The 288,358-nt window shown below is 45.3% G+C and overlaps 1 protein-coding gene across 1 annotated transcript; it reads left to right on the forward strand.

Moving 5' to 3' along the window:
• Positions 1-23,290: 23,290 nt before the first annotated feature.
• Positions 23,291-209,660, forward strand: LOC147626119 (putative serine protease EDA2). Its single transcript, XM_086817696.1, has 13 exons — positions 23,291-23,613; positions 37,695-37,820; positions 37,931-38,086; positions 61,375-61,557; positions 62,333-62,449; positions 62,569-62,622; positions 62,753-62,824; positions 71,565-71,673; positions 71,772-71,868; positions 130,282-130,376; positions 176,728-176,802; positions 199,370-199,453; positions 209,219-209,660. Exons 1-13 carry the CDS (start codon positions 23,437-23,439, stop codon positions 209,338-209,340), a joined length of 1,467 nt encoding a protein of 488 aa, XP_086673822.1. The 5' UTR covers positions 23,291-23,436; the 3' UTR covers positions 209,341-209,660.
• The last annotated feature ends 78,698 nt before the right edge of the window (positions 209,661-288,358 follow it).

A 288,358-nucleotide genomic window follows, 5' to 3' on the forward strand; every position in this document is an offset into this window, starting at 1 on the left:
CCTACAAATGGAATATTTGAAATCACCCAAGTGCCATACTACAAACATAGTGGTAATTAGGCATCCCTTAATTGACCACAGAGAGACAAACAGATAAACCGTAATATCCTTCTTGCCTGGGATAGCAACTGTCCTCAGTTGCGTCATATCAACCGACATGTGTTTGAAACTAAGATTGGATGAGGTTGGGATAGGCGCGAAAAAACCAATGGGAAAAACTTGATCAACACATAATGCATATATGCAAGGAACGAATCAAAGTGTCATATATGAAACGAGTCTAAGTATCCCATACAACAAAGGCACATTCCACATACACACATAAGATGGTATGATATTCAGAATCACCCAAGTACCATGCTATAAACACAGTGGTAATTAGGTATCCGCCAATTAACCATAAAGTGATAGATGGACAAACCATAACACTAACCTACTTTTAAACTTCTGTATAGATAGGGCAAGGACTTGTTCGAGAAGGAGCTTGAGGAAAACCTAAAGCTGCATTTCAACTTCCCATGGTTTGAGCCTCCTCAACCCCAACCATTATTAACAAGGCATGGATGCTTCACATCATGCACTGCTTCACTCAATTGTATGACACTGTGATATGCCCACCACCGTCAAGTTCTTAAAGCTTATCATCACCTTATTAGTGGAGTTCCCCAATTTGGCACATGTTTGATGAAGGTCCTCTTTTTGCTATCAAGGCCTCGCCTTTGATATCAAACGATGACTAACTTTGAAGCAGATACTCCACTACTACATGCAAGTACATAGGCTCATAAGCAAACATGTCCAAGACTAGCTTTCCACTAGACAACCCACTAAACATCCTACAAAGCTTTCCACCAAATGACCCAATGCTCGAAGTGGTGCTACGACTTCCATTGGTACTTCTCCATCTACTATCACTGACTTCGGATTGTTCCTCACCAATTTTGGATGAAATCTATATTAGGGGGGTGGTATTAGTTAACATTGCTCCTGACATACAATTGCGCCTTTTTGCCACATCTCTTTGTAACCACGCAATGAACTTTGTGTAAAGACTTTGGGATATCATTGATCTTACAACTTGTGTAATGCTACCAAAAGGGCCTATTTCAAGTCCCATTTTTAAAATTTAGATGAAAGATTATGCTATTTAATGATATATTACTCAAATCGTGGATTGAAATTGGCCTTAAAAAGAGACTATACCACCCTCTTCCTTCACTTAAATCGACCCAGAGTTTGATGTAAGAGCCATTAATAAGGCCCTTCCCTCTTTCCTTTGGCCTTGAATAAGGAGTATGGCACCCCTTTTCTTAAATTGACCCAAAGTTTGAAATGCTATCAATGAGGGCCTTCCATCTTTGATTTGTGTCTTAGAACCACAAATTTAACATATTCAAACCACATCTTGCTCTATCTTCTCTCAAATCAATCGAAAGTTCAAAATTCAAGACCCTTAATGGTATGATATTATACACTAAATCAAGGGGGAAAAAATTATTTAAATGGAAGCATGGTGATTAAATCAAGGAAAAAACTATTTAAATGGAAGCAATTGTGATTAAATCAAGATAATGACATTCATGGTGGTGGTGGTCGCCTCCCTATATCTACAATGGACCGGATTATTTGACCAAGTGGTGCTTTGCTCCATATGATGAAGGTCATGTCCTTGCGTAGCGCTAACAATTTTTATCCAATAGGATATCATGATATTGTTCAAAAGAGATTAAAGAAACATTTAAACAATAGTCTACGCACATAATATTATAGCATTGATGAAAGGTTTAAAACAAAACCTTGTGTTTTTAGGCCACAATCGAGAGTGATCTTTGAAGATTTAGAAAAAGCACACTCTATCTCATGCGCCCACCTCTCTCTTTCTCTCTCTTACCACATGCCGATGCATTAATACCAAGTTTTATGTTTCAATCTTCTTCCAAAAAGTCAATGAAACCAATTAGAAAAGTCTCAAAATTTTCAAATGGTCCCATTTTTCCTAAATCAAGAATTGCTTTGTATATGAGTCATTTTGAGTAACAAGAAAACACATAATTACATGCTTATGGATTATGGTGTGTGCTTGGAGTCATGATTGTTTACTTCTCCTCTTCTCCAATGTTGACTTGTGTAATTCTAGCAACCTATACATAGCCTAAGACATGTCATTAGCTTTTGGGTCCCTTGACATTCCTTGGGCGCGGTCTAGCATTGTGTACATACGAGGCCTTCTTTTATAAGTCATTTTGAGTGATAAAAAATTAGATAACCCCCTGACATTTCTTGGGCAGTCAGGCATTATGTACATATGAGGCCTTGTATATAAGTCATTTTGAGTAATGAGAAAACATATAATCCCATTATCATAATTGAGTCTAAGTTTTCTTGTGATTTTGCGCTTGCTTACTTTCTCTTTGATGCTTATATGTTTTTGGATCATGGTGTCTGCTTGGAGTGTGCTTGGAGTGACGATTGCTTGCTTCTCCTCTCCTTCCTCTCTCTCTCTCTCTCTCTCCGTCTCCATGTCTTATCCACTCTTTACATATATGAAAGCATTCTGGTTGAGATTGACCTTTACATAGCTCTTTCCCTCTTTGCTCCTCATCCATTTACATAGCTTCATTGGGGTGATACCATTGGAGGACACTAGCTTCTCCACTCTTAGATGGCTAAGGCGTAAACCGGAAAAGACCCTTGCATTCCTTTCCTTCTTTCCCTCTTGAAAGGCTCAAGTGTTCACTATTTGGTGACACATCATGTGTCGATGTTGGGTCTTGTCTTAGAGCCACAATCTGTAACTTCCCTATGTGGGTACACTAGCTCGTCCATCACGTCCTCACTCTGTCATCATCACACAAGAATTCTCCTTGTTACCAAAGGGGTGATGGGAGAGCTCTCTATGCCTAGATGGAGGTAAGAAGAGATGGTCCTTCCTGATGGTTCTCTCTCACACAAAAGGCAAGAAAAGTGATGGTTCTCTCACAAAAGGTGGGAAAATAAGAAGCTAATGGAAGAGGGAACTATACAATCACACCTATTCAAGTAAGAATCCATCAAGCAAGTAAGAATACACTAGCATCCAAGCAAGCAAGAAGAGAAAAGAAGGAGAGCTCATAAGAAAACTATTACAAGGGAATGATTGTGTGTTGCCTATTGTAAAAAATTACTTATATACAAATGGTTAGTTTTCACAGTAGGCCGGCCAAACTTAAAAATAGTCTAGTCTCTATTACTAGTCTTACGTAACTATGGACACTAGGTGATTAGGGATGAATTCCATTCCAAAATGATTGGCTAGAATTTCCAAGTTTATGGATTAGGGTGTGGAACTATATTTGTTCTTCTTATTCATACATTGTATACATTTGGTAGCAAATAATACATAAAATCAATAAAGAAACAATCATTAAGCATTCCACTACTTACATAAACCCTTTAATTAGGATTAAGAACATTAAACATCCCTAAACAAGTCCAAGAGACCAAGAAAAACACCAAAAAAACTAGGCCCAAACACAACTGTCTTGGGTTGGCCACATGACCCCATAATCCCGCAACAAAAAACTAGACATGACATGAGCCTAACAAAATGTGACATGAGCGTGGTCTAGGATCGACCATGAGCCTAGTTGTAGTTGCTTAGTATTATGTCGGGGGTAGTTAAACTGGCCTTAAAGACTTATAAGTCTCAAAAAGATTTTTCCATCATAATTTTGTACCAATCTCCATTTCCAAGGGCTTGTCAACTATGAGCACTAAGGCTTAATTATCAATAATTGCACCAATCCTATTAAAGGCATGGGGCCCCACACTTGCTACTAGAAACCAAACTCGTGTGAGCTAAGCTCACCAACTCACGTGAGCTAAGCTCACCAACTCACGTGAGCTAACTAGATGTGACATGAGCTTAGCAAATTCATGCAAGCCTAGCTCATAAGACCTACATAAGCCTATTTTATATATTGTGTGATCCTACTTCATCTAAAACACGTGAGAATATTCAAGGTTTTGCACCAATAGTGAATCTTCTTTGATGGGAGTGAAAATGGTTAAGGCCACCACACCTAAACTTCGTATTACCTCTTGAAGCATGGTGTTCTCTCTGTCCACCTCTTTGGAGATTGATCCTCTTCTTGTTGTCTCCATCTAGCTACATAAAGCTCCTCCTCCACCACACCTTATGGCTATGGAATCTCTTTAGCGTGACTACAGAGTGAGGATGCGGATGATGGGCTAGCACACCCACAACCCAAGGAATTGTGCTTTGCAGCTCTAAGGTGAAAAGCTCCCAAAGACATGTTTTGGCAAAGGCAAGGTAAGCTCTTAACTTGAATATATTTTTACCACCACCCCTTGGGAGTAGCCTAAGGGATTAGCTCCTTGATTTTTATCCATTCCAACCTATTGGGACTACCCAATATTACCGTGTGTTAGAATGTCACACTCCAAACTCACCAAAGCCTTGAGAGAGGGATACCTAATCTTCTGGAGTTAGAGGGTAAATTTTCACCAATAGAGGGTAGTAATAGAGGGGTGCATGGTTCAGGAGGAGTAACATGCCTATTTCAACCTCACATGCATCGGATACTTATAGTGGTTAGAATGGGATGAGGAGGCTCGGCTCATGTTGATGTCGAAGAGAGAGTCCCCATATACACCATTGTCGATAGACATTACGAAGTTTTTCCCAACATTAGGATGTTCTTTTATTGGGTGATTTTAATGTACGAACAACAAGAAAACTAGTTCAAATGTATGATTTCTAGGATGATACCATCACGTTGTCAGAGATTGACCTAGATGAGATGGGTTTATAGTAGGCCTCCTAGGATGTAGGACATGTTACAGCATATGGGAGACACTTCCTAGGCATGGGAGCTATGCATAAGCTAATTATACAATGGAATGTGTCTCTATAGGACTTCACCATCCCCCCTATAAAAGCCAACCACACTTTCCTTTCATTCACCATCTCATGCCTTACCTTACCCCCCACACGAGTCCCTTTGGTTTCTAATTCACCCATATCCATTTTCCCCTTAATCTAGACCACATCTATTAGGACCACCTCTCCCATTGTATTTTATCCCTTAAGGACCTATCCCTTTCCATATTACAATCACACCCCAACTTTCATCCAGCATTCATAACTACACCCACACTAGCTTTCCCCACACCACATGCCCCTCAACTAGTTTGGTAGTATGATGAGCAATGTAAAGCCACAAGGCTCTCTCTCTTATTTGAGAGAGATGCTGGATTGATCTTAGTAGTGAGATGCAAAAAAACCTTCCATCAACTCCACATGCCAAGAAAAAGCATGTGTTTCATGCTAGATAAGAATAAGGGTTATACCAACTCTTCTTGAGCAAGGATATCCATCAACTCCACCTGCCAAGAAAAAACATGTGTTTCATGCTAGATAAGAACAAGAGTTATACCAGCTCTTCTTGAGCAAGGATGACTCGGACACTTGGCACATTCTTGAGGAAATACAACCCCCACACCCATCGCAAGATCCTAGCCTTTGGGAGGTCTATGCATGGCAACTTTATGATGTGCCAGGTTATCACATTGTCACACACCCCGTGACTAACATTAGCTTTCCTCTTTATTGCCACCAATGTCACTGGGCTCTCAAAACATTGCATAACATGGGAGAGCAAATGATTATGAAGATCTACGAGTGAGCCCTTTGCCCACATGCACCATGTGCTTGCTCTCATTCCTGCAAATCTCTTTAATAGAGCCGTAAATGAAGGCTTCTAGACCTAAACCACAAACACCATTGTTCCCATCCATGAAAGACCCCAAGACCTCCTAGACCACAAACACCATTGTTCCCATCCACAAAAGACCCCAAGAGTCTATGATACCATAAGTGATACAATGATACCATGGATATACTGAGCTAGAGAAGAAATAACACACACACAAAGCGAGATATATATATATATATATATATATATATATATATATTAAGCGTCTACTAAAGACCCAATGGGCCTATGAGACCAAAGTGACACAATAATGTCCACGGCATATCTCATCATGGAATGGAAAATAAAACATAAACATAGCTATCTCACTGGGGTGATACAAAAATGTCCATGAAATACTAAGAACATAGAAACATGAGAGCAACATCAGCTCTGAGTAGATGGTATACCACTCTCCAAAATATCAAGCATGGAGCTAATGAGTATGGCCGAGAGGTCTCCCTCAGCTATGTCACGTGGAAAGGTAGCTCAATGGCAGTGGAGCATGTAGAGCTGATGAGGTTATTGTGGCCGATGGCCGGGTCGGGCACGTTGGAGTGCAGAGGCTCAGTCCGAGGTAACTCCTCTCGGGCGAGGTAGGCCCAAAGCAACTCGTGGAGGGTCCACAAGATCCATTGTTAACGGCCTTTTTCCCTAACTGAGAAAAAAATAAAAGAAAGGAAAAACACAGAGAAAGAGAAAGGAAAAAAGGTATCCATTGCAGCTCTTAGAAATCTATAGTCGTGAATGCCCATACACAAAAAACATGAGGGTGAAGACCTAAGGTAGGTGAGGGTAGGTGAAGTGTTATGGCAGCTAACGGTGGTTCACATGGGGTGCACACACATGGGCTACCACTTGGCACACCCAATGGGTCGGATTCCCAATCTGAAGACCCAAACCCACAATCATAGGGTCATGCCAGTGTCATGCACATATCATGTAGCTAGTGCAAGTATAGTGCAACCATTTCATGGCAACATGCCAAGGTTGGGAACCCATCAGTTACAGTGCCATCCATACATGATCATACAACAAGAAAACATAAAACCATGTCTGAATTAGAATGTTCACACTCCAAAAGCATAGAGCAGAGCATGTACCCAGCATGCACAATCATAGGCTCAGATCAGCAAGCATCTAACCCACCCCCTACCATGTCGAAGTCCCTTAGACTGTCATAATATCTGCTCATGGATTCAAAGCACTCATTACTCGCTGCTCTGATGGGACAATGCACCAGCACACTTGCCATACAAACGCACAAGGGTGCTGCCAATAAGCGCATCCGATGCAAAGCCTTCTTCCTTCTCTGCCAGGTCGCCACCGGCCTGAAGGGCCATCGCCAAAGTCAGCTCGTTTCCACACAATGCCTCATCTGGCAGCTGTCTGTACAATTGCAAAGCCTTGTCTCCCTGGCCCAGTTCAAGTGCGTGCCATGACACAATGTTGCGATGACCTTGGCTGTGAGCTTCAGCATGGAAAGCCTATCCAACTGCCAGAGACATTACTAGGTTTTCCTCGTTCTGGGCACGGATGCCACATGCTTGAAATGCCAGCATGAACGTCCACTGGGCTGGACTCACCCCTCCTTGTTACATCCACCTGTATAGATGTAGAGCCTTCCCTCCTTGTCCCTGCTCCACATATGTTGAGAGCATTGCTGTCCATGACATGACGTTGGAATGAGACAACCAGATAAGCACCGTCTCTGCTCCCGGAACAATCCCACACTTGCCATACATAGATACGAGGGCTGATCCAGCAACCGCGGACTCAAACGTAGTGGCTTTAAGGCAGGCATGCCTCCGGTTGCGTGTAGATAGGGCTGCTTGGCTAATGCAAGAATTCAGAACTGCCACAAAGAGGAGCAGATTTGAGATTATATACCTTCCTGTAGCAATGAGAATGTGGTGAATAGCTTGAGGGCCGTCTCAAGGCTGCCACATCTGCCAACATCTGGACTCTTTAATTGCATCTGCTCTAGGTAGAGAAGTGCTTCCTCGTCATGCCACTGCTCAGCATAGCCTTGAGCATACATATTGGCCAAGGTACTACCGACAGCAAGATCTCTTGCCGACCTTTTTCTAGCAATGTGAGCATGTAGTTCTCGTTCCTTGGCTGTGGCTTCTATGCAGACACAAGCTTTCAAGCTGCAACACAACCAGGTGTGTCAGCAGCAGGAGATATGCCCTCATGTTGCCTCCTCACTACCCCCGTGTTCGGCATAACCTATATGCTTAGGGTTGTCCATGAGACTTCTTGCTGCTTCTGTTCCAAAGAGTTTAGAGCTTCTGCACCTAGTCCATGCTCTGTGTGAATTGGCTGCTCATCAAACAATCCAGATGCCTCCAGGGGTGAGCCACATTTGGCATATATGCCCATCAAAGTGCTGCCAATAAAAGGATCTATCGCAAATTCCATCTTGGCAATTACAGCATGAAGCTCTCGGGCCTCAACCACATCTTGTGTTGCTGCAAGTAACCCACATATGAGGAGAACCTTCTCATCAGTTGACCCCAGATCATCCTAACTGTCCATCCCATAAGGGAAATCCAATGGAGTGTTAGAGACATCCAAGGGCATCACCTGGCTCTTCCGGCCTTCGTGCTCCTTCCATGCTCCCTCAGCCTTCATCACAACCATCCCATCGTCATGGCTAGAAATTCCATCTGGATCATCCGTGACATTCTCTGGGCTCTTGCAGCCACTCTGCTCATCCACAACCTACTGTTGTCCTCATGCATCTGAGCATCTCTCTAGCATATTTATTGGAGGGTTCTAGACATGTGAGGGCATTCCTGGGCTCTCTCGGCCACAACTCCTCCACTGCTGCTTCCTCTACCTCATTCATAGGTGCATGCCACAACCCATCCGGCTCATCTATCCGAGCATCCTCAATACATTCCAGCACAACTGCATCTCGAACAGCAGCACATGGCCTTCCATTCTGTTGGGTAGCATCTAATGACCATGACTCTATGGAATGCATATCATATAGAGCTCTTCTTTGTGTAAGGATGTAGGCAAGATCCCAACCATATCCAGCAAGACTCCGAGCAACTTTCATACCAACAGCCATGGGGAATTCCAGCTCATTCTCACTCTCAGCGGACTCAAATTGATCTTCATACTTCTCACTCAACTCATCCATTGCATTTTGTAACATTCGAATGCAACGAATGCTAGAGTAGGATTTCTTTCTCTTCACATCACAATCTACATGCCATTGCTCTGCCTTTTCGAGCAAACCGGAAAATTCTTCCAACTCCTCCTGTGCTTGCTTCATTTCAGCATAGTCAGATGCATTCCGGAAGTGCTTGACAATCCGGTACAGCTTCTTGCATAGATGTGGCATGAAAAATTTGATGCATACCCCTTCCTTGGAACATGGGTTACATAGGTATGGGCATTCCCTAGCGGAATGATCATGGTGCAAGCAAATAGCACACTCCTTCTTTCTATCCATTCAAGCAAGACTAGATTTTGGCAAACCTAAGATGGTCCATGGCAGGACTATGAGAAAATCTCCTCTGACATTTGAACTTGATCCAGCTTGGGGATTCCCACTATGGCTTTGATCTGGGACTATGGCGGCTGCCCTCCACACTCGGATTGCAACCCAAACGCAACAATATGCTCCCCCTCGTCGGACCGTGGAGAGGCTTGGTATGATGAATGAGATGAATGCGGAGCTGACTACTGGTGGGCAGTCGTCGCTGCTCAGGCGGTTGCTTCTGGAATTTAGACAGTGGACATTCCACTAGTGCATCCCACTTGCTATGCAGCAAGCTGGGTGTCACATGCGGAAGCTCTAGGATGCTTCTTTCAGCCCTAAACACCATCTAGAACATGCTGATGCAAAAACGCAGACATAAGGGAGAGTAGAGAGAGAGAGAGATAGCTGGAAATTCAATATATCGTATGGTACAAAAAGGTACATCTATCTTGCAGCCATAGGTTGCCTTCCATGAAAAGGTAAATCACCTAAATAAAGTCCTAAATCTATGACCTGGCTGAATGATCAAAACAATGAGCAACTATGCCTATTTAAAGGCTGGATATGACATAATAAACTGGCCAACTTCTAGTCGGCCAGCTTCCTGGACAAATATTATGAATATTGCTGCAACCAACTGGACATACTTTTGCAAATGCTGGCCAACAGCCCTCTTTGTCCTCCATTAGTCAAATCCCTGCCAAAACTAGCAACAATGCTCCAAATCTGTTTTTCTAGTGAGTCTTTATCATGTTGCCTCCAAGATTAGCCCTCAGATTAGCATGTACATGTGTGTGCACATGACATCCCCCTCTGCTAAACTTGATGACGGGATTCCAATCTACTTCTTGGATGACTGTCATCATCCCATTCTATTCCCAGAGTCCCTGTGTCATCCTTCCTACTCTAGGAACCTTTTCATTGAATACTCGGCCCGGTCTCCAAAACCACTCTAACTCTGAAGAAGATCTATGCATCTGTTCCATCCAATCCCCATTCCATTCCTGCCCCGTCTCTGAACACTCTCTTGGTCTTCATTCTTGAGAAATGAGTTTGGCACTCTCACTCCACCCCTTGGAGGATCATCCTCCCTTGGAACCGTTGCCCGAAAGCCTTTCGTGGCTCACAGGACTGCCATCCCCTTTGGGCTTTGTGGAACACTACCAACCAACCTCCTGGGAGCTCTTCCCGGTCTTGTGTTCTTTGCCTTGGGCCTCATACCTATGCACTTTCTTGTACCTTGGACCCGTACACCTTCATATGGGACTGAATCAGGGTTTAGCCTTGCTGAGCCTGATGCTCTGATACCAATGTCACATGCGGTAGCTCTAGGATGCTTCTTTCAGCCCTAAATACCATCTAGAACATGCTGATGCAAAAACGGAGACAGAAGGGAGAGTAGAGAGAGAGATAGCTGGAAATTCAGTATATCATATGGTACAAAAAGGTACATCTGTCTTGCAGCCATAGGCTGCCTTCCATGAAAAGGTAAATCACCTAAATAAAGCCCTAAATCTATGACCCAGCCAACAAAGGGTTGAATGATCAAAACGATGAGCAACTATGCCTATTTATAGGTTGGATATTGTCAGAATACGTAGTGGAGATGATGACCAAATCTGGGAACACAAGAGCAAATGCAATGCAAAAAAACAGCACAAGAGAGGGAGAGAGAGAGAGAGGCGTGTAACTCTGCTCTATATACACAAAGAAGATCCCGAATACAAGATACAATGGCAAGGGAGTGGGGGATCCATTATATATGGACCCCAGGCAGCAGTCGGCCTGCTCCAGAGGTAGCCGACTGGGTCCAGTTCTCCACTACCCGCTCTAAAGTCCAGTCGGCCAGCACAAACAGGGCCAGCACTGTCCCAAGGTCGGGTACAATTGGCCAGAGAAAAACAAGAGAACAACTGGTTGCCAAACGACCTCGCTTGTTGTCTTGTCCCAGAGAGCAACAAAATGCTCATCAAACTCCACCCGTACACCAGTCTTGCAAACCTAATGCACTGACAACATATGAAAACCAAGTGTGGGAACATACAACACCTGTAAGGAATGCTTCCCCCCTCTGCCATCGGAAACTATCTCCAACCTGCTCTCATTGTGAACTGGGATAGTGGATGTATCCCCAGTAAGAATGTGACCAGAATACCTGCAAAGATCTTGTAAAGCCGTACGGGAAGGAGTCATGTGCCTGGAAGCACCACTGTCTAGAATCCACTCCCGAGTATCCGTTTTGCGGAGAGTTCTCCAACCTCCTCCCCTGCCTAAAGAAAATGAAACATTGGTGTCCATCACCTCCAAGTGCACAAAAGCCGGAGTCTTCATGATTGCTGTTGAGGAATCTTCACCCTTCTCGGTCTTCTGCTTGGGATACTGCCTCCAATAGTGGCCTTTCTCGCCACAATCATTACAGGTCCTCTCTGCCTTTAGTTTGCTCTTGTGTTCCCAGATTTGGTCATCATCTCTGCTACGTATTCTGACATGGTCCTGGAGAACTTCCTGCTGAAGAGCCCTCATCGTCGACGACTTTGCAAGCTCATAACCTGCATCTGTACTTCCAAGGAAATCCTCTTCATGGGCGATATCCTGTTGTAAAGAGAAGCCAAATGCTACCGTATACTTCTGGCCAGCATCATATGCTATACATGATTGATTACGTACGGTGTGCAGTTGAGGAAGATAAATGAACAGATCCTAGCGTTTACACGATCCCACAACTATGCCTGTGCCTCCCGGTCCTTACGAATCGCCGGTAACTCCCCTTCCTCTACCTCCGGCCGTGGAACCCTAACAACGATGAAATCAACAAGGTCGTGAGACTCCAGAACAGATTCCATCATAACCTTCCATATGCCGTAGTTGTTACCGTCCAACTGACTGTCCACCGAGAACGTGGGGAGTGTAGGGATCTTCACATGCCTCTCAACCATCTCTAACAAATCTGCCATTGCGGGGATGTAATCTGAAAAAAGGTCAATGGGTGGGAATAAAGAAGAACTTACACCTGCAAGTGGCTGTCCAGCAAATCAGCTTGCCGTCCTCTTGCTTCTCCTCTTCCCAAACAGTCCCGAACAGTCCACCAATCAGCAACACAACAGTCCCCCTCTTGCTCACACAAATCCTAAGAACTATCAAGAGCCTATGGCTCTGATACCATGTCAGAATACGCAGCGGAGACAGCGGAGATGATGACCAAATCCGGAAACACAAGAGCAAACGCAATGCAGAAAAACAGCACAAGAGAGGGAGAGAGAGAGAGGCGTGTAACTCTGCTCTATATACACAAAGAAGATCCCGAATACAAGATACAATGGCAAGGGAGTGGGGGGACCCCAGGCAGCAATCGGCCTGCTCTAGAGACAGCCGACTGGGTCCAGTTCTCCACGACCTGCTCTCTAAAGGCAAGTCGGCCAACACAAACAGGGTCGGCCAGCTCTATCCCAAGGTCGGGTACAGTCGACCAGAGAAAAACAAGAGAACAACTAGTTGCCAGCACACGACTGCCACCCCAGGCCAAGAAAAATGGGAAAAATATGGGAAAAAATACGGGGAGTGAGGAAAAATGAGAAAACACCTACAAGGGCGGGCACACCCAAAACAAAGGCCCTGGTGTCTCAGTAAAGACAGGAGATGACTTCTAACAGATATGACATAATAAATTGGCTGACTTCTGGTCGGCCAGCTTCTTGGACAAATATTATTAATATTGCTGCAACGGACTAGACATACTCTTGCAAATGCTGGCCGACAGCCCTCTTTGTCCTCCATTAGTCAAATCCCTGCCAAAACTAGCAACAATGCTCCAAATCTATGTTTCTAGTGAGTCTTTATCATGTTGCCTCCAGGATTAGCCCTCAGATTAGCATGCACATGTGCACATGACACTGGGCGTCATAGCCGCTTGCAGGGATGCCACAAACCACGCAGTCGACAACACCTATCGCCGTTTCTCAGCCTAGCTTGTGTTTGCCATTTGCATGCTCTGTGTGGGCCTAGTCCGGGCCAACATAATGCTCACTAATGTCCGCCCTGATCCACCTCCTGGTTTAGGAAGCGGAATACCTATCTACCTTACGGATTCAGCAAGACGGAGTGAGTTGGAGTAAGCAGTCCGGGTGGAGGCGGAATGAGCAATCCGGGTGGCGGAGTCTGGTGACTGGTGGAAATACAGTCCGAGTGGCTGGCGGTCGAATGAGCAGTTGCGGAGTCAGTGGGGGTGCGGAATCCGAAAGTTTGGGTGGAGTGCGGAATGCGGAAGGTGGGTGGTGTGCGGAATTGGAATCTGGGTCCAGAGTCAGGTTGGCGGAGAAGTGCGGAGTCGTCGATATGGGGTTGCCCGTTCTGAATCCTGGCGGGTGGAGCCTTAGCCTTCCAGCTTGTGAATTAATGTTGTGACATGGCATACAAGGGTGTTATGGGACCTTGGTGATCCCTTTGAGAGTTAAGATTGCTTGGTAATGCCAAGGGCATTGGTGCGTGGCTCTCTTAGTGGTAATGGAGCATTTAACAAGTGGTAGTGGAGTGTTTAACGAGAATTTCATGAGTGGTAGTGGAAAACCGCTTACTCATCCACAATAAAAGCTTGGATGTCAGTGCACTTGATTGAGCCTTAGCCTTCCAACTGGCAAGTTGGTGCTGCAACATGGCATACAGGGGTGTTATGGGATATTGTGATCCCATTAAGACTTAAGATTGCTTGGTGATTCTTCCAAGGGCATTGGTGTGTGGCTCTCTTGAAGGGTTTGGCACCAACAATGGCTCTTCTTTGACAGAAGTAAAAGTGGGTAAGGCTCCCATGCATAGACTTCGCATTGCCACTTGAAGCATGGTGCTCTCTATGCACCTCTTGGGAGATGGTTCCATCATGTAGGAATCTTCTTCTTGCCTCCATCTAGATGGATAAAGCTCTTCCTCCCCATAGATGGAGGCAAAGCTCAGAGCCGCCGATAACCGGGGATGAGGAATGAGGAGGTGGATGATGAGCTAGCACACCCATAACCGGGGAGCTACACTTTGTTGCTCTAAGGCAAAACTCCTAAAATGACACATGTTTCAGTAAAGGCAATTTATAACTCTTAAACATATTCACCACCACCCTTGAGGAGTAGCCTAAGGGCTTAGCTCAAATTTCAATCTATTTAAAGATATTGGGACTACCCAATATCACCCGGTGTCGATTAGAAGGTAACACTCCAAAAGATATATGATTTTGGAGCCTTAGATATGTTGGTTTTGACATTTTCAATGTTATTTTGAATCTTGGTTTGTAAGTTTTAAAAGGGAAATTTTTTAATTTCCTTGGCTATTTACATGAGGTTTAGACTCTAAAGTCTTGGATTTTGTTATATTAAGCCAAGGGACTGCTTAACCTTAGTGATTAGGGGTTGTCTAGCCTTATATAGGCTTAGCACTCTGCCAAGTAGACTTCGTGATTAGGCTTATGTAGACTTAGCACTTTGCCAAGTAGCATGGATGCTTGTACGGGCTATGTCACCAAATTAGTCAGTGTTTTGGACACATCAAAACAAGGACGCACTCTGTCCTTGGGTTACAAGGCATGTTTGAGGATCTAGATGGTCTTAGATGGTTGTGGGAGCTACACAAGTTCTCTACGCCTATGGGACTAATTGGTAATCTAATATGGTCCTAGTCAGCAGATGATATAGTCCTTAGTCATTTTGGACCAAACGTGGCCAACCATGCCGATAGTTTGGTAGCCTTTGTTCATTATCGAGTTCATTGTTTTCAAGCACTCTTGTAAGCAAGACATCCTTCCTCTGTCTAGATCCATCAAAGCTCCTTACCCAAGGCACACGAGTGGGAGGAGAAACCATTAGTTTTTGTAATCAAAGTTTGCAAGTAGTAATATTGTTTACTCTCGACTTCTTTCTATAATTCAATGCTTTGTATTGTGAAGATCCTACTTCAAAAACCCAAAAAAGTCTAAGAGATAAAGAAAAGCTAGAAAAACCAAGCTAAACCGCAACTCTCATGTAAGCCACATGACTCCAAAGTCCCACAAAAACCAAACGTGACATGAGCTTACATAAGGAGCCTGTAGGGATGTGACATGAAGCTAACCATATGTGACGTTAGCCTAGTCTGAGATGTAAAGATGAGCTTAGTGGTGCTTGCACATAATATTATATCGGGGGTAGTTAAACCGAGCTTGAAGACTTGTAAGGTCACGTATACCCATGTCTCGAAAAGCTTTTTCCATCATAAATTCTATACTAGCCTCAATTCCCAAGGCACACTTGTCCTTCTCAATTATGAGCACTAAGGCCTAACTGCACTAACTACATGAGCCTATTTTATCCAAGAATGTGAGTGTATTTTATCCAAAAATATGTGAGCCTATTGCATCCAAACCATATACTAGCTCACTAGACCCACATGAGCCCCATCTAGACATGACGTGAGCCTACAAGATGTGACGTGTGAGCCTATTTCATCCAAATCACATAATAGCTCACTAGACCCACATGAGCCCCATCTAGACATGGCGTGAACCTATAAGATGTGACATGAGCCAAGCTCACTAAATGTGCATGAGCCTACACATCACCAAATTTGTGTGAACCTCAAGTCCAAACTGGTGAGCCTTACAAGAAGCCACTAGACCTATGTGAGCCTATTAAGTCACAATTTGATATGACATAAGCCCATCTAGATGCGAGCCTACCAAGTACCTAGCCTAGCTTCCATCCTCGGAAGCATTGGTTTGAAGATCATTGGGGTGGTAGAAAATTTGTGGAGAGTTTCAAAGCGGAAGAGTGGATCTAAAGAAAAGGGTTGGAAAAGTAATGACTCTTTACTATAGTACCTAGCCTAGCTTCAAAGCGGAAGAGTGGATCTAAAGAAAAGGGTTGGAAAAGGAATGACTCTTTACTATAGTACCTAGCCTAGCTTCCATCCTTGGAAGCATTGATATGAAGATCATTGGGGTGGTGGAAAATTTGTGGAGAGCTTCAAAGCGGAAGAGTGGATCTAAAGAAAAGGGTTGGAAAAGGGTCACTGTAGCATGTGACCCGAATTGGATCCCCCTGGGTAGTGACCCATCTTATTTAGGAAGTTGCAGCTTTACAACAAGCATTATCATCAACAAGTATAGTGGTGAGTGTACCCGCATGTGACCCGGGTTCAATCCCCCCACTAGCACAGTGGTGTCTCTTATTTAGGAAGTTGTAGCTTCACAAAGCATTGTCTTCACCAAGGAGTACAACCTATCTAGAGCATCAAAACACATTAAACGTGGGAATGGAAACCCCTCAAAGGTGGTCAAGCTCTCAAGCTTTACCAATCCAATACTTGGACCTCTGTAATCTAATCACTCATGAGGGAGAAGCTAGCAAGCTTCATCTCTTCTCTCTCTCTCTCTCTCTCAATCACACTTCACATCTAATTAATCACAAGCAAGAATCAAGCAAGCTTATCTCACGCACTCACACATGTAAGCAAGCAACTCACCAAGACTCCATAGCTAATGACAAAGATAAACATGGAAGCATACAAGAATTAGGAAAGGAACAAGACATGCAAGAAGGAAGGAGCTCCGAAGCTTGAGCTCAATTGTTTGAAAAGTATTTTTACACACCCTCATATATCACTTATATACAAGTTTACTACTTTTCTCGACCCCCCACACTTATTTTTACACACCCTCATAAGTCACTTATATACAAGTTTACTACTTTTCTCGACCTACTTTTCTTGACCCCCCCACACTTATGGGGTGTCCAAAACATGTTCTCATTACATATTTAAGCCTTATATGTCCGGTTTTTGTTACAATTGTGGGCCTTTGGCCATATACATCGTGAAACATCTAAGCTAGGGTGGGGATTATAAAGAGTGTATAGAAAAGGAGTACCAACCCCTCTGCCTAGCCTAGCTTCCATCCTTGTTAGGTTGGTGGAAAATTTGTGGAGAGCTTCAAAGTGGAGGGGTGGATAAATAGAAAAGGGTTGGAAAAGGGTCCTTGTAGTATAATGGTGAGTATACTCACATGTGACCTGAATTCGATCCCCCCCCTCTGAGCAGTAGTACCTCTTGTTTAGGAAGTTGTAACTTCACAAAGAGCATTGTCTTCAACAAATATAGCGGTGATTATACCTGCATGTGACTCAGGTTCAATCCCCCATCAGTAGTGTTTTTAGGAAGTTGTAGATTCACAAAGAATTATCTTTACCAAGGAGTACAAATCGTCTGGAGCATGAAAACACATTGAACGTGGGAATGAAAACCTCAAGGGTGGTCATGTGCTCAAAATCTACCAATCTAATGCTTGGACCTTCATAATCTAATCACTCATGAGGGAGAGGCTAGCGGGATTTCTCTCTTCTCACTTAATCTCTCTCTCTCTCTCTCTCTCTCTCTCTCTCTCTCTCTCTCTCTCTCTCTCTCTCTCTCCACATCTAGTTACTCACAAGCATGAATCAAGCAAACTTACCTCTATCACACACACACACTCAAGCACTCACACATGTAAGAAAGTAACTCAACAAGACTCCATAGCTAATGACAAACATAAACATGGAAGCATAAAAGAATTAGGGAAAGGAACAACACATACAAGAAGGAAGGACCTCCCAAGCTTGAGCTCAATTGTATGAAGTGTCCTTACGCACCCTCATAAGTCACTTATATACAAGTGGGCTTTGCCTAGCCGCCCACACCTATGGAGTGCCCAAAACATGTTCTCAAACCCTATATGGATGGCTTTTGTTACAATAGTGGGCCTTTGGCCATATACAACATGAAACATCTAAGCTAGGGTGGGGAGTACAAAGAGTGTATTGAAAAGGAGTAACAACTCCCTTGCCTAGCCTAGCTTCCATCCTTGGAAGGTTTTTTCTTGGGTTGGCGGTGGTAAAATTTTTGAGAGCTTAAAATCAGAGGAGTGATTGATAGAAAAGGGTTGGAAAAGGGTCGTTATAATATAATGGTTAGTATACCCGCATGTGATGGACTTGAGTTCAATCCCCCGCGACAATGGCGCCTCTTGTTTAGGAAGTTATAGCTTCACAACAAGCATTGTCTTCAATAAGTATAGTGGTAGCTATACCCACGTGACCCGCGTTCGATCCCCTCACCGACAGTGGCACCTCTTGTTTAGAAAGTCGTACCTTCACAAAGCATTATCTTCACCAAGGAGTATAACCTATCTAGAGCATGAAAACACATTGAACATGGGAATGGAAAAAACTCAAGGGTGGTGAGGACCTCAAGCTCTACCAATCCAATGCTTAAACCTCTATAATCTAATCACTCACATGAGGGAAAAGCTAGCAAGCTTCCTATATTCTCTCCTCTCTCTCTCTCTCTCTCTCTCTCTCTCTCTCTCTCACAGACACACACACACACACTCACAATCACACTCCACATCTAGTTAATCCACAAGCAAGAATCAAGCAAGCTTACCTCAAGGACACACACACACTCAAGCACTCACACATGTAAGCAAGCAACTCAACAAGACTTCATAGCTAATGAGATAAACATAAACATGGAAGAATGTAAGAATTAGGAAAGGAACAAGACATACAAGAAGGAAGGAGCTCCCATGCTTGAGGTCAATTGTATGTAAAGTTTTGTTACACACCCTCATGAGTCACTTATATACAAGTGAGCTTTACTCGGATGCCCACACTTATGGGGTGCCCAAAAATATGCTCATTACATATTTAAGCCTTATATGGCTAACTTTTGTTACAATAGTGGGCATTTGGCCATATTCAATGTAAATTATCTAAGCAAGGGTAGGGATTACAAAGAGTGTACAGAAAAGAAGTAACAACCCCTGCCTAGCTTAGCTTCTATCCTTGGAAGAGCTTATCTGAAGACCATTGGGTTGGCAGGACAAAATTGCAGAGAACTTAAAAGCGGAGCATTGGATTGATAGAAAAGGGTCGTTATAGTATAGTGGTGGGTATACTCACCTGTGGCGTGGGTTTAATCCCTGACATTAGCGCCTCTTACTAACGGAAATTGTATCTCGTCTTCACCAAGGAGCATAACTCGTCTAGAGCATGAAAGCACATTGAATGTGGGAAGCTTTACCAAAACAATGCTTAGCAAGCTTCCTCTCTTCTCTTCTCTCTCTCTCTCTCTCTCTCTCTCTCTCTCTCTCTCTCTCTCTCATATCTACATTTACCTAGGGATTTGTGTTAGTTCCTTTTGTTATGTTGTCTTTTTTTTCCATGCTGAGATTCCATGGACACATTATACGCCTTTTGTCTCATAGACCTGTTGGCTCTTTTGTAAGATGTTAATATATCTTCTTCTTCTTCTTCACTCCACATCTAGTTAATCAAATAAGCTTACCTCAAGTGCGTGCGCACACACATGCTCTAAGCACTCAAACGTGCAAGTAAGCAATTCAACAAGACTCCATAGCTAATGCTAAATATAAACATTGAAGCATGCAGAATTAGGAAAGGAACAAGATATTTAAGAAGAAGGAGCTCCCAAGCTTAAGCTCAATTATGTGAAAAGTGTCCCTACACAAGTGGGCTTTGTCTAGCCGCCCACACTTATGGGGTTTCCAAAACATGTTCTCATTACATATTTAAGCCTTATATGGCTGACATTTGTTACAATAGTGGACCTTTTGGCCATATACAATGTGAAACATCTAAGCGAGGGTGGGGATCGCAAAGAGTGTACAAAAAAGGAGTAACAGAGAGGCTGAAGGTTATGCACAACCATTCCCTTACATTCTATTGCTATGTGAATACACAAACGACATGCTCATGGATCACATTAAAAAATGGGAAGGGTGTTGTCATGAATTTAGGACCAAGAGGCCCAAATTTAGGCAAAACCAGCCAATCCAAATCTCAAGATTGATGATCGAATTTGATGGAATTGGAGATCCCATCCAATACCTAGAGAAGTTTGATTAAGTTTGTGAGCCATGGAAAGGATTGTTGATCCCACCAAGGTTTTCTCATTTGGACTTTACTTAAAGGCAAAGCATGCCAATAGTTTTAGGTCACTAAATCCACTTTAAAAAATGCCACATACAAGGTCTTAAGGCAAAGCATGCCAATAGTTTTAAGTCACTAAATCCACTTAAAAAGGCCACATACAAGGTCTTATGGCATACCTTCATAGTGATTCTCACCTAGTGGAGCCAAATGGACCCCCATCGCTCAAATCCATAACCTCAAGTAGGTGGAAGGAGAATTTATTCATATTGACTACATTGTCAGAGCCAAATATCTCCACATGAGACGTAGTCCAAGAGAAGGGTTGGATGACCTTTCATTGATTGATGATTGAAATTGGTTCACAAGAGAGCTCCGAAGCTACCTCCCTTGGGAAAATAATAGAGAATCTCTCGCTCAAGCCATATTTTCATGAAGAGAAGGAACCAATTGACTATGCTAACCTCCCTAAGAAATTGAAAGAGTACCCATACTCGATGAGAGAGGAAGCACGCGACACAAGCTCAAGAGATTTTAAGGAAGTTCTAGCTGATGAACTAGAGCCAATCCTTGAGTAGGTGATCTCGTACAAACCACTAACTCTGCCTAAGTCAATTCCATATCTTATTCCATAGAAAATACCCTAGAACTAGTAAGGGAACCTCAGAGCCTACCCTAAAGGCCTTGACCTAACCCATGACCATTGGTAACATGCTTGAGGAAGGGCTAGTTTTGGGGTGCCTTTGGCTCTAGAACCAATCCAATCGGACCCCATATTGGTAGATGTGGTTGACAAGAACTCTAAAAAGCTGGCACAAGGTCTACGACCAAATTCCTTTATTAAAATGTGTTTACTTAAGGCCTCTAATAAAGGGACCCCCACATTTGGGTCCTAAGGTTAAAGGATTCGTCACTATAAGCCTTTGTAAACAAGCCAATGATTTCATCAAATGTGAAACCGAAGATAGAGTGGAGACCTAAATCCATGCCTTTGATGCCACTCCCAAAGTTTAAGCCAGAATGGAGAGCAATTCAAGAGCCAACACCACCCCTGAAGAGTTGGAGGGAGATTCTGCAAACATCATTACCCGAACAACATTCATATAGCTATGCAAGCATTTATTGAAACACAAGTAAAAAAGAAGGGAGAAGAGGGATAGCTTACAAGTATTTTATTACAAGGGAAATAATTGTATAGTTTCTTAACATCAAAATTACCTTACGTATAAAACAAACATCCGTCTAGCTATGCAAAGGTTCAATAAAACACAAGCAAGCGAGTAGGGTGAAGAGGGAGAGCTTTGTATTCTATTACAAGGGGAATGATTGTGTATTGCTCAATGTTAAAATTACCTAATATACAAAATGGATGATGTTCACACTTGGCCAATCATAACTCAAGACTAGTCTATGGCCACTATGTCTAGCCACGAAGTCATAGACTTTTCCATTTGGCATTAATTGCTCAATTGTAAGCCAAGTAAGTGATTTTGATCACAAAATTGGATTATGACAATGCTTCTACACCTAATCAGTTTTGTAGTTAGATTACGAGACTTACATATGCAATATCATTGTATATCATTGTGGAGTGGCACCCTTGTGCCGCTAAATTGTTAACAATGCCCACTCATAGTGGTGCATGGCATGCTTGTACTCATCTCATTGTCTTGAGACCAAGAATAACTTCCTACCACATAAGAAACGTTAGAAAAATCCATTAAAAATGAGAAGTGGACATAAAACCAGCCACGAAGAAGCTATTTAGCCCATCCCTTTATTAGTGTATACTTAGGAATCTCCCTATCGTTTTGGAACATTTAATAATATTATTTACAATGCCCCAATCTCTATGACTACATTGGGTAGGCTTTGGTTCCTCACAAGACAAGGGTCCATAGTTGATTTACTTGTTTATGAGACATACCTTTATGATGTCAATACTCGTCCGATTTGCTTTGTTTTATCTTGCCTTCACCTTTTGCTGATGCTATGGCTTGTATTGTGTAGTAATATGTACCATAAGTATTTCGTAGCTCAATTTTAATAGTCTTCTTTTGTGCGGCATAACAAACATGTATAGCTCAACTTTGATAGTTTTGTTTTTTTGTGGCATAACAATATTTTAACGTAAAAAGGCTTAATGGTGTACTGAAGCATATATATAACACATTGCTAATAACCACGTTTGAATTTGTCACAATATTTTTGGCATAAGATCCACTTTTTAAGATGTGCTTGGACTCATGTACAACAGACTGATGGCATTTCAAAAACATGTGATGGTGACAAATTGCGTTGATTGGTTATTTAATGGCCTTCTATGACTTTACACTTTGACATCTTTACATAGAGTTCAGCTCACAGAGAGCTAGATGCTGTGATTGGTTATTTACAAGTCTTGTATCCTAATCCCAATACACAAATCTAGCTTTGTATTGAAATGCAAAATACTGTGAGAATTTGATTACATAAATCAAACTCATAAACCTATGGTACTATGTTTATAAGAATAAAAATATTCTATGACATGTTCTTTGAGTTTTGTAATTTTTGGAGAGGAAGTGTGTCAACTCTCCATCCACATCAAGTGTGGTTATATTATATATATAACTAGTGGGCTGACCCATGCTTCTCACATCTCTTCAAACCTCCACCCCAACCTCCCCAAATCTCCTCCTCCTCTTCCCGAACCTCCAAGTTCTTGCCACATGGCAACTTTGTGAAACTCTTCCTTTATATAATAGATATAGAGAAGAGAAGAGAAACTATATATACATTTATATATATAGAGAAGAGAAGAGAAGCCATATATATTTATATATGTACACACATGTATTAATTGTGTGCTTACAAAAAAAGTGTGTATGCACTTTTGTTGCTGAGTAGTATTACAAACCTCTCATTTGCATTTTTAAAACAAAACAATACTTGCATATTACAAAATATGAGATTACACACCACGGAACTCAATTCGTTGACTAAGGGTGTCTAGTTGGTCTCCCTCAGGACTAAGTGCCACGGGTAACACTTAGACTTAAAGGTTAAAGGTTGGTCCCTTCTCTCTCTAACACAAATGCACTTGCTACCATTGGCGCATTGTGATTTGTCTATTGTTTTTCTTTTATACGTAGACTAGACTTTATTATCTCTGTCGAAATCATTGCTGGTCATTTTTCTTCTCCTCTTACTTTCACGTCTCTCTCTCTCTCTCTCTCTCGCGCTCGCTCGCTTGTCAAATGCTATGGCGCCGTTTCTGTGCATTATCATCATCAGTATCATTGGCATTCTGGTGTTTCACATCGTGCACGCGTCCGCCCTCGCGCCATTCTTCAGAGCCGCCACTTTATCGTCCGGCAGCCACTACCTCACACAGGAGCCCAGGTGGATGTCCCAGCGCATCGATCACTTCACGCTTCAGGTGGGTTCCCTTCATGGCAATGGGGAGTAAGTTTTTTCAATCAAGAGGTTCAGCTCCTCAATGAATATTTTTCATGTTTGATCAAGTTCATCATTACGAAAAATCAATTGAATGAGAATTCGCCGTACAGAACAACCACCACCCGCGGCCTTTGAGATTTATGTGCTACTGTTGTAAATCTAGAATGTAGATGATCAAGAACCTGAATACGATTGAAGGTACAGCCGAGAGGGAGGCCAGTGAGTGCTGGTATGTACAAGTCAGGGCTGAAAAATGGAGATAAAATTAAAGTGGACTGAGGCACCTATTATATAGGTCCTCTAGAGCTGGTTGGCTAGGTCCTCCAAGCCCACCGGGACAAAAGTCCCAAAAATGCTTGTGCTGCTGGCCGACAGACCCTGTACTGGGCCGACCAGCAGCCCACCCCATATATATAGCATCGCTTCATCACCACATCATAGATATACTGTCGGTCAGCCCTGTTAGCCTTGGCCAGCCAGTCGGCCAGGCCATGGTGGCTGCCTGCGGGGCGGCCAGTTCATTGCACACAGCCTGGACACCATCCAGGGTAATGTGCGGCCCTTCATAGTGTGAAATAAGTGTTAAAAGCATATATATTGCTGGAACAAGTCGTGGAGGGAAAAATTCTGCCGGCTGATTGGATGCATTATCGGGTATAAATACCCAAGTCCTGTAGGCTGTATTCAGTCATTCATCTCATTATTCACAATCGTTGAGGGTTTTCAAGGGCCTGGACAGCCAAGGGAAAGCTTAAGGCAAGGTGAAAGGTGAAGGTCAAGATTTCAGTCTTTATTTTGCTGATTTGCATCATTCTAATAAAGCAAATACACCATTTGTGGTGGGGGGCCTACAAAGGGTTTTTGGGACCCAATACCGTGTCCTCTTCTACTCTCTCTCTCTCTCTCTTACGCGATCGTCTACGGGAGGAAGGAGAGACTCTTGAGGTGGACAAAGAAGAGATCACCAAAACCCTCACCCACACAATCGAGGGGAAAATGGAGGCGGCCCGCGAAGGATGGGTAGAAGTGATGAAGAAGAACATCAAAAAGGAGGTGCAAGAAGATGTACAAGTGATGAAGAAGAACATCAAGAAGGAGGTACAAGAAGATGTACACATGATGCAGTCTACTCTTGATGAAGAGAAGATGCGACGGATCCGGCGCCTAAACATCCGAGTCACAGGGATACTAGAGAGCACTGCCTCCACGCCCGAGATTGACGGGCGGAACCTATGTACCAAGCTGGGACTAAAGGAGGATGAGCCGCTCCCATTCACTAGAGTATGGAGGACAACCCCAAAGGACTCCACGAAAGGCAAGGCCTTAGTGCTACAGTTCCCGGACGAGGAGAGTAAGATGAGCTTTATGAGAAGACGTGCTATCTTGAGGAGCTTGCAAGGGGACTCCATCTACTTCGATGATGACCTCACATGGATGCAGCTGGATTATGCATGCCGAAGATCAAGGTGGCACGCAAAGAAGGGAAGAAGGCACATTATAGGGATGGTCACATCTACATTGATGGGAAGAGGGTCGAATAGCGCCATCTGGCCTATGAGACATGGAGGAAACAACATGAAGACAAAGAGATACACATAGCAGTCTGGAACTGTAATGGGGCCCTATGGACACATCCAGGGAGACTTGAGGAGGTGATGGAGGGCCGGGATATCATCTTGATGACAGAGACACATGAGAGCTTGGAGAGGGGCTTACCAAGGGTTGAGGGTTATCAGTGGGAGTCAGCTCATTGTGACAGGGGATGAGACAGGCCACCTCCCGAGGTTCAGGAGGTATTGCAGTGCTTTTCAGACATGGGTTACATGAGCATGTTCGAGTCGTAGCATGAGACTCGGAGGCGAGATACATGTGGATTAGCTTACTCCTCTCGGAGACCAGATGGATTTATATCGCCCTTTGCTACTTTCCTCTGAAGGGGTCGCGGTTTGCCACCACTGAGGAGCCTGGTGGAGGAGAGGCTAGTGAGTCTCCATACTCTGCCTAATCTGAGGAGATCTTACACTATTCGACACTGGGAGAAGTCTTCTTGATGGGGGACTTCAATGCACAGACTCAGAGCAGACAGTGTGAGATCTATGACTTTGAGGATTCCTTGAAACTAGAGCCGCTAGCTACAGAGAATATAGGGACCACTCGGATCTCCCTGACGGAGGAGCTGACAGCAGTGGATATGGGCAACATTTGCTAGAGCTTGGGGGCTCGACACCATCTCGTTATTTCCTAGGGATGACTCAGTGGCCAGATTCAGGTGGGTTGACTTGCTTTCCAGTGGGGGGTGGCAGCAGTACAGTGGACTATGTGATGGGATCCCGGGAGGCAGCAGATATGGTGTCTTACTTTACCGTACCTCCATGCCCCATTGGGGCGGATCATACATATCTATCCCTCACTTTTAGGAGCTTACTGGAGACCCACCCACCCAACATACAGCCACTACGCACTATTTTCCACTTCACTCAGGACCTAGCCGATGTGTATGACTATCATGTTCATGATCAGCTATTTGCCTTAGACCCATCGGCACCCATGGCTATGCTCACCTCCCAGCTCTCACATGTACTACACTCCGTAGCCGCGAGGAGTTTCCCATACCACATACAAACAGGACAGCCACCTACATCTGGGAGCATGCCCCAGAACCGATGGTATGATGATGAGTGCAGAAACCTTTACCGCAATCTCCGAGTGCAGAGGGCTCGCGGGGAGATCACCCAAAGACAGGCAGACAGGAGGATGCATACTCTCACCCGCTGTAAGCGGCGAGCTTATGAGGAGGCTCAGTACTGGGACACATATCACATGCTCATGAGCAGAGATGCTACTGCTGCTGCTGCTTGGAGGAGACTCAGAGAGCCCCGTCCTCCCACACCTATTACCGATCCTCAGACCTGGCGGACATATGCAGAGAGACTCTATGATGTGCTTGCACAGCCCCCTATACCACAACCCATAGAGCCATGCCCCACAGTCTCCACCTTCTTCACCCCACCTATGGTTAGGAGGGCCATATGCCGACTCCAACATGGACGGGTGACAGATCATACAGGATTACAGGGAGAGTATCTCATCTATGCTATTGATACATTGGCGCCATTTCTTGCTTATCTCTTCAACAGAGCTCTGTCAGAGGGGTTTCCGGTTGAGTGGACGATGCACACTATTGTGCCGATCCATAAAGCGGGAGATGTACTAGACCCCGGGAACTACAGGACCATCATGATTGGCCATATATTGGCCAAACTATACGGGGCAGTTTTGGAGGCAGAGCTGAGCACTCATGTAGAGGATGGGGGATTAAGAGCAGTAGGCCAGACAGGCTTCCGACGAGCCTTCTCGACCATCGACCACATTTTTACATTGAGGTGCTTGATTGATCAGGCCAAGGCACAGAGACAATGGCTCTATTGTTGCTTTGTGGATTTCCGCAAGGCATTTGATACTGTGCCTAGAGAGCGCATCTTTCGGCAACTACAGACACTAGGCATACCGTCAGACATGATGTGGGGCATATACAGGCTATATGAGCAGGTCTTTGGGAGAGTCCGATGCCCAGGAGGCTTGTCCGACACCGTTGCTAGCACCATTGGTGTGAAGCAGGGGTGCCCACTCTTCCCCACGCTCTTTGGGCTCTATATTGATGAGGTGGTCGACTACATCACACAGGGAGGAGGCTCTGGGGTTAAGCTATCAGGTATTACTGTCCATGTTATGCTTTATGCTGATGACATCGTCTTGGTATCCGACACGCAGGTTGGGCTTAAAGACACCTTGTGGCTCTTGATGACTTTTGCGCACAGCAGGGTCTCACAGTGAACCTTGGGAAAACCAAGGTTATGATCTTCCACACCTCACCCGCAGTCAGGAGCCACACTACTCTCACATTAGCAGGAGGGCGGGTCGAGGTGGTGAGCTCTTATGTTTACCTTGGCATCACATTTACTAGCTCAGCTGGACGCTTCTCCATGGCTCAGGCAGTCCGAGACAGAGTGACCCGGGGGTATGCAGCTCTTGCTGGCCTTGAGCGTCAGTGTCATCAGGCACATTTTCAAGAACCCCGCACGAAGGGGTGGCTCTTTGATACATTAGTGACACCAGCCTTGATGTATGCAGCAGCGGTTTGGGAACCAGGGCTTGCAGCCTCCACATGGGTACAGCTGGAGAGACCACAGATCTTGATGCTCTCGAGGATGATACGCAGCAAACCATCCGTCCCGCACAACATTGTTTGGGCTGAGTTTGCTACACCACCTATGGCAGTGGAGGCATTGTTCCAGACGATATCCTTTATATACAGGATGAGGGAGATGCCCACGGAGAGATTATCCCACCGAGCTTTTGAGGCATCCAGACAGCTGGCCGAGGCTGGACACACTGGATCTTGGTATGCACAGATGCTACAGTGGTTCTCACATCATGGGATAGACATTGAGCGGTTGCCACCTTTTCAGTATGATCAGTCTGCTCCACGGGGTTACCTCTCTCTCAATGAGAGGAACAGAGTGATGAGATAGGACATGGCAGCGCTACATATAGGAGACATGGACAGCACGAGAGAGCCCACTACCACCGAAGATGCTGTATTATAGAGACCACTTTATGAGCATCTTAGGGGATGGGTTTATACAGCGACCGTGGTATATAGATGTATACATGCGACACAGCTCTCGCGTTGCTATTGGACAGCTACGAGTCTCATGACATCAGCTAGAGATAGAGGCTGGGAGAGCGGCACGGGTTCCCAGAGCCGAGCGGATATGCAGATTGTGCCGCAAGGAGGTGGAGACTGAGGATCACTTTGTATGTAGATGTAGAGCCCACCAGGGGGTCAGAGATAGATATGCAGGATTGTTTGAGGAGCACTCGTCACTACATTAGTTGATGGAGGCCTCGGACCAGCGATAGCTTGGCAGACTACTACTAGAGCTTCATAGTTCTCGAGAGAGACTCCTTCAGACACCCGCTCCCACTAGGGCTGGGAGACAGTCCCAACTCACAGATTTCTTCCAGAGAGCTATGCTAGTGCCAGCTGATGTACCACGTGGGGTGACCGCACAGAGAGCAGAGGAATTGAGAGCCAGGAGGAGACCTAGACAGACTGGACATAGAGCACCTCGACTCCGTCACCGAGAGATGGCAGCTATTCGGATGAGACACCAGATGGAGACACAGGAGAGGCTAGCTCGCTTTCATTCAGACTTAGGGTACATGTTCACGTCACTCACAGCCTCAGCATCGGCGATGTATGATATCTTATATCCCTCTTATGGCACTGGATGGAGTTAGACATAGATTTGCACAGCATGCTTGTATTACCCCTTTAGCATATAGAGATGCATCTTGCCTTAGCACTCCATCCACATCCCCACCCCCCTTTAAATTGTTTGTATATGGGCTCCACCGATCCATGATGATTCACAGTTGTATCCAGACACATGCACACTTTTTCTTTTCTTTCTTTTCCTTTTCTTTCTTTTTTCTGCTCTTCCGATGACCAGAAGAACACAGTTGTATTATTTTTTGTCTCATAGGCCGACTTTGGCCTCTCGTAGACGTTAATATATCTTTCTTTCTTCTTCTTCTCTCTCTCTCTCTCTCTAAACCATATCTTGACACTCAGAGCTATTATTGAGGAGGACAGATCATATGACAGGAGGATTTATTGTTGCTTTGTGGATTTCCGCAAAGCTTTTGACACAGTACCGAGAGCCAGACTGATGCACAGACTACAGGAGATGGGAGTGCCCACAGAGCTGATTTGGGAAATCATGGCTTTATACAAGACAGTTGTGGGGCAGGTACGTACTACTCAAGGTATATCTAAGATGGTTCACTCCACTATTGGGGTGAACAGGGCTGCCCCCTTTCTCGCACCTTATTTGGGATGTATGTGGATGAGGTTTCGGACTATGTAGAGCGGGAGGGTGACAGAGGAGCACAGCTAGCAAGGGACATGGATTCCACTGTTATTGTATGCTGATGATATTGTGTTGATCTCAGATTCTCCAGAGGGGATGCATCGTCATTTGGATGCATTGCACACGTTTGCACAGGACAGTGGATTGTCTATTAACCTTTGTAAAACCAAGGTGATGGTGTTTAACACCACAGCACAGTGGGTTAGGAGGTCAACACCCACCTTTACATATGGTCAGGAGATAGTGGAGTATACAGATGCATATACTTACCTTGGTGTGGTTTTTAGTGGCCCACTATTTTCCTTGAGGAGAGCAGCGGAGACCAGATTGACTAGAGCTTATGCAGCATTGGGGAGACTAGAGAGGATGTGTTCGCAAGTTCAGTTTCAGGAACCTCGAACAAAGCTCTGGCTCTTTGACACTTTGGTCACTTCAGCCATGCTGTATGGAGTGGAGATATGGGGACCCTCAGTGGATCACCACAGTCGAGCTGGTAGCACTGATAGATGGAGATGTATGGAGAGGCCCTTGGTTTCTATGATTTCTCGGATGATTAGGGCCAAGGCCTCCGTACCACATGATATTACCCGTGCAGAGATGGCTGCCCCCCCATTTGTAGTAGAGGCACTCACTCGATCAGTCTCCTTTATACATAGCACTTGGGCTCTCCCTAGAGACAGATATGCTCGCTTAGCCCTGGAGTCTTCACGACAGTTGGCATCGCAGGGAGACGGATCATGTTGGTATGCACAGATGAGAGCTTGGTTCCAACTGCATGGCTTTACTATGGACAGACTACCTCCATTTCAGTACTCCCTAGATGCACCCTCCCTCTCTCACACGGGCAGAGATCACCAGACTTACGAGGCAGGACTTGACTCAGCTGGACACTAGGAGGACATGGATACAGCCGACACACGAGCTTGGTACGAAGATGACTTTCTATAGAGATCATCTTCTCCAGCTCATGGAGGATGGGTTTGTGATTAGACCCAGCTACATGGATACTCATCTTTCTCATGGGGTACGGTGTGCTATTGGTCAGATGCGCACATCCTCACACTAGCTAGAGATTGAGACTGGCAGATTCAGAGGAGTACCAGCTGAGGCCAGGATTTGTCAGTTGTGCTAGATGGAGCCAGAGATAGAGTTACATTACATATGTCACTGTCGAGTATATTATGAGATACGAGGCCGTTTTCATTGCCTGTTCAGAGAGGGTTTCGGACCACTTTCCAGAGTCATGAGATACCAGGATCAGAGATGCCTCGGATTATACTTGCTGGAGCTGCGTAGACATAGAGAGGGTCTCTTGAGAGGGAGGGGATCAGAGAGGGAGAGACACCTACAGAGGCAGATTACAGACTTCTTTCGACCAGAGATCGAGCAGTCAGGCCAGCAGGCATTGCAGCTAGCCCCAGAGTATAGCCGCACCACAGGTACACTGATTGATCGGGCTATAGAGATGGGGCAGTCCAAGTGCCCCAAGATGAGAGGGCCATCTGGACACCGGCGGAGACTACAACAGAGGATCAGGACCATACTAGCACGGCATGGGAGACGTCCAATCAGAGTACTCACCATGGAGGACATTGAGGATATCCGCCATCGACCGATGAGAGACATCTTTGGATAGTGATGTATATGATGCTTACCTTTGTTGCTGGAGTTTTCCTTCCCAGATGTTATCCATTAGGAGCTCCTAGTACCTTACTTTTCCTCATAGTTGTTGTTTCAGTTTCAGTTAGTTGTTTAGTTGTTTTAGCTTTTCTTACACAGACATTGTATCAGATCCACCAATTGTTGTAACCTTTTTGGTGTCATAGGTCATTTTGGCCTTTTGAAGACATTAATATATCATTTCATTTCTCTATTTTTTGCACATCTACTTCAGTTTTGTGTGTTATATTCGTCGTGAAAGATTTGCTGAATTCTGAGCATTGAAGTTACCGATTCGACCCCAAAGCTTCCGCATGTAACATTGGTATCAAAGCATCGGGCTCAGCAAGGCTAAACATTGATTCAGTCCCAGATGAAGGTGCGTACGTCCAAGGTACGGGAAAGTGCACAGGTATGAGGCCCAAGGCAAGGAACACAAGACAGGGAAGAACTCCCAGGAGGTTAGTTGGTGGTGTTCCACAAAGCCCAAGGGAATGGCAGTCCTTTGAGTCGGGTGCCACTTGGGGCACACCAGGAAAGGCTTTTAGGCAACGGTGTTCCACAAAGCCCAAGGGAATGGCAGTCCTTTGAGTCGGGTGCCACTTGGGGCACACCAGGAAAGGCTTTTAGGCAACGGTTGCAAGGGAGGTTGATCCCCCAAGGGGTGGAGTGAGAGTGCCAGACTCATTTCTCAGGAAAGAAGACCAAAGACAATGTTCGGGGACAGGGCAAGAACAAAATGGGGACTGTATGGAACAGATGCATAGATCTTCATCAGTGTTAAGAGTGGATTTGGAGACCGGGCCAGGTTTTCAGTGAAAGGTGTCATGTGCATGCCACGTGGACATGCTTCTTCTGATCTGGACCGGCAGTAGGACAGAGTCAGACACCTCTTTAGGGCTGAGTGGGACCAAGAGGGCTGTAGCCAGTGACCAGCAACAATGGATGAGAAGGCGTGGAGCAGGCGGCAGCCTCACAAGGTTGTGAAGGGCAGCGTGGAGCTTTCATCAGCCAGCAGTCGGTAGGCAGCCAGCAGCAGCCCAACAGGAGGAAAATGCCAGGATTGTGTTGGTCGGCAGCATTAAATGCTGGTCGGCCAGATTTGGTCCAATCGGCCAGGGTTGGTCCAGTCGGCCAGGTTATAAGGGCTTATATAAAGAGGGCCAGGTCTCTTAGTCAGTCATTCAAGTTCCCACTTGGGACTTGGGTCATAGGTAGGAGTACAAGTGACCTTTTTCAAGGGAAGCTAAGCTTCCAACATGGCATTGTAACACACAAGTATATGAATAAGATTTTGAGTAGGTTAGGTCACTGCTTTCTCTCTTGCGTTTTTATCCAGTTGTTTGTGCATCAAGCATCCAGTGGGAGTGCTGCATTTTTCTTATGAGTGATGATCTGGCCACAGAGGCTTCCGCGTGTGACAAAAGGGTTGCTAGGGTTGGGAAGGATGACAGGGAGACTTCGGGAACGGAGAATGGGGTGATGAAAGTTATCCAAGAATATAGACTGGAATCCCGTCATCTAGTTTAGATGTAATGTGCAAGACATGCAATGGCTGAACTCAGAGGCTAATCCTGAAGGGCAACCAGATGAAGTTTGAAGAATGTCCTGTCGGCTGCAGCATGTGAATTAACTTGTCGAGGGTTGCTGGTCGGCCAGTTCACTTGGTCACCACAAAGCGTATGCATAGCATTGTTGCTTATTGTTATAGACCACATGCACGTTCCTAAAAGGTGAATTTGGGCATGTTTCTGGATTCATCTAGGTATATAATTCAGTCGTATTAGCGGACATGCAGATTTCACTTCACATTGTGAAGTTATTTGTCCGAGTTGCGGCCAGTTGATATTGTGCTTATTCTTTCTATCTTTAGCGGTGCATTTGCCCTTGTTGGGGTAAAGGCACTATGCCCACCCTTATAGTGTGTACAAGCCCATAAGTTATAGTACATAGTACACTTAGTACTTTTAATGTACTAAGTGCACTATGTGTACTAGTGCAATATACATGTGTGATAGGGGAGTCACACACTCATTCTCTCATGAGTTGACGTATCCCCACAACTCTCTCTCTCTCTCTCCCTTGTTTCTCTGTGTATGTCTCTCACATGAACTCTAACTCTAATTAACTCTCCCATTCAACTGGTATCAGAGCCATGGTTGTGTGCGGGTGTGCGGAGTCGTCTTCATCGCGAAGAAGAAGAAGCTCGGCTATGGAGCCTTGAGCTTGGCACGAGCAGAAGAGATTGCTTGGAGCTTTCGGTGCTCAGCAAGGAGCACGTGCGCTGCAAGACAGTGAGAACTGTCGTACAGCTGTGGGTGAAGTGAAGGCTTTTACGACTTGACACGAGCCGGCAAGGATGGTGCGGTGAACGTGTAGCGAAAACACCCGTAGCGCGAAGGGGAGGCAGGCGAGCGAAGAAGGAGTGCAGCGGCGTACCCATTCGCACGTAGCAAGGCGTAAGGCTGTGTAAACGCTGGCCACTAGGTGAAGGCAGTAAGTCGTTGGTCGACGGCTTGCTACTAGGCGAAGGCGAGCGAACACGCCTACGAGAGGGTCGTCGCGTGTAGCGTTGGTGGCCCCAAGGCGTAGCAAAGTACACGTGCATGCGAGAGATTGGAGGCGCCCGCCGCAAACGCATCTCGCATACGCCGGTGCAACCAAGCGAGTAATGCACGCCCCCGTTCCCGCTCGACTACAGTGTGAAATAGGACGGAGATATGCTTAGCCGGGTGCCGCCTACGCTGATTCCTTGCAGCTCGACGTAGTAGAAGGCTCCCAGCCTTGGATTCTTGAGAAGAAGCGTTGGGCAACACTGTGTGCCCCTCCCCTGCGACCTTCAAAGGCCAATCAATATTTCAGACTGAAGTAGCATCAGCTCCTTCAATTGCCCACCTGCACAGCAGCAGCAGCAGCAGCAGCAGCAAACCCCCCTTTCCTGCAACAAAAAAAAAATCAAAAAATTACCTGAGGTATTTGCTTCAATTTTTTGGAATTTGCATGTCCAATTTGCAATTGAGCAGGTACAATCATCAATTGAGCAGGTCAGGTGCCGAATTGCTCAATTTTTGAGCAAAATTGGCAAAATTGGGTGACATTGGTCACAATCAGGATTAATTTGCAGGAAATTGGATGTCGAAATTTGGGGTTTTTGATGTAATTGTGCAATTAAGCATTCATACATGCTGTATGATGTGAGAAATCGCACATTCGGGCATAGTTACCACGGAACGTCGTTCCGCCTTCCTGGAACGCCGGAACGCCGTTCCGGGCGAAGGCACGTTCCCGAAACGTCGGAACGTTCCGCATTTTTTTTTTTTTTTTTTTTTGGGGGGGGGTTGTGTTTTGCTTGCAGAAATGTATGTTCATGTCTTGGGGGAGCAAATATTAGGAAGCATATTTGGCTATCCGTATACAAAAAGTTACATTTTTTTGTGTCATATGCTGACATGTCATATGACGTGGCGTTCCGCGACGTTCCCGATCCGCTCCCGTTCCCGTTCCCGCTCCCGTTCTAGCATCCGACGTTCCCGGAACGTTCCCGTTCCGTGGTAACTATGCATTCGGGCAAAATTGCAGCAAATTGCAGTGCAAATCAAGGGGCTTTTGTGCCGATTGGTTTGATTTGCATGCAGGCAATCGCATTTGATGCTTTGGGCAATGTGTTGATGCCTGTCAAGCACTCAATGTGCCTGTAAATCAAGGGGCTTTCATGTATTGGATGTATATGTGGCCAGGGGGAAGCATCGCGAAGACTCTGGATGCCTTCATGTGCGTCAATGTACCATGTATGATCAGCAATTGATCTTAAATCAAGGAGCTTTTCAAGATCGTATGCTTGTTGAGCTTGGCAAAGCAACAGGCAAGACATTTATGCCTTGAATCCTCAGAAATCAGCTTGCAGTCAAGGGGCTTTTGCCCAATTTCTGTTCGGGACTGTTGTATGCAGTGTTCGGGACTGTAAAAGTCTGATTTTCACTCATTTGGACAGCCAGGAGAGCATTTATTGCTACTGTACCTGCTGGTACAGATTTGGTACAGCTTTGTACAAGTTTTGGCATGGCTGCACATTGATTTGAGTGAGGAAAAGGTTCATTTTCAGCTGCTGTACTTGCCGGTACAGATTTGGTACATCATTGGTGAGCACTTAGTACTGCTGTACAGTACTTTGGAAGGGCAACAGAGCACATTTAAGGTGCTGTCCTAAATCTGCAGCAACCAGATTTTGGTGATTTCATCACATAAAGTGGGAGTAGAGTTGCATTTGTGCTTCCGCAGTGGGAGATATACTTTGGGAGAACAACTGTGAGCACTTTGTGTGCTTTTGGTGCAGTGTTTGCACATTTTGCAAGGAGTCAGGCATTGACAGGTTGCATATTGCTATGGCAATCACAGGTGAGAGCTCTTCATTGCTTCACATCAAGAAGCTTGAAGGCTCACATAACTATGACATTTGGCAAACCCAGTGCTATAATGTGTTGCTCCAGAAGAAGCAGCACAAGCCCATCAAAGAAAGGGGTGTAATGCCCGCTTCTCTTACTGCTGAAGAGTGGGAAGATATGGATGAGCTGGCAAGATCTACTATCATGTTGTCTGTGTCAGACTAGCGCGAAAAAAGGGGGGGGGAGAGAGGGCGACGGCTGGCGGAGGGGGGGCGGGGCGCTGATGAAGGGAGGGGGGGCGCAAAGGAGAGGAGCAGGGGGCGGGTGCGCTGGGGCGCGCAAGAAAGCCAGGCGGAGAAGGGGGGGGGAGCTTGCGTGAGGGCAGGCGGGGGGGGGGGGGGGGGGGGAGCAGACACGTGGGCGGGAAGGGGGGAGGGCGCGCAGGTAGCAGCGCGAGCAGGGGGGGGGCGTGAGCTTCATCTCTTCTCTCTGTTCCTCTTTGCGTTTTTGTATAGTTCTTGATTTTGGCAGTTCTTCCGCATGCTACATTGGACATGATTTGAGTGTTACAACGAATGATGAAGGCGTTGTCATTGTTGTGTTTTATGTTGAAGATCTCATCGTCACTGGTGGTAATGAGGAAAGGATCAAATATATAAAAAATATACTCCATAGGGAGTTCTAGATGAAAGACCTAGCTTGACTCCACTATTCCCTTAGAGTAGAGATAAGCAGGGACAAGGACTCTACCCTCACTACCACACAGTAAACTTATTTTGGTCATTCAAAAAGTTTAAGACGTAGGATTGTAAGCCCTTGTCCACACTGACAAATTCAAGCATTAAGCCCTCAACAGATGATGGCCAAGAAGTGGAATCTTATGTCTACAAACTTGTTGGAAGCCTTGTCTGTCTGACCGTCACTAGGCATGACATCTGTTATAGAGTTGGAGCAGCGAGTCAGCACATGGTGACACCAAGGAGATAATGGTGGAATGCAGCGGAAAGGATACCTTCAAGGTACCAAGTCCTTTAGGATCGAGTATAAGGCGAGTGGAAATTCATAATACGAGGATTCTCATATGCAGATTGGACAGGCAATGTAGACGATCTGAGATCAACCTTTGGTTCTTCTTTTGATTCAAGAAGTGGAGCTACGTCATAGTCTAGTAAGAAGCAGCCTCTTGACTCGCTTTTTTCCACCAAAGCAGAATACAAAGGAATCACAAATGGTACTTGCAATTGCATTTGGCTTAGTCAGCTACTTGCAGACATGGGATTACATACAGAGACACCACCTTTACTTTACCCTGATACCATAGTGATTAGTTTGTTAACCCCCACACCCCCCAACCTAAAACAACCAACATAAATCAGCTTACACATTTAGAGTTTGGTTGAGTGGCATGCACCATTATGATCTGTTTGTTGATAGCATTCCGATGATATTCAATGTCATATGTGGGTCCCACATGGTCTGCCACATCATCGCCTACATGGTAGCAACATCAGCGAACATATTCCACGTCAACAAATATCTGCAACATCATCATCAGCGTGTTACTTCGAGAAACTTGTAGACACTTTTTCAATCTTTCCATGGACCTTTTGTATATAGGAACTTTTAGGATATTTCTAGAGATCTTTCACAAAGATCTTCAAGCTTCCATACTCCACTATATAAAGATCATCAAGGGAGAGTTCATGCTAAGTTGAAGAAGCCAATAAAACCTTTTCCCTCCGCCATTGTTCTTGCTAATTTTATAAAATCCTCTATTTTCAGCCAATATAGAGCCTTCACCTCTCATTTGAGTGCATAAATGCACTCTACACTTGTTTCTTTATAGAACTCCAATTGGCTCCGGCATGTGTGATTGTACTATTGCAAGTCCTCCTTTATGAGAGACTTTGTGGTTGTTGCTACGTTCTACTTAATGGAAGTTTCCTTTTTGCCAAAAAAGAAAACAGAGACTCAACTTGGAGTCTCACACACATACATGAGTGTGCACAGCTAATGCCATTGATATTAAAACAATCACACAGAGGCTATAAAGACTGTCTTCGGTATCTTTTGGTGGTTTGTAGGACCGCCGTGAGTTTCAGCAGAGGTATTATGAATATTTGGATCACTTTGAAGCACCCTATGGACCTATATTTCTGATTATTTGTGGAGAGGCGACTTGTGGAGGCATCACCAATGACTATACTGGAGTAATCTCTCTTCTCTTTCATGAAGCTCATATTGGAGTTTAAGTTTGATGTCTTGCAAATGTTTCATTGATTGTGTTTTTGTATAAACACACTTTTTTTTTTTTGTTCAGGTTTTGGCCAAAAAGTTCAAAGCAGCATTAGTGACCCTAGAACATCGGTATTATGGTGAAAGCTCACCATTCATGGAACTGACAACAGAGAACTTGAAGTATCTTACATCCAATCAAGCCTTATTTGACTTGGCGTCTTTCCGCAATTACTACCAGGTCATAAAATTTTCACTGTTTTCTCACTAGTATGCATATGCTTTCATGTTGATAATTATGGAGATGTCTTTAGGGTTAAAGTCTTTGTATGCTCTGAATTGATAAAAACTAAGCCAGGCTGAAGAAGGGGGATTGATTTTAAATGGCCAAGAAAGGATGAGATGAGGAAATTAAAAAGCGAAGGTTAAAGCTTCAAGCACACATAATAATGGCAGAAAAGCAGTAGAGTGTGTGAAGTAAAAGCTGATGGGATGAAAAGTAGAAAGAAAGAAAGAAACTTATGTATGAGACCAAGAGTAGTACAAGGGTTCCATGTGATACTGAGCCATAGAAAAGACAAAGAAACTAAAAAAAACTCATACAAAAAGATAGACTATTTCGGTGTGTGCCAGTTCCAGCAGCCCTGCTGTCTGTGCTCGTCACTGTCTGTAGCGGACTCGGTTGTCCGACGTGTCGGCACACTAAAAATCACTAGGGTCCTCTCTAGGGTAGTATACCCTTAGGAGTTGGCACAGGCTAGGGAGATGGCGACCACTCTGTCCCACTCTACTACCCACTCCAGAAACTCAAGAATGGAATACAACATAGGAGCAAACCGTCCCCAAGAGTGACATGCACATACACAAGATTGAAGTAGACAAGAGTTGGAATAGCACAAAACTATGTATTGCATTGGGATTCCCTCTCAGGATGCCAAGGTCTCTCTTTATACAATGAGCATGGCCCCTTGGGCCATCACGAGCTAAGTGCTAAAAGTGGTCATTGACAGATGCCGTTGGAGTAGGTGAGAGGCGCCGAGCACAAGTAGGTGAGCACCGCTTCTAAGCGGTCAAGTGGTTGGCCAATGTGGCCCCTAAGTTTGGGGAGTGAGGCAGCCAAAGATTCCCTCCTTGTGTGATTGTGGGTGACCCTTAGGATGTCTGCACTTGGGGTTCATGAACTTGGGGGTGCCCGATCTTGGGTTCACGAACTTGGACCATTGGCAGTGAGGGTGGGTACACTGTCCCCGGGGACCTAGCTGTCCACAGCTTCGCTGCCCACCTTACCCCCCGTTCCACTGGCAGCGCCACATTCTCTGCTCCACTCCGCCCTCACGGGGACGCCCGGGGGGGGGGGGGGGGGGGGGGGGGGGGGGGGGTTTGGAAAGTGCTCGGCGGTGCTCCACCAGCCCTGGTCGAGTAGAGGCCACAGGGCCTTACTGGGACACAGGCTCTCCAGAGGCTATCACTTGAGTCCTCCCGACGGTTAGTGGACACCAGGAATGGAAAATCTTGGTATGCTAAGGTCACGCGGTGGTTTCTGGCACATGGGTTTCAGATTGACTGTCTCCCTCCCTTTGATTATAGTCTTGACTCCCCGTTCTTCCCACTCACCCATCAGGATATTAACCACCTCATTCGCACTGATATCACGAGATTGGAGGTACACACTACATGGGTGGCTTCTCAGCAGTTGGCACCAAAATGCAATTTTACCAGGATCATTTTCTCCACCTCACGAGGATGCCTTCATCCAGAAACCCCAGTATGTGCTTAGACGTATGTCACATGTGATGAGGATAGCTATAGGTCAAATTAGGGTTTCCTCACATCGCTTGCAATTAAAGGCATGAAGGCTTCTGCTATGTCACATGGAGACTGGGAGAGCTGTCACGATTGATAGACGAGAGGATCTCGCAGTTGTGCTCACTAGAGGTGGAGACAGGAGCATTACATTTGCAGATGCCCCATATATTATGAGATCAGAAGGAGATTTCATTGCCTTTTTAGAAATGGATTTGGGCCACTTGCCTTGGTCATGGATTACCCTGATTAGAGATGTCTTGGACTATACCTCATGGAGCTACGCCTGTGCACGCAGCGTGACATGGCTAAACCGCACATATTTGGCAACAATATCAGGGCATACTGACAACATATACAGGTCATAACACAGTCGGCCAACATATAGGAGTGCCACTTCAGCAATCCGACCCCACACATGTGAAACCATAGCATAAAAGGCATATTTTACTCAGTTGTGGCCATCAACAACAGGCCGACAGCCTGAATTATGGCCGACTTGCATATGTAGGGCCTATATAAGGCTAAGCATCATTGTACATCAAATCATCTCTCTACCTTTTGGAGATTGGTCATAAGTAGTCATTAGTCCTCTTTTGGAAGGCATAACATATATCAGAATATTTGAAGTTCCCCTACCCCGAACTAGTAGACTTACAAGGACTAGTAGCCACACCCACCCTACGTTCATCGCACGAGGACCAATCTCCATCCTAGGGGCGCACCACAAGGTCATTATCGCAGTTCTGAAGGGCATTGTCATAAGGGGGGTGCAGGTCCAAGCAAGGTAAACACAAGCAGTTAAGAAGCACCAAGAAGGCCAGGCATGCATTAGGTGAATCCTCAGTATTTGGCCCATGGAAGTCAGGTCCTCAAAGGAGTACTTCTGTGGCTTCTTAGGAATAGGAGGTGCAGCCTCATTTAGGTACCTTCAATCCTTGTTGGACTGCCCCAGCTCTATAGCCCGATCAATCAGTGTACCTCTGGTGCGGCTATACTCTGGGGCTAGCTGCAATGCCTGCTGGCCTGACTTCTCAATCTCTGGTCGAAAGAAGTCTGTAATCTGCCACTGTAGGTGTCTCTCCCTCTCTGATCCCCTCCCTCTCCAGAGACCCTCTCTATGTCCACGTAGCTCCAGCAAGTATAATCCGAGGCATCTGTGATCCTGGAATCTCATGACACTGGAAAGTGGTCCGAAACCCTCTCTCAACAAGTAGTGAAAACAGCGTCATATCTCATAATATACTGGACAGTGACACATGTAATGTAACTCTGTCTCTGGCTCCATCTAGCACAACTGACAAATCCTGGCCTTAGTTGGTACTCCTCTGAATCTCTGAGTCTCAATCTCTAGCTGGTGTGAGGATGTGCGCATCTGACCAATAGCACACCGTACCCCATGAGAAAGATGAGTGTCCATGTAGCTGGGTCTAATCACAAACCCATCCTCCGTGAGGTGGAGAAGATGATCTCTATAGAAAGTCATCTTCGTACCAAGCTCGTGTGTCGGCTGTATCCATGTCCTCCTAGTGTCCAGCTGAGTCAAGTCCTGCCTGATAAGTCTGGTAATCTCTCCCCGTGTGAGAGAGAGGGAGGGTGCATCTAGGGAGTACTGAAATGGAGGTAGCCTGTCCATACTAAAGCCATGCAGTTGGAACCAAGCTGTCATCTGTGCATACCAACATGATCCGTCTCCCTGTGATGCCAACTGTCGTGAAGACTCCAGGGCTAAGCGAGCATATCTGTCTCTAGGGAGAGCCCAAGTGCTATGTATAAAGGAGACTGATCGAGTGAGCGCCTCTACTACCAATGGGGGGGCAGCCATCTCTGCACGGATAATATCAAGGCTTTTCTGTGCAACATCACTCTCACCCTCCTGCTTAGCATCAAATACCACAGATGGCATAGGATGCATAGAAGGTAAAAGCTAAACTGCGTTGGTGGTAGTAGGTGGTGCTATAGGAGCAAGAAATGCCATTGCAATTGTCGAAGAAGGTGGCTTAGAGGCTTGCTCTGCTTGCCATTTATGACAATCCTTCTTACCATGCCCAATGGTATGACAATAGAAATATCGGTTTTGTGATTGGTACTTCCTTTGCTCCTCTGGAGGAAGATTGCCTCCAAAGATGCCTGCTTTAGCTTTTTCCTTAGGGGTTTTGTTATGTTTGGATTCCTTATCCTTCTTACCCCTTAAGTAGAGCTAGAACTGTCGTCCTTCGTAGCGTCTTTAGAAGACGAATAACGTTTCCCCGGTTGTGAAGCATGTTGTTGCTGTAGGGGTTTGGTACTAGACTGTAGTTGTTTTGGCTTGCTTCTGTTCATCTTCATTTCTTCATTTTGAGCGAGAATCAAAGTCCGGTCATATGTGTTGGGTTCAAAGTTACGAACTGTGAACCGAATGTTAGGATCCAATCCACGAATGAAGTGATCCATCTTGGCCCACTTAGATAACTCTAACTGCTGTGCTAAAGTGATAACCTTACTGGAAAACTGAAGCATGGGTGACACGTTCTGTTTGAGTCCATAGAACTCATCTGCCAGTTTGGTCATATACTGGGGAGGGAGAAATTTACTTTAGTTTTCCCGTTCTCTTTGAGCCTAGTGAAAAGCTGTGACACGTGTGGTCTGGTGTGTATGTAAACTAGACCAATGCTGCCACCAAGTGACTACCTCACCTGTAAGGTGGGGAGCCATTACATGGACTTTATCTTGAGGATCTGTTAGCTTTGCCAAAGGAAAATATGCATTAAACTGATGAATAAATTGATTGACAGCTAAATGATCACAGTTACGGTCATACTTACTAAAATTGAGCTGAGTCCGGATGACGGTCGTTGATGCCGCAGGAGTTTGGCTGGTGGCACCTGTGGAAGGAGAGACTGAAGAGAGGGTGTGTTGAAATCGCCGATGCATGGCCTCTCTTTCCCGCTTGTGTTCGAGTATCATTCGCTCTCGATCAAGCTCTTGTTGATGCTCCTGAGCTACGAGGTTAGCCTGATGCCCGTCTTCTTCAACCTTTGTTGAGCTTTCTCACAGTCCCATCTATCTGCTTGTTCTTGTTGCTTTCTTGCTTCTGCTTCAGCTTTTTCTTCCCGCCATCTGGCCTCATCTTCTCGTCTTTGTTGTTCCGTCTGAAAGAAGAGAGAAATGAAGTCGGGGGTAGTTGGTGGAGTGGGTTTTGCTGCGGTAGCCTCTAAGAGTTGGAGACACTCCATGAGAAATTGGTTTTGTGATTGGAGTAGAGCAATGGTATCTACTGTTGGTGGAAGAGCATGGTCTCCTTCGAGGGAGACGTTTTCCTGCTAATGTGTACTCTCCTCTGTAGACATTTTTTTGAAGTCGGTGGTCGTGCCGGAGCGAAGTATGACCATCCAATGATGCTCACGCTAGGATGCTGTGTGTGTAGACAAGTTGAATCTGATACCAATGTAATATGCAGTGGAATTATGCGTTTTTGGTTGGCTAAATTCATGTATGCTTTAAGTGATGATGATTTGATTGTTGAATGCTGAGGTGGATGAATGATGCAAAACGATTCCTATTTATATGAGCATATGGTGCTGGTCGGCTGGCTACGGAGCTGGCCGACTGTTGAATAAAAGCTACATGACTTGAATAATGTGATATATGCTATTTTTAATGGTAATAAGCTGGCCGACTTAGCATTAAATGCTGCCAACTAAATGATAATAATGGATAAATGGTGAAATAACATTGTAAGGCTTATGCAAGGGTTCACATGCACATGATATGAATGCTATCCAAATGCAGAATGCTTTCTAATGCAAACCCTAAGGCTTCACGGACTTCTACATGCATGAACGATTCTCTTCAAGTGGGTTAAGGGACTTGACTGTTGACTGACACTCTAAGGCTAAGGAATGACCTACGCAGCTCGTGCCTGACATATCCCGGACTGGGGATTACAATGGGGCCACGGCATACGACAATATCATATCCTTAAGGGTCCTACTCACTGATGATGAGCGATCTTGTCACCATGTACTACAGTGCAGAGTGCATGTGACAGTTTGGTACCTCGTATACTTACGTGGAACATGTCTATTTTGGTATAGTCTCATGAACGCGGATTGTCCATACCAATGTTACATTGCATAGCATCTTTATGTGCTTGCTTACAAATTGAATTCACATGCTGTTTTCATGCTTGCTTGACCAATGTGTAGTTCGGGGTAAGGGAACGCTCGTGCCTGGGAACCGTGCGTGTGAAACTGTGTGTTGACATGGTTATGTGGCATGTGACCCAGGTGGTAAGTATTGGTCATAACTGTGCCTTAGGATCTAGCATTAATTTATAAGTGAGTGTGTAAACACTTTATTAAGTTTTGGGTGACCAAAACTAACTTATAAATTATGACCAACCTTGTCTTCGCACACACCAATGTACCGAGGTGGACAAAGCTCAATGTCCACGACTCTACTGCCCAGACCTTATCCCCTTTGTTCAAAGAGAGCAACCAGCCATGTGTCAATCCCAGCTTGGACCCCAACACACCTTCCCCCTCTTCTTGACATGCAGGGTGGACATCTCATCATCTCTCTCTTCTCCCCTCTCTCTAGAAGTTGGTGCCCACTTCAAGAGGCTTTATGGCTGTATTTTCTGCACTTTCTCCTTCCCGACACTATATCCAAGTTGTTAGACTGTTTTCCAAGCTTCTAAGAGTGTTTCCAAGCCGTTTTCACTCTCCTACACTCCCAATGGCTCAAATTAAGCAAAACAATCCTTTTATTTTTCTGTAATTTCTGGTCTTTTGGCTGAAAACCCTAATTTCAGCCTTCCTTTCTCAAGTTGAACCATAAGGAAAGCTTTCCCAAGGTTCCTTGCAACCACTTGAAGACTTTTGTTGTGAAGGATCACAACAAATTGAAGATTTCAACAACCATGTGTGGGTGGAACAATGGTAGGGAACATGGGTGCACTTGAGAGGGTAGTGTGAGTTGAAGATCTCCATTGACAATCATATTGTGCTTGTTGTCCATGAGATCTTAGTGTATTTAAGTGTATTGATTAGCATTGTGTTCAACCAAACTTTTCACATTGATGAAATCTTAGTGTATTTAAGTGTATTGATTAGCATTGTGTTCAACCAAACTTTTCACATCGACTGGTGGAACTACACTGTGCAGCTGTTAACACGCTGCTGACACTAATGGTGTTGCTGTCAGAATATGCAACGGAGATGAAGACAAGATCTGAAAACACCTAGAGCAAGTGCACAACAGAAAAACGCAGAAATGAGAGAGAGAGAGAGAGAGAGAGAGAGAGAGAGAGAGAGAGAGAGAGAGAGAGAGAAGCTTATAACTCTGCTATATACACAAGAGAAATTCCGGAATACAAGATGAAAAGTGTTGGGACGCAAGGGGCCATTTTATATGGCCCTAGGTAGCCAGTTGGCCTAAATCGGGTGGGCACACCCACAACAGAGGCCCTGGTGTAAAAATAGGGAAAAATATGGAGAGTGGGGAAAAATGAGAAAACACCTAAATGGCGACTCATGAACATACCGTTGCTGAGAGACAAAGAACCCCCTTTGGGTCTACTAGATCTCCAATCCCAAGAGTCGGTCATCTTAAACTCCTTTGACAAGGTAGCTTTCGTCACTGTAATGTGCTCCACATGACCGTCGGTGAGAAAGGTCATCCACATAAAGGATGACCGTCGGTGAGAAAGGTCATCCACATAAAGGCATCGACCCATCTAACGTATACTTGGGCTTAAAGACCCACTTGACACCAATGACAGGCCGTTTTGACGGCCTCGGTACCAACTCCCAAGTGTTATTCTTCTCGATGGCATCCAATTCCACCTGCATGGCTTTCCTCCAAGTATCCTGTGCAAGGGCTTCCTTTAAAAGTTCTGCTGAATGACTTTTATCACGGACTCTGTGCGTTCTTCGAGGTCCGTCATGTCAAATCCCCATAGGATCTTCTCGTATAACGCTCCTGGTGTACAAGACTCGAAACCTGCAAACAAACCTGGGATTGACATTGTTCGGCGAATGGACAAGGATGGTAATGGGGATCTTAATCAAGCACGGGGGTGCAAGCCTGACTCACCTCCCAACCTTGGCAGTCGTGGGCAAGCCCACAAGTCTTGGCTGTCCCCAACGAGCCACGAGCTGAGCTAAGTAGATGGATGTACCGACCAATCTCTACCTTGTGACATCCCATACTGCTACGAAGCTACCCTTGTGGGCCTCGAGATTGCTGCCGCCCTCGGCTGCATGAAGCAGGTGCATGTCTGCACTAAATCCAGGCTCATGACCATAGAGCTCTCACAAAGACACGCGAGACTCTATATGACTAATGACTAACCTTGGCCACCCTTTTATAGGCTCTTGGCCAGTCATTGGGCGTCCACACTTGGGTGCCCGTGCGTCCATACCATAGTTGTTTCTCGTACGCGTACGAACCTGTTCGTACGTACGAGTCGTACGGTACGATACCGTACGAATTCGTACGGTACGAGTTAGGTTTTTTTTTTTTTTTTTTTTCCCCACAAATTTTTTTTCCTTGAAAAAGAATTTCCAAATGCTAAAAAAAAAATAGAAACCCTGCTTTACAAAGATCCCAAATGCTTGCAATACTTCGCAACTTTCGTGTCCACTCAGTATTCCATATGGGGTTGTGGAGAGACCTAAAAAATCTGGCGAGGTAGACTGGTAGTGTACACTTGATTGGTAGGATGAGAGAACCTTGCTACATCACTTGGGGATCCCTGGTATAGGTAGGCTAGACAATTAGATTCTCAAGTTATGCACGAGGGAGAACATTTGGACATGGCCATTTTGATCTAGAGAGGAGTCCCTAAACTTATCACCCTAGATGCACTCCTCGTATTTGTGCAAGGACGGTCCCTTAGTCATAAACGCTACACTGGGAGACCTTTGGTATTGCATTACCCATCCAGGTTCTTTTTTGGAGACAATCGGGAGATCCAACCGGGAGAGACACATATCCATGTACTGGTTTCTCAAGCACTGTAGACTCCTCCCCTCCCAACCTTCCCTCACATTCAAGCTTGAAGCTCCATAGCTTGTAAGTGTAAAAAATAAAAACCGTATTTTATCGTACCGTATCCCAAAATTTCATATCGTACCGAATATTCCCGTACGGTATCGTACCGTACCGTATCGTATTTTCGTACCGTGACAACTATGGTCCATACTTGGGTGCCCGCCCGTTAGTCTATCCCTAACTCAGCTCGTCAATGAGTCTGCCTAGCTCCAAGCTTCCCCAACCTCGAAGCAAGTCTTGTGTGCGTGTAGCACACGGTAGATACACACCTTGCATATGACATACTTCCCTTCCTCTTTTGCTTGACAAACTTGACACTTGAGAACATAATCTTCTACATACCCTTTCATCTCTGGCCAATAAAAAGTGTGTTTCACTAACGATAATGTCATGTGTACCTCAGGGTGTCCAGCAGAAGGGGCGTCGTGACACTCCTTAAGAATCTTGGACCTAATGTCCGGGATCTGTGGTACACAAATTTTGTCATTACGGAATAGTAAACCATTCCGAATCATCCACTGGCCTCCTGCAGCCTGAATGGTAGGTTGCTCAGTCATCGAGTCTTGGTCAATCAATGAGCTCTCGTCCTGGATCTTGTGCCAAAATGGACCAAAATAACTATTAGTCCTTCAAAGCCCTCTCAATGATTGAAATAAATCAGTAGAAATCTCAGTGAACGACAAAGTATTCACCTCTCTAATTCGACTAAGCGCATCTGCAACACTATTCATGGACCCTTTTCTATAACGAATCTCAAAATCAAAATCTTTTATTAATTCAGTCCATCGAGCTTTCCTTCCTCTCAAATCATCCGCATCACACACATACTTGATTGACTGATGATCAGTCAATACCACAAACTTGGAGCCATATAAATAATGTCTCCAAACCTTTAGAGCGTGAATCACAGCATAAAGCTCCTTCTCAAGGGTTGGCCAACGAGATTGAGTATCGTCTAGCTTTTTACTTTCAAAAGCAACAGGTCTACCATCTTGAAATAGAGCAGCCCTGATGGCATAGATACTGGCATCAGTTTTAAGAACATAAGGCCGACTAGGATCGGGTAATGCTAAGATAGGTGCTTCCTTGACTTCATCTTTTAAAAGTTTGAAGGCCATATCCAGATCGTTATTCCAAGTGATAGCCTGATTTGACTTATGTCCACGACCTTTCAACGAGTCGGTCATTGGTAGTGTGAGCTGAGAGTACTTCTGCACAGATTTCCGAAGAAAAACAACAAAACCGAGAAAAGAACGAAGTTGTTTCACTGTTCGCGGTATAGGCCAGGCCAGAACCTTTTGAACTCGGTCATAGTCAATGCTCAATTCATCTCTAGTGATTTTGTGTCCCAAGTAAATGATGTCTGTCATGAAAAACTCACATTTACTTAATTTAGCATATAGTCGATTCTGTCTTAAAATAGTTAAGACAATCGTGAGGTGTCTAACGCTTAAGAGTACGACTATATATCAAAATATCATCCAAGAACACAATCACAAATTTTCCCAAATGTTCATGAAAAAGATCGTTCATCATTTGCTGGAAAGTGGCTGGAGCATTGGTTAACCCAAAAGGTAATACGAGAAACTCGTAATGGCAATATCTAGTTCGAAAGGCGGTTCTTTCGACATGCCTTTCATGAATACGTATCTGGTGATAACGAGTACGCAAATCTATCTTCGTGAAATATTTTACTCCTGCTTAGCGGTCAATCAGGTCATCTGATCTAGGGAGAGGATAACGGTTCTTAATTGTCAGCTTGTTCAATCTCTTGTAATCTATGCACATTCTCCAGGTGTTGTCCTTCTTTCCCCTAAGCAACACAGGTGCAGCCCAAGGTGATTTACTTGGACGGATCTGGCCCATCCTCAAATAATCTTCGAGTTGTTTGGCCAACTCATCTTTCTTAGCTTGACTCATCCTGTACGGTGGAATATTAATAGGGTGAGCACCAGGGATCAGGTCAATACGATGATCTACTGTCCTTTCAGGTGGTAAGCCCGATGGCAGTTCCTTAGGAAATACATCTTGAAACGAATCAAGTATCTTCTGTAATTCTTTGCTTTCAAATACACTTAATTCATTGACATCCATAGAAGGTATGAGAAATGAAGAAAGTGGAATCAATACACAATGGAAAGCAGTATACAAAGAAGAATCCATTATATTACCAAAATCAATTGTATTTACAAGAGGTCCCTGAGAGGGATGTATACAATCACCTAAGATACTATACTGGGTGTTCTTATGTTCAAAAGAAAAAATATGACTAGACCAATCTATCTGGACTTGAAGAGTCTTAAACCACTCAATCCCTAATAACAAGTCTACATGTTCTAGGTGCATAATATAGCATTCCAGAGTATCTTTGTAGTCCTGAATTCGGATTGGTAGTGTCTCCACCTTTCGATCCCATACTTGTCGACCCGTAGGTAGGCGTACCTTATAGATATGATCGCTGGGCGTTTGTATCAAGACCCAATTTCTGCACAAGTTTGTAATTAACAAAGTTGTGTGGGCTGCCAGGGTCTAGAAGAATGTGGATTCTATGGCCATTCACTTCACCATAAACTCGGAGAAGATCATGCAAGCCAAAAACTTTAGAGTTGAACAGACAATCAGAACATGTACTAGGGCGAGAAAGTACAGTAACTGACATACCTGTCAAAGACAACTGGTTAGCTGTCTTTGGCTTGGGTCCTGCGTTGGTCTTTGCACCCTTTTGCTTCGGGCACTCATTACGCATACTCCTTTTTCTTCGCAGATGAAGTAACGTCCCTCCTCCTTGAGCTTCAAAGCCTTAAGGAGACGTTTCTTCTTCGCTGGTATTGAAGTTGAATTCTTGGAAGGTTGGTCCGAAGACTTTCCTTCAGTCGTGCTAGCCATTGGTGCGGAGAACTTCCTTTTGTGCTTGTTCCCCTGCTCGGTAACGAGTTTAGACTTGGAAGAGACCATTGTATCATCATAGATATGAGCGGAATGAATGGCTTCGTCCAAAGTTTTGTATTTGTTGTTTTTAGCCTGTAAACGGTATGAGTCGGGTAAACCGGCTACGAAGAAACCCAAAAGAGCTGTGGAATCCATCTTCGCAGCTTTCATCTGCAAGTCCCTAAATTTTTGGAGATAGACCTCATAAGTGAGGTTCTGCGAGGTCACGGTCAAAGGAGTAAACCGGGCAACAACATCATAGTCATCCTCTTTCTTGAGAAATTCTTTCTTGAAGACGTCTTCGAACTGTGCCCAAGTCGTTGGTTTAGGGTTGAGTTCCTTCCACCAAAGCAACAACATCATAGTCATCCTCTTTCTTGAGGAATTCTTTCTTGAAGACGTCTTCGAACTGTGCCCAAGTCGTTGGTTTAGGGTTGAGTTCCTTCCACCAAAGCAAAGCTTTGCTTGAGAGGAAACCTGCTGCTAATTGGATCTTTTTCCCATCGTCATATGGATGGAGCTGAAAATGGACTTGCCACTTATGTAGCCAAGTGTCCACTATCTCCTTGGTACGCTACTTTTGCTCGCCCCCAAACTGGTCCGGAGTAATATTGGGACCTAAAGCAGATGCCAAGGTATCCATACCTGAAAGAGTAGATAGGGTAGTGGTCAACAAAGAGATGGAGTTCTGTAAAGCCTGCATCTGCGCGGCGATTTGTGCTTGACGTTTCGAGGAAGAAGCTTCGAGAGCAACTTTAAACTCTTGGAAATCTGATTCTGAAACATAATCCTCGAAAAGATTGGCATCGGTGGCTTCTGTGGCCGGCAGGTCTTCACGTTCGAGAAAGGGCTCCAACTCGGATTCTTGGGTCGACATCTTGAAGAGGGCAAGGTGAGAGAAAAAGTTGATCTTGCACAAATAAGAGTGCTAGACAACTTGAGAGCTTGAGCGCTTGAGAGATGTGTGGCAAGAAGCCCGCTTAAGGGGAATATAAAGCCTTCCCCAAAAGCTAACTTAGCTTTTGCTTTTGTGTTAAAAAAAAATAAATTACACATACATACATACATACATACAATTTTCTTTAAAAAAAAGGAAAAAAAAAAACACTTATAAAGCAATACTTGGGTTTTTAAACCCTTTTACTAAGGTTAAGAAAAAAAAACGAAAGCAAAGGCGATTTTTTTTTGTTTATTAAAAAAAGAAAAAGAAAAAACACCCGACTATGCTTTTCGCTATTTTCTGCGCCCCTATTCTTCGCCTGCCTGCGTGTGCTGCTTGCACACATAGCTGGCCGCCTGCGCCTGCACAGGTGTACTCGCCTGCACAGGCTGTCGCCTGCGCACGTGAATGGTCGCCTGCGCCTGTGCCTTCGCATGCAGCCTGTGTACCACCTGGCTGTGCAGTCGCCCTCTTGGCGTACCTGGCCGACTGCACCTGCCTGCGTGTACTAGCCCTGCCTATGTGCGCTTGTGCCATCGGCTGCCTGCGAGTACAGTTGGTCGGCTGTGCTGCTTGCGCATACTATCTGGCTGTGCATAGCAGCCCACGTGCGCATGTTTTACTTGCCTGGCTGCATATACAGGCTGGCTTCTTTGCACATAAGGCTGCGCTACAACCTCACAAGCGCTACTTCTCTCTCTCTCTCTCTCTCTCTCTCTCTCTCTCTCTCTTGCATACAGCCGACTGGCTTTTCTTTCTTTTCTCTCTTGTTAAAAAAAACAGCCCTTCTTCTAGCTAAAGCAAACAACCCATAACAAGACCAAAATCCCCATCACCACGGGCTTCTACGATGAAAGAGCAACATGCTGAAATTGAAAAAACAGCAGTATACTCAGAAAAACAGCAAGCTTCTCGAACTCATACCTTTTCTTCAATCTCTTTTCTCTACCTACCGACTTGCTCGTTCACGAGGCTTGCTCTGATACCACTGTCAAATCCCCATAGGATCTCCTCGTATAACGTTCCTGGTACAAGACTCGAAACTTGCAAACAAACCAAACAAACATGACGGGGGTGCAGGCCTGACTGACCTCCTGACCTTGACAGCCGTGGGCAAGCCCACAAGTCTTGGCTGTCCCCACCGAGCCACGAGCTGAGCTAACTAGATGGACGTACCGACCAATCTCTACCTCGTGACGTCCCATACCGCCACGAAGCCACCCTTGCGGGCCTCGAGACTACTGCCGGCCACGGTTGCATGAAGCAGGTGCACGTCTGCACTAGATCCAGGCTCCTGACCATAGAGCTCTCACAAAGACACGCGAGACTCTATATGACTAATGACTAACCTTGGCCACCCTTTTATAGGCTCTTGGCCGGTCATCCGGCGTCCACACTTGGGTGCCCGCCCATCCATACTTGGGTGCCCACCCGTTAGTCTATCTCTAACTCAGCTCGTCAATCAGCTTGCCTAGCTCCAAGCTTCCCCAACTTCGAAGCTAGTCTTGTGTGAGTGTAGCATACGGTAGATACACGCTGTGCACATGACACGTCCTCTGTGGTCCATTCGGAGGGAAGCTCCGTGACTCCCGACTCCCGACTCCCGAAGGGTGTCCACTAACCACCTGGGTACTCGAATAGAACGCGGGATCATCTGCTGCTGCTGCGGGGGCTCATCTCCAGCTGCTGCGGGGGCTCATCTCCAGCTGCGGGCTCAACCTCCTGAACTGACTGAGGTTGTCCAGTTGAAATAATAGAGTGGGAGTCATCATTAGAATCACCTGGGTCTCCAAGAAGTGGCGGCTCATCAACAGTGGAAACCGGAACATGCTCATCAAAGACCTTTAACCGAGCAAAAGCTTGGTCCTTCTATTGAAGGAAATAAACCCATGTGAATCTAGAACAATCATCAAGCAGCAGCATGAAGTACAAAGAACCTCCTAACATAGTAGCAGGGGAACCCCGTTTCCCCCCATTGGGAACGGTGGAACGCGTTCCCCCATCGCGTGGACCAGTGGAACGCTGGAAACGTATGGTGGAACGTGGAGGTGGTCGAAAAAAGGTGGAACGGCAGGGAACGTTGGCGGAACGGTAGGTGGAACGGGCCAGGGAACGCTAGCCTGCCGTTCCCCCACGTGGGAACGTGCAGATGACGTGTATTTTTTTTTAAAAAATGAAGCCCGTAAGCCTTGCGCTAGGCTTTTCGGGAATTCGCACAAATCCGTACGCCTTTCGCCGCCCGTCGCTTTTCGGAGTTCACGCCATTGCTGTCCACGACTCCACGAGTATAGCCGCCAGCGCCCGTACTGTCCTGCCCGTACAGCAGCGCCCGTACTGTCCTGCCCGGGCCCCGTACAGCAGCTGTTCTGAACTTGTGAGTCCTGACATTCTGTACTGCATAGTACAGTCGCCCGGCAGCCAGGCCCCCAGCCCTTGCACTGTGCAGACTACAGTCATCTAAAAGGCAAGGCAGCAAGAAGCTTTTCTCTTTCTTCTCTCTCTCTTTTTTTGTTTGAACTTTGAACTTTTGGTGCCCTTCACACTGCACAGTGCACAGTCTCTCCCCATTAAACAGAAGAAAAAAAAGGACTCATTTCTCTGGAATGGTTAACTTTGAAAGCCTATTCAACTTTTTGCCCGAATTTGCAGACATCATGGCTTACTCGGGTTCAAAGCGATCAGCTTCGAATGCTACTTGGTGGGACGAGGTTGAAAGGCTAGAAAGGTATTCATCTAAGGGAGGTGCAACACGATGGAAATGCAAGCAATGTAACAAAGAGAAGTCAGGAGGAGCAAACCGTGTGAGAGCACATCTATGCCATGTGAACAATGAAAAAGCACAAGTGAACAAATGCCCAGGGACAACACCTGAAATGCGTAGAGAGCTTTTGGCAGAGTACCCAAGTGAAGAGGAGAAAGCATGTGCACGAAAGAAACCGGCAATTGATGCATCTTACTTCAGTAGACAAGGGGAAGATGTACACTTGGGAGATGGACAACAGTATGGAGGACTTGGGAGCTTTGCATTTTCCCAAGATTCGCAGTCTATGGGTGCAAGTTCCGGCAAGCAGCAAACCTTGGGAGCAGCTTGGGATCCCCGCAAGAAAGAGAGGGTAGATGCAGCTGTTGCAAGGTTCTTTTATCATGATCATGTAGCATTCAATGTTGCTAGGTCTCCATATTTCATTGAAATGGTCCAGGAGATTGCACGGTATGGCCCAACATACAAGCCTCCTTCATATGAGACCATACGCACCACCTTGTTGCAAAAGGAGAAAGCTGCAATTGAATGTGCTTTAGAGTCTGTGCATGAAAGTTGGGCAAAGAATGGTGTGTCACTTATTGCAGATGGTTGCAGTGACACTCGAAAAAGGTCCATTCATGGCATGGTTGCTTATTCTCGAGGAAGAATGCAATTCATTTCCTCACATGATGCTTCTGGGACTGGAAAAACTGCAGATCAGCTTGTGGAAGAGTGGGCCGAAGGTATTGAGAAAGTTGGACCAGAGAATGTTATTCAGTTCTTAGCTGATGGTGAGGCAACAAATAGAGCAGCTGGTCTTAAGCTTGAAGACAGGTATCCGCATATCACATTCAGTCCATGCTTTGCTCATTGTTTGAGCAACTTATTGAAGGATGTTGGCAGCTTGCCATGGGTTGATCCACACATTCAAAAAGGCAAGGAGATAATAAGCTTCATTCAAAACCATCAGTTTATTTTGAATGAATTCCGCAAGAGATCGGCCAAAAAGGATCTCTTGAAGTACTCAGAGACACGCTTTGGTTATAACTTTCTCATGATGAAGAGGTTATCCAAAGTGCAATTGCCTTTGAAGCAGTTGGTTGTATGCAATGAGTGGATGGGATGGGCACTTTCTCGCTCAAGAGCCGGCATAGAGGTTGCAAGAACCATACAAGACTTCACATTTTGGGATGAAGTCAATACTATCAATGCTATGATGAAGCCGATCATGCGCTTGATGCGGATTGCAGATGGACGGGAGCCATGCATTGGCAAGGTTTATGAGGGGGCTGACCGAATGATCGAGAAAATAGGGGAAATGGGCTTGTCTGATGAGAAATATGCAGAGGTTCGAGAATTATGTGAAGCACGATGGAATGGTTATCATTCTCCTATGCATGCTGCAGCGTATGTCTTGGATCCCGAGTTCCAAGGATGTGGACAAGAGGCCGATGATGAGGTGATGGATGGTTGGGAGACAGTGCTTTCTAGGCAGGTTCATGATGCAGATAAACGAAGGTTGGTGAAAGACCAACTTGGATTTTATCGCAGCAAGTTGGGAAGGTTTGGATCGGCTGATGCTCAGAGAGATAGGTTTAAGATAGGGGCTGCTTTATGGTGGGAGGATTATGGGGCTCGTACACCACAGCTTCAATCATTGGCAGTAAGGATCTTGTCTCAAGGTGTAAGCTCCTCTCCGATTGAGCAGCTATGGAGTGTGTTCGGCCATGTTGCATCCAAGAAGAGGAACAAATTTGGGACAAAACAAGTCAATGACTTGATTTTTGTAAGTGCTAATTTGCGCTTGCTTGGTGATATGGCATCTCCCAAACCAGAGAAGTTTATATTGCTTGATGAGGAGTCCTCGGATGATGAGGAGACACATGGACTTGCAGATCCTGGTCAGGATGGGATTGAAGATTTGGTTGCTGCAGATGTTGGTCTTGATGATATGGCTTTCTTGGATGACATAGATGATAGTCTCCTTGATGGCATCACTGGCAGTAGCCATGCATGATATCTCCTTACTATTTGCAATGTGCATGTCACCTTGAGGCTTGGACTTTGGACTTGGATTGTTTCTTTTATCTAGGCTGTGCCATGTGGGCCACATTTTGTGCTTTTTGTCACTTATGTCATGTATGATGTGGGCTAATTTATTTTGACTTGTGAGATCTGTTCAGTGTTAGTATCTAGCCATGCAAATTATGGTGCACTAGACTTTAGTGTGTCTCTGATTTGGTTATATAAATGAGCATTGTATGTTAAGATTTATCGTCATTTCTAGGAATTATCTAGGTCGTTCCTCGTTCCCGTTCCCCCTTTTTCTCGTTCCCGTTCCCCTGGTGGTGCTTTCGTTCCGTTCCCGTTCCCGTTCCGTTGCTACTATGCCTCCTAAGGATGCTGTCCGGATGGGTCCACACAAGTGAGTGTGTACCAACTCCAATGGTTTCGAAGCCCACCTGGAAGCCTGCTTCGGAAAAGATTCCCTGTGTTGCTTACCACGAATGCAAGAATTGCAGCGTCCTTGCCTGTTGCCAACATTTGGCGAGCCAACCACCATATGGTCCTGGAAAGCTCGCCGCAGTGCATCCACATTTAAGTGGCCAAACCGAAAGTGCCACAAGTCACCAAAGTGAGAACCTGTCAAAGAGGAGAGTGCGGAGATGTTGTATATACGATTCTCCACGCCGCCTTCCCAAACAACGTGGCCAGTCTCACGGTCCCATAGAGCAACAGAATGCTGCTCAAACTCGACCCGGAAACCAGTCTTGCATACCTCATGCACTGATAACAGATGAAAATCAAGTGCTGGGACGTAAAGAACACCTGAGGAATGCTTCCCTCCTCTCCCATCGGGAATGATCTCCATCCGGCCCTCACTGTGTATTGGTATGGTGGAATTGTTGCCAATAAAAATGCGACCCGACTGTCGTTTCAGATCCAGAAAGAAGTCACGGGAAGTAGTCATGTGCCTGGAAGCACCACTGTCAAGAATCCATTCCCGAGTATCCTTTGCGGTGAAGCCAACTGCCTCCTCGCTCGAAGAAGATGAAGGGTCCGTGTCCATCATCTCTAAGTGCACTAAGGCTGGAGTCTTTGCAGCTGAAGCTGAAGAATCGGCACTCTTCCCAGTCTGCTTAGGACACTTCCTCCAGTAGTGGCCTTTCTCGCCACAATCATTACAAGTCCTCTCGGCCTTCAGTTTCTCTCGGTCTAAGTGGGGCTTCTTCTCAAAAGACTTCTCCGATGAAGCCTTCCCTTTGCCCTTGTTGTTGTTATTACGGCCTTTCGACCGTTGGCCAATTAAGGCCTTAGAACCTCCGCCTTGTGGAGGGTTGGTGAATCTTTCCTCCTGGTCCAAGACCATGGGCATAAGCTCCTCCCATGTGATGGTGTTGAGCCTGCCCCCACTGGTAATCAACGAAGAGTAAAAGACTGAGTACTGAGAGAGCAAATGTGACAGCAACGTTATGGCCATATCCTCTGATGATATCTCTTTCCCTGCTTGGAGAACTTCCTGCTGAAGAGCCTAGTTGAAGACCCTACAGCTTGTTGATGTGCTCCCGCATCGTCGACGACTTTGGAGGATTCATCACCCGCATCTGAACTTCCAAGGAGATTCTCTTCATGGGTGACACCCTGTTGTAGAGAGAAGCCAAGTGTTGCCAAATACCTCTGGCTAGCATCATATGCTTTATGTGGTTGATCACCTGTGGTGTGCAATTGAGGAACATGAAAGAACGGACTCTGGCATTCACACGATCCCATAGCTGTGCCTCTGCCTCCCGTTCCTTCCGAATAGAGGGCAACTCCCCTTCCTCTAACTCCGGCCGTGGAACCCCAACAACAATGAAATCAGCAAGGTCATAAGACTCCAAAACAGATTCCATCATAACCTTCCATATGCCGTAGTTCCCGTCCAATTGACGGTCCACCGGGAACGTGGGGAGTGTCGGGATCTTCACGTGCTTCTCAGCCATCTCAAGTAAATCTGATATTGTGGGGGTGTAACTGAAAAGGGAGGGTGGCTGGGAAAAATGAAGAACTAAACCTGCAAGTGGCTGTCCAGCAACAAGGCCCGCCTTTCGCTTGCTTCTCCTCTTCCCGTACGGCCCAAAACAGTCCTCCAATCAGCACTACAAACAGCCCCCCTCTTGCTCACACAGTTCCCAAGATCTTCCAAGAGCCTAGAGCTCTGATACCATGTCAGAATATGCAGCGGAGATGAAGACAAGATCTGAAAACACCTAGAGCAAGTGCATAGCAAAAAAACGCAGAAATGAGAAAGAAAGAAAGAAAGAAAGAAAGCTTTATTAACGTCTACTAGAGGCCGAACTTGACCTATGAGACAAATCAATGTACAACTGTCAATGTCTTCTGGATGTCCAGAAAAAAACAGGACAAAATGAACATGAAATAAAGTAAAAAGTACTAAGCTAGTGGGGGGGGTGTGATGGATGACTGCTAGAGGCTCAGTATGCAATTTATATGCGTAGGGTATACAAGAATGCAATGCAGATCTGTCTAGCTCCAACCAGTACCATAATGGGAGTGTAATATGTGATACATAAGCGATGGCGAGGCAAAAATACCTCGGAGCATGATCTCTGGGTGTGAGTGTAAGTGAGCTAGCCGCTCCTGGATATGGTGCTGATGTCGAGCCCGTATCTCTGTGATGCCGAGAGAGAGAGAGAGAGAGAGAGAGAGAGAGAGAGGCGTATAACTCTGCGATATACACAAGAGAAATCCCGGAATACAAGATGAAATGTGTGGGGGGGCAAGGGGCCATTTTATATGGCCCCAGGTAGCCAGTCGGCCTGCTGAAAAACAGCCGACAGCCCTCACAGCATGCCCACGACCTGCTTCCACCAGTCGGCCAGCAGTAGACCTGTTGGCCAGCTCTGGACAGTCGGCCAGCATACAGGGGAGAGCTTGGGGGCAGCAGAGCAGTGATACAGTCCTCCACACCAAAGGAAAAATGAGAAAACACATAACTCGGGTGGGCACACCCACAACAGAGGCCGTGGTGTAAATATACAGACAGGAGATGATTGCTAACAGTTGCGCCTATCACCTCAGTTGTCAGCTGGTCACCATCAACCCCATAAGTTGCCGCCCGCATTGCTGATGTTGCTGCTACTACTAACTAGCATATCGGAGGACACGCTGTACACATGCTCTGCTGACTATTGACCAACATATCAAAAGAAAAATCGCCAAAGCATCTGCAGAGAAAATCAAAGCATCAAGAAAGTAAAATTGGGGGTTATCAAATTTCAGCAAATCCAGCTTAATCTGCATTAATCCTACCCTAATTTTTGGGAAACCCTAGGTTTTTTGGCGCATAGGATGAAAAATCTGTTCTATGTAATGTTTCAACCTATGAGCCACCAAATGAGTGGGCCAAGTTGGTATCAAGTGGTGGTGATGATAAATGTGGTGCCAAGAGCAAAAGTGTGTTGTCATATGTATGTCAAATGTATGTGTGTTTGTGTGCTTGTTCAATTGCTTTTTTAAAGTCCAAGTCTTGCGTTGTGTTCTATTTAGTTGTGTGTTGTTTGCTGTTGTGAGTCTATGACTTGATCTTGACTGTACTCTACCCTTGAGATCCCATGACTGGCATGAGAAACTAGAGCCCTGAGCCTAGATTTATCCTTGACACAGTACGAGGTAATCCCTTGAGGGGAGATTGTTGGGAATCAAGGTCTTGCTTGTGTGTGTACCCACTCATATAAGTGTGGTAGTATGTTTTTGTGTAAGGCTATTAAGCCTGGTTGTGTGTGTGAAAGGCTATTAATCTTGAATATGTGTGTGCATGTGTAAACATCCTCTAGCAAGGGAGTAAACACCCACTTATGTGTTTGTGTGTGTGAACCACCTCTTAGAGGGGTATAAATAATATCTAGATATTTGTGTGTGATGTGACATAAGCAATGCTATCGAGAGGACAACCTTTGTACTTATAAAAGGTACATGTACTTCATTGAAAATTAATCAAGCAACTATCACATCATTCTTGAGTTGTGTACTTTTTGTTTTGGGACTAGATCTCACATTTTAGCTCTTGTTACTTTCTTTGATTTTTATTTTTAGTAGCTATGAAGGCTCATAGATGACAGCCATGCCTATGGTGTTGGAGCATAGTGATAGAGAGAGAAAGAGAGAGAAAGAAAGTTGTATTAACATCTACAAAAGGCCAAAATTACCTATGAGAAAAAAAGGTTACATCATGTCCATGAAATACATCATCATGGGTAGCTGCTCTTCTTTTATTTTGACATCAAAGCTGGAAGAGCAGTGGGGGGCAGGGTCTAGCAGCGGGAGGTCGAGCAAGTGTGCAGCCCTGTTCTTGATTGCGATCAAGGATTATTACATATCTTTTTCTTCTCCTTTGTATGAAGCTTGTCCTCAGAAGCAACCGTGACCTCTTTTTCTACTCGTGGCTTTACAAGTTCTTGGTTGCATGATCCCCATTGGTTTATTATGGGTGCTAGGAAAGATGGTTGAGACATTCGTTGAGTTTGGAAAAGGCTGCTAGAGCAGTTGGCTTTACTTTAGTTTGAAGACGATAGGCCCAACAGAAATAGATAAGGGAAGGTGATAAGCATAGAAGGCAGGCTCAACAGAAATAGATATCAGAAGGTGACAAGCATAGAAGGGATGCTAGTTTCAAAGACTATGATTGGGTCTTCTTGAAGATCCACAAGCAACAGTTTAGTGATTCTTTTGCCAAGCTGGCACAGAAGGATACGGCCCTTTCAAGATCACCCAGAAGTTTAGTGATGTGACTTTTTCACTATTATGGAGCATGTCCGATCCACCCTGGTTTCCCTGTGAGCAACATTGTGGACTATCATGGCCTGGATTTTGTGTCCAACTATTACAATAATGTATGAAGATCCACAAGCAACAGTTTTATGAATTTTTTACCTAGCTGGCACAGAAAAACAGGGACCTTTCAAGATCACTCAAAAGTTGTGATGTGAATTTTTCACTATCAGAAGGTGACAAGCATAGAAGGGATGCTAGTTTCAAAGACTGTGACTGGTTCCTCTTGAAGATCCGCTAGCAACAGTTTAGTGAATTTTTTGCCAAGCTGGCACAGAAGAATAGGACCTTTCAAGATCACCCAAAAGTTTAGTGATGTGACTTTTTCACTTTTATGGAGCATGTTGGATCTACCCAGGTTTCTCTGTGAGCAACTTTGTGGACTGTCAAGGCCTGGATTTGGTGTGCAAATGCACTCTTAAGATAAGGACTACATAAATTTATATCTAGTTGTCTTTAATTACATTGGTAACAACACACTAAAGTCAGACCTGGTTGATTGTGGAAGTCTTCATGACATGTTGGTTCCCTAACAGGTCCTTTTGCATTAGTTCAAGTGTAAGACGGGAATCTGGAAGAAGAGCTGCAAGTCAACCACACGTATTGGTGTTAGTAGGGTCAAGCATATGGCCAGCGTGAAGGTGGGAAACCTCTGCCATGGCTTGGCTGCCAAATGTGAGCAAACAGGGCAGTGAGGCATGGGTTTACGCATGCCAAGGTCCATGGGCAGTAGGGTCAAGCATATCGCCAGTGTGAAGGTGGAACCTCTGCCATGGCTTGGCTGCCAAATGTGAGCAAACACTGCAGTGAGGCATGGGTTTACACGTGCCACAACGTCCATGGGCAGTAGGTGACCAGTTGTGGACGAGACAGGTGTGCTGGCTAGCCAAGTATGCAGATATTCTTCCCAAGATTCATGTTCTAGCCAAGTTTTTTTGGCTCATCTAAACAGTATTAATGCAACCTTGGTTCTCACTATGGTATGGTATTATCATAACTTGAAATGGATCTCACTCCAGTGATGCTATTTTGATAATTGAAGCTACTTGCTGCAGGGTTTATTGAGAACTCGGTATAGCTTACCACAGCTGGAAAACCCTTGGTTTGTTTTTGGGGTCTCCTACTCAGGAGCGTTAAGTGCATGGTTTTAACTGAAATTTCCTCACCTATCGCATGGTATTATCATAACTTGAAATGGATCTCACTCCAGTGATGCTATTTTGATAATTGAAGCTACTTGCTGCAGGGTTTATCGAGAACTCGGTATAGCTTACCACAGCTGGAAAACCCTTGGTTTGTTTTTGGGGTCTCCTACTCAGGAGCGTTAAGTGCATGGTTTCAACTGAAATTTCCTCACCTATCGCATGGTAGTCTTGCAAGCTCAGGCGTTGTGGAAGCAATTTTCAATTTTACGGCCTTCGATGAACAGGTTTCTTTCTAGCCAAGCCTTGACATTCTCTACTGTTAGCTGTTTATCTTGAACTTGATATTTTCCTTTGGATCTGCCTGCTTGTTGTAATGGAGAAGGACGTATGGATGTGCCCTCTTGTGCATAAAGATGCGATAGAGACATTTGTTAATCTTTGTACAGTGGCATATATGACTCATGAAGGCTATGGATGCAGTGGTGATGAGTGGAGAATTTCCATCATGACCCAACCCCAAATCAATTTTCAAGGTCTTGTGGTTCCTAAGCTGAGGATTTCCCCTTGACAATTTATGGTGGTCTTACAACCATAAGAACAAACCAAGCTTTTTAAAGATGCCTTTCTCCCAATAAATCCTTTTGACTCACCTTAATTGGCCACCACAAGGTTTTGCTAGTGTAGAGATTTGGATGTGGCTTGTCGGGTTCATATCTACATGTAGCTATACCATAGTCACAAGGAAACTCTGTTTCGGGGCCTATTGGATCGGAAACTCCGTTTCCAATGTCACCCGTTTCTTGTTTCCTTTGTGCCGTTTCTTGATGAAACTCTTAAGGTTGCATACAAATATAACTATGTTGTTTCCAAGAAGCCGTTTCTTATCCGTTTCCATTTCCAAGATTAAGTTGTTTCCGTTTCTGATAGCCTTGTCGTTCTTGTTCCGTTTCCCGTTTCATGTGACTATGAGCTATACAGGGCAGCCAAAGAACTATAATGCTGCATTCTTTCCCTTATGTGTGTCCTTTTGGCACTTGTTCATGATCTTTTATATGCCAGGTTTCAAAATCTGCAGGTCCAGCTTGCAGTAAAGCATTGCAAGAAGTCACGGCACTTGTGGAGAAAGGCTTATCCAAAAATGCCACAGCCATGAAGTCCTTGTTTGATGCAGAACAGGTTTGTAATCTGGAAAAATCTACCTTTGCCCTGTATACTTGGGATTTTACCATTGATATCTTAATACATTTGGGCTCTTACTTAAAACTCATACGTGCTTCTCTTTTGCTGTTTGCTAGCTTACAATTGATGGAGACTTCATGTACCTTCTCGCAGATGCTGCAGCCATAGCGGTGACTTTCTAGTTCCCTTTTGTGATACAGTGCATATCCTGAGAGTGATTGATATTGACCCATAAGAAACATCCTTTTGCTTAAGTCTAGTAAATGAATCCTGCTTTGTTTTGGTCCCTTGTGATGGCAGTTTCAGTATGGGAATCCGGACCTGTTATGTGGACCCCTAGCTGCAGGAAGCTTGCCTGGTCAAGACTTGCTGGTAAGAGGTTTGAATTGCACAATTGCAGTTTAGATCAAACGGTTTTGTGGTAAGTGAAAGGTTTTTCCAAGAGTTTTGACATGCAAAACTGTGAGAGACGTTCCTTAGATCTATGAAAACCAGGATCTCTAGAGCCCCTTCACCTGTAAGTCCAAACCTAAATGAATCTCTGGCCCTGTGGTAGCGCCCTCTCAGGGCTTTGATTTGTTTGTGTAGAAGATGATATCCTGACCAGTGAATGAAGGTCTCTGCAAAGCCTCCGTAAGAAGAGGGTTTTTACAAGGAAAGGTGATGGGATAACACGTTGAGCACCAAGTGCTCAACGTGTTAGCACCAAGTGCTAAGGATGCTCCAATGCCTTAACCGCAAGAAGAGGGATTTTTTGAGGATGACTTTTACTGACTACTCTTGAGTGCAGATAGCAGGAAGCAGGGCGGGTGCTAAATGAAAAACAGCCACCCACTCCATCATTGACTTTGCTACTTGGCCCTGACTTATCGAGGCATCATGGCTGAAGAGGATTCTGGAAGATATGGGAGTGGTGCAAAACCAGTCTATAAGTTGTAATCCGTTAACTAGATGATTTTTTCATAATTCTAGCCGGTAATAAGTGAGTGGTTTGGATAAGATTATCGCGAGTTGGAGCTCCCCCAATTGCACGCCTACCTTCCGCTCCTTCGCCCCCCCGCCTCTGACTGTACCGTGCTTCTCCCTTCTTCCTCACCATCGCCATTACCAACCCCTCCTTTGCTTCTCGCTGTCACCTCTCTCTGTGCGCATCCCCCCGCCTTTCTCCTTCTATGCGCGTATCCCTGCCTTCACCCCCCGCCTCCTCCCTCCTTTGCTTCCTCCCATCTCCTTCGCACTACCATCCACCCCTTCTAGCTGCTCCGAGCGCATCCCGCTACCTCCTTCCCCTACCGCCTTCTCCTCATCGAGCCGCTCCAGTTTCGCCGCCACACCCCCCTGGAACAACAAGCTGCCAACGCCTCTCCTCGCCCCTTTTCCGGTCGCCTCTCCCACTCCTCACTCGTAGGCTTTTGCTCTCGGGTTGTTATTCATCAGCAAGAGTAGGTGCTTCTGGTCTTCACCTTCGAGGACTCCTCCATGGCAGTCGCTCCGTCATCCCCGGCCAAGGCCGCCGTCCCTCCTTGAGCTACCGACGGAGTGTTGTACCTAAACCAACAAGGAAAAGAGACGGTGATGCTCTTACCTGTGTACTGCTTCCTTCCTTGCTTGTTCTTCCCACTTGCCATAACTCTAGTACTCCAAAGTGGCTGTCACACAGCCCGTCATCCACTGGCGGCATATTGATCTTACCAACCATGCCAGTGACATAAGTGCAGAAGCCATCACCCAGGTGGGTCATCAATGTTCGTCGTAGCACTAGTTGAGCTCGATATCTCAACAGTATGCCTGATGCTTAAGAGCAGTGTGTGTCTGCTCTTGCAAATCAATCCAACATGACTTTTGCATCAATTGTCTCTTCTTTGATTCTTGAAGAAACTAGAATAAAAGCCAAGAAGTCTTTCAAGGAACCTACTTCACAGATTCTAGGTGAAATAGCTCTCATTATGGATGAAAAGAAGAAGAATACGTTTTCCCTGGACTTGCTACTATTGCAAGAAAAAGGGACATGAAGCGAGGTTCTGTTACAAGAAGAAGTGAGACAAGGAGAAGAAGAAGACTGAAGACAAAGAGATTGGGAGCAGCCATCATGAGGCCAATGTGGTCACTGATTCACTTTTTTAAGCATTGTGCTAATTATGTTTAGGAGTCTGTGTGACACTCTTTGTAACCTGCTTGGCTACATGCAACTATTTGGCCCTCCTAGCTCTATTTCTCATGATGAAACCCATGCCGAGACACAAGACATGTGGAAGAAGACAAGGGGATAGGGTCCATAAGGTTTGATTAAGAAAAAGCACCAATTTTGGTCAAAAAGCAAGAAAAAGCAAAAAGTCAAACTAGGTTGACTGCGAGCCAGGTGCACCATTGAAAAGAGGAGACTGAGCCAGGCCAAAAGGCTAAAGACCGCTTTTTCAAAAAGCAGCTCTAGGGTCAAAAAGCAAGGCCCTGAAGCTAGAAAAGCAAAACAAGAACCTTTGACTAAAGTTGAGTAATATTTTACTACTAAAAAGATCAAAAGCAAAGTGAAAGGGAAAAGCAAAGCAAAAGCATCACTTTCTGGCAAAAAGCAAGGCTTCGCCAAGTATAAAAGAAGCATGAGCCTCCCTTGAGCATCAAGTTGAAGAAGAATCTCTTCATTGTGTTGCCATCTTCGTTGAAGCGTGGAGATCATCTTCTCCATCATCTACTTGGTCATGAACCAAATCATGGAATTTTTCATTACTGCCCGTTGATTTAGAGTGCCTCCATCGACTGCTGTGCCATGTCATCACTTGTCCTTCCGACTCAATGGATGCGTACAGCCGTACAAAACTGCACGGACATGTATGGAACTATATGTACACGTGTAGAGCTGTACGGACTGAAAATTTCAGAAACCCTAAAAATTTTAAAAACCCTAAAATTGCTCCAAAAACCCTAAAAATTGCTTTTTGGAGGTTTTTATCGCCTGAAAGCCATTAAAAAATGTTTTATATGAGTTTTCTTGTGAGAAAGAGCTTTTCCATGGTGTTCTTCATCGACAAGGCTGTAGTAGTTGTGGAGATTACTCATGGGATGAGCGAGATTCTTGGACTTGGATTTGAACTTGGACTTGGACTTGGACTTGGATCTAGACTTGGATTTGGATCTGCACTTGGACTTGGACCCAGACTTGGACTTGGACTTGGACTTGGACTTGGATTGGAACTAGAACTTGGACTTGGGAGCAGAATTTGGAATTTGAATTTGGACTTGGAACGTGGACTTGAACTTAGACTTGGATACGAACTTGGACTAGATATGAACCTGGACTTGGATTTGGATTCATTGGATTTGGTACTAGCCCGGTGAGAGATACTTGTGGGTCATCCTCGTGTGCTCGGCATCAGAGATCTCGTGCCTAAACATCGACATCGACTTGGATATCCTACATCGGCATATCTGTTTGTTTTGTATTCATTGATTGTATTGATCTTGGCAAGCGAGCCCGTGGATTGTTCCTGAATAAATTTTTGAAAGGGAGTGAGGCTCGTTCCCCGGTCAGTGTGGTGTATTGTGCAAGATCCATATTCCCTTCTCTCTCTATATCTTTATCTCTTGGAAACGTGGTTGAGCACACCCCGCTGGGCTTACAGTGGTATCAGAGCAAGATTTCTCTCGAAGAAACTTTCTTGGGGTAACAGAGCCATGTGAAGAGCAGAGCGAGACCAAGGACCTAATGAAGGAAACAACTATGAGGCCGATACAAAACTTCTAGATGGGAACCAAGGCCGTCCATCTATTTCTCACGAGACCGCGGCCATGACATTGGCAGAGCACCAAGATTTTCAGCAATTTAGACAGTTTCTCGAAGATGAAGAATTCGTAGCTTGGAGAGCTGAGAAGGAATAGGACCAAAGAAAGGCTAGAATGTATGAAGATTGTTTTGCAGATACTCTTCCAAGAGAGCTACCTCCAAAGAGACTGGAAGAGCATCATATTGACATCATGCCACAGAGTTCATCAAGTGGTTTGCAATGGATGCTCGACCATTGGAAAAGAAAGCTGTGGGATCTTTGTGGATCAAAGTTGAAACAAAACTCTTTTAAGGACTGAGACTCTATGCTAGCAAAGGACCGGTGTTGGTTATTCTAGACCTTTTTGTGGTTGAACATGGAGTACCTTTGGCCACATACACTCAAAGAAGAGGAATCGCCTTGGGAGCAAGAAAGCAGATGAGCTCGTCTTTGTTAATGCAAACTTGCGTTTGCTAACAAAGATGAAGCATGAGTACACACATGATAAATGCATTGGCTTTCATATGTTGGAGGTAGACACGGGCTCCATCATTGGTGATGTAGTTGAGGAGGCAAAGGGTGATGGTTAAACACATGAAGATGGCATGGAAGAAGCTCCACCAGAGGAGGAGCATGATGATGATCTTGAGGAGGATGAGGCTATTTCTATAGCATACAAAAGTCTCGAGGAGTCAGGACTCAGGACTTTAGAGTCTAGAGTCTAGACTCTAGAGAGTAGCTTCCTTTTGGCATTTGATTTTACACTTTTTTGTAATGACTTGGTCTTGAGGCTTGATTCATTGATGATTGAGTGATGGATTTAGCTTATTTTGTAATCATAGTTTTTTTCATACTCGTATGGAAAATATTCCATACCTCCATACCCGTATGGGTATGGTCACGTATGGAAAAATTTTTCATACTTGAGTCAAAAAAGAAAATCTTTTGTATCTTTTCTAGACATAGAGTCAATGTGTGGAAGTCATGACGGATGAAACAAGGTCAATTTGTGAAAACCATGATAGACCATCTATCATGGCTTTCACATATTTTAAGTCTCTCATGGTTCACTTCTTTGAAAATGGCATGTCTATCCTTTAATTTAAGAATCAAGTATGAAATCCCACGTATGGAACTCCTCCAAGGTTTAAACCATATTTATTTCATAGTTCCAGACCCATCACGCACAATGCTAACAATGGTGGGCAGATAGCCTTGATTTTGATACTTTGTCCAAAAGGTTGGACAAATAAAATTAGTAATCAATACATTTTCAAGACTCCAGTCAGGGGTGGCGATTGGCTCTACAGCTCACGGTCATCTTTTCTAAGGCAGATCACTGCTTCCCCCGCCCCCTCTCCCGGCCCCCCCGTCCTCTCGTCTAGTGAGGTCCCTTCTTTGGGCCTGGGAGTGCATGAGAAGTTTTCTAGTTCATATACCTCCTTGGTCAGTTGAGGAGGCTTACAGACAACCCATTTTGTGGAATGATTTGATCATGGTAGATCTCTTAGCGTTGCCACACATATCCATTGGGCTGCTTGGGAGATGTTTTTTCCTTCTGTCCTAGAGTGCAAGAGGTTTAAGATCCTCACGGAGGATTAGAGGGTTGGCCTTACTCAGCACTTGAGGGGAGCTAGTCGGAGGATTATGCAAATTGATGTAGCCATACCCAACCATTGGGTTATAGGGGCTTTTCTGGATGGATCTCCTCACTTGTGGTTTGGGGTTTTTTTAGGGACCGGGGTTCCTCTGCAGATTATGGGTCTCCTCTCGCTAGGGAAGGGTGAGGTACCATTTTTCTTTTCTGTTCACGATGGGTGGCAGTTGGAGAAATGTGTGGTGTAGGATATAGTTGAGGGCTCGGTGGTTCGGCCCGTGAGAGTTGTTAGAGTAGGGAAGCACTTTTATATCGACCACCCATGTGCCCCCCCCCCTTCCCGAGATGATCACTGATTCTTCTTGCCTTTGGCTGTTTGGTGGATGCCTTACCAGACATTTGCCTTGGGATCCCCGTGAGTGGGAATGGATGGATGCCACCAATCCGATGAAAAGTTTGCCTTTCTATAGCTACACTGTGAGGAATGCGAGGCAGTTTGTCTTGGGATAGATTCAGAGAGTCCCTACCCTTAGACCTCATTGGGAGTCCTATGGTATTACCTGTGACATTCAAAGGAGTTTGTGGGGGAGGCTGTGGCACTCTTACAAGAGGAAGGCACAAATCTCCTCATTCTTTTGGATTTAACTACATGGTGGATTGGCCACCAACCAGTGGAGATCGGTTGTTGGTGTTAGTCCAACTTGCCCGAGATGTGCAAGAGCTTCAGAGATAGTTTATCACTGCCTATGAGAATGCAGGGAAGCATAGAGGATTTGGACCATGATAGCACACCTATTTGGCACGATTAGTAAGGATGCCCATATATCTTTTGGTGCTATCATTTGGTTGACTCAATCGGGCCCCAGCGTAGGTATGAGGGGGACGACAGGAGTCATGTCATTTTGATCAGGCAAGGAGGTGCTCGGCGAGGCTGCCTTCAGGATTTGCCAAATTCAGGATACGCCCCGCCAGCACAGAGATTAGACAATACATGGGAGATTATTGCTAGTATTACAGCCTAGCACATCTGGAAGGCTAGATGCATTGAGGCCATAGAGGGCACTATTGTCTTGGACACACAGTGCCTCTGCAGGATTTGGAGTGATATTATCCATACCCTTATGGCAACCTACGCTAGAATCCAGGGATCTTCGAGGTCTACAGAGAGAGAGCGCAACCAGTTTATGAGAGAGTGGGATCATGGTCTATTCTTCATTTCCACTCATATGGGACCTTGTTGGCAACACAAGACACCCGATTGGTTGAGATCTCCACCTAGTTTTGTCACGTCATCAGGTGTACAACTGACATGACATCATCAAGCATTTAGCAGATAGCATTCACTATCATCAAGTATTAATCCATTTATCCAGGCATTAATCACAGCATAAGCATGTGTATGGGGCTTATACAGCACCAACAGCAGCACAAAGCATATATTAGCATTTAGGGCATTTATTGCAGGTCGTGAATATGTACAGCCGACAGCATTTAATAGCATTTATTGCAGGTCGTGAAGGTACAAAAGGCAGCCAACTGCAGTAAAGGTACTAGACCAGCAGTAGCTCAACATATAAATAGAGGCGCATCAAAGATCTTCTCAGCGTTTTCCTTCCCAGGAGACAAGGGGATAGAGTTCAGCAGTCAGCATCACAAGCAGCAGTAGCACATTCAGCATCTAGTACTCAGCTTTCAGCATATAGTCAACATTCAAGTCATCTCGTGCCTCCTTCATAGAGGAAAGCCGGCATCCAAGGGTGGACCTCAGCATTGGAGAAAGGATCAGCCATCATCGTCATCATTCAATATATCTCTCTCTCCCAAGAAGGATATTCATTGTAACCATTCATTTAATAGAGCTGCATTGCATTGACCAGTTTGTCTATCTCTTAAGTGTTATTAAGTGAAGTTTAATTAAGCGTAAGGTTGTGTTTTACTACGATCAATCCCCCACATGTCACATTGGTATCAGAGCGTTACAGGGTAACCAACCTTAGTTCATGTTCATTCCATCAGTCATTCAGTGAGTTAGCATGTTAGTCACTTCCGCTCAGTTAAATCCAATTCTGAAGATCTTGTAGGCCTTTCTTAGGGTTTTCCCCTTAGGCATGCATCAATAACCCATCCATCTGCATTCTTGCATACCATATAGGGTTGCACATGGCTTGCATCAGCATAGTAGTCATCCTAGTAGTCAGTCTAGCATCTTGCATCCGCAAGGCATACAGGTTTTACCCATGAGTTTTCTGGGAAAGAATGGCATCCATCATCAATGGAGTAATTGGAGTTCTGGGCTCAACTGACAACAGGGGCTTATCTTCCACACAAGAAGGCAGAAGGTTGCTCCAATATCGCCTCAGGAGGTTCAGAGGTTCAGGAATGACGGAGGTGGTGTGTGAAAGGATTCCACAGACAGGTGAGTAGTGACTCATGTTTTCCGAGCAGATCTATCAGCATTTGCCATGTAGTTCCTACAGTAGACAAGTCTTTGGCTCAAAGGATTCAACTCCTATAGTCGACCTTAGTGCTTGCAGAAGAAGAAGTGGGGTAGTGGTTTCAGTGGAGGCGGATCAGCAAAGGAGTCGAAAGGTTGCCAAGTGTACCACCCAGCAATAGTTTAGTAGAGGGGAATGCCACGGTGCACACCCATCAGGTGTACAAGTGACATGGCATCATCAAGCATTTAGCAGATAGCATTCAGTATCATCAAGTATTAATCCAAGCCTTAATCCATTTATCCAGGCATTAATCACAGCATAAGCATGTGTTTGGGGCTTATACAACACCAACAACAGCACAAAGCATGTATTAGCATTTAGGGCATTTATTGCAGGTCATGAATATCAACAGCCGACAGCATTTAATAACATTTATTGCAGGGTAAAGGTACCTGACCAGCAGCAGCTCACCATATAAATAGAGGCGCATCATTTCAGCATTAGATATCTGGAGCTTCTCAGCGCTTTCCTTCCTAGGAGACAAGGGGATACAGCTCAGCAGTCTAGCATCAAAAGCAGTAGTAGCACATTCAGCATCTAGCACTCAGCCTTCAACATATAGTCAGCATTCAAGTCATCTCCTACCTCCTTCATAGAGGAAAGCCGGCATCCAAGGGTGGACCTCAGCATTGGGGAAAGGATCAGCCATCATCATCATCATTCAGTATATCTCTCTCTCCCGAGAAGGATATTCATTGTACCCGTTCATTTAATATAGCTGCATTGCATTGCATTGATCACTTTGTCTATCTCTTAAGTGGTATTAAAGTGAAGTTTAGCTATGCCTAAGGTTCGTGTTTCACTACGATCAATCCCAGCATGTCCCAAGTTTGGTTTGAAATCTCCCTTTTGTATATTTTTTCATACTTAATAGAAGTTTCTTCTCTGAAAAAAAATAAATAAAATTCTCCCTATATTAAGCAAGAAAAAGCAAAATCTGGAGTGACCTTTTTGAGTTGTTGCATTATGCCAAAGAAACGAAGGAAGCAATTCAAATTGTTTTGGTTGCGTATAGGTTTTTTGTGCTTCTTTACGAAACGGATTTTTTCTTTGTTTGTTTACATGAACAAATGAAGTTGATTGAAACTGTGTAGTTTTTGACAGTTGATCCCCCTCTCCCCCTTTGCCAGGGCATCTCTAGCCTGGCCCTGAAATAGTGTAACAATACTTACGGAACCACCTGGGTGCTGTGTTTCAAACTTGCTTCGCTTGTTTAAAAGGTTCTCAACAACTTTCCTTTTCTCTTTCTTTTTTTGTAGGAGGTGTATTCCGAATATGTGAAAGGATATTACTTGGGAGCTTTTGGTGCATCCATAGATACATATGATCAAGAGCATTTAAAGGAGACAAAGGCTGGAGTTGGGAGTGGTATGATCGTATATTCAATTAGTGTAAATCATGGGTTCCTATAAATCTTTGTTCAAGTAGCCGAAAACGTCTTGCTGTTTTTGAACCTTAATGTATAGGGGATCGCCAGTGGTGGTATCAAGTGTGTACTGAACTTGCATACTTCCAAGTGGCTCCGAAAAACAACAGCATTCGGTCCCACCTTGTAAATACAAAGTAAGTACAATTCTTGTCGTCAATCTTCCTCATGGAGTCTTCTATTCTTAGTCATGTGAAACTATACCATCCTTCTGTGGCATGTCTTCTAAAACTATTATTATTTTACCGTTTCTGCATAGAAATAATGGATAATATGAAAAGATAAGGGTATTTGGTTTTTTATCCAGGTTTCCCATTGTAGCAATGCACATCTACTTCTAGTTTCTGAATGTCGTAGGCATTTTTTCTTGCTTTTCTTTTAACTGCAAACTTTGGCTTGAAGAGGGAACTATTAACTTACATGCTGTAGTTGTACTGAAATCATCTTCTTTTTGGCTAAAAACCCATGTATATCGTTGTGAATGATATGGTATGGAGAATGTGGCTCTTGTTTGGCTAGATATTGAGACTATGGGGTTCTCTGGTGAGGAATAAATAGCGTTAGCTATATATGCATCTATCAAGAGTTGCCTATGTACGCGTATTCAAATAAACTGTACATATTCGTCCCTCCACACTGGCGAGATCAGACTCTCTAAGTGTAATCTATATACCATAGCCATGCCACCTGATCTTCCTAATTTCCCTTGTAATGAGTTTCTTCCCTATATATGTATCCTTGTACCTCTTGTAACCAGTTTCTTCTTTATATGTGTATTCTTGTATATCTCTTCCGGGAGTGTGCAGATGAGGGTGTGCCATTACAATTCGTGCTATGGAAAATGTCTCTTTGGTCTCATGAGCCATACATGTGGGTTTTTTTTTTCTTGAAAAGAAACTTCTATTAGGTATGAAAAAATATTATATGTAACCAGCTCATCATAGCTCCCATCTCCAAGAAGTGTCTACCATATGGTGTTGCATTCCCCATATCTTGGTTGGCCCTCTAGAGGCCCATCTCAGCCAAGTCAATTTCTGATAACATAATGGCATCTCCCTGGAAGTCATATGTCTGCACTTCTTTTGTCCGTGCATTAAAGTCTCCTAATAGGAGGACCTCTCCTTGTGCTGGGAGAACTCTGCAATGTCTGCAAATAATGGTGCATATGGAGTCTCCCCTTTCTCTGTCAACCTGCATGCATATTCTGATTTCTTTGGTGGGAAGTAGCATACTGAAATATGCATCACTCTCATGCCAGGTGTGGCTAATCGCATCCACATAAAGCGAGCCTCCTCATCGTGTCTAACCATTGTGAGCATGCCTCTCAAATGAGGGTGAAACAAGCATGCTAGTCCTCCCGAGCCACGCACCCCCCCCCCCCCCCCGGTGGTGCGTGTTTGTCCTCTGAAAGCTGACTCCCATGTGTACCCCTCCACTTTGGGTAGCCCTCTCGTAGGGCTTTGATGCGTTTCTGTGTAGAAGATAATATTCGTATCGGTGTAAGTCTCTGTGAAGCCATCGTCCTGGGTACAAAATAGTAATATAGAAAGATAACAAAAATCTAGAACTATAAAATCTGATCTAGGTACATGAGCAGAGAGCTCTCATATCACCCTAATACATCCCTCATGGGCCGCTGTGACATGGTGCTCAAGGTGGTAAAACTGGCTTGGCGGGTTGTCCTGCGATGATGGGAGATAATGGCCCGGATCCTCCTGTGGTGGCGTGGCCGTGGGTGAGGGCCATGGGGTCTGGGGCATCGAGCTCTGCATAACTCAGTGGCTCTGTCGAGTGTCACACCTCTCGGTCGAGATCCTGCACTAGTCTATGGTCCGAGTATGATGGGTGGATTGGCCCTCGGAGTGCTAGTATGGAAGAAGTCGGTGAGAGCGATCTGGATCTCACTAAGGGCTCCGTGTGTCTACGGAGCTCTAGAAGAAAAAGTCTCAGACATCTTTGATCCGGGAAGTCCATGATCCTAGAAAGTGGTCGGAACCCAGCTCGGAAAAGGCAGTTCAACCTCCCCCGAATCTCATAGTATACAGGGCATCGACATATGTAATGATCCTTTGTCTTGGGCTCTGTGTGATAGAGCTGGCATATCCTGTCCTCTGGTGCGGCCGCCCTGGGCCCATATCTGGTAGTCTCCACTCTCAGCTGGTGGGACGAGGTGCGGATCTGGCCGATCACACACACTCCAAAAGATAGGTGTGTGTCCATGTAGCGTGGGCGGATGATGAAACCATCCTCTGTCAGGCATAGGAGGTGATCTTTGTAGAAGGCCATCTTCGTCCCCAGTGGACGACTAGGTGAACTCCATGTCCTCTGAGTATCCAGCCTGATAATGTCCTTCCTGTGATAACCCTGTTCGGCTGTGAGCGGATGACGGGGCCTCTATGCTGTACTGGAACGGGGGGGAGTGCCTCCATCTGCATTCTGTGCATGCCAAACAACCAAGTGCCTACCTGTGCATACTAGCACTCTGTATCTCCCTCAAGTGTCAGTTGTCTCGATGACTCCAGGGCTAGCCAGAGGTATCTATCTAGTGGAATCTCCCATAGCCTATGCCAGCATGTCACTGTCTGGAATAGAGCCTCTGTCACTATCGGTGCAGCCCCCATCTCTGCCCGCACAATCTGATGTGGCAATTATGGCTTACTCCTAATCATGTGTGAGATCATCTCCACTAGGGGCCTCTACATTGGCTTCCACCCATCATATACCTCCTCTGTGTTTGTCTCGGCCGGCTCTCTCCTCTGTCTCCTCGTGTGGTATAAGCTAGGACCCCACATGGGGGCGCCATACAGTAGTGCAGGTGTAACTAGAGTATCAAATAGCCAAAGCTTTGTCCTCGGCTCCTAAAACTATATGTGTGAGCATTGCCTCTCGAGTGAGCGAAGGGCTGCATATCCCCTCATCAATCTAGCTTCGGCCGCCTTCCGCATCGAGAACTGAGGTCCACCAAAAGTGATCCCAAGGTATACATATGAGGTAACATACTCCACAGGCTGTCCACTGTATGTAAACTGTACTGCAAATCTACTTATCCACTGTGAGGTGTTAAAGATAATGACCTTGGTCTTTCCAAGGTTCACAGTGAGGTCCCGGTCCTCGCAAAAGGCCCGTTATGCATCTAAATGCCTCTGCAGACCCTCTGGTGAATCATAAATAAGAACAATATCATCTACATACAAGAGGATCGGTATCAAGGCTCCTGCTAAATGTGCTCTTGGTCCTCCCTGTCTGTCTATGTAATCCAAGATCTTGTCAATGTATAGACCAAATAGAGTAGGAGACAATGGGCACGGCCTTGCTTCACCCCGATACTACTGTGTATGATCTCTGAGTCACCTCCTCGAGCCCATACTCTTCCTGTTGACTGACTCATAGAGTGTAATGATCCCCCAAAGCATCTTTGCTGGCACTCCCATATCCTGTAGTTTGCTCATCAGTTTGGCCCGTGGGACGGTATCCAAAGCTTTGCGGAAATCCACAAAGTAGTAGCATATCCAATGCCCGTGAGCTCTCCGCTCCTCAGAGATCCCCCGTAGTGTAAAGATATGATTTAGTGTGGAGTGCCCTCTCCTGAAGAAAGTTGTATTAATGTCTTCAAAAGGTCAAAATGACCTATGAGACCAAAAGGTTACATCATATCCATGAGGTACATCATCTTGGGTACAAAATAATAAAGAAAGATAACAAAAATCTAGAACTATAAAATCTGATCTAGGTACATGAGTAGAGAGCTCTCATATCACCCTAATACATCCCTCATGGGCCGTTGTGACATGAGAGCGATAGAGAGAGTTGTATTAACGTCTTCAAAAGGCGAAAATGACCTATGAGACCAAAAGGTTACATCATATCCATGAGGTACATCATCCTGGGTACAAAATAGTAATAAAGAAAGATAACAAATATCTAGAACTTTAAAATTTGATCCAGGTACATGAGCAGAGAGCTCTCATATCACCCTAATACATCCCTCATGGGCCATTGTGACATGGTGCTCAAGGTTGTAAAACTGAGCTGGCGCGAGGTCCTGCGATGATGGGAGATAATGGCCCGGATCCTCCTATGGTGGCGTGGCCATGGGCGAGGGCCATGGGGTCTGGGGCGTCGAGCTCTGCATAACTCAACGGCTCTGTCGAGTGTCACACTTCTCGGCCGAGCTCCTACACTAGCCTGTGGTCTGGGTATGATGGGTGGATCGGCCCTCAGAGTGCTGGTATGGATAAAGTTGGTGAGAGCTCTCTGTGCTGGTCCTCGAGCAAGTACAGCTAATCTGGACCTCAGTAAGGACTCCCTGTGTCTACGCAGCTCTAGAAGCAAAAGGCCCAGGCATCTCTGATGCGGGAAGTCCATGATCCTGGAAAGTGGTCCGAACCCAGCTCGGAAGAGGCAGTGGAACCTCCCCCGAATCTCATAGTATACAGGGCATCCGCATATGTAATGGTCCCCTGTCTCGGGCTTTGTGTGACAGAGCTTGCATATCCTGTCCTTTGGTGCGGCCACCCTAGGCCCATATCTAGCAGTCTCCACTCTCACCTGGTGGGACGAGGTGCGGATCTGGCTGATCGCACATCTCACCCCAAAGGAAAGGTGTATGTCCATGTAGCGTGGACGGATGATGAACCCATCCTCTTTCAGGCATAAGAGGTGATCTCTGTAGAAGGCCATCTTCGTCCCTAGTGGACGACTAGGTGAACTCCATGTCCTTTGAGTATCCAATCTGACAATGCCCTTCCTGATAACCCTTTTCTGCTCTGTGCGGCTAAGAGCAAATGACGGGGCTTCTATGCTGTACTGGAACCGGCCTATGAGACCAATGGGAGAGAGAGATATTAAGTGTCTACTAAAGACCCAATGGGCCTATGAGACCAAGGTGATACAATAATGTCCATGGCATATCTCATCATGGAATGGAAAATAAAACAGAAAGAAAACATAAACATAGCTATCTCACTGGGGTGATACAAAACTGTCCGAATCCCTCTCGGAAGAGGCAGTGGAATCCCTATGTATCTTGTAGTAAGCTGGTTAACTGAGCATATAATGAGCCTGATCCTCTAGTGCTCTTGTGATGCATACTGTGCATGTCCTCTCCTCATGTGGGATATCCTTAGCTCTGCCAGTCGGTACTCTGAGGCGGTGGGAGGATACCCTGAGGTGGCCAATCGTGATACGCATGGCATGTGACGTGTGTATCTGTATGTATCCCGGGATCTCAAAGAATCCATCCTCGGAGAGTCTCAAGAAGTAATCTCTGTAGAACTCACACTTCTTATCAATCTCTGACAGAGACACCCATGTGTGGTGTATGTGTAGCTCGAGTAGATCCAACTGGATAATTCGGTTGATCTCCTGACGTGAGAGATCAAGGTATGGGGAATTCAAGCTATACTGAAACGGGGGGAGACGGTCCATCTGTATGCCATGTGCATGAAACCACTCGACTACCTCAGAGTACCATGCATGTGTCGGTAATGGTGGTGGCTGTATCGCTGAGGAGGAGGGCAGTCCAGCTCGTCTTAATTGCTCCTTCTCCCTCTCACCGTGTAATTGCATAGAGGACTTTCGTGGGAGACGATCTCTGTCAAGTGTGTATACATGCTGAATATAAGTGACAGTTTGAAAAAGGGCATCTGTAACTAGTGGGGCCACCCCAAACTCTACATGTAGAATGTCATGTGGTACAGATGGCTTTCTCCTGATCATGCATGACATCTTCACCTGTAGCCTCTCTATGCTCCTCCGGTGATCCTTCCCTAGGCTTGGCCCCCAAAGGGCTGCACCATAGTCACTGCTCGTACTAGAGTATCAAAGAGCCAGCACTGCGGGTTTCTTGGAAATGTGCTGGGAAACACTGTCTCACCAAACGGGCTAGGGAGGCGTGCCCTCTCGCAAGTCCTTCAGTGGCATCTCTGGTCATGCAAAACAACGGGCCTGTAAAAGTGGCTCCTAGATACACATACTTCTGCACAATCTCCACTGGGGCATCTTTGTATATGAAAGAAAATCGTGAGGCGACTGCATAAGATGTGTTGAAGACCATAACCTTGGTTTTGCGACTGCATAAGATGTGTTGAAGACCATAACCTTGGTTTTCCCCAAATTGACCGTAAGGTCTCTCTCCCTGCAAAATCTGTCCAATGCATTTAAGTGTTTCTGTAGACCCTCGGCTGAATCTGAGATCAAGACAATGTCATCAGCATATAGCAATATGGGAACTACTGTCTGAGCCAATGATGATCCTCTACCTCCGAAACTATCCACAAATACTGCGATCTCATCAATGTATAGGCCAAAGAGTGTAGGTGAGAGTGGGCAGCCCTGCTTAACCCCATATATCTCTTGATGTCCCATCTGGTGCACGTACTTGGCCGAGTACTGCCTCATATAGTGAAATCACACCCCACATCATCTCATGTGAGAACTGGAGCTCCTGCAAGCATCGTATTAGTTGAGATCGAGGGACGGAGTCAAAGGCTTTGCAGAAATCCACAAAGCGACAACACATCCATTTTCACATCCACATTCATACATCCACATCCACATTCCATATCTACATCTATACATCCACATCCATATATCCACATTCACATTCGCATCCATACATTTATATCCACATTCCACATTCATACATCCATATCCACATTCCACATTCATACATCCACATCCACATCCACATTCATACATCCATTTTCACATCCCGATTCATACATCCACATCCACATACATACTTCCATACATCCACATCTACATCCATACATCCATTTTCACATCCACATTCATACATCCATTTTCACATCCTCATTCATACATCCACATCCACATACATACATCCATACATCCACATCCATACATCCACATCTACGTCCATACATCCATTTTCACATCCACATTCATACATCCACAGCCACATACATACATCCGCATCCGCATCTACATCCATACATCCACATCCACATCCACATTCACATCCATACATCCATATCCACATTCCACATCTACATCCATACATCCATATCCATTTACATCTATCTGATTCCTATCACATCTTATCACATCTATTTATAGAATGTAGGAGAATTTTAATTTTTTGATATAAAGATTCTTTACGCATCTAATTTGGCATAAAGACAACTTTAGTAGGAATAACACTTTTATAAAAATCTTTTTATGCATCTATTTAGGCCTAAGTTCAATTTTAAGAAAATAACATCTTCGAATTAAAAATAAAGCTTTTATGCATTTTACTATGCATAAATTCTATTTTAATGAGAATAACACTTTCAAAATAAAAAAAAATCTTTTATGTATTTTACTATGCATAAATTTTATTTTAATGAGTAACACTTTCAAAATAAAAATAAATCTTTTATGCATCTAACTATGCATAAATTTAATTTCAATGAAAATAATACTTTCGAAATAAAAATAAATCTTTTATGCATCTTTCTATGCATAAAATCAATATTGATAAGAATAACTCTTTTGAATTAAAAATAAAATTCTTTATGCATCTTTCTATGCATAAAATCAAAATTGATAAAAATAACTTTTGAATTAAAAATAAAATTCTTTATGCATTATTCTATGCATAAAATCAAATTAATAAGAATAACTCTTTTGGAATAAAAATAAAATTCTTTATGTATCTATTTATGCATAAAATCAAAATTGATGAAAATAACTCTTTTGAAATAAAAATAAAGTTCTTTATGCATCTATTTATGCATAAAATCAAAATTGATGAAAATAACTCTTTTGAATTAAAAATAAATTTTTTTATGCATCTATTTATGCATAAAATCAAAATTGATGAAAATAACTCTTTCGAATTAAAAATAAAATCAAAATTGATGAGAATAACACTTTTGGATTAAAATAAATTCTTTATGCATCATGAGAATAACACTTTTGGATTAAAATAAATTCTTTATGCATCTTTCCATGCATAAATCCAATTTAGTAGGAATTACACTTTTGGAATAAAAGAATTTCTCTTATGTATCTAATTTATGCATAAAAATCACACTTTTAATATGAGAAAAATATCTTTTGTGCATATAAACCATTTATGATAAAAATCACTCTTTTAATATAAAAGAATTTTTTTTATGTATCTATTTATGCACATAAATCATTTATGATGAAAATCACACTTTTAATATAAAAAAATATCTTTTATGCAGATGTTTATGCATATAAATCATTTATGATGAAAATCACTCTTTTAATATAAAAGAATTTATTTTATGCATCTATTTATGCATATAAATCATTTATGATGAAAAGTGGAAGATTAGTAAGGGCTCACTGGTTGTTGCGAGAGGCTCTAAGGTGGACACTCTTTACTTCATGCATGCAGGTGTTTGTCACCATGCTAATGTAAATGCAACCGAGCTGCCGGAAATTTCTATGTGGCATAGCCGGTTGGGACACATGAGTGTCAAAGGAATGGAGCAATTGTCTCGTTTTGGTTACTTGCCTTCTCTAAAGTTTTCAAGTTTTCAGTTTTGTGAGCATTGTATATATGGCAGGCAACTTCAATGCCCCCACAAGAAAGCTCTTGGACAGAAAGATGCTCAGTTAGAGCTTGTGCATACAGATGTATGTGAGATGTCTCAGCTTTCTTTGGGAGGGGCAAAATATTTTGTCTTTTATTGATGATGCCACACACAAGGTGTGGGTTTATCCTCTTCGTTTGAAGAGTGATACATTCTCAGTGTTTGAGAAGTTTGTTGCTCTTGTTGAGAATCAAACTGGCAAAACACTGAAGGCTTTGCGTTCCGACAATGGTGGAGAGTATATGTCCAAATAGTTTCAGGACTTTTGTGATGCTAAAGACATCAAGAGGGAGCTCTCTACTCCTTATGATCCTCCACAAAACGGGACAACAGAGAGGATGAACAGGACCATTCAGGAGAAGGTCCGTTCTATGTTGTCACATGCTGCGTTACCTCATGGTTTTTGGGCTGAAGCTGTTATGACAGCCGTTCATCTTATAAACAGGTCACCTAACACGAGGCTTGGTGGAAAAGTGCCAGAGGAAGTATGGACAGGGAAGCCTCCGTCCTACAGGCACTTGAGAGTGTTTGGTTGCGTTGCGTACGTGCACATACGCAGAGAAACGCGCATCAAACTTGATCCTAAGTCTCACAAATGCATATTCCTAGGATATGGTGACAGAGGTGAAATGGGGTATAGACTTTGGGATCCAGTGAATAGAAAGATTATACGCAGCAATGATGTCATTTTTGATGAAACATGCATGTATAAGGAGCCTGCAAGGCAACAGGAGCCTGGCAGAGTCATCTTTGATGATGATGGACATCATGGACAACAACCAAGGGCTGTAAATCAGCCATTACAGCATCAAAACCAGCCCTTAAATGGTGCTGAAGATGGTCCAAACTGACAGCCAGAGATGGCAGAAGATATCCCTATGGATATGCCACAGTTAGAGATGATACCGGGCATGATATTTCAGCCTTATGGCATGGAACAGGAGCCACCAATGGGTGATATGCAGGCTGGACAGCAACCTGCAAATGATGGTCATTGGGTACGGAGGTCCACAAGACCCTCTAGAGCCCCTGACAGGTTTGTTCCAGGGGTTGACTACTTAATGCTCACTGACTGTGGGGAGCCCTCATGTTATAAGGAGGCTTTACAGAGGGCAGACAAGGCTCTTTGTGAGCGTGCCATGAAGTCAGAGATGGATTCTCTGCACAAAAATGGAACATGGAAGTTGGTGCATTTGCCTACAGGCAAGAAAGTTTTGCCATGCAAGTGGGGTTACAAGCTCAAAGTTGCACCTGATGCAAAGCCAAGATACAAAGCCAGGTTAGTGGCTAAGGGCTTCAAGCAGGAATATGGTGTGGACTTTGATGAGATCTTCTCTCCAGTGGTCAAAATGACCACACTTAGAGCTGTATTAGCTTTGGTTGCTCATGATGATCTGGACTTGATTCAGATGGATGTGAAGACTGCTTTTCTTCACGGTGATCTCCATGAGGAGATATATATGCAACAGCCAGAGGGTTATGTAATGAATGGAAAGAGGAAGCTTGTATGCAAGCTGAAAAAGAGTCTTTATGGGCTCAAACAGGCACCAAGGGAATGGTATCATAAATTTGATACATTCATGAAATCCCAAGATTTCAGGAGAAGTGACATAGATCACTGCTTATACACCAAGAAAGCTTTGGATGGCAGTCTATTGATCCTCATCTTGTATGTTGATGATATGTTGATTGCCGGGAAATCTTGTAAAGAGATGGATGCCTTGAAAAAGAGGCTGCATCAAACCTTTGATATGAAGGATTTGGGTGATGCAAATCACATTTTGGGTATGCGAATACTTCGGGACAGAAATCAGCATGTGTTGTATTTGTCTCAGAAGGAATACATTGGCAAAGTTTTGCAGAGGTTCAATATGGATGGGGGGAAGAAGACTAGTACTCCTTTGCCTCCATATGTGAAACTCAGTGCTATGGACAGCCCACAGTCGGATAAAGACAGGGCTGATATGGCCAAGATTCCGTATGCTTCAGCTTGTGGCAGTCTCATGTATGCCATGGTTGCTACTAGGCCGGACATTGCATTTGCAGTGGGAGTGGTTAGTAGATACATGGCCAACCCTGGCAAGAAGCATTGGGAAGCAGTGAAAGGTGTCATGAGATACCTGAAGGGCACACAGGATATGTGCATTTGCTTTGGCAAACAGGATGCATTAGTGCATGGTTACACGGATTCGGATTATGCCGGTCATCCAGATAACCGGAAGTCTACTACCGGTTATGTGTTTACATTCATAGGAGGTGCTGTATCATGGATATCCAGGATGCAAAAGTGCACAGCCTTATCTACTACAGAGGCCGAGTATATTGCAGCCACAGAGGCTTGCAAGGAGGCATTATGGCTATCTCGGTTAGTGGTTGATTTGGGTTATACAGGGGATATTCCATTGTTGCATTGTGACAGTCAGAGTGCCATCCAGTTGGCAAAGAACCCTGTCTTTCATGCAAAGACGAAGCATGTGGATGTGAAGTATCACTTCATCAGAGAGGTGATAGAGAACAAGCAAATTCAGCTTGTTAAGATTCATACGGATGACAACCCGGCTGATCTGTTGACAAAGAGTTTGCCTCCGGAGCGGTTTGCTCATTGCAGACACTTGATGGGCATTGGATGAGGCCAGTTTCAGCCTTGATATGGCCTTGTATATTATCATGTACATGCTGATTTTTCTTTTCCTTCATTTAAGGGCACTTTGCCTTTAAGTGGGAGGTTGTTGGGGTAAAGGCATTATGCCCACCCTTGTAGTGTGTACAAGCCCATAAGTTATAGTACATAGTACACTTAGTACTTTTAATTTACTAAGTGCACTATGTGTACTAGTGCAAAATATACATATGTGATAGGGGAGTCACACACTCATTCCGATGAGTTGACTTATTCCCACAACTCTCTCTCTCTCCTTCTTCTCTCTTTGTGTTTGTCTCTCACATGAAACCCTAATTCTTTCATTTACCTTTTTGATTTGGTTTGATCCAAGAAAGAGGAGAGATAAAAATATCACATTATTTTGTAGTTTAAAACTCATTTAAGCATGTGAAGTAGGCGTCCTTTTGAAGGGACTCCCCTTCCTTACACGTGTCAAAATGGAATCATTATACCCAAAATATCTCATTTTTTTAGTAATCCTCATAGTTTTTTACTAATAAACCTTGTACATAGTCAACTCTTTATCTTATGTGAGCATTTACTTATTTGGGGAGATGTTTCTTATTTCTTCCATTTTTCTCCTCCTCACATTTGGATGAATCTTATTGGTCCATAGGAACCTTAATTTAAAATTTCGAAAAAATCTTGACCCTCAGGATAAGGCCTCTTGAACAAATTATACTTGATTTCTAATGCACCTTCTGAAAATCTTTTTGAACTTCTATTTCGGGAGAACTTATTTTAATAAGAAGAGATATTTTTCCATTCAAAAATATTTGAAAACTGAATTACCACTCTCTAGAAGATTTTTTCTCTCTAGGTCAAAACTGGTAGAAACAAGATCTTTTATATTTCTGAAGAGGGATTTGACTACAGGGGAAGATACTGGACATCCTGAGAGGCTGGGGAGGAATCTTACATTCTATCCCACTTAAAAAACGCGAGATGTCCTCATCTCGTAGGTGGAGTATGATCTCTTTCATCTTCTTCTTCTTCTTCAATCACTTCCAACGTTACTGCCTTGGAAGTGAACGGCCGATTTGGGAACAACTCTCTTTGACTTCCTCTATTCTGAGGTGGAGGTCTTGCATTACCTTGGATTGAAACTGCAGGTTGGATAGAGGGTCTACTTCTGGAATTTCTCTGATTTTGGCAGATAGAACCCTGATTACTCTGGACGGAAGGGGCTGGAGTCTGGAATCTTGATCCTTGATTTTCCTGCCCTGAAAACCTTGATCCAAAAGGAGTTGGGCAATCCATGCTGCGATGTCCAAACCCTTGACAGTTATAGCATTTCACTCTCTTGTTCAAGGATGGAACTTCTGAAGTTGAAATCCAGGGGATTGAGTTTCGGAAAATGGACATTTCTTCCATTCTGGAACTTCCCATATCTTGGGTTTGATCCTGATATCTCTTAGGCGGAGGAAGGTTGGAATCGCCTTCTGGGAATAAAAACCTTTTGAAAGATGATGGTGCTGGCTTTGGCGGGACTTTGACATCAAAGGCCTTGGCGAAATCCTTCGCCATCTGAACTGCTTCGGTCATGGAAACTGGCTTCGCATTCTTCACCAGGATATTCAAAGGTTCGTTCAATCCCCGAATGAACCTAGCCATCAGCTGTTCTTCATCCAACGGAGGCGAGTATTTGAGGAGGAGGGCAAATGCTTGGTGATATGCTTCAATAGTTCTACTCCCTTGGGTTAACTCTAAGAATTAGTTCATCTTTGTTTCTAAAAAGCCGGGAGGACAGAACCTCGTCCTTAGGTAAATTTTGAGATCAATCCAGGTTTGGGTATTTCGGTCGAGACGGTTTGTCTCGCAGTGGTTTCTCTATGTCACTCTAGCTGACTCCACTATCTTTAGCCTTGCAAGAGCCATTTTGCTCTTCTCATTGTACCCAGTGACATTGAAGTATTCTTCCATTGATTCGATCCACTTCTCCACAGCCTCGCCCAAGTTTTCCCCTTCTCCCGTGAAAGGTCTTGGTTGCGAACTATGAAGAGTTTTACGAACATCCAGGTCGAGCTCTTCTTCATCGAGTTGGGGGTTAACATTTCTACCACGATGACCTCGATCCATGTTCCTATCATCAATACGAAAATTCTTGTTAAGTCTCTTTATTTATGATTCAATCCGATTTTTGATTCAACTGATTACGGGGTTCTCTAAATAGGTCGGCTCTCCACACAATTAAGGGATAAAGATACTCATATAGAATGCATTATCAGTTAATAATTCATTCAAAATATTTCATTCATATCTTTAACACAATAATGGTTCATCAGACTGAATTTTTTCATCTGAACAGTCCTCCATGGGGATTTCAGTTTTTTAGATTTTTAATTTATCATCCCTTAACTTGATCCACTGATCAAAAGTTAACAGTAGTAATCTGCCAGCACAATCCACTAATCTCATAGTGATTTGTTGTAGTCATTAACGTCATTCTAGTTATGAACATCATCACAGGGACTCGTCTCATTCATCCTCATTGTGGTTTTGCTCAGTTTATTACATTTCAACTAAATTTCAGGAATCATCATTTTTCAATCAGAATCCAAATCAACCCATCAGTTTACAACCAGAATTTAAAAATCATATCCACCACATTCTAATTCATCATCTGGATAGCATTAATGCTTATAATTTCATACTCGTATATACTGCCAGTAAAGAGCTGCAGTTATACCCTTGGTATATATACGGATAGTCACGGTTCTTGGAACTATAAGGTAAATACCATCATGTCTAGGCCTCAAGCAGTCAGGGATTCCATACAATTGCGGTACTTCCATGTGAAGATCAAATTACCAATTTACGAATTTCAGTTTGAATATCAAATTGTATGAATTTTATCACACAATTACAACCTTTTAGTGCTTGTTTATAAATTTTTGATATATTTGGCTTCTCGGTTGATTCTCATTAGCCAAATAGCTCTGATACCAACTGTAAGATCCCTGTCCCCACCGCGCAACAATTTCAGGGGTACTAGCAGCAGAAGTAGCACTTCTTGCGCGGAGCAGGGTCCCACACTCGGGGCCTCGCCCACGGATATCCGGACAAGAGACTAACCCATCGGTTTTTCCAAAACCGAACCCGGAAAAACTTCCTTTTCCCAGAAAGCACGGGCGATTCCACCAGGATAACTTTTTCCTAACGTAGTCAAAAGCCTTAACTAACTGAGCTCATCTGACCGAATCCGTCAGATCAGGGAAAAAGACTGTACTTGGATCATAGAGACCAACACTTTTTTCCTCATTGAAAGGCACAGCCGTTGATTCTTTTCCATAGAACAATTTTTGTCCGGGATTTACTTCATCTATCGAACTAAACAGAAATTGAGTCTCGATTTACGGATCCATCAGTCCAGCCTAACTCCATTCAGTCCCATGGGTTAGCCAACTGCCCAACCACTGTAGTGATGGGATCCAATTAGGAATTTGGTTAGGTTTTGTCTCGGGTACCAGGGAAAGGAGTTCCGAGGTCCCCTAGCCGGATGTTCATGCAAACATAAAACTAGTCACACCACTTACACACCCAATATGAAATTGCCTTTTTTCTCAGCATCAGCTATCTTTAAAACAATCCTTTAATGAAACCATTGTATTACTGATCACAATCCTCCAAAATATCCGGTTGAATCTTAATTTCCAATCATTCCTTCATCGGAGTATCAATGGCATCATTGGCAACCAGAACGCTCACCACCTGTCCACTCAGGGACCTTTTCAATAGTTCTTAGCTCATAGTACCCGGCAATATAATCACTTATAAAAATCAAGATGGAATCTCCGTTGAAGATCAGCAAGATCAACCAACAGATCCATATAAAAGAGCCATGGACTCATCCGTTGAGGACCAGCAAGGTCAATCAACCAGATCCATGCCCGGTTTCAGAAAACAACTCTTACTCCTTGATTCAATATCTTCCACGACGCGCGTGTGGGTATCTTCGGCGACCCAGAGCCCGAGCACCGTATGGTTAGCACCCTCTAGGATCCTTTGCAGGTCACCTAGCGCTTCACTCATAGGCCGCTTCCTTGGTCCCTCATCCGCCGTACCGGAAGCTCACCATTTAAATCGAACCGAGACTGGTCAAGACCTCGGCCGACCATGCTACGCGAGACGTCCTCCGTTGACTCTCCGTCAGCTTTCTCCGCCAGCTGTTGCAACTTTATCAGTTAGGTCTCCACGACCTTAATCACAAGACGGTCAAAATGCTTTCCCAGTATTCTTGACATAAAACAGTCATTTACAAACAGGTCACAAATACAGTTTCTATAATGAACTCTCGTCTTTCCACATTATCCCTCATCAGTCCACATTACTTATTCCACATTCCATTCATAATGAACTCTCGTCTTTCCACATTATCCCTCATCAGTCCACATTACTTATTTCACATTCCATTCATTACTTATTCCACATTCCATTTATAATGAACTCTCGTCTTTCCACATTATCCCTCATCAGTCCACATTACTTATTCCACATTCCATTCATATGTGTACTCATTCTCATCCAATCACATCATTTTTCATCTCATCACCTCAGATTCATTCACATCACATATCATATATTCACATCCGAATTCACATGTCATCACATCTCATCCATTCAGTCATATCGACGACACATCATTTCACATACATATTCGCATTCATTATTCTACATACACATCCACATTCGTACATCCACAGCATACATCCAATTCCACATCCGCATTGATACATACACATCCATATCCACATCCACATTCATACATCCATATCCACATCCACATCCATTTCCACATCCACATCCACATCCACATGCATACATCCATTTTCACATCCACATTCATACATCCATATCTACATTCCATATCTACATCTATACATCCACATCCACATTCACATTCATACATCCATTTTCACATCCTCATTCATACATCCACATCCACATACATACTTCCGTACATCCACATCCATACATCCACATCTACATCCACATCCATACATCTACATCTACATCCATTTTCACATCCACATTCATACATCCATTTTCACATCCTCATTTATACATCCACATCCACATACATACATCCACATTCACATCCATACATCTACATCTACGTCCATACATCCACATTCATACATCCACATTCACATATATACATCCACATCCGCATCTACATCCATACATCCACATTCACATCCATACATCCATATCCACATTCCACATCTACATCCATACATCCACATCCATTTACATCTATCTGATTCCTATCACATCTTATCACATCTATTTATAGAATGTAGGAGAATTCTAATTTTTTGATATAAAGATTCTTTACGCATCTAATTAGGCATAAAGACAACTTTAGTAGAAATAACACTTTTATAAAAATCCTTTTATGCATCTATTTAGGCATAAGTTCAATTTTAAGGAAAATAACACTTTCGAATTAAAAATAAACCTTTTATGTATTTTACTACATATAAATTCCATTTTAATGAGAATAACACTTATAAAATAAAAATAAATCTTTTATGCATTTTACTCTGCATAAATTTCATTTTAATGAGAATAACACTTTCAAAATAAAAATAAATCTTTTATGCATCTAACTATACATAAATTTAATTTGAATGAAAATAATACTTTCAAAATAAAAATAAATCTTTTATGCATCTTTCTATGCATAAGATCAATATTAATAAAAATAACTCTTTTGAATTAAAAATAAAATTCTTTATGCATCTTTCTATGCATAAAATCAAAATTGATGAGAATAACTCTTTTGAATTAAAAATAAAATTCTTTATGTATCTTTCTATGCATAAAATCAAAATTGATGAGAATAACTCTTTTGGAATAAAAATAAAATTCTTTATGCATCTATTTATGCATAAAATCAAAATTGATGAAAATAACTCTTTTGAAATAAAAATAAAATTCTTTATGCATCTATTTATGCATAAAATCAAAATTGATGAAAATAACTCTTTTGAATTAAAAATAAAATTCTTTATGCATCTATTTATGCATAAAATCAAAATTGATGAAAATAACTCTTTTGAATTAAAAATAAAATCAAAATTGATGAGAATAACACTTATGGATTAAAATAAATTCTTTATGTATCTATTTATGCATAAATTCAAAATTGATGAGAATAACACTTTAGGATTAAAATAAATTCTTTATGCATCTATTTATGCATAAATTCAAAATTAATGAGAATAATGCTTTTGGATTAAAATAAATTCTTTATGCATCTTTTCATGCATAAATCCAATTTAGTAGGAATTACACTTTTAGAATAAAAGAATTTCTCTTATGTATCTAATTTATGCATAAAATCCATTTATGATGAAAATCACACTTTTAATATGAAAAAAATATCTTTTATGCATACAAATCATTTATGATGAAAATCACTCTTTTAATATAAAAGAATTTCTTTTATGCATCTATTTATGCATATAAATCATTTATGATGAAAATCGCACTTTTAATATAAAAAAATATCTTTTATGCATATATTTATGAATACAAATCATTTATGATGAAAATCATTCTTTTAATATAAAAGAGTTTTTTTTATACATATAAATCATTTATGATGAAAATCACACTTTTAATATAAAAAAATATCTTTTATGCATATGTTTATGCATACAAATCATTTATGATGAAAATCACTCTTTTATAATCAAAATAACAATTTCAATATGCTTCTATGCATAGAATTTAATTCTAAAGAAGGTAACACTTTTTTTAATAAAGTATTTTTAGTATGCATTTTTCTAGGATGAAAAATAATACTTTAAGAATACATATACGATGGGAATTACTCTTTTTGAATAAAAAAGTAAAAGTTATTTTACATAATTTTAGAAAAATTTTGCTATAATTTTCTTTGTATGGTTGATCATTTTTCAATTTTTAACTCTCTAAAATTAATTAGAATTTCACCAAGAGTATTTAAATCATTCTAATGTAAACATTTTCTACTTATTTAAGAGAAACATTATGAAAAACTTGATTTTTTTATTAATCATTCATCTAGGATAAAGAATGATTGGATTTACTAAAGAAGAGAGAGGAATGCCTTTTTTCAATGAGACATAACATCATATTTATTTTAGAGAAGATAAAAATCATAAAAACCATAAAAATTAAGCATACATGGGAATTTATGTATTCTCTTTACTTCCATTCATCAATTAACTTCAATAGCATTAAAATGCCATTCGAATTAAGCTTCTCAAGCTTGAGAGGGGTTGAGAAGAGAGAAACATTGAGAAATTATGAAAAAAGATCAAAATTCACACTTTACCTTACAAATTGCTTGATTCTTTGATCACGGGAGAGGTCCCCAACCAATCAATTGGTTTGGTATATTGATGGAGTCACCAATGGAGATTGAAGAAGGAGGGAAGCTCCAATTTCTTCAATTTGGAGAGAATTTTAGAGAATAGTAAAAATTATCATTATTTCTACATAATTCTGGCATAGTATAATTCTCCTATTTTTTTACAAAGGGCTCTATTTCTATTTATAGAAGAGGGAGGCTAATAAAGATCAACTGATTTCTAGAATTTTTCAGATTCAGTTTGGTTGAATTTGGATAAGATTTGGATCTAGTTTGGTTCCTTTTTTATTCGGTTTGGTTCCTTTTTGATTCGGTTTGATCCAAGAGAGAGGAGAGATAAAAATATCATATATTTTTTAAGTTTAAAAATCATTTAAGTATGTGAAGTAGGCGCCTCCTTGAAGGGACTCCCCTTCCTTACGTGTGTCAAACTGGAATCATTATATCCAAAATATCTCATTTTTTTAGTAATACTCATAGTTTTTTACTAATAAATCTTGTACATAGTTAACTCTTTATCTTATGTGAGCATTTACTCATTTTTGGGGGGATTTTCTTTATTTCTTTCATTTTTCTCCTCCACACATTTGGATGAATCTTATTGGTCCATAGGAACCTTAATTTAAAATTTCAAAAAAATCTTGACCCTCAGGATAAGGCCTCTTGAAAAGATTATACTTGCTTTCTAATGCACCTTCTGAAAATCTTTTTGAACTTCTATTTCGGGGGAACTTGTTTTAATAAGAAGAGATATTTTTCCATCCAATTATATTTTAAAATTGAATCACCATTCTCTAGAAGATTTTCTCTTTCTAGGCCAAAATTGGTAGAAACAAGATCTTTTATATTTCTGAAGAGGGATTTGACTACAGGGGAAGATACTGGACATCCTGAGAGGTTGGGAAGGAATCTTACACATAGAGTTTGGCCAATGTGTGGCCAATCACGATCGTCCTGTAGTTATTAGGATCAAGTGGATCTCTGCGTTTTAGGATGGGTGTGATGGTATTGGTGGACCAAGAGGGTGGAAATCCTTCACAAAGGGCTCTATTGAATATGTAGGCTAGTAGGGATGCTAGGGTATCATGGGCATGCGAGATGTACTTGGCAGTGAGTCCCTCATGATCTTGGGCTTGCCCATTGCGTAGTCTACGAATGGCCTTGGGACCATGCCCTTTGTGAAGAAGGTGGAGGTGGTGGGACGGGGGTCTGGTGGTGGGGGTAGGGGTGGCTGATGGGGGATATGATAGAGGGAGCGTGCATAGGAGTGCCATGTGGCTGGGCAGGTGATAGGTGTGGGAGGGCATTGTTCCCGGAGTTTCCTCCATGCCTCTTTGCAATTCGGCCCTAAGAAAAGTCAGTATAACTCATCCTCTTTCCGAGCATAGAACTCTCGTTTCTTGCTGATGTCCCATGTCATATCTGCTGGTATGCCAAGAGATTGCAGGTGCTGAAAGAGCCTCTCTCGTGGTACTGTGTCAAATGCCTTGCGGAAATCCACAAAGCAGCAATAGAGTTTTCTCTTCCTCACTGTGGCCTGATTAATCATATATCTCAAAGTGAATACACGGTCAGTGGTAGAGAAAGCTCTCCTGAAGCCTGCCTGCTCTCATGAGCGTAAACCTGCTCGCTGAGCATATAAGCTAAGCTCTTGCTCCAACACTGCACCATAGAGTTTGGCCAACACATGGCCAACCATAACCGTCCTGTAGTTGCTCGGATCGAATATCCCCTGTTTTGTGAATCGGCACAATGGTGTGCATGGTCCACTCTGCACAGGCAAACCCTCTGCTAGTGCCCTGTTAAACAGGTGTGCAAGAAAAGGAGCCAAAGAATCTACTGCATATATGAGATGCTCACTCTGCAGGCCCATATGGTCGGCGGCCCGTCCATGTTGTAGGCGGCGGATAGCTTCCTTTACCATCGAGTGGGTAAAGAAGCTAGCTGTGGTAGGTCGAGGCTCCTGTTGGCTGAGGTATAGGTGGCTGCTGTGGGGCGTGGTATAGGCCCTCTGCATATGTGTGCCATGTCTGTGGGTCTGCAATAGGTGTCGGTGTCCGGGGCTCTCTGAAGTGCCACCATGAGATAGGGCTATCTCTACTCACGAAGAAATGAAAGATCTCTAGCGCCTGTATCTCTGCGAAGGCCCGCCTTTTGCGGCGAGTAAATCTCCTCATCTCCCTTCTCAACTCCTGCTCTGTGATGGCTCCCAAGGCTCTCTGTATGCGGAGCCGTGAGTATAGGGCTCTGCACTCGTCATCATACCATCTATTCTGGGGCATAGTCCCAGATCTCGTAGGCTCTTCTGAGTGGACACGATGTGGGAAGCTCTATAATGCAGCCGTGTGTAGGAGTGATGCCAGCTGGGCTGTAATGGTATCCATAGGTGCCAGCGGATCCATGAGTAGGAGCCCATCCTCTACTCTGCCGGTGTGTATGTCTGCCATGTCATGTGTGAAGTAGATGGTAGTGTGTGGCGTCGGTATGTGGGGGGCTGGTGATACTGGTGATCCGGCTAGTGAAAATGCCAAGTATGTATAATCTGTCCCAATAGGAGGAGGTGGAATGGAGAATGAGGTGACAAGCTATGATGCCTCCAAAGACCCCATAATGTAGTCTACCACCATGCCTCCGGTCCGTGTATGACCCCCATGTGGGAAGCATGTCAGCCCTCCTGATCCCGGCCACTGTAGCATCCCGTTATAAATAACGAGATGATGCTTGGCTCCCAACTCTAGTAAGTGGTCCCCATAATGTCCTCTGTCTGGTCTAGTGTCCTCTGATGCCCGACTAGCCTCTATCTCCTCTGGAACCACAGGGTGGAGGATCTCCATGTCATCATAGTCATACACCTCACACTGTCTGCTCTGTGTGTGGGCATTGAAGTCACCCGTAATAAATACGGCCTACCGGAGAGGAAGGCGGGCCAACATAGCAGGCGGCGGCGAACGAATCAGCGAGGCGGAATCGGCGAACAATCAGCAGGGCAGCGAGGCGGAAGGGCTAGTGGATGGTAGCGAAGCGAATCGGCGAACAGTCAGCAGGGCAGCGCTAGTGGGCGGCAGCGAGGCGAAAGGGCTAGTGGGCGAGAGAGAGAGAAATGAAATGAAATGTTATATTAACGTCTTCAAAAGGCCATAATGACCTATGAGACCAAAAGTTACATCATGGTGGATCTGATACAATGTCTGGATAAAAAAACCTAGAAAATGAAAAATAAAGATGATACTACAGGCACCTAGAAAATGAAACTGGAAATGGAAGGTAAACAGAAACCCTTATAGGGTGTGAATATAGTGAGGGGGGGGGTACGCTATGGAGGTGAGTGGAATATAGTGAGGGGATACAATATCATGTGGGACGGAGGGGTACACTATGGAGGTGCCTCCATCTCATAATATGTGCCGCATCGGACGCTGGCGGATCTCCTCAATATCCTCCATGGTGAGTACTCTGACTGGAGAGAGAGAGAGAGAGAGAGAGAGAGAGAGAGAGAGAGAGAGAGATTTTATTAACGTCTTCCAAAAGACCGAACTCGGCCTATGAGACAAATCAGTGTACTTGGGTGGGGTATCCTCTGTCATCCCAACAAAATGAAAAAGTACTGAACTAAAAAAAAAGGTTGAATCTGGGTGTGCAATAAGTACAATGAGTGGGGGGGGAGGGGATGGAGCTCTACTACTAGGAGAATGCAATGCTATATGCATGGAGTATACACTCATGATATGCAACCTAGCTAGCTCCATCCTGTACCATACTGGGGGTATAAAATGGTATACATCCATGACGGGGTGTCCACAGCTCTCTGAAGAACATGCCTGGGTCTGCTCTGAAGCGAGCCAGTTGCTCCGCACCCTCTCTGTGAATCTGAGCTCTGATCTCTGTCATCTCTCTGGTATAGGCGTGGTGTCCTCAAGCCAGGTGTCCTCTCATCTCCTACGGGCTCTGAGTGTCTCTGCTCTCTGGAGAGTAATTTGTTGCTGGATAGGGGCTGGGAGTGGGATGGATCTCTGAAAAAATGTAGTAATCTGTGTCTGTCGTCCCCCCTCTGGAGCTGTCTGAGCCTGTAATGATGTCTCTGTGTGACGCTGTATGTCTAGAATGAATCTCCCCAGTATGCGCTGGTCTGGTGCCTCAAAGATCTGGGGTAGGGAATGTGGCTCTCTGAATAAAATGGGATCTCTCTCTCTGATGGCTGTACATGCTCTGCATCTGCATACATAATGCTCCTCACTCCACCTCCTCTCTGCACCATCTGCATACCCTCTCCTCTCGGGGGATCCGTGCTGCTCTGCCAGTCTCGATCTCCAATCGATGTGATGAAGCTCTAAGCTGACCAATAGCCACTTGGGAGCCGTGTGATAAAAAGCCCTCCATGTATCTAGGCCTCTCTATAAATCCATCATCAGTGATACTCATGAAGTGATCTCTGTAGTATAGCATCTTCGGTGGAAGAGGCTGTGTAGGCGATATCCATGTCTCTCGTGTATAGAGCTGCCATAGGTCCTGTCTCAATACTCTGTTCCTCTCACTATGAGAGACGGATATGTGGTGCATCCCTGTCATACTGGCATGGTGGTAGATGATCCATGTCTAGGCCATGCTGTGAGAACCAATGTGTGACCTGTGCATACCATGATCCTTTGTCTCCTGTCTCAACCAGCTGTCCAGATGCCTCAAAAGCTCTGTATGACAATCTGTCCTATGGCATCTCTTTGAATCTGTCTAGCAATCATATAGTCTGGAATATGGCCTCTACCATCATAGGAGACGTAGCAAACTCTGCTCGGATAATGTCATGAGGTACTGACGGTTTGCTGCGTATCATGCATGCCATCATGAGGGCCTGTGGTCTCTCTATCTGTGTCCACCAATGGGTAGCAAGGCTTGGCGCCCATACCGCTGCTCCATACATCAGCGTCGGTGTGACTAATGTGTCAAATAGCCACCCCTTTGTCCGGGGCTCCTGAAAATGCGCCTGGTGGCACGATCTCTCTAGCATAGCCAATGCTGCATGTCCCCGTGTCAATCTAGCTCTGGCTGCTGAACCCATGGTGAAGCGCGTGGCTGCCTGCACGGAAGGTAACCCCTAGGTACACGTATGATGTCACCACGTCCACCTGGCGTCCTGTGAGAGTGAATGTCAGCTGACTCCTACCCTGTCTCGATGTATGAGAGACCATAACCTTGGTTTTCCCAAGGTCATAGTAAGACCCCTCTGTGTGCAGAAATCATCGAGTGCATGTAGATGCAGCTGTAGATCTCTTGGAGACTCAGACACTCATACAATATCATCAGCATACAGCATAATATGTACTGAGGTACCTGCTAGATCAACTCCATCTCCACCTCCCCGTGTAATGAAGTTAGCCACCTCATCAATGTATAACCCAAATAGCGTGGGGGAAAGTGGGCATCCTTGCTTCACACCAATGGTGCTAGCAATAGTCTCGGACATACCTCCTGGGCATCTGACTCGCCCAAAAACCTGCTCATATAATGCATAGATGCCCCATGTCATATCTGCTGGTATGCCAAGAGACTGCAGGCGCTGAAAGAGCCTCTCTTGTGGTACTGTGTCAAATGCCTTGCACAAATCCACAAAGCAGCAATAGAGCTCTCTTCCTCACTCTGGCCTGATCAATCATACATCTCAAAGTGAATACATGGTCAGTGGTAGAGAAAGCTCTCCTGAAGCCTGCCTGCCGTGATGAGCGCAAACCTGCTTGCTCAGCATATAAGCTAAGCTCTTGCACACTCCACCATAGAGTTTGGACAACATGTGGCCAACCATAACTGTCCTGTAGTTGCTCGGATCGAGCATATCCCCTGTTTTGTGGATTGGCACAATGGTGTGCATTGTCCACTCCGCAGGCAAACCCTCTGCTAGTGCCCTGGTAAACAAGTGTGCAAGAAAAGGAGCCAAGGAATCTACTGCATATATGAGATGCTCACCCTGTAGTCCCATATGGTCGGCGGCCCGTCCATGCTGTAGGTGGCAGATAGCTTCCTTTACCATCGAGTGGGTAAAGAAGCTAGCTGTGGTAGGTCGAGGCTCCTGTGGGGGCTGAGGTATAGGTGGCTGCTGTGGGGCGTGGTATAGGCCCTCTGCATATGTGTGCCATGTCTGTGGATCTGCAATGGGTGTCGGTGTCCGGGGCTCTCTGAAGTGCCGCCATGAGATAGGTCTTTCTCTACTCATGAAGAAATGGAAGATCTCTAGCTCTTGTATCTCTGCGAAGGCCCGGCTTTTGCGGCGAGTAAGTCTCCTCATCTCTCTCCTCGACTCCTGCTCTGTGATGGCTCCCAAGGCTCTGTGTATGCGGAGCCGTGAGTATAGGGCTCTGCACTCGTCATCATACCATCTGTTCTGGGGCATAGTCCCAGATCTCGCAGGCTCTCTTGAGTGGACACGATGTGGGAAGCTCTGTAATGCAGCTGTGTGTAGGAGTGATGCCAGCTGGGCTGTAATGGTATCCATAGGTGCCAGGGGATCCATGAGTAGGAGCCCATCCTCTACTCTGCCGGTGTGTATGTGTGCCATGTCATGTGTGAAGTAGATGGTAGTGTGAAACGGCCTCTGATAGAAACCAGAGTGCGGTAGACTAGCAGTCACCCGTCCACTTGTAGTCTAGATGTGAAAACAAAACAGATTGGAGCTAGAGTGCCCAAATCTGAAAACATAGCGACACCTGTTGGCCCCAAAGCTTGGCGCCCCTTGCGGTATTTCTTTATTCAATTAAAATAATATGGATGGCTGAGTACAACAAAAATCAGCCAAGAGATTACACCTGTATGTCCAATCTGACGGCCCACAAATCCTTCTTAGCACAGAGGATCTATGCACACAGATCTGTGTTCCACAATAACACACTGTGCCTCCCTCTGATCAGCCAAGACCACTAAGCAGGGCAGCCATGGGCATACATCTGGCATAACTCAAGTGCATGATACATCATCTCAGCTCATACATACATATGCTGTCCAAACTCTGTCTCAACCCTTGTCAATCTGCCATACCCCTCCTCTCACAAGGGGCCAGATAACTCATATCTGCAACAGACATCAAGCAGTAGAAAGAGAGATAGATGAACAGAAACGGAGCTTACCAAATTCAGCTCGTGAAACAGCACTGGAGGAAGCAACGGTACCAAACTGTACTTGCAGGCACTTGTATCCACAACCCTGCTTCACATATGTGCACGTACTTGCCTGTACCTTCCTCCTTGTGTTCACCTCTATGCTCTCTCTCTTTTTTTTTTTTTTTCCCGAAAAAACGATCCTTCTATTAGTTAATGAGAAAACGCCATAAGGCTACAAAGCTCACCTCGCAAGGAGGGATAAAAACACAGTGAACACCTGAGCTCCACCCCCGTGGTGGCTGGCCGCTCTCTGGGGGGGGGCTACCTAGTAGTACATGTGGGAGGTGAGAAAAGCCAAACTGGAGGCCTATAGTGCCAAGTGACATCCTCGCCCCTCGCGGTGAGGAAAGGGCTAGGTTGCCAAGTGCGGAGGAAAGCCTTGCGGCGCCCTCTCATGCGATCTGAGTTGCCCTGGAGTTTCCCCCAGTGTCCTCTCAAAGTGTGAATGATGTCCACCCAGAGGGCCTGTATGACCTCCGCCGGTGGAGTCGCCTGGCGGTCAATGGCCTCCCTGCATCGGGCTCTCCATATGTGCCAAGCCGTCATGCTGCTGATCATCTCCCATCTGTGCTCGACCCCCTCCCGAGGGGCTGCCGAAGAGAAGTCTGGCGTCGGAACCACCGCCATCGCCCTGTTAGAGACCTGGATGGTCACACTGCCAGGGACGTCCTCATATCCAAGTGCCGGGCCGCTGTCCGTGGCCCAAGCCACCGCACCCCACGTCACCAGCATCTCACCTGGTGAGCCTGCAAAAACCATCCTGAGAGCGCGCTGCCAGACCTGCTGTGCCTGTGGGCAGTCCCATAAGCAGTGCCGCTGCGACTCCTGTGCATGGCTGCACCGAGGGCAGGACGCTGGGTGTCTGCCAAAAGCTAGCCAAGCCCCCACAGCCAGTCCTCTATGCGCTGTGAGCCAGAGAAAAAGCGTCACCTTGCGGGGCCGGAAGTTGGCCCAAAGGCGCTGCCAGAAGTCCCTAAGAAAGGCAGGGGAGAGCCCCTGTCGCCGCCAATGCTCGGCCGCCGCCGGGGTGCTCGCTATCCTGTGCCTCTGAATCCGCCGCCCCAGCCTCGCTGTGTACTGAGAAAAGGGGATGCCTGGGCTGGTAGGGGCCGAGTAGGGATCTCGCCAAAACCACTCACCCGGATCCCACTGAAGGCGAATAAGAGGCCTGCTGTCCCAAGCCCATAATCTCCAAGAACAGTCCTCCCCTATCGAGGCCGGTGAGGGGTCTACATGCCACTGTCTCTGATGAAAGCCGACCACCCGCACCCTCTGAAGAATACAACCCTGGAGCCCATCCAAATCTAGTCGTGTCCTCTGAAGCTGGCCACCCTCTCCCACCTCGAAAGTGAGTGGGGCGACTCTCTCCGCTGTGCCACAGACCGCTAGAAGGATCTCATGCTGAGTAAAGACACCCATCCACTGTGGAGGTGGAGGGTCCTGTACTGGGGTCCGCCACTCCCGGGGGATGGCCGCCTCAATGTCTTGTCTCATCAACTCTCTGCCCCTCATCCCACTGAGTCTCCTCTCCTGAGCCTCTAGAGGCAGCTGCTGAAAACATATCCAGTCGTCTAGGGACTGGGCTGGTGGGCCGGAGCTCAACGGGCCCCACGACACGTGAGACCGCGATCCAACCATATGGCCACTGGGAAGTCGAATCAAGGGGTTCCAGATCAATGGCTGCCTCAGGCGCTCCTCATCGGTGCCCGGGGGAGTTTGGAAGAGTGACGGCCTCAGATGCGCCCAGGCCCTCAGAAGGCTAGCTGCAAAACGCTCCTCGAAGCCAAGGCCCACTCCTCTGGATCGCTGCTCTGTAAAGATCCACCTGATGCTGGGGGTCCAGGGGCCGCTAAGAGAAGGAGTGCGGCTGAGCATCCTGGAAACAAGAAACTCCTTCCACGGCTCAGCAAGCGCCTGGCAGGAGGCCACGAACTACCAACTTGCCAAGCAAAGCTCGGCTTTGGCAAATAGGATCAACAATGCCAAGGCCGCCTCTCTCCCTCGGCTGAGTGATCACAGCCCATGCCACCTTGGCCCTGGCGGGCCGCCCGTCGCCACCGGACCAAAGAAAGTTCCTGATGAGCCTCTGCACCTGGCCAATGCACGCCCGAGAGAAGGCCCAACAAGAAGTGATGTACCACATGGTAGCAAGCAGAACCTGGTTGGACACAACTACTCGGCCAGCCAGAGATAAACGAGCAGTACTCCAATACAGAAGCTTCTTCCGAATGCTCAGAAGAAGGGGGGCTATCTGCTGCTCCGGAGATATATCAATGCCCACATAGCATCCCAAGTAACGCACTGTAGTGCCGGGGGGCAGCCACTGAAAACCATCAACTGGCCTCCAAGTCGGGGGGGGCATAGAACTGACCCACAACCCACACGACTTGTGCCAGTTGATCAAAGCGCCGAAGCTCTGCAAAACCTGTCCATGGCTGAGGCGAAGCGGCGGAGGTTCTCCTCACCTCCCTGAAGATCGACAGCAGTGTCATCCGCAAACTCCGAGTCTAGGAGCTCCTCCGAGGTGCGGATGGGAAGCTGGAGGCCCTGCAAACCTGTATCCTGTGCCGTCAAAAAAGTGCTCATGGCCTCCGCCACAAAAAGAAAAAGAAAAGGCGCCAAGGGGCACCCCTGCCGCACCGAGCGCGAGAGCTGGAACCTCTCTCCGCGCACGCCCTGTATCAGCACCTGACTATGAGCCGATGTGTAGAGTGCAGAGACCCCACGGATCCACTGAGGGGGGAAGCCCATCCTGTCCATAGTGCCTTCCAAGAAGGCCCAGTCCACCCGATCATATGCCTTCTCGAAGTCGAGAAGGAGCACTGCCAGATCCTCCTGCCGAAATCTAGCCAAAGCCGTAGCCTCCCAGAAAGAGAAGATGTTATCCAGAATGCTCCTATCCTGGATGAAGCCTGTCTGCGTGGAGTGGATGATGTCCGGAAGGTGAGGCTGAAGCCGCCTGCTGATCGCCTTAGCTAGGACCTTGTAGGCCGTGCCTAGCAAGGTGATCGGTCTCCACTGTCTAATCTCCAGTCTGTCTCCTCCCTCTTTGGGGATCAAGTGAATCAACCCCTCTGCCATGCTGTCCGGCATGACTCCCGACTCCATAATCTCCTGGAATGCCAATCTGAAGCCCCTATGTAAGAGGCTCCAATACCTTTGGAAGAAAGCCACTGAGAGACCGTCCTCTCCTGGGCATTTGCCCCGAGGTAATGCCTGAAGAGCCTCCTCCAGTTCCGTATCCGAGAAGGGGGAGAGAAGGGAGTGCTGCAAATGGGCCGGCACAACCGGTCTCGTGAAGCTCCAGACTGCCTCCCGAGCCTCTCTCACCCTGTCATCTGCTGGCTCAGCAGAGAGAAGATCCCTGTAAAAATCTGTGGCTATCGCCCGAACCCTGGGGGGATCCACCACAACCTGGCCATCAGCCTGCCGAAGACGCCTGAGACCCTCTCGTCTGAAGCGAGGCCCTGTCGCCTCAAAGAAATCTCGAGTCACTCTGTCTCTCCAGCCTGTGTCCAAAAAGAAGCCCGAGCATGGAATCGGAACTCCACCCTCCTTTCCTCGATGGATCTGATCTCAGTGCGAGCTGACTCCATCTGCTCTGAGATCCAAGGGCTCGTAGGATCCCTCTCCTGGAGTCTTTGGAGGGACGCTAGACTCCTCGGTAGGCTCCTCTCCTGCTCTCTGAAGGCCTCCAGACGGTCCAAGGCAGCCTGTCTGAGCATCCGACTGATCTCCTGCAAGCCACTGGCTGCCGATTCTCTCCTGAACTGCAGGTCCTGCCAGACCTGCTCAACTCTGATCGCAATCTCGGGCTCCTCTATGAGACAATCTGGAATCCGGACGCTCTGGCCCCGCTCTCCTCTCGTAGGGTCCTCGATCTGGAGAAGCACTGGAAAGTGGTCTGAAAACGAGGAGCCTGCAAGTATGCCCACAGTGCCACCTCTATCACAAGCTCACTCATCAATGTAAAACCTGTCGATGCGGGAAAGGTTAACTCCTGTGGCCCGTCTATCCGAGCGCGAGAAAGATAGACTCCCCTGCAACCTGCCAAACTCCGGGAGAGTCCACGGATCCTGGCCTCTCACCTGCAGCACTAGTTCCTCCCAGGTAGCGAGCTCCGGCCCATGAATGGTCTCCTGGCTGCCCCCCATCCTGTCCTCTGCATCCTCCAGCATGTTGCAATCCCCTCCTAGGCACCAGTGGTCTGCCAAGGGGAGGGACTGCCTAATGGTGCTCCAGAACTCGGCTCTCCCGGTCGCCCCATTAGGGGCGTAGAAGTTGAGGAAGCCAATGCGGTCTTCCCCAACCCGAAGGATGATCCACTGCGCTCGACCCTGGACCAGAGTGCCAGAGTCCACAACCTCGGATAGAAGCTGCTCGCTGACTGAGATGCATACTCCACCCTGGTTCCCCTGGGAGCCATATGCCGGTGACCAAAAAGCGTGACTCCTGCCTGGCAAGATCTTCCCGCCCCCGCAGGTGCGGGTACGCCCGGCAGAAAGGTGGTGCTCCTGGATTAAAAGGATATCTATGGGTCCTCCAACGAGAGCCCTCTGGATCTCCTGGCGAAGTCTGCCCCGACCAATGTAGCAGCGATGTCCACCGAGACCCTGGATGTTCCATGAGAGGATCCTCATGGATGAGCTATGGAAAGTGAAGCAGCTGCCACTGGCTCACCCCTCTCAGCCGGCCCGGATGATCTGCCCTCCACTCTGTGAGTCTTGGGCGCCGGCTTGGAGGGAGAATAGTCACTGTCTGTCCGGGTGCGGAGTCTCTCCAAAAAGAGGGTGACCTGTCTCTGTGTCCAGCCCCACTCCGCCTTCGCCCTGTCCAGGGCATAGGCGTGAGACCAATCCTCTGCATATATGTATCTAAAGGTAGGCTGCACCCTCGGGGCGGCATGGAGGAGAATCAGTAGCACCGCCTCAACTGAGGTGTGGACCGGATCCGCCCGCCAATCTCCTATACCAAACAAGCTCATGCGGGCTGAGTGTAATCGGGTCTGCAATAGGTCCGTGAGCCCCAAGCCACTGAAGTGGTGAGAAAACTCCAGTATCTGATCACGCAAAACTTCCTCTACAGAGTTGCAATCCCATGCTGTGTCTGGGGCAACACTGAGAGGAAAGGAGAAGGCCACCATGCTGCTCACCACTGAAGGAGAACGAGAGGGATGGCACACCACGCAAACTCGCAAGGGCGCGACCAGTGTCTCGAACGGGCCAGCATCCAGCTGGAGGCACCTAATAAACCGTAATCCACTGGTAGCCCCATCACTCGCGGGGGCCCCCGAGAGGAGGTTGGAGAGAACTCTGTGGCGGGCGAAGCTAGGATCGCCATCTCCACCGGCCCGGAGTGGCGGTGGAACAGCCGCTGGACTGAACTCTGGCCTACCCAGCTGCGCTGCCCCGGGGCAGTGGGTGGTCTGGCGAAGTATCCTGGAGAGGCCGAGGGAGGGATGGGGGCTCGCGGCGAGGAGGGGGGAGAGTGAGGAGAGGATGGAGAGGCATCTGCCAGAGGATAGGTGTCAGGGGGGGCCGCCGGGGGAGGCGGGAGGGGGGGGGGCGGGGGGGGGGGAGAGGGGGGGGTGGAAGGAGTGCTCTCCGGGTGAGGGGAAGGGGAGCCGGGGGTCGCAGAGTGCGGCCCGGGATCCTCAGGAATCTGCTCCAAGGAGGGGGCGGGGCCCCCCGCGGGGGAAGGCGGGAGCGGGGTCTCCACGTCGGAGGCTCCACTAGCGGCCTCAGTGGGCACTGAGTCTGAATCCTCGTCCATCGGGGTGGGACCTGCTGGCCGCCTATCCCTGACTGGAGCATAAGTGCCGGAGTCGCCTGTCCGCCAGCCCGAGTCGCCTGTCCGCCAGCCTGTGCTGCCTGCTGGCGTCTGCGACGGTCCCTGCGGGCCGGGCGTTTCCGCCGGCGAACCTCCTGCCATCCGCCAGCCTCCTGGGTCTGCGCGGCATCCTCCGCCGGGGCCTGCTCGTCAGGTGATGGCGCCTGCTGTGGCGAGCCAGGGATGTCCGGTCTCTGAGGTGGATGGCCACCCCTGGGGTCTCCTGCAGGGGGTCGAGAGGCGGCATAGCATGAAGGATGAGCCCCCTTGCGGGGACAGGCGCGTGCGAGATGGCCCATCTCCCGACATGTGTAACACTGGCCGGGGAGGCCCGAATACTCCACGCGCTGTATCAGATGTCCTCCAGAAAGACAAGGGAGGAGGATCGTCTTCGGGAGGGACTCCGGTGACGGAACCACAACACGAATGGCCGGGAGTCCTGCTGCCCGAGCAATCACTGAGGCCGCTGTCTGAGGCGTCTCCACCACCTGCCCGAACGCCTTGCCAATGGATGACAAGAGGGGCAAGTACTCCCTACGGAGTCCAGGAAAGCAGATAGTGACGGGGAAACTTGTCGCGCCTGCTAGCGGGTCAGAAGCGGGGTCGAAACCATGAGTCCATCGCGCCAGGAACGCCCGGGATGAGCGGAGGGCAATGGGGCTCCGAGCCAGCACCATCTGAGCTGCCTGGGGGGACTCGAAATCCACCTGGTAGTAGCCACGTCCCAAAAAATCTACGCTGACGATCTTGGCGGGCACGCCAACAAGGCTGCCTTGCAGAAGGTCGCGAAGCTCTCTCCGCATCGGACGGCTACCCACTATCTTGCAGACCAAGGAGGAGGCCTCAAGAGCGGATACTGTGGAAACAAACAACTGAAGATCTTCAGCTGTGAACTCCAGACGGAGACCGGAATCGGCAGGGGTAGTCGGAGCGGCTTCCATGGAGTCCTGCAGAGGGAAAAGGCCAGAAACCGGGGTCACCAACGGGAGGGACACAGCCCTGCGAGGAAAAGGAGAGGCGGAGGGCTACAGGATAGCGGGGGCGGGGCAGGGGAGGGGAGGGGGGAGCTGAGGCGGGAGGGAGCTAGCGGTGGGGGGAGGGGCGAGACGGAGGGGGAGGAGAGGGAGAAGGCGGAGGGGAAGAGACGCGCTGCGGAGGAGAAGGCGGAGGGGGGAGAGGTGGCGGGGGAGAGAAGAGAGGCGGAGGAGAAGGAGGCGAGGGGGGTAGAGGGAAGAGATGTCGGGGGAAGGAAGCAAGCGGGGGGGGGGGGGGGGGTGGCGGGGGAGGCAGCGTGGAAGGAGGCGGAGGAGGAGAAGGCGGGGGGGGAAGAAGGCGGGGGAGGAAATGAGGAAGGAGGCGGGGGAGGATGCGAGGCAGAAGGCAGGGGAGAGATGGCGAGTAAGGGCGCATAGAAGGAGGCGGGGGAGAGCACGGAGGAGTAAGCGGGGGACTGGCGGGGGGGAGAGGGGGGCGCGACGGCGAGAAGCAGCGGGGGGGGGGAGGGGGGGGTGGCTCGCAGGCGAATTCGTCAGTTAGGTACCTTGACGATACTCAAAATCAGATTCTTGTTGAGAAGAAGTTGAGGATGGATTTAGAAGACCCCTCTATGCTGTCTTTGAAAGTACAGATCTGAAAAACAGCACTGTACTTGCTTGTTCTTAACTGTACTTGCTTGTACTTGACGGTACGGGCTGTTTCTGCAGAGAACCAGAAGTAGCCGCCTGCTGAATTTTGCTACGGGTCGCCTGCGCTGTCTGCAACAGTGTTGCCCAGCTCTTGTACTTGCCCCAGAACTGGCCGTACAGTGTACCTGCAGAAAGTACAGAGCTGTACTTGCAGTCGTACAGCACTGTACAGCCTGGATTCAACAGTCGCAGCCACCTGTCTGTCCCACAGCTCTGCGCCTCTTTGTCCACAACAGTACCTGCAGTCGTACAGGGTTGTACGGCCTTCTTCAACACACAGCTCACAGAAAAACAGCAGCTACAGCACAGATACAGCAGCCGCCTCCTTCTTCCCTGTGCTTTTCCACGCTTGTGTGTCCCTTTTGCTCCACGACTCCCAAAAGGGAAGAGAGAGAGAGAGGAGAGAGAAACACTTACTCCAAAAGTGGAGTGACCCTCCTCCCCATAATAATCCCTAGGGCCCCAAACTATAGAAGTTCCCTAGGGCCACTAAGGCCTAGGGGCAAACTTTAATAAATATTAAAGTTTAATATTTCTAGTCCCCCCCCTTCACACCTAGGGATGTCCACACATCTTAAACTCTGTCCGGGCACCCCCCATGTGAATCATAAAATATTCTGACTCTGCAACCACCATGCCCACACTTGTACTGTTCCATTTTCACAGGGCCATGACATACCCCCCTCTTGAAAAATGGCAAGCGTCCTCAATTGCATTCTGGTGATGCATCAAAATATCCAAAGTGAAATATACAATATGGCAAGATCAGCGTCCCAATCTCTCTAAGCCATACACATGTATCATCATTCACTGCAAATTAATGGCATAGTAATAGTCCAAGTTGTATACCACTGTGAACCATACATATCCACAAAAATCCCATGTGACTAGTACACATATATCATAGAAGTCCCATAAACAGATGTACTGTTAGCCTCAGTACCTTCGGGTGAGATAAAAACTGCACCAAGTGACCTCTAGATGTCATCTGAGCTTGTCTGTATCAAGGGAGTGGAGGTGCTACCCCCCTCTTGAGCATCAGGTAATGCTCCAGACCCATGCTCTGCTGAACGTGAATGAGCCACAATAAGAGTCGGCTCTAACTCAAAGGCATCGAGATAAAGTTGCAAAACCTGAGGTGAATCTGTTAAGTCACCTTCCTCCATCCACTTCGCATCCATCGGTGAATAGTTTTTGAACTTCACAAGATAGCGACGGGAAACTTTACCTCGTACCTTCCTTTCTTTATGTGCCAGTATCTGCTCTGGAATCAGAACCTCATCAAGTTCCTCAACTTCCGGCTGAGCCTCATCTGATACATCCTCAGGCACATCCCCACGGAAAGGTCTAAGAAGACTCACGTGAAAAGCATTGTGAATCCTCCAGTGATCTGGTAACTTCAATCGATAGGTTACCTCACCAATCTTTTCCAAAACCTGAAAAGGCCCATAATATCGCATGCTCAACTTAGGGAATAAGCGCTCTTTACCCTTCATTTTCTTGAGTCTAGCCTTTTCAAAACGCAAAAGAACCCAATCACCCAATGCAAACTGTAAATCACGTCTGTGACGGTCTGCAGCTTTCTTTTGCTTCTGCTGAGTTTTCTGGAGGGCCAACTTAACTCTCCGATAAGCTTCATCCAAACTCTCCACATACTGATCAGCCTCAAAGATCTTATCCTTTGTATGCAAAATGGGTGGAACCTTCTTCCCTCCTTCCACAATCTCAAAAGGCGCCTTGCCTGTCGAGCTATGTACAGTGTTGTTATATGCAAACTCCACCAAAGGAAGATACTTTTCCCATTGTTGCTTGTGCTCTGACACATAACACTTGAGAAGATCCAACACTGTAGAGTTAGCCTCTTCTGACTGACCATCTGTCTGTGGATGAAATGACGATGAAAACTTGAGAGTTGTACCCATGTTGTCAAACAACCCTCTCCAAAACAAACTCGTCATCCGTGGATCACGGTCACTAATGATAGACGTAGGCAAGCCATGATACTTGAAGATGTTCGCCATGAACAACTTCACCATATGATCCACTTTGATCGTCTTCCGCACAGGAATGAAATGTGCTTGCTTACTGAACGTGCATATGATAGTCCAGATGCCATCATTTCCCGTTTGTGTCCGTGGAAGATCAAATACAAAATCCATGGCAATGCTCTTCCAAGGTCTATCCGGAATAGGTAAAGGCTGTAATAACCCTGGTGTCTTCTGACGGTCAAACTTTACCTTCTGACATACGATGCATTGCCTCACAAAGGCATCAACATCTCTTCTCAAGGTTGGCCAATAAAAGAAAGTCTCCACAGCTTTGACCGTGGCGTCAATACCTCTATGACCTGCATACGGTGGAGCATGACTTTCAATCATAACCTTGAGTCGCAATGGCCTGGTAACACACAGTCTGCCATGCATCAATAAAAACCCATCTCTGAGAGTATAGTACTCATGCCGCTGACCCTCAGACATCTGATCATACAACCTTTCAAAATCCTCATCATGGGCATACTGCTCTTTCATTTCATCAAGCTCATGATGATAAGCAAGTGAAACTGCAGAGACCTGTGGCTTGCGTGACAAAGCATCTGCCACTACATTCTTTTTGCCTTCCACATGCACAATCTGGAAGTGAAACATTGACAAAAAGTTTGCCCAACGCATATGCTTCTCTGAAAGCTTGGTCTGCGTGAGGAAATATCGCAAGGTCTGATGATCTGTCTGCACAGTGAAATCAGCCCCAAGCAAGTAGTGTTTCCAAGTAGAAAGAGCGTGAATTACAGCCAACATCTCTTTCTCATACACCTGTAAATGCTTCTCAGCATCTTGCAAAACTCTACTCTCATAGGCTATGACATGTCCCTCTTGCATGAGAACTGCACCAATGCTACTTCCACATGCATCACACTGGACAACAAAAGTCTTTCGGAGGTCCGGTAATACCAAAACTGGGTCCGAAGTAAGCTTTTCTTTGAGCTTTTTGAATGCTGTAATTTCCCGATCAGCCCATCTAAACGGAGTTGCTTTCTTCGTCAAAGCATGAAGAGGCGAAGCAATTTCAGCAAAGTGCCGTATGTAAACGCCTGTAATAGGAACACAATCCTAGAAAGCTGCGTACATCATGCACGGTCCTCAAAGCTGGCCAATTAAGTATTGCTTCCACCTTTGCTGGATCCATACGGACTCCATGACCAGACACAATATGCCCTAAGAAATGTATGTCCTGCAAAAAGAACTCACTCTTCTTGCCATTTACAACCAGCCTATGGTTTCTGAGTTCTGCAAACACAATGGCCAAATGTCTTCTATGCTCTTCCTCAGTTCGTGAATGCACAATCATATCATCAAAGAAGGTGCCCACAAACTCTCTATGAGGCCTGAAAATCCTGTCCATCATTCTGTTAAATGTGGCAGGCGCATTTGTCAAACCAAAGGGCATAACCAAGAACTCATACAACCCAAACGTGGTTTGGAATGCTGTCTTATGCACATCCTCGGGTCTAATGCGTATCTGATGATACCCGCTTTTCAAGTCAATACGACTAAAGACTGTGGAGCCGTGTAAGCGGTCCAAGATGTCATCGATCCTCGATATGGGGAATCGATTCTTGATGGTATTCTTGTTCAGCGCCCTGTAATCAATACACATGCGCCAAGAACCATCCTTCTTCTGCACACTGAGTACAGGTGAGCAAAAGGGTGATGAGCTAGGCTGTATCAACCCTTTATTCAAAAGCTCCTGCACCTGACTCATAATCTCTTCCTGTTGGGCTGCACTAACACGGTACGGCGGTCTATTCGGTGGAGTACTACCAGGAATCAGATCTATGGCATGATCTTCTGGCCTCTCAGGAGGTAATTCTCCTGGCAATGACTCGGAAAAACAATCTTGAAACCCACTTAAGAAATCAGTCCTGTCCTTATCTAACATAGACAAATTAGACTTAGACTCATCATCCTGTGCATCCTTTACATAAATCAAGTACGCGGAAAGATGCTTTTTCATTACTGATGAAATCGCCGAAGCGGATACAATAGGAATAGATTCCCCTTTGAGTTTTACATCCAATACATGCTCTTTCCCTCTATGAGTCAGAGTGATTTTCCTATTGTAAGTATCCACCACCGCATGTACCCTGTGGCACCATGGCATCCCCAACAAAACATCACAGCCATCCAAAGGCATGATGAAGAACTCTTCGCTGTCCACATAACCCTGCAAATGAAGCCGAAGCTTCCCAATGATAGGAGTAACGGGTTCTGCATACCCTGGACAAGCCATATTTGCCTCATGTAACGGCCCCATCTCCTCTGCGCGAATCCCCAATCGGCCAGCCAAATCTGGTGAAATGAAGTTGGCTCTAGCACCTGTGTCAAAGAAGATCAAGGCATTCTGATCTCTCACTTTGCCCCATGCCCTGCACAACTCTGTAGCTTCACCACCTAGCTGCTCCCCCACAAGATCAGGAACTAAGCCTGCAGAAGGCTTTGGTTTCTTTGGCTTGGGCTCTCCTTTATTGTCAGGGTCCTTTTGGGACTTTCTTTTGGGACAATTGAATGACATATGCCCCTCTTCAGTACAGTAAAAACACTTTTGAGCATCTCTCAAAACCTGTCTTTCCTCAGAAGTCCTCTTGGGCATTGGCAACTTCTTATACTTTGTCTCTGTAGACCCTTTAGCATCACGAGAAGCATGCCCAAATTTTTCAGCTTTCTTGCCCAATTTCTTACTGCCTTTAAACCCAGATGAACCACCTGTGAGTAACGCATTAGCTGTCATAGCATTTTCAATCATCTGTGACATGTTCGTTACTCTTGTCTTTATACAATAATCTCGTACCTCCAGCCCACAACAATACTTCTCTACCTGCTCAGATAATGGCACGGCACGATAGGAAGTCACTGGGAGTAATGCTTCCCAAAACTTCTTGTTATAATCCTCCAAACTATCACACTTTGAAGCATCCAATTTGTGCCATGCGGTCATAACATCCACCTCAAATGTAGATGTGAGCCATACGGAAGAGAAAACCTGTTTGAATTGGACCCATGTGGTGGGTGCTATGCCCTGCAAAAGAAGAGTAGACCACCACTGCAAAGCATTGCCCTTGAGAAAAGTGGCAGCTTTCCTCACCTTAGAGGACTCTGTGTAATTCCCACCAGAAAAAGCAGCATCAAACTGCTGTAAAAAGGTAAGTGCTTTAAGTTTATCCTTGGCCCCACTGAAAGTGTCAAACTTCACTGCAGCTCCCCCTTCCTTGTAATCCTTCGCCTTTCCCATAGGCGTTAGATTATCATATGGAAGTGGTTTCGTAAGATTGCTGCCCCCAACATTCATACCCATCATTGGGTCAACATTTCCCATTCCCATGCCAGGCATACCATACATTCCAGCCATATTTCCATACATTCCATTATGCATACCTGGCTGCATACCACCAAACATATTGCCTTGCATCCCAGGTTGCATGCTTCCAAACATATTTCCAGCCATACCGGACTGCATACCACCATACATATTCCCCTGCATACCAGGCTGAAAATTAGCTCCAAAAGGCCCATAGATACCCATGCCTCCCTGAGGGTAACCCACAGTCATGGATTGGAACACCGAGCCACCACCAAAATAACCTGGATGCATATTCTGCTGAGGAATAGGTGGCTGTCCATAGAAGGAACTCTGTGAGTTTGCACCATAAGCATGCTGTATGTTCGGAAACTGGCCAAAAGATGGTTCCTGTGGGATGGCACCACTATGACCCTGTGGAAGATTCTTAGAACGAACCTTCTTCTTCTTTTTCTCGGGCTCTGTGCGGGGCTCTGTGCGAGATCTCATAAATTCAGCAAATCTCTCACTCTGTGTGAGCTGCAAAAAAGTATCCATAACCCTAGCCAAGCGATCTTTGAACCGAGCATCATCATCCTCTTTACCATGCACATCTTCTGGCTGTGTTACATCCTCATAAGGCTCAACATCTGCAGCCTGTTCTCCTGCAAAAATATCCTCAGATACGTCTCTCTCCGGAGAAGTCTCTTGCTCTTCTTCTTCATGATAGAAGTACTCTTCCTCTATATCAGACATGTTTGCTGAATTTTCAGCGATGGCTTTCTTCAAAGCAACCACGAGCTCACCCCCTTCAGAAAGTTGATGATTGGTCCCGGCAACGGAACCTTGAAACCGGCCTCTGATAGAAACCAGAGTGCGGTAGACTAGCAGTCACCCGTCCACTTGTAGTCTAGATGTGAAAACAAAACAGATTGCAGCTAGAGTGCCCAAATCTGAAAACACAGCGACACCTGTTGGCCCCAAAGCTTGGCGCCCCTTGCGGTATTTCTTTATTCAATTAAAATAATATGGATGGCTGAGTACAACAAAAATCAGCCAAGAGATTACACCTGTATGTCCAATCTGACGGCCCACAAATCCTTCTTAGCACAGAGGATCTATGCACACAGATCTGTGTTCCACAATAACACACTGTGCCTCCCTCTGATCAGCCAAGACCACTAAGCAGGGCAGCCATGGGCATACATCTGGCATAACTCAAGTGCATGATACATCATCTCAGCTCATACATACATATGCTGTCCAAACTCTGTCTCAACCCTTGTCAATCTGCCATACCCCTCCTCTCACAAGGGGCCAGATAACTCATATCTACAACAGACATCAAGCAGTAGAAAGAGAGATAGATGAACAGAAACGGAGCTTACCAAATTCAGCTCGTGAAACAGCACTGGAGAAAGCAACGGTACCAAACTGTACTTGCAGGCACTTGTATCCACAACCCTGCTTCACATATGTGCACGTTGTCGTGGAGTGTGCGGTACAGCCAGGAAAGTACGAAACTTCTAGCTGTGAGAGTGAATGTCAAATCCAACAAGGAAACTCACGCACAAAATTTCCCAAGGAGTATTGAACATCACTATTTCCAATGACAATACATGTGTCGATTCACCTCAATACATCCTTGAAATCATTCCGTTGATTGCACAAAATTGCATGAAATCCTTTGAACCATTCACATGTGGGCATAACAAAGCCTTCCCATTTTTCCAATAAACATGTGTCCAGTTACATCCTTTACATCCAGTGCCATTAAAACCATGATATCATGATGCTCTTTTTCACCTGAAAACCTGCCTTAATATTCTAACATTTCACAAGCAAAAGATAGAATACGGCATAGCTATTTCATGTACATAATTTCCAAAACTCAGTCAAGCAGAAACAAGGCCATCTTCCGTGATTTTACAAAACTCCAAGTTCCCCCAAAATTATATCTTGTTCACAAGCTTTTTCCCATATATTCCAAATCTTTTAAGGACTTATATGTCGTGCCCTTTTTCTAAAGTAACAAAGTGGTTTTAAAATTAAGCTTATCTGAATGATGCGATGAGTGAACACGTCGATTTTTTTATTTTTGTTAATCCATAATGGTCGCTTCAGCGCCGATAACACGATGGAGAAAGAAATGGTGAAACAGTCGCCTCTGCGCTGACTGTGAGCTTTGATTTTCCAAAAAGCACATCATCGGATAGCACTCAATTTTCCCTTCATTTCTAGCACCTAAAAGCTATGCACAGAAGATATGGTCTTCGAATGAAATCCTCTGGTCGCCAACGACACTGCTCCCTAGCTCTTGCAAAATTTTCCTCCCCTCTGGTTTTCCGCCGTTTGCCTCCGGTGCCTTTTCTATTTTTCCCGCGATGAACTCGGCGCCCCCCCCCCCCCCCCCCACCTTTTTCCAGCTATACATGCCATTTAAAAAAGGCTGCGCATTTCGCTTCTATATTTTCTAGAAAAATCCCAAATATGCTTTGTTTTTTAATCTTAGCACTAAGGTTTCAAGGCACAACCTTAACATACATTCACCCATAAGGCATTTTAGCCGATGACTCTTTGAATTCTCTGCTTTGGCACAAACACAAGATTCCCAAAGCATTCTCACACCTATGAAGACATGCTTACAAGCCCCATGTTTTCTATCTCCACATTTCCCCAACATTCAATGAACTCCTCGGCACTGTGATGCTCATTAAATCTCCATTTCTCTTGACACCTTCATAGTTTATAAATCATCATATCGGCCCATGTGATTTATAGAATCCCCAATTGCTCATTCAAGTAATTCTCCATGCCTTCATAAATGCATTCCTTTGTGCATTGGTATGCCCTCATGCCATCATATATAACTGGATGCTTCTAACTTGCCCATGAGCTCTGAGTAACAGCAAAAACATCATCCTCCATACTCATATACAAAAAACTCCTAAATCTGACTCAGCCTCAGCTTGTCTTATTGAACCTGATATACAATATGAACATATGTACATGGCATCATATAATGACTCGTCATGGCACTTAACCCCATGCATCTGGATGTGTATTTGATGGCCTCACATGCACAGTTTCACATCATAGACGTGCCATGGCACGACATCCACCCCCTCTAAACCTGCACATCCTCTGGTATGTGCCAAATCATCATCAAGCTCCACATATAACTGGATGTCGTCTTCATCTTCTGCAGTTCCAGGAAGATTATCCTCTTCCTCTTCAATCATATCCATACTACCACTGTCAAGCTTCTCATCCTGAATCTCTTGTGAATCAAAAGGATCACCATCATGCCTTCTTTTAAATATCTTGATTCTTTTGCCAGCCACAAGATTTTTTACTTCTGTTCCATCAAGCTCACACAGAGTATACGTGGCATTTCTATGCACATGCTTGACAATGTAAGGGCCAAACCATCTTTTTGCAAATTTTCTTTGAACAGTGAATTGGTTGTCAAGGCTACTATCATACATTAGAACCCAATCACCTTCTCCAATAGGTTTTGGTCGGAGTCTGTGTCTACTATCAAATCTTTCTTTATTTTTCAACCTTGCATCTTTCAAACGAGCTTTAGCAAGCTCTATATCTCCAGGCCTCCTCTCTAACTGTCTTATTCGCAATGCAAGGAGGTCATCTCTGCTCAATCCTTCCACCCAGGGCAATACATTCCAAGTTAGAATTACTTCTTCAACTGGCATCACTGGCTTCTGACCATACATTAATTCTGCAGGCATGTATCCTGTCACTGAGCTATGAGTTGTACGGTCAGCCCACAAGGCATATGGTAGCAGCTTTGGCCACTCTCTCATCCTTTCTCTGCATGCCTTAGCCAAAGCTTTAATGATTGGAGGATGTCCTCGCTCACTTTTCCCATTGCCCTCAGGATTGTAAGCACATGTTAGAGACAATTTGATACCAATTCTAGAGAAGAATTCCCTGGCTTCTTCAACATCTAGCTCACCCCTATCAGCTGTTATTTTCCCAACACAACCATATCGGCAGATCACATCTTCCAAGAGAAATTTGCATACTGTTTCCGTACTCTTTGTTCTAAGAGCACGCCCTTCTACCTGATTTGTCAAATCTTCTCTTGCAAGTGCTATATACCGCATCTGCCAAATTCCCAAAGGCATTGTAACTAGATCCACTACCCATTTGTAGTGCATGGCAGGTGGGTAGGTTGGTTGCAAGCCATCACGATGCCGCACATTTGAGTACATTTGGCATACTATGCATGTTTCCACATATTGGGAAATATCCTTGTACATTCCTCTCCACCAATATTTTTCCTTTATTTTGGTAAAGGTGGCCCACACACTTCTATGCCCAGCCCAGAGACTCTCATGGAATTCTTTCACAAGCTTTCCTTGAGTCTCTTTATCACATATGACTCTCTGTGGCATATCATTCCTCTGTTTAGGATGCTTCCAGAGATACCCATCCTTTAGAAAGTAACCATATGCTTTTCTGCGGATCCTCTTAAATTCTGAGTCAGACCAATTTTCTTGCCTTGTCAGAGTACTCAAATATTGACCAATAAGCAACCAATCTCCTTCATATATTTCCTCAATAAAAGACTCAAGTGCATTTGATAGGCAAATATGATCCCCTTTTGCATATGCTGTAGTATAGAACTTTGTACCCACATCATCAATGTCACTAATCATCTCTTCCTCATCTTCATACCTGGCTCTTGATAGCATATCTGCAACTGGATTATCTTTTCCCGCAATATGCTCAAACTCAGGATTTAGTGACTTGATATAAGCAATCCACCTAAGCATAGCAATATCTGGAGTGGTACAACTTGCTATCATCCCAAGAAGTGGCAAGCAATCAGTTTCCACAAGTACAGATGCCCCAATAAGATATTCTTTTTCACATTTTAGAGCAGTGACTATCCCCCATAATTCTCTCTTGATCTGTGGATACTTTCGTTGCCGAAAGCTTAACACCTTTGCTCCAAATCTAATTACATACCTATGATCATCCTCATCATCTTGCCCTACTGCCCATCCTATCCCAGTAGGACTAGTATCAACTGTAACAATCACAGGCCTGCCACACTCATAATCTGCCTTTCTCAAAGTGGGTGATGATTGGAGCAAATTTTTCAGCTTCCGCATAGCTTTAATATGTACTGCACTCCACAGAAATTTTTGATTTTTCCTCAAAAGTTGATAAAGAGGATCTGCTACATGTGCATAATGTGGGATCCAAATAACATAAAAGACACATGCTCCAAGAAATCTCCTCAGCTCTGTAACATTAATGCATGTCTTTTTCATTCTTTGTATTGCATCTATTTTGGCTGGACAAGGACGGCGTCCGCTAGTACTACAAAGATGTCCCACTATTAGCACTTCACCAACCCCAAACACTGATTTCAGCCCAGATAAAGTAAGATTCACTTCTTCAAGCCTGGATAGAATCATGTCACAATCCTTTATATGATTTGCCACAAACTTGCGGCACCCCTTTGAATCCAAATCCCCATCTTTGTCTTTCTCATCACAGCCCTTTATTGGCACATCATCCAAAAATGGCATAGTTTTTTGTGGTATGAAGTCCCGTAAGACTTTATTCATTCCATTCATCATATGTGCCACTGAGTTAGTGGCTCCCTGTGGTAAGGTACACATCCTTACTAATCCCAAAGGAGTTCTCATTGTGGTCAAGTCCCTGCTTTGTATATCCAGCTGGAACTGATCATATCCCGAATACAGATCACCCATAGAGTATATAGCTTTCCCTGCAAATGCTTCTGCAAACTCATCCACAATTGGACCTGCTCCCACATTCTTGATTGTGACTTTGTTTACAGGTTGCATGTCTTGAATAATGCGCAATGTCCCATTTTTCTTTGGTACAGTAAACCATCTGTTGGAATATGGGGCACATGAAGGCTCCAAGATTCCCATCCTGATCTTTTCCTTTAGTAATTCCATCAACTTTGGCAAGAGAGCCTTTGGTACTGGAATTGGCCGCAGGTTCCAGGGCACATGTGGAACAGTAAAGATCACCATTGGTGCTGTTACACTTGGATCAACACAACCTATCTCATGCGGCTGAAAGGCAAAAGCTTTCCCATGTTTTACAAGCATCTCCTCAAAGCATTCCCTTTCAACTGGCAACAGAAAATCCCTCTCACCAATCTTCAGCTCTTTCAGAGTTTCTTGAGTAAATTTATGCTCAATTTTCTTCGGATCTCTAAGATTTGGCTGCATAGAAGCTTCATCTATCTTCTCCTTGCTTCCTGGTGGCAAGGGCAAGGCAACTGGTTTCACCTTCTTTGCAACCGTTTTGTACTTTGTATCAACATGAGCATCCATCTCACAATTCATGTTTTTACATTCCACCCCCTCAAATTCCTGGATTATATCATACATCTCCACAGATGACACCTTTATCATTTCATTTCCACCCTGTAAGCATGCTCTTCCCATATCAAAAAGCACATCCATAGTATCTATAAATGACACCTCATCAAGCACCCCTGAAATAAACTCATTCTTCCCCAAAAGACCACACTGCTCAAAACTTTTTTGTTCATTTTGTATATGTTTTTGCATGCCACGCTTCAAATCCTTGCTTTTTACAAAAACCCGTGACCCATAGCTGGAGAATCCCTGAAAATTTGCTGAAAAACTATTTACATTGATTGAGTCCTGCGAGAACTCATTTCCCCTTGTACCATTGGAATCCCGCTTTACAATGGCACCTGGCCAAAATCCCTCATCTCCCTGTAATTCATAAACTCTCTGTTTATCTTTGGGAGTGACTGTGCCCGAAGAGACTCACGATTCCTTTCATGATTAATGCAAACTATCAAAAACTGAACAGCTTTTTTGCCATCTTTACTCCTTATTCTTGCATATGCTGAACCATCATCCAAAACCTTTGTTTCCATCCTTACAGCTGTAATGTAGGGTTGCCCAAGGATAAGGGGATATGATGACATCTCCTGAACAAAGAAATTCTGATCATCCTTCACATCCCCTATAGTTACCCTTACATTTGGACATGCTGCATAAAGCTCACCAGATGAATTATTAGCTGCTTTAATCATCCACCCATGATCCACATCCATTGGCCACTTACATTTGTTGTAGAGATTTTTAGCCATAAGATTTATTTCAGACCCATGATCAATTAGAGCGACATATGGCTCTTCCAAATCACCTATCTTGACAAGGGTTTCAGTGGTTGCTCTTGCCCAATGGCTCCTGGAGTAATGACTCTTTGTAAGAACTTCTTTTTCATCATCCTCTTCCACAAAACGCACTTGTCGTGCCCCATCAGCAGAGTGATTACATTCCACCACATTTTCTCTCTCTTCCTTTTTCTGTACCTGTACACCATGAGTCTTGGAAGTGCTTGCCTCCCCTTGTGATGGAATAGATTCAATTATGGACTGCCTTTTTCTTCGTATAATATCAATTATCTCATCATGAAATTCTTTCTTTGCAATCCCCAAGACTTCCCCTAGTGTGAATTCCACCCTGCTGTTTAGAATCCTTTCTTCAAGTACCTTTTTGAGATCTGTTGCAACTTCAATATCAGATTGAAGCTTGTAGAGTGGACTTTTCCCTTGACCCTTCTCCTTCATTTTTGCTGGCACTTCTTCCATTGAAACATCCTGTGGAGGTCTGCTATGCTGTGGAGGCATATGTGATGGCCCAGGATCTTTCTTTTCACTTCCACGTGTAACTCTTTTTGATGGCCCTCCTTCCTCATTTTCCCTTTTACGTTTCTCCTCTACCTGTGCCTCATTATTTTGGCATTTGGCAATATAGGCATGAATGGATAAAGAATCCACAGGCTCCTCCCAGCCAGTCTCAAGACGTATACAATCACCTGCCTCATGCAAAGCTTGCTTTGATACTTTCTTTGATGCAATTAATTCCATTGTTGATGGCCAAAAATTCTCATTCTCATAATCCTCATCATTCTCAAATCCCTGCTTTAGTTGACCAACCTTTAATCCATAGGTTGCTGCCTCAACCATAGAAATGGCATGACTAGCAGCCATATCCTCTACCAGCTTTTTCATCCCTCCTTTCCCAAAGTTTGTACTCAATGGAAGACCAGTCTCTGTAAGATGGATTTTCCCATCTTTGAAAAACACAAGTTGATTTTTAAGAGCTTCTTTATAGCTAGTACAATCCTTCTTTGCATGCTCTGGATCATCACACCATATGCATCTATATGTAAACCCTTCTTTGCTTTGAGGCCTTTGCATAGAAGCCTGCCCCAATGGTAGACCCTTTTCTTCAATCTTGGACATCTTCAATTTTAAATCACGCATACCCTTGATAAGCTCATCCATTGGCCCATCTATCTTAGGAATTGTAGCAGCTGGTTTGGATAGATTCTCAGGGGTAACAGCAGTTATTGGGGTTGCAGAGCCCATCACCATTTTATCCCTCCTCCGCTGCCGCTTTGCTAACATAGTGACTGCATCCTCAACATCATTCCAATCACTCTTTAATCCCTGCTCTGTGTTCTTATCCTCAAGGAGGATTTCCAATTTCTCCTGGAGATCTTTCCCAGCTGCTTGCAAGAAGAGCTCTGTTTTTTCTCTATCCAAAGTTGCACGCTCTATCCTTGACAACTGGGCATAACGCTTCTCAAACTCTCTTAGCAATTCTATGATCTACCTTTCTCTGCTAGGAGGACTAGTGAGCGAAGAGTTCAACTAAACCAAACCCTTCTCCAATAGCTTATTTGCCTACATCATACTTTTTAATGATGTGTCACATAGTAAGCTAGCATATTATACGGTGAGCTACCTAGTACTAGATCAAAGCAATGATCTTCAAGCCTAGAAATTCATCATGCAAAAATTTCAACCTATCACAAAAAAGAGTGTTTACCTACACAAAATGTTCAACTTTATCCCGTCAATTACGAAGTACGCAAAAACCGACGTTTTGGAAACCAAGATGAATGAATTCTTAGAGTTAACCCAAGGGAGCAGAACTATTGAAGTGTATCATTAAGCATTCGCTCTCCTCCTCAAGTACTCGCCACCACTGGATGAAGAACAGCTCATGGCCAGGTTCATTCGGGGGCTAAACGAACCTTTGAATATCCTAGTGAAGAATGCCAAGCCAGTTTCCATGGTCGAAGTAGTACAGATGGCAAAGGATTTTGCCAAGGCCTTTGATGTCAAGGTCCCGCCCCAAAACCAGCACCATCATCTTTTAAAATATTTCTAGGTCGAGAGGGTGATTCCAACTTTCCACCGTCTAAGACACAACAAGGTCAATCTCAGGACATGGGAAGTTCCATAATGGAAGAAAGGTCCTTTTCTCGAAACAGCTTCCCTGTATATTTCACCACACTCTCACCCCAGCAGTTTCACGTCGGGTTCACCAAAAACTGTCGTGGAGTGTGCGGTACAGCCAGGAAAGTACGAAACTTCTAGCTGTGAGAGTGAATGTCAAATCCAACAAGGAAACTCACGCACAAAATTTCCCAAGGAGTATTGAACATCACTATTTCCAATGACAATACATGTGTCGATTCACCTCAATACATCCTTGAAATCATTCCGTTGATTGCACAAAATTGCATGAAATCCTTTGAACCATTCACATGTGGGCATAACAAAGCCTTCCCATTTTTCCAATAAACATGTGTCCAGTTACATCCTTTACATCCAGTGCCATTAAAACCATGATATCATGATGCTCTTTTTCACCTGAAAACCTGCCTTAATATTCTAACATTTCACAAGCAAAAGATAGAATACGGCATAGCTATTTCATGTACATAATTTCCAAAACTCAGTCAAGCAGAAACAAGGCCATCTTCCGTGATTTTACAAAACTCCAAGTTCCCCCAAAATTATATCTTGTTCACAAGCTTTTTCCCATATATTCCAAATCTTTTAAGGACTTATATGTCGTGCCCTTTTTCTAAAGTAACAAAGTGGTTTTAAAATTAAGCTTATCTGAATGATGCGATGAGTGAACACGTCGATTTTTTTATTTTTGTTAATCCATAATGGTCGCTTCAGCGCCGATAACACGATGGAGAAAGAAATGGTGAAACAGTCGCCTCTGCGCTGACTGTGAGCTTTGATTTTCCAAAAAGCACATCATCGGATAGCACTCAATTTTCCCTTCATTTCTAGCACCTAAAAGCTATGCACAGAAGATATGGTCTTCGAATGAAATCCTCTGGTCGCCAACGACACTGTTCCCTAACTCTGCAAAATTTTCCTCCCCTCTGGTTTTCCGCCGTTTGCCTCGGGTGCCTTTTCTATTTTTCCCGCGATGAACTCGGCGCCCCCCCCCCCCCCCCCCACCTTTTTCCAGCTATACATGCCATTTAAAAAAGGCTGCGCATTTCGCTTCTATATTTTCTAGAAAAATCCCAAATATGCTTTGTTTTTTAACCTTAGCACTAAGGTTTCAAGGCACAACCTTAACATATATTCACCCATAAGGCATTTTAGCCGATGACTCTTTGAATTCTCTGCTTTGGCACAAACACAAGATTCCCAAAGCATTCTCACACCTATGAAGACATGCTTACAAGCCCCATGTTTTCTATCTCCACATTTCCCCAACATTCAATGAACTCCTCGGCACTGTGATGCTCATTAAATCTCCATTTCTCTTGACACCTTCATAGTTTATAAATCATCATATCGGCCCATGTGATTTATAGAATCCCCAATTGCTCATTCAAGTATTTCTCCATGCCTTCATAAATGCATTCCTTTGTGCATTGGTATGCCCTCATGCCATCATATATAACTGGATGCTTCTAACTTGCCCATGAGCTCTGAGTAACAGCAAAAACATCATCCTCCATACTCATATACAAAAAACTCCTAAATCTGACTCAGCCTCAGCTTGTCTTATTGAACCTGATATACAATATGAACATATGTACATGGCATCATATAATGACTCGTCATGGCACTTAACCCCATGCATCTGGATGTGTATTTGATGGCCTCACATGCACAGTTTCACATCATAGACGTGCCATGGCACGACAACGTACTTGCCTGTACCTTCCTCCTTGTGTTCACCTCTATGCTGTCTTTGAAAGTACAGATCTGAAAAACAGCACTGTACTTGCTTGTTCTTAACTGTACTTGCTTGTACTTGACGGTACTTGCTTGTACTTGACGGTACGGGCTGTTTCTGCAGAGAACCAGAAGTAGCCGCCTGCTGAATTTTGCTACGGGTCGCCTGCGCTGTCTGCAATAGTGTTGCCCAGCTCTTGTACTTGCCGCAGAACTGGCCGTACAGTGTACCTGCAGAAAGTACAGAGCTGTACTTGCAGTCGTACAGCACTGTACAGCCTGGATTCAACAGTCGCAGCCACCTGTCTGTCCCACAGCTCTGCGCCTCTTTGTCCACAACAGTACTTGCAGTCGTACAGGGTTGTACGGCTGTTGTACGGCCTTCTTCAACACAGCTCACAGAAAAACAGCAGCTACAGCACAGATACAGCAGCCGCCTCCTTCTTCCCTGTGCTTTTCCACGCTTGTGTGTCCCTTTTGCTCCACGACTCCCAAAAGGGAAGAGAGAGAGAGAGAGGAGAGAGAAACACTTACTCCAAAAGTGGAGTGACCCTCCTCCCCATAATAATCCCTAGGGCCCCAAACTATAAAAGTTCCCTAGGGCCACTAAGGCCTAGGGGCAAACTTTAATAAACATTAAAGTTTAATGTTTCTAGTTCCCCCCCTTCACACCTAGGGATGTCCACACATCTTAAACTCTGTCCGGGCACCCCCCATGTGAATCATAAAATATTCTGACTCTGCAACCACCATGCCCACACTTGTACTGTTCCATTTTCACAAGGCCATGACAGTGTGTGTGGCGTCGGTATGTGGGGGGCTGGTGATACTGGTGATCCGGCTAGTGAAAATGCCAAGTATGTATGATCTGCGCCAGTAGGACGAGGCGGGATGGAGAATGAGGTGACAAGCTGTGATGCCTCCAAAGACCCCATAATGTAGTCTACCATTTTGCCTCCGGTTTGTGTATGACCCCCATGTGGGAAGCATGTCAGCCCTCCTGATCCCGGCCACTGTAGCATCCCGTTATAAATAACGAGACGATGCTTGGCTCCCAACTCTAGTAAGTGGTTCCCATAATGTCCTCTGTCTTGTCTAGTGTCCTCTGATGCCCGACTAGCCCCTATCTCCTCTGGATCCACAGGGTGGAGGATCCCCATGTCATCATAGTCATACACCTCACACTGTCTGCGCTGTGTGTGGGAATTAAAGTCACCCGTAAGAAATACTTCTTCTAGTGTAGAATAATGCATAATCTCCTCTGACAGGCAAGTGTACGGCGAGGCTCCTGTCTCCTCCTCTTGTGGCATGTCCTCTGTAATGACATATGAGGATCCTGATGGAGGAAACTAACATAGGGCTATGTATATAACCCTGTCTTGTGAGAGCTGTAAGCTGATCCACATGTATCTGGCCTCTGGATCATGTGCTACCACTCTCAGTCTCCCCTGTAGCTCCCGTCTGAATAGAACTGCTACTCCCCCCGACGCTCTCGAGGTACCCTGGCGTGTGGTCCTCCTGTATGCTGACTCCCACTGGAATCCCTCTACTCGAGGTAGCCCTCTCTCTGGGCTCGGATGTGTCTCTGTCAGAAGTATGATGTCTCTCCCCACCACAACATGCTGCAGTCGTACAGGCTGCACCCATAGTGAACCATTACAGCTCCATACTGCCATGTCTATCTCTGTTAGTGGCCATAGGCCCCAAACCGCTAGTCCATGGGCCGGCCATTAATGATGACCCGACCATCTTGATAGAAGGCCTTCTTGCCTTCTCTCCTCGCGTGTAAGACTCGTGGCATGCAAGCTCTCCTATGCTCAAGCTGCATCCTCGTGAGATCATCATCCAAGAAAATAGGAGCTCCCTCTAAGCCTCGTAGTATGACCCTCTTCCTCATGAAGGTGACCCTCTTTTTCTTTAAAGGCCAAAGTGACCTATGAGACCAAAGTTACAACCATGTGACATCTGATACACTGTCTGTTAAAGAAGAGAAAGAGCTGAAGGTAAGTATCTAGCCCTACAATACATGAGTAGGGAGCATCCGAAAGCAGCAACTAGGGAGAGTGGGAAGCTAATGCTACTAGTCAAAATGGCGTACATGAGTACATGGATACATGAATACATGAATATGGGGGAGTACAAAAGTGACAGTGAGTACAATAGTATATGGCTGGAGTGGTAATCATCCTAGGAGCTCTAGCATGGGTGTCTGCCGGATGGCCTGGATATCTGTCATAGTGAGATGCCTGGTCGGACGAGCCCGATGCTTCGCAATGATGCTTTGAATCCTCCGGTGTAGGCACCGTGTCCGATGTGAGGATCCACGAACCCTCGGGCGTATGGATCTGCCCAACTGGATAGCTCTTTCAACTAGAGTCCCACGGGGTGCCCACTGCTGGGCTGTCAGCTTGGTGTCCTCCCCGGGTAGTCCCTCTAAAGAAGGTAGTAATCTGTCTCTGTGTGGACTCCTTGCCAGTCGGGCGTCTGCTCCTAATAATGGACTCTCTGAGCCTGCGGATCTCCAGGAGATAAACCCAAGCATCGCTGATCACAATAGTCCATAACTCTAGCTCTCTGAAAGGCCAAAATGACCTATGAGACCAAAAGGTTACATCATATCCATGAGGTACATCATCCTGGGTACAAAATAGTAATAAAGAAAGATAACAAAAAGCTAGAACTATAAAATTTGATCTAGGTACATGAGTAGAGAGCTCTCATATCACCCTAATACATCCCTCATGGGAAGCTGTGACATGGTGTGAGAGAGAGAAAGAAAGAAAGAAAGAAAGATATATTAACGTCTACGAGAGGCCGAAGTCGGCCTATGAGACAAAAAATAATACAACTGTGTTCTTCCGGTCATCGGAAGAAAAGAAAGAAAAGAAAAAGTGTGCATGTGTTTGGATACAACTGGGAATCATCATGGATCGGTGGAGCCCATATACAAACAATATAAGGGGGGGTGGGGATGTAGATGGAGTGCTAAGGCAAGATGCATCTCTATATGCTGAAGGGGTAGTACAAGCATGCTTTGCAGATCTATGTCTAACTCCATCCAGTGCCATAAGAGGGATATAAGATATCATACATCGCCGATGCTGAGGCTGTGAATGGCGTGAACATGTACCCTGAGTCTGAATGAAAGCGAGCTAGCCTCTCCTGTGTCTCCATCTGGTGTCTGATTCGGATAGCTGCTATCTCTCGGTGACGGAGTCGGGGTGCTCTATGTCCAGTCTCTCTAGGTCTCCTCCTGGCTCTCAATTCCTCTGCTCTTTGTGCGGTCACCCCACGTGGTACATCAGCTGGCACTGGCATAGCTCTCTGGAAGAAATCTGTGAGCTGGGACTGTCTCCCACCCCTAGTGGGAGCGGATGTCTGGAGGAGTCTCTCTCGAGAACTATGAAGCTCTAGTAGTAGTCTGCCAAGCTGTTGCTGGTCCGAGGCCTCCATCAACTGATGTAGTGAAGAGTGCTCCTCAAACAATCTTGCATATCTATCTCTGACCCCCTGGTGGGCTCTACATCTACATACAAAGTGATCCTCAGTCTCCACCTCCTCGCGGCACAATCTGCATATCCGCTCAGCTCTGGGAACCCGTGCCGCTCTCCCAGCCTCTATCTCTAGCTGATGTGATGAGACTCGTAGCTGTCCAATAGCAACGCGAGAGCTGTGTGGCATGTATACATCCATGTACCGTGGTCGATGTATAACCCATCCCCTCAGATGCTCATAAAGTGGTCTCTGTAATACAGCATCTTCGGTGGTAGTGGGCTCTCTGGTGCTGTCCATGTCTCCTGTATGTAGTGCTGCCATATGTCCTGTCTCATCAGTCTCTTTCTCTCATTGAGAGAGAGGTAACCCCGTGGAGCAGACTGATCATACTGAAAAGGTGGCAACCGCTCAATGTCTATCCCATGATGTGAGAACCACTGTAGCATCTGTGCATACCAAGATCCAGTGTGTCCAGCCTCGGCCAGTTGTCTGGATGCCTCAAAAGCTCGACGGGATAATCTCTTTGTGGGCATCTCCCGCATCCTGTATATAAAGGAGATCGTCTGGAACAATGCCTCCACTGCCATAGGTGGTGCAGCAAACTCAGCCCAAACAATGTCGTGCGGGACGGATGGTTTGCTGCGTATCATCCTCGAGAGCATCAAGATCTGTGGTCTCTCCAGCTGTACCCATGTGGAGGCTGCAAGCCCTGGTGCCCAAACCGCTGCTGCATACATCAAGGCTGGTGTCACTAATGTATCAAAGAGCCACCCCTTCGTGGGGGGTTCCTGAAAATGTGCTTGATGACACTGACGCTCAAGGCCAGCAAGAGCTGCATACCCCCGGGTCACTCTGTCTCGGACTGCCTGAGCCATGGAGAAGCGTCCAGCTGAGCTAGTAAATGTGATGCCAAGGTAAGCATAAGAGCTCACCCACCTCGACCCGCCCTCCTGCTAATGTGAGAGTAGTGTGGCTCCTGACTGCGGGTGAGGTGTGGAAGATCATAACCTTGGTTTTCCCAAGGTTCACTGTGAGACCCTGCTGTGCGCAGAAGTCATCAAGAGCCACAAGGTGTCTTTGAAGCCCAACCTGCGTGTCGGATACCAAGACGATGCCATCAGCATAAAGCATAACATGGACAGTAATACTTGATAGCTCAACCCCAGAGCCTCCTCCCTGTGTGATGTAATCGACCACTTCATCAATATAGAGCCCAAAGAGCGTGGGGGAGAGCGGGCACCCCTGCTTCACACCAATGGTGCTAGCAACGGTGTTGGACAAGTCTCGTGGGCATCGGACTCTCCCAAAGACATGCTCATATAGCCTGTATATGCCCCACATCATGTCTGAAGGTATGCCTAGTGTCTGTAGTCGCTGAAAGAGGCGCTCTCTGGGCACAGTATCAAATGCCTTGCGGAAATCCACAAAGCAACAATAGAGCCGTTCCCTCCGTGCCTTGGCCTGATCAATCAGGCACCTCAATGTAAAAATGTGGTCGATGGTCGAGAAGGCTCGACGGAAGCCTGCCTGGCCTGCTGCTTTCAATCCCCCAACCTCTGCATGAGTGCTGAGCTCTGCCTCCAAAACTGCCCTGCGTATAGTTTGGCCAATATATGGCCAATCATGATGGTCCTGTAGTTCCCGGGGTCTAGTACATCTCCCGCATTATGGATCGGCACAATAGTGTGCATCGTCCACTTAGCCGGAAACCCCTCTGACAGAGCTCTGTTGAAGAGATGAGCAAGAAATGGTGCCAATGTATCAATAGCATGGATGAGATGCTCTCCCTGTAATCCTGTATGATCTGTCCGCCCGTCCATGTTGGAGTCGGCATATGGCCCTCCTAACCATAGGTGGGGTGAAGAAGGTGGAGACTGTGGAGCATGGCTATGTGGGCTGTGGTATAGGGGGCTGTGCAGGCACATCATAAAGTCTCTCTGCATATGTCTGCCAGGTCTGAGGATCGGTAATAGGTGTGGGAGGACGGGGCTCTCTGAGTCTCCTCCAAGCAGCAGAGCAGCATCTCTGCTCATGAGCATGTGATATGTGTCCCAGTACTGAGCCTCCTCATAAGCTCGCCGCTTACGGCGTGTGAGAGTATGTATCCTCCTGCCTGCCTGCCTCTGGGTGATCTCCCCGCTAGCCCTCTGCACTCGGAGGCTGCGGTAAAGGTTTCTGCACTCATCATCATACCATCGGTTCTGGGGCATGCTCCTAGATGTAGGTGGCTGTCCTGTCTGTATGTGGTATGGGAAACTCCTCGCGGCTGCAGAGTGCAGTACATGTGAGAGCTGGGAGGTGAGCATAGCCATGGGTGCCGATGGATCTAAGGCAAATAGCTGATCATGAACATGATAGTCGTACACATCGGCTAGGTCCTGAGTGAAGTGGAAAATAGTGCGTGGTGGCTGTATGATGGGTGGGTGGGTCTCCAGTAAGCTCGTGAAAGTGAGGGAAAGTTATATTAACGTCTACGGAAGACCCCAAGGGCCTATGAGACCAAAAGTAATACAATGGTACCATGGATATACTGAGCCATGGAAAACTGAAAGAAAAAGTAAAATGAAAACATCTGACAGTACATGTGATCAACAGATGATCCTGTGTAGAGTGAGATATGCTGTGATCAGCTAATGTCGATACCCGCCTCAGCGAGAACCGATCTGATGGTGGAGTGAATGTTAGGCCTCTATGATGGGCGCGTGACATGTTAGCGGAGAACCTCACGAATCCGTCTCTGTGTGGTGGAGGGTTCTGATGCTCTAGGTCGGGGACGTCTGGCTTGCAGAATGGATCGAGCTCTCTCACTAAGAACTCCTCTGGTGTTGTGTGGAGCTAGAGCGTGGTTACGGGTGGTGGGCTCTGATGTCGTAGAGAAACTGTTGTGGGCAGTGGATTCCGATGTGGATGTATGTACCAGAAAGAAATCTGTGATGGCTCTCTATGAGGTGTCGTGTCGGAGTCGGGGCTCTCTCAGCATGCTGCCTCAATACTACATCCCTATTGTCCGAGCTCCATCAAGTACATGCCCAAGCGCCTCTGATCCTCAAACTGTATCACCCATGTGGGTGGTCCGAATCCCTCTCGGAAGAGGCAATGGAATGTCCCCCATATCTCATAGTAAGCCGGGCAACTGAGCATATAATGGGCCTCATCCTCTACTGCTCCTGTGATGGATGCTGTGCATGTCCCCTCCTCATGTGGGATATCCTCAGCTCTTCCAGTCTCTACTCTGAGGCAGTGGGAGGATACCCTGAGCTGGCCGATCATGATACGCATGGCATGTGACATGTGTATTTGTATGTATCCCGGGATCTCAAAGAATCCATCCTCGGAGAGTCTCAAGAAGTGATCTCTGTAGAACTCACACTTCTTACCAATCTCTGATGGAGACACCCATGTCTGGTGTATTAACGTCTTCGAAAGGTGAAAATGACCTATGAGACCAAAAGTTACAATAATCTGGTCAGATGAAGTACAAATGTCAATGGTGTGTAACAGAAAAAAGTAAGAAAAGATGTAAAGATCTCTAGATCTAGAGATCAAGAGAAACATAGGAAAATGGGAAACATGGGAAGCTACTAAGAGGGGACGAAAGTGTCCACACATAGACATCTCTGGGCGCGTGAGGCTCATGAATGTGTGAGGGTATAGACGGGCCCTGAATGGATGAAATCCCTCATAGGTCACTGAAGCATGAAGAGAAGCTCCTTCGAGCTGAACTGCCTGGAAGGTATCTGCTGGTGATTTGCGATGATCTCTCTAATCCTCCCATGCCATCTGGATCTATATTGGTACCCCGAGGGCTAGGACGTCTGTCTTGACATAGCTGTGAGGCACGCTCAAGAGTGACCCCTCTGGATGTGGATGCGGCTGTGTCCTGACCCTGCCTCTGCTGTGCTGAAGTGGTGCTCCCAAAGAAATCAGTAAGCTGTCTCTGCACAGGACCTGTGTGCTATTCCTCCACGTATGATAGTCTCTCTATGCCGATGTATCTTTAGTAGAAAAAGTCCTAGGCATCTCTGGTCACTGTAGTCCATCACTTTGGCAAGGGGGCCGAACCCCTCTCTGAAAAGGCAATGGAACCTCCCTCTAATCTCACAGCACACGGGGCATGGGCAGATGTAGTGCTCCTCCGTCTCTAGCTCTAGCTGGCATAGCTGACATATACGCTGCTCTGCTGGTACTCTCTGTGGTCCATATTTACTTGTCTCAGTCCTCAGCTGATGAGAGGAAGTGTGGATCTGACAATTAGTGTGATTCTGATGCCATGTGACAATTGTATGTCCATGTATCTCGGACGAGTGATGAAACCATCCGCTGTGAGGCGAAGCAAGTGATCTCTGTAAAAACTCATCTTCGTCCCTAGAGGGCGTGTTGGTGATAACCATGTCCTCTTAGTGTCTAATCTGATAATATCCTGCCTGATGATTCTATCCTGCCTGATGATTCTGTTCACCTTTGAGTGGTGCAAAGTCAGAGAAGGGCCGTCTAAAGAGTACTGAAAAGTTGGCAATCTATCCATCGAGATCCCATGTAGACAGAACCATGTAGTCATCTGTTTATACCAGAATGTCTCGTCTCCCCTTTCTGCAAGCTGTCGTGATGTCTCCAAAGCGAGCCTAGCATATCTTTGTCAAGGGAGCTCCCATAATCTATGGAGGAAAGATACTGACCTGGTAAGTGCCTCTACTATGAGTGTTGCAACAGCCATCTTTGCTCAAATGATCTCATGTGGGACTGACGGCTTACTGTGTATCATCCTAGCAATCATCATAACAAGAGGTCTCTCCATAGACACAAACACACAACACACGCCCCCCCTCCCCCCCCCTCCCCCCGCGGCCCCGGGCCTGTGCATTGGCGGCAATGATCTAGGCTCGGTCCCCAAATGGGGCTTCATATAGTAGAGTAGGGGAGACCAAAGTATCAAAGAGCCATAATTTGGTCTAGGGCTCCTGAAACTGTACCTGTAAGCACATCTTCTCGGGCATCCCTAGGTAGCATATCCTCGTGTCAATCTCACCTCAGTGGCTGCTAGCATGGAAAAAGCTGGGCCCCTAAATAGGACTCCCAGATACACACAGAAGGTAACCTGCTCCACAGTCTCCCCTCTATAAATGAAACCCGGTGCTGATCTGCTAATCCACTGTGCTGAGGTATTAAAAATCATAACCTTAGTCTTGCCCAGGTTTACCTTGAGCACTGAGGTCCCCGGCCTCGGTGTAGGCCTGTAGTGCATCTAAATGTCTACCGAAAACATGAGAGAGATTTTATTAACGTCTACAAAAGATCCAGTAGGTCTATGAGACCAATATGTTTTACAAAAGTTCAATGTTTAGACTGTGAACATTGAAGCAAAAGGTACCGAGGGAGTAATACTTGGGTTTCTCCTTTCTGCATTCTAGATATCACCTTGATCTCTGCTCAAATGTCTTTGGAACTGGAACTTATCCAGATGTCAACATCACAAACATGTATTATGGAGGAGCTGGTATTGCAGGTAAGCTTGTGCTGGGACCTGATTATCTCTCTCGTTATATACATTTAATTTAGCATTATTATTCAATAGAATTGCTAGTAGTCAAGAAAAAACAAGCAGCTAGCTTGTGGTACAGGATAGTCTTCGTGTTATTTTTGTGTGTGCCCCTTTCACCTCTCTGCCGCCTCCTGGTTCTGTGTTCCCTGCTTCTCTCTAGCCCTTTCTCTACCGTCGCCCCGTCACTCTCCGAGCAGGTGTTTAGCTTCCGGGTTGTTCTTCAATGGCAAGAGTAGATGCTTCTGGTCTGCAAATTCCTGGAGGACTCCATGGCAGCCGCTCTGTCATCCCCGGCCGAGGCTGCCATCCCTTGCCTATTTTCAGAGACGGGTCTCCAGGTTCTAGCTTGGACAGTATCCTCCCTTGGAGCCTCTTCTTTGGTTTGCAAGATTGTAGGGAGCCACCCTGGGCACGGACAAATCCGGGATTCGCTCCATGCAGCCCTTATTGCCGAGCTTGGCAAAATCACTGACATCCATTTTCTTGGGCTTGGCTATTCTCATGTTGAGTTTGATTCACCCACATCTGCCGATCGTGTGATTCAACAGTCCTTTTGCGATATGGAGCGCTTAGGTGTTTTGCACGATATGGTACCATGGCTTCGACCTTGCAAGTTGCATCCGATGCCCTAGCAGGTGTATTGAGTTTTTCCAAACCTGTCTATTGAGGTGTATTGAGTTTTTTCAAACCTGTCTGCTTCCCTGGCCTCTGGAAGGAGTATCACCCACTCATTGGATCGATTGGACGATTGATTGGGTAGGCTTTGGAGTCCCGGCACAGACGGCCGCATCAATGGTGGGCAGGATTGTGGGCATCCTATCCATCAATGTGTGCATTGCCTCCCTGGAGGATCTTCTGTCGGTTATTGTGCTCCCGAGCCTCTAGGGTGACCCGATTCTTCAGCGGGTAAAGTATGCCAGTCTCCCCGGCCTGTGCTTCGTTTGCAGGCAGATGGGTTACCTTGTTCGATCCTACCCTCGGCGTCACATCCACAGAGGATGCCGCTCCTAACAGGGAGTGGGATTTTGAGTCTGCCTCGTGTGCCAGCCACTTTCAGGTGGTGTCCCTAGGTCAGCAATTGGGAGATAGCTGTCTAGTAGATATCATCACCCACTTCAGGGCCCTTGCCCGCATGGAGCTAGCAGGCTACTACCTCCGATATCAAGATGGAGACATTGATGCCCCGAGCTTAGAGGTGATATTGTATGTGTTCCTCCACGTGGCATTCACTGTCCCTTTAAGGCCCTTCTTCTGATTTCATTATTGCAACAGAGTGTAGACGTACAACAGAGTGGAGCTTTATGGAGGACATGATTAGGGATCACTTGGCCTGCATCCGTCCCCTGTCAGATTGTGATTACCCCCCCTCCAAACCGACCCTGAACCCTCCGTGGAGAGGGTGTCTTGAGCAGTCTCACTTATCTAGAGTTTGCATATGTGCCTAGCTGATTTTTGTGGTGATGTAGCTTCATTCGGAAGATTCCCAAGCATTGCTAGTCTGGGAAAGCAATTACTTGAGATAGTGGGCCAAATTCCTCCTTGAAGAGGCAATGAAAACTCCCTTGTATCTTATGGTACACTGGGCATCTTAAAAGATAGTGCTCCTTTGTCTCAACCATTAGTGAAAAGATTGACAGATTCTGTTTTTTGTAGCAGTGATTGCTGCGTGCCCGGTCTCCACCCTCTGCGATGTGATGAGGCTTTGATCTACCCGATCTCAATTCTCATGGCATGTGAGATGTATGGTCAGGCTTCTGAATGAAGCCATCCTTTGTGATCCTCATAAAATGATCTTGGTGAGCAGGTGTCGATGGAGGCAGATGACATAAGTCTTTAGTTTGAAGAGGTTGGCACGTGTATGTCGGTTACTGTCATGTTGGGTGAGAGGTAATAGAGCCAGAGGTGAATCCAAACTGAAGTGGAACAGGGGCAGGCAATCCATATACGTAAACCTGGCAAACAAAATCCTAACATCCTCGTATCAGTTAATAACCTAGACAGTTCCAATGCTAGCGGGAGGAGCCCATCTATGTCCAAGCTGCAGATGTATGATAGTGTTGGCAAAAGGGCATCGACTACCAAGAGGCCTTTTCCACTCTTGCAAGAAAATATGGGGTGGGGATTTGAGGGCTTACTCCGTATCAGCAAGGAAACCATCAGGACCTGCAATCTCTCGATCCTCTGAGCATCTTCCCCGAGGTCTGGTCCTCAAAACAGGGCCCCATACATCATAAAAGGTGTCACAAGCATGTCAACAAGCCATCTCTTGGTGCTAGGCTTTAGAAAATCAGATTAGAAACACTGTCGCTCCAAATGAGCCAAAGCCGCATACCCCCTCATTGGTGAAGCCTGGACTGTTAGGCGCATATTGAAGTAGTATCACGTGCACCATCTGTTCTGGAGTGCTACATGGACATTCTCCTTCAGCTAGGACTGAGGATACCTTCTATGTAACCCTTTTTGCAAGATATAATGTTTGTGTAGGCCAAATCTAACACTTATTAGACCAGGCCGCATGTCTGGGAAGGCTAAGTCAGCGTCAAGTCCTTGTCCAAGTCTCAAGCAATAAGGTCTGCCATGTGTGAAACTTGAAAGACATGCACTTATATGGCTACTAATAACGGCTATTTTTTGGGCCATGACTGTGGACAGCCCATGTGCATCCTTCAAGATGTACCAGATTGGGACAAAAAGGTGCAATAAAGGGCTCCTCTCTGAAGTGGCTTAAGGGCACACCTTTTCATGCAATAAATTCCAACCTTAGCTAGCATCACTGCCTACATATAGGGAAGATCTGGGACAAGAGAGGGCATCTTATCTTAGCTATTCTGTGGAGCATACGCCTCTCAGCCAAGGGCAAGCAAGTAGAGTAGTACTCTCAGCCGAGGTGCAAGACAAGGAGACAAAAGCACCACATAAGGAGGGTGATCAGATCCACAAGCGAAGAACAGCCATCTGAAAAGACTGGAAATTAAACAATGGAGGCCCATCACTCTCCTTGAATAGCATATAAGACCTTGGCTAAAGCCTTGAGTATAAGGTTGCAGCCGATTCTCGAAAGGACTATCCATGATACACAAAATGGGTTCCTCCAAGGAAGGAGTATATTTGATAACATCTTTTCTTTCTGGGAAGCTGTCGAGTGGGCAAAGTCTAGTCAGCAGCCTCTTGCCATTCTTTTGCTTGATTTTGAAAAAGCTTATGACAGAGTGGATTGGGATTTTTTGGAGGGCACTATGGCACATATGGTTTTCCCAAAACTGGATCAGAGGGGTGTCCTGCCTATTCAGGAGGCTCATAGCCCTGTTTTAGCTTGTGGGGGACGCGGCGAGCGCGTTTTCAGATTTCTCGTCCGGTGAGGGAAGGCTGTCCCCGCGCCCCTTTATTGTACCTCATTGTAGCTGAGGCTATGAGTAGGTTTCTTCGGGCTCCCCCTGGTGTTGTGGGTCTCAGGCTGCCTTTATGCACATGTGCTTTCCGGACAGCCTCGGAGGCCTTTTGTTTGGCAGCAGGAACTACTATCAATTGGCATAAATCAGCTGGTTTTTGGATCAATGATTCTCCTCTTGTAGATTGGGGTACAGATGTTGGTTTTACTTGGATTGAGAGAGGATGCTCTGCCAGATACCTTGGTTGTCATCTGGGCGTTGACATCTCCCCTGCACAACAGTTTGCTCCAATGCTCTTAAGCATTAAAAGCAAACTTCATCACTGGAGTAGGAGGAAGCTCGACTTGGCCTCTAGAGCTTTGGTGGTTAACCAAGTTTTGCTGGCCACAACTTGGTTTATTGCTTCGTGTTGGATTTTTCATAAGGGCTGCATTGGCCAGCTTCGTCTACTTATCGGAACTTTCTTTGGTCAGGGCTTGATGGAAATACACACCAGGGCCAGAGTTGCTTGGGAAACCATTATCAGGCCTAAGCAAAGCAAGAAGGGGGATTGAATATCATTGACCCCGAGGTGCAATGTAAGGCTTTGCTTTCTAAACTTGTTGTTAGGGGCTTTCTTCTAGGCATTGAACCGTGGAAGGACTTGTTTGCGGAGGTGACTGGACTCTCAGCTCACGCTTTATTTTTTCAGATGCAGTTCACTGTTCCCCTTCGTCCCCCCTCGTTAGGTCCCTCCTACGGGCCTGGGACTGCCTGAGGAGTTTTTTGATACACATCCCCCCATGTTCAGCGGAGGAAGCTAACTGGCAGCCCATTCTGTGGAATGATTTGATCTTAGATGTGCATGGTAGGCCTCTTGGGGCAGCTATGCATATTCTTTGGGCTGGCTGGGAGACCCTATGCTCCACAGTGTTGGCTTGGAAGAGATTTCTGAGCCTTACTGAGGTGCAGAGATTGGATATTACGTAGCATTTGAGAGGTTCTAGCCGGAGGATTGCACAGATTGATGCAACCATTCCCAACCACTGGATTACTGGATCTTTTTTGGAACGTCGTCATCATTCTTGGTTTGGGGTTTTCTCTGGGACAGGTGTTCCTCTTCAGGTTATGGGTATCTCCTTGCCTAGGGAGGATGATGTACCGGTCTTTTTTTCTGTACAGGATGTGATGTGCAGGACCTTATTGAGGGCCCCCAGATTCGTCCCGTCAGAGTTGTTGGCAGGTTATGGAAGCACGTCTTTGTTGACCGCCCCCCCCCCAAGGGATGATCAGAGAGAGTGTTAGCCTTTGGTTGTATGGTGGTTGCCCTATCAGACATTTGCCTTGGGACCTCGGTGAGTGGAAGTGGAAGGATGCTTGTAATCCTTTGAAAAGCATGCCGTTTTTCAGTTATACGACATCTTATCTTGGGACACATTCAGAGTGTTCCTACTCTTGGACCCCATTGGGAGTCTTATGGTATTTCGATTGACATTCAGAGGGCAGTTTGGCGGAGATTGTGGCACTCTTATTGGAAGCCACAGATTTCCTCCTTTATCTGGGTTTCCCTTCATGGTGGTTTGGCCACCAATCAGTGGAGGTCTATTACTGGTGCTTGCCCAGCATGCCCTAGATGTGCAGGAGTTTCGGAGTTAGTTTACCATTGTTTATGGGAATGCAGGAAAGCACAGAGGGTTTGGTCTGCGATTGCACACCTCTTTGGTAGGATTAAGAGGGATGCTATCATTTCTTTTGGGTCTATCATTTGATTGACACAGTCTGGGCCTCAGCTGAGGTTCGAGGGGATTGATAGGAGCTTGGCCATTATGGTTAGGCAAGGAGCTGCTCGGTAGTGTTGTCTTCAGGATTTGCCACTTTCACACTTTGTCTGTCCGGCACAGAGGTTAGACAGCTCTTGGGAGATTATTGCTAGCATCTCATTCTGGAATATCTAGAAGGCTAGATGCACTGAGGCCATTGACGGTACTCCCGTTCTTGTTTCTCAGTGTCTTTTTCAGGATTTGGAGTGATATTGTTCACACCATTATGGCTACTTGGGCTAGAATCCAGGCATCTTTCACACTCATTAGAATGGTGTGGTTCAATACAAGAACATGGCTGTTCAGGAGATGGCCTGTACCATGCTTCTTCTTCTAATCTTCCTCCCTCTTTCTGGGGAGAAGCTGTTCACTGCTGTTTACATCATCAACCGTTCTTCTGCAAAGGTGGTTTCTCATAGGACTTCAAAGGAGACTTTTATTGGATAGAAACCTTCTGTCTCTCATGTCAAGGTTTTAGGTTGTGATGCCTATGTTCATATCCTTGATTCTGAAGGATCCAAATTTCGTCCCAAGTCCAGGAAGTGGAAAACCTCGAGATACTAATCTTAATCAACTTCTTACCCGTATGGGAATTGGACCCATAGTCTCAACGCAACGGGAACAGGAATGGGAACAGCCCATGCCATACATAACCATAACGGCATATAGGGATTAGGAAATGGAAACGGGAATGGGAACACCACGTCAACACACACTTTTTTTTTTGGGGTGAAAGCACTGTTCTATTTATTAATTAAATGTACAAAGGAATATGTCACACTGCAAGACACACACTACTCAGAAATAGTTGTAAAACACCTCTAACTGATTGTAAGGAAGCTCTCCAATACCATGGCAATCTTGAAGAGACAGAAGAAGAGATCTCGTGTGAAGTAAGCGAAGCAAGAGAAATCAGCAGTATGAAAGATAAGATGATTCCGGGTCGTGTAGATGGTCCCCAGAGGCCAGAATCTCATCCAAGTAAGAAAGGGTGTATAATCTAGTAATTGTGGTGAAACTGTGGAAAAGAGCCAGAAGTCTCGATCGAATCTTTCACCTGGAAATTTGATGCGTAAACGTGTCGAGAGATTGTAGGGGAACTGATGAGCAAAGGGGCAAAACCATAGCATGTGGGGGATTGTTTCCTTTGTTCGAGAGCATCGTCTACAATCCGGTGATGCAATGCGCCTATGGGCTAAGAAAACCCCAACTGGAAATGATCCCACCACACAACTCCATGGCGAGGCTCTAAAGCGGCCAGAGGCTCTTGAAACACCTTGCTCCAATCTATGGTTTCGAGGCGCAAGGAATTACCGATTGATTGCTGCCACCCATTCCAATGTAGGTATTCCAGAATAACTTGCCAATCCTAAATCAACCCGATGACATATGGGCAACCTGGGATTCATTCTCTAAACTTTCCAAAAACTCTCGTTGTAAGAAATAGACGAATGCCCAAAAGCGTTGGTTTGCATGACTCACAAGTGAGAAAGCATGATGGCCCAAGGTTGTCGTTGACGTAGGAATTCCAATATAAGGGTGCTTTTTCAAGCAATGAGATGCAGATGAATATCAAGTATGTTGAGTCCACCATGCATCTTTGGAGTGCAAACCAATTCCTTTTTGACAAGACGGAAATGTTTTCGATCCGTACTTGTGCATCAAAGACAATCTAAGGCCTTTGACATAAACACATCCAAATCTGATTTTGTCCAAGGCAATAATGGCAAGTGAAATTGAACGTACGCAATGAGAATGGATTGTACAATTCTTAGACGCACATGCGAAGGCCACGTAGATAGCTTCCAGCAGTTGAGTTTCTGTCTGAGTTTCTAGAGCACCCATTGCCTTTCTTGCTCAAGGGAAACATGCCGACCAATAGGATATCCTAAGTGTCTTACAATTTCTGTGGCTGGGAAAATCTGTCTTGGCCATAGAACACTATGCTAGTCACAGTAGTTCAGGGGCAAGAGCTTGGATTTCTAAAACCTCATAGAAAGGCCAGTAACCAATCCATATAGATGCAAGGCATCCATGATATTCTGAAGATCTGTTGGCGTGTTTTTGGGGAAGGAGTCGTCGGCATACACCTGATTCACAAAGTCTTTTCCTCTAGGTATGGTGATGCCATGTAGTTGCCATTCTTTACAAGCTTATCTATGTATAATAGCAATGGGTGCGTTGCAATAGCATAAAGAAGAACACTAAGTGGACAACCCTCTCTAACACAACGACCCATCTTTCAGGGCATAGATAGACCATTCTCGATGATGCACTATGCTTGGCCATCCTCATAAAGCCAGTAGATGAGATTCTTTATTTTATTGCCAAACCCCATCATTTCCATGACCAAGGCTACAAAATCCTAATGGATTGTATCAATTTGCATGATAAGCACATCTTCGTTTGTATGTTTAGCATACTCAATACCCACATAAGCATTTGCAATGTTATCCATCATTTGTCCGTGTGGCACAAAGCCATATTGCCTCGGGTGCAAACCATAAAAAAGAACGTCTTTGATGCGGTTGACAATCATTTTGGCTACCAATTTGTAGATCACCGGCATGAGTGTGATCAGGTGCGAGTGTGATAAGCAGTCAGATAACTGCTTCTTAGGCAGCAGACGTAGCAGGCTTTCCTTCTAGCATGAAGGGAGATGGCCAATAACCCAAGACCGATTGATCATAAATAACAGTTGAGTTTTTAAGAGATCCCAATAAGCCACAAAGAATTCCACATGGACACCATCCCAACCTGGGGATTTCCATTTACCCCAGAGAACGCACTGCAAAATCCAATTCCTCCATGGTAAAAGAAGACTCCATTTGTTGTGCTTGGCAAGCAGTCATAATCGGATTAACAAGATCAAGAATGGCATTCCGAGTATCCATGACTTGCTGATTTGGTGAACCGGGCATAGCAAAGAGGCTCTGAAAGTGACTATGGACTTCATTTTGTAGCTCAAGAGAGTCTTGAGTCCACTGATCATCCGATTTCTTCAGCCTATGGAGAGAACGCATTCTTCGTGAAGTGTGAAGGCTTTTGAAAAAGGCCTTGGAAGAGCAACCTTTATCCATCAGAGACTTTTGTCTAGCTCTAACTTGCCATTTAAGCAATTTCCTTTGATCATTCCTTTGAATAAAAAGTTGAGCTCTTGTCAAGGCATCAATCTCATGAGGAGGAAGCCCTCGTGTATGACTTGCTACCTATAAAACTTGCAAAGTGTGCTTTGCATCAGCCAGTAATTGTCTTTGTACACATAAAATGAGGTCCATAATCTCGCATGATATACTACATGCGGGTGACAAAACGTCGCCATGCCATATTAGGGTCTACCATAGCATGCATTTGTAAAGGCTTAATCGCTGCAACAACCATACAACTGAAATCGTCATGTGGAAGATAAGCATTATTCACCAGCAAGAGTCTTTTGCATGGCAGCGGACGAGCATTAACATTCATTCCAAAATACATATTCATACACAATGGATAGTGATCTGGTTGACGGAGAGAGAAATCAATGGACATGTTACAGGCGAAAGCATCAAATTGAGTGGCATTAAGCATATACCATCGGTCTAGTCTAGCCCATTAATCCAATGCATTATGCTTATATGTAAAGCTAGGAGCCCAAGGCATTAGGTACTTCCACAAGTCACTGGCACTCATGAAGGCCATTGCATTTGTCCAGTCACGTCTTTCAGTAGCAGTCATGTGCATATGGTGAGAAGTGCTATCACCAAAGGCCGGAGAATTATTGAAGTCCCCACACAAAAAGGCATTTGCAATCCACGGATAAGCGGCCAGCCTCCACATGATTGCCCGTTCCATAAAGTTTTGCAAGGCATTTAAGGATACAGATTTATAAATCTCAGCATTTAGAATCCATTGTATGACCAACAATCTACCAGCGGGATCATTGAAGGCCATAATTGGCTGAAGCTCATGTCTCAGTAGCATAACAACACCCGAAAACGAACGTTGTCCAGCATAGAATATATAGTAGCCTGCAAAGAACCCTTCTCTACCAACAAAAGGATTCTGGTTGTGCTCTTGAAGACAAACAATATGCGGTTTGGTTTTATGCACATAATCCCAAAGAAGCCTCCATTTATTGGCGTCATAGAGGAGGGACACATTATAGGAAACACACTTGATTGGTATATACATATTTACAGCAGAGATGTTGATGAAAACAAGCGCGAAAATCAGGTGACCATTTGAACATCTACCAATCCCTCTTCACGAGGGCGGGACAATTCTGCAGGGGCATCATTTTGCATCTCATTTAGAGAAAACCGATTGGGAGGAGCATCAGTATCAATACCATCATACATGTGAATTGATTGCCCATGCAATACAATTGTCCACATTTTGCCTACACCAGCAACTCCTCTAACCACATCCGGGAAAGAGGCAGAAGTGTCTGATCCATTTTTAGAAACATTTTCAGTTCAATTCCTTTGGACTGTTGGTCGAGGTTTAATGACTTTTTAAGGTGTTTGCCAGGCATTCACTTCTTGAGCTTCCTTATCTTTATCCTTGGACACTGATGGTGCATTATTCACCTTGGCTTTGCCCTTGTCCTAACCATTGACAAGTTGCACTTTAGAGGGCTTCACCACTTTTGGTGGTTGAACTTTGTGACAATAGCAACAACAGGCTTTTCCAAAGGAGATATAGCATCGGCCGGTGCTGGAAACAGTAGTGTAGGACATTTAGATTGCATATGACCAAATTTCCACAAGAGAAACAAGAACCAACAAACCTCCCCCATTTGAGGGTAAAATGAGCCTGTTGTGGAACCATGCTATTCATGTCAACATTGATGGTGACACTTGGTGGTGTTGGCACATCAATGTTCCATAGAACGTAGAAACGATATGCATTTCCCGAAGCTCTCGGTGGACAAACCACCTTCCCCAAGTTCTGAGCAACACAAGGCAGAGCCGGTGCACAGTAAAGCGGGATGTCTAGCACCTCCACCCATACTGGACATTTATGACGAATAAGACGGTGGTAGTCCTCCATGGGCACACATGCACCAGTTGGCCACCAAAGAAGAGAGTAGATTTTTCAAGAAGCATTTGCTTGTACTGTGGTTCAATGAAGATGACCTCATAGAACCCACGATCAACTATGTAGCATCCACGCACATAATTACCCTGTAACATAGCTTTGAGCCACGAACCAACATCGGGCGCATTTGGCAAACGACCTGGGAAGAAGAAGACAACCGCCTTCTCAGCCAAATCTAGAACTGGAGCAATGAAAGCCTCGCTAGGAATATTGACTGTGAAAGATGGTAGTGGATTGTTTGTGCATGCATGCTTATAATCTTTGAGAAACCTTCCTGTAAAGTGTTTGCAAAATGTTGCACAGCTGAATCATCATAGGAATGATTGCTAAGGTTTGAGGTTGAGACACCTGAAGCTTTCATCTTCTTAGATCTGCCATAAACATGGAGAACTTCAGAGGAACCACCAAGAAGATTCTGTGCATAGGATTCCATTCTGAGCTTCATTGTCCACCCCCCCCCCCCCCCCCCACACACACACACACACACAGCCGCACCCAGAAGGAAAAAAAAACGAAGGAAATATGAGTAGCAGGAGAGGAAGCAGGGGACAGGCGATAGGCACGCAAGGCTGCAGAAGAAGAAGGTGGCGGCATGAGGCAGGATAGTAGACGCTGAAGGGGAAGCACACGATAGAAAACGACTAGCGCTGCAGACACAGAGGAGGAGGACAGGAGGCTGGCGTTGCAAAAGAACTAGAGGGTGGTAGGCAGCGGGCAGCATTGCGCAAGCAGATCGCAGACGTAAGCGGCGCAGGCAGATCTCAAACGCTCGCACCCCACACACACACACACACACACACACAAATTAAAAGCTATCGATATTTCATTTAAAACATGACAAACACGATACATTATACATAGCCATTGTGATTGATCATGAGACTTGACTCTTGAGTACTCAAGAAAAATAGAAATAGATCTAGAATCCAGACTCCACAATCAACTAGTGAAACTTCAAACAACTCAAAGAGTGGGGCAACAGACAGGAGCTACAAAGATAGATAAAATGCGCATGAGTAAATCCCAAATGTCAAATGACAAAAAACTAAAAGATGGAGTACAACATGTCAAATGTCAAGATCAGGTAACCAAATCATCATTAACTGCTCTAGAAGAGCTCCAAATCTCATCATCATGGTCCATGTCCACCTGCACTGCATCATCATCTGAATGTGAAGAAGGGTGGGCATCAACGAAACCCTCTGCCTTCGAACTGTAGAGTTGACAAAGTAGGTGCAGATTTGCAGAGACAAACCAAATCACTGGGTCTTTGTGTAGCAAGTCCATTCCGCTTCTTTGGGGCAATGTGGCTAAATACACTCTACAATTTCTCAATAGGAGAGGAACTAGCTCCTTCGCTCAAAATATGAATGGCAAGATGCTGAAGCTCAGGAGTTCCTACTCCATAATTCTCCCACCATAAAGCAGCACCCACACTGCATCTGTCTCTCTGCGCATCTGCCGAACCAAATCTTCCTTGCTTGCTTCTATAAATTGATAATTGATCTTTGATAGAACTCTTTTGGTAAGCTGGCACCAATTTTCCCAATACTTTCTCCCAGCCATCTACGACCTCTTCATCAGTCTCTTGGACGCACCCGTGGAACTCTGGACCTAGCACAAAACCAGCTGCATGCAAGGGTGAATGATAGTTATCCCATCAAGTTTGGGAAAGTGCTCTCAACTCCTCTTGCCTTCCCTCATTAGGCTCCACCTCTCTAATGTGCTCTATCATCTCGTCCATGCCCTCATAAATCTTGCCAATGCAAGGTTGCTTGCTGTCCGCAATCCTTAACTCTGAATGATGGGCTTCACAACAGCATTAAGATGGCCCACATCAGTCCAAAAAGCATCACGAATCACATTATTGTAGCATGCTTTACCTGTAACTGACCGAGAGGTGGGCCAATTAATCCATTGATCACTCACCACAAGCTGTTTCAAAACATTTTCCACCTTTTGAAGCCTCTCCAACATATTAAAATTGTAGGCAAAGCGGGTTTTAGAGTATTTTAAGATACCCTTTTGGGGAGACCTCTTTCTGAACTCTGAGAGAATATAGTGGTGATGAGTGATAAAATTGACAATCTCTGTCCCTTTTAACAGGTGCTACCCATGGCAAATCCCCAATGTCCTTCAGCAAATTATTCAGCCCATGTGCGATACAAGGAGTGAATGTGATATGGGGATACCTCAACTCCAACTTGACCCCTGCCACTCTATTCGATGCTTCTCCATCTTCTATGACCTAAATCTCATTTTTTGGACCAATGGTGTCAAGAGAATTTGCCCACTCCTCCACAAGCACATCGGAGCTCTTCCCTATTTCAGATGCATCATGTGAGGATAAGAAATGCAGACCACCTGGTGAGCCACAATACCATGGATGGTGTGAGAGCGAGAGTCACTCTAGCCATGAGTGATAAGAGACACCCCATTCCTTTTCCACCCAACACGAATATTATCTGATGCTGCATCAATGGCCTCTTTCTTCTTTTCGAGCAAAGTAGTCCTCGAAATCTCTGATGATGGAGGAGTATATGTGGATCCAAATCCATGAATTGCATGGACCATCTCTTGGAAATATGGTGACCTTGCCACATTGAATGCAATGTGATCATAAAAGAGAAACCTGGCCATTGTAGCATCCACAGCTTCTCGCTTCCGAGGATCCCATGAACCAGGAATAGTTCTTTGGCCACCTTGTGATGGTGGTGCTGTGGGAACAAGAAAAGGCCCAAGAGCCAAAAATTCCTTCACGCACTGGATCTTGATGCAGAATCAAAAATTCGTATGAACCACGAGCTCCCCGAACCCTGTTTCGCTCCCTTCCGCCTCTGATCCTTCCTCCGCCTCTGTTCCTCTGCCTTCGCTTCCTTCATCGCTGCGCCTCTCTTTCCTCCTTCGTTGCCTAAATCGCTCCCCTCCGCCTCCGCCTCTGTTCCTCTGCCTTCGCTTCCTTCCTCGTTCGCTGCCCCTCCTTCCTTCATGGTTTCCCTCCTTCGCTGCGCCCATCCGCTTCTCTCCCTGCTTCGCCCCCCATCCTCCTCCGCCTCCCCTTCTTGCCTTTGCCCACCCTATTCTCCTTTCCCTCCACTGTCTGTAACTCGCCGCGGGTGCCTGGGGGATTAGGGCCTTTGACACACTTGTTGATACCATCAATGCATATTAAAACATTTAAACATGGCGGCCTTAACATATATCCATCATCATCACTTTGCATGAAACATAAAAGCTAGACAAAACATCCACAAATGCTGAAAATGGAGCTTGCACATGTGACACCACATAGAGGCCGGAATGGGCCGACCCCCCCCCTTGGAGTATTTTAATGGGCCGACCCCCCCCTTGGAGTATTTTATTACCCAAGGAGAATAATATCATGTACAAGCTTTGAGAGCCTTACTCTCCCCACGGGAGATGCCGGATTATCCATATACAAATACCATAACACAGCCCAACACGAGGCTACCAAGCCGGAAAACAGGCTGTAGAAATTCCGTGGCTGGTACAGCAGGTACAGTGGTTGGTACAGCTGGTAAGCAAGTACAAGGGCTGGTACAGCCAGTATAGTGGCTGGTACAACAGGTACTGTTGGATGAATCCATCCTCAGTGAGTGTGAGGAAGTGATCTCTGTAGAAGTGCATCTTCATGGGGAGCTCTGGAGGTGTGATCCATGTGCAATGTGTAGAGGCTGAGAAGATCTAACCGGATAACCCGGTTGGTATCCTCGTGAGATAGCCGGAGAAAAGGGGAGTCCAAAGTGTACTGAAGGGGGGGGTGGGGGTGGGCGGTCCATGTAGAGCCCATATACTGAGAACCAAGTGGAAACTAGTTCATACCATACTCCAGAGTGCCCCTCAAGTGCTAGCTGTCTGGAGGACTCCAAGTCAAGACTCGGGTACGTGTGGGGATCCATGTGACTGATGCGATGGAGGTATGTGACTGTCTGGAAGAGTGCATCCACTACCATTGGGGTTGCAACAAACTCTACCTAGATAATCTGGTGTGGGACTGATGGTTTGCTGCGGATCATACGGGAGAACATCGTGACCTGGGGCCTCTCAATTCGCTGCCAATCCTCATCGGATAAATCTGGCCCCCAGAAGGCTGCTCCATACATCAAGGCTGGTGTGATGAGGGTGTCAAAAAGCCAGCCCTTCGTCCTGGGTTCTCGGAAATGTGCCTCGAAGCACTGCTGCTCAAGTAAGCTCAAGGCTGCATATCCCGCATCAGTCTGGCATGTGCTGCGGGAACCATGGTAAAGTGTGGGCCACTAAAAATGTCACCAAGGTGGACACAGGATGAGACAATCTCCATAGGATCCCCTCTATATGTGAAGCTCAATCTGGATGTGAAGGGGTGAGAGGTATTGAAGACCATTACCTTGGTTTTACCAAGGTTAACAGAGAGGTCCCGCTGAGTGCAAAAGTCATGTAAGCATAGTCACAAGGGACGGGGGATGGTAACGGGGGACGGGGACAGGAACGGGATGGGGGACGGCCATATGTAGGGAACGGGGACGAGGGTAGGAACGACAGTTAAAAATTACTTTGTCAGTACCACCCACTCGCCTATACGGGCAAAGCTTGCATGTCCATGGTTGTGGACCACCTCCATGAGGGGATGGGGTGTGATTGACCTCATCCCACCATGTCCATCCCGTCAGCCTTCTACGGGTAGTTGGAACTTGAAGAGCCACTACCACAAGGAGGATGCCATGGATGATGGATGCCTCTTTGTCACTTGATAGCTTGAGAGAGAAATGAAATGATATATTAACGTCTTCAAAAGGCCAAAATGACCTATGAGACCAAAAAGGTTACAACAATTGGTGGATCTGATACAATGTCTGTGTAAGAAAAGCTAAAAACAACTAACTGAAACTGAAATAACTGTGAGGAAAAGTACGGTACTAGGAGCTCCTAATGGATAACATCTAGGAGGAAAACTCTAGCAACAAAGGTAAGCATCATACACATCACTATCCAAAGATGTCTCTCATCGGTCGATGGCGGATATCCTCAATGTCCTCCATGGTGAGTACTCTGACTGGACGTCTCCCATGCCGTGCTAGTATGGTCCTGATCCTTTGTTGTAGTCTCCGCCGGTGTCGAGATGGGCCTCTCATCTTGGGGCGCCTGGACCGCCCCAGCTCTATAGCCCGATCAATCAGTGTACCTCTAGTGCGGCTATACTTTGGGCCTAGCTGCAATGCCTGCTGGCCTGACTGCTCAATCTCTGGTCGAAAGAAGTCTGTAATCTGCCTCTGTAGGTGCGTCTCCCTCTCTGATCCCGTCCCTCTCAAGAGACCCTCTCTATGTCTACGAAGCTCCAGCAAGTATAATCCGAGGCATCTCTGATCCTGGTATCTCATGACTCTAGAAAGTGGTCCGAAACCCTCTCTAAACAGGCAGTGAAAACGGCCTCGTATCTCATAATATACTGGACAGTGACATATGTAATGTAACTCTGTCTCTGGCTCCATCTGGCATAGCTGACAAATCCTGGCCTCAGCTGGTACTCCTCTGAATCTGCCAGTCTCAATCTCTAGCTGGTGTGAGGATGTGCGCATCTGACCAATAACACACCGTACCCCATGAGAAAGATGAGTATCCATGTAGCTGGGTCTAATCACAAACCCATCCTGCGTGAGCTGGAGAAGATGATCCCTATAGAAAGCCATCTTCGTACCAAGCTCCTGTGTCGGCTGTATCCATGTCCTCCTAGTGTCCAGCTGAATGAAGTCCTGCCTGATAAGTCTGGTAATCTCTGCCCATGTGAGAGAGAGGGAGGGTGCATCCAGGGAGTACTGAAATGGAGGTAGCCTTTCCATACTAAAGCCATGCAACTGGAACCAAGCTGTCATCTGTGCATACCAACATGATCCGTCTCCCTGTGATGCCAACTGTCGTGAAGACTCCAGGGCTAAGCGAGCATATCTGTCTCTAGGGAGAGCCCAAGTGCTATGTATAAAGGAGACTGATCGAGTGAGTGCCTCTACCACCAATGGGGGGGCAGCCATCTCTGCACGGATAATATCATGTGGTACGGAGGCCTTGGCCCTAATCATCCGGGAAATCATAGAAACCAAGGGCCTCTCCATATGTCTCCATCCATCAGTGCTACCAGCTCGGCTGTGGTGATCCACTGAGGGTCCCCATATCTCCACTCCATACAGCATGGCTGAAGTGACCAAAGTGTCAAAGAGCCAGAGCTTTGTTCGAGGTTCGTGAAATTGAACCTGCGAACACATCCTCTCTAGTCTCTCCAATGCTGCATAAGCTCTGGTCAATCTGGTCTCCGCTGCTCTCCTCAAGGAAAATAGTGGGCCACTGAAAACCACACCAAGGTAAGTATATGCATCTGTATACTCCACTGTCTCCTGACCATATGTAAAGGTGGGTACTGACCTCCTAACCCACTGTGCTGTGGTGTTAAACACCATCACCTTGGTTTTACCAAGGTTAACAGACAATCCACTGTCCTGTGCAAATGTGTGCAAGTTGAGGGAGAGAGAGAGAGGGAGTGAGGCTTGAGCCTTGAAAGTTGAGGGAGAACTTGAGAACTTGAGTGTGAGGGTGGGTGGGTGGGTGGGTGTGTGTGTGTGAAGCTTGAGAGAGTGTGTGTGAGGGCGAGAGTGTGTCTTGAGAGGCTACAGCTTGCTTGTGTGAGAGCTTGAAACTTGAGACCTTGGCCCTTGAGGCTTGCCGCTTGAGGGGAGAGAGTGTGTGTGTGTGTGTGTGAAGCTAAAGCTTGAAGTGTGAGAGGGAGTGTGTCTTCTTATAGGGAGGGAGGCAAGAGAGAGGCCAAGGCCCAAAGCCTCAAAGGCTCAAGGCCTATGGGCCAAGGCTAAAGGCCCATGAAAAGCCCCTCCCAAACAGCCAAAAAAAAAGGTAAAAAATGTGACCATTGCCCAAACAGTAACCTGCGGCGTTCCCATGCAACCGTCCCCCACAACCGTCCCCCTCCTGGATCTGCCATCCCCGGAATGCCGTCCCTTGTGAGGGACGCCTAGCTGGGGACGTCCGTCCGTCCCCGTCCGACCCCATCCCACAGTGTTCCCGGGACGGCGTCCCCCCGTTCTGGTCCGTCCCCTCCGTCCCCTGTGACTATGCATGTAAGGCATCCAACTGTCTCTGAGCCCTTCGGTTGAGTTTGAGAGGAGGACGCTGCCATCTGCATAAAGTAGTATGGGGATCAATATGCCTGGGAGTATGGGACCAGCCCCGCCTAATCCATCAATGAAGCTCAAAATCTCATCAATGTAGAGGCCGAAAAGAGTGGGTGATAGACGGCAGCCCTGTTTCACCCCAATAGTGTTGGAAATCTCGTGTGATGTACCTCCTGCGGCTCTCACTCGTCTAGTGTTGGACTCATAGAGGGCGATGATGCTCCAAACCATGTTAGATGGGTCTCCGATCTCTTGTAGATGGTGTAGGAGGCGGGCTCGGGGTACAGTATCAAAAGCTTTGCGGAAATCCACAAAGTAGGAGTAAATCCTATGATGTCGTGCTCTATCCTCCTCGATGATGGCACGGAGGGTGAAGATGTGGTCAAGGGTAGAGTAGCTCCTCCGAAAGCCAGCCTGTCCTGAGGCTCTGCATCCCTGGCTCTGTGCAAATGAACTGAGCTCCGCCCCTAGCACTGATCCATAGAGTTTGGCCAATGTGTGGCCACTCATGATCGTCCTGTAGTTATGAGGATCAAGTGGATCTCTGGCTTTGAGGATGGGGGTGATGGTATTGGTGGACCAAGAGCGTGGAAATCCTTCACAAAGGGCTCTATTGAACATGTAGGCTAGTAGGGGCGCCAAGGTATCATCGGCATGCGAGATGTACTCGGCAGTGAGTCTCTCATGATCCTGGGCTTGCCCATTGCGTAGTCTACGAATGGCCTTGAGGACCATGCCCTTTGTGAAGAAGGTGGAGGTGGTGCGGGTAGGGGTGGCTGATGGGGGGATATGATTGAGGGAGCGTGCATAGGAGTGCCATGTGTCGGGGCTGGTGATAGGTGTGGGAGGGCGATGTTCTCGGAGTTTCCTCTAGGCCTCTTTGCAGTTCGGCCTTGAGAAAAGTCGGTATAACTCATCCTCTTTCCGAGCATAGAACTCCCGTTTCTTGGGTGAGCCATTGAGAAATCCGTTGTGCTGGGTGCTTCGTGATTTACCCAATCCGTAACTCATGTTTAAGACGGGAGCGTGTGGCCCGACATTCATCATCATACCAACAGTTCTGGGGCCTGGAACCGCAAGGTGGCTTGGCGGTAGACCGCCGCGTGCAGATGAGCCTAAGGGAGGGAGAGAGAGAGAGAGACTAGAGTGTGTATGTATGAGCCTTGAGGGAGGGAGAGAGAGGGTGTGTATGAGAGAGGGAGAGAGAAAGAAAGAAAGATTTTATTAACGTCTTCCAAAAGACCGAACTCGGCCTACGAGACAAATCAGTGTACCTGTGTGGGGTATCCTCTGTCATCCCAACAAAATCAAAAAGTACTGAACTAAAAAGCTGAATCTGGGAGTGCAATAAGTACAATGAGTGGGGGAGGGGATGGAGCTCTACTACTAGGAGAATGCAATGCTATATGCATGGAGTATACAATCATGATATGCAACCTAGCTAGCTCCATCCTAAACCATACTGGGGGTATAAAATGGTATACATCAATGACGGGGGTGTCCACAGCTATCTGAAGAACATGCCTGGGTCTGCTCTGAAGCGAGCCAGTCGCTCTGCACCCTCTCTGTGAAACTGAGCTCTGATCTCTGTCATCTCTCTCTGGTATAGGTGTGGTGTCCGAAAGCCAGGTGTCCTCTGTCTCCTGCGGGCTCTGAGTGTCTCTGCTCTCTGGAGAGTAATTCCCTGCTGTGTAGGGGCTGGGAGTGGGGTGGATCTCTGAAAAAATGTAGTAATCTGTGTCTGTCTGTGACGCTGTATGTGTAGAATGAATCTCCCCAGTATGCGCTGGTCTGCTGTCTCAAAGATCTAGCATAGGGAATGTGGCTCTCTGAATAAAATGGGATCTCTCTCTCTGATGGCTGTATATGCTCTGCATCCGCATGCATAATGCTCCTCACTCTCCACCTCATCTCTACACAATCTGCATACCCTCTCCTCTCGTCGGGGGATCCGTGTCTCGATCTCCAATCGATGTGATGAGACTCTAAGCTGACCAATAGCCACTCAGGAGCCGTGTGGTAAAAAGCCCTCCATGTATCTAGGCCTCTCTATAAATCCATCATCATTGATACTCATGAAGTGATCTCTGTAGTGTAGCATCTTCGGTGGAAGAGGCTGTGTTGGCGATATCCATGTCTCTCGTGTATAGAGCTCATAGTTACCAAGGGACGGGGACGGGGACGGGGACGGGGGACAGGGACGGGGACGGGGACGGGGACGGGGATGGCTAAAGGTAGGGAACGGGGACGGGGGGGGTGGGGACGGTGTAGTGAGTAGGAGAGGGTGGAGAGGAAGGTGATGGACCGTGGAGTAGGAGAGGGAGATAGTGGAGAGGAAAGCTTGAGTAGGAGAGGGAGATCGTGGAGAGGAACTCAAGTCGTGGAAGGCTTGAGTAGAAGAGGAGTGGCTCCAAGCCCATTATATAGTTGTGTTGCTCTCTCTCTCTCTCTCTCTCTCTCTCTCAAATGGCCTGAGTGGTATATCCGGCAGCCTGATAAGCACCTTGTCCTGGATCGCCCTCATCTCAAAGCGGTTTGCTAGCCGTAGCACATCCAACGCGCAAGATGCCTCCCCTATGATGTGCTCCAACAGCTGCACCATCGTGGATTTCCCCGTGGCCCCTGGGCCCCGAAGGTACAGGCAAAACTGCTCGCTGTTATCCTGAGTGAACAGCAAGCGCAGGAACGCCCGTAGAACATTGAGTTTCAACGGGTCTCCTGCTGTTAAGCTAAGTAAGAACTCCTTCTGTACCTTGGTGAGCTGTGTACACGGATTCAATGCGATCCCGCATTGATTAAAGGACCAAAGGCCCGGCCGCGGCGGCAACAGCTCCTTATCGTCACCCCGTACTACCAGGACCCCGTTGGTAAAATGCACCCCTTTCAGCGGCTGGGGTGTCTTGTATAGCCGCTGCCTCAGGTACTCTTCGATAAGCCGGCGGAACTGGAGGGTCCCCATCCTCTTTCTTAGGGGAGGCGTGTATCTGCCCCTCATCTGAGTGATCTCGGCCTCGATCGCATTCATGATCTCGTAACAGGATCCGTCGTGGGTCGACCAGTATCCGTTCTCGTACTTGTACCACTCTCTCTCGGGCAGCCTGAATATCCACTTGTCCTCGAATCGATTAGCCACCGCTTTACTCACGCTCTCCTCTAGAGACTCCTCATAGCGGAGCTCCTGACCTCCTAGCTCTAGCTGCTTCCTCGATATGTCCCGCAGATCGCTCGCTCTCTTTATCGGCCTCGAGCGGCGGCACGCAGAGCAGACGGGCTTGGAGTGTGCAAGACCGGACCAGCGGCTTTAGGCGGCGCATGCTGTACCTGCTGACGCCGAAGGCCGCCGCGCGGCGAGACCCGCTTCTCCTAGAGAAGCTTAAGGAGGACGCTAGCGGGCTGGTTAACTGGGCATTGGCGATGCCGGCCGAGCAGTCCCGGATAGGGCAGTGTGTGGAGGCTATCAATGAGCTGAGCGGAGGCGGGCTAGACTCCTCGGGGGTGTTGGAATGGTTGTTCGCCAAGGTGATATATTGCCCGGGCCAAGAGATGCCCTTGGGAGCGAGGAAGGTGCCCTTAAGCGGGTCGTTATACGAATCGTATGTGCGCGGAGACGCAAGGGACAGAACCGGTATCTTACTGCTCTTTTGGGGACGCATTTGAGGACTCTGTAAGGTCCCAGGGGTACCGGGACATAGTGACGAAGAGAAGATCCCAAGGAAGGGTGGTTATTGGGGTGGGCTTGGGCGGGTACGGAGAGCCCATAAAGAGGAGCGGGAGGGTGGACATCGTGAAGTATCTCATGGAGACGGAGCCCTGGGAAGGGTTCCTGAGGGAGGGAGAGGGGGATGGGAGCGAGGATGGGGCGAGCGGTGTCGACAGTGTCAACTATGTCGACTTTTCGGACTCCGCGGGGCATAAAGGAGGGGAAAGGGACACACCCCCAGGACAGTCACGCGTCGCGACCCGTTCCTGATTGAGAGGCTCAAGGTGGATGCCAGCGGGATAGTCAACTGGGCCTTGGGAATGCCGCCCGAGAAGACCCGGATAGGTCACTGTGTCGAGGCCCTGAACGAGTTAACCGGTGGCGGGGCGGACTGCTCGGGGCTGATAGAGTGGGTGACCAAGAGGGTAAGATATTGCCCGGGGTTCGAGATCCCGCTAGGTGCCAAGAGAGTGCCGCTCCCCGGATCTCTCTACGAGGATTATACCCTATATGCAGACGCTAACGGGATAGAGCCTTTCCCGTTTAACCAATTCGGGGAAGCGCTGGATGATGTGATAAGGTCGCAGGGGTATCGCGATGTTCTGATCAAGAGGCGGGCACTAGGAAGAATAGTCCAAGGCTTAAGCCTCAGCGGGGGGGAGCCCATAAGGAAGAACAGGGTAACGGGGTCCATGCGATACCTAATGGAGACAAGTCCTTGGCCCGGGTTTGAGAAGGAGAGAGAGGAATGGGAGCGAGATGGCTGTGAGACGATAGACTGTTCCAACGATGTAGGAAGTGCCGATGATGTTAATAGTCTCGATAGTGTCGATGATGTCGATAGTGTCGATAGTGTCGATGATGTCGATAGTGTCGATGATGTCGATAGTGTCGATAGTGTCGATGATGTCGATAGTGTCGATACAGTCGATCCTGTCGATCACTTCGATACTGTTGAAGAGGTAGAGAGTGCCGATGATGTCGATAGTGTCGATAGTGTCGATAGTGTCGATACTCTCAATACTTTCGATACTGTCGATACTGTTGAAGAGGTAGAGAGTGTCGATAGTGTCGATAGTGTCGATAGTGTCGATACTTTCAAGACTGTCGATACTGTCAATACTGTTGAAGAGGTAGAGAGTGTCGATAGTGTCGATAGTGTCGATAGTGTCGATACTTTTCCAACTTGCAACAATCTCAAGCAGGGTCTTTGCAAGAGGGACGGCACGGCTGCAAAAGGAAGAGAGAGTGGAGGCTGGGGGGATCAGTTTACAGCCCCTGAGGAGGAGAGAACCAGGGACTTCCTAAAGCGGTATCCTGAGCTAGAGGAGGCCCGCCGCAGGGAGGAGACGTGGACGGTTGAACAGATAGTGCGGTGGGCAGTCTCTAACCTCAAGGTCAGGGCAGGTCTCAAAGGGCTGGTGGGGAGCCTATATCTAAAGGCGGAGACAGCATCAACGCGTGGCGCACACAAGCTCCCCCCTTTATTGCCAAGCACCACCCTGGCCGGCATGCCTTATCCTCTATCAGGCCTCTTGAGTTCAGGTCTCTCGAGGCTGGCTGCTCTTCCCTCTCGATACAAAGAACTCGTAGATCTCCTTAATGAGGAGAGCGTGGTCATTACCAGCACGTGCTACCTCCTCTTCCGTCTCTTTGGGCCAGGAGCCCGGCCTTACTTCCACCGTCGGTGCCCTGTACAGCAACCTTTTGCCACCTCCTACAGGTTTCTACCCAGTTACGCACGGCTCGTGCCGAAGAGCGGCCATGGATCAGCCACCCTGGCCAACCTGAGGCGCGACCTAAAGGGTGTTATCTACCAGGTTATCAACCAACTCGTCCTTCCCGATGAGCTCGTCCTGGAAGAGATTGACATGGTGGCGTGCCACACGGGCATCTATGCAGGGCTGATGGGCTACACCAAAGCACCTAACACATGGGAGGCCTACCAATCAGGGTCCTTCTGGGCCTTTGTTATGGAGAAGTGGGGAGACGGATGTCCCAAGCCACTCCTTAAGCGAATACTCTACTCGGGCTTAAATGGGGCCAGCCTGACCAGTCAGGCCGGCGCCATCTCAGCGTGCATTAAGGAGGCGCATCAAGAGCACCAATCTACGGGGCTCGCTGACTTCCAGAAGAAGGTTTTGGGAAATCCCATCCTACAAGAGCTCGCCCTTTTCCACGAAATGGTGGGTTCAAGAGGCATGATCTATCTTCCCTCCCAGATAAGGCCCTACTATGGGAGGCCAGAGGAGGCATCTTTGCCGGGGAGGCCCCGCAGCCTCTACCACAACGGATTGCTCACCTCTCGCATACTTGCGTCCCATGAGGTGATCCTCCTTATGTACCTCGTGTCTCATTTAGAGGAATCCCGTATGGGCATCCCCGTTAGCCTAGAGAACGACGGGCTGGTCCACCTTACCCGGCGTTCTCACCACTCTCCCACCACCCGTTTGCTTGATGTCTCACTTAGACAGAACAGCCAACGCCTCCTGGGGGTTGAAATCCCGGTGGAGCGCAAGGGGTAGTGCCCTTATTGAGGGGGAGACCAGTCAACCTATTGAAACTAGTAAAGTATTGAGAGTATCGACACTATCGACACTATCGACACTATTGACACTCAATAAAGTATCAACAGTATCGACACTATCGACACTATTGACACTCAATAAAGTATCAACAGTATCGACACTATTGAAACTAGGGAAAGTCTTGAAAGTATCGACACTATCGACACTATCGACACTATCGACACTGTCCCCACCACCCGTGTATCTAATCACCATATCTACTATGCACATCAACCCAACAAACACGACGTCGCCTTCTTCCCTGGCCACCCGCTCCTGCGCCTTCTGGGCCCACATCTTCTCCAAATGGGGAGATGACATACCAAAACACCTACTAGAAACCCTCCTTTACTCCGGCCTTAATGGGGCCAGCTTAAAAGGGGGCGGTTCCTTACTCTCTAAGGTGAAAGAGGCGTGCGGAAGCCTGCCCGGATACGAGCTGGAGCAGAGGGTTCTACGCCACCCTATCCTCCAGGAACTGGCCTCTTTCCAGCTCTCCCTGGGACGGAGGGACAGGATCTACTTCCCCTCCCGCAAACAACCGTACTATGGCAAGGTAGAGGGGGAGATGGGGGGATGGGGAGATGGGGAGCCGTGCCGGAGGGAGCAGATATCACGAGGGGTTGCTGTCGTCTCGCGCATTAGCTTCCCACGAGGTTGTTCTCCTATTGAGCCTCGTTGATTGCTTGGTTCGTAATCGCTCAGGCGTCCCTCTCAGTTTGGAAAACGATGGTTTGCTCTTTCTAACCCGCTCGTCGCGCCGGGAGGATACGCTAGCTTGGTGGTAACCTGAGGTCGCGCAGTCTAGATTTTCTTGGGGTGGAGATTCCTCCGGAGAGTAAGGCGTGACACGCCTCTACATGCACCCCCCCCCTTATCTTGCTTCACCACCTCGATAACGGAAAAAGCCGACATAGTCGACATCTCGACACTCTTTCCCTATATCCCTTTTGACACATTACACGGAGGTTTATGCACATTGTCTCTACTCTTATAGGCTTTAGGCGAAGTGGAGTGTGCAAGACCGGACCAGCGGCTTTAGGCGGCGCATGCTGTACCTGCTGACGCCGAAGGCCGCCGCGCGGCGAGACCCGCTTCTCCTAGAGAAGCTTAAGGAGGACGCTAGCGGGCTGGTTAACTGGGCATTGGCGATGCCGGCCGAGCAGTCCCGGATAGGGCAGTGTGTGGAGGCTATCAATGAGCTGAGCGGAGGCGGGCTAGACTCCTCGGGGGTGTTGGAATGGTTGTTCGCCAAGGTGATATATTGCCCGGGCCAAGAGATGCCCTTGGGAGCGAGGAAGGTGCCCTTAAGCGGGTCGTTATACGAATCGTATGTGCGCGGAGACGCAAGGGACAGAACCGGTATCTTACTGCTCTTTTGGGGACGCATTTGAGGACTCTGTAAGGTCCCAGGGGTACCGGGACATAGTGACGAAGAGAAGATCCCAAGGAAGGGTGGTTATTGGGGTGGGCTTGGGCGGGTACGGAGAGCCCATAAAGAGGAGCGGGAGGGTGGACATCGTGAAGTATCTCATGGAGACGGAGCCCTAGGAAGGGTTCCTGAGGGAGGGAGAGGGGGATGGGAGCGAGGATGGGGCGAGCGGTGTCGACAGTGTCAACTATGTCGACTTTTCGGACTCCGCGGGGCATAAAGGAGGGGAAAGGGACACACCCCCAGGACAGTCACGCGTCGCGACCCGTTCCTGATTGAGAGGCTCAAGGTGGATGCCAGCGGGATAGTCAACTGGGCCTTGGGAATGCCGCCCGAGAAGACCCGGATAGGTCACTGTGTCGAGGCCCTGAACGAGTTAACCGGTGGCGGGGCGGACTGCTCGGGGCTGATAGAGTGGGTGACCAAGAGGGTAAGATATTGCCCGGGGTTCGAGATCCCGCTAGGTGCCAAGAGAGTGCCGCTCCCCGGATCTCTCTACGAGGATTATACCCTATATGCAGACGCTAACGGGATAGAGCCTTTCCCGTTTAACCAATTCGGGGAAGCGCTGGATGATGTGATAAGGTCGCAGGGGTATCGCGATGTTCTGATCAAGAGGCGGGCACTAGGAAGAATAGTCCAAGGCTTAAGCCTCAGCGGGGGGGAGCCCATAAGGAAGAACAGGGTAACGGGGTCCATGCGATACCTAATGGAGACAAGTCCTTGGCCCGGGTTTGAGAAGGAGAGAGAGGAATGGGAGCGAGATGGCTGTGAGACGATAGACTGTTCCAACGATGTAGGAAGTGCCGATGATGTTAATAGTCTCGATAGTGTCGATAGTGTCGATGATGTCGATAGTGTCGATAGTGTCGATGATGTCGATAGTGTCGATGATGTCGATAGTGTCGATAGTGTCGATGATGTCGATAGTGTCGATACAGTCGATCCTGTCGATCACTTCGATACTGTTGAAGAGGTAGAGAGTGCCGATGATGTCGATAGTGTCGATAGTGTCGATAGTGTCGATACTCTCAATACTTTCGATACTGTCGATACTGTTGAAGAGGTAGAGAGTGTCGATAGTGTCGATAGTGTCGATAGTGTCGATACTTTCAAGACTGTCGATACTGTCAATACTGTTGAAGAGGTAGAGAGTGTCGATAGTGTCGATAGTGTCGATAGTGTCGATACTTTTCCAACTTGCAACAATCTCAAGCAGGGTCTTTGCAAGAGGGACGGCACGGCTGCAAAAGGAAGAGAGAGTGGAGGCTGGGGGGATCAGTTTACAGCCCCTGAGGAGGAGAGAACCAGGGACTTCCTAAAGCGGTATCCTGAGCTAGAGGAGGCCCGCCGCAGGGAGGAGACGTGGACGGTTGAACAGATAGTGCGGTGGGCAGTCTCTAACCTCAAGGTCAGGGCAGGTCTCAAAGGGCTGGTGGGGAGCCTATATCTAAAGGCGGAGACAGCATCAACGCGTGGCGCACACAAGCTCCCCCCTTTATTGCCAAGCACCACCCTGGCCGGCATGCCTTATCCTCTATCAGGCCTCTTGAGTTCAGGTCTCTCGAGGCTGGCTGCTCTTCCCTCTCGATACAAAGAACTCGTAGATCTCCTTAATGAGGAGAGCGTGGTCATTACCAGCACGTGCTACCTCCTCTTCCGTCTCTTTGGGCCAGGAGCCCGGCCTTACTTCCACCGTCGGTGCCCTGTACAGCAACCTTTTGCCACCTCCTACAGGTTTCTACCCAGTTACGCACGGCTCGTGCCGAAGAGCGGCCATGGATCGGCCACCCTGGCCAACCTGAGGCGCGACCTAAAGGGTGTTATCTACCAGGTTATCAACCAACTCGTCCTTCCCGATGAGCTCGTCCTGGAAGAGATTGACATGGTGGCGTGCCACACGGGCATCTATGCAGGGCTGATGGGCTACACCAAAGCACCTAACACATGGGAGGCCTACCAATCAGGGTCCTTCTGGGCCTTTGTTATGGAGAAGTGGGGAGACGGATGTCCCAAGCCACTCCTTAAGCGAATACTCTACTCGGGCTTAAATGGGGCCAGCCTGACCAGTCAGGCCGGCGCCATCTCAGCGTGCATTAAGGAGGCGCATCAAGAGCACCAATCTACGGGGCTCGCTGACTTCCAGAAGAAGGTTTTGGGAAATCCCATCCTACAAGAGCTCGCCCTTTTCCACGAAATGGTGGGTTCAAGAGGCATGATCTATCTTCCCTCCCAGATAAGGCCCTACTATGGGAGGCCAGAGGAGGCATCTTTGCCGGGGAGGCCCCGCAGCCTCTACCACAACGGATTGCTCACCTCTCGCATACTTGCGTCCCATGAGGTGATCCTCCTTATGTACCTCGTGTCTCATTTAGAGGAATCCCGTATGGGCATCCCCGTTAGCCTAGAGAACGACGGGCTGGTCCACCTTACCCGGCGTTCTCACCACTCTCCCACCACCCGTTTGCTTGATGTCTCACTTAGACAGAACAGCCAACGCCTCCTGGGGGTTGAAATCCCGGTGGAGCGCAAGGGGTAGTGCCCTTATTGAGGGGGAGACCAGTCAACCTATTGAAACTAGTAAAGTATTGAGAGTATCGACACTATCGACACTATCGACACTATTGACACTCAATAAAGTATCAACAGTATCGACACTATCGACACTATTGACACTCAATAAAGTATCAACAGTATCGACACTATTGAAACTAGGGAAAGTCTTGAAAGTATCGACACTATCGACACTATCGACACTATCGACACTGTCCCCACCACCCGTGTATCTAATCACCATATCTACTATGCACATCAACCCAACAAACACGACGTCGCCTTCTTCCCTGGCCACCCGCTCCTGCGCCTTCTGGGCCCACATCTTCTCCAAATGGGGAGATGACATACCAAAACACCTACTAGAAACCCTCCTTTACTCCGGCCTTAATGGGGCCAGCTTAAAAGGGGGCGGTTCCTTACTCTCTAAGGTGAAAGAGGCGTGCGGAAGCCTGCCCGGATACGAGCTGGAGCAGAGGGTTCTACGCCACCCTATCCTCCAGGAACTGGCCTCTTTCCAGCTCTCCCTGGGACGGAGGGACAGGATCTACTTCCCCTCCCGCAAACAACCGTACTATGGCAAGGTAGAGGGGGAGATGGGGGGATGGGGAGATGGGGAGCCGTGCCGGAGGGAGCAGATATCATGAGGGGTTGCTGTCGTCTCGCGCATTAGCTTCCCACGAGGTTGTTCTCCTATTGAGCCTCGTTGATTGCTTGGTTCGTAATCGCTCAGGCGTCCCTCTCAGTTTGGAAAACGATGGTTTGCTCTTTCTAACCCGCTCGTTGCGCCGGGAGGATACGCTAGCTTGGTGGTAACCTGAGGTCTTGCACACTACAGACATTGTATCAGATCCACCATGATGTAACTTTTGGTCTCATAGGTCATTATGGCCTTTTGAAGACGTTAATATAACATTTCATTTCATTTCATTTCTCTCTCTCTCTCTCTCTCTCTCTCAAATGGCCAGTGTTAACGGCTAGCAGCCGTTTATTTGAAAAAAAATGCCTGAAGATTTAGCTGTTGCAGCCGTCCCTGTCCCCTGCAGACAACGTCCCCCCGTTCCCACAGGGGGGAACGCCCGTCCCCTGGTCACGTCCCCTCCGTCCCGTCCCCCTGGCCGTCCCCAGCCCGGTGTGCAGGTCTCTCTGCTCGGGACGGCGTTCCCACGTCCCATGTGGGCGTCCCTCCGTCCCCCTGTCACTATGATAGAGCTGCCATAGGTCGTGTCTCAATACTCTGTTCCTCTCACTATGAGAGAGACAGATATGTGGTGCATCCTTGTCATACTGGAATGGTGGTAGATGATCCATGTCTAGGCCATGCTGTGAGAACCAATGTGTGACTTGTGCATACCATGATCCTCTGTCTCCTGCCTCAGCCAGCTGTCTATATGCCTCAAAAGCTCTGTATGACAATCTGTCCTGTGGCATCTCTTTGAATCTGTCTAGCTAGCATATAGTCTGGAATATGGCCTCTACCATCATAGGAGGCGCAACAAACTCTGCTGGGATAATGTCATGAGGTACTAACGGTTTGCTGCGTATCATGCGTGCCATCATGAGGGCTTGTGGTCTCTCTATCTGTGTCCACCAATGGGTAGCAAGGCCTAGCGCCCATACCGTTGCTCCATACATCAGTGCTGGTGTGACTAATGTGTCAAATAGCCACCCCTTCGTCCGGGGCTCCTGAAAATGCGCCTGGTGGCACGATCTCTCTAGCATAGCCAATGCTACATATTCCCGTGTCAATCTAGCTCTTGCTGCTGAACGCATGGTGAAGCGCGTGGCTGCTGCTGAGAAGGTAACCCCTAGGTACACGTATAAAGTCACCACGTCCACCTGGTGTCCTGCAAGAGTGAATGTCAGCTGACTCCTGCCCTGTCTCGATGTATGAAAGACCATAACCTTGGTTTTCCCAAGGTTCACAGTAAGACCCCTCTGTGTGCAAAAATCATCGAGTGCATATAGATGCTGTTGTAGACCTCCTGGAGACTCAGACACTACAGGTATGAAATAGTTTCTTACTTTTCCAAAAAGGTTTCAAACAAAATAGAAAAAATATGTATATTTTTAACTTGGAATATATAAAAACATATATATTTAGCCCCGTGACATAACTTATAAGACACCACACTGAATTCATTTCAATAAACAAAAAAAATACATGTAAGATATCACAAATCATGATTGATCAGTGGGCCGCAACCACTACCCACTACCAAGAAAAAGCTTCATACTTCATTAATAGTGATCACTTAATAGAAATCAAATGGATCACCACATGGGTAATGAGTCATGACTCATAATCCATGATCCATGGCATAAATTGCAAATGAAGCTAGATGCTAGCAACAAGAAAGTATCAAAAGAGTACATAAAAATATGATGTAGTATGTCCAAACTAAATGACAAAGTTCAAATAAAATGATGCTGCTAGCTACTATCTACTTCATCTTCCTCCTCATCCTCATCTGCATACTCTGTCTCTACAGCCTCACTCTCACGGTCACTACTAGTAGCTGAGTCCTCAAATGCCTCATCCTCTAGAGGCGCGGGTGCGGCACTAGTACTAGCCTCTCGACGAGATCGTGTAGTGCGAGCTGGAGCCATGATCTCCTCATAGAGCATGGAATAGGTGTCTCTCTCCTCCTTAGGAATGTCGGGAATCTCCTTGCACTTCGTGATGTCAATCTTATCAGGATTCACTTGGCGAGGCTCAATGGGATGACCCTTTTTCTCTAGCAATCGGAGATTGCAACGGCAAAAGACAAGCCTCTCCAATTGTGTTGTGGAGAGTCTGTTTCTCTTTTTTGTGTGAAAAAGAGTCCATGTACTCTAGTTCCTCTTACAAGGCCTTGAACTGCAATCTTGTGAGAGAATTCTCAATGCAATCAGTCTCTACATTGTACAAATGTAAAGTTAGGCAAAGAGAGGGTAGCATTTGAATATGGACTTAAAAGGAATAGGAGACAAAGATACAAGAACCTTACCAAGTTGGGTGTAGCAATACCGTATTTCTCCCACCAAGACACTATCTCTAAGTGTGTCTCCCTGAGCAATGCTGTAGCTCACCCAAACATATGGCTACCGTTGCGGTAAATGAGAAGCTCATCCTCTCACAAGGCCCTGAACTGCAATCTTGTGAGAGAATTCTCAATAATGCAATCCATCTCTACATTGTACAAATGTAAAGTTAGGCAAAGAGAGGGTAGCATTTGAATATGGACTTAGAAAGAATAGGAGACAAAGATACAAGATTCAAGAACCTTCCCAAGTTGGGTATACCAATACCGTATTTCTCCCACCAAGACAGTAGCTCCAATTGTCTCCGTGAGCAATGCAGTAGCTTGCCCAAACATATGGCTACCGTTGACACCAGAAAAGATGGTGGAATGGGGACTCAACAGGCAGGCTCACTATATTTACAAACCCTCAATGAACATGGCATGCTGCACTCCAGTCAAACAAATCCAGAATTATATTCAAGAAAAACTGATGCAGTCAGAACCCTCATAATCCAAACTCCTTCTAAACCTGCTATACATAGTTCCATTCCTTTTCCTAGACAAGTAACATGTTTGGTTTTGATAGAACTAGTCAACCCTCCACAGATGGTCCACGAATCAAGTGCTGTCAAGACTTCATGCAACAGTTTTTCAGAACAGGACTTCCAATAGGAAGAGACATATCATGACACCCTCCACCTCATTCACACTCAAGAGCACAATCAGCCAATTCCCTTAGGCCGCTGCTCATCACAAACTCTCACACGTAAACACCTTCTTCAACTCTTCCCCTCCTTGAAGGCCACCGGTAACTCATAAATGCACCCTCTCCAAAAAAACTAACTCCAGCAACGTTCTGATTACTGTTTCGCACGTATCCCCTCTTCTCCCCTTCCTCCTGAAACATTGATTGTAGAGAACATTCGTCGATGAGAACACCCGCACACACCTTCCTCATGCACAGCAAGTGTCGTTCCAATTCAGAATTTCAGTGAATAATCTCACACTTCTGTCCCCAAAAAAACCTCGTTCATTCCCCATCTCTTGCTTCTTCCTTCCCGACGAACGGAATCCCCGTATCAAGAACCCCCTTTACACTTGTATTGCGCCGCCCAGGAAAAACGTCCATTTCCTGTTTTTATTTTTAAAGCCTTTTTCCCCCTTTTTTTGATTCCGGCCTCCTCCCCCACCAGAAGACTCTCGATCATCTACGTGCATGGCCAGGCTGCCACCTCCACCTTCCTGAAGCTCCCTTCAGCCGCCACGTGCATGAATAGCATTTCCTCATAAGTATGTCAACTCCTCCATACGTAACCATTCACATTTTTTGGAAAAAAAGAAATACATCAGTCCTTTTTTTTTCTTTTTCTTTTTTCCTTTTTAAACCTAGCCTTCATGATGATCATCCCTTCATCACTACCTCGTGTGTTTCTACATGTGCCTATCATTAGTGACTACATTAGTGCATTTAATGAACTACACATTTACGTGTATCACCGTTGCGGTAAATGAGAAGCTCATCCTCGAGCTTCGTCATAACCTATATATCACCTCCTAGTCCCACCAACTTGGTAATATACTATGTCCATTCTAACTCTAGCTCCTCATTGAGGTATTGCTCCTCATTCCTCCAAAGGGGATGCAAAATGTGAGCAACAGCATGGATTGGCCTATGAAACCAATCCCGACACGGACTCTAGATGTGGTTAATATCTTCAACTCTACATGTGACATACGTAAGAGATCCAAGATTTAGGAAGCACCAAGGAAGCTGCATGTCTATACTCTATACATTTATATAATAACTTATAGGAAGAGAAAGAGTCAGACTAAAGTTAAGGCCCAAGGGTGAGCATCTGTTACGCGACAAGGTAGTGCAAGCATTGAGAGCTTCACCAATTCTATATATGAATTCATAAAGCAGCCTAATGGTACTCTCCTCCATGTCTGTGAGCTAAAGGACACTATACATGGGTTCAAGTGCCTCCACAAGCCCTTGCACATCTTGCCACTAGGTATCTCTCATGACCATATGAGAGAATGCTATAGACTTGGACTCATTCTTGTCCTCCGATGCTGTCCACTCATGACACACAACAGTGCGCAGTAAGCCATTTCGCACTCTCACTAGTCTCTCAAGCACAATAAACATATATGTGAACTGAGTTTTGGAGGGCTTTAGAAGCTCAAGATCACTGTAGGCCTTGTACATGCTCAAAACCTTTGGCCTCTTTGTGACAAAGTTCACCATGCTAGATGAAACTAAAAAAACATGGCTCACCCAATCAACATCCTCAATCATCAAGTCAAGGCTTGTGTGTTGCACAAGGTGTCCACACAATCTTGGGGAACTCCGCTTAACATCTTGCCCATGGATACACAATTAGACCCATTGTCTGTGATCACCTGCACAATGTTATCAGGGCGAATTTCATTGATTTCCTAGCGCATGTGGGACATAATGAACTCCCCTGTAACCAGTGTCCCTGCCATTGATGCATCTATGGCATGAATGAACATTGTGCCATTACAAGAGGACACAAGGATGTTGTTGATTGTACCTGATTTTGAGGAAAGCCCCAATATTGGGCCTATGTAGGAGCTTCAATTTTGATGCACATTGCTAATTTTGCAGACAGTCCAAATAAATTGAATGATGGTACCTTGAATTAGACGATTCACCTGATTAAAGAAAAGAGTTTTAGTGAGCTTGTTCCCGCTGATCCCCCCCCCCCTCCTCTGTTAGTTTTTCTGCTGCCCGCTATCTCGCTACCCCTCCCCATGTTTCACCCCTCTACCCGCCCCCCTCTCTGCGCCTTATTCACCTCTTTCGCTGCCCCCCCCCCCCCCCCCCAAGTTCGTCCCTTGGCCCGCCTCCCCCTCTCCTCCTTTGCTGCCCTTTGCCTCTCCTCGTTTCTCTCTTCACCGCCCCCCTTTTTTTCTTTTATCTTTTCTCATTCCGTTTTTTCATTTCCTTTTAAAAAAATAATAATAATAATTTTTGTCCTTTTTTACTTTTTCTTTCTTTTTTACTTTTTCTTTTATCTTTTGTCTTTTTTGTCTTTTTATCTTTTATCTTTTTCTTTCTTTATTCTTTATTCTTTTTTTCCTGTTTTTCTTTTTCTTTTTTCTTTTTCTTTGTCCTTTTTCTTTTTTTCTTTTCGTCTCCCCGCCCCTCTCCTCTCTCCCCTCTTGTGCAATTTGTTGCTTCCGGGCTTCTGGGGTTTTCAATTTTACTCAACAAGCTTCGGTTTATTCTGGTCTTCACCCTCAGGACGACTCGATGGTAGCCGCTCCATCATCCTCGACTGAAGCCGCCGTCGCTTGCATTTCTTCTCTGATGTGGATCTACAGGTTCTTGCCACGACTGTTGCCTCACTCGAGGCTTCCAGCTTCATTTGCAAAATTGTTGGTAGCCGCCCTGCGTGCGGACAGCTCAGGGATCTCTTTCAAGCTAGCCTTATCTGAGAACCTGCAAAGATCATTGATATTCACCCTTCGGGACGCGGATACTACCAGGTGTAGTTCAACTCGCCATTGGCGTCAAACCGAGTCATGCAGTTGAGTCCCCTTGCACTGCGTACGGCGCAGGCCTTCTTTGCACAGTGGTAGCATGGCTTCATTCCTGCATCTGACCCATTTGCTGGCGTGTCGGGCTTCTGAGTGACAGTTTGCTTCGCAGGCCTTAGGAAGGAGTACCTTCCTCCTCCCGGTGTTGGTGGTGCCATCGGAAGAGTGATAAAGTCTCCCCTCCCCCCCCCCACCACTGCCTCGGCCCTCGCGAGGGCAGTTGGGTTTCCATCCCTCCGCATCTGTGTGGCCTCGTCGGAGTCAGTATTGCATTGTCTTTCTATTTCTAGCCTCCGTGGGGACCCCATACAACAACGTGTGGAGTATTTTGGCCTCCCAGGCCAATGCTTCATTTGTAGACAAATGGGTCACTTAGCTAGAGCTTGCCCTCGACGGCACTTCAAGAGACCAGTGGTTTCTCCCCTCGGTTGTCGTGCTGACCCTCACCAGGGGGTAGAGAGAGTAGCAAGCCCTCAGGCAGCAGAGCATCAGGCCCCGACTCAGGGCGACCCAACGGACGGCGAGTGGCAGACGGTTGGACCGTGCCCAAGCCGCTAGACAACCACTAGAGTCGAGTGCCGGCGCGGAGCGAGTCAGGCTGGTAGATCTCAGTAGGATTCAGTTCTGTCAGAGAACTGTTACGAGCATTTATCCCAACACTTTCCCGTTGGTGTGTCTAGTCCTAGAGCGGGCCCCTCTAGCCCCACCATTATGGCGGCTTATTCCTCCCCCCTCCCCCCCCCCTCCTCTGTTCCGAGAGATGCGGCTGGCCTTTCTGAGCCCCCGACGGGCCCCTCCCCCCAACCTTCCTCTCGGATGGATCCCCCCAACCTTCCTCCACGGCCTCTACGCCACTCTACCCTCTCGCCGCCGCCTCCCCCACGTCCTCTTCCTCCTTCTCCCCTAGTCTCGTCACCAACTTTACCCGCCACAGCGCACTCTGCCCCTCCTTTATCATCCGATCCTCCCCTCGCTCCCCCATCTACCTCTCCAGAGCACTCTCGTCGCCACCTAGCAGCCCTTGACCCGGTGCAAAGGCAGCTGGCGGGATCAGTCCATCGCTTGATTCACCAATTCTCGGATCCGGTAAAGATGACCATCGTTGCCTCCCCGGTGAGGGCTCTCCTGCGAGAGTCCCCAGGTGGGGCCCCAAGATCCTAGGATAGTCTATGGACTACAATTTCTTCCGGTGTCTGCTGATGGGTGGGACTGACTTGTTTGAGGAGACAGTAACCCCTGTTCAGGTATGTGTGGTTTTTCACCACTCCAGGCCCTCTATGCCAGATAATGGCGCGATGATCTTCTCTCTCCCCTTCAGTGCAGCCCCTGGGAGAGTGTGGGATCCTGAGTTAGTGGCAGCTGATGTTCAGGGTCAGGCAGTTGAGCTCTCCCACCATCTCCATGATCTCCGCATTACCGACATGATGATCTTCTCTTTCCCACCATCTCCATGATCTACGCATCACCGACATGGTCCATAGAGGAGAGGAGGGTGGAGTACAGGCATCATGCTAGGGCCTCTTTCTGGACACAGGCAGGTGATGGAGTCACAGGGGATTTCATTGAGATAGCTAATCCCCACAAGAGGAGAGATGGTATTCGCCGCCGCAGGTTGCATGGCCAGGATGGAATTATTGTTTCAGATCCCTTCCAGGTGAGAGCCATCACCACGGACTTTTTTTGATTCCTCCTTAGTGGTGCCCCAACATCTTCACAGGTAGTGGATGCACGCGAGAGGGTTTGGACTCTAGCGGCATACGAGGGAGGTGGTTCCCCCTTCTCTTCGGTCATTTTTTTTTGACACCATTTACTGCTGAGGAGTTGGTAGAGGCATTGATAGCACTTCCCACGGGCGGACGGGCGTCCAGTCTCCTTCTTTCTTCGCCATTGGGACCTCATGGAAGGTGGCCTTTGAGCCTCCTTCAATGAGATTATGATTACAGGTGCCATGCCAGAGAGGCTTTCACAGGGCTTGATTCACTTGATTCCTAAGGAGGGTGAGGACAGATTGGAGATCTGATAGTGGAGACCCATCACTCTCCTTGGGACAGCCTATAAGATATTGGCAAAGGCCATCGGCAGAAGACTTCAGCCTTTTCTCCTAGACTTGATCTATGACACTCAAATTGGCTTTGTTCAGGATAGGTGCATCTTGGACAACATATTTACCTTCTGGGAGGGAACAGCCTCGGCCAGGCGGCAACAGGACCTCATTGTGCTTCTCCTAGATTTCGAGAAAGCATATGATAGGGTGGATTGGAGCTTTCTGGAGGGCACGATGAGCTGGATGGGATTTCCCATGGAGTGGATTCATGGGGTTTCAGGACTCTACTGAGCCTCGCATAGCCAGGTCCTCATTTAGGGAGCCTGAGGTGACATATTTTCCCTTTTCCACTCGGTTCGGCAGGGATGTCCATCGGCACCTTACCTCTTCTTTTTCGTCTCGTCGAGGCCATGAGGAGTTTTCTCTCTGCCCAAGAGACCGGGCTCCAAGGATTGTGTCTTCCCCTCCATACGCAGGAGGAGTTGCTTGATTCAAAGTTCGCAAATGACATAGCAGCCTTCCTTTCAAATGATGTTGGGAATCTCTAGAGATTCGTGGAGGCAATTGAGATTTTCTGCAACGCATCAAGAGCGCAGATCAACTGGCAAGTCGTGTGGTTTCTGGGTAGGCTCGGCACCCACCCGAACTTGGCGACCAGTTGAGGCCTTCCAGTGGATCTGGAGGGGCACTCCAGTTCGCTATCTCGGTTGCCAGGTTGGCATTGATCTCTCCCGAGCAGTAGCTTGCTCCGCTTCTTTTGAGTATTCAGAAGAAGCTTTTATATTGGAGCTCAATTAGGCTCTCCCTGGCAGGCAGAGTGGTGGTGGCGAACTAGGTACTTCTAGCCACCATGTGGTACATCACTTCGTGCTGGGCCTTTTCTCCGGCATGCATTGGCCAAGTACAACGATTGATCCGAAACTTCTTATGGGCCAGAGGTGATGGGAGGCCAACCAAGGCCAAGGTGGCATGGCGAGTGATCATTCAACCCCGTAGCACAGGGAGGCTTGGCCTCATCGATCCTATTATTTAGAGCCGTGCCTTGCTGGGTGAGTTGATTGTCAGAGGACTCCATCCCGGTGGTGAGCCCCGGAAGGATTTCTTATTGGCCCGGATTTTAGTCCGCACTCCTGTGCTCAAGAATAGGCCCTAGGGTTATTCTACCGTGCACAATGTGAAAGACTGGCCCTAGGCTCATTCTAAAGTAGGCCATTCTCTACCCTATTGTGCCAACTGTTGGTGAATATTAGAATGGTTCTTGTGAAAAAAAATTTAATATTGTACACGGTAGAGTGTACCTAGGGCCATTGTTTCAAGCACAATATGTTTTTGCTAGTTCTATTCTAAAGCACATTGTAAATGGTAGAATAACTATTCTCTAACGTCTTGTGCCAACTGCTAGTGAATTTGAGGATGATCATAGGGCTATTCACTACACGTTGTGTGGCGACTGGGTGATGGCCTCTATACACCACCACCAGGCACACAAGAAGAGAATGTAAGAGGGTGAGGACAGATTTGCAGCCAGTTTACTTCGGGCTTGGGATCATCTTAGACCAGCCCTCAGACAGATAGTTCCAGTTGCCTCAGAGGAGCGACGCTGACAGCGTTTGGTCTGGAACCCCCTGATCCGTTTTCCCAGTGGCCACATGTTAGGGACCCGACCGCATGTATCTTGGGGAACCTTGAGTACGGGACCAGCTAGGTCTCTTGGAGATTGGATTGCACACATGCAGTTACCCCTGGAGAAGTAGAAGCGAGGCCTGATAGGGATCTAGGGTCGAGATAGGCTTAGCATGGACATTCACTCAGCTATCCCTCAGGAGCCCCCCCACCCCCCCCCCCTCCCCTCCCAGTGTGGTTAGGAGTGTTTACCAGACGCGATATCCTCGTGGTGGTCCACGGAGCAAATGAGGATAGTGGTATTGTCACTTTTTCTATTGGATCGCAAAGCAGACTTGAGAGATTAGATCTTCTCTTGGAGGATTTTATTTTATTTTTTTCAGAAAGAGACTTCTATTAAGTATGAGAAATACATACAACAATCACCCCAATATGTAAGGTGATTTCAACCACTCAGGAGCATCATGATGCCATGTAAGACCTATGGTACTAGAGGAAAAGAAGATGCCATGGTCCCATTCCCGAATAAATATCACACGCTTCGCCTGCGCAGAACGAGAGGGCCCCTGAATCCGAGCCCAAGTAGCCATAAGAGTGTGGATGATATCACCCCATATAGTACTAATGCACTGAGACCCAAAAATCTGGATACCCTCAATAGCCATATCACCCCATATAGTACTAATGCACTGAGACCCAAAAATCCGGATACCCTCAATAGCCTCCGTGCATCTAGCTCTCTAGATCTGCCATGCTGTAATACTGGCAATAATCTCCCAACTGGTGTCAATCCTTTGTCTACGGGGTGTATAATCAGAGTGAGGAACATCCTGCAATAAACCATTCTGGGCAATACCTCACACTGGAGAAATATCATAGCTCTCCCAATGAGGCCTGAGAGTAGGGATCCTATGCATCTGTCGAGTGAGGAGAAGCCTGGCATTCCGAACTGTTAAACTAAAAATAGGAAGGCTTTTCAAAGGATCGAAGGCATCAATCCACTCCCACTCTCGTGGATCCCACTGAAGATATTTGATAGGACTGCCACCATGTAGCCACAAACACCAAGAGCCATGAGTCACTATCTGAGGAGAAGAGTCAATGAACCAGTGCTTCCCTGAGCGACCAACAATCCTCATTGGACTAAGCCTAGTATTTAGTATGATCTCCTCCATACTACATCTCCTCAATCTCCCACCAGGCATGATAGAATAAATGAGGAAATCTGTATCGTCCTGGCCTCCTGGGAGAGCAATGACCTGCAGAGGTATGCCTATCCTCGAAAAAACTCCCAGCCAACTCGGATGATAGTCTCCGTGAAAGGTCCCAGAAAGCCACTCATGCGGAATAGCTGCATCAATCTGATCAATACGAATGCGAGAGCCCCCAGATACTGAGTGGATGCAACTCTCCGATCCTCTGGAAGACTCTTAAAGGTCTTCCAAGCAAGAACTATGTATGCGCATCTCTCCCATCCTGACCATTGCATATAACGAGATGCACCAAGTGGCCGACCAGCCTCATCCCTAATGAACTCATAATAGGTTGTCGGTCAGCCTCGTCCAAAGACCTAGGAAGCCTTTGTCGCAAAAAATATCTCATGCTTCTCCATGCTCTGACAATGGCTGCATTAAGAGGTGAAGATGGTACCCTAATATCAGCCTCTGTGAACAAAAAATATGTGTTGGGCATCCAATCTCTCCTGACCCTAGGTGTACATCTGGAAATCTGAGACAAGAAAAAATCCTTCCAAGGCTCAATGCCTGGTAGGAAACCTTTGACCACAAGTTTGCAAAGCAACGCCCTACACTGAACATCCGAATCGATAATACTCACGCCCCCCTCTCTTTTGGGCTAAATAACTGTGAGCCAAGCTACCTTGGCACGAGTGTCTGAGGTGCCATCCAAGCCCGACCAGAGAAAATTTCGGATCAATCTCCGCAATTGGCCAATGCACGCACGAGAGAAGCACCAACAAGAGGCAATAAACCAAGCTGAAGCAAGCAAAACCTGATTAGCCACCAAAGCTCTAGAGGCTAAATCTAATCTCCTGGAGCTCCAATGGAGGAGCTTCTTCTGGATAGTCATAAGTACCGGAGCAAACTGCTATGCAGGAGAAATATCAATCCCAACTTGGCATCCCAAATATCTAGCAGTGCATCCTCTGCTGATCCAACTAAAACCAAGCTCTGCACCCCAATCAACTCTCGATGAATCACTAACCCAAAAACCAACAAATTTGTGCCAATTAATGAGTGCCCTTGCTGCCAAACAGAACTCCTCTAGTGCTACCCGTAGGAACATAAGCATATATGTGAAGCCTCCAAAAACAGGGCTGTGTCATCAGCTAACTCAGAGTCAACCAACTCCTCATGACTACGAAGAGGCAACCTCAATCCTGAAATACCAGCAGTGGAGTGGAGAAAGATGCTCATGGTCTCTGCAACTATGATATATAATAAAGGGGCTAATGGACAGCCCTGTCGTACTGAGCGAGAAATCTGAAACCGCTCTCCTCTATCACCGCAAGCAAGAACTCTACTGTGGGCATCACGATACATGCATGGAACTCCCTTGATCCATCTCTGAGAGAAGCCCATATGACTAAGAGTACCCACAAAGAAGTCCCAATCCACTCTATCATAGGCCTTCTCAAAATCCAAGAGCAGAATGGCTAAGGGCTGATTGCTTGCTTTAGCCCATTCGACGGCCTCCCAAAACGAGAAAATGTTATCAATTTGGGTATCATGAATAACATCCTGCAAAATTGGCTGCAACCTGATGCTCACTGCCTTAGCAAAAATCTTATAGGCAATAATCCCAAGTAAGGTGATAGGTCTCCACTGGCCAATCAATGTCTTATCCCCGCTCTTAGGAATAAGATAAATAAGCCCCTCAGTGAGAGAAGAAGGCATAGAACGTGTGTCCCACATCTCTTGCAAGATCCTGAATGTTCCAAGAGACAATCCTCATAAAGACTCAGAGTAGGAACGACCAGATCTCGTGGTCGACGAAGGACCCCCTTTAGAGGTGGAAGTACGTCTCGCATAGGTAAGGGAGGGAAAATCAGACGATCTAAACCTTACCTCTCTCCCACTTCGGGAAAAAGCCTGGGTTAGTCCTCAGAACTGGAGAGGTACCATGACAATGCGAATGTGCAACATCATCCTCAAGGGTGCAATCATCGTGTAAGTGTAATGTAGCATCCTCCTGTGAGGGATCCAGATCATGTGCCTGCAAGGCCTCATCCTCCAAAAAAGGATCAACATCCTGTGAGGCAAGAGCTGCATAGGGGTTAGGGTGCTCCATAGGGGGTGTGGGTGAAGGGCACGGAGGTCCGAGGGTGCCTGCCATCCCTAACCACAACCCAACGCTATGTGGTCTGCTGTGGCAAAGGAGCAGTTGGAGTCTCAGCATCTGTAGAAGGCCTCCGATGGGCAGGACCACGCCGCCTCGTAGCATGGCCCCTCGATCTGGGACAGTCTCTAGCAATGTGACCCTGTCTCGACGACAAATCCGACACTGGTAAGGTCTGCCTGCAATCTCCATCCTTTGGCGGAAATGAGATCCGTCAGGTCTCTGAAGCATAACATGATCATCAGTAATCGATGGATCAAGAACAAGCACAAGGACCCGGGGCACACCATCAAGAGTGGCGGTAACGGCCGCGGAAACTGAGGCAGGAGAGCTCGGGAGGATTGGTACCTCTAGAACCTGGCCAAAGGATGCCCCTATAGAAGCTAAAAGCTTCCAATAGGACCGAGGAAGAGCAGGGAACCGTAGTGAGACCGGGGTAAGGCGTTGATCCTCCACCACTCGATCAAAGCCCACCTGGTAATGAAAGAAGAAAATCTTCCTACAACCAAGAGGAAAGGGGTTGCTAGCCAAATCCAGAGAAGTAGCTTCTGAAGAATGAAAGTCCACCAGGAAGAAACCTCGACCAAGTAAACGAGTATCCTGAAAGTGTACAATCAGCTCCGAAGGGAGAGCTGCTAGAAGCCATTCACGGGCCTGCGAATGAGAGGGGTGGGAACCATAAACTCTCGCAACAAGGGTAGTTTGGACCTCAAGGTCAATGTCGTGCTGAAGAGAGGTGAGCTCGTCTTGTGAAAAATTAATGATTCTCCCGGCCAGTGGGGGTGATGGGAGATTGGCTGCGGCAGAAAAGCCATAAGACCAATCAAGAAAAGTGGGCGGCCGACTTGAATCTAGATAAAATAGCTGTTGGGAAAACGGGAGCAGAGGAAGGGGGGCAAAGGCGGGAAGCAGCTGGGGAAGCAAGGGCAAAGGGGCAGGCGGGGGCAGCAGAGGGGTAAGCAGGGATTGAAGAAGGCAGGGGGCGGGCAGCAAAGGGGGAGGCGGGGCAGCAAAAGGGGCAGGCGAAGGCAGGCGGGGGGCAGCAGAGGGGCTGACGAAGCAGCTGAGGGGCAGGCGGGGCAGCAAAAGGGGGGTTGGCGGGGGCAGCAAAAGGGGTAGGCGAAGGCAGGCAGGGGGCAGCAGAGGGGCTAGCGGGGGCAGCTGAAGGGCAAGCGGGGACTCTGAGGCTAGCGAAGGGCAGAAGTTGGGCAGGCGAAGGGGGGTTGCAGAAGGGCAAGCGAAGGCAGCAGAGGCAGGCGGGAGCAGCAAAGAAGTAGGCGGAGGCAACAGAGGACAGGCGAGGGCAGCAGCGCAGGTTCACATCACTTCAGCACCTCTTCCCTTGGTGGATTTCAGAGGCTGCACCTTGCAAAGGGTGAGGGTGACCGGTTTTCGGGCACGTGAATGGCACATAGATCGAGCTTTGGCCAAGGTGGCCAGGGAGAGACTATGGATTCGGGAGTGCCGACCTCTCACGTGGCTGCAGCGAGACCCGGGAGAGTGGACTTGGCATGATCGTGCGGATCGGGAGGAGACTTTGGATGCCCCCTTCTTTGCATATACAATGCGGCTACACCGGAGGATCCAGATGCCTGAGATCTAAAAACCTCAAGAATTGGTCAAGCCATGCCAGATGCTACAAAAATATTTGGTGTTAATCTTGAGCTAGGTTCATCACAAGCACACCAGCAGCAACAACACATTGGCAGTCACAGCGCCTATCACAACGCTCCTTTCAAATTTCTGGAAGAGGCTTTGGGACAGCTTTCGGTCTAGAAAGATCACTCTATTTCTTTGGTTGTTGGCACCTAGGAGTGTGGCTCTTGGTTGGCAGTTGGAGGTCGGTCAGCAGCTTGTCCTCTGTGCGGCCGCCATCAAGAGTCTCAGCGACATTGCCTTTGGGATTGCCCGAAGGCTCAGCAGATTTGGCAGTGGACTCTTCTCATCTTCACTATGGAAAGGGCATCAACCCGCATCATCACTTGGGGCACTGTAGCTTGGGCCATAGAGGCTGGAGCGATCAGGGCTTATGAGGAGTATGGGGGAGGACTAGCCCTTCAAGTCTCTCACCATCGCATTGGAGCAGTACCAGTCACAGCCCCTCCCTCAGGTGACTAGCGGCTAGGCTCATGCCAGAGACGGGAGATTTGCAGTAGCATCGTACCATTAGGAGCATACGGCTTGATATCATTCAAACTCTCCGCGGTCAGTGGGGGAAGTTATAGGGAGGTTTTGACCGTATGTGGAAGCGGCGAGAAGCCTTTCTAGGACTTTGGAGGCCTGGCCCTTTCCTCACAGATAGAGGCGGTGGGTGACCCCATTTGGCATTACAGACCATCTGTGAGGTTGTTCCCCCCCCCCCCTCCCCCTTGTTTGAGATAGGCTTCTCCTCACAGAGCAGCCAGCCAAAGGAGAAGCTTCTCTTCCACTTATGATCACTTGTTTCCTACCCTTATATGAGGCGAGTTTGTATTTAGCCCTTCGTGTTTGTACATAGCCCTTTGTGGCTGTTTTTCTTTAACTAATTGAATGATCTTTTTCCCAGAAAAAAAGAAAAAAGAAAAGAGCTTTAATTAGAGTAATGTGTCCAATTTCTGAAAAAAAACTAATTTTGATGCTGACGTGAGTCTGTAGGTACAATAGGTGCATTCGATGTGGACGGCAGCGTCGAGGGTAAAAAAGGACCACGTGGCTGTGGGTCTGTAGCATCAAATCTGGAGTGGTTCGAAGAAGTGCAGAAGGTGGCGGCAGCTGGGTGCTACAGGTGGGTGACTAGGAGGCTGAAACGCACAAAGAGCTGAAGTGGGTAGAGTTCACAGGGCAGTGATGTTGACGCGCAGACGCCCAGGCGACAGGTGAGAACGGGGCCAAGCTGGAATCAAGTGTGATAGGCGTTGCTAGCAAATGGAGCGACCACATGTGCGTTGGTGGCTATACGCTTTTTGTTGATGACACCAGCGAGGCTTCAGGTGACAGTGCACAGTCGATAGCAGAACATTAAAATTAAAAACGAAACCCTAAAAACACAGCCATCCTGATACCATTCAAACGCCCACTAGGGTTAGGGTTTGACAGTCATAGCTAAGGTGGATTGAACTCCATGATGGTTGGGGAGAAAGAGAAGCGAGTTGTAGAGAAAGAAAGAAAGAAAGAAAGCTGTATTAACGTCTACTAGAGGCCGAACTCGACCTATGAGACAAATCAATGTACAATTGTCAATGTCTTCTGGATGTCTAGAAAAAAAAAAGGACAAAATGAACATGAAATAAACTATGAAAGTACTGAGCTAGTGGGGGGGTGTGATGAATGGAGCACTACTGCTAGAGGCTCAGTATGCAACCTATATGCGTAGGGTATACAAGAATGCAATGCAGCCAGTACCATAATGGGGGCCATAGTGGCCTATGAGACCAAAACTGAGAGTACATCTAAAGTTGGTGTCTCATCAAAGAGAACAACTAAATGAGACTAAAAAGTACGATAAACTGATGGTCCTACAGTTATAAGAACAGAACTCTAAGACTCCGAGATGATACTGAGTAGAAAATACTGGAAAATACTGAAAAATGTATATCAAGTAGATCCATGTATGCTGATCAGTTGAAGTGTTGCCCTCTTCTGGATCAAGTATCTCCGCCATGGGGCTGTCTAGAATGGAGAGGTCGTAGAAGCAAGGTAGGCTCCTCCGATGCCAAGCAATAATGGCTCTGATTTGGCGATGGTGAGGATGCCGTGGTCGGGATCTTGGTGGGCGTGGCCGACAAGCACGACATAAGATCAGTGCTTTATCAGTGGGTGACTCCCTGGGAGCGTGGTCGTCGGTGCCCTAATGGCCCAATGGAGGAGGTATCAGGAGGTGTGGGGGCTGGGTTGCTAGTGCTGGTGCCGAAGAAATATGTCAGGGTCCTCTGTCTAGGTACATCATAACAAACTCAAATGATAGAGAGATAGATTGCACGTAGGGCGGTGACATCATTGCTTAGGTCACACACACTTATCTTTTCTACTCATAAGAGTAGGTTCACACACATATAAGCACACTTACACATATAAGGGGTGTTCACACCTATACACTTACACATTGGTGGACACACAGGGTGGACACAAGAGATCGACACGCACATATATGACTCTGAGAATCCTAACAGGGCTTGTGCGCCTCATGGGTGCTAGCGACCCTAGATGGGGGTGCGCAGGGAACATTTGGCCAGTCGTCCTTCCTCCTTCATGGTGTGTTATTGGACACATTAGGCTATCAACTTTTTGTTTCTCAAGATGGTATCAGAGTCCCGATTTATGATCCGAGGCCATTTCCCTCCGTGCTTGATTGGAGGAGGGTGTTGGAGGCACGAATCTGGCAGGGGTAATGGGGATTCCAAGGTGGGCAAAGGGATATCAAGTAATCCCATATGTAGGGTTGGCTTGGCAGAGTGGGGACCTGCATAAGCATGCCAGCGACGACTTGACAGGCCCATGTGGGCTTCTGCATGTCATGTGTGTTATTGGCCCTAGATGGGGGCATGCAGGGCACATTTGGCCAGCTGTTTATCCTTCTTTGTGGTGTAGAATTGGATACATCATGGGTGGCCTGGCAACTCTTGGTTTCCCAAGATAGACATGTGAATTCCTTTTGAAGTCTTTGCCCAAGTTTCAGCCAAGTGGTTTTTATTAATTCTTTCCATCAAAGTGTTGCAATTCGCCCAATTAGCTAGTGTGTGTCTATGATCTTTTCCTTCATGGTGGATGAGATTACCCTTCATCTTCAGAGAAGTTCTAGAAACTCAGTTTGATGGTTTATCTATGAAGATTTGTCTACTAAATGATATATCTTTATGCATGAACCTGCACCTACCCCTTGAGCGTTGATGGCATGAGTGAGGATGTCATAGTCCTTTATGGTATGCATGAGTTGATGATTTGAAGCTGTGGGGTGACCTGTTATGAAGTCAAGATCGCATTTGTTTATTGATAAATTTAGGAGTAGCATGAAGTTTCCATCGGTATATTTTTGTGTACCAGGTTCTAAGATATTTTTCACAAATGGGTCTCAAGATCCTTGGAGACATGCTTCCAAGCAGACATCCTCACTTGGTGGTAATTTTCTTCTTCTACATCGTACATTTTTGTGAAGTTTTATGGCATTTGTGGTTATCAGTCATAGCCAAATAAAGGACTTTGTGAAAGTTTTTAGATAGAGAGGCTTTTTTGATTGAGTCTTTTAATGACGAGAAACTTCATGTGAAGGGAAACACCTCTTTATTTGGATTGTCAGAGGAAAGCCATTCTTCAATTCAGCTTTACTAGGGATTTGGATTTAGCATTTTGCAATAACCATATGTTGGAAAAGCCCAAAGCTGTGATGGTCAGTCTAGCCTTACAAGGTTAACATGCAAACAATCTCCATTGGTTGTGAATTGAAGAATTCTTCAGCTTGATGTTCTCAAAAAAATGAGTTGGAGCTGCACTCTAGCATGAGCACCCTATCCCCCCGCCCCCTCCACCCCCTTGACGAAACAAAAGTTCCATGCTTCAATTGTGAGCTGTTGGCCTCAGTGGTTGGCTTCCCATTGACTTTGCCCCCCTCAAAGCAGTACGACAAGCTTTTCTAATTGATAAGAGCGGTATCTTGGACAGGTTACTGAGACCCCTCATGACCTGTTGGCCTTCTTGGTTGGCTTCCCATTGACTTGGGCCCCCTCACAGGAGTGCCATGATCTTCTCCAAGTGATAGAGTGGCACCTTGGCCAGGTGTTGTTCACCATAATTACAGTGGCTCGGGCTGTAGGCCTCCCATCCATTTGTCTTGTCATTCCTTCACTAGAGAATATCTCTTGGAATCTTTGGATTCCCTGCTTGGATGGATCTTATTTTGTCAAGAGGGTGGAGTTTTTTGAACTTCTTGGCAAGTGCTTCGTATGTTGTTGGATTGAGCACATTGCACTATCTTTTCCACAGGGTTTACTAAGTGGTAGGATGCATCACAATACTCTAGAGGGACACTCCTAATGTGGGGGCCCTGTGGGAGAACATCCCTGCCCTCTGCCTTCCCTTTTTGGCCCTTCCTATTGGAAACCTCGGGAGGAAGGCAAAGACTCGCTTCCTTCTTAGTGGGGTCATCAACAGAAGGGCTCCACCGAGCAGGGCCTGGCCGTCACCCCAGGTGAAGGCTTGCATGTCACCAGGGATCTGGCTCCTCAAGTGCGGAGCCAGAGGCACCAGTTCCCTTGTAGAGGCGTTATGACCATTTCTCCAAAGAAGACAAATTTTGCAGCCCCACCGACAGCCCATTAGTTTGGAAGGGGGCTCACACTATCAAGAACAACCAACACACCCCACCCCACCCCGCACCACCTCCCCCCCCCCCCCCCCCCCCCCCCCCCCCCCCAAAACAACACCCCCACACAACAACAACAGAACCCCCAGGGCATCCAGATGTTCAATGCAGGGCGTTGCTTTGCAAACTTGTGGTCAGAGGTTTCCTACCAGGCACTGAGCCTCGGAAGGATTTTTTCTTGTCTCAGATTTCCAGAGGTACACCAGGGTCGGGAGAGACTGGATGCCCAACACACGTTTTTTGTTCACAGAGGCTGATATTAGGGCACCATCTTCCCCTCTTATTGCAGCCATTGTCAGAGCATGGAGAAGCATGAGATATTTTTTGCGACAAAGGCTTCCTAGGTCTTTGGACGAGGCTGACCGACAACCTATTATGTGGAACGAGTTCATTAGGGATGAGGCTGGTCGGCCACTTGGTGCATCTCGTTATATGCAATGGTCAGGATGGGAGAGATGCGCATACACAGTTCTTGGAAGACCTTTAAGAGTCTTCCATAGGATCGTAGAGTTGCATCCACTCAGCATCTAAGGGGCTCTCGCATTCGTATTGATCAGATTGATGCAGCTATTCCGCATGAGTGGCTTTCTGGGACCTTTCACGAGGACTATCATCCGAGTTGGTTGGGAGTTTTTTCGAGGATAGGCATACCTTTGCAGATCATTGCTCTGCCAAGCCAGGAGGATACAGATTTCCTCATGTATTCTATCATGCTTGGTGGGAGATTAAGGAGATGTAGTATGGAGGAGATCATACCAAACACTAGGCGTAGTCCAGTGAGAATTGTTGGTCACTCGGGGAAGCACTGGTTCATTTACCCTTCTCCTCAGATAGTGACTCATGGCTCTTGGTGTTTGTGGCTATATGGTGGCAGTCCTATCAGATATCTTCAGTGGGATCCAAGAGAGTGGGAGTGGATTGATGTCTTCGATCCTTTGAAAAGCCTTCCTTTTTTCAGTTTCACTGCTGGAATGCTAGGATTCTCCTCACTCGACAGATGCATAGGATCCCTACTCTCAGGCCTCATTGGGAGAGCTATGATATTTCTCCAGTGATACAGTGCAGATATTGGCATAGACTTTGGTGCTCATACAGAAGGAGCCAGATCTCCCATTTCTTTTGGTTATTCTTACATGGTGGTCTCCCCACCAATCAGTGGAGATCAGTTTTTGGTGTAGCACCTTCTTGTCCTAGATGTGCGGCAGATTCTGAGTCCGTACAACATTGTCTATGGGGGTACAGCATTGCACAACAGATTTAGGGTCCTGTAGCCCAACTCATGGGCAAATTGAGTGGCCGAGCCATGCATGTGACTTGGGGGTAGTTGCTTGGCTCTCCCAGTCCGGTCCGCAACTTTTTTATGAGGGCAGTGGTACAGATTCTGTTTTTTTCATTTGTAGAGGTATTGCCCAGCATGGTTTGTTGCAGGATGTTCCTCCTATTTTTCTGTCTCCGATTGAGATACCCTCTTAGGAGAAGAAGGTATATATTATAGTGTGTTGTATATAACTTTTCGGGGTCCGCAGCATGATTCGAGCGCGTTTCGGGCACGTTTTGGGCACCGCAAGGTTTTACAGATGTTCTAGAGAGGTGTCATTTTGGATTGGTTCTGCTCAATTTTAGGTGTTTGGCTGTGCAGTGGAAAATATTTGGTGTGTAGCAGCATCTACAGTGTCTTCAACAACATCAACCATCATAGTTTCACCCAATAACACTCTATTCTCTACTTTGTGTTATTTTTCATACACTTTGCAGGTGATTTAGTCAGTTGTTGGAAGCCATCCAGGGTTGCATTCAGTGAATATTGAGTACTTGTAGTGTGTTCAAAGATTTTGCATTTGGTAGACAGTCATGGCTGGCAGTAGTGATGTATTCAATATGTTGTCTGCTATGGACAAACTTGATGGGACTAAATACCCATTGTGGTCCTATATGATGAGGCATGTACTGGTTGCTAAAGGCCTTTGGAATGTGGTTAGTGGTAGTGAAAGTCATCCTGTTTCACAACTACCAGTGCAACCAGGTGCTGCAGGTACATCTAAAGTAGAATATGATACAGATGTGGCTCCTCCACATGCACTACTAGTACCCCAGTTGAATGGGAGAGATAAATTAGGGTTAGAGATTCATGTGTGGGAGACATACACAGAGAAGCAAGGGAGAGAGAGAGAGTTGTGGGGATAAGTTAACTCATGGGAATGAGTGTGTGACTCCCCTATCACACATGTATATTGCACTAGTGCACTTAGTACATTAAAAGTACTAAGTGTACTATGTACTATAACTTATGGGCTTGTACACACTATAAGGGTGGGCATTATGCCTTTACCCCAACATGGTCCAGACGCCCACGACTACGGAGGAGGGCATCCCAGCATAAACGGAGGTTGCAGCGGCGGATTCGGATTATTCTTGCGAGACATGCGGGACACCCAGTCAGGGTGCTGACCACAGAGGATATTGAGGAGATCCGCCAGCGTCCGATGCGGCACATATTATGAGATGGAGGCACCTCCATAGTGTACGCCCCCGTCCCACATGATATTGTATCCCCTACACTCACCTCCATAGCGTACCCCCCCCCCCCCCTCACTATATTCACACCCTATTAGGGTTTCTGTTTACCTTCCAGGTCCAGTTTCATTTTCTAGGTGCCAGTAGTATCATCTTTATTTTTCATTTTCTAGCTTTTTATCCAGACATTGTATCAGATCCACCATGATGTAACTTTTTGGTCTCATAGGTCATTATGGCCTTTTGAAGACGTTAATATAACATTTCATTTCATTTCATTGCTCTCTCTCCACATTGAATTCTCCTCACGCTCTTGTGAAGGGTGCGGCAAGAGACACAGAGGCACACAGGCGACTGGCTGATCCTCTCCTTGGGCACACAGTCAGGGCTGCAGATGCAGGATACTTTGAGGATACTTTCAAACACAGTGATATTGCTATGTATACGGAGACCCATCAGTGCACGAACAAGAGGCTTCCTGACATCTAGGGTTATAGATGGGAATCAGTTTTCCGCCCTCAGCCACGCACAGTGGGAGGTACCAGAGGATCTAGAGGAGTGGCAGTACTTTACAGGGAGGAGCTTCATGACAAAATACATGTGGTACATAGAGATGCAGATGCAAGGTACATGTGGGTCCGAATATGCAGAGAGGGGCTCCGCGAGCTATATGTGGTGGTATGCTACTTTCCCCTAGCCCACTCCAGGTTTGCACCATCAGGGGAGTCGCCCTATATACCACTATATGATGATATCATGAGGTTTGCCAGCATGGGAGACATTACTATTGGGAGACTTTAATGCACGTACAGGCATAGAGCAGACAGAGTTATATGATACTCAAGAGGCTATGTACCAGGAGATCACGGCAGAGGATGTAGGGTTGCAGAGATCAGCACAGGATGAGGGGGAGATTATAGATTATGGCAGGCATTTTCTCACACTCGAGAGTGCACATGGGTTGGTCATATACAATGGCTTATCGAGATGGCAAGGATCAAATGCTCTCACACACTGAAACTCTAAAGGGGGAGCGAGCACAGTGGACTACTTGATGGGATCTCCTTCATTGATACTTGATGTGCGAGGTTTCACGATTTCCAGTAGGCCCATTGGCATAGCAGCCGATCATGCATACCTGAGTTTCACACTAGTAGGTAGAACCCCGAGAGATGGGCCAGCCACTCATCTACCTAGGTACTGGAGATATCAGTTTACACGTGAGACAGTTGGGGTTTATCGAAATGCAGTATCTGATGGCTTGTTCGCTTTAGACCCGCATAGCCCTCTGGACGAGATCACGAGAGCATTGGCAGGTGTACTACATGCATCCGCCTCATATGCGTTGCCCTGCACTATGATCCCTTCCACCCACCCCTGCAACATTGCCCCACAGAACAGTTGGTATGATGATGAGTGTCGTGAGACGAGAGCACAGCTACAACGTGAGATTGCCATATGGGTCTCACATGCATAGACAGGCCAGGATGATCTTTCGGCGCCTTGTGCGGAGGAAGAAACGAGCCTATCTAGCTAAGCTAGAGGAGGAGATCTACCAACTCTTTCTGGGGAAGGACAGCAAGAGGGCATGGAAGATATTTCAAGAGAGACAGCCCCCCACCCCCCCTCCACTGGGAGCTAGACCGGCTAGCAGTATGAGAAAAACATACAACAATCACAGCTATAAGCCGGAAGAGACAACAATGGGATATCAGAGCTTAGTGATCCCTCCCTCTTCCCTCTTCTCCTTGATAGCTGAACGAGCTGTACTGTAGTTGGCTGTCACCCTCATTAGAACTGTTTCGAGCAGAAACGCTATGTAGGAGTTGGATCCTTTTCTTAAAAGTCTGGAAAGGCCAAGGTGTGTGAAGCGAAGGCTACGCAGGCGTGTAATCGTGAAGGCAAGCTCGAGCAGCGAAGCTTGTAGCGCTATAGTGGGGAAAGGCGTGTCAGCGCTAAGCAGCGGGCACACTTCAGCGCACCAACAAGGCGCACCTCAGTCGACAGCATAGGATGGCTGGTAGCGCGAAGGCGAGCCAGGCGGACACGTAAGCCAAGGCGCTGTCGGTCGACAGCATAGGATGGCTGGTAGCGCGAAGGCGAGCCAGGCGGACACGTAAGCCAAGGGTTTGATCGCTGATCGGCTGGCGAGCGTTAGCCACTAGGCGAAGGCCAGCGCGCACAAACAGGGCTTCAGCGAGCTTGGCCGCACGGGGCTACTTGTCAGCAAGCTTGGCTTTGGTGCCTCCCCCCTCGGTAACGTTTTCGGGAACGTGAAGGAGGAAGGCTTCTGTCCACGAAGCAGCTCGCAGCGGCATCAATTTCTTTGACACTTCTCGGTATGGATGACTGTACGGCTAGAGTACTCAGCAGAGTACTGTACGAAGCTAGGCGAGCTGGTATACAGCATTTTTAGTACGGGGCTGGACGAGCAGCATGGTACAGACGGCGCAGCAACTACATAAGCATCAGCACCAAATTCATCAACCCTTCTGCAACAAAAAATTCAGAAATTACAAGGTATCTTGCTTCAATTTTTTTTTGGGACTTGCAATTGAGCAGGTACAATCACCAATTGAGCAGGTACAGGTGCCGAATTGCTCAATTTCTGAGCAAAATTGGCGAAATTGGGTGACATTGGTCACAATCAGGATCAATTTTGCCTTCATGTGCGTCAATGTACCATGTATGATCAGCAATTGATCTTAAATCAAGGGGCTTTTCAAGATTTTATGCTTGTTGAGCTCGGCAAAGCAGCAGGCAAGACAATTATGCCTTCAATCCTCAGAAATCAGCTTGCAGTCAAGGGGCTTTTGCCCAATTTCTGTTCGGGACTGTTGTATGCAGTGTTCGGGACTGTAAAAGTCTGATTTTCACTCATTTGGACAGCCAAGAGAGCATTTATTGCTACTGTACCCGCTGGTACAGATTTGGTACAGCTTTGTACAAGTTTTACCATGGCTGTACACTCATTTGAGTGAGGAAAAGGTTCAATTTCAGCTGCTGTACTTGTCGGTACAGGTTTGGTACATCACAGGTGAGCACTTAGTACTGCTGTACAGTACTTTGGAAGGGCAATAGAGCACATTTAAGGTGCTGTCCAAAATCTGCAGCAACCAGATTTTGGTGATTTCATCACATAAAGTGGGAGAAAAGTTGCATTCGTGCTTCCGCAGTGGGAGATAAAGCTTGGGAGAACAACTGTGAGCACTTTGTGTGCTTTTGGTGCAGTGTTTGCACATTTTGTAGGGAGTCAGGCATTGACAGGTTGCATATTGCTATGGCAACCACAGGTGAGAGCTCTTCATTGCTTCACATCAAGAAGCTTGAAGGCTCACATAACTATGATATTTGGCAAACCCAGTGCTATAATGTGTTGCTCCAGAAAAAGCAGCACAAGCCTATCAAAGAAAGGGGTGTAATGCCCGCTTCTCTTACTGCTGAAGAGTGGGAAGATATGGATGAGCTGGCAAGATCTACTATCATGTTGTCTGTGTCAGACTCATTACTTTTCAGCATTCGTGAAGAGAAGACAGCTTGGGGAATGTGGCAGAGATTGCAGGACTTGTATGCCCAGCAAAGTGCCTCAAGCAAAGTGTATTGGTTGAAGAAACTCATAGGTCTTCAGATGAAGGAAGGGGCGTCTATGACAGCCCATCTAAATGAGTTTAATGGTATTGTCAACCAGGTCATTAATCAAAAGTTGGCAATGGACGATGAGTTCAAAGCCACTTTTTTGTTATGCACTTTGCCAGAGAGTTGGGACACATTCAGGACAGCCACTAGCAATTCGCATGCTATGCTGTCATATAAAGATGTTGAGGGTGCTCTTCTTCAAGAAGAGATGAACAGGAAAAACAACTCTGTTGGAAAGTCCAATGCAATGAATGCACGTGGGAGATCCCAGCAAAGGGGAAAAAGCCAAGAAAGGGGAAGGAGCAAGTCTCGCTGCAAAAAGGATTTGAAATGCCATTATTGTGGCAAGAAGGGACACATTAAAAAGCAATGCTACAAATGGAAAAATGATCAAAAGGAAATGGGAAAAGGCAAAGACGAAGAGAAAGATGAAGCCAAAGATGTAAAGCCAAAGGGCAAAAGTGGAGTCAAGATTGAAGAAATCAATGTGTCACATGCAGGTGGCAGTGAGGATGAGGTCCTATTTACGTCTTCACTTGATGCCCATTCACTTCTTACAGGTGGTCACGGTATGCACTCATGGATCATTGATTCAGGTGCCTCCTTTCATGTCACAGGTTGCAGAGACTTGTTTGTCAGGTATACTGCTGGCAATGAAGGAGTAGTTTATTTGGGTGATAACCATGCATGCAAGATTCTTGGCAGAGGTGATGTGAGGCTTGTGTTTTCGAATGGCTCACAGCTTATGCTCCATGATGTCAGGCATGTGCCTGAGATCAAGAAGAACCTGCTTTCTACTGGACAGCTTGATGATGTTGATTATGTTACCACATTTGGTCGTGGAAAGTGGAAGATTAGTAAGGGCTCACTGGTTGTTGCCAGAGGCTCTAAGGTGGACACTCTTTACTTCATGCATGCAGGTGTTTGTCACCATGCTAATGTAAATGCAACCGAGCTGCCGGAAATCTCTCTGTGGCATAGCCGGTTGGGACACATGAGTGTCAAAGGAATGGAGCAATTGTCTCGTTTGGGTTACTTGCCTTCTCTAAAGTTTTTAAGTTTTCAGTTTTGTGAGCATTGTATATATGGCAAGCAACTGCAGTGCCCCCACAAGAAAGCTCTTGGACAGAAAGATGCTCAGTTAGAGCTTGTGCATACAGATGTATGTGAGATGCCTCAGCTTTCTTTGGGAGGGGCAAAATATTTTGTGTCTTTTATAGATGATGCCACACGCAAAATGTGGGTCTATCCTCTTCGTTTGAAGAGTGATACATTCTCAGTGTTTCAGAAGTTTGTTGCTCTTGTTGAGAATCAAACTGGCAAAACACTGAAGGCTTTGCGTTCCGACAATGGTGGAGAGTATATGTCCAAACAGTTTCAGGACTTTTGTGATGCATAAGGCATCAAGAGGGAGCTCTCTACTCCTTATGATCCTCCACAAAACGGGACAGCAGAGAGGATGAACAGGACCATTCAGGAGAAGGTCCGTTCTATGTTGTCACATGCTGCGTTACCTCATGGTTTTTGGGCTGAAGCTGTTATGACAGCCGTTCATCTTATAAACAGGTCACCTAACACGAGGCTTGGTGGAAAAGTGCCAGAGGAAGTATGGACAGGGAAGCCTCCGTCATACAAGCACTTGAGAGTGTTTGGTTGCGTTGCGTACGTGCACATACGCAGGGAAATGCGCACCAAACTTGATCCTAAGTCTCACAAATGCATATTCCTAGGATATGGTGATAGAGGTGAACTGGGGTATAGACTTTGGGATCCCGTGAATAGAAAGATTATACGCAGCAATGATGTCATTTTTGATGAAACATGCATGTATAAGGAGCCTGCGAGGCAACAGGAGCCTGGCAGAGTCATCTTTGATGATGATGGACATCATGGACAACAACAAAGGGCTGTAAATCAGCCATTACAGCAACAAAACCAGCCCTTAAATGGTGCTGAAAATGGTCCAAATGGACAGCCAGAGATGGCAGAAGATATCCCTATGGATATACCACAGTTAGAGGAGATACCGGGTATGATATTTCAGCCTTATGGCATGGAACAGGAGCCACCAATGGGTGATATGCAGGCTGGACAGCAACCTGCAAATGATGGTCATTGGGTACGGAGGTCCACAAGACCCTCCAGAGCCCCTGACAGGTTTGTTCCAGGGGTTGACTACTTGATGCTCACTGACTGTGGGGAGCCCTCATGTTATAAGGAGGCTTTACAGAGGGCAGACAAGGCTCTATGGGAGCGTGCCATGAAGTCAGAGATGGATTCTCTGCACAAAAATGGAACATGGAAGTTGGTGCCTTTGCCTGCAGGCAAGAAGGTTTTGCCATGCAAATGGGTATACAGGCTCAAAGTTGCACCAGATGCAAAGCCAAGATACAAAGCCAGGTTAGTGGCTAAGGGCTTTAAGCAGGAATATGGTGTGGACTTTGAGGAGATCTTCTCTCCAGTGGTCAAAATGACCACACTTAGAGCTGTGTTAGCTTTGGTTGCGCATGATGATCTGGACTTGATTCAGATGGATGTGAAGACTGCTTTTCTTCACGGTGATCTCCATGAGGAGATATATATGCAACAGCCAGAGGGTTATGCAGTAAGTGGAAAGGAGAAGCTTGTATGCAAGCTGAAAAAGAGTCTTTATGGGCTCAAACAGGCACCAAGGGAATGGTATCATAAATTTGATACATTCATGAAATCCCAGAAATTCAGGAGAAGTGACATAGATCACTGCTTATACACCAAAAAAGCTTTGGATGGCAGTCTATTGATCCTCATCTTGTATGTTGATGATATGTTGATTGCCGGGAAATCTCGTAAGGAGATGGATGCCTTGAAGCAGAGGCTGCATGAAACCTTTGATATGAAGGATTTGGGTGATGCAAATCACATCTTGGGTATGGGGATACTTCGGGACAGAAATCAGCATGTGTTGTATTTGTCTCAGAAGGAATACATTGGCAAAGTTTTGCAGAGGTTCAATATGGACGGGGGGAAGAAGACTAGTACTCCTTTGCCTCCATATGTGAAACTCAGTGCTATGGACAGCCCACAGTCAGATAGTGGCAGGGCTGATATGGCCAAGATTCCGTATGCTTCAGCTTGTGGCAGTCTCATGTATGCCATGGTTGCTACTAGGCCGGACATTGCATTTGCAGTGGGAGTGGTTTCTAGATACAAGGCCAACCCTGGCAAGAAGCATTGGGAAGCAGTGAAAGGTGTCATGAGATACCTGAAGGGCACACAGGATATGTGCATATGTTTTGGCAAACAGGATGCATTAGTGCATGGTTACACGGATTCGGATTATGCCGGTCATCCAGATGACCGGAAGTCTACTACCGGTTATGTATTTACATTCACAGGAGGTGCTGTGTCATGGATATCCAGGATGCAGAAGTGCACAGCCTTATCTACTACAGAGGCCGAGTATATTGCAGCCACAGAGGCTTGCAAGGAGGCATTATGGCTATCTCGGTTAGTGGTTGATTTGGGTTATACAGGGGATATTCCATTGTTGCATTGTGACAGTCAGAGTGCCATCCAGTTGGCAAAGAACCCTGTCTTTCATGCAAAGACGAAGCATGTGGATGTGAAGTATCACTTCATCAGAGAGGTGATAGAGAACAAGCAAATTCAGCTTGTTAAGATTCATACGGATGACAACCCGGCTGATCTGTTGACAAAGAGTTTGCCTCCGGAGCGGTTTGCTCATTGCAGACACTTGATGGGCATTGGATGAGGCCAGTTTCAGCCTTGATATGGCCTTGTATATTATCATGTACATGCTGATTTTTCTTTTCCTTCATTTAAGGGCACTTTGCCTTTAAGTGGGAGGTTGTTGGGGTAAAGGCATAATGCCCACCCTTATAGTGTGTACAAGCCCATAAGTTATAGTACATAGTACACTTAGTACTTTTAATGTACTAAGTGCACTATGTGTACTAGTGCAATATACATGTGTGATAGGGGAGTCACACACTCATTCCCATGAGTTGACTTATCCCCACAACTCTCTCTCTCCCTTGCTTCTCTGTGTATGTCTCCCACACATGAATCTCTAACCCTAATTTATCTCTCCCATTCAGACCACCCAAGCTCAATCGCACGATCAATCAGTGTACCGCTGGTGTGGGCGGTATCCATGTCCTGCTGCTACTGTGGTCCATCTGGTGCAGTGTTGGCTGGACTAAAGAAGTCTGTAACGTGCCTCTGAGTCTGGCTCTCTGTGCGCCAAAGCAGGCTATCTCTATATCTCCGCAGCTCAAGCAAGAACAAATCCCAAACACCTCTAGTTCTGGTGCCTCATGACTCTGGAAAGTGGTCCAAAACCCTCTGTGAATAAACAGTGGAAACGACCACGTATCTCATAGTATGTAGTACAATGGCATATATAATGCAGCTCTGTCTCTGGCTCCCCATGGCATACTCGACATATCCTGGCCTCAGCTGGTATACCTCTATATCGGCCAATCTCAATCTCAAGCTGGTGTGAGGATGTGCAAATCTGACCAATAGCACATCGTACTGCTTGAGACAAGTGTACATCCATGTAACTGGGTCTGATCACAAAACCATCTGCTGTGAGCTGAAGAAAATGCTCTCTGTAGAAAGCCATCTTCGTGCCCAGCTCCTCAGTTGGCTGTATCCATGTCCTCCTAATGTCCAGCTGAACTAAATCCTGACGGATGAGTCTGGTAATCTCTGTTTGTGTGAGAGTGAGAGAGGGTGCCTCTAGAGAATACTGGAAGGGAGGCAATCTGTCCATGCTAAAACCATGTGCCTGGAACCAAGATGTCATCTGTCCATACCAACAAGCCGTGTCACCTGTAAGGCTAACTGTCGGGAGGACTCAAGGGCGAGGCGTGCATATCTGTCTCGGGGGAGATCCCACAAGCCATGTATGTAGGAGACTGATCTCGTAAGAGCCTCAATCACCAGAGGTGCAGCCGCCAGCTCTGCTCGAATAATCTCATGAGGTACCAAGGCCTTGGCTCTAATAATCCTAGCAATCATAGATACCAAAGGCCTCTCCATACCTCTCCACCCGCCTACGCTGTGATGGCCCACTGAAGGTCCCCATATTTGCACTCCATAAAGCATAGCTGATGTCACTAGTGTGTCAAAAAGCCAAAGTTTCGTTCGAGGTTCCTGAAACTGAACCTGCGAACACATCCTCTCCAAACCACCCAGGGCTGCATGTGCTCTAGTCAATCTAGTCTCTGCTGCTCTCCTCATCGAAAACACTGGCCCACTGAATACTACCCCAAGATATGTATATGCATCTGTATACTCCACAATCTCCTGCCCATATGTAAATGTGGGAGCTGATCGCCTAACCCACTGTGGCGTGGTGTTAAACACCATAACCTTGGTTTTGCCAAGGTTGACAGACAATCCACTATCATGTGCAAACTCATGTAAAGCATCCAGATGACGCTGCATACCCTCAGGGGAGTCAGAGATCAACACAATATCATCAGCATATAACAATAGTGGGATCCATGTACCTGCTAGCTGGGCTCCTCTGTCCCCCAATCTCTCAATGTAATCAAAAGCCTCATCCACATACATACCAAACAATGAAGGAGATAACGGGCAACCTTGCTTCACTCCTATAGTGGAGTGAACCAAAGTAGAGACCCCCTCTGGGGTGCGTACCTGTCCTGCAACTGATCTATATAAAGCCATAATCCCCCATATGAGCTCTGTGGGTACCCCCATCTCCTGTAATCGCCTCATCAATCTGGCTCTAGGCAGTGTATCAAATGCTTTGCGGAAGTCCACAAAGCTACAATAAATCCGTCGCCCATGTGACCTGCCCTCCTCAATAATGGCCCGCAGAGTCAAGATGTGGTCAAGCGTAGAGAAGCCTCTCCTGAACCCTACCTGTTCCTCTGCTCGAATGCCCTCTCTCTGCCCACCTACTCAACTGCTGCGCAAGAATGGATGCATACAATCATGCTAGTGTGTGACCAATCATAATAGTGCGATAATTCCCTGGCTCCATAGGGTCCCCTGACTTGAAGATAGACTCGATGGTGGACATACTCCAAGTCTCAGGTAAGCCTTCACACATAGCACAATTGAACATCACTGCTAGAAGCTCTGCTAGCATGTCTCTCGCATGAATAAAGTGCTCAGCGAGCAATCCATCATGATCATATGCTCTCCCAGTCTTCATCCTATCAATGGCCTTCCTTACCATCTCTGCGGTAAAGAAAGTACATGTCTGTGGGCATGGTGGTGGCGGGTCAAGAAAAGGTGTCTGTCCAAGAACTGTATATAGAGATGCTGCATAACTACCCCAGACCTCTGTAGAAGTGATGGCCAAAGCAGGGGAGGACTCATGAAACAAACGCCAAGCCTCCCTCGAATCCTGGCTCAAGAACAGCTGGTATAATTCCTGCTCTAGCTGAGCAAGGAAATCCCGCTTCTTCCTTCGCACAAGGCGCCGGAAGGCAATACGTGACTGTCGGTGAGTAGTGACTCCCAAAGCAACCTCCCGCTGCAGTCGGGCTCTTGTCTCTCTGCACTCCTCATCATACCAGCTGTTCTGGGGCATACACCCAGAACGTTGTCTCTGTCCAGGCTGAGTATGTGGATATGCCTCTCTCGCTGCATCCTGTAAAGTCTCTGTCAGTATATGGGTCAGCTCCTCCAAAGGTCTCCCTGGCTCCTCTGTGTACAGACGTCTATAAATCCCATCTCTCTAGACAGCATCAGTCTCTGAAGTAAAAGTATATCGAGTGTGATCTGCCCCTCGTGTCCTCTGAGCTGTGGTAAAGTGAAAAGAGATGGTCAATGTTAACAATGCATGATCCACTACTACCCCAATGGGCCGAGATCCAACTGTGAAGTCCTCAATGCATGAAACAAAGCTCGGCATAGCCATAACATAATCCACTGTGCTAGCACCATGTCTATGTGGAAAAGCAAGTAAATCTAGCTGCTGACGGAAACCTCTACAAGCCATTAAGTATGGCCAACCCATGTGTACTCCCCATATCTACCAAATATCTCCCATACTCTGTGCACTCCACATCCTGTGAGCGTCTGTCTAATCCCATATCCAGAGTGTCCAGCTCTCTCAGCATCTCCTCTGAGGTATCATAAAAGGCTGTCTAGCGGTTGCCCATCCGGGCATTAAAGTCCCCTAACAGGATGATGTCTCCATCCCTAGAGAACTCCCATATGTCATCATCTAGCACAGAGAAAGGAGACTGTCCTCTAGGTGCTGCATATGTCGATGTACTAGGAGCAAAATAGCATATGGCAATATACAGGAATCTGCCTGTGTCGGCCCTCAGTCTCACCCACATATATCTGGCCTGATCATCTCTCCGAACGATGTGTAGAAGCGGTTGCAGCTCCTCCCTGAAAAGAACTGCCACCCCCCTTGATCCTCTACTATTGTGTAGCGATCTCGTCCCTACTCTGCAAGCTGTCTCCCATCTGTATCCTGTCACCTGTGGCATCATCTAACCAGGGGCCTGGTGAGTCTCCGAGTAGAAGACTATATCTCTATCTCTAAAGCTATCCTCAAAGGCACCTACATCAAGTTTGAGGGATCCATTGCAGTTCCAGGCTGCCAGCTTTAATTTGGTCCCATAGGTCTCGCACCGTCATGTAGAGCGTAGCTCCACGATGACCACCCTCCCTTCTCTATAAAATGCTATCTTTCCCTTTTCTCTTGCCGCCCTAATCTCTGGCATGACTTCCTTCATATGTGCACGCTGTGAAAGAGTAAGATCGTCACCAAGAAAAATGCGTGTATTCTCTAAAGTGGGTCACCTCTTCAAGAACTCCTTCTTCGCCTCAATAGAGGGGAAGCGAAGTATGAGAGCTCTTTCCTTTGATGTTTCCCCGTTGCCTCCGCTTTTTTTGCCCACTCTCCAGGCTTTTGCGTGTGCCAGACTGTCAATCCCCATCAACACCATAAGCTCTTTCACCTCCTCTTCAACTTTATCCCCGTCTTTAAGGCCGGTAATCCTCACATGCAAAGCACGTGTACGTCTTTGTTGTTCCTCTTCCAAAGTCATGTTAATCCATCTTCCTTTGAGTCTTGGTGATGACTTCCACCCATGAGGAAGTCTTTGCTTCGTGTTGCTTCTCTTCTTCCTTAATTGCCCGTACTTGTTCCTTGATAACCTTGAGCTCTTCTATCATGGATGGCTGAATTTCACCTTCTTCAAGTCCACCATTTGCCTTAGCCTCTGCAAGCTCCCTCTGAAGAGCTGAAATTACGCCTTTGAGCATGTTGACTTCCCGGTGAAGGTCTTTGACTTCCGCTATGAGGTCCTCCTCCTCTTTCCACCGCTTACCCTCATTGAATACCATTTGGAGAAAGTTGGCTTTCTCCTTCCACCATCCCTCCATCTCCACCTTCCATTCCTTCATCTCCTTTTCCACATTTGTTATCCTCTTGTTTGTGACCATAAAGGTCGCCTTCGTCGGGTTGCGCAAGGGGGAAGCCATGGAAGAAGCGAGAGAGAGAGAGAGAGAGAGAGAGAGAGAGAGAGAGAGAGAGAGAGAGTTATGTTGCTGCCTTGGGGGCCTGAGCAAGGGTGAGTGGGGAAACGGGGGCGCAGACCCTAGCGGAGAGAGAGGCGGGCCAGTATATTGCCAGCAGTACTGGGCGGCGAACAGAGAGGGCAGCTACGAGAGAGAAAGCGGCGAACAGCGAACAGGGAACAGCGAAGTGAAGCAAGCGGCGAACACTGCAGCGAAAAGCGGGCAGCGAACAGTTGCGGGCCGCGACAGTAGAGAGATTAACAGCGAACGAGGGGGGGGGGGGCGAGGGCAGAGGCGAACTGGCGGCGAGGGCAGAGGAGAGAGAGAGAGAGAGAGATGGAGGGGACGAAGGGCGGGGTGCAAGCGGGCGCACAGGCGGGGGGGAGGGCAGAGAGAGAGCGAAGGGGGGCGCAAGCAGGCAGCAGCGGGAGGGGGGGGGCGCAGCGGGAGAGAGAGTTCTGCCTGACTGCACCTCCTGCGCCTAGAGAGAGAGAGAGAGAGAAATGGAGGGGGGGTGATGTTGCGGAGGTGCTGCAGAGGATCGTTGATTTGCTGGTGGCGGGGGTTATTTCCGCATGCGCATCTCCTCGCTCTCCCCTTTCGACAAGCTCACGGGAGGGCTCGTCTGGTGCATCACCGCCAGCAACGTCGACGTCGACGTCGATGAGAAAATGCGGGAGGGCTTTCGTGGTGATCACCGCCAGAAATGAAATGAAATGAAATGCTATATTAACGTCTTCAAAAGGCCAAAGTGACCTATGAGACCAAAGTTACAACCATGTGACATCTGATACACTGTCTGGAAAAGAAAAGAAAGAACTGAAGGTAAGTATCTAGCCCCACAATACATCAGTAGGGGGCATCCGGAAGCAGCAACTAGGGAGAGTGGGAAGCTAATGCTACTAGTCAAAATGGGGTACATGAGTACATGGATACATGAATATGGCGGGAGTACAAAAGTGACAGTGAGTACAACAGTATATGGCTGGAGTCGTAATCATCCTAGGAGCTCTAGCATGGGTCTCTGCCGGATGGCCTAGATATTTGCCATAGTGAGATGCCTGGTTGGACGAGCCCGATGCCTTGCAATGATGCTCTGAATCCTCCGGTGTAGGCACCGTCTCCGATGTGAGGATCCGCGAACCCTCGGGCGTCTAGATCTGCCCAACTAGATAGCTCTCTCAACTAGAGTCCTATGGGGTGCCCACTGCTGGGTTGTCGGCTGTGTGTCCTCCCAGGTAGTCCCTCTAAAGAAGTCAGTAATCTGTCTCTGTGTGGACTCCCTGCCAGTCGGGTGGACTCTCTGAGCCTGATAATGGACTCTCTGAGCCTGCGGATCTCCAAGAGATAAAAACCCAAGCATCGCTGATCACAATAGTCCATGACTCTAGCCAGTGGTCCAAATCCCTCTCTGAAAAGGCAATGGTAGCGCCATCGAATCTCATAATATGCTGTGAAGCGACAGATGTAGTGCTCCTCCGTCTCTGGCTTTATCCAACAAATCTAACAAATCCTGTCCCCTGGAGGTATGCCTCTAAATCTGCCTGTCTTTATCTCTAACTGATGTGAAGAGATGCGGATCTGCCCAATGGCGCACCTCAATCCATGAGACAGATGGATATCCATGTAGCTCGGTCTAAGTATAAAGCCATCCTCAATGGTGCGGAGAAGATGGTCTCTATAGAAAGCCATCCAGAGAGAGAGTCGCTAGAGAGAGAGAGAGAGAGAGAGAGAGAGAGAGAGAGAGAGAGAGAAATGAAATGAAATGTTATATTAACGTCTTCAAAAGGCCAAAGTGACCTATGAGACCAAAGTTACAACCATGTGACATCTGATACAGTGTCTGGAAAAGAAAAGAAAGAACTGAAGGTAAGTGTCTAGCCCCACAATACATCAGTATAGGGGGCATCTGGAAGCAGCAACTAGAGAGAGAGTCGCCAGATAGAGAGACACATTACACAAAAGGTGAGAGTGAGAATTAGTGGAGGTGATGGAGTCAACCATCCACATATATCCATGATCCATCCATCATAATAATATGAAAGTACAAAGCAATAGATAGTGTCCTTTCACACTGGATATCCAAGGGGAAAAACCACATGGGCAAAAGTGCCCTTGGTTAGGTCCTATTCACACGTAGCACTACCGTAAGTGTGCATTTGCCTTCATCCTCTGAGTGACATCATAGCTTATTCCAAACAGGTATTTAATATCTAGATATTATTCCACTCAAAAGTGGGTTCACACACTCTTACTCACTCACATAAGTGAGTGTTCACACACAGAAAAGAACAGTAGACTTTTTGGGAGTTGTTCACACACTAATTCCAATATATCCAACAACCCTCCTTCAGAGTTAAGGTGGTGTTATAGGGGTTAACCTTTATATCTATGGTGATTTGGGCCCACAACTGCATAGTGATTCAAAAGATCATAGTGGCCAACATTTGGACTAGCATGCCAGGCCTGATAAGGGGCTTGACCACACATGATATATGTTAGCCATCCTAAACTACCCCCCTAACTATAAACATGGATAAAGTGAAGTATTGGAGTCTTTTATAACACAATGTGATTACAAACACATATAATCACGTATCGGGGACATCCTGGGCAGAGACCTTATTGACACTCTTAACACTTAGAATGCCCAATCATTATTTATCTCTAAAAGAGAGAGATCAGAGAGTGTGGCAATGAAGCATTTTTCAAGTGGTGAAGTAGAGGTTTCTGGCTTTTCTGGTGCACTTTCAAACTCTTCATCTTCATTTTGAGCCACCAGGTTGGCATGATTCTTATCTTGTTCTTTTGCCATTTTTTTGAAGCAATGATCTTCTGTGTGGCCTAGCTTCTTGTAGAAGGTGCATTTGATAGTTTTCCCTTTGTTCATACCCTTCTATTTTGTGAACAAACTCGTCTCTAAGTCAATGCTGGTATCAGCTTGATCTTGAAGTCTTCTATCCTCGTCAATGAAGTTGGCCACCATGTTTTCATACATCTCCCTAGATACCCAAAGTGTGGATAGCACTTCTTTGAACCTTTCAATCTCTTTCAAGCTGGAAAAGAGGACCACCTTTTTGTCATCTTCATCAATATTAGCTTTTAGGGCACCCAATTGTTGCAAGAGGGAACCTATGGTGCTGAGGTTCTTTCACTTTGAGAATGTAGTATTTTTGTTTGAGAAAGACTTTAGAATTGTTAATTTTATTCCCAAATAGATTCTCAAACTTATCCCATACCTCCTTTGAAGTTTTGTCGAAATCGAGGTGATGGCTCAGTCATTGTTGTCCTTCTAGGCTTGCATGGTTGGCGATGTAGGATTACCTTCAGGTTTTTCCTCTATTCCTTTCATGACATTCCAGAGCTCGTCTCGCATCAGTAATAATCTGTTCTTTGTTTGCCATGTGGGAAAGTTAGCTCTGGAGAACTTCTCCAAAGCAGCATTTCTACTATGTAGATCCATAGTGCATGTAGAGGCTCAAAAAATGACAGCTCTGAATGTAGCAGATATGCAGCTTGTCAATGACGCCTCTTCCATCTACCTTTTGAGGTGGACTGGAAGCAGGGCGGCGAAGTGGAGTGAGAGGAGGACAAGCAGGGCAGTGTAGAGAAGCCCTACGTGGAGCAGAGGTGGCAGGTCTATGTTGTTGGCCGGAAGCAACATGGCATAGAGTAGTTTGAAGAAGGCGATGCCAGTGCTAAAGGGATCACCGTCAACAGATTGAAGTGACAAGTAGCTCCAAGTACACAGTCGGTGATGATCAGGTTCTGACAGTCAGCAAAACATGTTGTTTTGATATTATTTATAGGCCTGGGGTTAGGGAGATGAGCTAAGAGAGATTCAATACTCAAGAGAGAGATGTTTGCACGACTCATGTGATTGATTGATGTGATGGTGTTAAGCTTCACCAAGTACAATGCTTTTATAGCCTTGGAGGTTCGTCCGCGTAACATCATAGCTTATGTCAAACAGGTATATAATATCTAGATTTTATTCAACTCTAAGAGTGGGTTCACACACTCTTACTCACTCAAATAACTGAGTGTTCACACACACATAAAAGAACAATAGCCTTTTTTGGGGCTGTTCACACATTGAGACTCCGATATAACCAGCAATAGTCACATCTGAGCCCTTGGAACTTCAGGTGGTCTATTTCAGTCTGTTGAAATGTTTTGGTGGTGTAAGGTTGGGTGCAACTGCATTTTGAAAGTATGTATCTGGTCCAAAAATTGCAATATATTAAAAGTCTTTCCAATGGCACATGAAAAGTTTGAGTTTGCATGCTTGACAGGTTTTGATGGTGAGGCAAGTTTTGAAGCTCACTTTCAATGTTTCAAAGTTTGGCTTGCTTGCTTTTTTTAGCATGTAGGCAGTTGAGTGCTGGTGTGTTTAATTTATTCTGTTTAAATATTTTCCTCGCACTGCTCTATGGGCAGCTCGAATTTGAAAGCATCATATATGATCTATAGGTATTTGAGGGAAATTTGCTTTGTATGGTAAATACTCCAATAATATACAACAGTATTGAGGAGGAGGGGGGGGGGGGGGGGGGGGGGGGGGGGGGGGGGCGGGGGTTTGGGTGGGATGGTTTGACCCATTTGCGGCCCTAGTGGTGGTGTATTGTGCAGCCCCTATCTTTGTAGTGTTATCTTGTGCAGTGTTGTGTATTTCCAGTTATATGTTGCAGTGTTGCTGGTTCATATTTAAGTGTTGACGAGCTTGTTGTTCACAAGACTGTGCCAAGGAACATTGACACCTAACCTGTGTTATTACAATCAGCACTAAGGGGGGGAAGTATGTAACCAGGGTTAAGACCTTCAAATTAGGTTAACCATAGCCTAGGGGTTAGTAGCTTTTATGAGACATGTACTGCTATATTTGGCCCCTGGTTTATAGGAGGTCTATGTAAGTGACTTTATGAGTCAGTTTGGGACAGAGATCGTGAGACCTCGACTCCAGGCCTTGAGACTACTCCGTGCTTACATCCGATGGGTGTGCAGTGGTGGTATGGATGCTAGGGACTTTGCACGTGTGGAGCCATGTCTCGGATGCTACTATCCACTTGTGCTCATGGGAGAGCCTGAACAGCTCTATGGTTGGGTGGTGAGCTAGATGCTTGTGTCTATGCGTGTTTCCTTTTTGTTTATGCTTAATCGTGGGGTCTGGTAGCCTAGGGGGATTTATATGCTTAGTGGACATATCTTGCTAGGCACATATGCCCCCACCTTGAGAATCATCACTTGCGAATAGATGACCACTACTCCCTCGAAACCCTTGGTGGAATCCCCTTTTTCCAACGATAACCTGAGCAGAGTCCAAATCTGTTCTCCCCAGTCAAGTATGTGCAATCATGGGCATCTATTAGTACATTTACCTGTTTACATGAAGCTCTGAGCCGACGACGACTTTCTGTCATGCAGTCTCCCACGACAACACCCCCCTCTTGAGTCTTGATCTCCAACATCCACAAGGACCTCCTCACAATGGTCTTTGTGGTCGGCCAATCTGATTGCCTTCAGCCATTAGGGCCCCCCTCCGGGAACTGTTGTGCCTCCCTCCAAAGGATCTGCATCTTTGGCTGTTCATGGGTGGGCATGACATTAACTTCTATCCACTTGATGTCAGAGATGATCCTTTCTGATGCCTTTTCCTATCAGGGGATGTTCGCTGACTTGTCTACAATTGGACTGGATAGTGGCTCTAGAGAGACCCCAGAACCTCATGGGCGAGAGCACCAAGGTCTCCCTTTCTACCCAACTTGCCTTGGACAGGATCCACCATGGGTTAGGTTATGCACCTGCTTCCATCCCTCGCTGGAAATGCTATGGTATTTATTTCCACATTCTCTCCGACTTTTGGAAGAGGCTATGGAGCAGGCTCCATCCATAGAAGGTATCCTTTTTCCTTGGTTGGTCATCCATGGTAGCTTGGTGGTGGTAACCTGTCTTTTGATAGTCAGCTGCCTTGCGACCTGTTGCAGTCACACCTTTTAATTATTGTCATCTGCGCTGCTGAGGGTTCAGTGATTCTGTAGACTCCACTGACCCTCGGATCAGCGGTGAGAACTCATCAGCAGCAAAGCAGACTAGACCCTAGCATATCTAGTAAGTGTGCGGGAGTGAGTCCATTGAGGGCATGGCTACGCTCCCGATGAAGACCTTTTGCTACATTTTGACAAACATCATTCACCCTCAGAGGTGGCTACGAGCACCTATCAGGCAACTTGAAATTATCCAGTACGGTCAAGTGGCCTACCTCGACACTTGGAGCATGGGAGCCTTTCTCTTCTATGGAGATGGCGGCATTGTCATTCACTTAAGGTCCTGAGTGCGGCTCTGCCCCTCACCCCTGTGGATGCAGTCTTCCTCCAAGAATAGCCAGTTCCACATATTCGTACATTCCACCTCCTTATTGCATATGTTTTCTACTTTATACTTTAAAAAAAGAACTCTTCAACTTTTGAGTTCTGGAGGGTTTGACCCTATGGACACCATGTTTGAACTACTCCCTTATAGATAAAGGTAGTAGATTGAACATATCTAGCAACATTATTTTTAGAATTATGTACTTGTTAGTCTTTATGAGCAATATACCCTTGTGCTTCTTGGAAAATTTATAAACCTAACTTTGGTAAATGTGGGGTCTTGCAGAACCAGCATGGCTGATTACGTGTCACAACTGTGGACATGGAAGTGATCTTCGAGGTTGTCCTCAATCACCACTTCAGCTTGAAGGTAAAATATCCATACCAATTTTCTGTATTAGCTTACAATTTTTGCATAATCCTGTGCAAATGAGGATGAGAAATGAGGGTTGATTTATCTAGATAAGATGAGAAGAGTAGCTAGTAGTTACTTCTGACTGTTGGCATCATTTCTTTATTAGATGGAGACTTAGAGGAGGATGATATAGGTTGATATAGTTATTGTTCCCATCTTTTGTTGGAATTTGGCATGGGATTCTTCACCATTCTCTATTGAGAGGTTGGAGGATGAGCACTCATGAGGAGTGAGTGATTAATGCATATTGAGACAAGTCAGACAACAAGGAGGATCGGGACAGTAAGAGAATCATTGATACGTGGACGCTCCTCTGTAAAGGAACTTGCCTCCAGAGTCCAAGTACATAGAAAGGCTACACGTCATTGTCGCATAATCTCTGAGTTTCCCTGTGGGCATTCCCAACATCCCTGTCATGATGATTGGGATGGACTCCACTACAGGAGTGACCATGCTCGCTGCAGCGTGACCGCGAAATGGCGAAGCTGATATGGTGCCGACAAACTCTTCCATGGGTCCGTGGGGGTCAGTGAGGTCCAAGGGAGCAATGGGACCGCGGCGCAGCGATGGTGGTGATTTGGAGATCTGTGAATCGTAGAGCGTGGACCTTGCTGCGACCCTGTTCTTTCCCCCCCAAGTATGTAAGAAGGTTCATACACGTCATTGCTGCGACCCTGTTCCTTGCCCCCCAAGTATGTAAGAAGGTTGATACACGTCATTGCTGCATAATCTCAGTCACCGTGTAAGCGTCCCCAAACATTTTCAGAGAGAGTGGACGATCTCTATCGGGATGGATTCTATGAGAGGAGTGACCATGTCCTCTATGCTCTAGATGGAGCGCACCCTGCCAAATGTGCGAGGCTGCTATACTGCGGAGGAACTCCCTCAAGGATCCCTAGGGGTTAATGGGGTCCAAGGGAGTAATGGGACCTTGGTGGCAGTGATGGTGGTGATTTTGAGATATGTGGTCTTAGAGCATGGACCTCACCAGAGGGGATCACCAACAAGCTTTCCTTCATAGTCCGTGCTTTAAGGGCCATTCATGAGAAAAAGGAAGCTGAGATGAAACGAGAAGCTCAGCGAGCAAGGCAAGAGAAGCTGCGCAACCGTCGCATCTCCATCAACATGGCCCAAGTCTTAGACTTTGAGGAAGAAGAATGGGAAGTAAAGTCAGCCAGGCATGACCACTGAGAATGGACTCTAACAGAAGCTAGCATTTGTTGACACGGGAGCTAGCCATAATTTAATGTCTCATGAGACTTGGTGCTCGTTAACCCAACCTGCACTGACCCCTAGACGAGCACAAGTAAGAGCAGTAGATTCATCCACAGTTGCATGTTCAGGAGCTTTTACAACTATCTTTCACATTGGGAATAACCCCTTGGAAGGCAAGTTCTATGTGATGCCTGGAGGGACCATGCATGAAGTTGTTCTTCTTGGACATGGATGGATGGGGCACAACAGATGCCAAGTCGATTTGGGATGCAGTAACCCTACAACTCGCATGTGGGCAAGTAACCATCCTTTACGCAGACAAAGAACCCATCACTAAGACCAAGAAGGATACTAATCCTTCCACAACAAATACTCTTCTTAGATTAGGACCCCTAAGAAAACCTCGCCTTTGGCAAATACCGCTAAAGAAAAGACAAATTCTTTGACTAGAAGCCGAGATAAGTCAACTCCGTTCTGTCAAAGGCCTTTCCTGTACTGGTGGTATCCTTAACATCAACCACCCCCCGTGAGCATACCTAGCCAAGGACTAACATTGCTAATACATCATTCATTAATCCTATTGACCTTGCAGAAAGGCCACGTCAGGAGCCAATAACCACTAGACAATCCCCAAAGCCATCCTTACCAAAGTATGTGCTGCAGGCCCAGGGTTATTACTACGGCGATGGCCAAGTCTGGATTCCCAGAAGAGCTGCTGAGGCAAAGCTAGCCCTGGCCCACCCCAAAAGGAAGCACGGGCCAACCCACAAGAGCCCTAATCGAGAACCACAAACACGGTATGTCAAGAAAGAGTTGCTGCAAGCGCAGGGGTACTTTGAAGGTCAGACATAGCTCTGGCTCCCCAAGGCAGCAACCAGGCCGGCCTTAACCAACGAAAGAAAGTACAGCCCGGCCAAAACCACTCCAAAGAGATTGAGGGTATCGGAGGCACTGATCACAGTGCAAGGATATTATGAAGGCAGCACAAGCATGCGGGAGAGGAAGGCCACATCTGGCTGCCCAAATCTGCTTCATCCCTACTGCCAACCTCGTCACCTCAAAACCCCCAAGCCATTACCAAGTGGCAATGGTGCAGTATCAGGCCGAAAAATAAGTGAGAGGGCTTTGTCGATATCAAACTCGCCATGAAAATTCTTAGATTTGATTTTCTCACTGGTTTTGAACTCACATTGTCGCTTCTTGTGATTGGACTCCTTAAGCTTCTTCTCTTCAACTTCGTGTGGGAGGGGATCATTCCCAGTGCCTCTCTTTGATTATGAGTCACACTTGTAGGGATCTCCTTCATGGGACTCCTTAAGTTTCTTCTCTTCAGCTTCATGTGGAGGGGATCATTCCCAGTACCTCTTCTCTCAATTATGAGTCACTCTCGCGGATCTCCTTGAATCTTCAAGAGACTCCCTTTCTCCATGTCAACGGTGAGTAGATGGGAAAGGAGAGGTGGTTGAAAATTCTTCTTGTCAAGCAACGGATTTTGGTCTCTCCAAAGTATCACCGTGAGTAACCAAGTGAGGTGGATTCTTGAAAGCCAAAGTACTTTTTGGTGGCATCTCTCACAACATGCCGGTCGTTTATTAAATATGACAATGCTTAATCCTTGGGTCTGGTACCTAGGGATTCAGCATGCTCTTCAAATATTGTGTTTTCCATGGCAGCCCATATCTTCTTCACACAGATTTTGTCGCATAGCCTTCAATTTAGTCGTCTCCTCCGGTAGCATCGCACTCAGTGCCTCATTGTCTCCAAGAAAGTTTTTCTTCCAAGGGTGCTCCTTGGTTTTCTTGCTGTGTGACAGTGGCCTCCACATGGCTTAGTGAGTAATTGGGCATTATGTTTGAACCAAGTAGATAATTGAGGCTCTCAAGGTAGGACTATCTTCCACCAAAAGGAAGGAAGCCTAGGCTCTGATACCATTGTAATGGAGAGCACGGATCTTGAAGCACTTAACTATCAGCTCAGGTCAATTAAATACACAATTAACCCCAATTGAAAACACCACCAACAGCGTACTGCGATGATGAAGCGCATTCACTAGGATCCTTGCCAGCTAACTGGGAAAAGTAGTGGGGGGGGAGGAGGGGGGGGGGCGTTGGGGGGGATCTTCGACCCGATTGCTGTGTTACTTTAATTTTTTTTTTTTCCCGAGAAAAGATCCTTTCATTAGTTATATAAAAAACGCCCGTAGGGCTACAAAAGATCTCTCCTGCTCCTAAGAGAGATAGAGCAGCGAATACATCATGGCAGCCTGGGAGACTCTCCCTAGGTGCTACAGAATACAAGCATCAGTACAAAGAACTGAGCGGCTAAATCATACAATAGGGGGGGGGGAAAGCCAAACAGGTGGCCTGTAGTGCCATCGGGGGGATCCCGTGTGTAAGGTGTAGAAAGGGCCACAGCGCCAAGTGGTGTGAAAGGCCTGGCGCCGTAAGATCGCCTCATCCGAGTCACCCCGGATGCGGTCGTACTGTCCTTGCAGGGTGTGAATCAACTCCTGCCAAATCCCCCGTACAGTCTCTGCTGGTGGCTCCAATCTCCCCTCAAAGGCCGAAAAGCACCGGGCCCTCCAGGTGAACCAAATGGTGAGGCTACTGAGGAGCTCCCATCGTAAATCCCTCTCCTGTGTCCAGCTGGCGGACGAGAAATCCGGTGCTGGAACCAGGCGAGGCTGGCCCCTAATAAATCTGATGGCCTGACTGCCCTGCTCCATCTCATAGCCCATAGCAGGCCCTGACGAAGTCGACCAAGCAGCGGCACCCCACGTAAACATACCCTCTGGAGAGAGGGGGGCCAGAATACGCAGCATCCGCAGCCAAATCTGCTGTGCCTGAGGGCAGTCCCAAAGGCAATGTCTCTGTGTCTCCATAGGGTGGCTGCATCGGACGCAGGCCGCCGGAAGACCGCTGTAAACAAGCCAAGTGCCAACTGCTGAGCCCCTGTGGGCGACCAGCCACTGAAAAGCCGAGATCCTGCGGGCCTGCCGACTAGCCCAGAGCCGAGCCCAGAAATCCTCAAGGAACTCCTGTGAGAGTCCCTGTAGCTGCCAATGCCCCGCTGCCGCTGGAGAAACCGTCCTCCTCGCCGTCAAAATATGCCGCCCCAGCCGAACAGTATACTGGAAAAAGGTGATCTCTATGGCCTCAAGGGATGCATAAGGATCATGCCACTCGTACTCCCCGGGGTCCCACTGTAGCCGGGCCAAGGGGCGCGCTGCATATGCCCATATGCGCCAATCCGGGAGCACATCAGCAGGGTCGGGGTCAATATGCCACTTCCGTGAAGCGGCGGCCACTACCCGAATCCTCTGAAAGGTGCACTCTGCAACCAAAGGCGACTCCACCTCCACTCTCTGGAGTCTGCCCTCATCCTGAATCTCATAGTAGAGGCATCTGCCATCCTCAGTGCTAGCTCTGACAGCAATCAGGATCTCCAACTGTGTAAAGGCTCCCATCCACCGTGGGGCCACTGGCTCGAGAGGCGTGAACCACTCCTCTGTGAGTGCCTCCTGTATATCATCCCTCATAATCAAACCCCCTCTGAAGTGACTCAGCCTCTCCACCTGGATCTCCTCTGGTAGACTGCAGAAAGCCTGCCAGTCTCCAAAACTGCGAGCTGGGCCTGCCGCTAAAGGTCCCCAGGCTAGACGAGGCCGAGAACCCAGCATATGACCCTGCTCCGTGCGAACCGCTGGGCTCCAGATGAGCGGCTGTCGGGCCCGCTCCTCAACACAAGGAGGCCGCTGAGAGAGCCCCGGTCTCAGCAGCTCCCAAGCTCTCAGGATGCTCAAAGCAAATCTGTCCTCCCATCCTCTACTGAGGCCTGTCCTCCTCATCTCTATGAAGATCCAGCGAATCTCTGGTGCCCAAGTACCCCCTGCTGGGGGCGCCCGAGCCTGTAGTCGCTGCAAGAGAAGCTCTTTCCAAGGCTCAGCGCCTGGAAGCAACCCCCGAACAATAAGCTTCCCCAATAAGGCTCTACTCTGATCGACTGGATCTATAATGCCCAAACCGCCCTGAGCCAGCGGAAGTGTAATAACTGCCCATGCAACCTTTGCCCGAGCTGGCTGACCGTCCCTCCCGGACCACAGAAAGTTCCTGATCAGCCTCTGTACCTGGCTGATGCAAGAGCTCGAGAAAATCCAGCAAGACGTAATGTACCACATGGTCGCTAATAGCACCTGATTTGCCACCACCACCCTCCCAGCCAAGGATAGTCGAGCTGTACTCCAATACAATAGCTTCTTCCGAATGCTCAGAAGAAGCGGGGCAATCTGCTGCTCAGGTGACAAATCAAGGCCAATCTGGCATCCCAAATACCGCACTGCTGTGCCTGGAGGAATCCATCTAAAACCGGGGTCCGGGCTCCATGCCGGAGTGGGAGCACTACTGATCCAAAAGGCCACTGTCTTGCGCCAATTGATCAGTGCTCCCGAAGCTGCACTAAAAACCTGGAGCGACTGCTCAGCCCGAATAAGATTGGCCTCATGGCCATGCAAAAATAAGCCCGTGTCGTCTGCAAACTCAGCATCAAGCAAATCCTCCCCCCGGACTGGGAGTTGCAGTCCTCTCAAACCAACCTCTTCTGCCGTCAAATACATACTCATAGCCTCCGCAAAGAAGAGAAAAAGGAAAGGGGCGAGAGGACACCCCTGACGGACTGATCTGGTCAGCTCAAAACTCGGCCCCCGTCCTCCTGCAATCAGCACCTGGCTGCGAGCTGTGGAATACAGAGCTGCCACCCCTCTGATCCATCCTGGCTCAAAGCCCAGGCGAAGCATAGTGTCCTCTAAGAACCCCCAATCAACTCTATCGTATGCCTTCTCAAAATCGAGAAGCATCACGACCAAGTCCTCGCCAAGAAATCGAGCTCGGGCCGTCGCCTCCCAGAAAGTAAAGATGTTGTCAAGGATACTGCGCTCCTTGACAAATCCTGTCTGAGTAGCATGAATCAACTCCCCCAAGAAGGGCTGGATCCTCAAACTCAAGGCCTTTGCCAAGACCTTGTAGACAGTGTTGAGGATCGTAATAGGCCTCCAATGCCGAATGTCATCTGATACTCCCTCCCCCTTGGGGATAAGATAGATCAAGCCCTCTGAAAAGCTCTGCGGCATCACCCTAGTGTCCAAAACATGCTGAAAGCCCCTGCGGAGGCCTGGCCCCAAAAGGTCCCAATAGCGCATAAAAAAGGCCGGCGTCAGTCCGTCCTCCCCTGGGCAACTATGTCGCGGCAGGACCCTCAAGGCCTCGGCAAGCTCAATCTCTGACAGAGGCGCACCTAAAACTGTACGCATATGGTCTGTGACCCTCCTCTGCACATGGGCCCACACAGTCTGTCTGCAAACATCTCGATCCTCAGTGGGTGGCTGGCTCCGCTGAAAGCAGGTCACTATAAAATGCAGTAGCAATGGCTCTGATCTCCCCGAGCTCAGTAGCTACCGATCCATCCGGTCTACCCAGCTGGCGGACTCCTGCTCGCGCATGACGGGGTCCAGTGATCTCAAAAAACTCTCCAGTCACTCTATCACCAAGCTGCGTCCACTGAGAGGCCTGACGACGATAGTAAAACTCATGTCTCTGCTCCTCTACCTCTCTAACCTCCTGGCGTGCCTGGCTCAGCTGGGACGCCACCCACTCACATGCAGGCTGCTGCTCCTGAAGGCGCTGTAGCGAAGCAAGCCTGCGTCTCAGCCGTTGCTCCCGCTCGCGAATCTCTCCCAGTCGTGTCAAAGCTGCAGCGTGTAGAAAAGAGCTAAGATCAATGAGTCCCTGGGCACACTGGCCCGCTGCATCCTGGTCAGAGCACTGACTATCATGCCAGATCCTCTCAATGTCCTCAGCGAGACTGGGATCTGTAAGTACCCTCTCTGGGATCCTCAATTGCAAGCTGGGCTCCCGGGTCCCCTCCTCTAATGCCAATATAACTGGTGCATGATCTGAAAATGAGGTGCCAGCGAGAATGCCGACGGAGCCCCCTCGCTCCCCTAACCAGTCGCCCACATAAAAGCGATCAATCCGTGATAGATTAGTCCCTCCCTGTCGGCGATCCGATCGAGAGAAACTAAGACTGTCCTGAGACCGGGAGAAAGCCCCATGCTGTCATGCATCAGTGATCCTCAGTGACATGCAAAACCGGTCCCAAGCTGCAAGCTCCGTGCCGTGCACTATAACATGACTGCCTCCCACCCTATCTGCCGGGTCCTCAAGCATGTTGAAGTCTCCCCCAACACACCAATGTGCGGCCTCTGGCAATGCATCTGAAACCTGAGTCCAGAACTCTGCTCTGGCACTATCCGCTCCGGCTTCGGCAGCGGCTCCCTCTCCACCTCCCTCGCCTCCCCCTCCTCCCCCTCCGCCCGCCTCACCTTCCCGGGAGGCCCTGGCAGTTCCCTGGCGCTCACCTGCAGTCCGGAGAGCGTTGAGCACTGACCTCGCTCGAGCAGCACAAAGGAGACCTATGCCGATTAGGGCCTCACGGATTTCAGCTATCCGCAGTCGGCTGAGTCGCCTTGGCATTAGACAGCGCTTGGAGGCTTTTGTTTATACTTTCACACGGCTTTTTGGAGCAGAGGGCCCCCATGAGCCAGCACCCATTCGCGTTCATGTAGTGATACCTCCGGCCCGCGGGGAGGAGGCACTAGACTCAGCGGTGGCCTTCTCGTTCCCTCTTTGTGGACCTTGTGACCGGGAGTGGACTCTAGAGCTCGCTCTCAGCACTTTGAAGACTCAGGCAGTTGAGTTTTCGCACCACATGAGCGATCTGGAGGTGACAGATGTGATAGGCCGACTTTGGGAGTTGGCTCATTTTTTCTTGGATCCCGGGAGTGTGGATACCTCAGGGATTCGTCATTTGGTCATGCGCATAGTGGCAGACTTGGCACGCGACCCTGGATATGTCAGTATACACGAGGTTGCTCTGTCAGAGCAGGAGGCAGTCGCCATGGGCCACAGCCACTGGCGCCTGATCCGGGATTCTTGCAGTACACCGGGTGGGCAGATTCGCAGCCGTTCGGATGGGGACTACTCTCCATCCAAGCCGCTTGCGAAGGCCCGCCGTACGGCTGAGACAACATCCACCTCAGCAGGGCATCCATGAGGATCATCTCATGGAATGTACAGGGCCTTGGCGGAGCACACTTTATACGCTATCGAGGCTGCTTGAGGCAGGAGCTTCAGAGATGCCTGGTTGGTGGCAGCATTGATATTTTGATGATGCAGGAGCACCACTTGGGTGAGAGCAGGATCCGGAGATATGGTTCGGTGATGCCTGGTAGATGGGACACTTTTTGGTCTGCAGGGTTTGGTCCTTTGGGTGGACAGGGAGGAGTATGCATGGTTATTGCAGATGTATGGTGGCAGGCCATTGTGGATCGAGGGATCATTGTGCCTATGTGTTTTCAATTAAGTTGATAGTTAACTGCTCCAAGATCCACCCTCCCCCATTATAGCCTGTGATGAGCCTTTGAAGAAGGTATTGCATTGAGAACTGCATTATGTATTGCACTGAAGTGATGCTAGGCTGTATTGAAGGGCCCGCTTCTGCAGCCTGCTCTCTGAAGGTCTGAAGCCTGTGATGAGCCTTTGAAGAAGGTATTGCATTGAGGTATTGCATTGAGAACTGCATTATGTATTGCACAATATATCTAAGGCTTGAGAACTCCCTATAACAGTAGATCTTATAATATTTTGCTAGGTCTCCACATAAGATCTCTTTGGTGTCCAGGGCAAGTCTTTGCAGATTCGTGGGGAATGAATCACTCTGGAAACTGGATTTTCCATATTCAATCGAGTGCAAAGATCAGCACCCTAAGCTCTGGAGCCCTACAAGGATGTGGAAACTTGGGTGAACGTGTAATATTCTTGAGCCATGTAAGGCTACGGTGGTGGTGGCCTGCTCATCCTGGGAAGAAAAGAGGCCATTCCTAGGAGGGCCGAAATCCAGCCTGTCAGTAGCAACAGTGGGGGAGGCAGGGGGTCACCATTTTCTGCATCCTCAAGTAGAGCGTGAATGTGATATGCGTAAGGAGGAGGTCCAGTGGGAACAGCCCCTGTAGGGAGAGGATGGGGGCTTCTGGTGGTGGTCGAAAGAATCTATTGTCTTTTTTTGGGGCTTGCAACTATGTGAATCAATGCTTGCTGTTGCTGTTGCTGAGGCTGAGATTGGGGTCAGTTGGAGTTTTCATAATGTGGTAATGGGAGGCATCATCTGAGCATGACCTAACTAGCTGGGTTGCAAAAAAGTACTCTGAGTTTCAGAACCTTATCTTTACTTTCCTGCCCGCTCTGCTGATTGTACTTGCTCCAATGTTTTAGCTCATTCAAATTGCCACACCTAAATGGATTAAACGTTCACATTTTTAACGACACAAAGTGCATGATAGCTACGGTGCATAAATCATATTATAATTGAATGAAGTTCATGCTGTTGCGCATAGGTACAACTGACATCCAATACTCTACATCATGACTCCAAACTTAATGCTGCCTTGTGCAGGGGACGCAAGCAGGTGCACCAATCCAAATTCAGTGCACACGGCTCGACAAGCTATCATGAAGCACATTGAAAGCTGCCTTACACAAGATGTTTGTGATGAAAGTGCACCTTGTAAGATGTGAGCAGGCATTCATTGCACACGGCTCGACAAGCTGTCATGAAGTACATTGAAAGGTCCCTTACACAAGATGTTTGTGATGAAAGTGCACCTTGGAAGATGTGAGCACGCAGTCATTGCAATGGTCCATATAATCTAGGAATATTTATGGATTCTAAGCTGTGCATAAATTTCTAGACAGGTAATGTAAAGCATTGTATGTACTATTGTCAATCAAGTCTGGCTTTCACAAGGAAACGACATAAAAAATTGCTAGCAATTTCATAAACCTCATGCTATGTATTTGCAATAAAGCCATAATAAAATCTTATTTGGTATTTATCATGTACTCCATGTTTTTGCACTTCCTTTCCTTTCTTTCATGGCCTTTTCTTGTAGAGGCTATATCCATGCAAATTGTTTGTCTTAGGGTAGAGTGGTAGGTAATAAAATGAAGTCGTAGAGCACCAAACGTGGCGTAAATATTTTTGTGAAGATTGAATGCAAGATCTCATTTCTAAATGGCTCTCCTTGATTCATAGAATTGAAGTGTTTTTGGTAGGTAAATGTTTATGTACTTATTGTTCTATGTTTTCTCATTGGATCCTTTAACACAGCATCGTTCCCGGATAGGGTCAAGGGCCACCCAATGCATGTAAGAAAAGGAAATTGTTAACTAGTAAGAGGGAGACACCTATAGCAAACCTTAAATTTTTAAAATTTTTAAAACATATGCAATACGAAATTTTGCGTCTTATTCCATATGCCCCATTTAAAGAGCAACTCTCTCTCTCTCTCTCTCTCTCTCTCTCTCTCTCTCTCAGATGTTATCCATTAGGAGCTCCTAGTACTGTACTTTTTCTCACAGTTATTTCAGTTTCAGTTAGTTGTTTTTAGCTTTTCTTACACAGACATTGTATCAGATCCACCAATTGTTGTAACCTTTTTGGTCTCATAGGTCATTTTGGCCTTTTGAAGACGTTAATATATCATTTCATTTCATTTCTCTCTCTCTCTCTCTCTCTCTCTCTCTCTCTCTCTCTCTCTCTCTCTGGAATTAGTGAGGTATGGTGGTTGGTTTTTGCATCCAACATTTGGACCATTTCCTCTTGCATCTTGTTTAGCTGAGTTGCCATGTATACTTGCATGTCTGCCTTCCACTTATCCATCTCCTCTTGAATGGAGGCATGCAACCCTTAGTGGAAAACGAGACCTTGAGGACACGTACTCAATTCGAAAAAGGAGAAATTCAACTATCCCTCAAGGATGAGCTGAATACACTTAGAGAGGAAATGAAGACCCTCTAGGAACAAGAGGAGAAGAAGGCAAAAAAGGCAACCACATGGGCTGAGATGATTAACAAGACACAGAAACAAGTGGAAGAAGCGGGAAGCTGGATTGAGGTTGCCAAGAAGCGAGAGAACCCACCATCATCCCCAAATATCATCAATGACACACTCGAAGAGGAGAAAAGAAGGAAGATTAGGGCATTGAATGTGAAAGTGGTGGGATGGAAGGAAGGAGCCTTGCCGAAAGAGGATGCCATAGCACTATGCAAAAAGCTGGAAATCCTTGATACCCCCCTCCGTCGAGGGATGGAGGGTGGGCAAAGACATCACCAAGGAAGTACACTCATTCTCAAGTTTATATATAATGGGTTGTCCAAATGGCTGCAGTCGTACAGCCTTACATCTTTTCTGCATGGGGGAGGCACTAGTACGATGGATAACCTCATGGGGTCTCCCGCTCTTATACCACACATCCCATACTTCACCATCCCTCCTCCCCCCATACTACTTGACCACACATTACTTTCTTTCACGATCTCATGTCCCACTTTACTGCCCACACCCACATCCCCTGTCAGCACCTTCACCTGGATTCCTTTCCAACATGATCTTGACCACATCTATGAGGACCACCTCTCTCGCCACATTTCAGCTCTCGACTTATCCCTCCCTATCTCCACCACTACATCCCAACTTTCCTCCATCATCCATGATTGCCCACGCTAGCTTTCCCTACACCACATGCTCCACAACAAGTTTGCCAATGGGATCCCAACCCTAGAATGGATGGTATGATGAAGAGTGCAAAACCACTAGGTTTTGCCTCTTACGCGAGAGGGAACATGGGTTGATTTTAGCACATAAGATGCAATGCATCTTCTGTACATTCACTCATTGAAAGAAATGGGCATTTCTCGCCAGATGAGAACAAGAATTATACTAGCTCTTTTTGAGCGAGGACAACTCGGAAGCTTGGCGCATTCTGGAAGAAAAAAGAGTACCTACACCTATCACAGATCCTAGCCTTTGGGAGGCCTACGCACGATAGCTGTATGATGTGCCAAACTAGCCTATACCACAAATGTCACACATCCCTTGGCGTACATCATCTTATCTCTTTGATTCCCCCACTGTCACTAGGGCTCTTAAAAAGCTGAATAATGGGAGTGCAAAAGATCATGAGGATCTACGTGCAGAACATTTTTCCCATGGGCACCACATATTGGCTCCCATTCTTGCCAATCTTTTTAACAGAGCACTCTGTGAAGGCTTCCCATCCTCTTGGACTACCAACACCATTGTCCCCATCCACAAAGCAGGAGACCCTACGGACCCAGGTAACTATAGGAATATCATGATTGGTCACACAGTGGCCAAAATCTATGGGGCAGTACTAGAGGACATGATGAGCTTTGTGGCAGAAAGGATGGGAAACAGAGCATCAAGCGAGGTAGGCTTTAGGAGAAACTTCTCCACGCTAGACCATATCTTTACTTTACGGCCTATCATAGAGGAGGCGAGGTCCTCAAAGAGACTTGTGTATTTTTCCTTTGTGGATTTCCGCAAAGCCTTTGATCCCGTCTGACAGGATGCTTGCATGAGCTCCAGTTCTCACATGAGATGATATGCGATGTGATGGCACTATATGAGGCAGTACTTGGCCGAGTATGTGCACCCGGTGGGACCTCGAGAGATACTTGTAGCACTATTGGGGTTAAGCAGGGCTACCTACTCTCACCTACACTCTTTGGCCTATACGTTGATGAGATCGCAGTATTTGTGGATAGTTTTGGAAGTAGAGGTTCACCATTGGCTCAGACAATAGAACCCATATTGCTATATATGCTGACGACATTGTCTTGATCTCGGATTCAGCTGAGGGTTTATAGAAACACTTAAATGCATTGGACAGATTTTGCAAGGAGAGAGACCATCCGGTCAATTTGGGCAAAACCAAGGTTATGGTCTTCAACACGTCTTATGCAGTTGCGTCACGATTTTTCTTTCATATACAAAGATGCCCCAGTGGATATTGTGCAGAAGTATGTGTATCTAGGAGTCACTTTTACAGGCCCTTTGTTCTGCATGACCATAGCTGCCGCTGATCGACTTGCAAGGAGTCACTTTTACAGGCCCTTTGTTCTGCATGACCATTGCTCTAGCACTGACCAACTTGCGAGGGGGCATGCCTCCCTAGCCCATATGGAGAGAGAGTGTTTCCAGGCACATTTCCAAGAACCTTGCACTAAGTGTTGGCTCTTTGATACTCTAGTACAACCAACGGCTATTTATGGTGTATCCTTTTGGGGGCCAGGCCTAGGGAATCATTGGATATAGAGAGGCTACAAGTGATGATGTTGTCACGCATGATCAAAAGTAAGCCATATGTATCACATGACATTCTAGATGCAGATTTTGGGGTGGCCCCACTGGTTATAGATGCCCTTTTCTAGACTCACTTATATTCAGCATGTATACACGCTTGATAGAGATCACCTCCCATGACTAGCACTAGAGTCCTCTATGCAATTATATTGTGAGAGGGAGAGAGAGTGATTGAGATGAGCTGGATTGCCCTCCTCAGCAACACGTCCACACCATTACGCACACATGCATGGTCCTCTGAGGTAGTCGAGTGGTTTTGTGCACATGGCATACAAATGGACCGTCTCCCCCCATTTCAGTATAGCCTGGATTCCCCCTACCTTGATCTCTCACGACTCGACAAGAGATCAACCGGATCATCCGGTTAGATCTACTCGAGCTACACATACACTAGACATGGGTGTCTCTATCAGAGATTGGTAAGAAGTGTGAGGTCTGCAGAGATCAGTTCTTGAGACTCTCCGAGGATGGATTCTTTGAGATCTCGGGACAGGTACACGTCGCATGGTATGCGTATCACGATCTCCATCTCAAGGTATCTTCCCACTGCCTCAGAGTACACACTCGCAGAACTGAGGATATCCCACATGAGGAGAGGACATGCACAGTACGCATCACAGGAGCAGTAGAGGATGAGGCCCATTTTATGTTCAGTTGCCCGGCTTACTATGAGATACGAGGGAGATTCCACTCCCTCTTCCAAGAGGGATTCGGACCACTCACACAGGTGATACAGTTTGAGGATCAGAGGTGCTTGGGCATGTATTTGGTGGAGCTCAAACAACACAGGGATGTAGTGTTGAGGTAGCATGCTGAGAGACAGCCCCGGCTTCGACAAGACACCTCACAGAGAGCCATCATTGACTTCTTTATGGTACACACATCCACATTGGAATCCACTGCCCACAACAATTCCTCTACTACGACATCAAAGCCCACCACCCATACCCACGCTCCAGCTCCATGTCCAAGAGGAGTACTTAGCAAGAGAGCTCGATCCATTTTGCAAGCGAGACGTTCCCGGCCTAGAGCATTAGATCGGTTGTAGCTGAGGCGGGTATCGTCAAGATCTTTGAGCACATGTGCTTGAATGAGTTCCCCCCAAAACAAACATCACACACTCACACACACGTGCACACACACACAAAATCAGCATTTAGCAAGCTAGGCTTACAACTAATTATGTGCCCAAAGCTAGGCTTACAATTAATTATGTGCCTAAAGCAAAAGATTTGAATTAATGTCTAGATTAGTAACAAAAAAAGTAAAAATGGTGGATATCATTAAGGAAGGATATGAGAGAGACAATATTTGCTCATTCATTGAAAAAAATGTACAGGAAATTAGACAATATTGAATCATATTACCATGAGGGTATCCCCAATGTTGACAACAAATGCATCCTAATCGCCATTGTGGAGGACTTGGAGTCTGGAGACCTCATCTTGGTGCAAAATGGTGAGCCCAGTAGGGTCTGTGTGAGGGCCCCTCTTACTAGAGATGTGCTAGAGGCCATCAAGGACATCTTGGTGTTTCAGGATGACCAACGGGAAAAAGAGACAGTTGAGCTCCGAGAGGAGATGGCAATGATGAGGGAACATGGCAAGCATTTGGAAACCCTTGAGCAAGAGATTTCAGCTCTCAAACAAGCCTCCCAAGAGCATAAAGAAGAGGCCCAGAAATTCACAGAAGCAATTCAGGATCTTAAAAAGGAAGAGGGGGGAATCAACCCGTCTCTACTTTTAGAGGTTGAAGACCTCATAACTCAACTCCACGAAGGCCTTGTGAACACAAGGAAGGAACTCAAGAAGGGATGGGCAGATGGCTTCAAACAGGAGGTGGGGAAGGAATGGACAGAGGTTGTCAAGAAGCAAAAATCGGACCCGACTCCCAAGACCAACACTATCATGACAACGACGCTAAGTTTCACCAAGTAGAAAGCCCTCAATGTGAGGTCACAGGGCTGAAGGTAGAAGGCTCACCGATGGAGGATGGTGAAGCCTTTGCAAAAAAAATGGGAATACTAGGCACCCCTCCCTCCCCCCTCCCCTTCATGGAATCCCAGCACATGGGGAAGGACCCTATAAAGGAGAGGCCTCTCTTCCTACAATTTATAGATGGAGAAACACACACTGCCTTCTTGCAAAAGAGGGCCACACTGAAAGGAACCAAAATCTACCTACAAGATGACCTCACACCCATGTCGATGGAGCACAAATGGGCGGGAATATTACAAGTGATGGAAGCCCAAAAATCTAGGAAGTGGGTAGTATAGAGAGGTGGGCGGGTGATTATCATGGAGCGGCACTCTCCATGACGGTGCACGACCTATGAGACCACACTAGAGATTGCGGTCTGGAATTGCAATGGAGCTATGCAGACAGATACAGGTTTGTTTGAGGACACATTTAGAGGGCGTGACATGATCCTTTACACAGAGACACACCAGTGCCTGAGGGCGTGTCATGATCCTTCACACGTAGACACACCAGTGCCAAAGGAGCCGGCTACCTAAGGTGAGGGGATATAGATGGGAGTCTGTCCACCACCATCCATAGTCTCATACAGTAGGAGGAACTAGAGGCTTGGGGAGGAGTGGCCAGACTCTAGAGGGAGGAGCTGCATATGATACATGTGATCAGATGGGATGAGGATGCACAATTCATATGGGTGAGGATCAGTAAACAGAGAGCCCATGACATCTACCTTCTTGCGGTGTGCTACTTTGCATCATCTTCATTCAGATATGCCACCAGTGGGTAGTCCCCATACCTACCACTATATAATGATACTATGGGATTCTCAAAACTAGGGGATATCCTCCTTGTTGGAGACTTCAATGCTTGTACTGCCAGTGCACAGGCACCCCTCTTCAAGATACATGATACCATATATTAGGAGATATACATTGTGGGCATAGATCTGGAGCAAACATCACAGGACATGGTGACCTCCACAAACTACGGGGAGTACTTTCTCTCCCTTGGTGGGACTCATGGACTAGTCATTTACAATGGCCTAGCCTAGTGGCCTGGTTCCATCTCCTTCACCTACTACCCCTTCAAACATGGAGCCAGTATAGTGGACTACATGATGGGATCTCTCTCCTTGATATCGCTCATTTCATACTTCACCATCTTGCCCTGCCCCATTGGTGTGGCAGGTGATCATGCCTACCTAGCCTTCTCCCTCGCATGCCAGTACACCACTCATCAGATGATCATGCCTACATAGCCTTCTCCCTCACACCCCATTGGTGAGGTAGGTGATTATGCCTACCTAGCCTTCTCCCTCACATGCTAGGACACCACCTACCTTACCATGCCATCACCTACCACTTCACTAAGGAGACCTCCTCGGTCTACTCTCCTCGGTCTACTCTGATCACATCTTCCGCATCATCTCCGACCTTGACCTACACATCCCACTTGATGAGCTTACCACACAACCTGTAGCCTCCCTTCATACATCCTCCCGCAGCCGCTTTTCTACACACTAGAGCCACTCCTGGACTGCTAGATGGGACCGTTCCATAGAACAATTGGTATGATGAAGAATGCCGAAAGACCCCCGCCTACAGGAGATTGCTCTGAACTCCACTACTCATCACCAGAAGCAGGCACGAGTGATTTTTCGATGCCTCATGCGGAGGAAGAAGCGTGCCTATCTAGCCATACTTGAGCAAGAGCTATACTAGCTGTTTTTGGAATGGGACTGCAAGGAGGCCCGGCTCTTCCAAGATCATCCCACACTGACTCTGATTACCTCGCTTGACACCTAGCCTACCTATGTTGCCTCCCTTTACCACGTCCCCAAACAACCACCTCTCCCTCACCCACCTGAGCCTTCTCCCCTCCAATCCCTCCTTCCACTTGAGCATGGTTAGAGATGCCATTAAGAGGATGCGCAATGGGAAAGCAAAGGATCGTGATGGGTTTCTTTTTGCTGAGCATTTCTCCCATGACAGGGATGTGTTGGCTCCACTTTTGGTTCATATGTTTAACATGGCAGTATGTGATGGTTTTCCCAACGACTGGTCCTCGAATACCATTGTACCCATTTTGAAGGCAGGAGACCCCATGGACCCTGACTACTACAGGACTATTAGGATTAGTCACACATTAGCCAAGATTAATGGATCGATCTTGGAGCATGAGCTCAGCAGATGGGCCAAGGAGCAGAGACTTAGAGCACCAGGGCATGTAGGTTTTTAAAGAGGACACTTCACATTGGATCATATTTTCATATTACGGGGCATCATTTAAGGGAGAGCTCATGAGCATCACATATACTGTTGCTTTGTGGAATTCCACAAGGCTTTTGACACCATCCTGGGCCAAATTGATGAGGAGATTGCAGGATATGGGAGTACCAATAGATATTCTTTGGGGGATCCTCACACTATACGACTCTGTCACTAACAGCCATCATTGGTAGGAGTATGGGCCCTAGGAGGTGACTCAGATGTCATACACTACACTATCGGAATGAAAAAAGGTTGCCCCTTGTCTCCTACTCTCTTTGGGCAATACATTGATGAGATATCTAACTACATAGATAGATAGGGAGAACTGGGAGCACAGTTGGCAGGAGTCTTGGTACCTATGTTATTGTATGCAGATGACATTATCCTTATCTCTAATTCACCGGAAGGGGGTACAGAGGCACTTGGATGCATTACAGGCTTTTTGCAAGGATCAAGACCTCACAGGTGAACCTTGAGAAGACCAAGGTTATGATCTTTAACACATCCCCACAATGGGTAGGTAGATTGGCACCTCAATGTACATATAGTGGGCAGCCCATGGCCTATGTGGCCTCTTATGTATATCTTGGGATCATTTTTGCCAGGCCTCAGTTCTCTATGTAGAAGGTAGCCGAAATGAGATTGATGCAAGGGTATGTAGCTCTGGTCTCATTTGAGAGGCATTTCTCACAGATACAGTTTTAGGAGCTAAGGACGAAGCTCTAGGCTTTTGACACATGAGTCACACCTGCATTATTGTATGGAGCTCCCATTTGGGGTCCCAATTTATACCACAAGAGGATACAGAGAGGGAGTCAGCCCTGACAGTTACAGGAGTGGTATATGATGGGTGGAAGCCAATGGAAAGGCCACTAGTGAATCTCACACATGATCAAAAGTAAGTCTTCAGTGTGCCACATAAGGTTGTGCGAGCGAAGGTGGGGGCTACCCCTATCGTGACAAAGGCTCTTTTCCAAACAATGACATACTGGCACAGGGGCTCTTTCTTTTAGAGCTTCGTAGACATAGGGAATCCCTAATGCAGCCCAGATCAATTGCACCCACCAGAGGACCATCACAGAGAGCTCTCATTGACTTCTTCCAGACTAGAGCCCTAAGAGCAGATCCACCCACCCTCCCGACCTCTAGGCTTATGCTGAGAGGAGTAACATTAGACAGAGCCACTGAGCTATGCAAAGCCCGACATAGTGGCCGCCGCCCACGGTCACGCCTCCGTAGAAGGATCAGAGCCATCATTTCCCACCACCACAGGACTTTTCTTGGCCTGTTATTCTCATGACATTGGGTATCATGTTGCAGCACCCTATGCGAGATATTCTAGGCTGCTCTTTGTTTTCTTTTTTAATGGATATTTTCTTTTAGTTTTACTTTTAGTACCATGATGATATAGGATAAAAGGTTGCTTTGGAGTCATGAAAAAAGTTTGTTTGAATTAATTGTGCTAATAGTATGGAAGTGTACTAGAGGTACTTTCTCTCTTAGCTTTAATGGAGTAGATTGGATGATAGCTTAGGGTTAAGGTATTAAAGGGGTAGAAAAAGCTCAAAGGCCTTTAATTTATGCTTCTCTCATGAAAGGAGTATGCTCAATGGAATATTTTTCATCATCTTGTTTAACCCATAACATTTACTAGTACTCAACGTGCACATTTTTGTGGTATGTAATAAAAGACATTAAGAAGCGAAACACAAGAATGGAAACCAGAATACAAAGGGTCAATGGAAGGGGTTTTTTCCTCTTATTTTTTAGAAATCCAAGATTTCTCTTTTTCTCTCCTCTCCTTGTGTCGTGGTTGACCATGGTTAATATGTAATTACACTAAAATTTAAAAAATGGCTATATTTTGTGCCACCTAGACCCTCACTCCATGTTCATCTCCTCCTGCTCCGTGCTTCTGTGTGTTCCCTGCCCAAGCCCTCCATTGTCGATGTGTTGCTTTTCCTCATCACTCCATAGCCTCATTGCCAACCTAGAGAGAGGGGCATAGGCTGGCATTGTTGAGATTACGAATGAGGGTGGCCAAAAGGGGTTGAAGGGGTTGTCGTTTTGCTACAGTGCTAGAGTGGATGGCCAACCTTGTTAGCCTCTGCTGGCAACCACCTGCGCAAATGCTCGAGGCTTGGTGGCAACTGGGCGAACAACAGAAGAAGAAATTCTTTTACAAATGATTCCCCATATTGTGCTTTGCAACCTCCAAATATTAGGAGTGCTCGTTTGAATGTGCACGTCCTTGTTAAGCAATTCGTGCTGCTGCAAGTGTATTCGAACGATGCAATTAGCGAGCTTGATTATGATGATCGAGGGCCTGCTCACATATCCACATTCACTTATGTAAGGCCAGGGGTTCACAGATCTCTGGGGGCCAAACCCAGGAATGGAAGCCAGAATACAAAGGGTCAAATTGAAGGGATTTTTTCTTATTATTTTTTAGAAATCTAGGATTTCTCTTTTCTCTCCTCTCCTTGTGCCTTGGTTGTCCATGGTTAATATATGGTATAGATGTACCTAAATTCTCATCAAGGTTGACATGACACTACCAACCTCTTCTTCAACCTACCCCAATGTGACACGATGTCACATAAAATTAAACCAAAGGTTGACTACAACATGATGTAAAGCCAACACAAAGCTATTGAGCTCATGCCCGAATAGCATCATCAATCTACTTTCCATGGCTACTTTGCTCTAATAGACCCTCGCCACTCAATAGTCCATCTCATGAAATCGATCCCCAATTTGTTCCACCTCTACGATAAACTACAACAAGAAGCTAGTCAAAAGAGCTACAACAATAGTTCACATGTACATTTTTAAAAAAAAGAGAGAATACTAGCAATTTGAAAGATCTCAATTCACATGAATCAAAAGATATAATGATGTGTCTTCAACAACCAATGTAGAAGCTAATCAATGTACTCATCTTTGGAAATCCATGCAACATCAAAGAAGCTAAATGGAGCATGTGGTTTGCCTTGTCGATTGTGTCCTTGTTCCTCCCAGATGCCCCCTTGTCCATTTCTTGCTAACCATTCAATCACCAAAAACATTTTCACCATTCAAATGGATACTAAAAGTTAGAATTTCATTCAAGTCTACTTTAATTCTTAAAAAAAGAGGATGTAAAAGCTACAAACCTAAATGAAAGAAAAAGAAAGGATAAACTCAAAATCTCATCCCTAACAAGCAAACTAGATGAATAACTAATCACCAATACTCCACTAGCCACTTTCATCATAGTAATACCCCCATCTCGTCCAGAGAGACAACTGAGCAACAAGCAAACTAGATGAATAATTAATCACCAATACTCCACTAGTCACTTTCATCATAGTAATACCTCCATCTCGTCCAGAGGGACAACTGAGCAATAAGCAAACTAGATGAATAATTAATCACCAATACTCCACTAAGCTTAATATCTCAATACTCCCTTTTGCGCTCAACTCCACATATTGTTCTCAAAGTAAGCTTCTAAACCTATGGAGATTCTTTATACCAAGTGACCGTGAAGATGTTAGCCACTTGGTCCTCTGTTGCCACCTGATTCTTTGTACTAACATATACCAACCACCTCATCCTTTGTGCTGACATATACTAGATCTACATCACCTACTAGAACCTTTTCCCTCACAAAGTGATAATGCACCTAAATGTCCTTCATCCTTGCATAGCATACTAGGTTACCAACTATATTCTACTCATGTTGTTGTTAAATAAGGATAACATGCTACCTTGCACACAAGAGATAAAGAAGAGAAGAAAGTTGCATGCAAGGGTCGAGTCCGAAGAGTTGCACTTGGCCAACCCTATGAGGGTTAACTCCTCGATGTAAAGTCGCTAGGGACTCACTCCACCTCTTCCTATGTCACCCAAGAATAGATCCAAATGCTAAGTAGAGAGCAAGGAAGGAGGGAGCTATGGAGAGTTCAACCTCTACTTCATGCAACTAGCATGCAAAAGGGACATGGTAGATAGCAAAGAGAAGGTAGAGAAGAGAAAAAAGGAGAGCATTACCATCCCTACTTACATACACCAACAATCTAATATGCAAGCAAGAACACAAGCTAACATGCAACCACAAGCTCAAATGAGAAAAAGAGAGAGAGAAGGCAAAATCAAGTGAGACAAAATCAACCACATGCAAGCAAGCAAGAACACAAGCTAACATGCAACCACAAGCTCAAATGAGAAAAAGAGAGAGAAGGCAAAATCAAGTGAGACAAATGGGATTTTTCCTTTTCATATTCTATAAAATGGTTTATATACATGAGCTCATATTTACAATGTCCGGCCACCCATTTACAATTGGGGGCCCAAAACTAGTCTTCCTAGTTTCTTTAGCTCTATGTACATCCTCAGGGCAGAGCATGTGTTGTGGTAGGATTCATAAAGAGCAAGGGCAAGACCAAGAGTAAGAGGAAATTTAAAAGGTCCGCTTCCTACTCTTCGGAGGAGGAGGATGATTTTGATCATTCAACTGCAAGTGAGGAATCAGAGGAGGAGAAGGAGGAAGATTGCAAGGCACATTTAAAGAGCAAGAAGGCAAGAAAAACAGCCAAGGAACTGGTTGGCAGCCATGGCTCACTTGACTAGTGAAGGAGAGAAGTCCACTTCCAAAGTCCAGTCAAGCACTTGGTGCTTGAGGTCTCGGAATCATGGTCACAGAGCCAAAGAATGTTGCTTAAATGAGCTATGGTGTGCCATTTGTAGAACCGCCACACACACTATAGAGGTAGCATATACAATGGGAGGAGAGCGTTAGTTCCAACCCCCGTGGTGGTGGCGGCCGTGTAACCCACCCCGCCTCGCTGATGGCTCTGCTGGATCCATATCGAAGGCCACCATTCCACCCATAAGAAAATTTTTCTCCCAGGGATGTGCCTGATACTCAAAGGCCTGCTTTCATGTGTTTCTATTGCCATGCCCCAAGCCATCGCAAATCTTACTACGAGATCTAGAGGAAGCACACGGCCGAGGTGGAAGGAGCCCAAGCTTCAGTATCATGCCCATCGGCAATAAATGTCATGGAAATCCAAGCTCTAGATGAGCAAGAAGTAATCAGGCTAACCATAGAGGGCTCCCCTGGTTTAGCTCTAAGAATTCATTCATCTTGGTTTCTAAAAATCCGGGGGGACAAAATCTCTTCCTTACATAAGCTTTGAGATCATTCCAGGACTGGGTATTCCTATATCCAGATGGTTGGTATCGCAATGGTTTCTCCATGCCACCCTGGCTGTTTCCACAATCTTTAGCCTAGCGAGAGCCATTTTGCTCCTCTCGTTGTATCCGGTGACATCAAAATATTCCTCCATGGCCTCGACCCACTTCTCCACAGCCTCGCCTAAGTTCTCCCTTTCACCCTTGAAGGGACCTGGCTCAGTTCTGTGTGAAGGGCCTTGCGAACATCGGGGTCAAGCTCTTCCATGAGTGAGAGGATCTGGCTGTCGGCCACCACGGTTCGCTCGCCTTATGATTCTGCCAAAAAATGATACATTATTAAATTTTTATTTTGATTTTTTCAACGAGATCCTAAGACTTAAGAGGTTTGGAAAATAATTGCTTAAACAAGATAAACGATCTTATTGGAGATCTATGACATATGTCCGAGTAACAAATCTTGCTTCTTCAATTCGTCATATAATAAACAATCACTTATATAACAGGGAATTTTTCCACAAAACATTTCTTTATTTATATAAAGGTTGCAATATGTACATAGAGCATCTCGGCTCTAGAAAGTCAAAACCTCCTCGGGAAATGTATAAGACGGCGATACTGGACTATAGAGACATGCCCCGATACAAATGTTCCCTCACTGCCAAAGGAGCTACTATCTTATTCTTTGGAATAAAGCGGCTAAGAAGTCTATAGATATGGCAGAAAGTCTGAAATCTCGAGGCATAGGGTCCACATTCTTCTACATCAATTCACATTGCTTATTCCACATCTAGTCATATGTATTCCCATTGTCCTTCATCCATTCTCATCCAATCACATCATATTACATCTTATCACATCTATCCTCATCACATCACGTCACAACATACTCACATCACATCTCATCCATTCATATCACATCACATCACGTTTATATCTATTTACATCACTTCACATCCATTCATATCACATCACATCACGTTTATATCTATTTACATCACTTCACATCCATTCACATCTACCCAAGTCCTATGAGTGAAGCGCTAGGTGACCTACGAGAAGGAGCCTAGAGAGTGCTGACCATATGGTGCTCGGGATCTCGTCGAAGATACCCATACGTGCGTCGAGGAAGAAAATGGAATATGGAGCTAGAGTTGTTTTCTGAACTCGGGTATGGATCTGGTTGATTGGCCTTGCTGGTCCTCACAACAGATGAGTTCCATAGGTACACCGATGAAGGAATGATTGGAAATTAGAATTCAAGCTAGATATTTTGGAGGATTATGATCCGTGATACTATGGTTTCATTAGAAGATTGTTTTAAAGATAGCTGAATTTGTGAAATAGGTAATTTTATATTGGCTATGTAAGTGGTGTGACTATCTTGAAGTTTGCTTGAAGCACCGGCTAGGGGGCCTGGGAACTCTTTTCCTTGGTACCTGGGGCATAACATAACCAAATTCCTAAATGGATCCTATCACTAGAGTGGTTGGCTAACCCATGGGATTGGATGGGGTTAGGCTGGACTGGTGGATCCCTAAATGAGACAAATCATCTAACGAGTCAAAGTCTTAACTATCCAAACTGATCCGACCGAACCCAAAAGTCACATGGTCAGATCAAGGAAGAGACTTGCACTTGGTCCATAAAATCACCGCTTTTTTTTCCCCTTTTGCGAGGCACAGCCACTGATTCCCTCCCACAACACAAGGGTCTTCCTAGGACTTAATCTAACAAACGTAGCTTAATCGTAACTATTTGTATCGCAGGAATCCCCCAATCCAGCCTACCCCCAACCGGCCCATGGGTTTAGCCAACTGCCCACCAACCACTGTATTAGTGGGATTCCTTCATAAAACTTTGGTTATGTTTTGCCTCGGTACTGAGGAAAAGAGTTCCCAGGCCCCCTAGCCGGTGCTTCAAGCAAAATTCAAGGTAGTCATACCACTTACACACCCAATATGAAAATGCCATTTTAATAGATTCAGCGGTCTTTAAAATAATTTTTCAATGAAATCATAGTATTACTGATCGTAATCCTCCAAAATATTGAGTCCATTGATTTACAAAATATATCATCCCTCTGGACTCTCTGTTGAAGACTCTGTTGAAGACCAGAACCAACACAATGAGATCCAATATCAAAATTTAGTTCACAAAAGTAATTCTTTTTAGTTCATTCGTATCTTCCTCGACGTACGCATGAGTGTCCTAGCAACCATGAGCCCATGCATCACCTGGTCAGAACCCTCTAGGATCCTACTTAGGTGTCCTAGCACTTCACTCAGGGACCGCTTCATTGGTCCTCGTCCATCGTTACCGGAAGTGCACCATTGTAACCATACCGAGGCTGGTCAAGACCTTGGCAGGCTTTGCCCCGCGAGCGACGTCCGTCGACGACTCCCCGCCAGCTGTTGCAAACGAGTCTCTCCTCAGTTAATCACATACCAAATGCTTCCTCCAGCATTATGGCATAGAACAGTCCTTTAAAAGAAAACAAAGGTTCTATCTATGCAAGTAGAAATCCCGGTTCGAGATTGGTTCCACAAAACCCTTTTCTCGTAATCGAGATTTTCTTAATGAGAATCATTGATCTCTCATCAGGGTAATCTACCCATCATTTGACTGAATTTCCAACTAGATTCTTGGTGATTTTGGTTAAGGAAAAATTATGCTAATTCAACGGTAGCCTATTCTTTGTGTCAAGAATTGGAATTGGTCTCGAGATTTTTGCTTGATTCAGATTCGAGAGATGGGCAAGTAGTTTACTGGCCACCATTCTCACAGTCGTGGTTTAACCAAAATTATTCGGTTTACTTCTAACTTTGACTCCTAAGGATTTCCTCAGATAAACATCTACTGAACTAACCGTAAGGGAAATTCTAACTTTATGAAATTCATTCCTTCCTATAACCACACTAGATTAAGAAATAGTTCTATATGAGAATATCGGGATTTTATAAAAATATTCTTCTTCCATTAATCCAATTTTGGGTAAATATCAATTTGGTGATTTATCCACATAAAAATATCTAAGAATATTCTTTCCACCAATTTAATTATCAACCCTAAATTTTTAGGTGGAATTATAGTGAAAATTTCTCTTTTGTCAAAATTAATTTAAAACTTTTTGTACTTAAAATACCATAAAAAATCATCTTTTAATTAAAATACCATAAAAATTTCTCTTTTGTATTTAAATGATTGAATTTCGAATGTCATAGGAATTCCTCTTTTATCATTTAAAAATTCTTATACATAAAATAAATTTATCAAAATTTTATCTTTTTTAAATTCAATAAAAATATCCAATATTTTGAATATGCCAAAAAATACTCTTTTTGCATTTAAATGATTGAATTTCAAATGTCATGAAAATTTCTCTTTTATCATTTTTAAAAAAAAACTTATGCATAAAATAAATTTATTAAATTTTCTCTTTTTTTTAAATTAAATAATTATGCATAAATACAACAAAAAGTATTCTTTCCTAAATATGGTCAAAATCATTCTTTTACTTTAAATTTCTAAACCTACAATATGGTAGGAGTTCCTCTTTTAGTATTATGCATAAAAATAAGATATGTAATTTTTTAGAAAAATTTACCATAGCTTTGCTACTATTATTGATAATTTTTAAGTTTCCTAAAAGAATAAAACCTTGTAATGAAAATATGATAGAAGATCTACTTTTAAGCTTAAATTTAAACTATGAATTCAAATCATAATTTTAACCATATAATCATAAACTTAATTATGATTATTTCACTAAATTAAGCTAATTCCATTATTCCTCTTTTTCCAATTTGATAGGATAATCTATTTCTAGTTCTACTACTATGTCTGGGCCAGCAGAGCAGACAGCAGAAGCTGAGAGTAGTAGTGTACGTCGTCCATGGTCAGGACGTTTGAGGCATGAGAGTGTGAGCACTGGGAGTAGTGCTATGGATAAAGGAAAGAAGAAGGTCGAAGGAAATCTAGTTCAGAGAGTTTGGATGAGGAGCTTGGCATACATGTTTTACGCACACCTGGTGCTAGGCAGGACAGATATGTGCCACCCCACATGCTAGAGTTACAGGTGTACAGAGTGACCCGCATGCATTGCGGAGATCCTAGAGAGTCAGATATCTAGTTGACAGATTGACATATCGAGATTTTGCTATGCACTATGCATATATGACATCTATGGTGAAGCATGTGGAACCTACATGCTATACAGAAGCTATTGGAGAGCATGTATGGGAGAAAGCAATGGATGTTGAGATGGACGCATTGGTTCATAATGACACATGGGACTTGGTTGCATTACCAAAGGACAAAAAATGTTATTGGCTGTAAATGGGTTTACAAAGTGAAGTGTAAATCTGATGGTTCTATTGAGAGACATAAAGCAAGATTGGTAGCAAAGGGTTATGCACAGACCCAAGGTTTGGACTATGATGAAACCTTTAGTCCAGTGGCTAAGATGGGCATAGTGAGAGCAGTCATTGCTATGGCTGCAGCTAATGGCTGGGAAATGCATCAAATGGATGTCAAGAATGCATTTCTAAATGGAGATCTACAAGAGGAAGTGTATATGGCACAGCCAGAAGGGTATGTACACCCAAGATATCCCACTCATGTATGCAAATTGAAAAAGGCACTATATGGTTTGAAGCAAGCACCTCGTGCTTGGAGTGATAAGATGAGCAGATATCTTATCTCTCTTGGTTTTCAGATTTCTACAATAGATTCTTCACTCTATGTGAAGAAGACAGAGCATGGGATTGTTTTACTCGTCATCTATTTGGATGACTTGATTATCACAGGTGATCATGGTGCAGATGTGATGCATGTCAAGAAAGCTTTGAGTGGGCAATTTGACATGAAAGATCTTGGTGAGTTGAGATACTTCCTTGGAATTGAAGTGGTCAAAGATCATGCAGGTACATGGTTAGTACAACGCCAATATGCATTGGATATGTTGGCAAAGTATGGCATGACAGGGTGTAAGCCTATGAGTACACCTTTGGAGCAAAATGTGAAGTTGCGGGCTGATTATGGTGAGGAGCTTGATGATCCATCTATGTACAGGAAGACGGTTGGTAGTCTCATTTACATGACTATCATACGCCCGGATTTGAGTTATGCTGTGGGGCTAGTAAGCCAGTTTATGCAGAGCCCCAGAAAGCCTCATTTGGATGCAGTGAGACGCATCATGAGATATGTAAAGACCACTGCACATTATGGTCTACTTTATGAGAGTGGTAAAAGCTTGGACATACATGGCTACACAGATGGTGATTGGGCAGGTAGCTCATATGATAGGAGGTCTACTAGTGGATATGCTTTTACACTTGGAAGTGCCGTGGTGAGTTGGAGTAGCAAGAAGCAACCTACAGTTGCTTTATTCAGTACAGAGGCTGAATATAGAGGTGCAGCCATTGCTACTTGTGAGGCTATATGGTTAAAAAGTCTCTTGGCAGATTTGTGTGAGCCTATTGATGGCAAAGTTGTCATTCATTGTGACAACATGAGCAGTATACAGTTGGCAAAGAATCCAGTGTTTCATGCGAGGACCAAACACATAGAGGTCCATTATCGCTTTGTCAGAGAAAAGGTGCTGGATGGTACAGTTGATCTTCAGTATGTGAAGACTGATGAGCAGGTGGCAGACATCTTTTACGAAGCCACTTAGCAAGGAGAAGTTTGAGTACTTCCGGACTATGTTGGGAGTACATGGGATGAGCTTGAGGGGGAGTGTTGAGAGCTTTGATATCCCAAGCTCATCTACATCTTCATCGGCAGTACATCATGAGCTTGAGAGGGGCTGTTGAGATTCAAGCTCGATGTCAGTGTGAGCCAGCTGTGCTATGTGCTGGCAGATTAGGTAGGAACATGTGTGAGACATAAATGACCGCGTGTAAAGATTCAAGCTCGATGTCAGTGTGAGCCAGCTGTGCTATGTGCTGGCAGATTAGGTAGGAACATGTGTGAGACATAAATAACCGTGTGTCTAGCTGGTCATAGTGTGTGGACATTAGCTAGGGTTAGTAGAGTGTGGACACAACTCATAGTGTGTTGTGTGTATTATGGATTATGGCATTATGCTTTGTGTGAGAGTGGAGATGGCTTCCCTCTATGGTTAGGGTTTGTAATATACATCTGGGTTTGCTCCTCTGTGTGTGTCTCCTCTCCCTCTACCGTTCTTTCAACATTCTCAATATACTAAACCAATTGATTGGTTGGGGGCTTCCTTCTAAGATAAAGAAGCAAGCCAAATCCAGAGGTAAGAAGTAATTTCATGGTTTTCATTAATATTCTCAAAAGATTTCACTTCTCATCCCCTCTCAAGCTTGAGAAGTTTCAAATTAATTATTTTCAATGCAAATCAAGCTTTCTAAGAATTCTAATAATTAATCACAAAAAGTTAATCTTTATGCTTAATTAGGATGCTCTTTATGTATATCTCTCTCTCCCAAAAGAATAGTCATTCTTATGACTTATTCTTTATTCAAATGGATGCTTCTCATTGATAAATTCTCAATTCAAAAATCAAACTCTATGCTAATTAAGCTAGAGGTTAAGAAAATGGCTTTTTTATGCTTTTATACTAATAAAATTATGGTGAACTTATGATTTAGAGCATAAGGGGAATAACCATCAATTTTCAATCCTCTAGACTCCAGTAGAGTACCAGGGTGAGAAATTTAAGCTTTTGATTGATTCAGGCAGTACTCATTATTTTATTTCCCCAGGATGTCTGCGTAAGTTAGTCCTAAATAAAAAACCAGGGAAACCTATGCAAGTGGAAAGATTCTTTTCACACACCTTGAGACAGACCTTATTCAGCTTAGTCTAGATGGAAACATAACAGAGTGCCAGTTCAGAGTCCTACCTTGGGAGTCCATAATGGAATCCTTGGAATGGATTGGCTCCATATATGAATCAAGCTGATATTCATTGTCACAAAGGAACCATCTCTTTCCTCGACCTTCACGGGAATAAAGTTCAAGGAACTGGAATTTCTGGATTCCCAGTGCAATTAGTCAAGGCTTCTAAATTATTAAAAAAGCTCAAAAAGAGGCAAGATGTTTATGTCGTTAAGATGAATCTGGTAGACATAAAATGCAAGGCTAAAGAACCAGAGTGGTTAAGTGATTATGCAGATGTATTCCCTGAAGAGCTGACTGAGATGCCTCTGTCTCGCAAAGTAGATCATGAGATCGAGTTAACCCCCGGAGCTTAGCTAGTAGCCCAACGTGCATACAAAATGCCATTCCCTGAAGCCATAGAACTTAAGGAGCAGTTAAGATAACTGTTAGAGCAGGGATTCGTCAGACCCAGTGTCTCACCTTGGGGTGTGCCCGTTCTCTTTCAAAAGAAGAAAGATGGAACGTTAAGACTCTGTATTGTCTACAAAGGATTGAATCAATTAACAATTAAAAATAAGTATCCTATTCCTAGGATTGATGAACTTCTGGATCGGTTAAGTGGGACCCAAATGTTCACAAAGATAGATCTCAAATCCGGGTACTACCAAATAAGAATCAAGAAACTGGACATCCCGAAGACAACATTCAATACTCGCTATGGGCATTATGAGTTCACAATCATGCTGTTTAGATTGACTAATGCCCCGGCGACGTTTGATCGTCTTATGCAAGATATTCTTAGAGAATACTTGGATGATTTTGTTCGTCTTCTTTGATGATATCTTGGTATACTCAAAGAATGCTGCAGATCATGATCATGTGCACAAGGTCCTAGAAATCCTAAGGAAACACCAACTCTTTGCAAAAAAGAGCAAGTGTTCTTTCTTTGTTGACCAGGTGGAATAATTGGGATTCATATTTCAGTGGACTACTGCAATGTGCTAGAGTGCCTTTGATAAACTAAAGATAGCCTTAGTAACCAACCCTGTCCTTACATTGCTAGATTTTACCAAACCCTTTGAGGTAGTTATGCCAGTGGGTTTGCCTTAGGCAGTGCTCCTATGCAGGAAGGTCATGTAGTGGCCTATGAATCCAAAAAGCTCAGAACACATGAGAGAAATTATGTCGCCCATGACTTGGAGTTACTCTCAGTAGTTTATGCTCTTAAGTTATGGAGACATCATCTTTTGGGGAGAGAGGTTCACCTTGATGAGACAGATCATCAAAGTCTAAAGTGGATCTTCACCGAAAGGGATCTCAATGCGTCAAAGGAGATGGATGCAGACCCTGCAGGAATTTGATTTTGAAATTAAGTATCGGTCGGGGAAAGAAAATGTGGTGGTAGATGCGCTCATCATAAAAGCCTCCTTGCTTGCAATTTGTCAAATCCATTGATCACTGAAGCAAGGGAGAAAATCATGCAGGACAAATTCTTTGCCCCTATTGCTATCCTTCTGATGCAGGAAAGCAAGACTCCTCAGGAAATGAGTCGAGTTCTTGGGTACAAATTGGATGAAGGATGCATGTATTATAATAATCGGCTATGTATCCCCAATGATGAGGGAATAAAGGGAAGGATTCTGAGAGAAGCCCATGATAGCCTGATAGTTGGACATCCAGGGTTTATAAAAACCTATATGTCTATGAAGAAAAGCTTCTTCTGGCTAGGACTCAAAAAGGATGTACTTGATCATGTGCGAAAATGCTTAATGTATTAGAGAGTCAAGGCAGAGAGAGTCAAGATGCCAGGGAAACTGCAACCTCTAGACATTCCACAAATGAAGTGAGAATGTATCAGTATGGACTTTGTCACTGGATTCCCTTCAGTACAATCAAGTTACAACTCCATTTTTGCGGTAGTTGAGACAGGCTAACCAAAGTTGCCCATCTGATTCTAGTGATGAAAGAAACATACACTGCAGTGGATGTTGCTAGAGTTTTCCTTAAAGAGATCTTCAGATTGCATGGGTTACTCAATAGGATAGTAAGTGACAGAGATCCCAAATTCACATCGAAATTCTGGACTGCATTCTTCGAAGCAGTAGGAAGTTTTCTGGATCTCAGCACAGCCTATCACCCCGAAACAGATGGCTAGACTGAAAGAGTGAATGAGGTAATAGAAGATATCCTTCGGTCATACTACGAGACAGGGAACCCAAGAAGTGGTTAAGCCATTTGTATCTGGTTGAATTTGCTTTTACAATACTTCTTATCATCGAAGAATTGGGATGAGTCCTTTCAAAGCTTTGTATGGACAAGATTGCCTTGCACCGTTGACTTGGTCTGACCCATTGATCAGAGTCGAGATGTCCAGAAAAATGCTTGATGACATGGACTAGCAAATGCAATCAATCTGTAAAGATATAAAGGCAACCAAGATAGGCAAAAGCAGTATGCAGATAAAAAGAGACTAGAGAGAGAGTTTAAAGAATCAAATATGGTCTTCATTCGAGTACGACCAAAAAGAAGTTCCTTATCTTTAGGGAAGTACAAGAAGCTCTCTCCCAGATATTGTGGACCATATGCCATTATAAAGAAAGTGGGCAATCTAGCTTATAAACTTCTTCTGCCTCCCCTTCTCAAGGTACATAATGTATTCCTCGTCAGCTTGCTTAAGAAATATGTACCCAGCCCGAGTCACGTGCTTGATGATGAACAATTGATTTCTCCGACTCAAGGCCAAATGGTACTCCAACCTGAAGAAATCCTTGACATTCGGGAAAAGATTCTCAGGAGCAGAGTCCTTAGAGAACTTTTAGTCAAGTGGAAGTTCTTCCCTCTAGAAGACGCCACCTAGGAGAAAGAATAAAAGTTGGCAAAAGATTGCTCCCCAGCCCCTCAAGATGTGCAGTTTCTTCCCCTGTAATCAATCCCCTTTTCAGAATAATAAAAGATCTTGTTTCTACCTGTTTTGGCCTAGAGAGAGAAAATGTTCTAGAGAGAGATAACTCAATTTTTAGATATCTTTGGATGGAAAAATATCCTTTCTTATTAAACTAAATTCCCTCGAAACAGAAGTTTAAAAAGCATTTCCTAAGGTGCATTAGAAATAAATTATAATTTGCTCAAAAGGCCTTAGCCTAAGAGTCCAGATTTTTTAAAAATTTTGGAATAAGGTTCTGAGGGACCAATTAGATTAATCCAATTGTAGGGAGGAAATAAATTGAAGAAATAAAGAAAAAAACCCCCCAAAAATGAGTAAATACTCACATAAGATAAAGAGTGGACTAAGGACCAAGGAAAATAGTTAAAAAACTGATTTTTGACAACTCAAAATGGGGATTCCCCCTCATGAAGGAGGCACCTTTTTTCTCATCATCATTTCTTTCCATTTTAAATCAATTAAATGAGATATTTCATCTCTCCTCTCTCCTAATTCAAGTCTAGTTCCAAAAAGTAAGCTGAACTGGTCCAAAAATAGGTAAAAATAAAAAATTCTAGAATTAGTTTGCTTGGTTTGAGGCTCACTTTTTCCTATAAATAGAAGCCTCCCCCCTTTGTAAAAGCTTAATAGTGTTTATGCACTGTTACTCTACTCCTCCTCAGAGCCAAAAACATTGAATTCACTTGAAATTCACTTGTTTTTTATTAATTCCTCTACAAAGCCACTCTTGATCCAAATAAGAGTAGAACCCTCAATCCCTCAAGCCAAAAGAAAGCTCACAAAACTCCATGTAAGTTATTAATTCTACTTTTTTTAAAAAATTCTAATCTATGGTTTTCTGAATTCTTGCTTTTTAATGTGATTATAGATTATAAGCCTTGATGAAAAGGCTTCCCCCTTCTCCTCATTAAGAATTTCAGCCTTTCTTTATCCTAAAATGAGTAACAAATAAATTGAGTTAAACTTTTCCTATTGATTACTCTTTAGAAGTGAAAATATGATTAGATTAGAGTGCTTTATTTCATCTTGGGATAAATTTTAAAGTAAATTTAGAATGTGCAAATTGAGAAATGGTTAGCCATACAAAGGAGGTTATGGCAAAATTTTCTTAAATTTTGTGGAAATAAGTTTTCTCTTGTTCAAAAAGAATAATCCCCACCGTTTTTGTGCATTCTAAAAGAAATTCTTTTTTATTTTAAAAGTGTTATTTTCAGTAGATTCAATTTCTATGCATAGAAAGATGCATATTGGATATTTTTTTAATTATAAAAGTCTTATTTTCATTAGATTCAATTTCTATGCATAAAAAGATGCATATTGGATATTTTTTTTATATAAAAGTGTTATTTTCATTAGATTCAATTTCTATTGCATATTGGATATTTTTTTATTATAAAAGTGTTATTCTCATTAGATTCAATTTCTATGCATAGAAAGATGCATATTGGATTTTTTTTATTATAACAGTGTTATTTTCATTAGATTCAAATTCTATGCATAGAAAGATGCATATTGGATATTTTTTATTATAAAAGTGTTATTTTCATTAGATTCAATTTCTATGCATATTGGATTTTTTTAATTATAAAAGTGTTGTTTTCATTAGATTCAATTTCTATGCATAGAAAGATGTATATTGGATATTTTTTTATTATAAAGTGTTATTCCTATTAAATTGGTTTTATGCATAAATAGATGCATAAAGAATTTTTATATCAAAATTAGATTCTCTTTAATTCTATGTTTAATTTCCATGAATATTTGATAAATGAATAAGTAAATACTCTGAGAAGGAAAATTCTATCGTTTCATATTCACTCGGTTTGTAAACAGAAAATTCAAGAAATCTATCGAAGTCAAAATATTCAGATAAATGATTAATTTATTCCTCATCAAAATTTGTGATTAATTTAGAAATCAGTTAAGTGAATATTCAATGAATGAAATTCAATAAATTAGTAATTGAAATATCACCCCCTTTTCGAGAAGGATAATTCAGGAAGAAAAAGAGATGTGAGGTAAATAGAAGTGATGAGATGTGTGATGAGAATGAGATAGATGTGAATGAAGGGATGAATAGATGTGATGAGATGTGAGGTAAATAGATGTGAAGAGATGTGTGATGTGAATCAAATAGATGTGAATGAAGGGATGAATAGATGTGATGAGAATAGAGGTGATGAGATGTGAGGTGAATAGAGGTGATGAGATGTGAGGTGAATAGATGTGATGAGATGTGTGATGTGAATCAGATAGATGTGCATGAATGGATGGATGGATGTGATGTGAATAGGGGTGAAGAGATGTGAGAGGTGAATAGATGTGATGAGATGTGATGTCATGTGAATCAGGATGTAAATGAATGATATGGGATGAGAGTGGATGTATGCGAAAGAATGGATGTGAATGTATGTAAAAGAATGTGATGTGGATGTGGATGTGTATGCGAGAAGGAACGTGATGTGATGAAAAATGATGTGATGTGACATGAATATATGTGGATGTGAAGTGATAGATATGAATGTATGAATAGATGTGGGTAGTTGTACAGGTGAACGATTGAAGTGATAGATGGATGTGTATGAATGAGATACATGATTGAAGTCAAAGACAAGAACCTACAGATGAAACAGGCCTACTCCTTGAGCTAGCCTCGGAGATAGGTCAGTTGCCAATAACTCCTTGGGCCCCTCCTCAAACTCTTACTCTTTTTTTGTCTACACTAACCCTCTCATTGCTTCAATATGATATAAATCTATCTGAGGAACTAAGCCTAACTCTCATTAAGCAAAATACTGAGCATGATGCTGATCCCACTATCATTATGGGTATTTTGTGTGGGGATGTAGTATTAACTAATCCATAGGATTTACTTTTATCCATTGCACCCTATTGTGCTAAACCTTCATAGTTGGTGTCGAGTGCTCCAAAATTTTGAAATTCGGCAACAGTGTCAAGAAATTAGACCTGTTTGTTTGAGATGATATTCCCGAAACACTAGCCAACTAACGAGGTGGTAGCACAAAGTTATCAATGGATTATAAGCCATGAGTGGCTAGAAGTCTACAATACTCACCAGCACTTAATATCTACAAACATTTAGAATCCATGTTAACCAATGTCATCTACACTTTTGATAAAACAAATATCGAATATCCTAACATAAGTTCTGAGGACATCATTGAGCTCCAAGAATTTATGAAACTCCACAAGCCTAGCCACCCGCCCCCTAGCTCCGGTCATGGTCAAGAAGAGACATCTAGTTCATCATCTAACCTTACTTACCCCTTGTATTCTAATGTAGCCAGCGAATTACTTAACCCGTATCCTAATGCTTCGCCTACTGACAATAGACTACATTTTTTCTACTACTCTCTTCTTAACATATAGAATTTCACACTAACTGTCTTCGGTGTGGACAGAAGTGATGTGATATAATGTGGATAGAATGTATGTGATGGGATGGTTATGAGAATGTATGTGGTGGTATGAATGAATGAATGTGATGGATATGAATGAATGAGATGTGATGGGTGTAATTGGATGTGATGTAATTGAATGTGATGGACAAGAATTGATGTGGTGTCATGTGAATTGTGATGTGAATGATTATGATGTGAAGAGAAAGGGAATACTGATGAAATAAATGAGGAATGATATGGAACAATGTGGAAACACAAGAGTTCACGATAGAAACTGTATTTATGACTTGTTTTTTTTAAATGACTATTTTATGTCAAGAATGCTGGGAAAGCATTTTGACCGTCTTGTGAATGAGGTCGTGGAGACCTAATCTAATAAAGTGGCAATAGTTGAGGGAGAGTCAATAAGGATGTCTCGCGTAGCAAGGTCGACCGAGGTCTTGACCAGCCTCGGTTTAATTAAAATGGTGAGCTTCCGGTACGGTGGATGAGGGACCAAGGAAGCGGCCTATGAGTGAAGCGCTAGGTGACCTGCGAAGGATCCTAGAGGGTGCTCATACGGTGCTCGGGCTCTAGGTTGCCGAAGATACCCACACGTGCGTCGGGGAAGATATTGGAACAAGGAGTAAGAGTTGTTTTCTAAATTCGGGGACATGGATCTCGTTGATTGACCTTGTTGGTCCTCAAAACGGATGAGTCCATGGTTCTTTTATATGGATCTGTTGATTGATCTTGCTGATCTTCAACAAAGATTCCATTTTGATATGTGAATATTGACGAGTACTATGAGCTAGGAACCATCCAAAAGACCCCTGAGTGGACAGGTGGTGAGTGTTCTGGTTGCCAATGATGCCATAGGTACACTGAAGAAGGAATGATTGGAAATTAGAATTCAACCAAAAAATTTTGGAGGATTATGATCAATGACTATGATTTCATTAAATGATTGTTTTAAAGACAGCTGAATCTGTGAAAAAGGCAATTTTATATATTGGGTGTGTAAGTGGTGTGACTTGTTCTAAGTTTGCATGAATATCCGGCTAGGGGGCATGGGAACTCTTTTCCCTGGTACCCAAGAGAAAACCTAACCAAATTCCTAATTGGATCCCATCACTACAGTGGTTGGGCGGTTGGCTAACCCATGGGACTGGATGGGGTTAGGTTGGAGTGATGGATCCTTAAATTGAGACTTAATTCTGTTATGGTACGATAGATGAAGTAAATCCCGGACAAAAATTGTTCTATGGAAAAGAATCAATGGCTCTGCCTCTCAATGAGGATGTAACATACCCATCTTCACTAATAAAGAAATGTCCATGTAATAGATAAATTTATGAGTTTTTATGGTATAGAAATCAATGATTTTATTATTTGAGTCATTTCTACTTAGAATCTTCAAATTCTAAGCCCAAATTTAGAATCTGCGCGCAATTTTACCCTAATATAGGATTTTTCAACATCCCAAACGAACACCGGATCAAGCTTATGGACGACCTTTAAACCTTAATGAATGCACGACCGGGCGTCCGATTGACGAACGGTCTGCACCCCGACAACCAGGAGAACATCCCGGACCCAAAAAAAAAATTCACCCCCCGGGGCGGTCCGACACGCAAATCGAGGCCGATGCCCCAAATTTGCGGACCCTGCTCCAAAATTTAGACCGTACACACTTACCAGGGTGCCCGTACGATGGCCGCACAAGAACCAAAGGATGACCACCCACTGTGTGGTCCACACGTACCGCTACGTGGACACCCCTGCTGCCCCTGACCAGATAAGGTACATGTGTACCACTTCTTTCCTTGTTAACCGACACCGTACCTTCCCCCTTGAGACATGCATGCCACTGATCTACAACCTTTGCTGGTACACCGTCCTTTTCTCCTTGCTTTGCGCAGCGCCCATACCCGTACCCCACAGTTATATAAACCCCCTAGGTGCTCCATGGGCAACACGCATTTCTGCGTAGCTTATGCTCTGTTGTGCCATTGTCCGTCCCTGTGCAGTGTACTTGCTGTAGTACAGCCACCCCTCTCCACACCCCCGCATTTGCCACTTTTCAGATAAGGCAATTTTTCCCCATCCCCCCTCTTGCTAGGAGGCAGTGTCCTTAACTCTTCTCCCCCCCATTTGCGTGGACTTTAGTAAGAGGTTTTTGCCTTAGAGAGGGTTCATGCGCTGTGGTCTTTTGCTCATACGGTGAGCAAATGATCTCAAAATTGAGATCTGACTGGAGCATTTTGACCGCGACAGTGAGCCCTACAAGACGACGTCCAAGATGGCCTCTTCCCGAAAACTTCATAAAAATGCCTCGGGAGGAGCGCGCAACAACGAGATTAGAGAAGATGCTCTCGATGCGGCTCCAACCCTCCCTTTACAAGCTCCTCAAGGAAATGGTGGCCAGGTTAGCTTAGTTATCTTTTAAAGAAGAGTTTTATTTTATTTTATTAGTATTAATAAATATGTATCTTTTCCTTTTAAAATAATGACATAAAATTGTATGAAGTTACGAATTGAGTGATGTTGTATTCAATGAATTGCATTGAAATTGTTATCTTTAAAGAGTGCAAGTTTTTCCTGGCTTCGACGCTAACTCCGTTCCGTGCTTGTGTAGCCGGGCGGTGTCGTTAGCAAAGCCCGGGAATGGCCCAAGGTATCCCTCATACCATTGGGAGAATAAGGTTTGCCGATTGAGGCGAGAGATTATAATGCTATCTAGTTCTGAGGGCCCAGGCTACTGCGGTGAATAAGCCCACCCTAGTGTGCAAATATCCCTCGGAGGGGCGGGAGGATCGAGCGATGGAGCCTGAGCGGGCGGCGCGACAGGCCGGCTTGAGTCCTCGCCTGCGGGCAGCCGACGATGAGGTATATGGTCTCATAGGTTTTTGCCCAGCATGTAGAGGCTGGAAGGCCGAATTCTAGATCATCGACAGTATAAAAGAAAAAGAATAAGACAGCCGGTTTGGCTTGTATGGAATTGATTCATGTATAAACTTTTTCTTTTATATCTTGTCTTTGGCATTATTGTATTGTGGAAAAATACTGTTTTAATAAACCTTGTGAAAAGGGCCTTAATTAAGGAACATGTTTATTTATGTCAAATAGTGTGGTAGGATTAATTAGAAAACAAATTGATGCGTGAGTAGGGTGGATGGAATGCCCCGATGGCACCATCCTATGGACGGGTGGACCCGATTAGTCGGGTAGCTTTCCAACAGATTAAGTGAAGCCCTACGCTAGATAAATAGGTTCTTGGGCAATTCTATTCTAGAAGACTAGGCAAGCGGTTGTGCCTTGCATGGATGAGGAAAAAAAGCGTTGCCTCTAGAAATCAAGTCTAGTAGTTGCCCAATTTATGATCAATAATCCTATGGGTGATTTGATTTTTAGAAGATCACGCTCCCCCTGCGGGATAGGACTAGGTCTTACCTATGAAACGTATCCTTGAATCATGTGTCGATAAATAGGAGATTTCTCCAAGTTAAGACTTAGTGGACTATCTTAAGTGTTTTCCATATTTTAGAAGGCGGGACCTTACAATTGGTATTAGAGCCGATCTTAGCTCCTAGGAATTACCATTTAAGGACTGTTTTGCAATGAATATTTTACCTAACATAATGCTAATTAATAAAAACATCCTACTAAAAAAAGCAAGTTGACTTGATATTTGAATGATTGTAGGAAGAGGAAGATGCCTACTCGAAGTTTCTAGTTTTCCAATGCATCTTCGAGACTGCTAGTCACTCCTCAAGTTTCGAGTTCCGTGACACCATGGTGCAGATACTAGAGAAGATGTCCCTCCCTCATTTCTCTCGTATTGAAAGAGGATGGGGTAGAGATTTCTGGAGTCATGGGCCGAGATAATTCTTCATCCGAGCAAATCGAATAACCTTACCACCGACCTAAAACGGATTCGTTGGATTGAAAAGTTGAAGATGATCCGTTTATTTTGGTTCGTCGGTACCCCGAGGGTCGACACCTCTGTGACTATAGATGGGATTCGCATACCTCAGGATCACTGGGTGTATGACCAAGTGATGCAGGTCTTACCTGCTGACAGAGTAGCTGTGTTGGGACCTACCACCCCAATCCAGAGTCTACCACCCTTACCATCAGTTTTTAGAGTCTTAGAAACTATAGTGGAACCCCCATATTTCACCTATGTGGGGACCGCTCTACCCTTATGTCATAGTCAAGCTTAGGAATTTCCCAAGATGGCAAATAAGACTAATTATATTAGTCTTAGATCTTTGTAGTAAAACTCATCCTTGTAAATATTTGGAAATAAAATGATTTCAATGTTTTACTCTCCAAAATAAACATTGTGCAAGTATGAATCTTGTAATCTTAAAATTGTTTTTACAATGATGGCCAGGACGATCACCCTCCACTTCCCAATGCGCTTTACACTAATATCCAGGAGAAGAAGCTCTTGCTCAAGCAAATGCAACCTCCCTCCTTTAAAGGATAAGATTCAAAGATTGAGAAGGATGCTGAAGTCTGGATTGAAGCGATGGACGATTATTTCTCTGTCTCGTCGGTGCTGGAATAGCAAATCAGTCTATGCTTGCATGGTTTTGCCGTGACAAGGGAGTCACCGAGCATTCTCAAACATGGGAAGACATCAAGCAGGCCGTGAAGGAAAGATATCTTCCCCCATCGCATGAATCCATAAAGATGAATGAGTTTTTTTGTCTTAGGTAGTGCAGCTTAACTCTTGAGGACTACTATTCCAAATTTATCACTCTTTAGAAGTATGCCCCAGCTATGACTACTTCCCAGCCAGTGGCTCGTTTCTGCCAAGGGTTAAATGAACCCTTAGATTCCCGCCTTGAAGCAATGAGGCCAAGCTCATTACAGGATGCTCTCATACGAGCAAAGCCCCTTGTGAAAGAATTGAGGACTGACAAACCTAAGCCTCAAAAGAGATCTTACCCTGAGGCAAATCCTAAAGATCAACCCTACAAGAAACCCCAACAGAATTTCCCCTACTACAACAGAGGGTGATAAAGCAACTCTTTTGTCCCCCACTTGTATGCTGCTTCTTCCAGAGAAGGCCCTCTGTGTTTTGAGTGCAATGACGCGGGACACTTTAGCGCCAACTGCCCCAAGATGGCAACATCATTTTCCCAAGGTAGCAAAGGAAATCAAGGCCATGGATCCCCTATCCACCAAGGTGCAAAAGGCGGTGGGCATGGCAGAGGCCTCGGAGGAGCAGTTCCTAGGACCGCCTGTATTATAAGTGAAGAACAAACCTTGGAAATGGCTGAAGAAGAGCACGCCACCGTCCATGCGGCAGTAGAACACCAAGGTCCGAATAAACAATTTGGTGTAATCCAAACCCCAACCACTTATCACGGTAAGCCAGCTCCACTTATCGTGCAGAGGAGCAATTGCTAGGACCGCCTGTATTATAAGTGAAGAACCGACCTTTGAAATGGCTGAAGAAGAGCACACCATCGTCCATGCGGCAGTAGAACACCAAGGTCTGAATAAACAATTTGGTGTAATCCAAACCCCAGCCACTTATCACGGTAAGCCATTTCAGCTTTTGATTGATTGTGGCAGTACCCATTCATTTCTTTCTCCTAGGTGTTTGCAAAAATTAAACTTGGGTCAAAAAACAGCTAGAAGAATGACTGTAGAGTTAGCTAGTGGGAAAGAAGTAGTATCTCGTCACTCTATAAGAAACCTTGATTTTGAGCTGGGTAATGAGCAAACTCATGGGCCACTTTAAAGTCTTGCCATTAGGAATTTATGATGGAATCCTTGGGATGGATTGGTTGATTGCAAACAAAGCAAGCATTCATTGTAACCAGGGGAGTATCACTTTTGAAAATGAACATGGCCAAGTAATATTCGTTCAGGGGATAACAGGAAAACCTAAATCTAGGGTAGTCAAGGCAAAACATCTTCTCAAGGGAACACGTAAGGGTCAGCAAGTTTTCTTAGTCAAGCTCAACAAAGCCATTGAACCTAGTAAGGAGACAGAACCCTCTTGGCTCTAAGAATTCTCAGATATCTTCCCTGACGAGCTTACAGGGCTACCGCCTCCTTGAGAAGTCGATCATGAAATCGAGGTGATCCCTGGAGCTCAACCCGTCTCAAAAACGCCCTATAAAATGTCCCTTCCTGAAGCCATTGAACTTAAAGAGCAACTTTTCGAGCTCATTGAGCAAGGATTCGTATGCCCCAGTAGCTCTCCTTGGGGGGCACCTGTCCTTTTCCAAAAAAAGGACGGAACTCTCTGCCTCTGCATAGGTTATCAAGGGATAATTCAAGTCACTATCAAGAATAAGTATCCTATCCCTCGCATCATCGAAGAACTTCTTGACAGGCTTCATGGGGCCAAAGTCTTCTCAAAAAAAGATTTGAGGTCTGGTTTCTATCAGATCAAAGTCAAGGAGGCAGATATACCCAAGACAGCCTTCAATACCTGTTATGAGTTTATTGTAATGTCATTCGGGTTAACCAATGCTCCTACAACCTTCAACCGCCTAATGCAAGATATATTCCATCCTTACTTGGATGAATTTGTGCTTGTTTTTTTTAATATCTTAATCTACTCCAAATCAATGGAAGAGTATGAGGAGCATGTGCGTAGAGTTCTGTAATTATTCCATAGACACAAACTCTATGCCAAGAAGAGAAAATGTACCTTCTTTACTCATCAAATTGAGTATCTTGGGTTCATCGTCTCCAAAGATGGCATTTCAGTAGACCCCGCCAAGGTCAAAGATATTCTAGAGTGGCCACCCCCTAAAGCAGTTCGTGAAGTTCGTGGGTTTTTGGGAATCACGGGATGGTATAGGATTTTTATCAAAGATTATGCCTTGGTAGCTGCACCTTTGACGGATCTTCTTAAGAAGGATTGCAAAATAGTGTGGCTGCCAATCCATCAAAACAGTTTTGATCAGCTCAAGGTCATTATTACTTCTGCCCCAGTCCTGAAACTTCCTGATTTCACCATGGAATTTGAAGTGGTTAACTGATGCCAGTAGTCTAGCACTTGGTGGTGTCTTAGGCCAAGAAGGAAGACCAGTCACTTATACTTCACCTGCAAGCTGAAGTAATATGAAGCAAATTATGCCACCCATGATTTGGAGCTCTTAGTAGTTGTTCATTGCCTCAAATTATGGAGACATTATCTCTTAGGGGGCAAATTCCAGCTTGTAAACTGACCACAAAGGTCTGAAGTGGATCTTCACCCAGCCTAACCTCAAAATGCGAAAAAGGAGATGGATTGAAATTCTACAAGAATATGACTTCGACATCAAATTCTGCCCTGGGAAAGATAATGTGGTAGCAGATGCACTTAGCCGCCGCAAATATTTCTTGAGTGCAATTTCAATGCCAAATAATCCCATACTGGTCAAGGTGGAAGAAGTCTCATCTCATGATCCAGATTATTAGAGGATGATGAAGTTAGTAGAAGAAGGGGGAAATTCAGAGAAAGAGAAGAATCTAATCAAGGAATACTCCACTCATGAAGGAAGCCTCTACTTCAATCACAGGCTATGTATCCCTAAGGATCCTGCTTTAAAGAAACCAATCCTCCATGAAGCTCATGATAGTCCTACTGCAGGACACCCAGGCTATGCAAAAACATTAAATGCTGTAAGAAGGAGCTTTCATTGGGTAGGCTTGAAAAATGATGTCCTTCGGTACTTGAAGCAATGTCTCTCATGCCAAAGGATCAAAGCTGAAAGGGTCAAGATGCCTGGGACACTTCAACCCTTGGATATTCCCCAAATGAAGTGGGAGTGCATTAGTATGGATTTTGTCACAAGTCTCCCCACTGTTCAAGGAGGATATGACTCCATTCTGGTAGTAGTGGACTTACTTACCAAAGTAGCTCATCTTATACCAGCAAAGAAGACCTTCAAAGCTTTTGATGTTGCTCGAATATTTATCAAGGAAGTCCTCAAACTTCATGGTCTCCCAAAAAGGATAGTAAGTGACCGAGATTCTAACTTCACTTCAAAAATATGGCAGTCCTTATTTCAAGCCCTGGGAACTCAACTTTGCTTTAGCACAGCTTATCATCCAGAGATCGATGGCCAAACTGAGAGAGTAAATCAAGTAATTGAAGACATTCTCAGAGCATATTGTGGATGGGAACCAAGAAGGTGGATTCAATACCTTCCTCTGGTAGAATTTGCCTACAATGCATCTTATCACATTAGAGCATAGGAATGTCACCATTCAAAGCACTCTATGGACAAGAATGCTTGTCTCCTCTAAATTTCTTTGATCCGACAATGAGAGTTGAGGCATCCAGGAAAATGCTCGAAGAGATGGAGGAACAAACCAACGCAATCCAAAAGGATATTAAAGCTGCCCAAGATCGACAAAAGCATTAATGTTGACACCAAGAGGTCTGAAAGGATCTTCAAGGAAGGAGAAAAAGTTCTTCTACGAGTGAGACCCAAACGAAGTTCTCTATCACTTGGGAAATATAAGAAGCTCAGCCCTAGGTATTGTGGTCCCTATACAGTTATCAAGTGTCTAGGTATAAACTCCAACTCCCAGCCCATATCAAAGTCTACAATGTATTTCATGTAAGTTTGTTAAAACCTTATGTACCCAGTCTCGATCATATTCTTGATGATGAACAAGTTGTAATCCCTACTCAAGGAGTCCTTGAATTACAGCCCAGTAACATCATAGATTCTAGGAAAAGGCAACTCCAAAATAGAACTCTTGTAGAACATCTAGTACAATGGAAAGATTACCCTCATGGAGGATGCAACTTGGGAAGATGAAGCTACACTCTTAAAGAATTATCCCCAATTCATGAGACGAGATGAGGACATCTCGATTTCTTTAAGGGGGGAAGGATGTAACATACCCATCTTCACTAATAAAGAAATGTCCATGTAATAGATAAATTTATGAGTTTTTATGGTATAAAAATCAATGATTTTATTATTTGAGTCATTTCTACTTAGAATCTTCAAATTCTAAGCCCAAATTTGGAATCTGCGTGCGATTTTACCCTATTATAGGATTTTACAGCGTCCAAAACGGACATTGGATCAAGCTTATATGCAAATTTCAATCATTTTTAGTTAAAAGCGACGACCTTTAAACCTTAATAAATGCATAACCGGGCGTCCGATTGACGAGAACGGTCTGCACCCCAACGACCAGGAGAACATCTCGGACAAAAGAAAAATTACCCCTCCCCGGGCGGTTCTGCACGCAAATCAAGGTTGACGCCCTAAATTTGGAGACCCCGCCCTAAAATTTGGACCGTACACACTTACCAGGGTGCCTGTACGATGGCTGCACAAGAACCAAAGGACGGCTGTCCACTATGTGATCCACACGTACCGCTACGTGGACACCCATGATGCCCCTTACCAAATAAGGTACATGTGTACCACTCCTTTCCCTGTTAACCGACACCGTACCTTTCCCCCTGAGCCATGCAGGCCACTGATCTACAACCTTTGCTGGTACACCGTCCTTTCATCCTTGCTTTGTGTAGTGCCCATACCCGTACTCCACAGTTATATAAACCCCCGGGGTGGTCCATGGGCAACACCCATTTCTGCGTAGCTTATGCTCTATTGTGCCACCGTCTATCCCTGTGCAGTGTACTTGTTGTAGTACAACCTGAAAAGTTGCAGGGGGGAAGAGAGCTTGAGCTCTTGCAAGCATACACACACTCACAAAACCCTAATAGAGAACACACAAGGTGAGAGGCTGAAAATCTTCTTCTTCTTCACTCAACACACAACACACCATGTACAAGATAAGAGTACACACAATATGAAAGGTACTCAACCAATATATACGAGGGTTCTCTATAGTGTGAACCCAACTAAATGAGCTGGCGCTATAACTATGCCAGTCTCTAGAATGGCTGCCACACAGCCTGTCATCCCACTGGCCGCATATCACCCATGATCTCACCAACCATGCCAGTGGTGTAAGTGTGGGGCCTATCTCCCAGGCGGGTCAGTGTTCACCGCCTCACTAGATGAGCTCGATATCTCAACACTCCCCCTCGAGCTCAACTCCATCTCATGTACACCAAGCAAAGCCCTAAATCTGCGGAGCTTCTCTGTACCCAATGCTTTGGTGAAGATGTCAGCTACTTGATCCTCTGTGCTGACATAAACAAGGTCAAGATCTCCTGCCAAGACCTTCTCTCTGACGAAATGGTAGTGGACCTCTATATGCTTCGTACGAGCATGAAAAACTAAGTTCCTGGCCAATTGTATCTGTATATTGCTAATGTTGTCACAGAAAATGACAACTTGTCTACCACTGATAGACCCAAATCTGCAAGTAGCTTTCTCAACCAAGCTACCTCACATGCTGCCATAGCAGCTCCTTTATACTCGGCCTCTGTACTGGATAGAGCAACCGTAGGCTGCTTCTTGCTGCTCCAAGTCACAGCAGCACTCCCCAAAGAAAACATGAAGCCACTAGTAGATCTTCTATCTGAGATACTACCAGCCCAATCAGCATCTGTGTACCCATGTACACATATCTCTGTCCTAGTCTCATAAAATAGTCCACAATGCAAAGTAGACCTCACATACCTCAATATGCGTCTCAATACATCCAAATGCGATTTTTGTGGAACCTGTATAAACTGACTCACCAACCCAACAGCATAGCTCAAATCTGGTCTAGTGATCGTCATGTAGATCAAGCTTCCTACTATGCGCCTATACATAGTAGGATCCTCCAAGATCTCTCCTGAATCTGTACTCAACTTGCCATTCTGATCCAATGGCACGGAAATAGGCTTACAGCCTGTCATACCATACTTGGACAACATGTCCAAGCCATATTGTCTCTGCAGTAATCCAATACCATGTGGTGACCTAATCACCTCAATGCCCAAGAAATATCTGAGCTCCCCCAGATCCTTCATCTTGAACTTCTGTCTAAGCAAGAACTTTACATCAAAGATCTCTGCATCATGGTCCCCCGTAATGATCAAGTCATCTACATAGATGACAACAAGCACAACCCCTCTATCACCATGTCTCACATACAGCGAGAAATCTGCATTGGCTACATGAAAGCCAATAGTGATAAGATATTCAAAAATCTTGTCAGACCATGCTCTTGGTGCTTGTTTTAAGCCATACAAGGCTTTCTTCAATCTGCAAACATGCTCGGGGTGACACATCCTCATCATAACCAAGTGGCTGCAACATATATACCTCTTCTTGCAAATCCCCATGCAAGAATGCATTCTTTACATCCATTTGATGTAAAGACCATTGCTTTGACGCAGCCACTGCTATCACAACTCTCACTGTTGCCATCTTGGCAACTGGGCTGAAAGTTTCCTCATAATCAATGCCATATGTCTGCGCATACCCTTTGGCTACCAACCTAGCCTTATACCTATTTATGCTTCCATCACTGTTATGTTTTACTTTGTACACCCACTTGCATCCAATGGCTTTCTTGCCTTCAAGCAATTGCACTAAATCCCAAGTCTCATTTCCATATAGTGCATCCATCTCCTCATCCATAGCTTTCTCCCAACACACATTTCCAACAGCCTCATCAATGCATATGGGCTCTACAACCTGCACAACCTTTGCCATATATGCATAGTGATGTGCCACATAACCATCATATGTAAATCTCTGCACAGGGTTTTTCACTCTCCCAGATCTTCACAGCTTTTCATTCATGGCTTCCATAGCCTTCTTTACACCAGGTGTTCTCATAGTTGGGATCCCAAGCTCCTCATCAAGGCTCATCTCTGAGCCACTAGACTCTCCATCAACATGAGAATGCCCTGCAGAAATGTCAGGCATACCAAGGGGCTCAACCACTTTCTCTTTTCCTTTACGTGATGTACTAATCACATTTGCAGGACTGGTATTATGATGTGGCCTGCCACTCCATGGTCTATCAACAGACCCACTAGATGAGGACTCTCGTGGTCCACTCAAAGACTGTGATTGCTGACCTGCATTTTGTGCAACCACACTTCCACTCACATCAGCCCCAACAGCTTCTTTTTCAGCAGCATACCAGCTGCTCATCTCATCAAAGACAACATCCTTGCTTACCCTCAACTCACGTGTAGCAGGGTTATAACACCTGTATCCCTTTTGCTCAAGGGAATACCCAATAAACACACATTTTTCAGCTTTTGGATCCAGCTTAGTTCTCAGCTCATCTGGCACACGCACATATGCAATGCATCCAAAGACTTTCAGATGAGACAAATCAGGTCTGCCAGTAAACCTCTCCTCTGGAGTTACATCATGTATGGCTGCAGTTGGAGTCCTATTCATGATGTATACTGCTGTAGAAATCGCCTCAGCCCAATAGCTATGCTGCATATTCTTCTCTTCCATCAATGCTCGCGCAATCTCAGCAATGTGCCTGTTTTTCCGCTCAGCAACTCCATTTTGTTGCGGAGTGTACCTGCATGTAAACTGTCTCTGAATACCATTTTTCTTCAAAAATTCAGAGAACTCATTGGAGAAGTACTCTCCCCCTCCATCTGACCTTAGGCACTTTACATATTTCCCTGTTTGCTTTTCAACCAAAACTCTGAAATTCTGAAAGTGAGTGAACACCTCACTCTTCTCCTTCATGAAATATACCCACACTTTCCTTGTGTGGTCATCAATGAATGTCACATAATACCTGCAGTCTCCCATAGACATGGTCTTCGTAGGACCCCATACATCTGAATGCACAACATCTAGTGCATTTCTACTCACATATCTATTACGTGGAAATACATGCTTTGTTTGCTTTCCAAATTGGCATGCTTCACATATTCTCTGCATACCTTCCACTTTAAACTTTGGCAGCCCTGTCACAATTCCTTTAGTCTGCATAGACTTCATTCGCTGCACATTCACATGTCCAATTCTTTTATGCCAAATGTCTGTGTCTGCAACAATTCCTGAACCATTTGCAAACATCGCAGCACTCATTTCAGGCACGTCTACATTCAACGTAAACATTCTGCCCACTCTGTTGCCTTTTGCAACCAACCTGCACTTGTCTTTAAAGTCTTCAACATAACAACCATCAGGGTTAAATCGAACCTGCAAACACTGCTCAATCATCTGGCCAACTGAAACCAGATTCTTTGTTATGTTCGAAACGTGAAGTACATCTGCAAGGTACTTCACTTTGCCATCCTGCATAGACAATGGCACATCTCCAACATGGGCAATTGGATGAGCAGAGTCATCTCCTGTTTCCACAAAACCTAGTCTTTCAAGGTTTTTCATCTCCTTGAACCACTCTCCATGACTTGTCATGTGGTTCAAAGCACCTGAATCCACATACCATACATCATCTTTTTGTGCTGCTTTAACATTTTCAGACATGGCATTCACGACATGCTGCATAACAAACAACCGTTCATTATCCTCATTGTTTCTGCTTGAGGATGCATAGTTGTTCTGCTGCACTTTCCCATTTTGCATGTCAGCCTGCTTCTTATAACATTCTGCCTGCACATGTCCAGGCTTACCACAATAAAAGCATTCATGTGCATCATTATATTGCCTTTGCCAATTTCCACGGCCTCTTTGACTCCCCCTACCTTTGAATTCGCCTCTTCCACCTGTGTGTTGTTGATGTTGTTGTTGTGTATTCTGGGACTGTTGTTGCTGCTGCTCCTGCTGGCCATAATTTTGATTACCTGTTCGGCCACCTCCTTGACCGCATCCATGGCCTCCTCTACCTTGTCCTCTTTTTGAACTTGTGTAGAAAGCCTGTTGCTCTGAACTGTTTTTGTTTTGTGAAGACTGTTGATCTTCACCCAGGCTCTTCTCTTCTATAATCAGCATAGACACCAAATCTGTAAAGTTGGGAATGTTTTTCTGAGTCTGAATAGACGTCTTGAACGCCTTGTATTGTGGCCCGAGACCACGTAGACAGACTTCCACCTTATCATCATCATCTACTGACACACCAATAGATGCAAGGGATTCCACAATACCCTTTATCTTCAATGCATAGTCATTCACAGACATGCTCTTTTTCTCCACAGTATGAAGTTCATTCTTCAACTGTATCTTACGTGCCTTGGTATTTGTTTCATAACCACAGTGTCTGCACAGCCAATCTGTCTTCCTGCAGTTCTTAAAACAGATTTCTGCAGAGAATCGATGACTTATCCGCAGTGCTCGAAATCGCCTGCTTTCTGAAAAATGGAGGTCCAAACGCGCCCGAAACGCGTTTTTGCCCTAAAAAATGTTTGTCCGATATAGGACTGTATAGTTTCCCTATAGCTTTACTCCCGCGAAGAAATCTCCTCAATCAGAGATCGTTTGCCGGTGCCTCCCATAGAGCGGGCTAATCAACGTGCGTTTGCGCTTAACATCATTGCCTGTAGGGAAATCTAACCATACCATGATAGATTCTTCTAGAGGAACCATGGATATTTGAGTTTTTGTTTCAGCTTTAGATCCAAATTCTATTTCATATTCCCACTCATGATCATTCTCTTTTTAGCTCTCAGCTTTTTCAAGAGTTCCCAATGCGTACACTGGCACACACTTGGCCCTCTGACAATTCTAAATGAGGTCTGTTTGGAAACTTGCGAATCCTGATTAAATTTTCTATAAATAAAAGTCATACAAATAAAATTTTAAGCTTTTTAAAAATTATGGAGAATTTATTATAATTTCAAATTTTATAAAATCATATTTTCTATAATTTAGTTGAGTGAAGTGCAACCTAGACTTGGGCTAGTTGTTAAGGCTTTTATATGAATTGAAAGTCCTTGACCAATGAAAAACTTAGACAATTTTGGTGTGAGAATTATACACTATGGGAATCATACCTAGTTAAAACGCATGGTTTCATATTTTTAATAGTACTCAAACTTAGTAATATTGTGTCAATATAAGTCTATCTATCATAGCCAATGTGTATACTTATGAGCTCACGACTAAGAACTCATGCTAAAGCTATTAAAGAAATGTTTAACTACCATAACTTTATAAATATGAATTATTTCCGTATAAAAAGGCACACATATCATGGGTTTCAACATCCCTATCTCAAGTTAATCCACTAGATATTGATAGTAATCATGTATATTATACATGTGTATAGGGCATCATGCATACCTTGTTTAAGTATTGGTCTTTGTGCATCTTTTTGCACCTTAATGAATTTAAATTTCCCACATGTGTACATCAACAAAATTCATTGCTGTAGTCTTATTCTTGTCACATGGGCTTCTTTATTTGAAGATAGCTTTTAGAATCACAATTGGGTCCCATTTATACTCAAGGAAGGTGCAAGAGGATCTGTATAATTACCTACGTGGATGCTTGAAAAAAATTACATATAATTTGATTTGCATGACATTTTCTAGAATTAGAGATTAAGGCATTCCTTTTTCTGGCACAAGCTAAACCATAGATGAAATTATCATAATATGTTGATTCTAATATTTGGAACATGTGTGTGTGTGTGTGTGTGTGTGTGTGTGTGAGAGAGAGAGAGAGAGAGAGAGAGAGAGAGAGAGGAGAGAGAGAGAGAGAGAATATTAATATCTTCAAAAGGCTAAAATGGCCTATACATGATATGAAGACCATGAAACTTATCTTAAGCCCCAAATATGTGGTCCAACAAAAGAAACCAGAGTGGAATTGCTACAGCTACATAATTAATTCAAGGTAATTAATTCAAGGTGATGGACTCGTCTCACCACCATGAGAGAGAGAGACAGAAAAGAATGGGTGTGGGTGTGGTGTTTACAGCTACATAATTAATTCAAGGTAATGGACTCGTCTCACCACCATGAAATGAGTTTAGCCGTAATGTATTTGTGCATGTGTATACTTGCAATGATATGTGGTTCTACCATCACGTTCCCAATGTTTATTGGACATGTTTGTGCATTATTGGTCTTTCATATTCTAGAACATTTAATGTATGTATGTATGCCTAGCACACATCTTGAATGGAGAAATGTATAGAAGAGTACGTGTCAATATAAAGATGAAGTAGGATATGAAGGACAGTTGCAAACTTGCATGGATCAGGAGAGTTATTGGTGCGTCCGTGTAAGTGGAAATGAAGAGGAAGTTTTTCATGGATGTTCGAAGGGCGTGCCGCGTGATATAAATAACAGCAGCTAACTAGCTCTCCGGGGAGCGGGAACACCAGAAAGGAATGCGGGGTAGCGAAAGTGCCAGCACGCCGAAGCGTAAGCGTGGCTACGCTTGGTTCCTCTCTCCCTTTCTTCATCTCTTTGTCGTCTTTCAAGATCCCGTGCAAGTTTACAAATCGCTGGCCTTTCTCCCGCTCATACACACATGCCCACTCCCACGTTAGGCACTTCAGCCCGCCTGTCAGCGCCTTGCCCTATTTCTGCACCCACCTTCTTTTTACAAGCGATCTATCATTTGCTACTCTGATCTCTTGGCACAAGCAATCCCTAATGCATGCTTGCCTTCAGTACCAGTGGGTGTTCCCTAATGCATGCTTGCCTTCAGTTCACTACAATGAAATAATATGTACAGGGGTTGGTTCCATTTATTTGTAACTTTTGATTGATCAGAGTGCACTTCTCGAGGTTCGGATTCCGAAGTTAATTTAGTGCAGGTAATGTTGATTTCCCGTGCATAGCACCTGCCTAGCTCCCCACGCACTGTACTGCTAGTATCACCTCCAAGGTGGAGCTGCCTTCGACGCTGTTTGGCCGGTCACAGTGTGCGGGTGAATTATTGGTTCAGAGAAAGAAGTCAACCGGGGACGAGGAACAGGTTGCTCAGCTAATCTGGACGAGGAACAGGTTTCTCGCGGTCGACATGTCGAGGAGTTGGAAGAGACCAGAGTGAGTGTGGAATGGCAGTTCAAGAAGTGGGCGTCCATCGGCAGCAGGGGCGGGTCGGACGTGATAGGGGACATAGCGTTCAACAGCACGGAGGAGTGGTTTGCGACGGGCGGGATAGCAAGGAAAGTGAGGGTGTACTCACTGCAGGCCGTTTTGCAAGCTGCGTGTACAGGTAATGGTGAAGAGGAAGAAGATATAGAAGGAGAAGTAGAAGACGAAGAACGGATGAAGAGAAGGAGAAGCAGGCGGGAGCTGGATCACGATGCGTGCTCTGCAAGAGTTATCTGTACGCCGGCCAGGCTGAGCAGCGTGCAGTGGGCGGGAAACCACGTGATAGGGTGTGGGGATTACGATGGTGTTGTGGCAGAATGGGACGTGGAGCGTGGACACTCTCTCATCGAGCGGGATGGACACGGTGGCAAGAAGGTGTGGAGCATCGATTACTCCCCTCACACCCCTCAGCTCTGCGCGTCCGCTTCGGACGACGGCACTGTCCGCCTGTGGACGCACGCCTCCGACCGCCCGGCGTCCACCGTCTGCTCGCCCACGGGCGTCCCCGTCTGCGCAGCCCGCTTTGACCCCTCGTCCGCCCATTTACTGGCCCTGGCCTGCTCCGACTCCAACCTCTACCTCTTCGACCTACGCCGTCCGTGCTCGCCCGCCCTTTCCCTTTCCCACCACCGCCGCGCCGCCAGCAACGTCCGCTTCCTGGGCCCGCAGCACCTCGTGTCCGCCTCCGTCGACTCCACCCTCCAGCTCTGGGACCTCTCCACTGCTCGCCCTCTCCGCACCTTCGCCGCTCACCGCAATATCCGCAATTTTGTCGGCCTGTCCGTCCACCACGAGTCCGGCCTCCTCGCCTGCGGCTCTGAAACCAACCAGGCCTTCGTCTACGACTACCGCTGGGCGAAACCCATGCTCTCCCACAACTTCAAGGAGGCACCTCATCCTGCCTGCAGCAGCGATGCCGCTTCTAATGGTAAAATGGTGAGTGCCGTCTGCTGGAGACAGCGGCCCTCGGAATGCGCTCTGCTGGCTGCAAACTCTGATGGTTTTCTCGAAATTTTGGGCGGCCATTCCAGAGACCTCTAGCTGAAGTGATATTCTGGGCCAGGTGTGTGCAATCAAAACAGCGCTTTTATCTTTGCAAGCCATCGCCTGCCTGCGTAGGTGCCTGTGCCAAAAAGACCAGAGGTATAGTGCTGTGTTTTGTACCTAAATTTTTCAAACTTGATAGTTTTGAGAGGCCTTAGTTACGAATACTTTCAAATACAAAATAACTTCGAGAGAGTGATTTTGTTCTTTTCCGCACAGGCTGCGTTATTGACTCCTGACAATATTGTGGAAGCGAGCAGATAAGCTTATCTCATCGAGAAGATCCCCAAGGGCGGCCAGGCCCCAGCCTTGTGAAACTTTCACGTGTCATTAGGCTGCTGTTGTTGTTGCATGGAGCAGTTTGTCGCCACTTGTATATTCTTGTCACATGGTAAAATGAGATGGCCACTGCACACAGCAGTTTGTCCCACTTAGGGCCTGTTTAAACGCCTCCCACTTGAGCGACGCGACCTGAGGGTAGTTCAGGCCACGCCGACTTACACCCCCAGCCGGTCAAAGGTTCGGCACCATTTCCTTAACAAGCAATTAGTCACACGTAACATAATTAAAAACTTTTGAAATTTCAAACTCTCCTTCCCACTCGGTGTCTCCACCTCTTTAAAACTCTTCCCCACTCGATTTCTCCACCTGCAAACTTGATTCCTTGCCCACAAGCTCGTTCTTTGCCTACAGCACTGCTCCCCACAAGCCAGCACTAGCCACCATCATGCCTGCCTCTCTTCCCATTCGCCCCTTTCTCTTCTCATTGCTGGGACTGCTAGTTGCTCTTTACTCATATATTCAACATAAAAGAGCTTACAATTTGCCATGCTCCATTTCCACACATAAGGTGCTCAATGGCATCCCACATTTTCTTCTCGAACCACCTAGGCAACCTCCTACCTGCTTTCTCATTTGTGTTCATTTGCTAGTAAGAGTTGTGGCTAGAGGGAATCCTTTGCTCATAGTCAAATATGAGCTTCCATTGTTAGAAAACCAAGTTCCAGCGGTACAAACGTGAAGATGCAATCCTTTTGACTCCTAGGCTATTGCATTTATGGGAGACAAATTCCCACTTAGCCTTGTTGGAGCGCATATGCCTCGGAAGTAGGTCGCCCTCTTCCAACTCGTCCAGCTCCAATTTTATTGAGACGAGTATCTCGGTTTCGGAGTCAGTCCAATTCGATGCATCACTTGTGGAGCCTTTTGTTTGCCCCAGTGTTTCTACATCTATATCTTGAGTTTGGGTGCCACCGTTTTTGTTAGCTGGGCAATCCTCATTATTAGGGATATTGCCAGCATATTTGGACTGCTTTGACGCACCTCCCAATCCTATGAGCACTTCATCTCCCTTTCGGGCAGCCCCATTTCCCATTGTTGGCAGACCTACATTTTCATCACCCATATTTGCCTTTGTAGAGGGCTGAGCCGGACCAATAGGATTGTAGGGTAGGCAGCCTCTCACCGTGGGTAGCTTCGGCTACATCAAAGGGAGTGGAGCATTAGAGACGTATGATAGTGGTGGCCGAGAAAAAAAAAGGAGGTGCATACCCTATCAATAAAGAACCAAATGATGCAAAAGGTGTTGTTGGTTGTGAGTTTACATTGTCTTGGGTTGAGACATTAGGAGTGCTTATAGAGATGTCCTTTTGCTGAGAAGAGGGGACATACTCCTCCTGAAGATCTTGGCTCCACACCTCGTTCAAGTCCATTGGGTAGCACACAGCACATAAGGGTGATAGTTGTGATTAAGAAGACGTTGAGGAGTAGGGAGTGGTAGTCACAAGCTGTATCGCCTGTGCAAGGCTTTGCAGTGAAGTTGGTCGGGCTGGCGTGAAGGAGCACGTAGTAGACCTTGGGGAGACACAAAAGCGTAGAGAGAACCTAGAAAAAAACAAAGGGGAAGCTGGTAGGGCTGGTGTGTAGGAGCACACAACAGATCCTGGGGAGAAAGAGTATTCATAACACAAAAACTCAAAAATCACAAGTGAGGCAAACACTATTTAATGGGTGCAAAATGTAGAGGCTTACCATATTAACCACATCCGTCCAATTCACGTTGACACGCTCTCGCTCAAGTTGCTCAAGGAGGGCATACGCGTCGTGCATTAGGGAATACCTTTCCTCTGCAGCATTACCGCTGCACAACTGACCACTCTTTGCTGGAAGCATGAAGCATGAAGCATGAATACTTAACAAAAATAAAATGCCCATTATGCCAAAATAAGTGAGTGATGGTACTATTAATACTTACAAAGTACGTGTGAAAAGCGTCCCAGCCACACCGCTTCCAAGATGGGAGCTTCCTACACTCTCTATTTGCTTCGCTACGGCCTCCTCCTCCTGCTTATACTTGTGGGGATTTGCATTGTGCTTTTAGTACTCCTCTTCCCAAATCTCTTGTGTACAATGCCAATGATTTTCTCCCCCTATCTTTACCTTACATGTGATATCACTGCGCAGCACCAGTGCTTCATTATGTTCGCCATGTGATCTTTAATCCATCTAAGATCGACCTCTTCACTACCTGGTGTTGGCATAAACTCACTCTTGATTTTATTGATGACTCGATCCTTCTTTGCACTACTATCAAGTTTATGCCATGTAGTCATGCAGTCATGGGCAAAGGCTATATGGCATACCTCACGGATTCGAGACTTCATCTCATTGCCAACATCATTGAGGGCCACATTTCCGTCCACTACTTGGTATTGGGAATGAGCGGGATTGGGGGTAGAGAGGTTTGTGTCGAAGCGGCGGGATGAGCGCGAGTGTGGTGTCCCCTCACAATTGGCAATGGGTGGGCACTTACCGCGAGGGGAAGAAGCGTCTATGGAGCCACCACCATGGCAAGAACCAATTGAGCGTTCTCGTCTCCTAAACGACTGGAAGTAGTCGAGAGCGAGCCGTGGGAGGGGTTTTTGTGATGTGCCGTGGAGTGTCCGAGGTGGTGGGCTATGATGGCTGTGTAGAAGTGCTAATGTCTCCCCCGAAGTAGGCTTGAGCCATATTCCTTTTCTCAGGGCTCATTTGTGAGATGAAATCATAAAACTGACTAGAGGACATTACTTGTGGTGTAGGCACAGTGCAGAGATTGGGGCTGTATGTGAGTGTCTTGCTTGGTGTACGATCCATGGTCTACACACATACAATCACAATATGCCCATGCTTATGGGTTCTCCCAACAACATGCCTATGCTTATGCCATGACTCTAATAAGGAGAGGTGCATGGGCAACATTAAAAGCAAGAAGATCTTTAAAAAAAACTGAAGACATGGTCAATAAGGGCACTTACCGGAGAGATTGTTTGCTAATTGGAGACTTGAGGGAGGGCTTAAGTGGAAGAGACCAAGAGAGAGCTTGTGCCTCAAGAATGACTGAAAACCTACAAAACAAACACAAACAAGACATATTAGCAAAACAATGAAATCACACACACACACACACACACACACACACACATCCCACACCACACACATATATAATAAAAAGCAAAGGCAAAGAGATCAAAAGCAAGGCCTACCTGGAGTCTTAAAGATTTAGGGTTTACATGAGCCTGCAAAATAAATAAAACACAACATGTTAGCTAATTTTGAAATACCACACCCCACACCACACACATATAATCAAAAGCAAGGGTAAATAAATCAAAAGTAAGGAAAAAGGAGAAGGGCTACCTGGAATCTCAAAGGTTTGGGGTTTGCAACATGAGACTAATTAGAAGCTACAAAATAAACGAAAAACACAGCATGTTGGCAATGAAGAAAGACCACATATATACACAAAATTAGAAGCAAGAAAGAGTTGAAGGAAGGGCTTAGGTTTAGAGTTAAGGGAAGGCTTAGGTTTAGAGTTAAGGGAAGGGCTTAGGTTTAGGGTTTAGGGATGGGGGAGGTGAGAGTGAAAAATTTTGGGGAAGAATAGAACCTCTACATAAATTTTAAAAATGCTATAAATGAGGCACCGTGGTTTTGTTAAAAATTTCCTAGAGTCGAAATACGCACGTTAAAATAAGCATCGAAATAAACGTCAGCGTCGTTAAACTTCTGTTTTCGACATTTATTTCGATGCCCGCTTCAATTCACCTTTTCATGCAAATTCTCATTCAAATTTTAAAAATTTTGGCAGCCTAACACCTTTCTATAAAAAATTAGAATATACCGACTTGGCCATTCATGAACTATAAAAGAACCTCCACCTCCCACTCATTTAAACCCACATGCGTATTCAACATACATGCAGCCTGTGATGAGTGCTACGGAACCTTTCAAATTTTGTCAATTTAGAGGAGAAAACGTTGTGCCCATGCAATCGTTTGCAAGTACCAAGTCACACGACGTCAAAGAATTTGCAATGAGCATTCCAAAAAATGGGGCGTATTTCTAGTGGAGCACTTGCAACATCTACTTACTAGCCTCAATGTTCACCCAGCCAACAATGAACCGGTTGATCACATGGATATCTAACCTAAGCGGAGTAAAATAGCAAAGGAAGAAGTAACCTCGATGGGATTGGAACCCAAGCAAGCTTTGACGAACTGGGATCAAGTTCTAGAACATGACATGGATGACATGATAGATGCCATGCACGAGATAAGCCACAGAGTAAACGATCATGATTCGGAGCATGTAACATGCCAAGAAGTAGAAGACATCCAATGACGTGTGGAGCATGATTCTCGAGGAGAAAGAGCTACGTAGGCTTGCCGTCTACTACCACTTTACCATGGAGCATGTGTTTCAGTTCTACGCACTTGTCTCTCCATATTGAACTTACAATCAATATATGGGTGGTCTGATACGAGTGTTTTAAAACTTATGGGATATGTGTCCCTTACCCTCTCTATGTTTCACATGCTTGTATGAATGTCTCGTCTTTCTCCTTTACTATTCATTTTGTTATATCATACATGTTATTGAAGGATTAAATTCTACCAGAAGACAATATGAGATGCCTTTGGACTGTGCACGAGCAAAGAGAAAAATCAATGTTGCACTCCATAGGAATGGACTATAACACACACCATGCTTGTTCTAATAATTATATTCTCTTTTAGCATGAGTACGCCACTCTTCACCCACGAGTGTCGACAGTGTGGTTCATCGAGATATAGGCAAGATGTCCAAGGACAAGGGTCCCTACTAAAGTCTTATGAAACTTACCCATCATTCCACGTATTCAGATAATGTTCAGATGCAAATCCATTGCATCTTTAATGAATTGGCATCGAAACACCAGATCGGTAGATGATGTTATGCATGTGCCTGCCCTCTGAGTCTCCAGCATGGAGGTATATCTAAGAGAAGTGGGTGGACTTTGGGGAAGAGCCTCATCACATTTGGCTTGGACTAGCAATGGAAGAACTCGATCCATTTGGCCTATGAAGTTCATCATGGAGTACGAGGCCCGTTTGCCTAGTCAACTATAACTTGCCACCATGGTTAGCGATAAAGAAGGGGCACCTTTTACTTTCCGTGATAGTTCTAGGAAAGTACAAGGTTAAGAACATGGACGTCTACTTGGATCCATTAGTTGACGAGCTACACACGTTATGGGATGGTATCCAAGTTCATGATATATCTAAGCGGTTTGGAGAAAGAGCTATGCAATAGTGCAAGGAATACTTATGTGGACCATGCATGATTGGTTGGGCTATGGAGAGTGCTCCGGTAAGTTAATTATTCTATAATTTCTTGATCATATTTAATTTTATGATTTTTGTATTTTTGTATTATTTGCATATTTCATCACAATGATTAGAATGTTTGGTAGGGCTTTCAATATTTGGTTATAATGCATGCCCTATATGTGGGCATGGATTAGAGGCCCGGTAGTGAACATCTTTGAGGAAGGTTGTCTATGATGGCCATAAAAAGTATCTCCCCGACAATTTCTTGATCATATTTAATTTTACGATTTTAGTATTTTTGTATTATTTGCATATTTCATCACAATGATTAGAATGTTTGGTAGGGCTTTCAATATTTGGTTATAATGCATGCCCTATATGTGGGCATGGATTAGAGGCCCGGTAGTGAACATCTTTGAGGAAGGTTGTCTATGAGGGCCATAAAAAGTCCCCGACAACCATGAGTTACGAGAGAGAATTCTAATGAGGCCTCCTCGTGTGCTAAAGCCAAGTGATTGGAGGAGGGCATGTGAAGTGATTGGAGGGCATGGGACGTGGATCCAAGTTGTTCACCCCCTGGAATGAAGAGGCTATCCATCTTCCATATACTCCCATATTGGAGTGATCTTCTAGTCAATCATCTTCTACACATTTTCAAGAACATAGCCGATATGCTTTGGAAAACCATCATAGGTGCTAAAGAGAGCAAGGCACAAAGGGATGATCTATAAGAGGTGGATTGCATGTAGCACTTATGGACACGGAACATACCTAATGGAGAGAATCAACAACTTGGGTCTTAACCAAAGAAGAGCAGTGATGTGTAAATAATTGCATCAGTGAGTTTCATACTCCCACTAGTTATATGCATTGCTTGAAGGGAGAATTCACAAAGGATGAAGAGCTTAGTGGCTTGAAGTCTCATGATTGGCACAAAACCTCTGCCAATAGCCATTAAGGATTGCCTCAGCGAGGCGAGGACATAAGAGCGACAATATAGAAGATTATTCCAATGGTACGGTGGATATCAAAGAAGGAGATTAGAAGAAATATGTTGGAGGTAGATTGTCTAAACTCCATTGAAGTAGTTTACAATGGCGAAAAAATTCTTTCCAACACGTTTCGTGACCATTCAATTGCACCTACTAGTTCATGTGGTTGACAAGGTTGCTATAGTAGATGTTTTTCCTCGAGAGATTTATGAAGACACTGAAAGGTTTTGTTCATCAAAAAGCTTACCTTAAGGGTAATATGGCAATGGGATGGCTTGTTCAAAAATCTCTTGTATACATAACATAATTTCTTAGTACATCAAACCCAGATATGCCACGATTGTGGATATAAGAAGAGGATGCTCGGCTTGTTGGGGAAAAGCCTCAAGGGGACAAGGCCTTCAAAGAACAATGGATATAAGAAGAGGATGCTCGGCTTGTTGGGGAAAAGCCTCAAGGGAACAAGGCCTTCAAAGAACAATGGATATGGCATTGCGAGAGAAGATTAATAAAATTTTCATCCTCAACTCATGTTCTATGGAGAAACGGATCGAGAGGTATAACCTAGTAAAGAGGGAAAGAGACCGAGATCATTTGAATTTTAGAAAGAGTTGAACAACAAGAGCATTGCCATACCTAGATTCACTCGCTTAACTTCCAGAATTTCCTTATAATAGATGGCTTAACTTCCAGAATTTCCTTATAATAGATGGCTTTAGCAAACTATACAACAAGCAAAACATAGTGGCGAGGTTATAAGCGACGAGGAGAAGAAGCTTGCATATGGTTGTGATTACCATGTAAGTGAGTTTTTATATGTAAACAAGAAACCGTAAGACATAGTCTTGTATAAGTTTTTGTTCTTGATACAATTTCATGATCTTCTTTTGCTTGCAATATCGCAAAGTTGGTGAACTTTGGTCACACAGTCATAACTTTAGAGTGGAGCAAATAGATAAGAAGAGAATAACATTTGATTGCGGTGTCAAGGAAAATTTTATGCAAGAAAATTATTCAAGTGCAAGTGACCTAAGTAGTGAAGTTAGCATGCTTGATTACTATGGAACGATACAAGAGATTATCAAGGTTGGGTTCAAAAAGTTTTTTATGTTTATTTTTTATGTGAAGTGGTCCAAGGTAGTGACTCAAGGACCACAAGCAACCATGTGCAAAGATAAGAGCAGATTTGTTCAAGTAGACTCCACAAAGATATAGATAAACCAAAGGGATACATTTGTGCTACACTATTTGTGCTACACTAGAACATTATGAGCAAGTTGTCTTCAAGGTGGACCCGAGAGATCATAGGTGGTGGTTTGCAATCCAAATTGATCCATGCAGTAAACGAATATTGGAAGAATATGGAAATATCAGATGAAGTAGAGGTTGAGGAACCCACTCAAGAGGCACAAGAAATAGATACTGATCCAGTTGAACAACAAGAAGAAGGATCAAATAAAGGTATAGTAATTCAACAACTAGAACTTAAACCAAAACCAAATACAACAGCTAATCTAGAATTCGAAGAAGAAATAGAAGAACAACTTTAAACACAACCACCTCTAATGCGTGAAATAGAAGAGGATGATACGGATGAACTACCTTCTACTCCAAGAAATGAGGCTACACCCATTGACAAAGATGCAAATGGAAAGTTATTTCTAAGAATAGATGTATTTGGAGCCATGGATATAACTGAGGATGAGAGAGTCAATGATGAGCTATAACATCTTATTTTATTTTTATTTGCTAAGTAATACTTGGTTTTTGTAATAGTATTCTTGTTTGGGACTATTAATGGGAGCTTTAGCAGACAATTGTCATAATTTCTTGTAAATATTTCTACATATATCCTCGTATTTGGGATCATTAGTGCAAGATTTAGCAAACAAATATTAGCTTATTAATTTTTATAAATATTGCTACATATCTTTGTATTTATTTGAAAAGTAACTAAAAACTGGGTTAATAAGGACTATAACTAAAAATACTTGAATTTTTTTAAGAAGTCACAAAAAAATCGACATGCTTTTCGACACTACTTCGATGCTATTTTCAACATTTATTTTGATGCCTATTTCAACATAATCATGGATGTTTTTTTGGCGTTTATTTCGATCATTATTTTTACGATGTTTATTTCGATGTTTAGTTTTTCAACGGCATGACCACCATCAATATAGAAGAGAAGAAACCCCATGATTGAGAAGATCTAAACTCATTAATGTCGTTTAGGAGGGAAAGTAAGCTTTTGAGCATAGCTACTAAAGAAAACAAACACAAATTTGAATTTTCTCTGTACAAAGGAGGGAAAGTGAAAAACCTAAAGCAATATCTTATCAAAGCAAACTAAAATCACCCTAAACTGAAAACCCTACTTTTCTTATTCTAAAAAATCTAGAGAAGTCTCTAAATGAAGAAAAAATTCATAAACCCCTGTATACTTAATGAAAAATGACAAAATTTAACAAACACACTCTTGGAGCATAGAGGTAGGCGTGGGTAAAAAGAAATTCAAAAATGTGATGTCTACATCAAGTTATTCCGTTTTTTAACTTCTCCCATTTTGAAATATGTAAATGCAATCTATTTGGAATGATTTAGAAGCTAAAAAGTTATGTGGGTATTTAAGAGTGTCACATCTTAGATGCTTCAAGTTTTTAGATCAAATAAAATATTATTATTTCATATTTGAGAATTTTGAGGACAGGTGGTCCTAACTTTGGACATGGGATAGTACTACATTAAAATAATAGGTGACTCTTTTAAAAACAATATAAAGAGATCTCCTTGATTCTACAAGAGCTAATATTATAACATTATTTTAGAATCTTTTTCTAGAGAAAGAGAAGTGAGTGTGAGATCCCTGCCCTCTCTTGCGCATTGAACTCTGGAGTGCAACCTCACACGCAGGGCAGAGCTTCCCACTCGGGGCCTCGCCCACAAATGTCCGGACAAGAGACTAATCCCTCGGTTCTTCCAAAGCCGCGAACCCGAAAAAAACTTCCCTCGCCTAGAAAGCATAGGCAATTTCTCCAGGAAAATCTTCTACCATAGTCAAGAGCCTTAACTAACCTTTGTATTCCGACCAAACCCACGGGTCACATGGCCGGATCAAAGGAGGAACTTGCACTTGGTTCATAGAGACCAACGTTTTTTTTCCCATCAAAAGAGGCACAATCGTTGATTCTTTTCTATAGAACAAGGATTATCCTGTGACTTACTTGAGCTATCGTAACTTGAATAGAATTGAATTTTATTATAGGAATACATCGATCCAGCCTAACCCTATCCAATCCCATGGGTTAGCTAACCGCCCAACCACTGTATTGATAGGATCCATTATAAAAATTTGGTTATGTTTTGTCCCAAGTACCAGGGAAAAGAGTTCCCAGGCCCCCTAGCCACCAGCACTCATGCAAAATTTAAATAAACACACCATTTATGCACCCGATATGAAATTACATTTTCTTAGATTCAACTATTTCCAAAACAGCATTGTAATAAAACCACAGTGTTTCCATCATAATCCTCATTATTCCATTTCCACGGTCCAATTCTAACTTTTCCACTTTCCAATCATAAAATCCAAATTCCATCGGCAACCAGAACGCTCACCACCTAGTCACTCCCTCTAGGCTCACTAGTACTTCACTCAGGGGCCTTTTTAATAGTTCCTAGCTCATAGTACTCGGGAGTATAATCACGATTTTTCCATAAAATCCATATTCCATTCATTCCTTCCTCAGCATACCTATGGCATCATTGGCAACCAGAATGCTCACCACCTGGTCACTCAAGGGCCTTTTCAATAGTTCCTAGCTCATAGTACCTAGGAGTATAATCTCATAAAATCCATATGGACTCTCCGTTAAAGATCAGCTAGATCAACCAACAAGATCCATTTAAAAGAGCCATTCCGTTGAAGACTAGCAAGGCCAATCAACTAGATCCATGCTCGTGTTTAGAAAACAACTCCAACTCATTTTATTCCTTGACGCATGCATGGGTATCCTGGGCGACCCAGAGCTCAAGCACCATATGGTCAACACCCTCTAGGCTCCTTCGCAGGTGACCTAGCGCTTCACTCATAGGTCGCTTCCTTGGCCCCTTATCCACCATACCGAAAGCTTACCATTTAAACCAAACCAAGGCTGGTCAAGACCTCAGCCAACCTTACCATGCGAGACGTCCTCCTTTGACTCTCCATCAGCTGTTTGTAACATTTTCCACTTAGGTCCCCAAACCTCATTCCATAAGATAGTCAAAATGCTTCCCTCAGCATACTTGACGTAAAACAATCTTTAAAAAATAGGTTTCACATGCAAACTACTTATAAATAATCTAAAAGAAATAACCATTATTTTGTTAACATAAAACCATAAAAATACCATTTTCTTAATATCTAGCTTATCAAGCCTAGAGTTTAGCTTTGAATTAAGAGACTATCATTGAGAAGCATCCTTTTTCAAGGGATTTAGCCATAAATATGGCTATTCTTTTAGAGAGAGAGAGAGATTTACTTAAAGAAAGCATTACAAATAAGCATAAAGATTAACTTTCTCTTAATTAAGCATTAAGACTTTAAGAGAAAGCTTGATTTGAATTAAACCACTCATTTAGAAGGCTTCTCAAGCTTGAGAGGATGTGAGAAGAAGAAAGTCATTGAGATAAATTGGAAAAAACCATAAAATTTGATTTTACCTCCAAGTTTAGCAGAGTGAAACCCCCGACTAATCAATTGGTCCACCAAGAGGAGAAGAGCAACTCCAAGAGTTGTTGTAGAGAGAGAGAGCTCCAAGCTCCCAAGAGAGAGAAAAATTTAAGGGATGATAGAAAATATGATTATTTTAATATAATACTAGCATGGTATAGCTCCAATATTTTTTTACAAATGATTGAGGGTCTATTTATAGGTGAGGGAGGCCACTAACCAAGTCCAATTGGGTTCTAGAATTTTCCAGGTTCAGTTTGACTCAATTTGGACAAGATTTGGACCAGTTTGGCTCTCTTTTTGATTTGGTTTGATCCAGGAGAGAGGAGAGACAAAAATATCACAATTTTTTTGAATTAAAAACCCTTCCACACATGTGACATAGGTGCCTACCTCAAGAGTCTCCCTTTCCTTACCAAGGTGTCAAAAATGCATCATTATTCTAAAATATCATATTTTTTTTAATATCTCATAATTTTTAACTAATAAACCTTGCACTTAGTCAACTCTTCATCTTATGTGAGCATTTACTCATTTTTGGATATTTTCTGTTATTCTTTTAGATTTATCTCATCGCAACACTTGGATTAATCCAATTGGCCCATTGGAACCTTAATTGGACCATAATTCAAAAATTTCTGAAAATGTAGACCCTTAGGCTAAGGTCCCTTATACCATTTTCAATTAATTCCTAATGCACATTGGAAAGTTCATTTTGAACTTCTGTTTTAGGGGAATCCATTTTAGACACTAGGAGGATTTTTATATCCAAAGATATCTCAATTTTGGATTATCTCTCTCTAGATATTTTCTCTCTCTAGACCAAAACATGGTAAAACAAGATCTTTCTTCTATTTCAGAGAGGGGAATAATTACAAGAACAGAAGGGGAGGTTCTTACACCTTTACACCTCAAAATCTGGAGGGAGGAATCTTACACATTGCATCGAGCTTTCAACTTGACCATTTTCTTACAGGTAATATAGGGTGGACTTGCACTGTGAGACTATGAACATTGTGGTGAGATGTCAGATTACATCATTTATAAAATATTTCCCTTGGTCACTCGCTAGCTCCTCGAAAGGACACTTGAAGCGAGGAATGATCACTATTACAGGCAGGTGGTATTTTGACGTTTTTTCAACAAAAATGAACATGTAAAAAATCTCTGAAAGCGTCAATATGCACATCAATACATGCATCGATATAGAATCGTCGCTATGTGCGTAGAAATATACACATAAAAGCGCGTCGAAATAAACGTTGTATATAGAGTTGAAAAAAACTTTAATTTTACGATGTTCTTTTTAACACTTTTTACAACTATTTTTTCAACGCCCCTATCGACATTTATTTTGACCAATATTTTGATGTGCACGGTGACACCTATTTCGATGGATGTAAGTTTTTTTAAAAAATAATGGTACACCCAGGTGTAGTCCTACACCTGAATGCACCAGTATGTTAGTTTTAAAGAGTACTCCCCTATTCTGTACTCAAAGGTCACAAAACTTAAATTTTTATTAAGTAGAAGAAGTTACATAGCTCATGGAGCCAACAAAAATATGTTTACAAAATATACTCATGGAGCCAATAAAAATGTATTTAGAGGCATTTCTCATGTACATAGTGCCTATGGATGTAAGGTTGAACCTAATCATCAATGCCCTCAGGGTTTGGTATTAGTCCTTGGTAAAGAAAGTGCAAAGAAAAGCCAGAACAAAATGAAGGGGAGCACACAACATACCTTGAGGAGAAATAAAAGCACTGAAAAAAAAAAAGGAGAGCTCACCGCCTGTGCCGGTTCACAAAGGGGGTGGTAGATGTAACTGCCCCGTTCCACATGAAGTCATGAATACCACTAGTGAACCACCCCGAAGAAATCCACAACTGACATGAATTGTACACAGTTGGCCAAGTGGGCGACCAGTTGTCCTCCCAGAGTCTCATGTGAACAGCTCCTTATATATTCTTGTCACATAGTAAAATGAGATGGTCACAAAGAGTGACATGTTATGGCATCTGTAAGAATAGTGATAATAACAGTGTAGAGATTGTACCAAAATTTTTAGTTTTAAGAGGTCTTAGTTATGAATACTTTCAAATACAAAATACCTTCGATAGAGATAGATTTTTGGCATTTCAGTGAATTTGTACTTTTTTGCACAGGTTGCGTGATTGACACCTAACAATATTACAGAAGCGAGGAGATAAAAGATCCCTCAGTGTCATGTACATATCGTGAATCTTTTACGTGTCATGCTATTGTTGCAAAATAGCATGCACTAGTCTGTCCACCCTTGTATATTCTTGCCATGTGACAAAATGAGATAGCCACACAGAGAGTGACACATGGGTGAATGATGTATCAAAAGGGCAAGAATAATGAGAATTATAATGTAGAGATAGGCATGCTCAAAGGCTCTAAGCCTAAGGTCGAGGGGTCACTAGTAATTATTTGCACCTTCAAAAGTAAAAGAAAAACCTTCAAATTTTGAGATTGAAGGTTTAAACACTTGTGGTTTTCAAGATGTTTTAATAATTATATCTTCAAAATTTATAAAGTATTCAAAAAATTACTTGCACTTTAGTGAGTTTGAAGTTGTTCACCTATAAATTTAAAACTTTTTTTTTGCATATCATGGGTGTGCACTAGCTTATGAGGTGATTTCTTTTATCTAATAATGAAGATTTTCTATAATTGATCAGATGATGGGACTGGTTTACTCGTTGTCCCAAGGTCCTCATATCAATTGTCACATTGGATACTAGGAAGCAATTAAGCTTGACCTGCTTCTGTAATATCTGAGAGTCCACCAACCAGTCCCCTAGAGTAGTCTCTCATATCAATTGTCACATTGGGAACTACGGAGCAGTTAAGCTTGACCTACTTTATTAATTTGAGAGTCTGTCACCCAATCCCCTAGAGTAGTCTCTCATAGTGTACAACACGAGTTAAGACCAATTAAGCTCGACCTACTTTCTTCATTTGAGAGTTCGACCATGCTGTCTCTTTACATTTTGCACCTAGGTGTAATCTCTAATAGGACTAGTTTATTTGCCATCACAAGGCCTTGGGCAGTGAGAAATTAGTTAAGGTTGGTCCACCACATTAAGGTTGACTATAAATCCCTTTACATATTCTACTAATGCCTCTAGTTTGTCTACAGAACCACCATAGATGAGGAACCTGTTTCCATATATATATTTTTTTTTTCGCTATGTGAGAAACTCGCACTAGTTGTTTGCGAGTTTAACATTTCGAAATCTTATAGGTGCACATCACAACCCATAAACTAGCTAAGAGAACTTTGTCTTCTTACATTGAAATATTCTCAAAGCTACAAATCAGTCACAATTTAGAGTTGGGTGGAAACCAGCCCTTTTACACTTGATCCAAGATATGCCTTGAAGCACTTCCTCCCACTTTGCGAACTAGGTTTTCCCTAATTTTGTGTGTGTGTGTGTGTGTGTGTGTGTAGAGAGAGAGAGAGAGAGAGAGAGAGAGAAATAGTTTATAGGCCATTGCTTCCATTGGAAATGGGTCACTTCATTTCAAAGTGTCCGGAGAAGGTGAATGCTCAGCCACAATTGAATGTGTCCCAAGGACCGACTCATAAGGATACATCAGCTCCTGTTTTTGCCATCTGGTTTGAATATAGAGAAGGGAAAACAAATAGCAAAACAAAGTGAGCAAGTGGTAGATAAAGATAAACAAGTTTTGGCAGATACAGACGATAAACCTCGGCTTGTGGTGGCGAAGAGAGGTGCTCACCAGATAGCTACTTCTAGTGGTAATCAAAATGTGGGTGTGGGTCATGGTGCCTCTTCATCATTTCATCCTGGTGCCACAAGATGGACTTGAGAGAAAGATAACCAAGGTAGGGTATCACACTCTCGATGGTATAATCTGAGACCTTGAGTTATGAAAGAAAATTAGGTAAATTTTCCTCTTCTATTTGATAAAAAAGGGGGCTATGGTATTAGCCTTGGACAAGAAGTATCTGGATGTCAAGTGGAGACATGATACATCACCTAGTGATGCCCGTACTTTAGGTGAGGAAAAACGGGTGGATGTTTTGCTGCCAAGAGTATGGGAAGAGATGGAGAGATAAGGCATTAAGGATCCTGTGCAATATTTTAAGGAAAGAGAGGCCGATGTGGTGGTATCTCTCATTGATTGGCTTTCTGTTTGGTTGGAGTATGAAGATTTCTCTTTGGAATGTAAAAGGTGTGTGTTCATCGTCCAAGAATTATCGCATGTGGCATACTGTGTTTTAAGGTCAATGGGATATGTTTTGTGCTGTGGAGCATAAACAACATTCCATGGTTGGACAAGTGTATGATTACGAGAAATTTTGTGTGTTTTATAGTGGGTGCCCCACTACACAATCAGAGGTCATGATTGCAGTGAAATCTCAGTTTAAGCCATCATTGGTTATGCATGATGTCCAAGGGTGATTCATTGTTGTGGAAGTGGAGTTTATGGATATAACATTATGGCTTGTGGGACTATATGCGCCTAATGGTGTTGCATAGCATCATCAGTTTTATGAGACGATTTATTGTGTTTGTGGAACGCTAAGCTTTGGCTTTGTGTTGGTGGGCGATTTTAATGTATGTGAATTGCTGGAGCATGCTTCTACACCTCACTCTATTATGGATGGGGACCGAAGAAGCTCAATTGGAATGTGTTTGCCAATCAAGTTTTGAAACAAGATATGTGGTCATGGGCTACACCCGCACATGAGAGAGGATTTACATATGCCTCTCAATAGTATGTGGGTACAAGAGCTCGTCTGGACCAAATGTATATTTGCCAGTATGATTTGTTTCTACCAAAGATATTGTCCATGCAGGTGGAATATAATCATATTTTGTCCTTTGGTATTAGAGATGCATAGCCATTCTTTGGATGCTTATAGGCCATTATTGGGAAAGGCTCCTGTTAAGGTTAACCAAACTTTCTTGGAGCATACTGCTTTCCATCAGTTTATGTTGCAGGTGTCACAAAACTTTCGAGGCCATATAATCTATGTTGGGATGTCAGCTTGGAAGTATTGTATGTTCAATTTTAGAAGCTTGCTCGCCAGTATGGGATTCATAATGCATCATATTTTAGGGAGAAGTTGCGGAACCTAGAATCATTGTTGGTTGTTTTGAACCAAGTGGTTCAAGAGGACAATTATTGTCATGACATTGAGATAGCTATTAATGAGTGGTTATCCGATCAGGTTGCAGCATTGCACGAGAATCAATATGTGAGGACAATTATTGTCATGACATTGAGATAGCTATTGAGTGGTTGTCCGATCAGGTTGCAACATTGCACGAGAATCAATACGTGAGATATAAGCTTATGGCTCGAATGTATGCCCTAATGGATTCTAATTGTCAATCACATACATTCTTTGCTCATTTGAAGCAAAAGCATGCATATGATAATATTGTCAAGATGCAAGATAGGCAAAGGAGTATTGATTACTGATCCTACTTGTGTTCTAGATGTGTGTATGGACTTTTATGCCATTTGTTGGGTCCGGCGGGAGGTCATATCTCCTAATGTCATTGCAGCTAGAGAGCCTCTGTTTCACTTGGTTCATCACCAAGTATCAGATGTTTCTACAAATGAATCAGAAAGAGATATTTTTGCGGATGAGATGGAAGATGTGTTGAAGCATTTTCCCAAAGGAAAAAGTCCAGGATGGGATGGGCTCCCCAATGAGCTTTTCATGAAGTATGTTGATGAGTTGAAGGTTCTTCTTACTTCTATTTTTCAGGAGAGGTGTGGAATACAAGTCACTCATGCCTGCGAGTTAGAAGATTGGGCTTGTACATTTATTGCCTTAAGTTCCATCCACAGTTAATCTACATCGTCAATGGAGACCAATCACATTGATCGGGGCCATATACAAGATATTTGCAAAGTTATTGGCCAACAGGTTGCAGTGATTTCTTCCTACTTTGATTCATCCAAGGAAATATGGATTTATTAAAGGTCAGAATATTTTATATAATATACTGAATATACAAATTAGAATTGATTATTCAAGGGCTTCGAGGCAAGAGGTGGTTATGGTTCTCAACTGGATATTGAAAGGCTTATGATCTTGTTAGTTGGTCTTTTCTTTCACAGCTTATGCAGGCTATGGGATTTGGCCCTCACATGTCTTCTTTGATTTATACTATTAGCCAACATGTAGTGGCTAGGCTTATGATTAATGGTGGGGTGATTGAGCCCATTCATTTGACGAGATCGGTTAGGCAGGGATGCCCAATGTTAACCACATATTAGTTAACACATTCCTATGACAACTACGTTCGCGCACTTATGTAATGGACGCCCGTGCTATATTGTAAATTCCGTTCATTTGATGAGGGAAACACTCTAAAAATGCTCCCAAGTATTGAGCTTCAAAGGACATATAAGAGGATCTTGGTCAGTTAGCCAAACCGTAGAGAAAAGCCTTGTAACTATGTTTTGGGCCCCTCGGGTCATTTATTCCCGGGCGGCCATGTGGGAAAAGGCTTTGAACTATAAAAGCCAATTTCTCTTGTTTGTAACTCATTCTCCCATTTGTACAATATAAGTGGAGTGTTCTCTCTCTCCCTCTCTCTTCTTGCAATATAAGTGGAGTGTTCTCTCTCTCCCTCTCTCTTGTAACTCTAATCTAGCATGTGTGGTGTGCTTAGGGAACTTAGGGTTTGGGAGTTAGTGCTAATCACTTGTTCTCTCATGCTCTCTCTCTCTCTCTCTCTCTCTCTCTCTCTCTCTCTCTCTCTCTCTCTCTCTCTCTCTCTCGTAATTAGGCTAGCCAACGTGATCCTCTTATGTGGGGGAGATCCCACACGATCTTCACATGAGAGCTTGCATCACCCGTTGGATTAGAGCAACTGCCTCGATGTGATAATGAGTGAGGGAGGACGGCGGGACGAGTGGAGTTCTTGAGCCATGCTCAAGCTTAGCGGATAGGAAACTTCCCATGACACATTAAGGTAGGGTTTCCTTAACATATTTGGCCTACTGCCGGGGAGTGCCATTCCCTACTTGTCTATGCCATCTTTGATTTGAATCCGACGGAGCTCCCATAGCCTAGTGCCACAAGTAGGCTTTTTAGCATGCAATTTTTTTATTTTTTGTTGTATTTTGATGTTTTATGTTTTTGTTAAGATTCATGTATAGCTTTGTGTTCTCTTAATTTTCACTAATTATCACTAATCTACTGGTTAGTGTGATTAGTGGACTTAAAGAGAGAAAAAAACTTAAAAATTAAGGATAATTGCTTACAATTAAACTAATTAGAGTGGCATTAGTATTCTAAACACTTTCCTTGACTCAAATCTATGCTTAGTTCACTCCAATTAGGCCTTAATTAACAAGAATTAGCACTAATTTGGTATCTTTTATCTATTTTTTTCTCATTTGAGTGGATTAATTAGTGATCTAATTAGTGAAATTATTTTGTGATAATCACATGTTTGGATTAGCATAAACATTGCTAATCCACGTATCAAATTCCCATGCTTAAACTCCTCACCAATTAGGAGTAATTTGAGGGCAAAGAAGAGGGTTAAGGAGTGATTTATAGTGGGATTAAGAGAATTAATCTTTAGTTAAGCTAGAATGCCTCTAAATTAGTCAAAAATCCACTCATTTAGAGGTAGCCTCTAACTTTAGCCCTTTTCCACCGACCTAGCATTAATGAGGGGGTCTTAGTTATCTCCCACTCACTTCCCTCCAATTTGAAATTGAAATTAAAATTTCAAATTTCAAATTCAAACTTAAATTCCAACTTGCCACCACAGCCATTCCACACTTGTCATCACGGCCGTTCCATACTAAAGCCATAGGTGTACGCTTGTAAGCGTATGGCCGTACCCAAAAAAAAACTTTTAAAAAAAATCAAATGGTCGTTCCACACTTGTTGCGGCCGTTCCATACTAATGCCACAACGGGCGTACACTTGTAAGCGTACGGTCGTACCCAAAAAAAATTTAAACGGCCATTCCATATTAAAGCCACGGGTGCACGCTTGTAAGCATACGACCGTACCAAAAATAAATAAAAAATCAAATGGTCGTTCCACACTTGCCGCGACCGTTCCATACTAAAGCCACGGGCATACGCTTATAAGTGTATGGCCGTACCAAAAGAAAACCCTTTTTTTTTCAAATGACTGTTTCACACTTGTCGTGGCCATTCCACACTAAAGCCACGGGCGTACACTTGTAAGCATACGACCGTACCAAATCCAAAAAATTAATTAATTTTTATTTTTTTAAAGCATTGTGAAGAGAGGGAAAATTTGAGAGAAAAGCAATTAATGGATCATTTCCTCTTGGGCTTACACAATCCAAGGCTTTACGACAACTTGTTGATCAAGCCTGCAAATCAACAATCTTTCTCGATGACAACATGCGAGAAAGCTATTCCATGCAATTGGCCACTACACCAATAACAACCCAAAGCTCATTTGTAACGTTACCTTTCTCTTCTCCTAGGCCTGCCAACTACTCACATAACGCGTCACCACGCCCCTCTCTAGAACCAATCTTTCCATCCCAATCGTTGCCTCTCCAGGCACACCCTATTGCTCATGGAAAGATTTCAACTAGGTCCATTGCTAAGCCTATGGAGCCTACGCACTCTGCCATCCCCAAGGCACCCCTAACACCTTATCTCCCTTTGTCGTTGCCTCACATGGACCCTAAACCACTTGTGCACACTACAGGTGCCCTCGTATAGGTAAACCACCTCTTCTATGTTTCCTTTGTCCCATGAACCCCATAGAGTGGCAGAATGCCCTCAAAAGAAACGTCTACCAATGCAACCACTATGTCATGGCTGTGGAATTGAACATTATTATAAGGATTGCCCTTTGCAATCATTTTGTCATTCCACAGTCGAAGGCATGCCATCCTTGAATGTGTTGAGTGTTCAACATGGGAAGATATCCACTGTCCCATTGAATATCGTCACATGATTGCAGGCCAAGCTAAAGAAGGCCACATCCCGAAAGAAACAATGCTATAAGCACATTGGCCACGGAGACGATCGGGTTAGCATCTGCACGGGCTCAATAAAGACCACATCCTCCTCCTCCGAGAGCGATGATCATGCCGAATTTCCATTCCCCCATGTAGCCCAGCAAAAACTCACAAAACAAGAAAAATGACTGGCCACCACATATCCCAATGTCATCCTTGAGAAGCAACGTCTTCAAGACGCCCAAGCACTGGTAGAGTAATACTAGGCTCAACTTGAACCACCACCCATTTTGTAACCTTTGACCCCGTGTACTTGAGTGCGCGTCATCCCCCATTGAACCCAAACTTCCGCACCAGTAGGTAAGGCAGAAGCCCTTGCAAACGCTCAAGGTCGAGGACGATCCATTCGGCAACATGATGTTGACAAACGATGATTTTAACCCTCATGTGCATCCTCCAATGCTTAATCCACAAACGGACAAGCCCAAATCGCACGTTCACATCGAACAACACAATGCAAACACTAACACAGAGTCCAACAGAGACTCACGAGGTCCGCACACCAAATTTGTGGAGGTATTTTATCCTCCTACTGCAACCACCTCTCGACCTCCACACCTGTCAAATAAGGACCAAATTTGTGGAGGTATTTTATCCTCCTACTGCAACCACCTCTCGACCTCCACACCTGTCAAATAAGGACCAAATTGAACTTCCATATACTATTGTTGGTCCACCCTATGAATCAAGGCCCCGCCCCTCCAGAAGCTCCTACTCATCAACGCGACCTGGCCGGCCTCTCTGCCCTTCCTTTCCTCCCAAATTAAAATGCTTACTAGTACTTGTCCAATCGATAAAGATGGTTTGGTGACCAATGGCGGGTGGGCAAGCAAGTCCCCTCCTCCTTAATAAAATCCTTCGGACTTACCCACACCCAACCCATGGGCACTCAAAAGCTCAATTTGCCCAACCCTTTCAACCCATGGAGCCTCAACCACGAAGCTCTACTCCGCCCCTCAACTTTGTTAACCAAACCAAGGGGAAATGCTACACATGGCTGAGCTTATCCAACCACTCAAAGATAAACTCAAAGGAAGCTCACAACTCTAGCCACATGGGCCACTCAGTACAAAACCCTCTTTAGGGGTGCTGGCCGATAAACACGTCAAAAAAAAGAGAGAGAAAAAAGAAGAAGAAAAGGAGTCTCTAGGTGATTAGGACCACGAGCACACCTTTTTCCCTCACCCATGCACAACACCTGCAAATCTCCCTGGGCTCTGTCCTATGCGCACACACCGCACAAAGTTTTATCATCAAACAGCCATCCAGGTACATCTCTGGGACGGGGGGACCATGGTGGGCGCAAGCCTGGTCCATGGTACGACCCATCGCCTGGATCTTCTTAGTCACCCCTACTGCACCTGAATAACTACGGTTCAGGTCTAATCAATCCTACCCAAAACTTCTTCTTCGGCTCAACACCTATGGATCCTCGACATCAACTACCACTCCTATCAACACAGGATCCTAGAGCTCCAATGATGACAGAAGAAGAAAAAGCAGAAAAGAAAAAGAGAGAACATCGCAACCTGATGACTCAACATCCACGGGAGCCAAGATACCCATCACGGTGTCTTGACAAAGATGCTAGAGCTTCATGAACATCGCCATCGACATATAGCATCTCAGAGCGCAAGCAGTCTCCATGCATGTTGTCTCCTTATCCCTCCGGAATTTCCTCCTCTCACCACTTGCTTACTAACCCCATTGTTTTATTTTAAACTCCTCTTTAATCATACCACCTACCACTAGGATATTGGTTATTAAGTATTCCATGCTAGTCTACTCATTCGAGTACTCTGACACCTCTAATGAGGATGTCCCGCCACAAAGGTGACAAAAAATGAAATAAAGAGTACTACTGGGCACATACAAAAAAGCAAACTCATAAGAGCCCATATGACTAGCTGGATACTTAATCACCAGCTAACTTCTTTCCATCTTACTAACTACCCTACCCCCTCTCATTTCTAGAGATACAAACACGAGAACCAACCCAATGTGAAACTTCCTCACGTGTCGCCTCGACAACCCGTCACCGATCACGAGGATGCGATCGACCTTAGAAAGAGGAGTATGTTAACCATATATTGGCTAACACATTCCTATGATAACTATGTCCACACATTTATGTAATGGGCGCCCATCATGCTATATTGTAAATTCCATCATTTGATGAGGGAAATGCCCTAAAGATGCTCCCAAGTATTGAGCTTCAAAGGACAGACAAGAGGATCTTGGTCAATTGGCCAAACCATAGAGAAAAGCCTTGTAAACTATGTTTTGGGTGCCCTGAGTCACTTACTCCCGAGCAGCCTAGTGGAAAAAGGCTTGGAAGTATAAAAGCCAATTTCTCTTGTTTGTAACTCATTCTCCCATTTGTGCAATAGAAGTGGAGTGTTCTCTCTCCCCCTCTCTCTTGCAACTCTAATCTAGCATGTGTGGTGTGCTTAGGGTTAGGGTTTGGGAGTGCTAATCACTTCATGAGTATCACTGATGATGGATTTATAGAGAGGCCTAGATACATGGAGGGCTTTTTACCACACGGCTCCCGAGTGGCTATTGGGGTCAACTCAAAGTTTCATCACACCGATTGGAGATTGAGACTGGCAGAGCAGCACAGATCCCCTGAGAGGAGAGGGTATGCAAATTGTGCAGAGAGGAGGTGGAGAGTGAGGAGCATTATGTATGCAGATGCAAAGCATATACAGCCATCAGAGAGAGATATCCCATTTTATTCAGAGAGCCACATTCCCTATGCCAGATCTTTGAGGCAACAGACCAGCGCATACTGGGGAGATACATTCTAGACATACAGTGCCACAGAGAGACATTATTACAGGCTCAGACAGCTCCAGAGGGGGGGCGACAGACACAGATTACTACATTTTTTCAGAGATCCATCCCCCTCCTAACCCCTACACGGCAGGGAATTACTCTCCAGAGAGCAGATACACTTAGAGCCCATAGGAGACAGAGGACACCTGGCTTTCGGACACCACACCTAAAGAGATGACAGAGATCAGAGCTCAGTTTCACAGAGAGGGTGCGGAGCGACTGGCTCGCTTCAGAGCACACCCAGGCATGTTCTTCAGGGAGCTGTGGACACCCCCTTCACTGATGTATATCATTTTATACCCCCAGTATGGTACAGGATGGAGCTAGCTAGGTTGCATATCATGATTGTATACTCCATGCATTTAGCTTTGCATTTCTCCTAGTAGTAGAGCTCCATCCCCTGCACACCCAGATTCAGCTTTTTTTGTTCAGTACTTTTTCATTTTGTTGGGATGACAGAGGATACCCCATACAGGTACTCCGATTTGTCTCATAGGCTGAGTTTGGTCTTTTGGAAGACGTTAATAAAATCTTTCTCTCTCTCTCTCTCTCTCTCTCTCTCTCTCTCTCTCTCTCTCTCTCTCTCTCTCTCTCTCTCTCTCTCTCTCTCTCTCGTGATTAGGCTAACCACATGATCCTCTTCCTCCATGGAGATCCCACACAATCTTCGTGTGAGAGCTTGCATCACCCGTTGGATTTAGAGCAACTACCTCGATGTGACGAGTGCTGGAGGACTGCAGGGAACGAGTAGCTATGGTGGAGCTCTTGAGCGATGCTCAAGCTCAGCATATGGGCAACTTCCCATGACACGTTAGGGTAGGGTTTCCTTAACACCCATTTAGCCCTCTCTTGTTTGCAATTGTTACACATCCAATCGTATCTCAACTGGATAAACTAGTGGAGGACGGTGAAGTTGTAGGGCTTAATCTTCCAAGCGGAGAGCAGATGGTCAGCCAAGCATTGGCTGATGATTCTTTCATGTCCTTAAGGCGGCTCAAAGAGATAATGTCTAGAAGGCTATGGCTATTTGGGATACTTTTGGTCTTACTTCAAGGTTATGCATTAATATGCAAAAATATACTCTAATAAGCTATACCAAGAGCAATTTGCTTGGTTTAGGATGGAATGGACAGGTCATACAAAGGGGATGCATCACACGCCACTTGGGTTATCCAATTGGAGTTGATGTTAATTCACAGGCTTTGTTGGCATGGATTTCCACAAGGATAAATGATAAGTTTGTGTATTGAAAATCTCAGGGTTAGCCTATGCATGTTCGACTCAAACTGGCACAATCCATTATGATTAGCATGATATCTTTTTTCTTACCTTTATTACCATGGGCGGGCAAAGCTTTAGCATTAGTTTATCCTACTTAAATCTATATACTTATGGAAGAGGGAAATGTCAATAGAACTTACTCTCTAACATGTGACCATGATGTCCTTGAATAGAGTTTGCAAAATAACATGTATTTTGGCTAATATCAAATGTAATCTGTATGTGGCAAATTTTCTAACCGGTATTGGTATGATACCGGGTAAAAATCAGAAGGAGAACTTGGGGTGGCCATATGATACCAATGTTTTGTACCGGTATGATACCGATTGGAACATTAGCTCTATGCAACATGCGTTAGATATAAGGTAAATATCAGCTTTGCTTTGGATAACACCAATTTTGAAACAATATAGTACCGGTGTTAAACCAATAAGATACTGGTTGGTGAACCAACTGCATACACGTAGGAACCTATAACTACAAACCAAATATTTAACTTGCTACAATGGTTTCATATTGCAAGTTGAACTACATTTGCTGTTTAAGGAGATGCATCCAAAGGCACCAGTTCATCACCAGTTGAATTGTAAATCTAAAGTAATCTTCGAGCACGTGAGAGTGCAGACATTAGTTCACGATGTGAACTACTTATCATTTCACGACGTGAACGATTTAGATCTCACGAGGTGAACTGTTATCTGCAGTCTCACAGCCACAGAAAACAAAGAAAAATTAGATCGGTAGTACCTTACCAAAATTCATTTAGGGTAGCAAATTAGCTTATCAAATCACATTCACATTCACTTGAGGTCTTGAAAACTTATCACAAAGACGACCTCACTCTCCAACGATAGTGTACGAACCACCCAGGATCTTCCTATCAAAAGAGTGTTACTTCAGGCCACTCATCAGTGAGCACTCAATTGAGTGTCGTAAGAAATCTAACCACCGTCGAGACTAGTGAAGAATCCATGGAATAAGGGCTATGATTCTCTAGGTTTGGAGAAGAGGAGAAACTACCCTCCCCTACAAGATCTAGTGGTATCATTGATATAGCTCGAGGATTTTTTGATCTCCAAACTAGCAATGATTAGGAAGCACAATCTGTGGTGGACACGGGCCTGTCAACAATCAGTGTTGGACTAGGTCCAAGGCAAGAATTACCAACCCAACCTTCAAGTTCTAGGTTGTCTAATATCAGCACCCCCATAATGAGAAGAGACTGGGAAAGCGCGACCACGACAAGTCAAGTATTCTTCCCGACCTCAGAGGAAGTGAATTAGATTTGAAAAGGGTTGAAGTAGAACGGAAACTGTGGAAATTGAGCTTAAGGAAACAAGAGCTTGATACTCAAAGGGCTAGGGCTGAACAAAAGGAAATGGAAAATGTGAATCCATTTTAATCACGCGGTAAGGAACCAGAAATAGTCATGGGTAGGACTAAGGGATACATTCCAAATTTAGAGCCATTTAATGAAGAGCCAAGAGCGAAGGAAGGGTTTGTTACTCAAAATGAAGGAGATAACCTACCGAGGGAAACTGTGGAAGTAGAGGACCGCATGTACACCAAGAAGGACATCAAGCGAATGATCAATCATCCCACGTTCTTATAGGACATGGAGCTCTTGATTCTATAAAGGTGGATGAAGGCTGCTAATAATGAGCCAAGTCAGAATGAGGTGGTCGGACCGACCTATAGAGACCAAAAATTCCTAGAAGAGCCAATGTAGGAAGAGGACGAGGTCTAGATAGGGGGAGTAGTGCCTCAAAGATCAAGGGCAGATCCAAATGTAGATCTTAATGCAACCACAAGGATAGATTTAATGAATATGGCTGTAGAAATGGACTGAGGAATGGTCAAAGAACTAGGCACTTCTCTGGAATCCAAACCATCCCAAATGAAGCCACATCATTTCAAAGCTCATACAAAAGTTCTCAGGGGATGGGGACCCGATCCAACATGTGGATATCTTTGAGTCCACATGCGAATCCTGCGGGCCAGTAAGCAATGTGACCATGATTCATGCCTTCTCACTAACCCTAGAAGGAAAATCTCATCAATGGTTTCGAACCCTCAAGCCATAAGATAAGATCAATTTCACTCGGCTCAAGAATGTGTTTGTGCCAAGCTTTGCCCAAAGTGGTGACAGATAGAGTCATGTGGCACAACTACATAATATCAAACAGAAAGAAAATGAGTTTATGCGAGAGTATGTATCCCAGCTAAAGTACTTGAATTCAAGATGTAAACTATGGGAGAGGCTAATTGATGATCAGTTATTGCCCTACTTCCAGAGAGGAGTCCGAGATAACAAAATTCATGATTATCTGGTATTAGTCCAACTGACTACTCTGGATTCATGTTGTAAGTTGGCAATCGAATATGAAGACAATATGCTTGAATTACCACAACCTGAAGATGTCAAGGTATCTTTGGCAACAAAAACTTCACGAGTTTCGAGTCACCAAGAAACAGGAACTCAGAGCAAGAAAGTCGAGAATATGACTGTGGATGCACTCAGTAATGCCATACCGGATAAATTAAAGGTGAAGAATGGAAGAGAAGCATCATGCAATAGGGCATACCCATATGTACCCTCGTAGGGATTTGGTATGGTGTTCTATGTGCAGATTGAATCACATTACCCACTGAATGCCCATAGTTAAGAGTAAGACCATTACTCTATTATGCTCATTGTGTAAAATTAGGGAATCATGACACTTCCATGTGCAGGTATCTAAGGTTCTAAACCGTAGCACAATTGTGAGCTCCCAGAGTACAACTGGCTTTACCACAGCACCACTTGTACAAATCACTGCAGGACAGCCAAACCCATCCTTTTACCTAGGGGGATGTTTCGAATATATGACACTTCACCTCTGCCGCGCGACCTGTTTTACCACCACCATAGGCTAAAATCAACCAAGTGCTAATTGAGGAGCCATCAAACGAAGTTGAAATGGTGCATGAGGTAGAAATCAATGGTGAGTACTATGAGGAAGCTGCGAAGATTGCACCAGAATTTTATGTCTTACAGAATAACACGCCAGTACCAGTGTTTCAAACCATGGTACAATGGAAAGGTAAGGACATAAACGCAAATATGAGGAGGGGGTCACTACAATGTTTTGGTTGTGGGACCTCATCGAATAGCAAAATTTCCTAACAAGAATGTGCTTCATATGCATCAAACTTAGCACAATTGACTGCGCCAACTAATGACATCGTGCTTACTTGTACTAAATGTGGGGTTGATGACATGCCAGTGCTGCTTACTTGTACTAAATGTGGGGTTGATCAAAGATTTCCCATACCGCACAAGTGGTTCTGCTTCCACTTCTAACCAGGCCACTATCACAACCATAAGAATGCAGCCTAGAAACATCATGCCACTGAATGTCCTGAAACAAGCCCAAGCCCAACTAGGGGACAAAGGGAAGAACCCAGCAAATGCCACCACTTCTGGAACTGGCAGGAGAAGAAGGGTGAAAAAAGTGGGTAAAGGTGAAAAAAGTGGGTAAGGGTGAAAAAAGTGGGTAAAGGTGAAACCAGGGTCACAATTCATGATGGATCTAAAGAAGATACTATTAACACCGGCGGATCCACTCAATAAAGAGAAGAGAGTGATCAAGCACTAAAATCAGATGAGCCTGACTAGGAGGTGCAAGGAGAAAAACCAGCAACCCCTAATTGGTGAATACTCAAATGCTGAAGAAGAGATAAAAAAGCTTGAAGAAGCTAGGGCCCTAGTAGAAGAGTGTCAACAACTTCACGAAGCTAAATTACGGGCTAACCGAGCCAGGGATACAATGTATCCAAGAAATGAACCGACAAGGGAAAGAGAATTGGACGTACCTACTCCAATTCCAGAAGAATTGGAAGAGGGATCTCAAGGAAACCTTATGTCAAGAATGTTTGAGGAGGTTGAGCAAGATGTGTCCATTCATTCATTCCCTAGGGATAAATATGAGACACACACATGGAAGAAACCCGCAGTCTTGAAGAGCTGTACTGTCCACTTCCGTACAAATTCCATTGGGACAACTGCTACGCAATTCATCAACATTGTGGGCATATATAAAAGAATGGGTAGAGGGTGGACTAAAGCCAGTAGCCACTGCAGAGGAGATTCAGTCACCTCTAGTAGAAAGAAACTTAAAACACGCAAGGGAAAGAATGCCTAGATTTGTCAAAATACCGGTTAATAAATTGGGGCGTTATTACAAAAGTGACGACACTAATGTTACAATTCCAATTCATCATAATGGATACCAAGCATTGGCTATCTTGGATATAGTGGGGCGGGAGTCAACATCATCACAAAACAATGTTGGGAAAATTGGAGAAAACCCAATCTCAAAAGAGTGGATCTTATCGTTAAAATGGTAGATGGAACATCTTCAAGACCCATGGGGCTTTTGGATAATGTGCGACTTAAACTCTTTACGTTCCACTACCGTCATACATTTGTGGTAATGGATTTTCTGCACGCCAACCAGACTCATACGACATAATCTTGGGGAGACCCTTCATGAGGGAATCCAAGTTGATGCATGATTGGGCATTAGACCATGTGTATGTTTAAAGGGACTCACAAATCTTTAAGATAAATTTGCAAACATGGAAAGCACACCCCATGTGTATGTTTAAAGGGACTCACAAATCTTTAAGATAAATTTGCAAACATGGAAAGCCCCATGGAAGGGTAACTATTTAGTAATGATTCGGTCACAACCAAGTGAACCAGATCCGTACAAGTAGAATTTTCAAAAGAGGAAGAGGAAGCAGAAATGTATGCATCACTACCTCCTCCAGATTTCAGTGAAAACTGGATGCATGTGCTAGCCACCATAGATGTGATGCAATCTCGAGGAACCCAATATGTTGAATCTAGGAATGTTCCCACTACCTCTGTCCATATGGTCAATTGGCAACCCATTGAAGAGGAATCGGAGGAGGAAGCTTCAAGCATAGAAGGGACTAGATCACAAGGCCATACCAGTGCCCAATGCCTTAGAAGATATAGCGGAAGTAGAAATGGTATATCGCTTGCGAACAAAATGCTCTGCTACCACAGATGCCCAATGTGGCTGAGATACCTCGAAGCTACTAAGGTACACGATGAGTTTTCTAAGAATTGGGGTGAGGATTTGAGCAAGATATCTCTTAATGGGAAACATAGGGAGGAAGTCACCCTTCGAGAACTAGAAACACCTAAGCTTGCACAAGCTGGGTGCCAAAAATGAAACATGGCTTTGGCAAAAGCTGAGTGCAAGGCTAAGAAGGTGATGGCTAAAACAAAAAGTGAGGATGAGGATAAACCGGATCTACTTTCAATGCTGGACCATTTCAAAACTGACAAACAAAAAGTGGTCCAATTGATAACCAAAAGGGTTAAGGAAGATGGTTTATCCACATCGTACAACGGCCTAGTTGAAGTCAAGGAAATTGATATTGCAGAGCCAAGGGAGGAAACCAAACTTGTTTACATCGCTAAGGACTTGACTCCATCTGAAGAAAAGGAGCTTGTTGCTCTCCTTAAGGAGTTTAAGGATTGTTTCACCTGGAACTACAAAGAGATGAAGGGTGTACCACCTAAAGTGGTACAACACATGATCCCAATCATGGATGCGGATCAAGACCAACTAGGAAAAAACTATACCAGATGAATCCTAAATATGCAGCAATTGTAAAGGAGAAAATTGATAAACTCATTGTTGCAAACTTCATCTACAAGATAGAACATACGGATTGGTTATCACAAATTATGATAGTGCCAAAGAAGAATGGAAAACTTAGGGTCTATGTTGATCTCAAAAAGGTTAATGCAACTACTAGAAAGGACCATTACCCATTGCCTTATACGGAACACATTTTGGAGAGAAAAGCTGGTGAAGAAGCTTATAGCTTCTTAGATGGATTTTTAGGTTACGATCAGGTGTCTATAGCACCCAAAGACGAGCATAAAATGGCCTTCAATACAATGTGGGGGGCGTTTGCTTACAAAGTCAATCCAACGATTAATATGCACAGCCTTCAAAGACTACTTGTAAAAGTGGTTGAAGGTATTCATTGATGATTTGTGTGCACACTCCTGATGATGGTCAGACCATTTGTCTTGCTTGAGAAAGGTGTTTAAGCGATGTCGATGCCAATTTTGGGTCAAACATAGTGTGATATTGGAACACATTGTCTCTAAGAACGATATCTCCACTGACGAAGGCAAAGTCAAATTGATCTTGGAATTGCCCCCGCTCACTAATTACAAAGGTGTACAAAGATTTATGGGCCACGCGCTAGGTATTATCGCTGCTTCATAATATTTTATGTTGAAATTTCTAGACCATTATATAAGCTACTCAGTGTCTTTGAATGGATTGAAGAATGCCAGGAAGTATATGATAGATTGAAGCAAGCACTGGCCAGTGCACCAATTTTGAGACCACCTAACTGGGATCTTATATTCCATGTACACATTGATGCATCAAACTTCGCTATAGGATGCGTATTGGCACAGCCTGGTGAGTTCAAACTAGACTACCCAGTTTGCTTTGCTAGTCTCCAACAATTGAATGATACGGAGGTGTATTATACCACCACAGAACGGGAGGGTTTGGCCATGGTTTATGCTGTCAAGAAGTATCGACATTACCTATTGGCCAACAAGTTTATATTCTTTATGGATCATCAGGCCTTATTATACTTGGTAAATAAGCCTTGCACCATGAGAAGAATCACACGCTGGTTGTTATTACTATTGGAATTCGACTTCACGATCACGGTAAGAAAGGGAACATAGTATGTATTAGCCGATAATATGTCGAGAATTCCTAATGGAGAACCGTAACTAGTATTGATGTTGACCTCCCAGATGCTTGTTTGTTCAAACTGGACATGGTGCTTGACTGGAGAGAAGAAATATCAAACTATCTAGCTTATGATTTTGCGCAAGAACGACATTTGAACAAAGATAAAATGTATCGGCTTATTAAGATGGCTGCACCTTATCAATTAATTGTTGGAGAACTATACAAGCTAGGTAAGGATAATTTCTTAAGGGGATGTGTGCAGGAAGACGAATTTGTCACAAATATTAGATGAAGCACACTCAAGAATAGCTGGAGGAAACTTCGTTGGGGAAATTACAGCTCGTAAGGTGCTTCAAGAAGCGAGACTATGGTGGCCTATGTTATTCGGGGACACGATGGAATTTGTTAAAAGGTGTGAGGAGTGTCAACGATTTGCTATTCCGCAAACAAAGAGACAGGATGCCACTTACCCCTGTTATTCGGGGACACCATGGAATTTGTTAAAAGATGTGAGGAGTGTCAACGATTTGCTATTCCGCAAACAAAGAGACAGGATGCCACTTACCCCTGTTATTGTACGACAACCTTTTGAGAAATTGAGAATTGGTTTTTTTAGACCTATTAGTCCAGCTACGCGTCCATCTCACAAGCCCAATATGTGATCATGTGGCCACATACTATTTCACAAAATGGGCAGATGCTAGAGCCTCTAAGCAAGCTGATGCACGAACAACGACTAAGTTCTTATATGAACAAATCATTTCAAGATTCGACTACCATTGGAATCAGTGAGTGATTGCGGTTCACACTTTATTAATGAGGTGATCGATCATTTACTTGTTGGATTCCTTTAGTCCACAGGAAGTCATACCCTTATTATCCACATGAAAATGGTCAAGTGGAGAGTACAAATAAGATTTTGTGTACTATCTTGACAAAAACATTAGAAGCAAGTCGCATTGATTAGGAACATAAGCTAACTGTAGCTTTATGGGCATATCGAACATCGTATAAGGTAGAGACGAGATATGCTCCCTTCCATCTAGCTTATGGTGTTCAGGCGGTAATGCTTATGGAGTACTTAGTTCCAAGCCCGCGAATTGTAATGCAAGAACTATTGAATGAGAATGCATTAGCCAAAAGGTTGGTTGACTTAGAGAAACTTGATGAAACTCGACTAATTGCATCACATGGTCTTATGGTCGAAAAATTACGAAGAAAGCATTAGTTTGACAATAACTTAAAACAAAAAGAACTAAAAACATGGGACCTCATCCTCATGTATAGTGTGGGAGGCACCAGAAAAAAGAAACTCAAGTACAGAGGATTATGACCTTTTTGAGTGTCCGAAATCACACCTCAAGGGTCAATTAGAATTGAAACAATTGAGGGCGTACAAATGGAGGGTTGCATCAGTGGAAGCAAGCTTTAAAAATATTATGGACCACTGACCCAACAAGAGATGCTTGTCAAGAGCATCTTTTAAAACAGCGGAAAGAGCCAACCAAAGAAAATATTAAGCAAGCTTAGAAAGAAGCTAAGGCAAGAGAGGTCAAAGCCAAATATATACTCCAAAAGAGAGTATTGCATGTGAACATGGGTTCACTAACCCTCCTTTGATGAGGATGACCTGGACATTGAGCCAGCATGGCTCATGGTGAAAGTCTCTACGACTAAAAGTCATGCAACAAGCATTGCATTAATAGATACGGGATCAAGTCATAATCTAATCTCTTATGAGACATGGGTAGCTCTACACAAACCACACCTTCAGGCCACCAATGCACAAGTACGAAGTGTGCACTTGTCAACTACCAAAGCTAAGGGATCTCTAAGTGTTAATATTTCCATCGAAAATAATCCCTTATTTGGAAAGGTGTTTGTTATGCGTGCAGGATCTATGGAGGAAGAAATGGTCCTTGGACGATCTTGGATTTGTGCTAGTAATTGTAATATCCAGTGGGAAAAGATGGCTGCACAACTGGACGAGGGCAACAATGTCATTATAGTGCCCTTATATGGAGCCCAATAAACAAGGGGAAGCATGCTATGATTGATGGTATGGAAACACCAATGGCTATAAAAGCAGCTCACATACCCGAGAGAAGACATCAACCCCACAATCCATATGCAAAAAACAACCAAAATCACTAGGTACTCAGCAGTGGGTGCCTAAGAATCAACTCCAAAACCAGATATACAATGAGGCAAAAGGAGTAATTAAGGAATCAAGGAAAAAGTTCAAATTACTCATAAGCAATGGATTCGAAGGGATTTGCTAGCTGCACAAGGCTATTACCAAGGCAATACAACAATATGGGTGCCAAAATCCCACCCAAAGTTCATTGTTACAAATACCTTGAAAAACATAGGAAGGGACAGTAAGAGAAACCAAAGCAAATTCCTAACTAAAACAAATGCTAGGAAAACACAAACATTGGTGTGGAGAAAGAAGCCAATTCAACTGGATGAACTGAAGATAGCACTCTCGCCAATTGCACCCACCAAAGTAGAAGAGCTGGGCAAAGTTATTGAGAAGAAAAAAGAAAAGGTGCAACCAATTGAGACAGACAAATCCAAATCAACAAGATTCAGTAGAGGCACTCTTCAGTTGGATGGAGGGAAAGATTAAGCACTCTCACACGGAGTTGAAATGATTGCACAATAACAAATACCCAAAAGTGCCAAAGTACCACCTTGGTTTTCGTGGCAATAAACAAAAAGGAAGTACAAAGGTATCCATTACTCAAAAGTGGATACAAGGTAAAATTCTTTCAAATGAAACATGATCATTCACTTCATTCAGCCAACTTTTGACTGCATAATTGAGTGTTTGAGCACGAAAGGAATATAGGGTATCAACCTTGCATGCACTTAATATAGCACTTAATACAAAACAGTTCACGTCGTGAACTGGTTCCAAAATAATTCACGCCATGAAACAATCCAAAATAGTTCATGTCGTGAACTAGTTCTAAATGGTTCACGACTGTGAACCCCGCCTTACTACTTCATGGCATGAAACGGTCACCTTTCCCTCGATTGAATGCCACATGGCATACTTTTTAAGACAGCTGCCCAATCCGACGTCGTGTCATAACATCAATTTTTTTCCTTTTTTGTGCATTCCATGTTTGTAATTCTTCATCGTGTGTGCATCACCAAGCATTGCCTCTCCCTGCTCTTGATTTCCAAGTGTTCGTTTGCCCGTGTAATCGGCATCTTCGAGTTGAGGTGGGATCTTGTACCTTGCCTTTGTGTTCTTTTTTTTTATTCTTTCCTTCTTTTGCATAATCAAATTGCATGTGAGATTAATTATTACAAAAAACCCAAATTCTGATTACTGCATGCGCGTGTTTGATCCTTTGTTCTACACTCAAGACATAAACCTACACTCACAATTTAACTCTAAAAAAAGGATCAAAAAGTATAACAAAATTGTGTGCGTGCACCTACTATCTCATGGGTTTTGTACCCTGCTATTTCACAGTGCATAAACCTGCACT

Source organism: Cibotium barometz, chromosome 23, assembly GCF_041138505.1.
Source record: "Cibotium barometz isolate CiBa-2024 chromosome 23, ASM4113850v1, whole genome shotgun sequence".
In the NCBI taxonomy this organism is placed as follows: domain Eukaryota; kingdom Viridiplantae; phylum Streptophyta; class Polypodiopsida; order Cyatheales; family Cibotiaceae; genus Cibotium; species Cibotium barometz.

Coding starts and splice junctions, on each gene's coding strand:
- LOC147626119 (XM_086817696.1), top strand. CDS start 23,437: ATGGCGCCGTTTCTGTGCATTATCATCATCAGTATCATTGGCATTCTG. Junction 37,821..37,930: donor TCACCAATGACTATACTGGA/GTAATCTCTCTT, acceptor TTTTTTGTTCAG/GTTTTGGCCAAAAAGTTCAA. Junction 61,558..62,332: donor TTACGGCCTTCGATGAACAG/GTTTCTTTCTAG, acceptor TTTATATGCCAG/GTTTCAAAATCTGCAGGTCC.